This window comes from Budorcas taxicolor, chromosome 2, assembly GCF_023091745.1.
Source record: "Budorcas taxicolor isolate Tak-1 chromosome 2, Takin1.1, whole genome shotgun sequence".
Taxonomy (NCBI): domain Eukaryota; kingdom Metazoa; phylum Chordata; class Mammalia; order Artiodactyla; family Bovidae; genus Budorcas; species Budorcas taxicolor.
Genome location: NC_068911.1, coordinates 66782465 through 67070822, shown reverse-complemented (window position 1 = coordinate 67070822; position 288358 = coordinate 66782465). Strand labels below are relative to the sequence as shown.

Genomic DNA, 288358 nt, shown 5'->3' with positions numbered 1-288358 from the left:
GGATGGATGGTGGGTGCTCCCGGTTCCTAGCACTGACTCAACTGAGACTGGAGGTGGGAAAAGGGAGGGTTGGTCAAAGGCAGACTTAAAAGAGGAGTAGGCAGAAAACACAGGCAGAAGTCATTTGAGGAAAATGATGGATTTCTCAGTCTGCTGTGGACAAATTGGAAGAGATTTAAAAGTTGTTTTTACCATCTCCTCTAGTACATAAGCGTCCCTCATAGTTTTAGTTCAATGAAAAAAACTAGCTACGAGTCCATTGGAAAGAGCACAGGCTCTGGAGTTTCCTGATCTGGTCCAAGTTCCTTCCTTGCCAGGAGAAGAGCACAGTTCCTATTTACCTAGAAATGCTGCATTGACAGAGAAGCTTCATGAATTCATGGTCAAGTCCAGGAAAAGGGAAGTTATTGTTGTTTAGTCGCTGAGTCGTGTCCAGCTCTTCTGTGACTCCCGTGGATTATAGTCCACCAGGCTCCTCTGTCCATGGGATTCTTCAGGCAAGAGTACTGGAGTGGGCTCCCATTTCCTTCTCCAGGGCATCTTCCTGACCCAGGGGTCAAACTCTTGTCTCCTCCATCGGCAGGTGGATTTTTTTACCTCTTTTTTTTTTTTGTCCAATGTCCTTTTTTTCAAACCTTTTTCTTTCTTTTTTTGATCAATGTCCTTTTTTTGGTGAACTTTTTTTTTTTTTTTTTTTGGTCAATCTCCATTTTCCTGAGCCACCAGGGAAGCCCAAGGGGAAGTTACTGAACAATAATTTGTTGGTGCTTTTCCATCATAAGGCAAGAAAGACGGAGCTCTGTTCTCCATGACTGGGAGAATCTTAAAACAGAAATATCTGAAGAGCAAATGCAGGTTAGGATAACCAGCTACCTTTGTCTGAGGGCTGTGTTCCCTGAGAACAGCCAACTCCCTCTGTTCTTATTCTACACCCACCAATCTGCCTTCTGATCTGCATTCTGGTTTCCTGAGTGGACTTGCTTTAGAGTATCCTGTATACGTAACTAGCTCCAGTTTTCAAACAAAGCCTTTCTCCTATTGCATTGTTTTTCATATTGGAGTCTCAATTATATTCTCAGAAATCTAGGAATTCTCTAGAATAATTAAAAATTTTTGTGCTTTAAGGCTAACATAAAAAATTTTAACAGAAGCATCACTTGGATTATCATCTTTTCTAGAGTAACACCATGCAATATCAATGTCCAGACTAGATTTATGACTTTTGATCAAGTGATCACCAAAAGTTCCATAATTTAAATACAAATATAATGTTTCTCAAGTAGGATATATTCAAGAGTCGACAGATTTTCAAGTTTGAGAAGTATTTCCTATTATAAATAATCTAACAAGCTGGTCTATACATCAGTTTCGTATAAGTTTGCCTATAATGAATTAAGAGGTAGCAAGAATACACAAAGGAACCGTACAAATAAGATCTTAATGACCCAGATAACCATGATGGTGTGGTCATTCATCTAAAGCCAGACATCCTGGAGTGTAAAGTCAAGGAAGAATTACTACGAACAAAGCTAGTGGAGATGATGGAATTCCAGCTGAGCTATTTCAGATCCTAAAAGACGATGCTGTTGATGCGCTGCACTCAATATGCCAGCAAATTTGGAAAACTCAGCAGTGGCCACTGGGCTGGAAAAAGTCAGTGTTTATCCAATCTCAAAGAAGAGCAGTGTCAAAGAATATTCAAACTACTGGACAATTGAGCTCATTTCATGTGCTAGTAAGGTTATGCTCAAAATCCTTCAAGCTAGGCTTCAGCATTATGTGAACCAAGAACTTCCAGATATACAAGCTGGGTTTAGAAAAGACAGAGGAACAAGAGATCAAACTGCCACCATCCATTAGATCATAGAGAAAGCAAAGGAATTCTAGAAAAACATCTACTTCTGCTTCATTAACTACACTAAAGCCTTTGACTGTGTGGATCACAACAAACTGTGGAAAATTCTTAAAGAGATGGGGATACCAGACCACCTTACCTGTCTTCTAAGAAACCTGTATGTGGGCCAGGAAGCAATGGTCAGAACTGGACATAGAACAACTGATTGGTTCCAAATTGGGAAAGGAATACGAAAAGGCTGTATATTGTCACCCTGCTTATTTAACTTATATGCAGAGTACATCAGGCAAAATGCCAGGCTAGATGAAGCACAAGCTGAAATCAAGATTGCTGGGAGAATTATCAACAACCTCAGATATGCAGATGATATTACTCTAATGGCAGAAAGTAAAGAGGAACTAAACAGCCTTTTGATGAGGGTTAAAGATGAGAGTGAAAAAGTTGGCTTGAAACTCAACATGAAAAAAACTGAGATCAAGGCATTCAGTCCCATCACTTCATGGCAAACAAATGGGGGAAAAGTGGTAGCAGTGACATATTTTATTTTCTTGAGCTCCAAAATCACTGCAGACAGTGACTGCAGCCATGAAATTCAAAGAAGCTTGCTCCTCAGAAGGAAAACTTTGACAAATCTAGACAGCATATTAAAAAACAGAGACATCTCTTTGCCAACAAAGGTTCACACAGTCAAAGCTACTGTTTTCCCAGGAGTCATGTACAGATGTGAGAGCTGGACCACAAAGAAGGCCAAAGAATTGATGCCTTCAAATTGTGGTGCTGGAGAAGACTCTTCAGATTCCCTTGGACTTTAAGGAGATCAAACCAGTCAATCCTAAAGGAAACCAACCCTGACTGATGCTGAAGCTCCAATACTTTGGTCACCTGAAGCAAACAGTCAACTCATTGGAAAAGATCCTGATGCTGGGAAAGAGTCAAGCCAAAAGGAGAAGAGGGTGGCAGAGGATGAGATGGTTGGATAGCATCACCAACTCAATGGACATGAATCTGAGCAAACTCCAGGAGATAATGAAGGACCGGGACACCTGGTGTGCTACAGTACATGGGGTTGCAAAGAGTCGGACACAACTTAGCAATTGAACAACAATGAATATTGCTACGGTTTTAAAATATACACAAATAAATCTACCAGTAGTTGAATATGAAAATGAACATTAAATTTCGGACTATGCTAATTGTGAAACACAAAAATAATGAGTACAGTTATTAAGTAAGGCAGTACTTCATAGCCTAGTATGAGGCAAGGAATGGGGAACACCAGGGTGTAGGGATGTTGTTAATACTCCAGAGGACCACATCTCTGGCATACCACTTTTTCAACTTGCAATATAGCCATTGAGAAATTAGATGTACTACTACTAAACAACAACAACATATAATGAATCAATCCTTTCCAGTCTAATCACTCTGAGTGAAGGGGCCAGTAGTTATTTAATCTGTAAAGCTGAGGATCAGATCTGTGGTGTTTGCACCAATATAGTGCCAGTCAGTGAAGCGACCAGCCAGATGCCCCCCTCCTGAAAAGCTCTACTCTCTTCTATGTGATAGATAGATTGTAATTGATTAATCAGACAAGGCTACCTTAGATTTGAAATAGAAGACATTCTAATCCTGGGTAAATCCCTTAATCTCTGCTCTCAATTTTATAAAATACAGATGATACTACCACCACTATCACTACTAACAACAGAAATCTTGTAACAATTCCACACTTTTCTGATGTGCCAGGTCCCTCTGGCCCTCCTCCTGCTTTAATGGGCTTACAATTTGCCAAGAGACCAATGAGATGAGGGAGGCATGGGAAGGAATATTTGGGAAGTCATCCCCGAGGTCTGGAGACTAGCTCTGGCGGAACTGTGAGAAGGAGCTTTAGGCAAATAGTGCATCTGAAAGACATCTCAGAATCTGGGTGGGAATAACAATAAACTTATTTTAGAGCCAAGTAACTAAGAGTTTCTCATGAGGCTCAGTGGTAAAGAATCCTCAACCCCTGGGTCAGGAAGATTCCCTGAGAAGGAAATGGCAACCACTCCAGTATTCTTGCTGGGAAATCCCATGGACAGAGGAGCCTGGTGGGCTACAGTCCATGGGGTCAGACACAACTGAGCACACACTCAGAAAACAATGTTACAAAGGACCCACTGGCTCTTGTAAGTGGAAGCAGAGAGGCGGATCAGGCTTCAGGCTTAGCACAGTCCTTAAGACCATTTCTTTCTGCCAGTCTGCCCTGCTGCCCACAGGCTGACTTTCCTCATGGGCACACGATGGCTGCTATGTGCCTTCTCATCTGGATATGCTTCTGTTCAGCATTCCAAGGAAGGACTCTGAGGTTCACCTTGATTAAGAGTCCTCCTTGATATTGTGCTTCTCCAGCATTCACATCCGATCTGTCAAAATGGCTCTGCCTTCAGATCTTATCCGACTTCAACATCAGGTTGTATCCTCTCACCATCTCCACTACTATCACTACGGCCAACCACCACCATTTCACCTGGGTTGCTGGAGTCATCTCGTAACTGGTCCCTCCTTGCTTCTGCTGCTCACCCTCCTGCTGAAGCCTGAATGATACTTTAAAAATGTAAGTCAGATCACATCACTACTCAGTCTTCCAGCGGCTTCCCATCTCACTGGAGTAAAAGCTGACAATCTTGCAATGCCCTGTAAGGACATGATCTGACTCCCCTGTAACCCCTGACCTCAGCTTCTGCCTCCTCCATCCCTCTCATTACTCCACCCCAGTTACACTGGCCTCTTGGTTCTGTTAACAGGCCAGGTAAGCTCAGCTTCTGATCAGGGGCTTTATACCAGCTGTCTCCTCTGCCTGGAACAGTCTTCTCAAAACCCACATGGCTCACCTAAGTTACACCGTCAGTGAGGCCTCCCCAGGACACCCTGTTGGACACTGTAATCCTTGTAGACCTTCTTCATTCACAACCCTTCTACACCACTTGATTTGTCTGTAGTAATGCTCACCTAGTATATTTATTGATTTGTTGATTGCTTCCACCCAGGTAAAATGTAAGGGATTTGAGTCTCTTTGTTTTAATGATGTATTTCCAGATCTTAGAACAGTATTTACTTCATAGCAGGTGCCCAAAAAGTTCTGTTGAATGAATGAATGAATGAATTGGGCTGGCTTGGACTCCCACTCTTCTTCTGAATATTTGGGACTTAGAATACCTAAGTCCTTAAAGCTAGAAGTACAACCTACCAAGCGTGGACCAAGCTGGGTGTCTCCAGAACCTGGAATTTAGATTATGCTCTAAGAAAGAATCAAGCAGAAATCAACAGATAATCATGAAGTTGACAGCCCTGTGATGCTTACTTAATATAAGTATTCTTGGGTCCTCCATAAACTTATAAGTCAAAATTTTGAGGGGCAAGGGTCACAAATTAACTTTTTGGGGGTTTGTCTCTTTTTTTTTTTAAATCAGCAGCTTCCAGCTTATTCCTTTGTTCACTAAAACAGAATAGTCTGTGGGGAACGTGTAAATGCTTGGCAGGGGCAACACAGGTGTACTGTGAGACATAACTGGAGGATGGCAAAGAAAATTGAGACATGATAAATTGTATTTGAACCCCTGGTGGTTCAGACAGTAAAGAATCTGCCTGCAATGCAGGAGACTCAGGTTCTATCCCTGGGTAGGGAAGATCTCCGCGAGAAGGGAATGGCTACCCACTCCAGTATTCTTGCCTGGAGAATCCCACAGACAGAGAAGCCTGGTGGGCTACAGTCCATGGGGTCACCAGAGTCGGACAGGACTGAAGTGACTTAGCACAGCACAGCAAATGGCAGTGACCATCAGAAAAAGAAGGGGGGGCTTCCCTGGTGGCTCAGTGGTAAAGAATTTGCCTGCCAATGCAGGAAACATGGGTTCAATCCCTGATCCAGGAAGATCCCACATATCTCAGAGCAACTAAGCCTGTGCACCGCAACTACTGAGCCTGTGCTCCAGAGCCCAGGAACCGCAACTACTGAGCTCAGGTGCTACTGAGCTGAAGCCTCCGTGCCTTGGACCCTGTGCTCTGGAACAGGAGATAACACTGCAAGAAGAAGCCCATTCACCGCAACTAGAGAAAGCCCACATAGCAACACAGACCCAGCACAGCCGAAAATAAATAAAATTAAATTTTAAAAAAAAGAAAAAAGAAGATATAAACAGAAGAAGGGAGATGTAAAATGTCATCTGCAAACAGTAACCTTTATCTTTCTTCTCAAATTGAGTTTGTCCCCTAAAGACTGGGCAATGAATGTATACGGCTTAAGTAAAAATAAAAAGTTTAAGGTGTTTTCTAAGCCTCAACCGCATCTAATGAAAGGACTTATATATTTCAAAATTTTGACCAGTCCTTGCAATATGATGGAATAGGACTTGACCATTATAAACACAGTGCCTATCAAGGACATAAGGAATCACAAAGCATACCCTTAATGTGTCAGAGAATGTAATAAGATGACCTAATTAAGGCAAAGTATGGGGAAAAAATAAGTTTCACATCAGGAAGGACTACTATACTATACTACCACTACTTTAAGCTAAAGATTTGTAATCGGCCCAAATAACTAGTTTTCTATGAAGCTTTTCCTGCCTCCTCCTTCCCACTGTCCTCCAGACCCACTAGAACTGGCTACTCCTTTGTGTCCCACTGGCTGCTGTAGGTTTGTCTACTCAGGAATCTAGCAAAGTCCCTGCAGTAATTCTCTATAACTTCATTTTTTTTTTTAATATTTATTTAGCTGTGCCAGCATGTGGGATCTTGTAGTTGCGGCATGCAAACTCTCAGTTGCAGCATGTGAAATCTTGTTCTCTGACCACGGATAGAACCCTGGCCCCCTGCATTTGGAATGGAGACTCTTAGCCACTGGACCATCAGGAAAGTGCTTGTAATAACATCATTATTTACATATACATGTCCATCAGTGAGACCCTAAGCTCTTGGAAGATAAGGACCAGGTCTTGACTGGCATTCACAGCATCAGCACAGGCTATGGCATTTGGTAGGTAAAATTTTGATGAATGGATGAATGTACAGATAAATCAAGCTGTTGTCCTAGTTTTCAATAAAAATGGAAGGCAACTCTGAAGTAAACTGTAAATTTAAAATTAAAAAAGGGAAAAAGTGTTATAGTAATACAAGCAGAAAGCCACTGGTGCACCTCTAAGCCAAAAAAGAAAATCACTGGAAAGGTCAAAATTTATTAGATTGAGCTTGATTGAAACAACCATTAAGACCATTTTGCCTTGACTCTGGATTTAATATGAACTCTTCAGTGATTTTCGTTCCCAGCCTGGGATCTTGATCCTTCAAAGGAAATCCCTAAATAGGCAAGACAAGTATTCTGGCCACTGAACAGGAGATATCTTTATACTTCAAACTAATAAATTGATTTTCTAGCACAAATCAGAAAAGATTGGCTGGTCAGGAAAAAATAAAACTGTTGCTTTAGTCTCAGGATTTTTTTCCCTTCCATCTGAGTATCCAAAATATGATCATTTTTATCACCTAAATTATATAAAGTACTTTTCCTGAGTAACAGAAAAATACATACTGGCTGTAGAAAAGTTGGAAAGCACCAAAAAAAGTATAAATAGGAGAAGAAAAAACATTTATAATTCTACTCTAGCAGGGCATCTACTCTATAACTGGTTGTGTTCACTTCCAACTGTTGTTTTTACAGTTTTTAAAATATAATCATAATTACCTTTTTATGGTCCTAAACTAACAAGATAATTTATTAAGGGTTTTTTTTCTGTTTACTCTGCCCCATAAAGAGTTTTCCCTTTCTATAACTTCAAATTTTTCTAGAAAACTCTTTCTAGGTATCAGAGAGATTTCATTAATCATTCAATCCACAAACATACATTGACCACAAGCTATGTGAAATATATCAAACTGATGTCAGAATATACACAGACATTGTATGTTTAAAGAACTTAGAAAGCATGTTAAGGAAACAATCCACCTATATGATGTACACAAGGAAAACATGTCATGCCACCTCCTTCTTAATGGTTTAGGTGGCAAAGTAACAGGATGCAAAAGAGGGGTTATCCAGGGTAGCTTAGGAGAAAGGGGGCTCATGGTTCTGACAGATACGGCTAGATAAACTATGTGAATCATTTCATTGAATCGTCCAGTCAGTCTTTTTAGGTGGGTATTACTATTATTACCTTCATGTCACAGTGTTGAAAACTTTAGTGTAGCCGAGATTAAGCAATTTGCCTCAAAGCATTGAGTTAGTTATCAGGTGGCTCAGACGGTAAAGTGTCTGCCTACAACACTGGAGACCAGGGTTCAATCCCTGGGTTGGGAAGATCTCCTGGAGAAGCAAATGGCAACCCACTCCAGTATTCTTGCCTGGAAAAATCCCATCAACGGTGGAGCCTGGTAGGCTACAGTCCACGGGGTCGCAAAGAATCGGACATGACTGATCAACTTCACTTCATTGAGTTAGTCAGTAGTGGAGCTGAGATTCAGTCAAGTCTTTCTCCAGAGCTGGGCTCTTGGCACTGGCTTCCATGAGATGTCCAAAAACCAAAGGGAGTCAAAGAATAAAGGGAGACATCCAATCAAGTACTAGCAGAAACTAAAGTATGAGCCTGTTACCTGGAGTTGGGAGCAGAGAATAAGGAAGGAAGGAAACAAATGCAATAAACATCCCTATTCAGTGACAGGCTTCACAGATCACATGAGCAGGACAGGAAGGAAGGCAAGGTGCCTGGACCATTCTTCAGAGATGCTCAGCACTTTGGTTCTGTTGGAAGACAGGGCTTCCCAGAGGGCCTCCAAGCTTTTTGAATTCGGACAAACTGCCTCGCCTTCACTCCACCACTCGGTAGAGGTTTGGGGAGAGGGGTTCCTGGTACAAAAACTTTCTTTTTCATGGATGCACAGTCCTGCTCACATAGCTCGGTTTATGCTCGCAAACACACATCTTAACCTGGAAGTTTACCCCGCACTTTTTCTGCCAGTTTCCCATTTGAGGGCAACGGATATTCAGACCTCGCTCTCCGAAATGGGAGTCCCTTATAGGGGTTGGTTGGGGAATCAGAGGAGTCACACTGAACATCAAGCCATCATGCTCCCGCCATTCAGACCTGAGCACCAGAAGCGAGGTGCGCTCTTGGCCACTGCCTTCTACAGAAAGCCCCTCACGGCCACACTCCAGCCTCACACTCGCGTTTTGGGCAGGAGCACATCTGAACCGGCCTCGGGGGCTGCGGGGCCTACTGCCACGGCTTCGGCTCTGACTTCCGCTTCCCTGCCCGGGCCAAGACGCCTCTGCTGTTCACCGGGCCTCCCCCGGACGCGAGAAACAGGAGCTGGCGCTCGCCTCGACGTAAGCAAGCACTCATCAGCCTGCTCGCACAACTTCCCAGCGCCCCGCCCGAATTCTGGAGGCGCGGGCGGGAGGGTGGGGCCAGGACCCGCCCCGCCCCTCCCGTGCCCGGCGTTCCCCACCCCCGCGCCGCCCCCGCCTCTGCCCTCCCCGCCCCCCCGCTCTTCCTCTTTCCCAGCCCCCACTCTTTTTCCTCTCTTCTTCCTCCCTCTCGGGTCCTGATCTCCCTCCGTCCCTCTTTCCCACGTCCCCTGCCCCTCCTCCTTCCTTCCTGCTTCCCTCCCCCGCACCCCGCAGGTAAGGGGGCACCCGGCCAAAGTGAAGACCCCCTTCCCTCCCCAGGGAACTGGGAGCCGTGACACTTACGGCCCTGGCCACGCCGGCCGCCTGTGTCCGGGCGATTCTCGACCCGGAATCTGGAAAACCCTGGGCCAGTGACACACGCCAAACGGGTTAAAGGTGCCCAGAGGAGTTTGGAGGAGGCTCTTTCGGCAAATCTAACTTTTCCCACGAGTGGCTCCTCCCTTAGGGCCGGGCAAGTGAGAGGCAGTTTGGAACCCCTTAGAGAAAATGTTTGGACACGCTCGGCCCGAAGGCAAGGTGAAGAGTGGGAAAGATTTTAGGTGAAGGAGCAAAACGCCCGGGTCAGGCCCAGCCCGCCCGCCTCTTCAAGGGGATTTGAGTCCCTGGTGTCCGTGCAGGTGCCCTCCAGGCCCTCGAGATGCTGGAACCCCCGTCAGTGCCTTCCCTCGGTATCCAGGCTTCACTTGAAAACTATTTCCGGTTGGGGGAGGGGATTTGGACAACCCCAAATCCTAGGAGTTTAGAGCCAGCATTCTGGTTTGACCAGAAAACAAAGTGCTGTGCTCAAGGGGAAAAAAAAAAAAAAAAAGTTCAGTTGGAAATACAGGAAGATTTCCCGACCTGAAGTATAAAGATTGACTTAGGTCTTGACGTTGCGTCAGGCTAGTTTTAGGTCTTGAGTGAGTCACTGAAGCTCTGAGACCATTTCTTCATCCATAATATGGAATAATAATCCCTACCCTCAGGGTTGTTGCAAAGAGAAACTGAGGTAATGATGTGATCATGTAAACTAGAAAAAGCCATACAAATGTGAGCTATTATATCTTCTGAGATTTATGACTCAGGCTAAGGAGAAAAGAAAACAGGATACGGTAACCCCAACTCCCAGCAAGACCACAGTGAAAGCCGGATTTCCCAATACTGTTTTAGCAATACCCTGGAGGAGACTCCAGGGACCTGTGCGACTGTCACAAAACTTGCTAAATTGTTTTTGACTGGGATACTTGTATTTTATCATCATTTCTTAATAGCTCACCATCTGAGAAGAGGGAATGTTACAAATCAAAGTTGGGTGTCAAAATAGTGAAAATATCATTGAGGATTAGGAAACACTCATTTAAGCCAAATAAACCCCCTTGTTTCTTTGTTGTTTTACTACAGAATTCCTCAGAGCCTTTGGTGTATTATGCTCCAGAAAACAAATTAGTGTTTGTATTAATGTTGCACTAATAGTTGTACTAATGTTGACAGGATCCAAATATTTGCAACTTGGCATCTTTGTCAGCCTTAAGCTTTTACCCAGAAAGACCCCATCTTCCTTTCAGTAGGCAATAACCAAACCAGAGAATAGTGCAGACTACAGAATCACTGGGATAGACCCCAGGCGACATCTCCTCATCGTGAGCCCTCACCACAGTGCCCCGTGTGCCTGCCCTCCACCCTGCAGACTTCTGACTCAGTCAGCACCCTTCACCCTCACTCTTCCCTGTCACCTTGCCTTCACCCTCTTGGAACTCAGAAACTCTTAGGTTTGCCAGTGGTGCTTGCTGCGAGTGTTTTCTTATTTAAAGGAAACTGCCTCCGTGAAGTGAAAAGGAAATGGCAACCCACTCCAGTATTCTTGCCTGGAGAATCCCAGGGACAGAGGAGCCTGGTGGGCTGCAGTCCATAGGGTCGCACAGAGTCGGACACGACTGAAGTGACTTAGCAGCAGCAGCAGCAGCCTCCGTGAAGAGAGCCTAGTTTCTCCTCTAGGCCCCTGTCCACCCTGCTTCTGTTCCCAGCCAAGCCATAGTGGATGTTTCCTCATCTAGAGGGGAGACCCTACCTAGCCTTTGGCTGAAGTCACTGACCTTATGGACATGAGAGCCCTGTGGATATTGTTGGTCAAGATGAGGCTAACATGGGCATCATGTTTTTCAAATGTGAGCTTACTAAAAGAAAAATATTAAATGATAATCCATATGGCTTGTGGATAAAACAAAATCATGAAGGTTGTTCACAAATGGCTATAGTAAGGGAACATTTACCCAGTGAACAACTCAGTGAGAGCAAAGGGGACGTAATCCCCTTTGTGTCCAGCCTGAGCCAGAAGGGCCTTCCCTTATGTCGTCACACCTCCACACTCTTCCTTGAGTGGAGCTTCAGCTGCACTTTAACACTAATAGTGAGAAAATCCTGATGTTCTTGATGAGAAAATTCATGGGAATTTTCAGCAGGAGGGAAGGAGTGTTCATGACACTTCATTCCACAATTAAAACAGGGCGGGGATTACCCTTGGATGCTTGACTTCCTGTGCACGGAGGAGAGGAGCAACAACTGTCACTCTGCAGCAATAAATTGCCAATTTAATTATCTGCTAATGTCCTGCAAACTGTAACTCATTTGATATTTCCTCCAAGAAAACATCTCCAAACTGACAGCCGTCTCCCCTGCGTCCTAATTATTTTGTCACTAACTATGTTGGTTCCATTTCTTCTTTCCACAAAATGGGTCCTTCAGCATTGGCTGATCAGTTAGCATTCTTTAATGTTCAAATCTGATGGATTTACAGAGTTTCCCCAAAGCTGCTGGCCATTTGAGCCAAATGCATCATCGCGAGATGAATGTGAATTGGGTAATTCCGTTTCAGCCATTTGTCAACACCTCAGAGGAAAAAATGTCAGCAGCACGTGACAGTGATCAAAACAGTAATGAATTTGAGTTTGGCTATACTCCTTTAGGATTATAACTGCATAATATTAACCATCTATGTTAACCACCTTTACATTTGCTAGTTTGTCTATAGTTTAATTTTCTGCCATAATTCTTGGCTTAAGAACTATGGGTAGGATACCACCAAAGGAACTAGAGATTTAGGGTATATAATAATAGCAATTACAAAACCGATAATACCTAACAGTTAACAAGTATTTACTATATGCTAGGCCCTGTTTTGAGCACTTTGTATGTATTAACTCATTTAGCCCAACAAAAACTCTCCGAGATAGTTATTGTTATTATCCCCATTTTACAGATGAGAAACTGAGGCACAGTTTTTTTTAAGGTTACAAAGCCAGGCAGTCTGCCACAAGCCCATGAAGCAGTGGAATCTTCTTATCATAAAAAAATATTTTGAATACTTATGATGGGCAAGTGAACTGCTTCACAAGCATTCTCTCAATTAATTAACACGTAAACCCCATCAGTTCAGTTCAGTTCAGTCACTCAGTCGTGTCCAACTCTTTGCGACCCCATGAACCGCAGCACACCAGGCCTCCCTATCCAACACCAACTGCCAGAGTCCACCCAAACCCATTTCCATTGAGTCAGTGATGCCATCCAACCATCTCATCCTCTGTCATCCCCTTCTCCTCCTACCCTCAATCTTTCCCAGCATCAGGGTCTTTTCCAATGAGTCAGCTCTTCTCATCAGGTGGCCAAAGTATTGGAGTTTCAGCTTCAACATCAGTCCTTCCAGTGAACATCCAGGACTGATCTCCTTCAGGATGGACTGGTAGGATCTCCTTGCAGTCCAAGGGACTCTCAAGAGTCTTCTCCAACACTACAGTTCAAAAGCATCAGTTCTTCAGCGCTCAGCTTTCTTCACAGTCCAATTCTCACATCCATACATGACCACTGGAAAAACCATAGCCTTGACTAGACGGACCTTTGTTGGCAAAGGAATGTCTCTGCTTTTTAATATGCTGTCTAGGTTGGTCATAACTTTCCTTCCAAGGAGTAAGCGTCTTTTAATTTCATGGCTGCAATCACCATCTGCAGTGATTTTGGAGCCCCAAAAAATAAAGTCAGCCACTGTTTCCACTGTTTCTCCATCTATTTGCCATGAAGTGAACAGACTGGATGCCATGATCTTCGTTTTCTGAATGTTGAGCTTTAAGCCAACTTTTTCACTCTCCTCTTTCACTTTCATCAAGAGGCTCTTTAGTTCTTCTTCACTTTCTGCCATAAGAGTGGTGTCTTCTGCATATCTGAGGTTATTGATATTTCTCCCGGCAATCTTGATTCCAGCTTGTGCTTTATCCAGCCCAGCATTTCTCATGATGTACTCTGCATAGTATTAAATAAGCAGAGTGACAATATACAGCCTTGACGTACTCCATTTCCTATTTGGAACCAGTCTGTTGTTCCATGTCCAGTTCTAACTGTTGCTTCCTGACCTGCATACAGGTTTCTCAAGAGGCAGGTCCGGTGGTCTGGTATTCCCATCTCCCTCAGAATTTTCCACAGTTTATTGTGATCCACACAGTCAAAGGCTTTGGCATAGTCAATAAAGCAGAAATAGATATTTTTCTGGAACTCTCTTGCTTTTTCGATGACCCAGCAGATGTTGGCAATTTGATCTCTGGTTCCTCTGCCTTTTCTAAAACCAGCTTGAACATCTGGAAGTTCTGCTGAAGCCTGACTTGGAGAATTTGATCATTACTTGACTAGCGTGTGAGATGAGTCCAATTGTGCGGTAGTTTGAGCATTCTTTGGCATTGCCTTTCTTTGGGATTGGAATGAAAACTGACCTTTTCCAGTCCTGTGGCCCCTGCTGAGTCTTCCAAATTTGCTGACATATTGAGTGAAGCACTTTCACAGCATCATCTTTTAGGATTTGAAATAACTCAACTGGAATTCCATCACCTCCACTAGCTTTGTTTGTAATGATGCTTCCTAAGGCCCACTTGACTTCACATTCCAGGATGTCTGACTCTAGGTGAGTGTGAGTGGTCACACCATCATGATTATCTGGGTCGTGAAGATCTTTTTTGTACAGTTCTTCTGTGTATTCTTGCCACCTTTCCCTAATATCTTCTGCTTCTGTTAGGTCCATACCATTTCTGTCCTTTATTGAGCCCATCTTTGCATGAAATGTTCCCTTGGTATCTCTGATTTTCTTGAAGAGATCTCTAGTCTTTCCCATTCTATTGTTTTCCTCTATTTCTTTGCATTGATCTCTGAGGAAGGCTTTCCTGTCTCTCCTTGCTATTCTTTGGAACGCTGCATTCAAATGGGTATATCTTTCCTTCTCTCCTTTGCTTTTCGCTTCCCTTCTTTTCACAGCTATTTGTAAGGCCTCCTCAGACAGCCATTTTTCTTTTTTGCATTTCTTTTTCTTGGAGATGGTCTTGATTCCTGTCCCCTGTACAATGTCACGAACCTCCATCTATAGTTCATGAGGCACTCTATCAGATCTAGTCCCTTAAATCTATTTCTCACTTCCACTGTGTAATCATAAGGGATCTGATTTAGGTCATAGATTAATGGTCTAGTGGTTTCCCCCACTTTCTTCAATTTAAGTCTGAATTTGGCAATAAGGAGTTCATGATCTGAGCTACAGTCAGCTCCTGGTCTTGTTTTTGCTGATTGTATAGAGCGTCTCCATCTTTGGCTGCAAAAAATATAATGAATCTGATTTCGGTATTGACTCGTCTGGTGATGTCCATATGTAGAGACTTCTCTTGTGTTGTTGGAAGAGGATGTTTGCAATGACCAGTGAGTTCTCTTGGTAAAACTCTATTAGCCTTTGCCCTACTTTATTCTGTATTCCAAAGCTTAATTTGCCTATTACTCCAGGTGTTTCTTGACTGCCTACTTTTGCATTCCAGTCCCCTATAATGAAAAGGACAGCTTTTTTGGGTGCTAGTTCTATAAGGTCTTGTGAGTCTTCATAAAACCTTTCAACTTCAGCTTCTTCAGCGTTACTGTTTGGGGCATAGACTTGGATTACTGTGATATTGAATGGTTTGCGTTGGAAACAAAGAGAGATCATTCTGTCGTTTTTGAGACTGCATCCAAGTACTGCATTTTGGACTGTTTTGTTGACTGTGATGGCTACTCCATTTCTTCTAAGGGATTCCTGCCCACAGTAGTAGATATAATGGTCATCTGAGTTAAATTCACCCATTCCAGTCCTTCTTAGTTCACTGATTCCTAGAATGTCAACGTTCACTGTTGCCATCTCCTATTTGACCACTTCCAATTTGCCTTGATTCATGGACCTGACATTCCAGGTTCTTATGCAGTATTGCTCTTTACAGCATTGGACCTCGCTTCTATCACCAGTCACATGCACAACTGGGTATTGTTTTTGCTTTGGTTCCATCCCTTCATTCTCTCTGGAGTTATTTCTCCATTGATCTCCAGTAGCAAATTGGGCACCTATCGACCTGGGGAGTTCCTCTTTCAGTGTCCTATCTTACTGCCTTCTCATACTGTTCATGGGGTTCTCAAGGCAAGAATACTGAAGTGGTTTGCCATTCCCTTCTCCAGTGGACCACATTCTGTCAGACCTCTCCACCATGACCCGTCCATCTTGGGTGGCCCCACATGGCATGGCTTAGTTTCATTGAGTTAGACAAGGCTGTGGTCCATGTGATCAGACTGGCTAGCTGTCTGTGATTGTGGTTTCAGTGTGTCTGCCCTCTGATGCCCTCTCTCAGTGCCTACCATCTTACTTGAGTTTCTCTTATCTTGGACGTATCTCCTCACAGCTGCTCCAGCAAAGCGCTGTGAACCCCATAAAGAAGTGCAATTAAGCTCCTTCCTCCAGAGAAGGAGTTTAATTTCTTTCCTCTTGAGTGTGGGCTAGATTTAATGTCTTGCTGGTATCCTTGCTAGGATACGGAAAAGAAAATTAGTAACTTCATAGTGGCAAAACCTAGCAGATAGCACCTTAGCCAAGTGACCAAGGTTCACACCGTCTGTAATATGTCCTGCTCATATCATGAGCCCCTTGATACAGTGTCATGAAAAAGGCACCTCCCCTTCGGGGTCTTCTTCCCAAATATTCATAACTCCAGTCTAGTCATGAGAACACATCAAGCCCAAGCCAAAATTGAAGGACATTCTACAAAATTCCCGACCAATGCTCTTCAGAAACATCAAGGTCGTGAAAGACAAAGAAAACCTGAGACGCTGTCGCAGGTTGGAGAAGACTAAGGAGGCAGGACAAGTACCTGGTGTCTCGGATTGGATTCTAGAGCAGAAAAAATCAGATGTTAGCAGGAAGACGGGTGAAATCTGAACAGAGTCTGTGGTTAATAGTCTCCTGTTGATGCTCGTTTCTCAGTTTTGATAAGTGTATCATGATATATTAGGTATTAACAGTAGGGGAAGCGAGATGAAGGGCTTAGGGGACCCCTATGTGCTGGCTTCAGGGACGGAAGGGCCCGGAGGTTGAGGACTGGGTGGAGGCTGTTGATAACCCCTTGCTCCTGTAGGTTGCTGTGTGGTTCTTAGTGCTTCCAGATGTTCCCTCCTCAGACTGGAGCCCCCTCACCCAGTCTCGGGACTTTTTCTACCAGCTTTTGAAAGCCTGGCAGGGACTTGTGAACACAGGTAGCCAGATTAGGGAGTGGCAGAGCGGGCATGGAGACAACATCTTGGCTTGATGGTAAAAACTAAGAAAATCAGAATTCAACATGGACTTTAATTAATAATATATTATTACTGGTTCATTAATTGTAACAAATGCTCCATGGTAACATAAGGGGAGGTATGAGGGTGGGAGAGGCTAATATGGCAACTCTGTACTATTTTCTCAACTTTTATGGAAAATTAAATTCTAAAAATATAGGCCATTTAAAATGAAAAATAGAGGACTTCCCTGGTGGTCCAGTGGTTAAGAATCCACCTTCCAATGCGGAGGACATGGATTTGATACCTGGTCAGAGAACTAAGATCCCACACACCCCAGGGCAACTAAGCCCATCTGTGCGCCACAACCAGAGAAGTGCACGCGCCACAACCAGAGAAGTGCACGCGCCACAACCAGAGAAGTGCACGCGCCACAACCAGAGAAGTGCACGCGCCACAGCTGCTCACTCCTTGTGCTCTGGAGCCCGCGCTCCACGAGGGAAGCCCCCACAGGCTGCGACTGGAGAAAGCCCACGTGCCGCAACAGAAAGCCTGCACCGCCTCGAAGACCCAGCACAGCTAAATTAAAAAATCACCCTGCCTGTGCTTCTAAGATAAACGGAGCATCCGAATTCACTGAAGGTTCGGCAGAGCTGCCCTGGTTTGGCTCCAGGGCACTGGTGATGATGCCACAGAGAAAATGCAGCAAGCATCAGAAGAACCACAGAGATGACCGAAGGACATGGAAAAGGGGGACACAATTCGTCAAAAGAAAGCAGGAAAGGGAGGGCAGGTGGGAGAGCAGATGAAGGACACCTGGGCTTCAGGCCCTCTGTTTTATGTGGCTGCCCTGCCCCACAGTTCACCCCCCTTACCTGCTCCTCTTCTCCCTAAATCTGTTGCCTTTTAATAAGCTCTATGACGATGCTACATGCTCTCTCCCTGCAGATGCCCCTCCACTAGTTCCTGCCCTGTGTCCCAGGATACCCCCTGCTCGCGGCTTCCCTGGGGCCTGCCCAGTGGGCAGGGAGGAGACTGGGCTCTGAAGCATTAGGTGCCTTCCCTCTCTGTGTGTCTCTCCTAGCCTGGGGCCCCAGCAGAGGCCACAGCCTCTCCCTTCAGCTCTCCCTGGCTTCTGATGATCACTTCTCCTTTTGTCCCTTTAGGCCTAGTGTGTGTATGCTTCCCCACAAGGGGCAATTCTGGGGCGCTGCACCATTCCTTGCTGGTTTCTGTAAAGTCAGCCCACACTGGTGCATCCTCCCTTTATTAATCTCTTCTCAGTTACTCAATCAAATGCATCATCTGTTTCCTGCTGGGACCACAACCAATATGCTCATTGTCTCTTGTTTATCTTGTCCTTTAGAACAGAAACTCCATGAGGGCAGAGATTTTGTATGCTTCCTCCACTGCTGTGGCTCTTAGAAAATATTTGTTGAATAAATGAGTGAATGTTCATCTTATCTGTACTCATACAGCAGTTACTAATCTGCATGTGGCTATGGAACACTTGAAATGTGGCTGGTACCACTGAAAAGCAATGTTAACTTTTATTTAACTCAGACAGCTATATATGGTTAGTGGCTACAGTGCTGGTTTAAGGAAACTGCCTGAGCTCAAGGCATTTTTCTAGCTACTGAGGTCCACTCTGCCCCAACAGGGGTTGAACAGGAATGACTCAAAGGCCTTGGCTATATCCCTCCCCCTGGGGAACTGCAATGCTAGGCTTTCTGGCATTCTCTCTAGGCTGGCAAACTTGGGAACATGTGTCTTGCTACTATTATACATTTACATTTTTATTTCATTGCAAACTCAGTGTTCCTTGGGTGGTGGTGGTTGTTCAGTTCTAAGTCATGTCCGATTCTTTGCGACCCATGGACTGTAGCCCATCAGGCTCCTCTGTCCATGGGATTTTCCAGGCAAGAATACTGGAGTGGGTTGTTATTTCCTTCTCCAGGGTATCTTCCCAACCCAGGGACTGAACCCACAACTCCTGCGTCTCCTGCATTGGCAGGCGGATTCTTTACCACTAAGCCACCAATAGAGTTACCGTGTGCTCACCAGGCCCTTACAAACTTGCAGCTTACAAGAGCTCTGGCCCCTAGCCAAGGGAGTCTCCAGCTGCTAACTGACCCTGCCTGGAAAGTCAACTTGGAAAAGACACCAATGTCCTAATCCTCTTCCAAACCACTTTAAGTAGGTTTTATCCAGTGACCTGTAAAACTAAATTAGTAAAGGGACACTTTAATTCCAGCTCATTAGAGAGCTTCTAAAATCTTTGAAAAAGCCAACACAGCAAATTTTTCTGTGCTGGGGGGCTAAGAAACCCATCAGTTTTTAAAGCAAAATGTCCTTGCTTTCCCATGGTTTCTCTCACATCATGCAGCATACAGAAGATATTTTCTAAGGCTTTCACAGGGGGTCCCTGGTGAAGGTGGGAAGCAGCTGTCCAGAAGGAGAAAAATACGGTTGCCCAGCAAGGTCAAGAGATTTCCCCCAAGTTCTGCCAAGTTTGGTCCCCCTTCTGGTCTCCTGACTCTCATACAGGGAACATTTGCACTGTTCTGATTATTACCCCAGGAGCTGGTTTATTGCACAATATCAGGAAATAGTCCATATGAAATCCTGGCCCACAGAGTGTACATGTTCTGCTTTTTATTCTGCAGCTTTTTTATACAGTGTGTTTTCCTTTCCCATAATGTCATCTGGAAGCAATTCCTCCCAACAGCTGGATTTGCTTTCCCAATTGGTAAACACGTAAAATGGAAGGCAGGAGAAGATGCTGCGTGTCACCAGAGAGCCCTTTCCCCACCCGCTTGGCTCACGTTCTGAGGCTTATCTTGGGTCTCTGCACAATCCTCATCAAAACCGAGAATGTCTTCAAACAGACGACCGACCCTGCACTCCCTCCTTCAGAGGGGTCAGTGTGTTCTTTGGGGGAGACATTTTCTGAATACTTTGCAGATAAAATGGATCAGATGCAGACCAGATTCCAGCTTGCCAGGATCTCTGCACTACATGTGAGGGCCGACAAAGTAGCATCTCCCAAAGTTCCCACCATCCTGGTGCAGTCAGAACCTCTGGGGTCCCCCGGGGAGCCTGAGAGCAGAGCCCTCCCAGTGTCACGGTCACCAAAGCCAGTAAAGAGAAGAGGGGAGCCCAAAGAGCCCTAAGTGGGTCATCAAAGAAGATGAATGTCCCCCAAACACACTCCGCAGGAACGTTTCCATAAGGACACAAGCAGAAAGGCCAGCCCGCGCTCTGGAACAGCCAAGGCCCTGAGCACAGCTGGCCTCTGGGTGTTGGCTCACACCTCTCGGCTCTGTTCACGAGCATGGCTAGCTGTGGTCCTAGAGTTCCAGGGGCACACTGACGCTGGAATACCACAGTAGAGAACAAAGCTCAGGCTCCAGGCACTTCCTGCTCTCATGTAAAAAATGTTATTCTTTAGATCAGAGTTTCAAATCTAGGGGAAATCAGCCTCGCATATGGCTGAACTCTCAGAGGGAACGTGAGGGTATGCCAGTGACCAGGCAGCAGCTGAAGATATAGGAGAGGACGTGTGCGACCTGGCGTCACTGCGTGGATGACCTCAGTGCAGTGCTGGCCAGCTTCAGGGTGGGTGTGGGAGTGGGAAGGACTTCCTGTCAAGTTCCACCAACCCTGTAGGTAGCCAGGGCCGGGAACCCATGAAGGGGCTTCCTTGGGTTGTGGGCCTTTGACTGCAGAGTTCTCCCGGCAGGCAGCAATGGGCATCCCTCCCATTGGACGTATAAAAGGAGAGTTAGGGGCAGTGCTCACCAGGGGACCCTGAGGAGGGCGGCTGCATCAGCCCCTCTGCCCGGACCCAACTGCATCATACATTTCCCCAAATCTCACAGTCTCACACCTGGAATTTTGAAAATCTGCGATTCTGGTTTCATGACAGGGCTGATACCTTCAGACTGCGGTCACTCTGGTCTGGTCACCTGAATTGCTCTGGGGGGGGCCTCAGGATATACTTGGAAAGCATCACAGAAGCCTAGGATAGAAGGATGGGTGGCGAGAGCAACCCACTGGTTCACGCTGCACAATGATCCTCTAGATTAAAGCACCAGAAGAGACTTGCAACCAAATGCAAGTGTGCACCTGGCTTGGATTCCCAGTTCAAACAAGCCAATTATAAGAAGGCGTTTTTGGATAATCAGGAAGATTCGCATTTGGACCATGGCCACACCACCTTGACTGAGCCTGATCTTTCATTGGGACTGGATATTAGAAAATGTTTAAGACTTTATTGTGAATTTTGATAGGTGTGATAATGTTTATATGGTTATTATATAAGAAAATGTCATCATCTCTTTAAAAACATAGGCTAAAATATTTAGGGGTGAAATATGACATCTGGCATTTATTTTAAAATACTTCAGGAACAAAAGCTGGTGAAGCAAATTGGTTTCTTAGTCCATTTGGGCTGTTGTAACTAAGCTGTTGGGCTTAGTCCATTTGGGCTGAGTGGACTACAAACAAGAAGCACTTATTTCCCATAGGTCTGGAGGCTGGAGGTGCAAGATCAAGGTACTAGCAGATTTGGTGTCTGATGAACCTCTTTCAGGCTCATATGTCTGTCCTCTCAACCTCACAAAGTGGAAGAGGTGAGAGAGCTCTCTGGGGTCTTCTTTATTGGGATCCACCCTTATGACATACCACCTGCTAAAGGCCCAACCTCTTATTTTCACAGTGGGGATCAGGTTATTCGACACATGAATTTAGGATGGAACATAAGCATGCAGTCTATATAGCATGTGGCAAGTTGTTAATGTTTAAATTTAGATGATGGATATATGGGAGCTTTTTTTTAGTAAAATGATTTTTAAATTTTTAATGGCCGCATAGTAGTCTATCATATGGTTGAAGAAGAGTTTTTTTTAATTAGTTTTTAGAATTGAGATATAACTGATATATTGTCAACACATTGTGTAAGTCTAAGTGTACAATTTGAGATTCTTTATACTTTGATATATGTTGAACTTTTTTATAATAAAAAGTTTAAAATATAGACTATTTTATCACAAAAACAAGAACCAAACACCATTCAATGCTGGCTGAATTCTGCACTAAGATTCTTAATCCTAATGGCTAAACCAGGGGTCAGTGCTCAGGTATAATGGGGAGGTGACCCCTGCAAGCTTTGACTGGGAGTTTGACATACCTCCCAGGTCTTCTGCCTGGTCAGAAGTGGAAGGAACTAGTCTCCCAGGACAAACACAGCCTTCTTTGCTCCAGTTCCCACTGGCCTTTAGGGCTGTGGTTTCCTCCTGTGCGAACTGCATTAGTGCACGAGCAGTTTGGGGCCCGCAGGAGCTGAAGTAGGACACAGACCATATGCCACTGTAACTGCCAAACAAAGCTCTGGTTATTCCAGCTTCAGGTGATTCTTGCTGCCCTCACCCCCAATGTTCCACTGTGCTGACTGTCCTACACTGGTTCACACACAGGCTTGTAAATCAGGAATAATCCTCTGCTGGTCCCCTCTCCTCCAGCGGCAAAGGGAAGGCCTCTACTTAGAAGAGTTAGTGCAGGCGTGACACGTAATTCTCTTCCTAGCCCTTGCTCTTGCCACCTTCCCAACTTCTGCCTTCCCATTCCAGGCTAACTACAATAGTTAGCCTTAACCTGGTCTTGGGAAGGAGAGGATTCTTGGCTAGTTTCTTTCTTTTTTGTTTGTTTGGCTGCACACCATGGCACATGGAACTTCCCTGACTAGGAATCGAACCTGTGACCCCTGCAGTGGAAGCATAGAATCTTAACCACTGAACCACCAGAGAAGTCCCAGGTGATTCTTTGCTAGTTTCTTATCTTCTCTTTCTGGCTGAAACAGTATTTTCTAGAAAACCATCTTTTTTCTTCCTGCTTGAAATATGTGGAGTTTTCTATTTTCCTTCAAGTCCTGAGTGAAAGGTAAGTGCATTTTCATGGTACAGGGCCATATGTGGTACTTTCTCAGTCCCAGCCTGGGCACCCAGCCCTCTGGAGTGGAAAAAGGCCTCCCCATGTAGAGGTGGGGTCTAGAGAGTGCTATTGCCGAGAACCTGCCCAAGCTGTTGCCAGCATGTTGTAAGGAAGACTGCTCTAAACAGAAAACAAATTTGAAAAGTCCTAATTACACTTCGTGTGACTAAAGATGTAATATTCTTACAACATTTTAAATACGTTCTCTCATTTTCCTTTTTTCCCTTCCTGTTTGTCTCAGTTATAAGTTCATGAGAACTTACTTTCACTTTTAAAATGTCTGCTCATTTTTAGTAAATACTAAGGGTACCAGTCAGAGAAGGCAATGGCACCCCACTCCAGTACTCTTGCCTGGAAAATCCCATGGACGGAAGAGCCTGGTAGGCTGCAGTCCATGGGGTCGCTAAGAGTCGGGCACGACTGAGCGACCTCACTTTCGCTTTTCACTTTCATGCATGTGAGAAGGAAATGGCAACCCACTCCAGTGTTCTTGCCTGGAGAATCCCAGAGACAGAGGAGCCTAGTAGGCTGCCGTCTGTGGGGTCGCACAGAGTCGGACACGACTGAAGCGACTTAGCAGCAGCAGCAGCAGTAGCAAGGGTACCAATACTACACAAACTGTACTGGTGCGACATCACACAAAGCTCAGACATTTTACTTGTCAGTGGATACGTGAAAGTCCAAATTCAGTCTACGAAAGAAGATTGGAGAAGATCAATGGATCAAGTTGTGAGTTATTCAAAGCCAAATATACAATAGTTGAAAACGATGCTCCATTTTCAGCCCAGCCCCAACTAGAATGTAAGTGCCCTGCAGGCAGGAATGTTGTCCATTTTGTACAGAGCAGTGTCCCAGTGCCTAGAACAGGGTCTGCCACGTGTAGATGCTTAACACTTACTGGATGTATGAATGGTCTGTGCTTTGAAATTCTTGTAGCCATTTGTCACAAGCTACCATTACTATTACTACTATTGCATCATAATTCAAGACAGAAAGTTTCTCGGAAGCAGAAGTAAATCTTTCTGTCTCATAAGAGCTACATCATCCATAACTGGGATTCAATAACTGTCTATTGAACAGATAGAAATCCGTTCTGTTGGGAACTAGCTAGTTACTAAATAATTTAAAAACGTAATCCCACATAGGTCATGAGACAAGCCATCGGCCATGCTATAGAAATGAACAGTTGCTGGAACCCCAGAAGTTTCTAATGTACTGTGTGGCAGGGAGGTAAATTTCCTGCCCTAGAAATCTGGCAAAAGAATTCGCTTGAGGATTTAAGTCTCAGAAAAAAAGACCACGGGAAGGAGGCAGAGAAGGGGGAGGTCTTTTCCAGGGCCAATAGATTAAGGGTATTTAGATACCACTTAAGAAAGGAACCAGATGCCAGCCAGGTTTGTGCTTCAGTTTAACCACATTCCCTGCAAAACTTGCTTACGGGAAGATCAGAAGCTTTGGCGATCATTACTGAAAAGGATTCAGAGAAATTATCGCCTACTCCCGGTTGAAGAGAGAACAAGTCCTGGTCTTTTTTCGGTGTCAACCTCTACTGAGATGTGCTGTTGTCAAATCAAAAAGGGGACAGATCTGGAATTTTACAACTCTGATGAAAGTGAAATAAAAGGAAATCTGTATCATCTTGATCAAAGCGTGTGCCACCTGAGTCGGCTCCCTGTCTCGTCCCTTGGCCTTGGTGACTCTCCTGTGCTGGAGGTTAAGGATTTGTTAAAGAAGACGGGTTTTGATTAAGTGTTAACATTTAGTGTGATGTGACATGCTCTTTATCATTGCAAGGGAAGGTTGGGGGCCAGGAGGAGCTTTAGAGCTAGTTCCCAATATAAATTAGGAGTCTTGGGGAATGGGTGCTTTGCAGTCAGCCTTGATCTTTCTATGGCCCACTGAATGTGTATATGTGAGAATGTGCACACATGCGTGCGTGCATATGTGTGTGTGTTTTTGGAGAGATGGCAGAAAAGTCAGTTTTCAAGTGCCTGTGCTAATGGGCTGGTTACCCCTACTTGGAGTTTGACTTGCAATTGTAATGCAAGGCTCCAACTCTAAATTTGTCCACATTCTTGATGTGCCGGGCAAAGGTCTCTGAGCCTTTTACTCCTTTGGCATTTCAGGGTTGCTTAGGGAAATCTTGGTGGCTCAGACGGTAAAAGCATCTGCCTATAACGTGGGAGACCCGGGTTTGATCCCTGGGTTGGGAAGATCCTCTGGAGAAGGAAATGGCAGCCCACTCCAGTATTCTTGCCTTGAAAATCCCATGGACAGAGGACCCCAGCAGGCTGCAGTCCATGGGGTCGCAGAGAGTCCAACATGACTGAGCGACTTACGTATACGTACAGGGAAAGCTGTCAGCATTCATTCAGTCCTCTTGGGGACCACAGCGCAAATTTGAAGATGGAGAAGGAGGAGGAAGCATTCCAAATGCCACATGCCATTTCTAACCAGAGGCTGTGGGTAATGGCTCCCCTGGCTTCACCTAGAAAAGGGGAGTAGGCGGAGCCAAGGTCACCTCCCTCCAAATCTACGATGTGCCACACACCTTCAGATTCTGACTCTGGCTTAGCATGGGATAGTGAGAACACGGAGGAAATGCAGGCACAGAAGAGTCCCAGGCTAATGGGGACTGGGGGTCTAGGAGAATATCCAAGAGGGGACCCCCTTTCCAGGCTAATCTTCCTAAACTACTACTGGCATCAAGAACCTTTCCTGCCCAGAACCTTCCATACTCCTTCTCTTCCCTCCCATTGTCTGTGAAAGAAAAGCCACAGCCTTGATCCTGGTACTTGATGCCACACAGCCTGGGCAGCATCAAGCCAACCCACTTGCTGCCTCCCCAGTGATTTCCTTGCCCCTGTCTCTCAGCCTTTGCTCGCGTTGCTCCCCTGCCTGGTTGGCCTCCCTGCTTCTCTGATGGAAAGCCTGCCCATCCTCCAAGGACTGGCCAAAGCCCTTCCTGTTTCATGAAGGACTCATGGCTCCCTGGGAGAGGTCCTTTTTTTATTCCAAAAATATGAGTGGGGGGTGTACTAGTTGCCCACAATTGCTCCAAGCACCTGGAATAAGAGAACAAAATAGATAAAGATGCCTGCTTTCAAGGCGCTTGCACTGTAGCAGTCAGGGGGAATTGTGCAGTAAACCCCAAAGATAAGGCATAAGTAGTAATTAAGTAGGATTACTTAGTAGCTGACAGTTGCTATGAGGGAAAAAAGGAACAAAATAGAGCAGGGAAAGGGAGACAGGAGCCCCTGAAGTTGGAGAGCCGGGGGCTGGCTGCCGTATTACAGGATGATCACAGTAGGTCTCAATGTTGGTGGAAGAGAGAGGCACACAGCGAGGAGAGACACTGGAGGGGAGAGTTCTGGGCAGTGGGCATATCTGGGGTGCAGGCAGAGCCATTCTCCCGGACGGATGGAGGGTCCCTCCTCCCTTTTCACTTTCTAGGTGGGCCTGCAGGCAATATGGCTCTAGAAAAGTGTCTATGGACAAAGGAAACGTAGGAAAGTCCATAATGTCAAATATTGAACAGAAAGGCCTGCAGTGTTACTTATGGCCAGCTCTGCTTTAAGGAGGACGATAGCAAAGCAATGGAAAGGTGCTTCAGTTTTCATTGCTATGTTCAAAGAATTTTTTTTTAACTTTAGCCCATTAAATATATATATATATTATATATATATATATATATATATATATATACACACACACACACACACTAATTTACTTATTTATTTGGCTGTGCTGGCTCTTTAGTTGTGGCATGTGGGATCTTTTACTCGAGGCATTTTGAGTAGTTGTGGCATATAGGATTCAGTTCCTTGACCAGGGATTGAAACCCGGGCCCCTGCATTGGGAGTGTGGAGTCTTAGCCACTGGCCCACAAGGAAAGACCCAAAGGTAGTTTTTTTAATTAGTAAAAAATTATTTCTGCTCCTTTCTTACTACTGAGGAAACAGTTTTAAATATATATCTGAAACAATGTACTATCACACACTTTTTAAAGGTAAAGCACCATAGATAAAGTTGATCAGCCATCCATGGTTCTCAGTATATGGAATCTTGCTTCCTGATTTCACACTAATTCTTGAAAATTAGAAACATCTCCAAAACATGTTAAGAGGGTTGTAAAAAAGATTGTTTTATTTGATCATCTAGTTGTAGAAATGGAGTATATTTTCTTTAAGAAGCAAAAAACTAAGATCATGTCACTTCACATCATTAATGTATGTCATATACGTCAGCAGGAAAAAAGTACTGTGATAAGCTTCTCTCTTCCATACGCAGAAGGCTTTCTAGTCCGAGCTTTATATGCTTCCTATCTATTCACAGATGCTTCTTTTTCTGCTGCTTTTCATTCTTTCCCACATTTCATGTTAGAGGATTGATACAGCCTTCAAAACTTTATTAACAGGAGCAAATCCATTATCCACTGATTTTTTTCTCAGAAGGCATGTTAACATTCAGATAGCCTGGCAGTTTCATTCTCATGAATACCCTAGCCATGAAAAAACTCTATAGGACACAAATCCAATGAACAGAACAAGAAATCTATTGAGTTTTGGAATGTCTGCTGCGTTGGATCAGCCCAGGATTATGAAACCTAAGCCTCCCATTGTAAACAGGAAGCTGGCTGCGGTCCTTCATAAGATACTGTCCATTTGCTCTGTAGGCCAAGAAAACTGCAGGCCTCCAAGGCCACGATCACCAGTCATGGATACAACACTGGGAGGTTCCACAGTGACGTCATTAGTCATTCCTCTGATGATGAGAACAAGACACCGCCAGCAGAGCACACCATCCCGGTCAGGCACCCGGGGCCGCTTCTTCAGCCCAGCTTGGGACATCAGATTGCTATGTGTGGGATGTAGGACAAAGTCTCCCTGTTTTTGGCAGAAGAAGCTCTCAAACCCTGCAGGATACCCCAAACCAGCTAAGATGATTTTAAAAAGAAATTAAATTGTAAAAGTATAAACTGGCAATTGTTTCTTGATATCAAATACATTCGTGAAATTGCAAGCACCCCTGCACTTCATTAAACAGCCACCCACTGTCTCCTTGACTGATTGCTGACTCACCAGTTCCCCTGCAGTTTGGCCAGGGCTCTCATCACAGACACTGCCCTGAGGCTCTCTAATACCACCCCCTGGGGACACTCTTCCAGCCTCACTTGCACTTGGAGGTAATCTCTCTCTTGTCATGATGGAGTCTGAAGTGCAGTCCCTGAGTCTTCACTTCCTTCCTCTACATCTTTGGGCAGCTTAGCCCATCTGTGCCTCAATTCACTCATCTATAAAAACAGGTTTATCCTAACACTGACCTGCAGATCACCTGAGATGATCCCCACAAAGCATAGACCAGGGCCAGGCACACACTCAACCCACTTGAGTGCTCACGTCTATTACTGGCCTCCTGGTACAGCTTTCTTCCTCTTTCTGCTGGAACCACTCAACCTCACAGACCCTGCTCTCTTTACCATGTTTTCTCCCACCCCACGAGTGCTGAGACTTCCCAGGCTCTCTGCCTGCACTTCCTACATGGCCTCTGCACAACCATTGCAGCAGCTCCAGCCCCTGCTCCCCACCATTTATACTGGTGGCCCCCATCTGGTTCTCTATCCCAGCCTCTCCCCTGCCCTCCAGACTGAAGTATCCACATGGACCCAGCACCTGCAAGTACCCAGAGGTCGCACAGTCTGCTCAACCCAACCCTGTCTCTGGCTGCCCTCAACTCCAAACCCCCACCACACCTGCCTTCTCCAAATCCTGTCTGTCTTTTGCACCCCATGCTGTCTCTCCCATCCTGTCATTCCTTCATTTAATCCCCAACACTTGGAAGCATTCACAAGGTTAAGAAAGATCTTCACAAAGCGGTCCCTACTCTCAGGGATCTCCAGGGGGCACCGGCAGATAATTACAATTCAAAGAGGTTTGATAAAAAGAAGCACAGGATTTAGGAGTGAGGGCAGGAGGGGGCCTACCTAGCCTCAGGGGTCAGGGCTGGCTTCTTTCAAGAGGGCATATTCAGCAGGGACAGACTCGAATACATTCTCATCTAGTAGAAGGGTAAGGTGCAGTGGGAGGCCTCTTAATCAACTGCTTATTATCTGAGGCAAGAAACAAGGAGACCTCCAAGACCCAGACACCCTCGCCTGTGGAGACTCTGTCCTACCTTAGAACAGGCTTATTAATACTATTATTATTATTATTTCAGCCACACCCTGCAGCATGAAGGCTCTTAGTTCCCCCACCAGGGATTGAACCAGTGCCTCCTGTAGTGGAAGCACGGACTTCCAACTACTGGACTTCCCTGGTGGTCTAGTAATTAGGCATTCAAATACATGTCTGTCCCACAGGAAACAATTATATTGCTGTTTCAGAGGGATTTATCACTTTGCTTTTAAAAATTATATAGCTACCAAAAAAAAATAATTTAATATATACTAGCTATGAATTTCTCTCAAAGGTCATGAATGTCAGAAACCTGAATATGAGAGAAATTTAACCTACAAATGGATCTCCAATTTAATGACATTTTTATGAAATCAAAGGTAACGATGAAAGAAGCTGACATAATTTACATTTTGTAACCACTGCAATAAATGTCTGTACATTTTAATTTTGTACTTTTCTTCTCATATTTTTGAGCTCCTGCTTTCCCCACCCCCCACAGCTCTGGATTTCAAGTGTTTAGGTAGGGCCTTGGCACTTTTGTAGCCCTGGTGATAAACCAGGGCTTAGAGAATTCACTGCGTCATCAGAGCCAAGCCCACATCTTTCAGGATGGAGAGGACAGTTGGTTCTGGTCCTCCCCCAGAGGAGCTAGCTTTCAACGCTGGTTCCATTCCACCCAGGATGGTGACATTAGACACCTATACAGACTGGGTGGTGTCCAGGGACCCGGGAGAAATAGAGGACAGCGCCTTCCAAAATGATTGGAAGGCACAAGACTGACCTTAGAGCATTCCCTCCTTTACCAAAGTAATGCAGGCTCATTCAATAAAACTAGATAACATGGGAAAGTACACTAAAAAAATTATATCACACGTAGACCTGTTAACCAAACCACAAGCATTGCTTTTTTTTTTCATCTTCTGGTGATTTTCTTTGCAGTTTCCCCACCCCCCGCCTTTTTTTAATGTAGTTGTAATTGTTGTGTCTACTGTCTCACATTCTGCTTTTCCTACATACTGTACTGTGTTCCCTTCTCTCACTACTCACTTCAGCTTATTGTAACATTTCCATAAAATGTCATCATGGGATTTATCAAAATTTTCTTAACTGTTGCCCTATAGTCAACCATTTATAATTGTTTTCAATGTTTTGCTATTGTACATTTTTGGTTACTTTCAATGAGATTGCAATTTAAAACTTTTTTTTTAACATTTAGGATTGTTTCTTAAGATAGAGTCTCAGAAGTGGAACTATTGAGTTAACAAATAGGAATATTTCTAAGAGTTCAAATCCATACTGCTGAACTGTTCCCCAGAGAAGGCTGTATTCATGTACACTGCCTCTAGCAATATGTGAAAATTCCAGCTTCTTGATGACTTCAACTGCATGGCTACTATCACTGAAAAAAAAAAAAAAAGGGTTTTTGTTGCCAGTTTAATAAGACTTTTTTTTGGTAAGTAAACCTTATCGTGTAGTTTATCATACATACAGAGAAGTATACAAATCATGAGTAAATGGTTACAAAGTGAACACCCCCAAGTAACCAGCACCCTGATCATGAAACTGAACATTTCCAGACCCCAGAAGCCCCTGCATTTCACCCGTTCACCCTCCTCCACCCTACCCAAGGGTGATTGCTATCCTGACATCTCACACCATAGGTTAGTTTTGGAAAGCAGCATTATAGAGAATTTTCATTTCCTTGAGGACTACAGGAGCTAACCATTTTTCCATATATTACTCGATGAATACATTTTTTCATATGTTAGTCGATGAATACATTTTTCCATATATTAACAGTTCCTCTTTTGTAAATTGTCTTTTCAAGTTCTTTGTCCAGGAAATGGTTGACTCTTAAGCAATCTCCTAATTAAAGTTTGGCTAAAGTTGGACCGTAGTCACCATGACATTGTTCAAAAATGGAGAAGTGTGTGTATGCGGGTGTGTTTACGCTCCCATGACCTCACTCTGACAATACTCCTCTCATTTATTTATACATCTTTACTTCAAAGCAAGATGGCGCCTCTGTAGGCCACACCTGGGCAGGGGTAACTTTCAGTGACACAGAGCTGAGCCTAAATAGACTCTGCTGTTCTTTCGGTGTCTATGAGAATTACAGAAATAGGTCACTGAACCTTTTTAAAAATAGAACTGACACATTTGGGGAAAGCATATTTTCTGCTAAGATAGCTCAGTCTAAGATGAAATGATCTGTAGGGAGCAGATGAATTTAGACATCTGATATTAAAAATAAATATTCTTAATGGCAATAACTCACAGGAAATACAGTGTCTTTCATAGGAAAGGTCTCTAAACGTTGTTCCTGAACAGCTTACATAACGTTTTCCCACTCCGGTTCCAGTGTGGGTTCTTCTAAGGGGCAAGTAGTCACTTGCTAACCCCTGCCCAGCCACACCTGGCAGCAGCTGTGCATGGAGATCAGCCCGCATCACCAGCAGTGGTCAGCGCTTGCTCCATCACCAAAGTCGAGATCTCTGGTCTCACCCGGTTTGCCTTCTCTCTTCTTAGGTAGTACACAACCAGCTGCTCACCCTTGGATGGCTCTCCACAGCTGCAAAACAGGTGGGGACAAGGCCAGCTCATCACCTTGGTGCAACTCCATTCCAGGCCTTCCCAGGGCTTGCCTGATTTGTGGAAGGCCAGCTCCAGCATCTTTGCACACCGGCTCCCCAAGAGCTGTCTAGGGGCCTCAGGCCTGCCCTGTGCGGGAGAGACATCCTCAGAAAGTTCCCTCTAGCTGGTGCCCTGCCCCTCCTTACACCCTCCACATCCTGCTGACTTCAGAAGCCCCATGCACCTCAGAGGCAGACACGTATGTCTTCTCCAGGGACTTCACTGCCTACACGGCCATGCTTGGGCTCCACTAATGAGATAGCTAGATCTGTTGACCGAAAAAGTAGGGCCTGCAGGTACTATGGGAAAGACACTTCAATTCGGCCCCCCAGGTGGCAAGGAGGACTCATGAGGAGGCTGGCTGTCCCATGAGTGGGGGCTGAGCGGCAGCAAGGGAGGAGGATGCAGAGCTGGAGACCTGTGTTTCAGGGAAGTTTGGCAGCAGGGAGGTAGATACAGGGAATCTGGGGGTTTGGAGCAGGGCAGAGACAGCACGGTGCATTTCTCAGAAGCTGAACACACAGGCAGGACCTGATGACACACGCTGGCACTGAGGGAAGAAGAGTCAAAATGCTTATGCAGCACTTCCTTTCTCTTTTTTAGAAGCTGGAGGCCTCTTTTTCACCGCTCTTATTTTTCTTTTCTTTTATTTATTTATTTTTTGGCCACACCACTCAGCATGCAGAACTTCCCTGATTAGGGATCAAACTTCCGCCCCCTGCAGAGGAAGCACAGAGTCTTAACCACTGGACCATCAGGGTAGTCTTGATGCACCACTTTCTGCCAAGAACAGGATTCCTTCTATGTAACACTTATACATTCAGTAAATATGTGTTGAGTGCTTCCCCACATCAGAATAATATGTTACTGCCCACATTTCATTTTCACTCTGCTGAGTGGGGGTCTGGCAGTGCAGATGAAAAACAAGATGGCTCAGCTGGTAAAGAATCAGCCTGCAATGCAGGAGACCCTGGTTCTATTCCTGGGATGAGAAGATTCCCTGGACAAGGAATAGGCTACCCATTCCAGTATTCTTGGGCTTCTCTAGTGGCTCAGACTGTAAAGAATCCACCTGCAATGTAGGAGACCTGGGTTCAATTACTGGATTGGGAAGATCCCCTGGAGGAGAGCATGGCAACCCACTCCAGTATTCTTGACTGGAGAATCTCCACGGACAGAGGAGCCTGGTGGGCTGCAGTCCATGGGGTCACAAAGAGTCAGACACGACTGAGCGCCTAAGCACAAACAAATAAAAAAGATGATTTCCCATAGCGATGGTTACTCTTGAAAGATAATTTGGGCTGGGGGAATTGTGTGATCAGGGAGGACTTTTCTGAGGAAGTAACCTTACAGCTGAGACCTGGATGATATGAAAGAGCCAGTCAGGAGAAGACCCAGGGCAAGAATGTTCTAGGTAATCAAATATGCCTATGCAAAAGGCCCCAAGACAGGGATGATCTTGGCATATTTCAGGAACACAGGGAAGACCACTGCAGCATGACAAGAGCTTACAAAATTGTTTTTCTAATGTATTTGCTGAGCTGCCCCTGGACCACACTGCTTCAGGGTTTCACCTTAGCTTTCTAGACACCACAGACTCCTTCTAGAGCCTTCCCACATCTCTTTTATCCTTCTTTCCAGACCAGCTCCACTAAGAAGTGAGACTAGTAGCCAAAAGATCCAATCGGGCTGAGGAAGGAGCTAGGGCCAGTTTAAATCTTGCAGAGTCAAATGGGGAAGGGCCCCTGGGACTGGACTGGCTTCTTTTTTCATCTGGTTCTTATTCATATTTGAATGAAGAACTCCTATAGCAATCTGATAAAAGCTGTGAAAACTGCATACATATATAATTCTGTGCACAATTTCAGGGGGTTTAGGGACCCTTACGGAGAAGGCAATGGCACCCCACTCCAGTACTCTTGCCTGGAAAATCCCATGGATGGAGGAGCCTGGTGGGCTACAGTTCATGGGGTCGCTAAGAGTCGGACACGACTGAGTGACTTCATTTTCACTTTTCACTTTCATGCATTGGAGAAGGAAATGGCAACCCACTCCAGGGTTCTTGCCTGGAGAATCCCAGGGATGGGGGAGCCTGGTGGGCTGCCGTCTATGGGGTCGCAGAGTCAGACACGACTGAAGCGACTTAGCAGCAGCAGCAGCAGCAGCAGGGATCCTTAGGAAAGCTCGTTGTGAGCCTCTTCTAGGGACTGTATTTCAGCAGTTTGTTTTAAGCTAATCTTCTAAATTTTCTCATGATGCCTGTGTTGCTTCCACGAGAGAAAAGATACATGGAAAAATCACCTTTTACAGCAAAGTAGCCTATAACTGCAAATTCTTTTGGCCATTATATTCTCCCAGAGAGACAAATTCATATCTGATAAGATGTAACCATGATGATAGTACAAATGCATTTGTACAGTGTTTTTTACTTTGCACACACATTTCCATTTATATCACTTTATTCCACTGACATCTTTGGCATACAGGTAGGGAAGGCATTATTGTTCCATTTTACAGATGAGGCTACTGAGGAACAGGACGTTAGGCATCATGCTGGTGATAATAGCACCAGTTGGCAGTGGCTTTGGGCAGGAACTAAGATCTTATCACCCCCAGGCCCAGGCTCCCAGAGAAGTAGAGGTCAGGACAGGGGCCATCTTGACCTCTCTGCCCATTGCCTCACCCCAGGGCCTGGAGACACCGAGAAGGCCATCTCGGTGCACACACACTCGGCCCACATAGCCTTCCTGCTAGGAAACAGAGACATGGAGGAAGTGATATTTTCTAACGTGAGGAAAGAAGCACCGAGCTGCCTATAGAAGTCAAGGTTGTGTGGATGGAGGGGAACTTCCCACTAGATGCTTCCTCTTGGCCAATGAAACCTAGCCACTCAGTCACTTCCTTTTTGTTCTAACGATTTACAGTATTTCCTCCTCCAGTCCCGCAGAAACGAGTCTAGAGGAGCGCCACCTAGAGGCCGAGGCCATAAGAATGGCCGCTTATTCGCCCCACCGCCACCCCCGCCCCCGCGCATCTCCAAGGGCCACCTTGCCTACCAGAAAATAGGCATACCTCATACTTACTACCATCCACCAGGATAAACGCCAAGTGGAACAGAAATTTAAATGTAAAAGGTGAAACCACACAAAAGTAAAAAATGTTAGTCCCTCAGCCGTTTCTGGCTCTTTTCGACCCACGGAGGGTAGGTAGCTCTGTGGAATTCTCCAGGCAAGAACACTCGAGTGGATTGCCATTTCCTTCTCCAGGGAATCTTACCGATCCTGGGATCAAACTCAGGTCTCCTGCATTGCAGGCAGATTCTTTACCGTCCAAGCCATCAGGGGAGCACACAAGTATTAGGAAAAAATAAGGTGGACTTATTTATACCCCGGATAGTCTTTCTCTGACTCAAAACCCGAGTGCAGTCCAAGGGCAGCTCGGGGTACCTGCTTTCCCAGCTGAGACAGAGAATGTGGGGCAGCTTGCTCTCTCAGGGTGGCATCCACCACTCCCAATGAGAGCTAAGCAACTGTCCCCAACCAATAGGTCCTTGGGTCAAGGAGGGATGTGGAACTCCCAAGTGAGAAACAAACTAACCAGACTGGCTAGGCTCACAGCTCCCATGACAGAAGGGGAAAGAAGTCTCCTCACACTGACTCACAAAAGGGAGATACAACACTGGCAAGCACAGAAACCTGGTCCAGGCCCAATCCAACTCCCAAATAAATGCTTTCTAATGAAAACTTATGTAGCCAGATACAAAAAGGAAAATATTAATAAATTCAATGTTTTAAAAAATCCTGCTTCATGGCAAAAAATAAAAAGATAGCTATCGTCTTGTCTATAATATTAAGGATATAGGAGACACTGAGGGGAGGGACTTCCCTGGTGGTCCAGGGGCTAAGACTCTGTGCTCCCAATACAGGGGGCCTGGGTTTGATTCCTGGTCAGGGAACTAGATCCCACAGGCTCCAAAGAAGATTGAAGATCCTTTGTGCTGTGACTAAGATCAAACACAGCAAAATAAATAAATAAATATTTTAAATAATAAATATTGGGGGGAGGGAAGGCTAAGATGATAGAAAATTGGGGGGAAATCATGGATAGACAGACAGTTCACACAGACACAAAATGTGTAAATTGACTTTAAAAGTATGAAAAGATGTTCAGCTTCACACATAATGATATAGATGTATATCTGAACTACATTAAGAAACTAGTCTTTCTCAAATCGTCAAAAATTCAAAAGTTTAGTAATATACTCTGTTGGTGAGGCTTTAAGGAGAAAGGGATTCTTGTAATTACTGGTGAGACTGCAAAATGATACAACGCCTATGGAAGGATTTTGGAATATCTAACAAGACAACATATGCATTTCCCCTTTGACCCAACACTCCTGATTTCCAGGAATTCATCCTGAAAGTACACTTCCAGAAATATAAAACAACATATTTATAATGTTATTCACTGAGACATTATTTACAATAACAAAGTATTAGAAACCATTTAAATGCCAAACAGTGATGAATTCACACAATGGAGTAATATAAAGCTGAAAAAGACTGAGAAATACTTCTAATGGATTAACATGTGGTGACTTCTAAGATACAGTAAGTGAAAAAAATCAAGGTGATAGAGAATGGATACTACTTTTGGTATACTATAAACATAGGAAGAATATATCAGAACCTAATAAAAATGGATGGATAGGACTGGAGTGAAAGGAATAAAAGTGGGAGGGAAATTTCTCAATATACTTTTTATAGAGAGAGTTTTGACTTTTGAAAAATATACAAAATTTTAAAAGATTTGAAGAAAGCGTTTCTTGAAACTAAATGCAAATAGAAACAAAGAAAACTAACTGCATACCAAATTGATAATGGACCCCCCCACCCCCATAGTTAATACATACACATAGTTAATTTCAATGATTTGTGACTACTGTACTCTGTATAACTTTGGTGGGATACATTCTAAGAATAAATAGAACTGCAAAGTCTGAATTTTTCTTAGAAGTCTTCTTGTTGGAAATGATATTAGGATAGTAATTCTGAAACTATTTTGAGTATATTGTAGGATGGAACAAATGATTAATATACAGTGTTTCTGAGAATCAAGGTTTTCACTGCGGAGAAAGAGAAACAGAAATATAGAGTGGGAAGGTGAGGAAGAACCCTGTGGAGGTGGATTTGAATTGGAGGAAATTTCTATTAGAAAATAATGCATTTCCTAGCTCTGTCCACTCAAAGGTCTATAAGCAATGATAACCCAGGGGCAATGACCAAACTCAGTGATCAGAGCCTGGTTTCTGAAGGCCATTCTCTACTGAAAGAAACCTTGCAGAGTTGACTGACTCCAGGTCCGGGGTAGGAAAAAATACAAAGTGAGCCAGAAAGTAAGAAAGTACTCAAACATGGATGGAAATAGGTCCAAAGGATATAGACCTCAGCCTGAAGGAACGTCTACTAACGAAATTTTGGACTGTCTGGTTATCAGAAAGAAGTTATGATAGTCAATTCTATCACTTAGGTGGCAGGCCTCTGAAGATTCACTTTCCAGATTACTCCTGTGCACCTCTCCCTACGGCCACCTTAACACACGCGCACACACACACACACATGAATGGCAACTGGCTTCCCCCAGGGCAAGTGATGCACATGAAGAGAGCTCCCAAAATGCAAACCACGGTCTTTCTATAACCTAATTTCAGGAGGGACGTTCTATATCTCCTACCATAGGCTAATCTTCAGAAGTAAGTCACTAAATCCAGCTCACACTCAAGGGAAGGCGGACACATGGGACATGAACACCCATGGTAGGGACTATTGGGAGCTATCTAAGAGGCTGCCCTTCACACCAAATAATCAAACATCATAATATCACCAATAACGTGACAAACTGACATCATGTGCCTCCTGATAAATGCAGCAGGACATACACAATGACACGTATGTATGTGCCACTCTCGGGGAGAAAAATACAAGGGAGCAAATAGAGAAATCCAGAATGTGGGACACTCTACAAGAAAATTAGTCTGGACTCAAAATGTCAGTGTCATGAAAAAGAAAAAAAAAGTCAAACTGTTTTAGATTATAGGAGACCAAAGAGATAGGAGACCAACTGAGATAACTCAATTAATTAGATCTTGGATCAAAAAACAAAAATAGCTATGAAAGAACACTCCTGAACCAGTTAGGGAATTTGAGTATAGACCATTAATTGGCTGGGTGTGATATTAACCATTAATTGGCTGGGTGTGATAATGGTATTGTGATTATGGAAGAGAATCTTTCTCCTTAACAGAAGCCTGCTAAAATATTTAGGAGTCTGCTAATTATTTTCAAATAGTTTACCAAGAAATCTGAAACATGCAGAAAATTTTAAATTCCTAACGTGTAAATACATATATTAGGGTTTATTTATATGCAAATATGAAGCGTATACTCATGTTTATTGTCCTACTCTTTCAACTTTTCTGCAGGTTTAAAGTTTTCCAAATAAAAGGTAATGAGGATAGGAGAAAGGGTCGGGGTGAGGTGTGATTACCAGGAGCTCAATTTAAATCTCCAGGAAGAAGACCCTTGGTATTTGCTAGGCTATCATAAAGATTCCAAGGAACCGATAAACACCACAAAGATCTCTTGGTGGTGCCCAGGGTACATCTTGGGGGTTCTTTGAGTCAGTCTTCACTCCATGATGTGGGTGAAAAGGTGGACTGGGGAGGCAGCAGACTTGCTCTGTCCCTTTCTGGCTGTGTAACCTGGGGCAGGTCACTAAACATCTCTGACCCTCACTTTTCCCGTTTGTACAAAGAAAGATCATGCTTACCCTGCAGGGTGATTGTTATACACTCAATAAATAATGTTTCCTGTTCCCACCTCCCAAACTGTCAGATTATTCATTCATTCAGTAACCATTTATTGTTATTCCCTGCAATGGGCAAGGAATACAAAGATGGCTCTAGTTATTTCATGATCAAATGGGGGGACACACTGTGGTAAACGGTAGAAGATAAATGCTGGGTGTGACTTCATATGTAGGGTAGATGGGGTGACAGGGTGCTCCAGAAGACCTCAAAGAGGTGGTGCGCTCTGTAATGGTGAGTTTGGGGGCCTGCATGGGTGTTGAGGAAAGACAGTGATCTGTAGGGAGGGCCCTCAGGGGAAAACGGTTAAGAGAGTTGGGCAGAGTGGTCAGGGCCAGGTCAGCAAATGGATGGGCCCTGGTGAGCCCATGTTGGCTCTGGCTGCAGGATGATGCGGTGCCCCTATAGGATACATTTCTAAAGATCTTTTCTTATCACTGAGCACAGCAGGCCTTGATGTTTGGTTCAGAAAATATAGTCAGCAGAGCTCAGTTGTATTAGTTTAAAAAATACTTGTAGGAGAATAGTTTACCAATACAGAAAAGAAATAAGATAAAATAAAAATTAAAAACACTTGACTTGGAATTCCTGAGCGGTCCAGTGGTTAAGATTTGGTGCTTTCACTGCCAGAGGCCTGGGTTCAATCCCTGGTCAGAGAACTAAGATCCTGCAAGCCAAACTCTGTGTGTGTGTGTGTGTGTGTGTGTGTGTGTGTGTGTGTGTGTGTTGGTGAGAGGGAGAAAGGGGGATGAAACTTGACAAACAGAAGGAAGTTATGGACCCTAACCTTTTCCCTGCTGCCCTTTGCCCAGCCCTCTTCCCAGAAGAAGAGAGAAAGTGACAGAAAGTGATTGCCAAAAGTAACGCTCCCCTGCCAGCACCCCCTTCACGAGTCCCTCTCCCCAAGCACCTAAGATGGTTAGGCCCACCCACCGCCCAAGACAGGATTTCTACTTTCTAAATTCCGCATTTCTATAACGCACTGATACCAAACCCCACGCTGGGGGAGGCACGGAAGACACCGCCCCGGCCCCGCCAGCACCCTGGGCTGAGAACTCCTGGTCTTCCTGTCCCAGCGGCAGGGCGGTGGGGGCCGGGGAGCACCGAGAGTCGAGGGTGCACGTGGGGAAGGAAGCTTCTTGCTTAATTCCAAATCATTTTTCTAAGAACAAAAACTATGTACAAATGAATATTTCCATCTTTATTTCAAATTCTAGGTTTCAACTGCAATATTAATGCTACTCCACAGTGTAATTTACTTGTAATAATATATCATTATTTCCATTTTACAGTTCTCTTCTTAAAGTAGTAAAGCAAATGTTTAAAACAGCACCAATCCACAGCCCCACAATTCTCCATTCAGGCTCAGAATTTGTGCTCTCCTTTCAGAATTGCACATAATTGAAAACAATGAAAACCCCCGATGTGTTAAATGCTCTAGTCATTAAAACATTTTTTTTTTAACTTCAGAATAAAAGACCGTTCTTGTGGTTGTGGTTATTATTTATTTATTTATTTCCAGAAGCCCCAGAGAAGCTGCTTCCTGTTCCCAGACTGACATCTGCTGGGGGCACCAGGCTGACCCGCCTCCCAGTCAGGCCCGCAGCCAGCTGCCACTCAGGCTGGCCCTGGGGAGGTGGGGCAGGGGGCGGACCCCAGGGGGCCAAGGGGCCTCTGCTCAGGACAGCTCTCCCCTGGGCTGAGATCCAAGCTCAGCCACTGTCCCCAGCATCCCCAGTTTCTCTACTGCTTCCAGCAGTGGGGTTAAGCCCCAGAATGGCACTGGCTTGGCACAGGGTCCCTGGTGTTGGTAGCTCAGACAAGGGGCTGATGGGCAAGAAAGAATTTGAAGGCAAAAATAGGCACGTAGACCACACTGGTGTCCTCCGCGTACACACAGGCCCCCAGACTCTGCAGAGGCAAGCCCTGTTTCCTTGCTTTCTCTAGGGCGTCTCCATGCACATCTTTCGTTCTTGTTTTGGTATGGGTTCCTCTACCTTTGGTAGAACAGCTCCCTGCATTGGCAGTCCTGGGCATCCAGTCCTCTAGGGGAGGGTCTCCATCTTTTGCCTGTTAGATCCCGATTCCACTGGCTTCTTGTTTAACAACAAGGACCAAGCCTTCTTTTCCACCTACAATGAGGGTCCCTCTGCCTATTTCGCACCGTGTAGGAAGCCTGGGATCCAGGTGAGGGTAGAGGTAGGGACGTGAGGGGCCAGGGCAGTGGAGTGTTCTTTTCTCTCTCCTGCAGCTGTCCTCCAGCTCCAGGGCCCCAATGTGCAAAAAGGTCAGCATCCAAAGCTGCCTCTCTGGCTCCGAGCTCTACTTCCAGTCCTACGAAGGTTTTTCTGTAAGGTGCCCTTGGTCCCTTCAAAGTCAGCTCCCTGCCCCAGCAGGCCCCCTAACTCACTCTCTTCCATACCCTGGCCCTGTTCCAGCATCTGGGGGGGTGGGGGGGGTGGAGGCTGAATCCCCACCCCTTTGATCCTCCCACCTTTCTACATGACCAACAAACTTTCCCTCCCCTGCCCAGCTCCTCCTGCTTCAGGCAAACTGTTCACCCCATCCCCAGATGATACTTTCAAAGGTACCTCCAAATCTACTTAAACAACATTAATGCACCCAGAGCACTCACAGAAAAAGCCCAAACCCTTGGCCTGAACTTCAGAGAGCATGGCTTAGCCCAGACCCAGCCAGGGTTTCCCAAGTCTGGGAGCTTGCCCTGGGAGTCAAGGAATCAATCCATGGGGAAGATTATAGATGGGATGAGGAGGGAGCATTAGAAAATAAAATGACTGAATGAGAAGGTGATTCTGCTTTTTACTCTCTTTAGTTCTCAATGTTAAGAGAAAGTTAACTTTAAAAGAAAAATAATTTTAGAATAGTTTCAACTTTCCAGAAAAGTTGCAAGAATATCACTTAGAATTTCTGTCCACCCTCCACCCAGTTCCCCGAATTGTGCATTGTTAATGTTGCCAGGGGAGACTGAACGCCTACAGCAGGGGGGTGAGCTGGGCTTGAGTCACGTGGATTTCCTGTGCAATGAATATATTTTCTGTTACCTTCCATCTAAAGCAAGTGATACTACTCATCCACATTCTAAAATGCAAAAAGCTCTGAATAATGAAAAAAATTTTTTGTAAGTTTGGAGCCAAAGTTGATTTGAAGCAAGCTATGTATGTAGTGTTTGTTTTTGTTGTTGTTCGGTTGCCAAGTTGCATCCGACTCTTTAGAGACCCCCATGGACTGTAGCCCGCCAGGCTCCTCTGTCCATGGGATTTCCCAGGCAAGAATACCGGAGTAGGTTGCCATTTCCCCCTCCAGGGGATCTTCTTTCCTTGACGCAGGCGTTGAACCCAGGTCTCCTGTATTGGCAGGTGGATTCTTTACCACTGAGCCACCAGGGAAGCCCTTATGAATAGTCTTTATCTTAGTGTAAATACGCATTTAGTGTAAAATTGGTGATGTGAAAATGGCATCACCGATTCAAGAGACCGGAGTTTGAGCAAATTCTGGGAGATGGTGGGGGGCCTGGTGTGCTGCAGTCCATGGCGTTGCCAAGAGTTGGACTAAGAGACTGAACAACAAAATATGCACACATTTCTCTGAAGAAATAGTCGTCAGTTCTTTTGCCCTTGGGGGGATGTTAACTAATGTTGAGTATATGCATTATATCACCTTTCTGAATCAGAAAAAATCTGAATTTCAAAACACATCTGCCATTTTGAGCTTTCCATTTACTGCTGTGATATAATTTCCTTGAAAGATCAATTTAAGCTAAAAGAACAAGTCATAAAAAAAGCAATAAGTAAATTATAAGTACAGATGACCTATATTTTTAAGTTTCTCCTTCACTCTTTTCCACTCTCCATATAAACATATAACTAGTACCGAAAACAAAACAAAGAATCTGCAAGGCTTTCAAGATCCAGACCAAACTCTTCACGTGTGCTCTGCCCACTCCGTCTGCCAAACCACAGAGACCTCAATTCCCCCAACACATCAGTCATGCTTTCACACAATCGGGGGACTTCGCACAAACAGCTCCATCTTCTCAAAATGCCTTCCACCACTGGCTAAGTCCTGGCCCTTCTTTCAAACTCAGCTTGGCTGCCACTTCTACAGAAAGTCTTCCTTGGTTACACCCAGTCTTTTTTTTTTTTTTTTACTGTTTATTTATTTATTTGGTTGCACTGGGTCTTAGCTGTGGCACTCAGGATCCTCGATTTTCTTTGTGGCATGCAAGATCTAGTTCCCTGACCAGGGATTGAACCCCGGACCCCTGCATTGGCACCATGGAGTCTTAGCCACTGGACCACCAGGCAAGTCCCTGCACCCAGTCTTGACCTGTGTGGTCCCGTACACTCTACAGCATTGCAGTCAGGAAGTGGTTTGACCCCTGGCTCTGCCCCTTTTCAACTGGCTGATTTGGGTCAATTATATTCAATAAACTTAATCCAGGAGATTAGTAATGAAATGATAGCTACTATTTATTGAATTTATGTACTGTTCTCAGCGTTTTACATATGTAAACTTATTTCATACTCACAAGCCTGAGAGGTAGAAACTGTTCTGCTCTCCAATTAACTTATGAAGAAACCAAGGCCAGCGAGATTACGTTCCTTTACCCAAGGTCACAGTAAGCAAGGACAGCTGGAATTTCTTCCTCTATCCCTCTCACTCTTCACTACGGAGCAACTGGGGCAGCACCTGAACCATAGAGCTACTGGGAGGATAGAATGGGATAAGCTTGGCAATGCTGTGTTTCATCCTCTCTGGTTCCTCCTGGCCAAGCCTGCACTGTACCCCAGGCACTGTGGGCTTTTATTTGCTACAGAGGGGAGCTCAGCAAGGGGGCTGCAATCCCTGCTCCTGCTGCTCAGAGGCAGAGGGCTCCTGCCTCTGCTGCTCCTCTTTGCTTTATCTCCTCATTGGAATCTTCCGGGCCAAGCCCCAGCTGGGTGGGGCCTGCCCACAGTTTTATGCTGTAATCAGTATTTACAAATTTGGCCTCTCCCTCTGAGCTCAGCAGAAAGACATGTGCCAAGCTCACATTTGTCTCTCATCAAGTACCCTGCACAGCATCTGAACCAAAGGAGTTTGGTAAACATGCAACGAATAAATGATGAAGCAAATGAATGGATAGATGGATGGATGGATGGATGGATGAAATGACAAGAAATGGACACATTTTTGTCTTTAGCATATCCAACACATTTGGCACACCATGACTAAAGCAGAGTGAAAAATAACATTATTCAGATAACACTCTTCCAACCAGATGTTCAGAGGCTGAAGAAGAAAGGCGGGGCGGGGGAGGGGGGAGAAATCAAAACAAAACCCTTCACACTGCATTGCACTCTGTGTCTGCATAAAATAATGTGATAGTCATATTCAACCCTTACAATTCTCACTTGAGATGGGAAGCTGGGAAGGGAACTACTGGCATTTGTGATACTTAAGACACATTAACTGGCATTGAATACATGTGATGATGTTGTTCAGTTCAGTTCAGTTCAGTCGCTCAGTCGTGTCCGACTCTGTGCGACCCCATGAATCGCAGCACGCCAGGCCTCCCTGTCCATAACAAACTCCCAGAGTTCACTCAAACTCATGTCCATCGAGTCGGTGATGCTATCCAGCCATCTCATCCTCTGTCGTCCCCTTCTCCTCCTGCCCCCAATCCCTCCCAGCATCAGGGTCTTTTCCAGTCAGTCAACCCTTCGCATGAGGTGACCAAAGTATTAGAGTTTCAGCTGCAGCATCAGTCCTTCCAATGAACACCCAGGACTGATCTCCTTTAGAATGGACTGGTTGGAGCTCCTTGCAGTCCAAGGGACTCTCAAGAGTCTTCTCCAACACCACAGTTCAAAAGCATGAATTTTTTGGCACTCAGCTTTCTTCACAGTCCAGTTCTCACATCCATACATGACTACTGGAAAAACCATAGCCTTGACTAGACAGACCTTTGTTGGCAAAGGTATGTCTCTGCTTTTGAATATACTATCAAGGTTGGTCATAACTTTCCTTCCAAGGAGTAAGTGTCTTTTAATTTCATGGCTGCAGTCACCATCTGCAGTGATTTTGGAGCCCCCCACCAAAAACAGTCTGACACTGTTTCCACTGTTTCCCCATCTATTTGCCATGAAGTGATGGGACTGGATGCCATGATCTTCATTTTCTGAATGTTGAGCTTTAAGCCAACTTTTTCATTCTCCTCTTTCACTTTCATCAAGAGGCTTTTTAGTTCCTCTTCACTTTCTGCCATAAGGGTGGTGTCATCTGCATGTCTGAGGTTATTGATATTTCTCCCGGCAATCTTGATTCCAGCTTGTGCTTCCTCCAGCCCAGCATTTCTCATGATGTACTCTGCATAGAAGTTAAATAAGCAGGGTGACAATATACAGCCTTGACGTACTCCTTTTCCTATTTGGAACCAGTCTGTTGTTCCATGTCCAGTTCTAACTGTTGCTTCCTGACCTGCATACAGATTTCTCAAGAGGCAGGTCAGGTGGTCTGGTATTCCCATCTCTCTCAGAATTTTCCACAGTTTTTTGTGATCCACACAGTCAAAGGCTTTGGCACAGCCAATAAAGCAGAAATAGATGTTTTTCTGGAACTCTCTTGCCTTTTCGATGATCCAGCGGATGTTGGCAATTTGATCTCTGGTTCCTCTGCCTTTTCTAAAACCAGCTTGAACATCAGGAAGTTCACGGTTCACATATTGTTGAAGCCTGGCTTGGAGAATTTTGAGCATGACTTTACTAGCATGTGAGATGAGTGCAATTGTGCGGTAGTTTGAGCATTCTTTGGCATTGCCTTTCTTTGGGATTGGAATGAAAACTGACCTTTTCCAGTCCTGTGGCCACTGCTGAGTCTTCCAAATTTGCTGGCATGTTGAGTGCAGCACTTTCACAGCATCATCTTTCAGGATTTGAAATAGCTCCACTGGAATTCCATCACCTCCACTAGCTTTGTTTGTAGTGATGCTTTCTAAGGCCCACTTGACTTCACATTTCAGGATGTCTGGCTCTAGGTGAGTGATCACACCATCGTGATTATCTTGGTCGTGACGATCTTTTTTGTATAGTTCTTCTGTGTATTCTTGCCACCTCTTCTTAGTATCTTCTGCTTCTGTTAGGTCCATACCATTTCTGTCCTTTATTGAGCCCATCTTTGCATGAAATGTTCCCTTGGTATCTCTAATTTTCTTGAAGAGATCTCTAGTCTTTCCCACTCTGTTGTTTTCCTCTATTTCTTTGCATTGATTGCTGAAGAAGGCTTTGTTATCTCTTCTTGCTATTCTTTGGAACTCTGCATTCAGATGCTTATATCTTTCCTTTTCTCCTTTGCTTTTGGCTTCTCTTCTTTTCACAGCTATTTGTAAGGCCTCCCCAGACAGCCATTTTGCTTTTTTGCATTTCTTTTCCATGGCGATGGTCTGGATCCCTGTCTCCTGTACAATGTCACGAACCTCCGTCCATAGTTCATCAGGCACTCCATCTATCAGATCTAGGCCCTTAAATCTATTTCTCACTTCCACTGTATAATCATAGGGGATTTGATTTAGATCATATCTGAATGGTCTAGTGGTTTCCCTACTTTCTTCAATTTAAGTCTGAATTTGGCAATAAGGAGTTCATGATCTGAGCCACAGTCAGCTCCCCGTCTTGTTTTTGCTGACTGTATAGAGCTTCTCCATCTTTGGCTACAAAGAATATAAGCAATCTGATTTCGGTGTTGACCATCTGGTGATGTCACGTGTAGAGTCTTCTCTTGTGTTGTTGGAAGAGGGTGTTTGCTATGACCAGTGAATTCTCTTGGCAAAACCCTATTAGCCTTTGCCCGGCTTCATTCCATATTCCAAGACCAAACTTGCCTCTTACCCCAGGTGTTTTTTGACTTCCTACTTTGCATTCCAGTCCCCTATAATGAAAAGGACATCTTTTTTGGGTGTTAGTACTAAAAGGTCTTCTAGGTCTTCATAGAACCGTTCAACCTAAGATGGTATTGTTAGGAAGTTAGTATAGGGAAATGGAGTCCAAAATGGCAGTGGCTAAAAGAAAAGGAAGGGAAAGTCTGCGAAAATAGAACAGAGGAAAGTCAAAGGAAGGTTCGAGGACCGAGTGAGGACTTCAGGTAGAACAGCACTCCTGACTAAGCCCAATTTGCATAGCGCAGGCCCAGGGGGGAGAAAAAACACATAAAAAGAGGAGCCAAAGGGCTCTCTTTCTCTCTCTCTCCACACCCTTTCACGTGCTGGGGCGCTCTTCTCTTCGTCTTTGGATGGACGTGCCCTCATGCCTTGAAGATGGATTTTCCTGCTATCTTCTAAATAAAATAGAGCTGTAACACTGAGCTGTAACACTGATTTGTCTAAGAGCTATAACACGGTCTGTCCAAGACCCAAGAGCTGTGATGCACCGAGGTGGCTTTAATGTCCATCACTCCAAATCTTTGTTGTGACGAGACAAAGAACCGAGCAGCATACACTCGCCTGACAGTATAATGACACGTTTAAGTGAATGCGAAGCAGAAGCAGAAATGGAAGCAAACAGCTGCCGTGGACCAGCAGGGCACTGAAGGGAACCAGGCCATGCAGGACCAGAAGAGATGATCGGCGTGCTTCAGCGCTGGGAAAGTAGCTCCTTACGGAAAAACTACATAGATAACCAGTTATGATCCAAGATAGTCTGTACTTCAATGATGACAAAAGGATGAAATGTCATTGACATTTAATATATTAGAGTGCTGTCCCCCTTATCTTTTTTCTTCTCTTCTATATTTGGCAGAGGATATCCTATTCTTTAAGGAGTGCAGTTTTTAAAGGTTCACTTCAGTTCAGTTCAGTCGCTCAGTCTTGTCCGACTCTTTGCAACCCCATGAATCGCAGCACACCAGGCCTCCCTGTCCATCACCATCTCCCGGAGTTCACTCAGACTCACGTCCATCGAGTCAGTGATGCCACCCAGCCATCTCATCCTCTGTCGTCCCCTTCTCCTCCTGCCCCCAATCCCTCCCAGCATCAAAGTCTTTTCCAATGAGTCAACTCTTCGCATGAGGTGGCCAAAGTACTGGAGTTTCAGCTTTAGCATCATTCCTTCCAAAGAAATCCCAGGGCTGATCTCCTTCAGAATGGATTGGTTGGATTTTTAAAGGTAGAAGTGTCTAATTATAGGATAAGAGGAAATTCTTTTGCCAGCGAGGGCAGAAGAGCCCAGGAGTCTAGCAATGACACCCTTGGGCACTACTGTTTAATTTATAAGCTATTTATCTCCTCACTTACACCTGGCAGAAACAATTAGCACTTGGTAATTTGTTGATCCTATCAAGGCCCTAGGATTTGTTATCATAGTTGCCACCAATATAAATGCTATCTGAAACAAACAAAGTAGACATGGCCTGCTATTAATCATGCCCGTTTAACCAGGTTTGAATTTATTTTAGTCAGGTGGAGTCTTTACCTTTTGGCGTCACTTCTATTGGTAAATCGGAGAAGGCAATGGCACCCCACTCCAGTATTCTTGCCTGGAAAATCCCATGGACAAAGGAGCCTGGTGGGCTGCAGTCCGTGGAGTCTCGACTGAGCGACTTCACTTTCACTTTTCACTTTCATGCATTGGAGAAGGAAATGCCAACCTACTCCAGTATTCTTGCCTGGAGAATCCCAGGGACAGCGGAGCCTGGTGGGCTGCCGTCTATGGGGTTGCACAGACTCGGACACGACTGAAGTGATTTAGCAGCAGCAGCAGCTATTGGTAAATCAACATGCTAATTTTCCAAGAGATTTTAAGATGCTTTCGGCGTCCTATCACAATGCGGATCAGGGTCCTTTCCAGAAGTGCCAACGGCGCCTCAGAAATCAGGGCCGGTGGAGATACAAGTGCAAAGGCGTTGAAAGTGCAGTCTTATAAGTTTTCAAAAAGCCACCTAGAACAGCAACCTCCCCCAACTCGCCCTCTGCAGCCCGGGGGCCCAGCTCCTCTAGGCCGACCTTGGCTCCACGCTTCGGCTTTTGGGTCTATGATCCGGAAGGGCAGACAGAATCCGGGGAGGAAAACCTCCCCTCCAGTCTGTGTGGGTCTGCAGACTGTGAGCCCTGGGGCCAGCCCGGGGCTCTCCCTGGGCACCCGGCAGGCTTCTCAGGGCGCCACCTGAGAAGCTGCTGGCAGACTCCCTGAGATATCCCCAAGTTCAAACCAGTGTGATGGAGCCAAAGGTATTTTCAGAGATGAGCTTCTTTATCCCACCTCCCCCAATTTCACTCTGTCTCCCCCCACTGAAGGAGCTAGGGGTTCAGTGCTCAGAGCCATAACAGAGGCTTTAGTTAGGACAGAAAAAACGGCCAGTCTTTCTGGCTTTTGTTATTTAAAACCAAAAATCCTTAGGAGAATTCAGCCGATTTTCCAGCGAAGACTGGTTGACTAGAGAGGGATTTCCCTTGCCGAGAAAGTACTTGAGCTGGGGAAGGGAGGAGGGAAGGAACCAGGAAGGGGGGAGCAGTGGGGGGCGCGGGAGGCGCGGAGCAAGGAAAGCGGGAGTCGGGAAAAGAGGCAGGCAGGCATTCCCCGACTGCGTGTCGCGCAGCGGCCCAGGGCGGGGGCGAAGGGAAAGGTCAGCACGACCGGGACCAGGGCTTCAGCCAGGGGCTCTCGGGAGCCAGGAGAAAGCGGGGCCCAGCCCGAGGCGATAGGAGCGGTGCCGACAGGGGAGCTGGAGGGAGCGGCTCCCGCCTACAAGACAGGATTCCTTTGCTCTGAGTGTCACAGAAGGACTAGCCCAGACCACAGGTCTGGCAGGGCTGTGTGGGCGGGGATGTGGGACGTCTAAGCAGTGCCTGCGTGCACCAGCGAGCGAGAACCAGAAAATTCCTGCAGCCACTTGGAAAGGGGGGGAGGGTAGTATGGTGTCCAGCCCCCCGGGGGGTGGGGGTGGGGGCCGGATACAGGTGGTGAGAGAACTTCAGGAAGAAGGGAGGTTATGTTTGGTTTGGTTTTCCTATCAATCTGAAAGAAAGGGATCCAAAATCAGAAATTAAATAGCTTCTTGTCAACTTGAGCCGGTGGCCTAAGATTTGTAACTATGTCATATGTTTGGGAAATGCTTATTTCAAAAATTAGACACTTTTCCTTAATGTGGGGCTACTAAGAATTTTAAAATGCTAAAATAATAGATTTTGCATCTCAGAGAAAGGATTCAATAGATCACTTGTGTGCTGGTAAATGATCAATAACTGACTCAGGGATCAGATCAGGGATTAAGAACTCTGATTTGGAGCATTTGCCAGTTTCCGTGGTGGAAATAATCTGAAGAGCCATCCTAGCTCTAGATCTCCCCTGGGTATTTGCTGAGGCCTTGGTTATAGTTCAACAGATCCCCGGCCTTCTGCTGGCACTCTCCATGGGTGAGGGCACGGTGGTCCAGAGGGCTCTCCACAATGAACTTCTCAAATGCAAATCTGCCTTGCATACCTGACCTAAGACTTGTCCTTTTGCATGTGTATCGTTAGTTTTGATTAAAGGAAACAAAGTCCTGATTCATTATATTATTTCTGCATAATTGGGTTAAGTGATTATACCAATGCCAAGATCTCCGACATATGGGCATAACATACAGTTTGGGTCCCCATGGTAGCCAGAATCCAGAATGACCATAAATGATTCTTACCTCCTAATTAGGGGTGAATACGGGTGTATCCCCATGGTAGCCAGAATCCAGAATGACCATAAATGATTCTTACCTCCTAATTAGGGGTGAATACGGGTGTATTCACACCCCTAAAAAAGGGCTTCTCTGTGTAACCAGTAGGATATTTTGCAAATGAATGTGTGATTTACGAGAGTCTCCAGTCTCGGTTATAAAAGCCACTGTGGCTTTTGCCTTGTCCTTTTCTGGGTCACTCACTCTGGGGGAAGCCAGATGCCATGTCATGCAGACTGTGGAGTAGCTCTGTGGAGGAGTCCACGTGGTGAGAAACTTTGTAGCATCAATTTGCCAGGGTGAGAATTCACCGTCTCTGGAGCAGATCCTCCAGCTCTAGTCAAGCCTTTACTTATATGACTGCAGCCCAACTCCTAAACTTCTGAGCTGCAGAAACTATGCTAGAAAATAAATGTTTACTGTTGTTTTAAGCTGCTAAATTGGGAGGTAATTTGTTATGCTAACTTACAACTAACAGAGCACCTAATCCATAGGAGCTTTGTAATTAGCAAGGGAGAGAAGATAGCCATGATACATACAAACATGAGAAGCCAGTGTGTGTAATCATATACTGCCTGTTACAGGTTCTGAAAACTGGGCGGGGGGAAGTGAGGGTGTGCAGTTGGAAAATAAGGAGTTCCACATGAGAAGATTTCAAGAGGTCAATTTTGGAAGAAAAGGTTTGAAGAAAGGCAGGACCAAATTTTGGGGTTTCACCTTTTTGGAGAAATCAAATTCCTGAGGAGTTGATTCAAATGTTCTTTGAAAAATGTGAAATTCATTTGAAAATCCAGAATGTATCTTTTGGGACTTTCTGGCAGTCCAGTGGTTAAGACTCTGCACTTCCAATGCAGGGGGCCCAGGTTTGATACCTGGTTGGAGAACTAAAATCCCGCACGCTGTGTGGCAAGGCCAAATATATGTATATATATCTTTAGAACAACATACAAGTCAACCTGTTTTTTAAAAAGTAATTCAGTCTTATACAGTTTGTTCTCTACCACCTTTTAGGTTGGGTGAGAAATAACAGAGTATTTATTTATTCAGTTCAGTTGCTCAGTCGTGTCCGACTCTTTGCGACCCCATGAATTGTAGCACGCCAGGCCTCCCTGTCCATCACCAACTCCCGGAGTTCACTCAGACTTATGTCCATTGGGTCAGTGATGCCATCCAGCCATCTCATCCTCTGTCGTCCCCTTCTCCTCCTGCCCCCAATCCCTCCCAGCATCAGGGTCCCTTCCAAAGAGTCAACTCTTGGCATGAGGTGGCCAAAGTACTGGAGTTTCAGCTTTAGCATCATTCCTTCCAAAGAAATCCCAGGGTTGATCTCCTTCAGAATGGACTGGTTGGATCTCCTTGCAGTCTAAGGGACTCTCAAGAGTCTTCTCCAACACCACAGTTCAAAAGCATCAATTCTTCGGCACTCAGCCTTCTTCACAGTCCAACTGTCACATCCATACATGACCACAGGAAAAACCATAGCCTTGACTAGACGGACCTTAGTCGGCAAAGTAATGTCTCTGCTTTTGAATATACTATCAAGGTTGGTCATAACTTTTCTTCCAAGGAGTAAGCATCTTTTAATTTCATGGCTGCAGTCACCATCTGCAGTGATTTTGGAGCCCAGAAAAATAAACTCTGACACTGTTTCCACTGTTTCCCCATCTATTTGCCATGAAGTGACGGGGCCGGATGCCATGATCTTCATTTTCTGAATGTTGAGCTTTAAGCCAACTTTTTCACTCTCCTCTTTCACTTTCATCAAGAGGCTTTTTAGTTCCTCTTCACTTTCTGCCATAAGGGTGGTGTCATCTGCATATCTGAGGTTATTGATATTTCTCCTGGCAATCTTGATTCCAGCTTGTGTTTCTTCCAGTCCAGCGTTTCTCATGATGTACTCTGCATAGAAGTTAAATAAGCAGAGTGATAATATACAGCCTTGACGTACTCCTTTTCCTATTTGGAACCAGTCTGTTGTTCCATGTCCAGTTCTAACTGTTGCTTCCTGACCTGCATACAGATTTCTCAAGAGGCAGGTCAGGTGGTCTGGTATTCCCATCTCTCTCAGAATTTTCCACAGTTTATTGTGATTCACACAGTCAAAGGCTTTGGCATAGCCAATAAAGCAGAAATAGATGTTTTTCTGGAACTCTCTTGCCTTTTCGATGATCCAGCGGATGTTGGCAATTTGACCTCTGGTTCCTCTGCCTTTTCTAAAACCAGCTTGAACATCAGGAAGTTCACGGTTCACATATTGTTGAAGCCTGGCTTGGAGAATTTTGAGCATGACTTTACTAGCATGTGAGATGAGTGCAATTGTGCGGTAGTTTGAGCATTCTTTGGCATTGCCTTTCTTTGGGATTGGAATGAAAACTGACCTTTTCCAGTCCTGTGGCCACTGCTGAGTCTTCCAAATTTGCTGGCATGTTGAGTGCAGCACTTTCACAGCATCATCTTTCAGGATTTGAAATAGCTCCACTGGAATTCCATCACCTCCACTAGCTTTGTTTGTAGTGATGCTTTTTAAGGCCCACTTGACTGCACATTCTAGGATGTCTGGCTGTAGGTGAGTGATCACACCTTCGTGATTATCTGGGTCTTGAAGATCTTTTTTGTACAGTTCTTCTGTGTATTCTTGCCACCTCTTCTTAGTATCTTCTGTTTCTGTTAGGTCCATACCATTTCTGTCCTTTATCGAGCCCCTCTTTGCATGAAATATTCCCTTGGTATCTCTAATTTTCTTGAAGAGATCTCTAGTCTTTCCCATTCTGTTGTTTTCCTCTATTTCTTTGCACTGATTGCTGAAGAAGGCTTTGTTATCTCTTCTTGTTATTCTTTGGAACTCTGCATTCAGATGCTTATATCTTTCCTTTTCTCCTTTGCTTTTTGCTTCTCTTCTTTTCACAGCTATTTGTAAGGCCTCCCCAGACAGCCATTTTGCTTTTTTGTATTTCTTTTCCATGGGGATGGTCTGGATCCCTGTCTCCTGTACAATGTCATGAACCTCATTCCATAGTTCCTCAGGCACTCTATCTATCAGATCTAGGCCCTTAAATCTATTTCTCACTTCCACTGTATAATCATAAGGGATTTGATTTAGGTCATACCTAAATGGTCTAGCGGTTTTCCCTACTTTCTTCAATTTAAGTCTGAATTTGGCAAGAAGGAGTTCATGATCTGAGCCACAGTCAGCTCCCCGTCTTGTTTTTGCTGACTGTATAGAGCTTCTCCGTCTTTGGCTGCAAAGAATATAATCAATCTGATTTATTTATTAGGTTGACTTAAAAATTAAAAAGAGTCAGTTCTTGGTGGGTTGGTTTCTATGCTGGAGAAATGGATATAAGCTGGATTAAAAGGAATGAATTCTATTTAGTTGAGAGGAATAAACAAAGGAACAAAAGCCCTTCATCAGCCAGAGGAAATAAGTACTTTTTTCCAGTTTATTGTTTTACATTTAGCTTAGCTTTTTTTGTTTTTTTCTTTTTTTAAAGGAAGTTTAAAACTGTAGTGGAAGTCATGATGGTGTGGAAATTCTGGCTGGGAGAGCATCTTGGTATCTTTTCATTTTGCTTGCTTCTTATTCAAGATAGTTTCAAATGGCATGGAAAGTTTGCTTAAATCAATGAGAATATTAAAGCACATAAATTAACCAGCTGGAAGAAAAAGTACTATAAGTATAAAGTAAATGCATAAATGTATTTAAAAAGATGCCCAGCCTCACAATAATTCAAAAGATGCCCAGCCTCACAATAATTCAAAAGATGCCCAGCCTCACAATAATTAAAGAAATGCAAACTAAACTGCAAGGAGATGAAATTTTTAAAGGCCTATCAGGTTGCTAAAGACCAAAAAGTTGGATAATGCTGGAGTAAGGGGAATTTCAGGCAAATCACAGGCCAGGGGTAGGAATGTAAATTGGTACAACCATTTTAGACAGCAATTTGAAAACACCTAGCAAAATGCGAAATGCATATACCCTTTGGCATACCAATTCCATTCCTAGAAATTTATCCCAGATGTGAATGTATAAGTACAAGCTCAAGGAAATTCATTGTGGCCTTGTTAGAAATAATGAGAAAATTAGATATAGCAATGTACACAACAGAGGGCAGGCTAAATAAACAAATAAATAATAACACATGGAATGCTTGCCTGTTTTGTGTTAGTACTATTCTAAGAGCCCCTACATATGTGAAATCATGTGATCTCACAAGACCCCTGACACTTGGTTCCCTTCTTATGATGTCATAGCCACAGAACACCATTCAGCCATCCCGAAGCCCAGGAGCAGGTCAGCTGTGCCGACACAAGGACTACTCATGAAATAGAAGGGATAGAAGGGGATTTCAGGATGGGCTATAGAGCACAATTTCATTTATGATTAAAGGAGTAATAAAGTGTGTGTGCAGCTCAGTCGTGTCCACCTCTTTGTGGCCCCGTGGACTGTAGCCCACCAGGTTCCTCTGCCCGTGGAATTTTCCAGGCAAGAATACTGGAGTGGGGTGACATTTGCTCCTCCAGGGGACCTTCCCGACTCAGGGGCTGAACCTTCCATCGCCTGTTTCTTGTGCACTGGCTGGTGGACTCTTTCCCACTCGTGCCACACATATATAAAGTGTGTATATTTTATATTTGTGCAGAGAATGTCTAGAAAGATAAACCAGAAAGAAACAAAGTGGGATCCCCTAGGGAACTGGAAGTAGTGAAGCCAAAGAAGGGAGGAAAATCTTCCATTTTTAAATGAGTATCTTCTTTACTTTTTTAAAATGTACCATGCATGTGTGTATACTTTTTGCCTGGAGTCAGACAAAAACTGCAACGTTTGAGGGCACAGTTCCCAAGACTGTCTTCCCAGCTGATACCAACTGCATGTTTGGGGAGAGTGATTCCCAAAATCAGCCTCAAGTTTCATAATTCACTAGAAAGAAAATGAAAGTGTTAGTTGCTCAGTTGTGTCCAACACTTTGCAATCCCATGGACTGTAGCCCACCAGACTCCTCTGTCCATGGAATTCTCCAGGCAAGGATACTGGAGTGGGTTGCCGTTTTCTCCTCCAGGTGATCTTCCCGATCCAGAGATCAAACCTAGGTCTCCCACATTACAGGCAGGTTCTTTGCCATCTGAGTCACCAGGGAAGCTTCCAATCTGATAATGCACTGCTGCTGCTGCTAAGTCGCTTCAGTCGTGTCCGACTCTGTGCGACCCCATAGATGGCAGCCCGCCAGGCTCCCCCGTCCCTGGGATTCTCCAGGCAAGAACATTGGAATGGGTTGCCATTTCCTTCTCCAATGCATGAAAGTGAAAAGTGAAAGTGAAGTCACTCAGTCGTGTCCGACTCTTCGCGACCCCATGGACTGCAGCCCACCAGGTTCTCCCATGGGATATTCCAGGCAAGAGCACTGGAGTGGGTGCCGTCGCCTTCTCCAGATAATGCATTAGAGGGGCTCTTATGCTCACGGCTATGGTTTACTTCAGGAAAAGGAGACAAATCAAAATCAAAGGGAGAGAGGCAGCGGGCAGAGTGTGGGAGGGTTCCAGATGTGCAGCTTCCCTTATCCTGTCCGTGGAGTTAGGATGCCTTTCCCTGCAGGCATCTCCATGTATGTATGGAGTACTGGCTACAGGGGAAGCTCACCTGAGCATCAGTGTCCAGAGTTTTTATTGAGGTTTCATTATGTAGGCATGAATGAGTGCCCATACGGTTGAACTCAGCCCATAGGTTGATACTGTGTGACATAAGCCCCATCCTAAATTACCTGGCTGGTCTTTCTGGAAACACCACTCCCATGCTGTATCCAGTGTGTCCATCCTGGGCCCTACTCAAAGGACACAGACTAATCCCAGAAGCTGAGGACAAAGGGCAGGCCTCTCTTTGGGTGAGGCCAAATTCTTTACTGAACATTTCTATAATTAAAAGCTGCAATAACTATGTGGTTGGTTTTCCATATGTCTGTCTGTATGCAATATAGTTTCTAAGCTGTGTTTTCATGTAAGCGGATTGAGACTCACGGATCCTGTCGATTCTTCCTCTGTGCTTTCTTAGATTCTATATTTGTCTACTTGGCATCCACTGGGCTTCCCGGATAACCCAGTGGCTAAAGAAGCTGCCTGCAGTGCAGGAGACACAGGAGACATGGGTTCAGTCCCTGGGTGAGGAAGATCCCCTGGAGGAAGGCATGGCAACCCACTGCAGTATTCTTGACTCAAGAATCCCATGGACTGAGGAGCCTGGCGGGCTACAGTCAAAAGGGTCAAAGAGTTGGACATGACTGAGCAACTAAACAAACATCCATTTATCCCAGGCCCAGATTAATGGCCACCATTGTTGACATCTTCCTGGAGAAAACAGTAGCGGTCTGGGACACGTTTTCCCTTTGCTGCTCTGCCTCCTGGCCAAACCTGGTGCTTCCCTGTGAGGCCCTACATGCTATGGTGAGCTCTCTTCTCTTGGGAAATGTAAGTAATCACAGTACTCTTTCAATGGCATTACTATTAACCTCTCCATGTTGTCATTCAGTCACCTCCGTAAAGTCCTGTGGATAAAATCAAGACAACTTGAAAACCCCTCCTCCATGGGCTTATGTTTCAAGTGGGTGATAGTCTTTACTAGTTGGCACAAGCCTGGCTCATACCTGATAGCTGGATTTAATGAACAAGTTTACAGTCATTGCTCCAGTGATGCGGAAGATAAATTATTCATCTTGCTTTATGTAATTAGCACTCTATGTGGAATTTGAAAATAAATTTCATAAATCACTTGCGGAAATGTGCCTTGGCCTACAAATTCTGCACTGACGGAGTTTACTGGAAGTGCTTATGTCCTAACTTGGTCACTGTTCTTTTTGTCAGTCTTCCCTCCCCTCTCTCCCTCCTCCACCCTAATTCATTTAGTTAGCAGATAAGCTTGTACCTACCATCAGTAACTAAATCTGCCTTGGCCAACATAAAAGCTAAAACTTAGAATGAAGAGAAAGAGGTGCTTATTCCACCCAGGCTTGTTGCATGGTTTATTTTGGGCTCTGAGAAAATGTTACTTTATGACTATTTTTGATTACTACAAAATGTCAGGGATTTCCTGGAGCTGGTTTTAACCCAAACACCTTAACTGTATTCTCAGGTAAAGATATGAAAGAACAGAAAACCTGGTAAACTGAAGATGTACTTTGAGTAGTTAATTACAAATGACAGTATTATCGTCTTCCATTTGACCCAGTAGTTCTCAAACTGAGATTTGGCCACATTTCCAGGGACACAAGGTGTAAAGATATGAATGGGTTGGAAAGGAGAAAACTGTGATAAAAATATTAAATACAGAACAAATATAAGTTTCTAGTAGTAAAAGTGAGTGAAGTGCTGAAGTTATGGACAAATAAAGTTTAAAATGCCAAGCCATAAAGGACGAAGGCTATTTGGGGTTTTTTAATAAGACAGGTGAGCTTTCATAGCAACAATAATAAAAGAAAACCCCTAGTAGCTGCTTTAGGCAATAGCAGAAGCTGTTTATGGTTGGTTTCCAATAATTCCCAAAGGCTGACTCAATTAAGAGCTCACATTCTGAACCAGAAAGGTTGAAAGCACTTTAAAGAAGAAAACTCTAAAACGGCTATTTGAGAACACTGGCATTCTCTCTTCTACATTTAGTATAGTTTCAGTTAATGAAAAATCATTTTATTTATATTATTCCACTTAGCCAAAGTACACTAGAAAATCAGAAGAATTGAAACACTTTGCTGTTATAATTCTCTTGGATCTTTAACTATATTTAACAAGCTACTAAGAAACCATGGTTTAACAGCCAAGTAGAAGATGGGGAATTGTTTTTATTGAGTCAGGATAAGGAGTGCTATAGATGCTCTTGAGCAAAGAAAGTTCTGTGAAGTCAGGTGTATCCAGAGGCTTTTAGCTGCAAGTAACAGAATACTCAATTAGAAGCAGTTTAAACAATGAGAGCATTTAATTCTTGTAAAAAACAAGAATCTGGAAGGAGGCTGACCCAGGATTGGTTAACAGTCAGGGACCCTCCTTTGTCCATGTCTTTCTTGGCTTTCCTTTCCCACAATTCCAATACAGTTCCTTACTAAATCGATTTTCAAATAACAAAGGAATGATGTACAGAGGAATTCACTCCAAGTCCCTCAGAGCAGGAGGGAAAAGAGGGGAGCAATGTCTTCTTGTCTTAGACTTTACATCAGGGAGGAATTTCCCCCCAAAGTTCTGCCAAGCCCCCTCCCTAGACCCTTCTACATTTCACAGGTCAGACCTGGGTCATCTGCTTATCCCTGTCCTGGCAAAGGGGAAGAGAGATTACATGATGAACTTAAACCAGAAATACTGTACTTCCTGGAGCTGGAGACCCTTACTCTCTGTTGAACAAAACTGAGATTTTTTTGCAAGGAAAAGGGGGTGTGAGATGGTTATGGGTAAGTAATCAACAGTGTTTGTGATATTTAAAGGCATTAGCAGGTAAAAGGTGAGACATTGGTTCCAGGGCTTTAGCAGGTCATCACTATTCAAGGCATGCATAAGAAAGGAAATCTATCTTTCATCTGTTACACTGTTTAAATTGGGTAAAGATCTTAGTGAAACCAGACATCAGACTTTGGAGGAGTTAAGCCACAGGACAGGCTCCTTGCTTGGAAATAAAACTTGGCCAAATCTAATACACTTCTTCATTACATCTATTTTCAAGTAAAAAAGGAATGATGTCCCAGTGGTCCCTGGAATTCAGCCCCAAATGATACAAATACAATAAGCCAAATGGCTGAAATCACTTAAAAAATTTGACCAAAGCAAATATGCTTGCTCTCACGCTGTGATCAGAAGAGCTGCAAACTGAAGGCTTTGTTCAAAGCAGAGCGAGCAGTGAATTCTAAAGATGAGGGTCTTCAGAGGGGGCCGAAAGATATTAGTAAACAGGCTTAGTTAATCCACTCAGGCAAGAGTCACAAGAGTCCGAGGGGTGCTCTCTGGTCTGCACTGTCATGAGATTTCAAAGGACTGAAATGAAAGACTATGAACTGTACACACACACACCCATAACTCCATTTATATCGCTGATAGCAGCAGGCGTGACTGCTTTTCTCTACTGAGACTGAAACTTTTTTGAAAAGGGTAGTTACTCTAAACAGGAACTACTCAGATTGGGCAGGCCTACGAGAGAAAGAACAGAGGAATCTTCCCACAAAAATAGAAAGATAAAGAGCTTCCTGAGAGATGACCTTAAATGCTGGTATTTCCTATTCCCTGGAAAAAGGTAAAAAGAGCAGGCGCACAAGGGGCAAGAAGATGCCCTTCCCCCAGGACTGACACTCAGCTGGTGCCCTGTCCCTGCTGAAACTGGAATCCTTCTAAAGTTGACTCGAACCCCAAGCGCTCCTCCGCCTCCCCACGACCCAATAAATAAAGGATTAATGAATGAAGGCTTACAGGAGGCTGTTGTAGCCCATGGAATCTTGTTTAAAAACAAAACAAAAGGGGCAAATTGAAGAGGGCTGTGGAAAAGCTTCTACTAACCCTTCAAACCTACTCTCTTCACACACCCTCTGTTACGGCTTTGATCCGAACATCACTGGGAAAAACTACATCTCTCCTCAGGTTCTCACTGTCTTCTCCTCTCTGCCAGTGGAAGAAGCATTCTTGTGTCTACCAAAGGCCAGTCCCTCCAGCTGGGCTCCCCAGATCGAACCCTCTCACCCCATACCCTCTTAAAACTACACCTCTATCCTCTTCCTCTCTTTCCTCACCAGCCTCAAACTCTGCTATCCAGGAGCATACCTATCAACACCCAGACATGCTCCAGTACTGCCCATCACACAAAACCAAAAAACCTACCAACCAACCAAAAAACCCCTATGCCTGAACATCTCCTTCCAGCCTCTACCCCATTTTTCTTGTTTCCTTTACGGAAAAACTTCTCAAAAGAGTAATCCCGACTTGCTTCAAATGAAACAGAGCTTGTCAACCAACATTTGCTTTCTTTCTGGAATCTGCTTCTCCTGGACGCTCTGTCCATACTCCCCTTTTTTTTTTTTTTGACCTCATTAGCTGCTTCTCTTCTTGAGGTCTGGCGAGGCTCATTCTTGGGCTCTTTCCTTTCTAGTTTGGTGACCTTCTCTAATCCTCAGGTTTTACATGCCATCCATATAGTGATGATTTTATTGATAAATTTTTATATCTGTGCTTCAAACTTTCTTCTGAGCTTCAGATGTAGGTAGTGGCCAACTCCAGACCTACCCATCTTGAACTTACATTTTAAAAAGTATTTGACTGCACTGGATCTTAGCTGTGGCCTGCAGGATCTTTAGTTATGGCATGTGAAATCTTCCCTCCTAGCTCAGTCAGTAAAAAGAATGCCTGCAATGCAGGAGACCTGGGTTCGATTCCTGGGTTGGGAAGATCCCCTGGAGAAGGAAATGGCAACCCACTCCTGGAGAATCCCATGGACAGAGGAGCCTGGCAGGCTACTCTGTGGGGTCACAAAGAGTCGGACACGACTGAGCAACTAAGCACACAGCACACACAGGTGAACTCTACTTGTGGCCTGTGGGATCTAGTTCCCTGACCGGGGATTGAACCCAGGCCCCCTGCATTGGAAGCACAGTCTTAACTACTGAACTGCCAGGGAAGCCCCTTGCACCTATGTTTAAAACATTTTAAAGCTGGGTTGTTTCTTATTGTTGAGTGTTAAGAGTTCTTTGTATTAATATATTTTGGGTAGCAGTTCTTTACCAGATATATCTTCTGCAAGTATTTTCCCCCAGTCTGTGGCTTGTCTTCTCATTCTCTCGACAGTGTCTTTTACAGAGCATAATTTTTGAATTTTAATGCAGTCCAGCTCATTGATGGATTGCCATCTTCGGGCAATCCATCTAAAATATTGTATTTAAATGTTGTATCTAAACTATCATATTTAAATGTTGTATCTAAAATATCATCACCATGCCTAAGGTGATGCAGATTTTCTCTATGTTATCTTCTAGGATTGTTACAGTTTTGCATTTTACATTAAAGTCTGTAATCTACTTTGAGGTTTTTGTGACAGGGGTAAGGTCTATGTCAGGATCCTTTTTTTTTTTGGTATGTGGATGTCAGTGGTTCCAGCACCATTTGAAAGATTCGTTGAAAATCTTTGCCCTGTTGTATTGCCTTTGATCCTTGTCAATGGTCAGTTGACTGTATCTTATGTGGGTTTATTTCTGGGCTCTCTGTTTCATTAACTTATTTGTCTATTCTTTCAGCAGTATCACACTGTTTTGATTAGTGTAGGTTTATAGTAAATCTTTCCCCTGGAGAAGGAAATGGCAACCCACTCCAGTATTCTTGCCTGGAGAATCCCATGGACGGAGGAGCCTGGTGGGTTACAGTCCACGGGGTCGCAAAGAGTCGGACATGACTGAGCGACTTCACTTTCACAGTAAATCTTAAAGTTGGGCAGTATCACCTACATTCAAAAGATTCTTGACTCCCACCCTTATATACATCCCATACCTGCTCCTCTCCCAGGTCTTTCCCATCTCAGTAAGTGGCAGCACCATGCATCTGCTTGCTCAGAATAAAAACCTGGGAGTCATTCTCAATTCTTCACTTCCCACCTCTCATCCATTCCTTCGATGTGTCTTGTGAATTCTTCCAATAAGCAGATCAAATCAAGCTGCATCTTGCCACTTCTTTGTTCAAGTCAAGAGTCAATCTCACTGGTACCTTTTATAACTGATCTCTCCTGTGTCCTGCTCTAAAGTCAGTGAGCCCCCTCACCCTCTTTTCTTTAAAAAAAAAAAAAAAGAAGAAAAAAAGCAGCAGTAAGGATTTATCATACTTTTTACATTCAGCCTTAAATGAAAACACAGCCAGTCTAAGCACAGTGGGTTTTTATGCGCTCTGTTGAAATCAGTTGGAGATAGAGTTCAGGCTAAATTCCTGAGGAGGAAGAGTAAAGCCCTAGACCTTCACTGTCCACTACAGCGGCCACGAAGGCACATGTGGCTGCTGAGCACTGGAAATGCGTCCAGTTTAAGCCAAAGTGTTGTAGGTATAAAATACACTCCAAATTTCGAAAACTTAGTATGAAAAAAATTGAAAGTGACTTACAATTTTTAGGTTGATTATATATTAAAATGATAAAACTGGATATACTGGGTTAAATACTGTATCAAAATGCATTGTTTATTTAAAAACATGGCAGTTGGAAAAATCTAAGTCATATACATGGCTCACAGTATTTTTCTACTGGTTAGCAACACATGCTGGGTGCCACTCTCTAACCTCCGACACTCCCCTTTCCTACCCCCAGGATCTCTTTGGGAATGATGGCAGGTGGGTAGAGATTCTAGGTGATTTTTGAAAATATAAACCAGATTGTAGATCCATATAGTTTAAAACTCTTTAATCTAAGAGCTAATCTGACTTTTATCTAAGTCAGAATAAGATGTCAGAACTTTGTCATGAGTGGAAGGTCCTGCATACGCAAGAAGCTTTTACTCATTACACTTTAGCCACTCTGCCCCCCCCCCCATTTCTCCCAAACTCCAGGTCCTTTCCTGCCTCCCAACCTCTGCGTTTGCTCCTACTTCTGCCTGGGATGCTTGTACCCTGCTTGTTTTGATGGCTGCATACTTTCCCTTCTCCGCGTCTTGGCTTAAAGGAATACACGAATGTTCTGAGATATGATGTAACTCTAGATGCTTTCTTATTCATCCACTGCCTTTAAAACATTCATTCAGTTATTTGGGTGAAAACTGAGTAACAACTATGATCCCATTTATGGAAAAACATACGTCGATGTTGCAAAGTGTCAGACATGACTTAGCAACTGAACATGATATGCAGATGTATACATATATGTAAGTACAATGATAACCATTTGCAAGAATACACACCAACTAATTGAAGGTTACCTCTGTGACCACACTATGCATATCGCTCTGCCACTTACTTTTTCACAAAGCAAAAAGAGTGAGAAATCTTTCTGTGCTGCTCATATAGATTACTTTATTCTTTTTAATGGCTGAAGGTATTCTTTTCTATGGATATTTTAGAATTCATTTCACCATTTTCCTATATGGATGAATATTTAAATTGTTTCCAATTGTTTTTGCTGTTACAATGGAATCTTACTACAGCTGATATAGATTTCAATTCTTTGGACCACAGAAAATAATTTACCTTCTCATCTATGGGAATGAGTCTTTTATCATAGTTTCTGAGATACCTCCCATTCAACTGTGACTGTGTCCATCTTAAGCATTAACAATTTTTTTGTCTACAGTTTATATACTGATATTAACTAACCAACATCTTTAAAAATTTAAGCACTTTACAAAGACTCAACATTGCCAGTAACTCTTTGGATATAAGGGCTGTACCAAGCAATCATTTAATGGAGGGGTGCATTTCTTTTCTTTCTAAAATTGAGGTATAACTTAGATACAGTAAAGTACTCAAATCTTGTCTGTACAGCTGGATGAAAATTTACACATGTGCTGAGTGGCATGTAGGACCTAGTTCCCTAACCGGGGATGGAAACGTGCCCTCTGAAGTGAAAGTGCTGAGTCTTAATCACTGGACCACCAGGGGAAGTCCCAAGTAGGATACTTTTCAAGCTGTTTTTTCTTTAAGTTTCCACATTCTTCACTTCTTTAGGATAAATACTCCTTTATGAGTCTCATGGTAATAATAATTTGAAGGAGGGAGGGTAAGGTGAAGAAACAGAGGCACCACAAGGGTCTGTTGGATATTCTATTATCTCTACGCATCCCCAGTCATTTATTTATTTTTAGAAAATGCTCATGGATATCCTAGGCTGGATTAATGGGAAAATCACGGACTGCTGAAACCTTTGGTGTTTATGTGATTCAGGCCAGCAGGATTTCCATTCTACCCTCCCAAACTTGTTACTATTCATTAAGGCTAAACTGGGTCATTCAATGCAAATAATGCTCTACTGTACTGGTCTAAAAATTATAATCATTTTTTTTTCTTGGACAAATAATGAGCTGTGTTATTTGGTTAAGAGATTTAATTTCCTTGTGTCTTTACAAAAAAAGTAATAATGAGAGAGAAACAGGCCGTGGGCAGATTGTCAGTGACCTCAACTGCCAGCTGGAGATGTCTGGATCTCCTTACCCTTTCTTTTTCCCTTGCTGTCCAAAACCCCCTATGGTATTTCAGTTTACATTGTGTTGAATGGGATTTTGTGGCTATTCTGAAAATGTAATAATCAATTTCTGTGTGAAAATTTCAACTTCTAAATATAGAATTTATAATCTTTGCAACACAGTTTATTATTTTATGACTTATCATTATGGTTAGTATTATTTAATCTTTCTGCTCCTCAGTTACTTCTTATTTATAGGATAGGTAAATTAAGCAAGATATTCTGAAACAACATTTTCAGCCTCAGAATTCCATGATTTAGATGAGGTCCTGGCATGTTATTAGCAAAATATCAACATTCATCACTCAATGCAACTATTTCCTCTTTCAGAATATTCTTTAGCAACAATAAAGTATTAACATTTATTCTACAGGACAGGTATTTGAGAAATACATGCTCTATAGTCTTCTCGTGTGTGGTTCATAAGGCCTGTTTAAGAGTGGTTACACTTTGGGGTGATGTTAAAGGTAACTATATGGAATTTACATTTACTGTGTGGTTATTATGTATCTGGAACTCTCTTTAGTCTTTTTACACTAGGCCAGTTAATCTATGATCTTCATTAAACATGTCAAGAATCCAAGACAGGAGGAGTAATTTACAGAAGGCAACACTGAAGCAGTAGCAGTCATGCCTGATCCAGACTGGATTAGAAGCTCTTTCCACTCAGTAAATCTGTGCTCATAACACAGAACAGAAGGTATAGATTCCAAAGAAGGTATAATGGAGACAAGGCCAGGAAATGTCTATATGTGCCTAGGTAAAAAGCCAGGTGCTACAAAAGAAATATGGTAGCTCGAATACAGGAGCTTAAAGAACAGTACAGTTTATTTCCCTTTCACGCACCAGTCCCAAGGGAAGCGGTCAGGTCCTGTGTGCTCTGCTCACCACAGTCCTTCAGAGATGCAGGTTCCTGCCATACCTTTGCTCTGCGGTCCGCTAAGGTGCTGTCTTTGCGTGATTAACAGTGGGTTTTCTGGGAGGAAAGGAGCTCCTGAGGGGAGCAGTTTCCAAGGTCTTAAGGCATTCATTCACATTCCTCTGACAAGAACTTAGTCACATGACCTCTATCTAGCTGCAGAGTCTGCCTGATAGCCTGCAGCTGGGTGGCCAGCTATTCTCCATTTAAAACTATAAAGGAAGAATGCACTGTGGTAGACAACTAGCATACCCTCCTACAAAGTCATTTTCTCACAATAAAATCCACACAGGATGGATGAGATAACCTGCAAACAACCTTCCTCAAACAAATAGTTTATACTTATGATCTAGAGAGTTAAGTTTTATAAAACAATACCAACAGGACTAGGAACATGTGATTGAAAATTAAATGAAGATTTGTTCTACTCCTTATACTCTAAGGCAACCGAGATGGTTTATTTCACCAGAAAAAAATGGCAATTTGCATGAAGACCAGGAGGAGGACCAAAGAAACTGAACACATCATGTTTATCCCTCTTTTCCACCCTCCTGAGGCAAGAGGCTGCACTCGATGGGCTCCACGGGCCCTCCCTGCAGGCCACAGACACAGGCCCCTTATGACAGGTTCTTCCCTCCTTGGTTGCTTGCCAAAGCATGAAAGCAACTCTACTATCTGTATAAGAAAGCAGATACAGAAATGCTCCCCTGGAGCGGTATCAAAATAGGGTTTGAGCCAAGCCCAAAGTGAAGTTATGAAGGTGATATGATAAAAATGACATGAAAATGCTATTGGGAACTTTTTAAAATCAAATTTCTCTTACCAAAAAATCTGATTAAGATGAATCTATAGATAAGTGAAAAAAAATTCAGTTATAATCCTAAAAATACAGTAGCTATCACCAATATTAAAAGAGGGAAAACATGAAGACATATAAGCATATACCCAGTTAATCTATATGCAAAAGTTCTTGGAATTCTCAACTTTTGTAGAAAACAAAAATTTGTACACACATGCAGAACACTGTAGGACTTCTAAACAAATTAAACATCCTCAACATTTAATTTCAGCCCTAATGAAGGCAGTTACCTCAAAACGAACTCCTGTCTCTTATTAAAACTTCTATTCTGCAGTGTGCAATTGTCATATTAGAAGTTAAGAGAAAGTAAAATTACACAATCTTGAAGCTTTTTAAATGAGATTCCAAACTTCTTTAAGATATCTATGCAATTTATTTTGGAGAGGACTCAAAAGCAAGAGATTGGATTTCTTCTTATATTGGTGAAATCCCAAACAATCCACAAATCTCTACATTTCTCCAATTCAGAAGTATAACAGGAATTTTCACTGCAAACTTGGTCAACTGCAACTGTACCCGAGTTTCACTTATGCTTTACTTAATTCTTGGAAAAAAAAAATTTTTTTTTTTCACTTAATTTTATTCTTATTTCCCTGCTGCAGTTGTGATTTTTATGTTAGCAAACGAATATCAGTATCTGATTCCCATAAAGAACATACTCAACTAAAGAGCTTCTAAACTGTATTCATTACTCAAATCCTCTTTAAGCACCCTTTCCTCTTTATAGCAAGTGAAAGAAGTGAAAGTGTTAATCGCTCAGTTGTGTCTGACTCTTTATGACCCCATGAACTGTAGCCCACCAGGCTCCTCTGTCCATGAATTCTCCAGGCAAGAATACTGGACTGGGTTGCCACTCCCTTCTCCAGGGGATCTTTCCGACCCAGGGATGGAACCCAGGTCTCCTGCATTGCATTGCAGGCAGATTCTTTATCATCTGGGCCACCAGGGAAGCCCCCTTTATAGCAAATTGCCCTTAAAATCACTTCTTGCTTTTTGTGCTACATTAAGTAACTTTCAATGTTAAGTTTATGTGTGTTTTTACCTTTAATGTAACAAAATAACACAGTAGAGGCAAGAGCTCGCCTAGTTGGGGGTCTGCACTTGACTGAAATGGTCCTCTGATCAGAGGAGCACAAAAGGGCCATGGGTGGGGACAAGGGCAGCCTTGCAGGAGTGTTAACTGGGAGAGAAAGGGAGGGTTCAGGGAGGAACGCTGCAACTGTCACCATAAGAGAAGAAGGCTAAGTGGCAAACGATCTCCAGATAACTACTTAACCATATTTTTCTTTCAGAATTTTCTGCTACAATTTTGTAAAGTGCTTAACTTGTACATGCTAAAGTTTCAACTCATCTTAAAATATTTTAATATCAAGTATTTTAAAAGTTTTATAATTTTCAAGATCTAATCTTTTTAGTAACTAATTTTTATACTCACTATTGAATTGAAACAAAATTATAACTCATCAGATATGAATGGGTTAGTTTTCACAACAATTTCATCACAATAATTACAAAGGAATGATTAAACATGAACATTCTCTCCAATACGGTCAGAAAAACAGCAAGAAATCCTTTCATTTTTGAGGTAGAATTTTCCCCCAGCAGTATTTTCTTTCTGGTCATAGTCACCTTAGGATATATCTTTTGTGATATCATTGCTATCATCTTTCAATAAATGTCCATCTACAAATTAATTAACTTTCTGGAGACAAATCCCTGGTATACTATTCTTCTGATTCCTATGAAAGACCCACTTTTAAGATACAATTGCAGCTGCCCCACACGCTAGTTACTGTGTCATACACACGCCTTAAAATTCTGTAATCAGCAACCGCCAGGTGCCGTATCGCATTCAGCACACCACAGTCAGTCAATACAGACATCCCCAAACACACCAAGGCTGGTTTTGTCAAATGTTTTATTGAGTGTAGACATCTGGAGTACTGTAAAACATGCATTATCTGTAGATTCAAAAAGGAGCAAGCCACATTGTCCTCACTGTCAAATGTGTCAGGCTTGGCATACATGATGGAGATTAATGAAGTATCATGAGAGTAATATGGTTCCTGAAAAGCTTCTACAATTTGGAGTAGGGTCTTAATCACGTGAAAAGCAAAGCTGTTCACATTTGGTGAACTTGCATCTCATTGGAGGTACACAGTATTTTAATTTTAAAACAAATAAAAATAATTGTACAAGATTCCCATCACCCCAACTTTACCTGCCCTTTCAGTTTTCAGAAATTTTAATAAAAAAAAAAAGTATATGCCTTTTGGGAGTTGTACATTTATCTGAGCAATAATTAAAATTTATTTCTTCTTCGGTTGCTGAGGTGTATTAAATTTGAAAAAGATAATATCTCCATCTTCAACAATATAATTTCTGCCTTGTTGTCTGTACTTTCCAGCAGCCTGTAAATAAGAAATACAAAGAAAATGTGTTAGTTTACAATGAAATATATAAGGTAAATGGTAGGAGCACATGCAAAAAGTATTCTATATCTTGGGTCAAATTAAAGAAAAAAAAACAGGAAGGCACACAAGTTCAAAACTAGACTTGGAGAGAAGCAAAGTATTCCTGATTTGGGCAGCACTAGATTTTCCATACATACATAATCATAATGTATTCTCCACTAAATTGTTGGTACATAAATGTAATTATACCAATATCATTAAGTTTCATTACATGCTGTTTATGGTACATTTCTGATGTGTCTGCAAACATCCGGGAAGTCACTGTAACAAACAGATCAAACCAGGCAGGAAAAAAAGATTATATAGCTAGGTTAAAGCTGCAATATTTACTTAAAGAAATTCTTTGGTGATACTGATGATGCCAAAGACACAGCATGCTACAAGTATCAATTGTAATTACAGATTCTAAATTGCTTCTTTGTAGTTTTTAATCTGATCTTGACAATGACCGTACACAGTGGTGTATACTAAAATTCAACACACAGAAGTTTACTGACTAATGGCCCTAGTTACAAGCAGACTCTAACAGGTTGGAAATGCAAAGATAGATATTTTTTTCCACTTGTAAATCAGTCGGCAAAGCAACTGATTCCACCTGCTGGCACGCAGATCAAGATGAGCAATCTTCTGGTGATTCTTATACAAATAAGCAGCAGTTACACAGAGACTCAGGTTCACCGCAGGGCACAGCACACACACTTCATCCTCAGCACAACAGGCTCTTCAATATCTACACGTCTACACTGAACACTGCACACCACCAACCCTGTCCCACGTGACCTGACATCAACCACTCAACACAGAGGACCTGAGGATCTTTTAGAAAAACAAAAAATTCTCAAAAGTATTTTCCTTCTGCTAGAATTTATCGAGAACACAAAAAACCTTTGACCAACAAGATTAGTACTTCCCTTTGAAGATATTGATAAGAGTGTTCAAAGTCAAGTGCAATTATACCAATCAGAAACAAGACTGAGATCATACATCTGAGGTTAAAATCAACAAACCAGGTCACAGAGCTCTAGTAAGCATATTACAATTATCTAGACCACATATAAAAATCACTAAGTGCTTTTAAAAATGAAGCTATTTTTAAAAAGTCAACATACCCTAACATTTTAAAAGGCATACACACACACACACACACACACACACACAATACTCTTGTTATGATTTTTCCAAAGTTGTGATGTATGAAAGCCCGTGTGCTACTTGTTTTGAGAATCTAAAGTCCAATGTTATAAAACTATATAGACAATTCAAATCAAATACATAATTGGCATGACATATTAAATATAAGTTTATATACTTTGTTATGACTCAAGTTTACTACTAATTAAAGGTGACAGTGTTCCTTTAAATTCTCTGGAGACCATTTAATCCATTTCCACTGCTATCAGAAACACTGGTTGGAAAAAAAAATCAATACCCATTTGTGAATCTTGAGTATGTATTAAACAAGACACGTCTAACCAGTTCATTTGCACTTGAAAGCAGCCATCTGTAGAAGCCAGCTTTGCCTAAGCAGATATGATTGCTAATAATGTGATATCCCTGTAGACTACAAAGCCCACACAGAGCTATTCAGTATATAGTTCACAGCACTGGCATTAAATTAGTTATGCTGCACTGATGTTTGAAATACATATACATACATACACATATACACAATCTTGCTCTCAAACCTAAAACTTATGTGATAATATGCAAGTATTTGTTGAATAAAAGAAACTCATAAATGCTTTATTTAATTCAGAGTTCAGATTTTGAAATGTTAGTTTTGGAAATCAAAAAAAAAAACAGCAAAAAATACTTAATGGTATTCTAAGCTGAAAAGCCAGAGGTCAACCTTTTCCAGTTTATTTCATAAAACCTCCTAGTTAGTGTTAAGCATTTCTACAAGCAGGCAACATTTTTTTTTTTACAGTATATTATAAAATTTCTGTATTGTTAAAGGACGTATCCACAATTTATATAACTTTCAAGTTTATAAATTACAACATAGACATCTATTGAGAGTTGGTAAAACAGGCTTATCCTATGAGAATATAAAAAAGAAGTGTCTGATTTCTGAATTCTAGTAACAGAAAAATATCCTTATTTTAACCTTTAGTCTATGAAAAATATATATGCCAGCATGACATAACATGTTGAAAAATAATCTGAGATTTTTCAAGTCTAATTAGTATTCTTGACAAAGTTCAATCTTAATGCACTGAACTTGCATATCTAACTATCGCCACAGATGACAACATTAAGGAGTTAATGACTTTGTTTAGTTATAAACTGTAACTTGTTTCACGCCTTTTAAAAAAACAAAATGGCTCTCATTCCACACTGAACCAACTACACCAAGATTTCCCCCTTCTCTTCCTGGGGTTTCAACAATTCTGTTACAGTCCTGCTGTTCCGTATGATCTCTCCAATGATACCAATGAGAATAAACTTGAAACAAACTTTTTGGAGTTCTTTAAAATTAGGAAATATACAAGACTTCCCTAAAAATTTTTTTAAAACATTTTCTGTACTAGTCTTCAAATAACAGATTAAAGGTAAAGACACCTGCTTGCAATGTCAGTTTACCTCCCTGATCTGTCTGTTGGTTAGAGCTGACACACCTACTGGATTTTGCTAAGTAAACCTAATAAAGCCAAACAAAATCAAGTCTGTAACAGAGTTTACATTAAAAGAAATCATTCATTACGTCTGTATAACACAGCTTCACTATTAGTGGATGCAAACTAAATTATACTTATTAGCTAAAATAAAGCACAATTTTGGACCTGCCCTCTAGTGTTGAGAAAGCAAATTAAGCTCTCAGAGATCTTTTTTTAAAAAAGTACAACCATGAAGTTCAGCAAAAACAGGTTTTATTTGACTAAATTTACATTGTTTCCCTTGAATTAACCCATATGCATATACTACTACTTTTATTTCAGATATTCAAGTATAACAAGTGCAAGTTTTCACTGGTCATCAGTGAACAAACTCTTTGAAATTATTGATAACTACTTAAAGCCAGCTTTAAAATTTCTTTTTCAGTTTTAGAAAAACACCACAAAATTACTAACAATTTATACATTTAAAAAACTGCCTAAAAGCATGTAAATATCTATGGCTCAGTTGATAGTACATACAGTTGATAGTTAACACTAATGCTGACACAATTTAAAAGATCGTTATCATTCATTTGAATCATGAGTTATCTTCATATTAGCAAAAATTATTAAGTATGAAACTAGAAAATAATTCCTTACCTTGACTGCATTTTCAGAACCTTCCTCTTTAAAATCTTCGTATTTCATTACTTCAGCCATAATGAATCCTTTTTCAAAATCTGTGTGAATCTTTCCTGCAGCTTGAGGAGCCTTCGTCCCTTTCTTTGAAAAGGAAGACCAGGGAAAACTAATTACATTTAAGATGACTGATTGAAAGCGTTGAGTTTCTTTTCTTTTATCTGCAGTTGGGTTCGACTTAAACTTAGTTTAATAACAGTTAAGATGTCTGATATACAATTAGAACATTTTCAATATAGGGCACTATCTGTGTAGCAGATTTAGCACAGACAAATCAGTAGATGTTAAAGAAGCGTAGCTTTGTTTTTCCTAACAGTCATCCACAGATTTATCGATTTAGATGCAGTGGCCTGGTTTGGTGTAGGTTTCATTTCGATTTTCTATTCTTCACGGTGGAAAAAAAAAATAAGGATTTAAAAAGTAGCTTTCAAGCTGAATTATCAAAGGTTTTAAAAAGATAAAAAGCCTTGAAAATTTCAGCTCATCTAAAGAACATATAAAAATCAATATATAAAGGGACATTTTTAAGATATTTCCAACAAATCATACAATCTATATTCAGCAAATAATTTTTAAATCCTCATAAAATTTTGAACACTTTACATAATAAACCCTGCCTCTAACCACCATGAGAGAAAATTCAAGTTGATATAGGAAGAGAAATGTCTTATAATTACCCCATATGTTAAACTACAAGGACATACATTCCAGACACACACAACCATGGAAAGAAATTTGAGAAATAATGGTGACCTAAAGGCTGCTTAATAAAGCATGTTAAAGTGATAAGGAGTCTGACACTATAAAGCACAGTTTTTACAATAAAAGATGTATTGGGTTAATATGGCTACTCACTGATGCTTACCTGACTAAATATCCTAGCACATTAAATCATGGATACTTACAATCAGTCTTAAGATAAACCAGCTTTCACATTTTCAAGCCCAGAACATGTTATCTTTCCTTTTGCACATACTTAAGTTTGGAAGTTTTAAGGCTTTAAAATATACAGTAAAAATAAACCCTAGCAATTTGTTTACCAACCCAAATTCCTTTGACATAATTTGTATGTCGATATAAAAGGACCTTAGTTATAAGTCAATCAAACATTTTTTTTTAAACAAAGAAAAGAGGAGATCAAAGAAAAGTGAATCTCGCATTCACACGATGCCTTTAACATCATGCTGAACTGACTTCATGTTCCTATCCATCTTAAATCAAAATAAATGTAATAATAAACTAATGTAGCCAGTGAAAACAGGAATGAAAGCAGCCCTAAAATTCATAATAAAAGAATGAATAAGACACTGAATATTTCTGAAAGTTCAGATGTTATTTTTAGATTCTGTAACACGATTTTGGATTACATATGTTTCAAAACATTTTTCAACAGTAACTACCGTATCACAACGTATTTTCATTTAAAAGCCAGCCATTACAGGTCTGTTTCTATTGTCCTTTGGGAATAAATTAGTCATTCTTTCTGGTGGCAATCAGTTATATATCAATATTTTAAAAATATGCATCACATTATTAAAGAAGACTGAATATAAAACACTGTAAAAATAAACACTATTTCTATAAATTCAAATTTTAAAAGGCATGAATTATTACACATTGAGTTTAGCTCTTTGAGCCCAACTGTGTATCTATGAAGAGCATAATGATGTCATATTGCTTTTATTGCTGAAAATGTAATCCGAGCAAAGCAAAGGAGGAAAGAACCACCCGCAACCCAAACAAACTTAGCGAATACAAAATGAAAAGCAACATCAATTTCACTGCAGACAAACCCAGTCACACAGATTAAGCAAGCACAATACTGGTGCGTCTTATCTCTGACCACAGGAGGAGGGTAGACAGATTCTACAGGATGAAGAAATTCAGACTATGTAATAGGCAGAATCAATTGTTACCTGCCTCAATCAATGCCGCTCCACTTTCACTGTTCAGCAGCTCACAAATAATTAAAGTTATCCTGGACAAAAACCTCATCTGTAATGACTAGCTAACCGCCACCATGACAAACTTCAAAGTCAGTGATATCAATCTGAATTCAATAGTGTGGAACTGGATATAGCTGATGAATAAGTATGAATCTTACCCTGATGGTCCATGCACGCACTTCATCTGGGCCTGCAGTGAAAAAGTATTCTAGTTGGAGTGCTGCAAACCCAGCCTTAATGATCTTTGGCAAAGCGCTGAAATAAAATGAAACAAATTCACTCAACATATAAGTAGATTGTGCCAGAGATCAGTAAGAACTTAAAATATTCATTTCAAGCAGAAAATGTTAGAGAGATTAGTAAATGACCATTTTTTTAAAATAATACACTTGAAGAGGTCAGAAAGCATATAACTATTCCTAAAAAAATCTCTTCAAAAATTAGTTTTAATTATATTAGTCTGAATATATCATTTTGAATTGTTTACTATAGAAAAAGAAACATTTGATCTACCCATTCTATGGTTATTTTCCTCCAATATCAATTATTTCCCAGACGTGGGTCATGAAAGCAAAATTATTTGATTGAAATCCAATGTTTAAACAATATATTACTGTTACTCAGAGAAAATTTAAGGCAACTGATTCACTCTTTCCCCGCCCCCACTGAACATGACGAAAGAGTTTTGGCGATCATTCCTTCTCAAAAATATACATAACTAATACCTATGTTATAATTAAAACACTGTACGGAGATGACAGATGACAGTTAAAAACTTAATTTAAAATAAATCTTTTCACTCTGTCTCATGGTAAAGAAAGGAGAAGATTCCCTCTTTATAATGGTAATTACTCTGTCATTTATTATTCTATCAGCGCAAGCAATTAAATTACTGCAAGGAAATAGTTGATAATAAAGTGTAGGGAAAATGAATGCTAATTAACCTTTGTGTCATGTTCGCTTCCAGATACTTCTGTCTCTCCTCAGCACTCAATTCTTGCAACCTGAGCTCCAAGGCCCCACTAAAAGGGATGACCAAGGCACCTGGGTCATACTTGTCCACCCACTCCTTAATTTTTATCAACCTGTAGACAAAAAAGGGCACAACATTATCTTGTAGTGCATGCATGACTGTACCACATTCATTATTATCAAGTAGCACATACATATTCATAAGAATTGCACGGTTTTATGATGCCATCTTTTTGTGTATAGCTTTCCAAGGTCAAGGCATTAACAGGCAGCAACTGCTTCAGGTATACGCCATGATATTTTACTGTAATCTGGTTTTACTTTAACATATTATCTATAGGAACTATCATACAAATATTTTAAAACTTTTTGCAGTTACATTAAATTCTTTCAGTATTAACACCTGTGACCTTGAGAATCTCAATGTTATGATTTATTATCTTCCTTTACAAAATAAATTTTTAAAAAGCAAAAAACACAAAGTTCTGGATTTATAGGAATCACACCTAAAAGTATCAGCTAATTTTGAGAAGCTTTGACAAATAATTAATTTGTTCCCCCCAGGTATCTATATGCCTGGTTCAATTCCTTCTTGGACTAACAAGACCTTACAGTTGTTACTGGTTTTGAGAGCTTTGCTAATCCCCCTCAAAAAGTCCAAATATACAGGTTTACAAACCTAGTTGATTGTGTATACATTGTTCTTACGAATCTCACTTTTGTAGGACCATGAATAACAGAACTACAGAGGAAATAAATTCCTTTAATAGAAAAGGGTTTAGAAAGTCAAATCAGTTAGGAAATTGACATCAAGTATTACCTGAAAAGACATTATTGATTCTTTTCAGAATCATTTCAAATTCTAAATCATTATTGAGTGATTTCTTCCCATGCATGGAATTATTTTTATTTTTAATATATTTTTTTATTGAAGGATAATTGCTTTACAGAATTTTGTAAGCATGGAGCAGTTTAGCAAAGTGGCAGTTAGAGCATAAATAAAATCAGTGTAGTGAGTATATTAACTAGGTTCTGAACCTACCATATGCTAGCTTTTACTCTTGGGCAGGTTTCTAAACCTTTCTAAACTTGCTTCCTTATTCACAGAAATAGTAAGAGTACACATTATACTGTAGGTAAAGAACCTAGAAAAGCAAAGCTTGGCATATCATAAACAAATATTAACAGCAATTACTATTAATATTTTTTATTCTCAGATAATCACAGCAGATATGCCTATGATTCTGGGATAGAGCTTGGTATGGAAATGGGTATAGATTTCACAGTTCAATGTATATCACTTATACTTGTCTCCCATATTTAGACCAAGGCTTTAATTAACTCTCATGGTAGAAAATTGAGGCAGAAATCCTTAAAAAAAGACAATGTAAAATGTCACTATAGTGGATAAGAAACACAAGAACTAAACCGTAACACTCACCATCAAACAAAACAGCAGGGATCAGAGTTATCAGAAAATTAAGAACATGGACTACTGAGTAGAATGGGATAAAGGAATGAAAAATTCACACAATAGTTTATACATGTTTGCTATATGAGGCTAACCTATAATTTATTTATTTAATATTTATCAATGGGGACCTCCCTGGTGGTCCAGTGGTTAAGATTCCATGCTTTCACTGCAAGGGGCACAAGTTCAATCTCTGGTTGGGGAACTAAGATCCCACATGCTGCATGGTGTGGCCAAAAAAAAAAAATTATCAGTGATTTTTTATCTTTGTAATAATAATGGACCAATCCCTAAGATGTATTTTGGGATCAAATATATGTCCTTTAAAAGAAGAAATCCAAACTAGTTGTTTTCTTATCCAAAATTATGAAGGAAAGAACATTATGAGATTCTAACTTATTTTATAGACTTACACTATTCAAACAAAACTGTATTTTAAAATTTGTCATTGATGGTTTAGTAACCGCAAGCCAAAATCAGAAATCTAATAAAAAAAGGAAAAATAACATACCAAATATAGATTCAATGAAAATAAAACAAGCCCATGCAAAAGAAAACAAAAATATCATATACATTTTATTTCAAAAATATGGTCAACATAGCTAATAAAACTAGAACAGTTATGAGACAACAAGATAAGAAATAATGACTTTGGCTAAAATATCAATTCAGAATAACAATAGTTTTACCCTGTCATTTTAACAGCCTTTCCTGCAGATTCCTCAGAGGGATTATTTGCATTCCTCAGGTGTTCCATTGTACAATTCAGATGAATAAAGACTTACAAATCATTCCTCTACCGCCAATGTGAGACTCTGATCTGGTGAATACACTATTGTACCTTAACTATAATTGGCAAAAAACCTGACAGTGTAGAGCATCACAAGCTTAATAACAAAGGAGCATATCTCAAAGTGTTGACAGATGATCTTCATAATGCAGAAGCAGAGCTGGTACATTTTAGCAATAAATGAGCACTGAGGTCTAAAGGTCTCTAAAGTGACTGACATCAGACCTGCTATAGCCTCACTGAAAGAAAAAGGTACCGTGGCACTCTCCGTAAAGTGAGTTAGGTCTTTGCCTGCAAGCTTCACTTTTGTGACTTTCCCTGTCATAGAAAACACAGGGAAGATGAAAAGTGAGTTAGGTTCTTTGGCTGTCTGCTTTACTTTCATTACTTTTACTATCAAACAAAAGTGAGAAATGCCCCAAAGTAATTTTTAATTACATATCTGAAATAAACCTTGAGTAATTAAAAATATGACTTGATTTCAAGATTATAGACTAAAATACATATAATATATCTATTAAGTCTGAAGGTTACAAAAGTGTGATAATGAGGCCAAGATCACAAGTTTGAACCCCATTGGGACCAGTTACCTTTTTGCAGAAAGCTATCTATTCTGTTGCTACAAACCGTACCCCAAACTCATCTCAAAAATGTGAGCTATGGCACATGAGGGAATATGGAAAATCAAAGTTGCACTCAGGACCACTACAAGAAAAACAATTTCAAGTACAATACATTCTGTCAAAGTGACTGAAGAGTAATCTCCATACACAAATGTTAGCAAATGTCTAAAGAAAACTATCTAATAGTAACCAAAATAATAATGATATTGTCATAGAATACCAAATTATAGGAGGGGAGAAGAAACAGTAAAGACAGTACACTCCCAAGGAGTTTAAACTGTAAAGACTTCCACAACATTCATTTTATAAATTTATATAAATAGATTATTGCACAAAGCTGCAGATTACCAATAAGGAGTCAGACCCACACTGATTTTCCCAAAGTTTTATGAGTGACAAATGGAAAAAAGAACTGCCATTAGTGGTACTTTTCTTCCTACTAATGATTCTACAGCAAGCGGACTAAGCAGGGACAATCAATTCTAAGGCTAAAGGGTTATGCTTTGAAATTCACTGGCAGGTTTTGATATGGTGGAGTCTTTGGCAAAATGAGGTCTTTAGTATTAAGCTAGCTTTAGATTTCTAAAAGATTATGTCTCAAATTTATTTTTGGTTTTATAATGTGACCTTCTTACCCAGTCATGAAATTTCAGATTTTATAATTTGATTTTCCTTGGGTTAATTCACATGGTTTGTATTTCTCTTCCCAGATACAAATTTTATTTCTAAAAATTACATTTGCCTGTCTCTGAAATCTACCTGTTCTTTTTTGGTAACATTTTATTCTTGTTTAATGAATTCTCATTCCCTACAATATTTTTAAAAGATTAATTGAAGGTTTCTTTCAGACTGTTCTAATTACTGCTAGTTTCTTGTGTGTAACTCTGCCTGACTCCCTTTAACATGCCATCTTCTAATCTCTCAAAACAGGTGGCTCCTGTGTATGTGCTGTTATTCTTGGATGTGTGATCATTTGGCAGGAGTTGTTTTGTTCCAAGAGAACCTGTGATCAAACCCCTGGGTTGCTGACATATATCTATGACATAGTTTTGTGGGGTTTTTTCCTTCTAGGGAAAGACCTATGGAGGATTTGGGTCTCTGGATCATTTGTAGGCTGAGTTTCTGCACTAGGTTATTGGTAATGTACACAGTGAGGCCCAGTCTCTAGTTTCCTGAGAATAACAGTTTCTTCCCTTTTATAAAAGGGTGGGAGCTGGGGGTGCAGGTTTCTAGTGTCTGGTGAGGAAAGGACAGCTCTTTCTAGGTTTTACGAGTGTGCAGTTCTGGCACCTGTAGCGTGTGCCTTGAGTCTTATTCCTATATGGACACTAAGGCCTCTAAGCCATATGAGGTATTTTCCCTGAGGGCCATACACTGTTGAGTTCACTTTCTACTATCAAAAGAGTTTCCTCTTTGTTTCTGACACCTTGAGAACCCCTTTTCTTGCTTTCAAGTCCTGCCATGTTCTAAAACTACCACATCATCAAAAATACTATCTTTCCTGGTTATATCCTCTGATGTTTCTATATACTAAAAACAAGAAAGGAGCTTCTTATAGTGGCTGAGTCCACCTCAGTGGTACTATTTGATATTCTGCATAAAACTAAATTTTTGCAACTTAAACTCCTGAAATACTTTTCTCTGATATACTTGAATATGAATTTTAATTCTTTTCTACACTTCATGTCCATCCAGCCATTCAACTATGCCCAGCTATTCAAATTCTGATTTTCTAAAAATCCTTTAAAGATGCCACAATTTAGCACTAAAGCCAAGTTCAGTTCAGTTCAGTTGCTCAATTGTGTCTGACTCTTTGCGACCCCATGAACTGCAGCACGCCAGGCCTCCCTGTCCATCACCAACTCCCGGAGTCCACCCAAACCCATGTCCATTGAATCAGTGATGCCATCCAACCATCTCATCCTCTGTCGTTCCCTTCTCCTCCTGCCCTCAATCTTTCCCAGCATCAGGGTCTTTTCAAATGAGTCAGCTCTTCACATCAGGTAGCCAAAGTATTGGAGCTTCAGCTTCAACATCAATCCTTCCAATGAACACCCAGGACTGATCTCCTTTAGGATGGACTGGTTGGATCTCCTTGCAGTCCAAGGGACTCTCAAGAGTCTTCTCCAACACCACACTTCAAAAGCATCACTTCTTTGGCACTCAGCTTTCTTTGTAGTCCAACTCTCACATCCATACATGACCACTGGAAAAACCATAGCCTTGACTAGACGGACCTTAGCTGGCAAAGTAATGTTTCTGCTTTTTAATATGCTGTCTAGGTTGGTCATAACCTTTCTTCCAAGGAGTAAGCGTCTTTTAATTTCATGGCTGCAGTCATCATCTGCAGTCATTTTGGAGCCCAGAAAAATAAAGTCAGCCACTGTTTCCACATCTATTTGCCATGAAGTGATGGGACCAGATGCCATGATCTTCGTTTTCTAAATGTTGAGCTTTAAGCCAACTTTTTCACTCTCCTCTTTCACTTTCATCAAGAGGTTCTTTAGTTCTTCTTCACTTTCTGCCATAAGGGTGGTGTCATCTGCATATCTGAGGTTACTGATATTTCTCCCGACAATCTTGATTCCAGCTTGCGCTTCCTCCAGCCCAGCGTTTCTCATGATGTACTCTGCATAGAAGTTAAATAAGAAGGGTGACAATCTACAGCCTTGACGTACTCCTTTTCCTATTTGGAACCAGTCTGTTGTTCCATGTCCAGTTCTAACTGTTGCTTCTTGACCTGCATACAGATTTCTCAGGAGGCAGGTCAGGTGGTCTGGTATTCCCATCTCTTAAAGAATTTTCCAAAGTATAGATATACCATAAATCCAGGGGGCACTGATAAACACTGAGCTTGTGTCTAGTCTTCTTCCTTGCAAGTTTCCTTTCATTTTTATTAAAACTGCTCACAGTCCCAAATAATGACTTTAAGAAAATCACATTTTTCTTTTCCATTTTCCAAACATGTTCCCTGCAAATTAATGCTCATTTGCAGCATTCTAAAAGAAACAAACATATACCCCATAAACAATATTCATTCAAGATCAAATAATTAGCTCTAGAACATTCAAAGTTCCCAACCCTTCAAAATTTTGTCTGAATAAAGTTACTAGAGTGAGGTTATTAAGGAAGTCAAAGGGAAAAAAAAGAGCTAGAAAGAAGTAATACCAAAAACTTCTAATCTAATTATTAGTCTTGGAAATCTAATCCCTCTTCTAAAAGAGATCCCCATCTGTTACCTATGTAACTGACTTCAGGTTTCAATGTTCTTCTCTGACTTGACGGAACTGTGCAGGACAACAATTAAACTCTGCTCCACAGAGTGTGGTCTCATCACCTGGGTGCTTTTTAGAAATGAAGAATCTCAGAATTTGCATTTTAGTAAGATCCTCAGGTATTTCACATGCACACTAAACTTTCAGAAGCACTGAATTAAAGGACTCTGAAAATAAAAGCACTTTAAGTGAAAACATGAAAATGTCTGCAAGAATTCTGCAGACCAACTGATAACTAAGCAGATGTTGACTACCTATCCCATTGACATGAGAGGAGTGAGAATAATAGAAAAATTCCTGCTTACATCTCCCAGGCTCAAAACTAAAAGAGAAAAAACTTACCAGAATTTCAGAAAGTATAAGGAAAATGTTTGCTCTGACACCCCTGCAGTATCAAAGACGTTTTAGATTCAGGGTAAAAATAACTGAACAGAATTACTATGGTCAACAGTTTCTTTATAAGACATAATTATGTCTCTCTTATTCTAGTAAGCCTCAATACCTGGAAGTTCACTTTGGGATCTAGATTCAAATTATAAGAAATGAGCCCAGCAAAGAGGACTCTGTGAAATGTGAATTCATATCGAGTAAAAGGGATACTACCACAAATTGTTCCCTATGAGGATCTCACAGAACCACTGTCTGGAAAACTCTGTTCATTTTAGTAGTCACTGTATTAAAAGTGGCATTTGTACATATACACATTTGTGTACACACACACACACACACAAATGTTGCAATGAATAAATAGTAGAAAACTTAAGGATGAATCCTAATTACTTTGAATAAATTATAGTAATCCCATTCTCCAGCTGGCAACTTGACTGAGAGTTGCCATGTGAACCAGTTCTGGTCAATAGGGCATGAGAGGAAGCTTGCTACAGGCTTCAAGAAGATTCTGAAAGGCTCCTTTAGCTCTTAAAAAGGGTAAAGAAGAGTGTCTCTGCTGGACACTATGTCTGGATTTTATCTCTGGAATTCTAACAGCTATACTTTGACCAAAAGAATGGATGTAAGGAAAGATGAGAAAAACCCTTGTTCTTAAAACTATCACAGGAACACTGAATTAACCAAACCTGGAGACAAACTACCCTGGGTTTAACTATTACATGTTGGGACTGCCTTCGTTATTTGTAGCATCCTGATACTGACTCTGATCACATTTTAGGGTTCTCTTCATTTGAATATATGAATGCAGCTCCTCTTAAATGGTCTAACTCTAACTTATTTTTTAGAATAGCAGCTACTGTAGAGCTTTCCCCGAGCGTCCATATAGATAGATGTTATTACCACACTCCATCCTATGTTATAAACTGCTTATTTGGCGGGGGGTGGGGGGGGGTGGTTATCTCTTCCCAGTATAATAAAAACTTTGTGAGGTCAGGCACTTGTCTTTGTTCCCTGATATATCTACAGAACTCTACTAGCACAGCACTGGCATAAAGTGAACGTTCAAACATTTTCTGAATGGATAACAAAGTGGAAAGTGTTTCGAAAATAATTAGCTGAGGGACTATAGGTAGTATTTAAGTTCTCTTAGCTTTAGTTTATGCACCTGCAAAATGCTGAGTAGTTTTCAAATGGTTCTGGGTTCCCTACAGGAACTTTCAAGGTGCTAGGAGGAGAAACCGTGGAAAGAGAAAAAGAGGAACAAAAGGGAGGTTTGAAACTCTCCACTTTTGCAGTTCAACCAGAGCTGCATCATTCTGCCATGTTGGATTTTTATATCAGAGTTCATCAGGAGAAAGAGTTCTGTTGTTTTCAACAACTCTAAAGTTCATTGATTAAGTGATCCTTTTAAGACTGCAAACTCTATCATTTTATGCCATATGCCAGAAAGTGCATACAAATGCTGAAATCTTAAAGAACTTCAAATTTTTGCTTAAATGTTATTTTCTACCATCTTAAAAAAAGGAGAAAGCTCTCCTTTTCCGTTTTCTGTCACTCTGTTTCCTCACTTTGACTTATTTTTCTTCATAGCACTTATTATGTTCTTAGTGTTTATTGTCTTCCACTCATTATTTCATTCCCTACTCCAGGTGATCTTCCCGACCCAGGCATTGAACCTGGGTCTCTTGTGTCTCCTGCATTGGCAGGCGGATTCTTTACCACCAGTGCCACGTGGGACGCCCCACTGGTAAACCCACTTACTCACTTATTCAGTTCAGTTCAGTCGCTCAGTCGTGTCCGACTCTTTGCGACCCCATGAACTGCAGCATGCCAGGCCTCCCTGTCCATCACCAACTCTTGGAGTCCACCCAAACCCATGTCCATTGAATTGGTGATGCCATCCAACCATCTCATCCTCTGTCATTCCCTTCTCCTCCTGCCCTCAATCTTTCCAACCATCAGGGTCTTTTCAAATGAGTCAGCTCTTCGCATCATGTAGCCAAAGTATTGGAGTTTCAGCTTCAACATCAGACCTTCCAATGAACACCCAGGACTGATCTCCTTTAGGATGGACTGGTTGGATCTCCTTGCAGTCCAAGGGACTCTCAAGAGTCTTCTCCAACACCACACTTCAAAAGCATCAATTCTTCGGCGCTCAGCTTTCTTTGTAGTCCAACTCTCACATCCATACATGACCACTGGAAAAACCATAGCCTTAACTAGATGGACCTTTGTTGACAAAGTAATGTCTCTGCTTTTCAATATGCTGTCTAGGTTGGTCATAGCTTTCCTTCCAAGGAGTAAGCAAGCATCTTTTAATTTCATGGCTGCAATCACCATCTGCAGTGATTTTGGAGCCCAGAAAAATAAAGTCAGCCACTGTTTATTAGGGCAAGGAATTTTTAAAAATATTTTGTTCACTGCAATATTTCCAGCACCACTTATGATAGGAAAAAAAAAATCACAATATAGTGGATTTTCATTCCCTAGGTAAATCTGTGGCTTGAACTACTAACCCCACTCTACCTCACCCCCAGCTGTGCAACAAGCATTTACGCAAGGAACTATATTCAATATCTTATAATAAACTACAATGGAAAATAATCTGAAAAAATATATAACTGAATTACTTTGCCGTATACCTGAAACCAATACAATATTATATATCAAATATATACTTGAATAAACAAGCACCACTAAATAATAATGAAAACTTACCACTCAGTAATAAAAAGAAACTCAATTTTAAATGGGCAAAGGATTTGAACAGACATTTCTCCCAAAGGTATACAAATGGCCAACATGTATATGAAAAGATGTTTAATATCACTAATCATCAGAGAAATGTACAAATCAAAACCAAAATGGGACATCATTCTATACCCACTGAAGTGAAGTGAAGTCACTCAGCTGTGTCACTCTTTGCGACCCCATGGACTATAGCCTACCAGGCTCCTCCGTCCATGGGATTTTCCAAGCAAGAGTACTGGAGTGGGTTGCCATTTCCTTCTCCAGGGGATCTTCCCGACCCAGGGATTGAACCCAGGTCTCCCACATTGTAGGCAGAAGCTTTACCGTCTGAGCCACTAGGGAAGTCCTCTATATCCACTAGGATGGTTAAAAACATAAAAAGATGGACAATAATTGCTATATCCATACAGTGGAAAGTAATTCAGTCATAAAAAGAAATGAAGTAGTGATACATGCTACAACATGGATGAACCTTAAAAAACATTATACTAAATAAAAGAAGCCACAGACAAAAGGCTACATTCGTATGATTCAATTTATATGAAATATCCTCAATGGACAAATTCAAAGACACAGAAAGTAGATTAGTGGTTGCCTGGGCCTAGGCAGAGAAGGCAATGGGGAGTGAATATTAATGGGCAAAGAGCTTCTTTCTGGGGTGATGAAAATGTTTGAAACTACCGTTGATGGTGGCAAATTGTGGATATACTAAAACCCACTTTAAAAAGGAAACTTTTGTGCATATTAATTATCTGAAAAATAAAAAACCCAAAGTTAAACTGAGAATTTAAACATAAAAGACAAAAATGCTAATACTTTGCACATTTTGATCCTATAATATCTAACTTTCCTGTAGAAATAGAAGGGATCAATAGAAAAAGCAGAGATTTTGGAATAAGTACCAATTCAAATGCTAGTTTAATCACATACTAGCTATAAGATTCTGGGAAAGCTATTTAAGCTTCCTGAATCTCAGTTTAATCACTAACAACACAAATAATATATCCTCACAGGCTGATGTATTTAAAGTGCTTGGAACACAGGAGGCCTTCAAAGGTTAGTCCCCAATCTTAGCTGTCTCCTATCAGTGTGTGGGTTTAATACAAAATTTTGAAAAAATGTTAGATTTCCTGGAAATAAAGAATGATGGTTCTTTAAAAAACTGGGTCTGTATTTCTGGGAAGAAGTCTTGCCTAACCAACTTTTTATAGATAGAAAAGTAACTGGAAAGAATGCAAGCACAATGATTATAAACATATACATTAAGTAACTAAGTGTACTGATAAGCATTATGTTAAACCTTGAACAATTAACTTTGAAAAGGGGGGGTGTAAGGGATGGGGAAGGAAAAACAGATAAATGCATAATTTAAAAAGAGAATGATAAGCATTGTGCAATGTACCACAGGCATGATAAAGAGGAGAAGATAAACAATCTTGATAAAGCAAGATTTTGGCCTCATTAAAATAGAGAATTTTAGGAAAAGAAACCAATACATTTAGTGGTCTTTTCAATTATGTAACTTAAAAAATAAAAACAGGAAAAGCAGAAAAGGAACGGGGTTTTTGTTCATGACAGTAAGAAAGTGAGTAAGAAAGAAAGAAACCCCGAAGGGAAAGATCAGTATGGGTATGTATGTCAGAATCAATCTGCACAGACTTCCTTTCCCATATGGATGCTTCTTGCTTGCTGCTGCTGCTGCTGCTAAGTTGCTTCAGTCGTGTCCGACTCTGTGCGACCCCACAGACGGAAGCCCAGCAGGGTCCCTCGTCCCTGGGATTCTCTAGGCAGGAACACTGGAGTGGGTTCATCCTCTGGAGGGGGCTTCCATATTCTAACAAAGGAGTCCATTCCCTCATGATCCAAATCCTCAGTCTATTCATCATGTGGGATACACACGGACTGCATAACGGAGCCGACACAGAAGGATACAAACCCAAGGTACACAGTCATCATAAAAAAGAGAAAGGTCACCGTTTGTGTATTTTTGGAGAACAGTGATTTGGGGACAGTGGAGAAGCAAGAAACACTTAAAAAGACACAGGTTCTTAATGCAAGCTTCAGTAGTTGCACTGCTTCTGAAAGAAGATTATTCTGTTATAGAAATATCTATTTCAACATAATTTGGTATGCATAGTCTTAAAGTGCCAACTGGCTTTAGTAGACTATGTTTATACAAGAAAAGGGATAACTAGGAAATGTCGGAGTAGAATCACATCTATCAAAATTTGTAGTTGGTTTCATAGCTTATAGTTTGTACTAGCAAGTAATAATACATTGGAGTCCATTATTCTATTGAAAAGACATTATATGTAAAATGAGCTTTTGTAAATAAGGCACAAAAGTTAATTTATTTTAATGAAAGGAATCCTATAATTAAAGGATACTCACACATAATCTCTTTGCCAAAAGAGGCAGTATAGAATATGGTTACAGAGTACTGAAGCCAGACAGAGGAGATTATCCTAGCCATGTCATGGAATCTTTGTAAAGTCTCAGTTTTCTCATCAATAAATGAGAGATAATAATAGCATCTACATCACAGAATTGCTGTGAAGATTAAATGAGAAAGTGCATATAAGATGCTTAGCATGCTGATACAAGGTAAGTGATCAACATATGCTATCTAGTATTAATAAAGCGAAGAATGGCTTTGCCTCTTTTGAACACCTCAATGTTGAGAACACAATTTCTTAAAAAGAAGTGTGTTGTATGTTTATCTGTGATCTGGCTATTAGTCAAATTTATCTGAGAAGACAGGTCTAGCACTAACCACTTCAAACTTTATTTATAGGGATTTCTTTTCTTTCTTATTTTCTCCTTAAACTGTCCTACCTGTGGTAAAGGAAAATGGAAAGATTTGCTACTCATTAAATTGCTGCTGAGTGATACTCTGGCAGTTTCCAAGAAGGGCAAAAATTTACCTAAGGTGCAAATATATTAAAAGAAAAACAGATTTGAAGTGAACCAGCAGGAAGTATATTTCACTTTGCTATAATTTCTAAACCAATATTAATCAAAGCAGTCACAGTCTAGGCACCATTTGTTACTTGTCTCTGAGTATGAAAAGCAATGTCTTACTTCCTCTTCCCTGGCCATACTGGGAGACACAAAATTAATAAAACCTTTATTCCTTTGCTTGCATGCTCAGTTCAAAGGTTTTACTCTATCACCTTTACACATTGCTGGCTATATTTATATACTGTTTTAGCTAAATTCACTTGAAAAGAAATTTCCAAAAGTAATTTTATTAATGACATATTAAACTATACTCTTGAATAGTTTCTCTTACTTTAAATAAGATTTCTGCTCTCAGAATACACCAAAATAATAACTATAAATGAGATATCAAATTCTATACAACTGACTTAAGCCCATGTTTAATTATGTTCCTAGTGTAGATATATTTTTTCTCTAATAATTAGTCTAAAAGCCATTAAAGTTAACCTATCTTTATATCATAATCAGGTAAATAAAATTAAAATAATATACCACTTTAGGGCTATTAAATGAGAAACGATTAAAGCAAGACTAACATCCAGTATTGGCCGGGGTTAAGGAAAATGTACTTTCTTGGATGGCTACAAGGATATTCATTGTACCTTACTCACACACACACACAAGTCAAATAATCTCAACAGAAAACAACAGTGTGGGATCTGGATAACTGAAGAGTTAATATCCAAATTATATAAAGGACTCATACAACTCAACATCAAAAAAAAAAATGTGATTTTAAAATGGACAAATAACCTGAATAGACACTCCTGCAGAAAACCAAAACAAAACAAAAGGTCAAAAGACACTTGAAACGATGTCCAATATCACTAACAATCAGGGAAATGCAAATCAAAACCACAGTGACATATCACCTCAGATCTGTCAGAATGGCTATCATTAGAAAGACAACAAATAACATTTGTTAGTAAGGATGGAGAGAGAAGGGAACACTTGGGCACTGTTGGTGGGAATGCAAAGTGGTACAGCCACTATAGAGAAAGTATGAAGGTTCCTCAGAAAGTTAAAATAACACTACTATATGATCCATTAATTCCATTTGTAGGTACATACCAAAGAAAAAAAGGACTAATTTGAAAAGATACATGCACCCCTATGCTCACTATAGCATTATTTACAATAGCCAAGACATGGAAGCAACCTGTGCCCACTGATGGATGAATGGATAAAGATCATCCTCCCCCTGCACCTCCCCACTGAAGTGGCATTCAGTCATAAAGAAGAACGAAATCTTGCCGTTGTGACAACGTGGATAGACCTAGAAGGTATTATTATTCTAACAGAAATAAGTCAGAGAAAGACAAATCCCTATGATCTCAGTTATATGTGGAATCTAAAAAACAAAATGAAAACAGACTCAGATACAGAGAACAAACTGGTGGTTGCTAGAGGGGAGAGTCTTTGCTGGAGATTGAGTAAAACAGACCCAAGGATAGGAGGGACAAACTTCCAGTGAGAAGATATTTAAGTTATGGGCATGAAATATACAGCATAAAGAATATTTAGCGAAGTGCTGGGTTGGTAGGATAAACGAGATAAACATTGTCATCATTTTCACACAACTTTATCAAGTCAGCCTATTGATCTTTTCAGGTATTTTAACATATATTTGGATATACTTGTCAGGGGAACAAGATTTTTTGATTTTATTAAAATTATTTTTTGATGCAATATGATTAATAAAAATTAAATGTACAGGTCTTAAATCTTTGATTCAATGAATTTTGAGAATTTTATATACATATGTAACCACCACCCTCAAACAGACAATACTTTCAATGTCCCCAGAAAGTTCCCTTATGACCTTTCCCAGTCAATCCCCACTGCCTCTCCATGCTGATCTATATATTTTATTGGTGAGATGTATGATTTCCATCATATAAATATGTCACAATTTATTTATCTGTTTTTCTACTAATGTGAGTTGCTTCCAGTTTGGGGCCATTATGAATAAAGCTGTTATTATTTTGTGAAACAATATTTACAACATATGTATGTATGTTTTCATTTATTTTAGATAAATATTAAAAGTTGGAATCACTGGGTCAGAGGGTAGATGTCTACTTAAAATAAATGGCCAATTTTCCAAGGTGATACAACAATTCCTGTTCTCCTTCCTTGTCCACATTTGGTGTTCTTAGTTACTTTAATTTTAGCCATTTCAGTGATTATGAAATCATATCTTACTGTGGTTTTAAACTGTCTTTCCATGATGACTTAAGAGATGCTGAGTACCTTTTCATGTTTATTCATGTATCTTCTTTTCTGAAGTGTATGTATAAGTCTTTTGCCCATCCTTCAAATTAGGTTACTGGCCTTTATACTATTCTTTTGTAGAAATTTAAAAATATATTCTGGATATAAGTCCTTAGTCAGATATATGTATAATGAATATATTTTTCCAGTTTGTGGCTAATCTATTCATTTTCTTAATAGTGTTTTTTGGTGAACAGAAGTTATTCATTATAATGAAATTGTTTTATGTTCAGTCAGTTCAGTTGCTCAGTTGTGTCCAACTCTTTGCGACCCCATGAATTGCAGCATGCCAGGCCTCCCTGTCCATCACCAATTCCCGGAGTTCACTCAGATTCATGTCCATTGAGTCAGTGATGCCATCCAGCCATCTCATCCTCTGTCGTTCCCTTCTCCTCTTGCCCCCAATCCCTCCCAGCATCAGAGACTTTTCCAATGAGTCAACTCTTGGCATGAGGTGGCCAAAGTACCGGAGTTTCAGCTTTAGCATCATTCCTCCCAAAGAAATCCCAGGGCTGATCTCCTTTAGGATGGACTGGTTAGATCTCCTTGCAGTCTAAGGGACTCTCAAGAGTCTTCTCCAACACCACAGTTCAAAAGCATCAATTCTTCGGTGCTCAGCCTTCTTCACAGTCCAACTCTCACATCCATACATGACCACAGGAAAAACCATAGCCTTGACTAGACGGACCTTAGTCGGCAAAGTAATGTCTCTGCTTTGAATATGCTATCTAGGTTGGTCATAACTTTTCTTCCAAGAAGTAAGCATCTTTTAATTCATGGCTGCAATCACCATCTGCAGTGATTTTGGAGCCCCCCAAAATAAAGTCTGACACTGTTTCCACTGTTTCCCCATCTATTTCCCATGAAGTGATGGGACTGGATGCCATGATCTTCATTTTCTGAGTGTTGAGCTTTAAGCCAACTTTTTCACTCTCCTCTTTCACTTTCATCAAGAGGCTTCTTAGTTCCTCTTCACTTTCTGCCATAAGGGTGGTATTATCTGCATATCTGAGGTTATTGATATTTCTCCCAGCAATCTTGATTCCAGCTTGTTTTTCTTCCAGTCCAGCATTTCTCATGATATACTCTGCATATATTAGCCTTTTTTAAAATTTTGTATTTCATCCAACGGATCTTTGCCTATCCCAAATTGTGAAGATACTCTCCTGTTTCAGAGAAGGATCATCGATTGAGAAAATGTCAGTGAGTATGTTTAAAGCAAACAACGTTTATAGGAAAACAACCTACAAAGTTAAGGATGATAAGCTAGCAGGCTGTTACCCAACTTTAAAATGAATTGATATGGCTTTGGTCTGGGTTGATAAGCAGTGTAGTGGAAGAGGAAAGAACAAGGGCCAGATTTAGAAGAAAAAAGATGTAACTTAGTGATGAACTGAATCAGATGTATGAAAGAACACATGTTAACATGATTTGAAGAAATGAGCTTAAAAGATTCAAAGAGAGCCAGTAGTACTAACAACGATAAAAAAGCTTGAAAGTAGTTTCTACCACAGTTGTATTATAGGAGAAAATAAGGAGTTTAGTTTTACACAGATTAAGCTTCATAATGATAATGGAAGAGCCAAATGGAGATTCCAGTCTGGAATAATGAAACTTGAAAAGGGCTAAGAGGAAAATTAAGGCTACAGATTTGCATATCATTTGCAGAGAGCAGTACATCTCAAAGTAACACACCTATGTGCCAGCAGTACCTAGGAATTTGTTGGACTTGACAATTCTCAGGCCCCATCCTCAACCTAATGAATCAGAAACTGTGGCAGTAAAGACAGAAATCTGTGTTTTAATAAACACTCCAGAGGATTCTGGTGCACTTTAAACTTTGAGAACCACTAGCATACCAGTTCGGAGAAGGGAATGGCACCCTACTCCAGCACTCTTGCCTGGAAAATCCCATGGACAGAGGAGCCTGGTGGGCTGCAGTCCATGGGGTCGCTAGGAGTCGGACACGACTGAGCAACTTCCCTTTCACTTTTCACTTTCATGCATTGGAGAAGGAAATGGCAACCCACTCCAGCGTTCTTGCCTGGAGAATCCCAGGGACAGGGGAGCCTCGTGGGCTGCCGTCTATGGGGTCACACAGAGTCAGACATGACTGAAGCGACTTAGCAGCAGCAGCAGCATACCGGTGAGAGTTGAAGGCATGAGTGCAGAGGGCAAGTGAAAAAATTAACAAGAATCACTCAATTACTAATTGCTAAGGAAGACCTATGGCAGGCAGAGAGGAAATTAGTAAACAGGAAGAGATTACAACTGGAAGGCTGATACGTTTGTCTCCCAAAAGCCAGGAAAGAGAATGTCATGAAGTTTCTAAGCAGTTTATTCAGAAAGAGACAGAACGAGAAAGGTACACAGAATGGAGCCTTCCTCCCATCTGTTATTTTATATATCTCTTCTTTCCCACCCTGCCTCCCAATGGCGTCTTATTATTTAGTTTTCTTTTAAATAAAATCTGCAAACAAAGTTAACACAAAAAATACAACCATACAACTTTTTTCTTTTGAAAGGAGAAAATGATAGGTATCTTAGATATTTAGGTTCGTTTACTGCTTATATATAACTTTTCAGAGCAAGGAGAGAATGGGCTGCAATGTGAAAGGCAAGTGGGGTCAAAATAAGTTGTTGTTCTTAAGACTGGAGAAATGACAGCATGCCTATATGCTGATGGGAAATATCCACTTGGGAAGGAAAAACTGATGATGCAGGAAAGGAAGGAGGAACTACTTCAGTAGATGAGTGAGGATATATAATCATATGCAAAACCTAAAGGCTAAGTCTCTGGCTAAGTACACAGAACAGGGATCAGCAAATCACTGCACATTTTTGTAATGCCACAGGTTGAAAAGGGTTTTTACATTTTGAAGTTATTTCTAGAACACAACAACAGCAGCAACAGAGGAAGCCTATTCCGTGGCGGTGAGATTATATGAAGCTCAAATGTAAGTGTCCACAAATGAAATGCTATTGGCAAATGCCATGCCCATTTGCTTACATACTGTCTATAGCTGCCTTTGCAAGGGTGAGGAGCTGCTAACAGAGACTGTGTGGGCCTCAAAGCTGAAAATATTTACTTTCTGAAATCATCTACTGCCTCCTGGCAGAGACATCTATCTACCTGTGCTCTAAACCTTTGATATATCTAACCGGAACAGACAGACTTCAAGTGATCTACATATTGCTATTAATGAAGACTAAAAGTCAGAGTTGAAACATAAGGGATAAAGTTAATTGATTTCATCCAGCTAGCCATTCAATCAACAAAATTTACCGAGTCTGGTGCCAGGCACTGGAGATATAGAATAAACAAAGCAGGCATGATTCTCATTCCCATGGGAATGTAAATGCTTATGGGACAGAAAGAGAGGCAAATAGTGAGATTATATAACTTGTGATAAACGCTCAGAAGCAAATACACAAGATGCTGTGAACACAGGGGAGCCTGGGGATTATTCTAGACAAGGCAGTCAGGGAAGAAGGGGTTTCTTAGCCCCGAGGAGCCAATCATGGAGGGAGAAAGGAGGCGTAGACAATTAAGTGTTTTTAGGTTTCCACAGACACAGAAACATGCCAGGATGGAGAAATTTATACATTGTGAGGAGCACATGCATGGAACACTTTCCCTGATAAACTCTCCAATGGTATTTTTACTACAAAGTACACACAGAATAATTATATAATGGGTTCAAATGGTTTGGGAACAAAATACAAATTAAAAAAAAAAAAAAAAAACCCACAACACTGTATAATTACCTAATTACCCGAAAGATAGGAATGGTTCCAGAAAGCCATTTCTGCTTATCAGGTATATACAGTAACGGCCTTTTTTTCTTTCTTTTTTTCTTTTTATTAATATGGGGAGGAAACATTCCACACGATATACATTTTACAGGATACTGGTAAATGCAAACATAGCAAGGAAAGTATAATGGTAGGTATTTCTTAATTGCTGAAAATAAAACTAAGCTTTTCCTACTACATCACAACAAATAGATATAAAAAATGATCATAAAAGGACAAACAGTACTAGAAACCATAGAATGTGCTTCAATTGTAATTCATACACAGCTGCTGCTGCTGCTGCTGCTGCTGCTAAGTCGCTTCAGTCGTGTCCGACTATGCGACCCCATAGACAGCAGCTCACCAGGCTTCCCTGTCCCTGGGATTCTCCAGGCAAGAACACTGGAGTGGGTTGCCATTTCCTTCTCCAATGCATGAAAGTGAAAAGGGAAAGTGAAGACACTCAGTTGTGTCCGACTCTTAGCGACCCCATGGACTGCAGCCCACCAGGCTCCTCTGTCCATGGGATTTTCCAGGCAAGAGTATTGGAGTGGGGTGCCATTGCCTTCTCCCATACACAACTGATTCAGTATAATAAACCAGGGGAAGCTTCACAAATGATAAGCTGTGAACTTTGGCAAAGAATTAGTGCCATTTGGTGCTTAATTTTAAATTTCTTATTTGGCATATAACAAATTAACTATTTAAAACACAACCTGTCCATTTCATGGGTTGGTTATGTAGTTTATTCCATATTAAAATAATCAATTTTTTCGTTATCTTGATTTTCAGCCACAAATAACTTCATACTTTGAGCAGACTTAGGGAGTACAAAATAAAATGTTCAGTAATCTTTTAGATATTTATAAAATCATGCAATTCTAGTTTATTTCTCCTCATGAAAAATGATCAAACATGACTTTCAACCATTTGAAAAGCCGGACAGAGGTGTATCGAAATGTAAGGTACATTCAATGTAATGATTCATAGTGTCTCTTAATAGAAAGATTCAGCAGTTCTCAATCGAGACCTTTATTCCTTCTCTGAATAAATGATGCCTGAAATTTTTATTCTTGTTCTAATGGAATTTCAATGGCCTTCACTGCAAATCTACTGGAAATTTTTGCATATTAAGTGGAAAAAATTAAATGATGTTAACCACATTTTAATGTGATTAAGGCTGACAGGGTCATTATTTCTGCTAATCACTCAGTTTAAAAAGCTCAAACAAAACTTTATAACAGACAAGGTTTTTAATTTTCTGTATATCTTGTTGAATTAAAAAAAAAAAAAAACTACAGAAGAAAAAGAAAGGAAAAAACCATACTGCAGTCTTTGACAAAAACCAACGAGTATTTCCTACAATTCACAGATGGGTTTCATTATACTTAATCTGGTGATGTAAAAACAAAAATGCAAAACAATCTTATACTGCACATGCTTCCCTGGTTTCTCTCCCTTTAAACATGAAGATGGTAAGAAAATACACTTTGTAGAATTTTGAGTTCTGTGTTTCCTATTTGCTGCTAAATGGAAACAAATATAGTTGTTTCTTTAGATCTTAGAGCAAACTAAAAACAGAATTAATGTATAATACAGCCTCAAACAATTCTTCAGTGTTCTTTTAGATTAATCTATGCCATGCAACATAAAATATTTCAATTATATCAAAAGAGTGATGCTAATTGCTGTAAGAATAATAGGAATTCTACTCACAGATAATTTGTTTTTTCTGTTTTCTGATAAGAAATTACTTTGTTCATGGTCATTCTATACTAGAAACTTAATATTAAATTAATTACTTAAGATGGCAGGTGCTCTACTTGCAAGGAATTATTTTTAAAAGTATAATATTTTTGAAACAAAAACGACTTGGAATCTAGCCTAAAAGACTCAGGCAGTATCTTCTCTAATTTTCTGGGCATTTCAATATTTTCCATAAATAATAAGTTAGGTACATACCCTATACAACTATATAATGAATAAGCCAAGTGTCTCACTACTCCTTTTGTTGTCTGTCAGCTGCTTAACCACCATGGGTTGTTGAAAATCATTATCTTTCAGCTACTAAATGGTAACTTCTAAAAATGATTTTAGGACTGTAGTTCATTTTGACATATAAAGGAAATATGACTATTCCTAATCCAGGAGTTATAGTTTTTACAGAAACAAAATTAATTAGCCTTTAGAAAAATACGACGAGCAAATGATTTTTGAAAAGAAACACACACGTGAAGTTCAGACAGTCTAATTCATATCGATTCATCCCAATTTAGTAAACTTAAACCAAATTCAATGACTAAAAACAAAACACTTCATACATAAAAAAGATTAAGTAAATATTTTTTTGCATTGTAGTTTTTCTAAAGCTGTATAAACTATGATCACTGCAAATAATAGTTAAACCAACAATTATAAAGCTTAAGCTACAGGTGCAGTATCTTTATCCAGAAAAAAAAAAAAAAAAACCAAACCCAAAACAAAAAAATAAATGATCGTTCTTTTCACGGTAAATTACTCAACTGCATGCAAATAGATAAATGGGTTTACCTCACTGATCATAATCTAAGCAGCTAACAAAAGCAGAGCACCTGGCCACAAACAAGTTCTTTGAAATACAATTTAGTATGAAGTTTGAGAGACTGCTGTTCCTCTTTCATATTAAAAATCATAACCAAATTACTTTCTAGAAGAAAGCTCAGTCTTTTGTGAAAAGAAAGAGATTAGGGTCTGTTAGTACATTATGTAAATATCAGTAAGTTTTAATGCTGCACTGTGTTTGTAATCTTTGATGCTTGTCCAAAGAATTAATATTACCGAACTTTTAAAAAAATTTAACATGATGCTCTGCAATGGTGCATCAACTAATAACCCTCCAGAATTTCTGTGCTCATCTAAAAAGAGTCCCTGCTGAATGTTCTAATGTATCTTATTGTGAATCTTCAGCAAATAAAACTTCATGTATGAGCTCATGATGTGCTTTGCTACCGGAAAGTCACAGACTCTGTGGGAAGCTCTTTATCTTCCCAGCAGTCAGTTCTCTGAGAACATCAGTGCAGCTACTGTAGTTACCTGTAGATTACTTGTATTTTCTCACATCTGTGTCCAGCAATCTAAACCATGATGATAAAGGGTCATTAGGTTTTGAGTGAGGAAGGGGATGGACTAGACAATTTGCTCTGATAAGCTCCTTGTCGGGAGCTCCAGTTTAGAATGTGAAATGTTGGTATGTACAGTTTTACACTAAAAAGAAAAATAATTTCACTCTGCTGCACTAACAATTAAAAATGATGCAGTTTAACCACTCACTATGGTCTTACTGATTCACATTTTATTTGGGGGGTTTATAATTAAAAGTATTTAAGAAAAATAATTTTCAGCTTGTAAAATGGACTCTACGCTCTATTAGCCACAAAGAATTCAGGTACAATTACTAAGATAACTGCTGTTTGGAGCACAGCAAAGCAATTTCCCACAGTGGGACTTACAGTTCAATTTACCAGTTGGGCAAATATTTTGTGCTCTGTAGTGGCCTAGAGAGTTAAAAGCTATAGGTAACAGTTGAGCCGTGTTATACCTGGAGAAAAGTTTCTTCAATTCAAATGGATGGTCTTGATTTCAAAGTAAAGACAATATCCCCCAAAACATTACCCCAAATTAAAATTATGCAATTTAAAAACTAACACAAAATAGTTGTCACAGAAATCCTGAGTGACCTCTTGTCCTCCCCCAAAATAGAGCTCATAATTCAGAATTCGACACTGTTTTATTTTCATATTTGTGTTGCATCCTAAAGCATTCTGATATTTAATCACATTTTCCTAGTAATCAGCTGATAGAACAGTGATATTCTTGATTAGATTATAGAACGAGAATACTAATTACTCAATTTCAAAAGGCTTAGAATAACATGTCAGGTTACAGAAATATAAAAAAGAAAATCTTCTGGCAACCTTCAGTTACTACGTGACATACCACATAGAAAGGATAAAAAAGGAGAAGTGTTTTAGTTTAGCAAAAGTAAGAAGAGCTTAAAAAAATGCTTGCCTAAATATGCATTCATAACTTATTTCTTTATTTAGATATGCTTATTTTTGTATGATATTATATCTTCTACACATCTTCCTCCAAAAAGAAATTTTAAGAGATAATAGTGACTGGAATAAATAAAATACTCCTCTGCCTTAAACTATATTAAAATTACAAAAGTATGTGAATTAAAAACATGTTGTTGTTGTTTAGTTGCTAAGTCATGTCCAACTCTTTAGTGACCCCGTGGACTGTAGCCCATCAGGCTCCTAAATAAAACACCAAGTAGTGATTTGGCTTTTTGGAAATAGCGTGAAAACACTTGGACCACTTGAAGGCTTTCCAATGCTGCTGGAGAAGAAAAACAAAAATACTTACTTTGAAAGTTATTTGCCTGTACTAAACACAAGCAAGCAATATTTTCCAACAGATTAAAGATAAACTAAGCATTTAAAAACTCCTGCTCTTCCTTTCAAATATATGAATTGTTTAAAATCGTTTTAAGGAAGACCATAAGATGGAAGATATGTCACTACTACCAATAAGGAGATACTTCTTAAAATTAAAATTACCATAAAATACAACATTTGAGTAACTAACATTAACATCCTAAGGCAATATGGGAACACAAATCTTTAATAATTATTCATACACCAAGCCACTGTAAACCTAAATCATTTCTGAAGACCTGAATGTGTCAAGAACTTTGACAATTATGACTGGAGCCAGGAAACTGTAGCAGTGCAGAATTTCTTATGAATTTCTCCAGTTACTTTTTATAAATGCTGTCTTGGATGACAGCTTAATGTGTACCACATGCAATATTTATTCTTCTTCAGTGTCAGACTGTCTAGCCATCCAAGGGAACACAAAGAATGTCACTTATTAGGATAAAAGCACAGGGAAGGTAATCAAGGACACATGTAACATCAGCCAATCATGCCCTATTTCAACATCCTATTCCATTCATAACAGTTCAACAATTATTTGCTTACTGATAACTTGCTTTCAGGCTGTTTGTGTTCACCATAATGGTGGTTTGCATTTATTTTGCTCTTTAGAATTGGACACTTGCTGTGCCATACGTGTTTGTCAAAACTTTATATCTTCTGTCAGAAATGGCTTAGCATGTCAAATAATTTCTATTTGTCAGGAACTACTAATACAACAATCAGTAACCCTTGATGTCAATAGGGCACTGAAATAACCATAAGACAGCAAATGTGTAACTAAATATTTTACCAAAAAAAACCGCTCTGTAAGTGATAAATAATAAGAAAGTTGTTACTATCAGCTATGTTATACACACATTCACCTGCATATAACTAGGAATACTAAATAGGCACTGGTTTTTCTTTTGTTTTAGTTTTTCAAGATTGTAAAGCCGTTAAGCATGTCCCAGTGTAATCTGGAGGTCTTTAAACTATATAGCCAAAATTTCTAAGCAACACCAAGTCACATTAAAATATAAACTTTGGCAACAATATAAATTTCCCTTAATAATAGATTTAAGATAATTCCCCACCATACATCACAAACATGAAATGAGTAACTGTAGAAACACAATTATTTTATCCCATTTAAACATTAAATGATATGACTTCAACTATTTATTCAATTAGCATTTAAAAACTTGTAAAAGTACAAATTTCAAGAGATCTAGACAGCGAAGATGTTTACCTCTGAACACAGGAAAGGAAGGGCTTCCCTGGTGACTCAGATTGTCAAGAACTTGTCTGCAATGTGTGAGACCCAGGTTTGATCCCTGGGTTGGGAAGATCCCTGGAAAAGGGAATGGCTAACTCCGGTACTCCTGCCTGGAGAATTCCATGGACTGAGGAGCCTGGTGGGCTACAGTCCATGGAGTCACAGAGTCAGACAGGACTGAGTGACTAACATAGGAAAGGAAGCGCAAGGTTGGTGTTCCGCATATTCTCTCTCTTGCTCTCTTCTTCTGCCACAGATCTGGCCTGAAGTAACGTTCTACAATGCAAGAAATAGTCCAGGAAAACTATTTTACACAATATATTTTTTTAAAGACTCAGAAAAAAACCACTTTAAATAATAAAAACATTATTACAAGCTGTTCTTTTTCAGTCTACATCTATCTGAAAGTGAAAGAAAGCGAAGTGAAGTCACTCAGTCGTGTCTGACTCTTTGTGACCCCATGGACACCAGGCTCCTCTGTCCATGGGATTTTCCAGGCAAGAGTACTGGAGTGGGTTGCCATTTCCTTTCCAGGGAATCTTCCCGACCCAGGGATCAAACACAGGTCTCTCACATTGTAGACAGACGCTTTACCGTCTAAGCCACCAGGGAAGTCCAACATCTATCCGAACTGCCTTGTAAACCACTGATTTTCTTAGCTACATAGTATGTGTTACAGCATACCTGCTGACAAGATAAGGAAACATCCATTAGGATAGAGATGGAAAGGTATACAGATTAGTCTTAATTAATGACAAGGAGAAACAGCAAGATTTTCTAAGTGCTACTGTTCCATTCAAAAGTCTTGAGCATTCATGAAATAGTAAAATCTCTCCAAATACAAACTCTGATACTTATATTTCTAAATAGATTTTTAACTGGATCCCAAACCTTAAAATATATATATATTTATATATATATATATATTTGGTAGGAAAAGGAGAGAGGAAACAAAGATGCAGTGAAAGGAAAAGAAAATGTAAGTGACCTTTATCCTGATAAATTTCAGAAGGCAGAACATTACATCATAAAAAATAAAAATATGTATATTTAGAATAGAAGAAAATGGAAAATTGCTATCCTTTATTTCTTGGGAATTAACAGGTTAAAAAATGCTTTAAAGATACTTTTTGACTTGAGCTCATGAGAGAAAGTATGAAACACTTGATTGCATTTATAGCATGCTTTTCATTCAACTAAAAGTACAAAAAAAGAGTTGTCTACGGTGGTTGTATACCAGTGAAAATTACAGAAATGCATACTCAGCCGGTAAAGAATCCGCCTGCAATAAAGAAGGCCCTGGTTCGATGCCTGGCAGGAAGACCCACAGGAGGAGAAACAGGCCGCCCACGCCAGCACTCCTGGGCTTCCCTGGTGGCTCTGACCATGAAGAGTCCGCCTGTAACGCGGGAGACCGGGGTTCACTCCCTGGGTCAGGAAGATCCCCTGGAGGAGAAAAGGCAACCCAAACCAGTATTCTTGTCTGGAAAATCCAATGGACTGAGAAGCCTGGCAGCCTACAGTCCATGGGGTCACAAAGAGCTGCACATGACTGAGTGACTTTCACTTTCATACTTGCCGGGAAGCAAACCTAACTGCAGTGTTTTATTTAAGCAGCACTCAAAAAGTTAAAGAGAATTTATTGTGCAATTGCAATGCCAGGGATTAGTTAACTATAGATCATATATTAATACATGCTTTTTTCATCAAATTATGAGAATTAAATTCCAAGACAAATGTACTTATCTACCACAGAATAATTTTACTTAATATGTGTAAAATATTTCATTCAATTATTTCTGTTTCACAGATGAGGAAACAAGGGTTATAAGGAAACCAACCAGAGTATATTGAGTCCTGCTTATATAAAACTCTTGCTGGAATGAGTTTCTGTGTAATTTTTAGCAGGATACAGCCAAAATGTATTCTCTCATGTGCTTGAGAGAAAGACAGATATTTGGGTAGATATTCTCCTTTTTGTGAGCGTTAAACAAAATGAGAGAACATATGTAAGAGCCCCAAAGTGCAGCATATAATAGATGTTCAACGAATGGTAGTCATTATTTTGCTCAAGACTCAGATCTTTGGAGACATACACATAACATGAATATGCATATATAATGTTCTTTCAATTACACTGCTATGTGTTACCACAGTACTTGAACAGAACATTATACAAATTATCTGCTTACACTTCTATTAACAAAAGAAATACACACACAATTCCATACTCCCAGGAAGTTCTCAAAAATACATCCAAGTTACTGAAAATGCAAGGAAATAGAACAAATCACTGTGTGGTTAAAAACAAACACACAACCAACCAAGTGGTGGAAGAAAGTACTTATCTTCAAAAAGAACTGATAACATATATTTTCCATGTAAAAATATATAAATTATTTGAATTACTGACCCTACAAAAGACTATTAAATTGGTACACATTTAGGAAATAGCTTTCAGAGATAAGTTCATGAAAATAAAGATAAGAGTTTCAGACAAAAATTTTTATATTATCTTCAGTTAGCATTCTCTAGCCAGGTTATTGTGAATTTTTAGTCTCAAATTTTGTAGTGCATGAACTATGTCTGAATGAAATGTGCAGTGACAGGGAATGAGGCTGGTATGTTACCTAGTCTTAGGCCTTGTCTACTTTTCAACAGCACCAGTGCCCCAGCGCTGAGATAGCGTGGTGCAGTGGTAAAGAACCAGAAGTCTGGACAGAAACTGCTTAGGTTTGAATCTTGGCGCCATTCTCCACTAAGTTTCTCAGTCTTGCTATACTTGCTTAGCCTTCCTTAAAATAGTAATAGTTCTTACTCTACAAGGTTGGTGAGAGTCTTAAATGCAATGCAAATAGTTAAGTGTTCAGTACTTCCTGACTGACCCTGACTACTACTAACACAGCAACACTTTAGGCGCATGAATTTATCTGTTGTTCTATTTCATGATAGTCTCCCATTTCCCTGTTCATTTACATATCAACTCCCTCACCTCAGCAGTGAACAGTTCTTAACAAATTGCATGGTATGCTAGAAGAAAGAAAAAAGGAAAATTCTTTTTTATCATGTAAATATGTAAGAACTGATCCATAGTCACAGCTGTTTTCTGGGGTCTTTTCTGTAGTATTATTTTAGATATGGCAACTTGATGCAATTTTTATATGGGCTTCAATGAGAAACACAGTATTTTCTCCACCAAAATTTTCATATGTGGTATATTTAAAAATGGATGCTGAAGCAGGTGCTAAAATATTTTGCTGTAACAATATTATATAGTTAACAAAATTAAAAGGCAAGGCAAAAATGGCAGCAGCTAAAACTTATTATCCTAAGAAGAGCACACAGTTTCATCTTGAGAATTGTTTCCTTTCATTAACTAAAACTAAACAATTTCATAGAGATGATATTTTCTGAGATAAAACATAACAGAACACAAAGTTAATTAAAGCAGTATTTTCAAAGATTTCTGAAGATTCACAAATATATCCTGCAGTGTCACGCATGGGACTAGCATAAACATTCTAATCAAATGGGTCTATTTCTTCTACTACTGTAAGAAATTGGGCACGTTTTGAATCTCTCCAACTGTCTTAGCTGTAAAATAGGCATGATACTATTTATGTTTCATAAATATTCTTAAAATTTTCATATGTTTCACTACTTTTCCATTAACATCTCACCCATTTCTAAACTCAAAGGGGTGCCTGGCACATAGCAGGAACTCAATAATGAAGGTTTGCTATGTGTCCCCCTGTTGGTTTGGTACACGAAAAGCTAAGTCACTGTCACTTAATGGGAGGGTGGGGACAGGACAGAGAAAAGAGAAATGGCACAATTTAAAAGCTAACAATTTAAAATATAAATTACGTATGAAAACTACTAGTGACCTTCATGTTTCATACATTCAGATAGGCTCTTTGGGGAAAACACAATCACCAGCAGACAGATGTTATTTGATCTTTTCCTTTTAAATTTCAAAATGAACTAAACTCAAAGATGTTTTTCACAGACTGTTCTTTTTAAAGAATTTATAAGGAAATGTTGATAATGACCTAGCAATACTGGTGAGTACCCCTTTATATTAATGACAAACACTTGAAGTACTGAAAAGGCACTTTTGTATCTCTTAATGGAAACACAAAACTTATTTATCTGTTAGCTTAACCCATTAGTAAGCTAAAATGCAGATCTCTTAATCCAATTATGAAAATGCTTTATTGTAATAAAACTTCAATTCAAGGCAAATGACAGTGTCTGAGGCCATTTCAAGATCTGAGTATTCAATGAAGTAACGTAAATTAAAACACTGTAAAGTTGTGACAAATGTAGGTTGTTACTCTTAGTAAAGTTCATTCTACTTCTTTGAGGTCATACATCAAGCGACTTTTAAAAGTGGTTTGCCAGTAATAGTATGGGTTAGCAAGTTGCTAGACAAGCATCAAAAAGAAAAGATGAAATTTTAAACAAATCTCAGTTCAGTTCAGTCACTCAGTCATAGTCAACTCTTTGCAACCCATGAACCGCAGCACGCCAGGCCTCCCTGTCCATCACCAACTCCCGGAGTTTACTCAAACTCACGTCCATCGAGTTGGTGATGACATCCAAGCATCTCATCCTCTGTCATCCCCTTCTCCTCCTGCCTTCAATCTTTCCAACCATCAGGGTCTTTTCAAATGAGTCAGTTCTTCGCATGAGGTGGCCAAAGTATTGGAGTTTCAGCTTTAGCATCAGTCCTTCCAAAGAACACCCAGGACTGATCTCCTTTAGAATGGACTGGTTGGATCTCCTTGCAGTCCAAGGGATTCTCAAGAGTCTTCTCCAACACCACACTTCAAAAGCATCAATTCTTTGGCACTCAGCTTTCTTTAGAGTCCAACTCTCACATCCATACCTGACTACTGGAAAAACCATAGCTTTGGCTAGATGGACCTTTGTTGGCAAAGTAATGTCTCTGCTTTTTAATATGCTGTCTAGGTTGGTCATAGCTTTTCTTCCAAGGAGCAAATGTCTTTTAATTTCATGGTTGCAGTCACCATCTGCAGTGATTCTAGAGCCCAAAAAAATAGTCTGTCACTGTTTTCATTGTTTCCCAATCTAATAGTCATGAACTGATGGGACCAGATGCCATGATCTTAGTGTTCTGAATGTTGAGTTCTAAGTCAACTTTTTCACTCTCTTTCACTTTTATCAAGAGGCTCTTTAGTCCCTCTTTGCTTTCTTCCATAAAGGTGGTGTCATCTGCATATCTGAGGTTTTTGATATTTCTCCCAGCAATCCTGATCATTGCAAATTTATACTATATACAAACAATCTATATAATTGCAAATTTTACTTGCACACATTTAGGATACGTTTTAATCTTTTTAATTGCAATATAGTTGAATAAGAATTTATTAGCTCTTATCAAATGGTTGCCTTCACATTTTACACTCTTTTTCCGATGGTCCATCACACTTGCCTTTGCATTTGCTATTCCCCCTCTCTAGACCAAGTTTTCCTCAGATCCTTCCTCTGTCATGTGTATTCCTTTACTTCTTAAGGGCCTTCCCTGACCACCCTAACTAAAATTAGCAACCTGTTACCTTGATTTACTTATTTAATTCGTGCATTTATTTTTTCATTCATTTGTAAACACTGAAAATTCTGGGGGCAGAATTTACTATGTACCAATTACTATCGTAAATGATCAAAGTGTATCAACTGATATAATAGTCATAACAATTTTATGAGGAAGACAGAGTTATTATTTTTATTTTACCTTTCTCATTTTATTTTTAAAATGAGAAAGGCAAAATTTCCAAAAGACAGACTTTAAAAGCCAGATATAAAATTCCAGCAGCCTAATTTTCACAACTCATAAATAACACCCCAACATTATTCATTGAGCAAATATAATCTGGCTGTTAACTAAATTTTAGTTATGCATTATGCTACATGCTCGATTTATCTGAAAAAAGTAGATAGAGTGATAGTCTTAGAGCAATAAAATTATATGTGATAGGGCTGTGGCAAAGGAAATGGGGGAAAAAGACATTAAAATGTGAGAGATATGATGAAAAAAGTTCAAGCTAATAATTAATTTTGAAGAAAAAGTATAAATCTTAAATATTAATTCTGAGATTTCAAAGATGTAGACTAGCATAATGAAGGTATCATAAACATAGATGATAAAGTATTTTATAAAAATGATCAAGTGAAAAAAAAAGGTCAAGTGAAATAGTGATATAAGTTAAGCCACTGAGGTTATTTCTTCTTTCTTTTTCTTTGTTTTAAAAAAATGTTTCATTTTATTTATATTGGAGCATAGTTGATTAACAATGTTATATTATTTCAGGTGTACAGCAAAGTGATTCTAATCATTTCTTGACATTATATTAAATATTTGTTTGTTAGTCGTCTATTATCCCATGAGACTATAACCCTTATGGGGGCAAAGGTTTTTTCTGTCCAGGCTCAATGATTATTTGCTTAGAAAAGGAAAAAGAAAGCATAGTACCTATCTTCTTGATAAGCCTACAGTATTCATACGAATCTACAAATTTTAAATTCATGATGACAGTTTTAATAAAGTAAATTGTCTTCTTGATAAAGCATTAAAAAGACTGAACCAGTGTGCAGCCCCCAGTTTACAGAGGTGTACTCAGAGTTCCTGTGTCAGTTATTCTGAAACATATTTTTTAGCAGAATTTTAAATTGATAATAAAAATGGTCAGATACCAAAATATGTTTCACCCAAACTGTACTATTTTTACTACATGGCGGATTTAGTAGGCTTTTGAGGGCGTTTTGTAATCAAATGTTTTTGATGGGGAAACGCTTTCTAGGGCAATTTAGAATAAGGAAGTGTAATATTTTGAGTAACGTAACTAGTTTCAAATATAGACATGCCAATTCTACAAGTAAGTTTTATTTCCACTTTGTTCTCATTCTAGCCAGAGCAATAGCTGCCCACTATGAGAAAGACAAGAGCATGGTCTAAGATCCAAAAAAGACTTATTTTCAAGGGGTAGAGGTATGGGAGTGGGAATGAGAGGAGGAAAAAAGGCCAGGTTTTATCATCAATTCAATCCGGAAGAGTTGCTCATGAATTGTGTACCTGTAACCTCAGGAATGCTCTGGATTGTCCCACAGTTAGAAAAAAATCCTACCACGACAAACCTACATATAAGAGTTGAGAAGAAATCTGCATGGGCATCTCTTCTTTTGAATGACAATAAAATCCTCTAAACTGCAAATAATGAAGTCACGGGGTCCTAACCTGACTATGAGATAAGGGCAGAACCCTATAGAAGATGGTGGTGATAAGGGTTTTATTGCTACCCATACTGCACAATAGAGACAGTTCTCAGTTTGTTTTGGATGACAACTGTCTCAAAGCATACATTTTTTCCATTATCTATATAATGGAAAGAAAAAACAAGAGAATGTATCCCCCAAAGACACATGTAGAAGACTTAACAAGTCCCTTTTCTATTACTGTATTTTTTGAGTTATGCTAATTAAATTTGGGAAATACTGTTTATACAGAACACATTTTATGTGAACATTCAGATGACCTGTCTTCAATATGTAAAAGGCTATCACTTGCCTGAGGTCAAAGAACCAGTTAGCATCAAATAAGGACCACAACACTAGCATTTCAAATTCTAAAGTAGTTATATTCTTAATACACCGAACTTCCTAATAACATACTATCTAATTTATAAATAGACTTTATGCTCTAAGTTTCTTAGCACTCACTTTCCTTGTAGCACCAATGTTATCAGTGGTATCCAGCATTTTGGTCTAGCCTTCAGAAGTCTATTGAACTTACAATATAGTTAGACTATAGCAGTATCTCCAAAGGTAGGTCTAGTGACGGGGGAACACAGGAGAGGCCACAGAGGGAAGGGCGCAGAAAATACTCCTCCTCTCCTGTCCTGCGTAAGCACAGGGTATTAGGCCCAACAGTGGAACTGCCTCAAGGGGCCTCTTTGCTTTCCTTTTCCACACTGTAAGTTACTGAGATCACTTACACCGCAGTGAGACTGCGTTCCTCAGTCTTCACAAGGCCCTGCCCTCTTATCCTATTCAAAACTTCCATGTAATGAGTGTAGTTCACCTCAACTCATAGTTTTAGAAACAAAATCTGACTCAGCCATCCTTAATCTATGGGGACACAGATTTTTAAGAATAACAACAGAACTTGCAGTATTCACCAAAGTGAGTCAGGTAGAGAGGCAGAAAAACGTTCTGTGTACATGAGACTCACTTGTGATCTGAGGAACATTATATAGCTGTATGCCCAAGTTCGCCTTTTATTTCCTAGTTTTTATATGTGTGTGTGTGTGTGTGTGTGTGTGTGTGTGTGTGCGCGCGCGCGCGCATGTATGGAGAATATATGTTTTAATTTCATAAGAGAATCCTAGAGAACACTGTTTTTTTAAAAGAGCTTTAGTCTCCTAGAGCTGGAAGAAAATTTGTAAAACTCCTCCCTATTATTAATATATACAGTGAAATTCTTCAGCTACTTTAAAAAAGATGAGTCCTGACACATTTGATAAAGCATATTGCTCATAAATCAATAAGTCAACGAACGGATGGTGCTAATGAAAATAAAACTGACTCTCCTGAAAGTATGTTTCTCAAATTCAGTGAACAATCTTGCAAAGAGAAATTACTGTCTATAAACTGTACTGGGTAAAAAGGAAAATAGGCCAGGGGCAATTCCTACCATGCCTAATATGGTGGGTCAATAGCTTTATATCCATATAAAAAGATGTGCTTTCTTCTATAATTACCTTTTTCAAATATGGCATCAGACGTGCGATTTGGTTTCATTATGACTATATGATTTAGGGTAATAATATCTCTTGATAGGACTATGAAACTGCTGAACGAGTAACCCAAAACAATTTAATGAAAACCAGGAAAGTTCAAAAGTATTATTACATATACATACATTTACAAATTCCAAAGGGCATTTCAAATAAAAGCACTCCTGAATAGCTAAAGGTCTTTTCTCTCCTACTTCTTTCAGCCTTCCATGTTTTGAAATAAAAAGATTATCTTGCTTTAGTATATTCTTTTCAACTTTTAAGATTTTGATCAGAGAAATTAAGAAACAATCAACTCTACAAAATCCATTCACTAGAAATTATTTGAAATCCTAATTCATAGCACATATGATACTTTCAAAGCTTTATCATAACACAAATTAAAAAATAACTAATTGATAATTATTCAGTAGCAAAAACAAGAAAATATAACACAGAAAAGGATAAGAAAATATTTTCTTTTTAGATTTATTTACACTTACTTCAGTAAAATTAAGGCTATTTTTGTATAGCATTTACCAATTTAATCAATCCCATACTGAAAAAAAAAAATTGCTCAGTTTAGGCTTCCAGAATACCCTTGACCTGTCTTATCACCCTTTTCTATCTGGCAATGAAGAAAACAAGCAGTAGTCCTCATAAAGCAATCTCTAGTAAAAATTACAAATTATAGCTATCCAAATTTAATTCAGCTAAAAAACTCTTCACGTGTTAAATAGAAATTATAATCCCAAAGAAACACTGCTGCTGCTGCTGCCGCTGCTAAGTCGCTTCCGTCGTGTCCGACTCTGAGACCCCAGAGATGGCAGCCCACCAGGCTCCCCCGTCCCTGGGATTCTCCAGGCAAGAACACTGGAGTGGGTTGCCATTGTCTTCTCCAATGTATGAAAGTGAACGGTGAAAGTGAAGTTGCTCAGTCGTGTCCGACTCTTCGCGACCCCATGGACTGCAGCCTACCAGGCTCCTCTGTCCATAGGATTTTCCAGGCAAGAGTACTGGAGTGGGGTGCCACTGCCTTATCCACAAAGAAACACTATGTGGATAATTCAGGGCTTTTACTTTGCCAGACTAGTGGATGATAAAGTGAAACATTAAAAAAAAATCTTATACTTGTGAATCTTGTTTTAGATACTAGGGTGTATTCCTGAAAAGTTTACACAAATTGAACCTAATTTTATATCTATTTGAGAAGCTTCCTGAAGTAAAATGAATAATGTAATAATAATTAATCATTCCCATTTTGTTTCAAGTAAATCAAATGTACAATGATTTTTTTCAAAGCAGTATATCTATGTTAAATTTCTAGCTTCAATGAATAATCTTGTCAGAAATTGAAGACTTCTTATAAGAGTATTACAGAATACATCACAGCATTCTTGAAATCCAAGAAAATGTTGTGTGAAGAAGGTTATATTAACCTTCTAGAAATATAATTGCGGAAGTGGACTTTTGCTCATGTAAAGTATATAGCCTGAAAATAATGGAAATCAGTGAACAAATCCTCCTATAGTGGTGAATACTGCTCCTGTTGATAAGACATAATGGAAATGTACATAATATGTATTGTGGAGAGAAATGTTCAAGGATGAGTTAGGTAGAACAATTTCTGTCAGACCTCCTACTGTAAATTGGAAAATAAAACCTAAGGCTCACAGTATGGCAGATGATCATTTAGTATTACCTCCATGGAGAGTTGATAAACAACTAAATACCTGTAGGAACAGCAATAATTATAGTAGCTGTGTAAAGTATGCTCACGTGTCAACATCCGTACTTTTTGTGAATATATGATGAGCTTATCCAAGAAAGCCTAAGAATCCAATAGATACTACAGCTCAAACTATTCCTATATATCTGAAAGGTTTTTTCGCCCCTGAATAGCATGTGATATACATGAATACAGTTTTGTTTTATATTATATATACATGAAAAAAAAAAAAAACTGGGCTTCCCCAGTGGCTCTGATAGTAAAGAATCCGCCTGTAATGTGGGAGACCTGGGTTTGATCCCTGGGTTGGCAAGATCCCTTGAAGGAAGGCATGGCAACCCACCCCAGTACTCTTGCCTGGAGAATCCCATGGACAGAGGAGCCTGGCAGGTTACAGTCCAAGGGGTCGCAAAGAGTTGGACGCGGCTGAGCGACTAAGCACACATGAAAAATTATATGCAAAAATGTTCACACTTCCCCCTTTGTAAATACCTGCGATTCTTACATACAGTTCAAAAAGTCAAGAAAATATTGAGCTTATTCCATGATTCTCCCCTTGGCCAGGTACACACTGTACAGCATTGCCAAACTATGTTTAGTTGTTAGGTACAAACTTGTGGAAAACAAACAAAAACAGAAAAGCTGGGATAAGAAAGACTGAATCATAGAAAAATAAGAATTAATAAAACATTTCTCTATTAAAAATTCATTGTGAACCTGACACATTGCCCTTCATTATATAATAGCTTAAAAGACTTTGCAAGTCCTGTCTACCTATCAAATAAATTTCAACACTCAGATTAATTGATTTATGTAATATTAGAGAATAATGTTCAGTGACCACAAGCCCACCAGGGCATATGCAAATACATGTTTATAAATACACAAAGACACACAAGAAGTCTGAATGTCTTAAATTTTAGTTATACTTTTCAGTTGAATATAAATATGTAGCATAATAAACAATAAAATAAAATTATCCTTTATTAACAGTTTTAACGGAGAAGGCAATGGCACCCCACTCCAGCACTCTTGCCTGGAAAATCCCATGGACGGAGAAGCCTGGTAGGCTGCAGTCCATGGGGTCGCTAAGAGTCGGACACGACTGAGCGACTTCACTTTCACGCATTGGAGAAAATAAATGGCAACCCACTCCAGTGTTCTTGCCTGGAGAATCCCAGGGACGGGTGAGCCTCGTGGGCTGCCATCTATGGGGTCGCACAGAGTCAGACACGACTGAAGTGACTTAGCAGCAGCAGCAGCAGCAGCAGTTTTAAGAAGGATGGGGACAAGAGAACACAGAAATGAAACACAATAGAAAGCTATGTAGGTGCACAAAATTAGTTTGTTCTGCAGATTTCATCATTAGATAGCATATACTAACAGAGCAACAAATGTGCAAAGACTGAAATTTACTCTTCCTAATCAAGCAACTGTTTAGCAGGACTAATGCCCTACACCTGCTTGACACCATGACTTAGCAGGCAATCTCAAATGAAAATTAATACTGCATGTAATAAATCTTAGTTATAAGTAACCGATCATGTTTAATATACGAAATCCTCAAGTGTTAAAAAATCACTGACATCTGCCAAAGACAACAATGACAACAACATAATAACAATGGCTGCATAGTTTTATTCATTCAAAGCATAACAATATATAATAGTAATAATAAAGGTTTCTGTGGATATCCCTTACAACATCTTACTTACTGTCATCTGATCACAACTCAACCTAACTGTGATGTTAGCTTTTCTTCAGGGGCTAGGTCTTAATCATAAATGAATGAAAAGACTAATTCAACATTGATAAAACCAGTGATGTTTGGGGCCATTATGGTGTTTACATCTTTCAAAAAGGTCAATACACCTACTCAGTAACACAAGAGACTTATCTTTCAAAATGTTTACTTCTTTTCTAGGATTGAAAAATAACACATTAACATTTAAAGTGAATTTTAGTAATTAAAATATAGTTTTAGTCTTCCTCGTATGGCCAGAATCACACTTTTCCTCCTCTCTCCTGACCATTTAAAATAGTTTTCCAGATCTAAAAGACCCACGAAAATATTTATTACCGCTTCCTGCATTAGTTTTAATTTGCTACATTACATTACTTACTACCTTAAAAAAAAACCCTTTTCTTCTGCTAAGGGAGCAGCTAATGCAAATAGAGCTGAGATATAAACATTACCAAAGAACAAGATGCTAACACAAATTTAAAGGATTTAGCAATTAAAACATATTTTAACTATTGACATCTGCTTGCAATGTTATAAGTGATGAAAACCTAGTGTTCATATCCTTCATAATAAAAATTTATGCTGCACTTTAATACAAAGGATGTGTTGCATAAACAGAGGATTTAAAGCTGTAGCAGAGTGGCTGAATGAAAGGAAAATGGCAATCTTTCTGGCTCCAGTAGATGCCATTCCCTATCACACAATGTTTCCCACTCATAAATACATGACAAATACTTCCTCAATCATTTTTTACGAGCAGGGATGCACAGGGGGTAGTCAATGGCTAGCTTGAGGGAAAATAGGAACAGCAGGCGGCAGAAACTGTACAGAAAATGGCTATGTGGTAAATTCTCTTCTGGAACATCACTCAGTTACCCAGTCTTTGATCTTTCAGCTACAATTACACTAACTTCCACAAGATCTGACCCCCCCCACCCCCCACAACCTCCACCAAACCTACATACCCCCCCAAACCAGATCATTAGTTACACATAAAATTCAAAATTTGGTTTTATAAATAGGATCATCCATACCTCTACATTTTTATAAATTAAAATTTGCTATTTAGACAAGATTTTACTTTCAATTGGCTATAACCATATCATCATCACAACTGGTCTCACAAAAAACACGGGGTGTCTGGCGACAGCTAAATCACAGACTGGCGTCTCCCAAGCAGTCTGTCTACCATTAGGGTCTGGGAAATGGTATTTACTATACAATTAGAGCCAGGGAGTTCTACCTGTAATCATCCAAATACAGGTGTGAGAAGCCCCTTTGGGCAAGGAAACTGACTCATCCCTTTTCATGTAAACTTTGATGTCTGCATTGTTTCACCGAGCCTCAGGAAACCATACCATTCATACTACAATGAGATTTATTGACTGAAGTCAAATAATATATTTTAAAATTCCTTCCCAAAGGTAACAATTTTTAACATATTAATCATGAAATCTGTAAGAATTTTATATAAGAAATAAGACAGAACTATTTATTTTGAAGTTAATTATCTATTGGAGGATATTGACCAGTCAGACCATGTCAGGTTTATGCTTTCTAGAACATTACCAATAAAGAGGCCAAATTCAGTTTCCTATCAGGAACACAAACTGTCTTACAGTAATATCAAGAGGGCATTTTTAGTTGCAGTAATTTCACAGAATTTATTCTAATGATTTATTGGAGTTAACCATCTGACATTAATTATTGTTTTGGCTTCCAGTCTATGAATGTTTATTTTTCAGTTTAAAGCTTCTCACTCTTTGATATCATATGGAAATGAGAATTTTTAATGGAAAATTGAAACCATGTGCATCTAAGTACTTAATGAAGTACAGGGAAAAAAACGACAATATATTTTAGGAGAATTCAGATATTTTGCTTTGGATACCTTTGGCTTGTAGGCTTAACAGCATAAAATACTGAGACTCCAGTGAGTACTATGCCAAATATGTATATGCCCTTATATTACATGAACGTATAATTTTTTGAAGCTACAAGTGAACAAAAAGGAAACCTTGTACATTTTGGTTACATGTCAAAAATGACAATCAATACATGAGTGCATCGTTTTTACATTTGTATGTTTTAAACAAATACTTGATCTTTCCCTCCACCAGACAGTATTTTTAATTAATAAAAATGTTTTTAAAGCATTCAATCTGGATTTTAAAACTTATGTCCAGCTATGATCCTAAGCAGGTATTTTAAAGTCATATAAAACATCAACAAAGTTAAAATATCCTAGATTAAAAAGTTTTATTGCTCTAACTACATTTACTCTCATTTTGCAAAGGAAAAAAATCAATGTCTATTCAATTTAAGTACATATGTATAATTCAATACTGCTTAATGTAATTCTTCTTTATCCCCCCTTAAGTTCTCCCAGTGTAAATCATTCGGAGACTCATCTCAAAATGTTAACAACAGGCAAAGCTTTCCCATCCATTTTAAAGTTTTTAATAATAAGGAGAAATATATTAAAATCGAACACAGCAGTAAGTACATATGTGTGAGTTTGTATGTGTATAGATATGATATGTAAGGGTATATCTGGAGAGAAAAAAAACTTACCATTTGTTTTTCTTTCTAATGTAGTCTTTTTCGGAAAGATTAACCAAGTAGACCATTGGCTTTGAAGTCAGAAATAAATGTTTATTCAATACTTCAATCTAAAGTGGGAGACAGAAAAAGAATCCTTTTTAAAAGTTGAGTAAATAAAGTCATTGAAGAACTCGAAAGAAAATTATATTTAAACAAGTAGCCATTTTTATTTTTATAGATTTTCTTTCTTAAAGATTAGTTGTCATGAAATATCAGTAGAGGAAAAGAAAAACATAACAAGTTTGGGAATAAGAAATCATTGAGAGAAATAAAGTTTTACTAGGCATAATAATAAGTGAAAAATAATGACAACTCTAACTTGTTCTCTAAGAAATCAAAGGTAATAACAGATGGAATCATATTTATAACTTACCTCTTTGTCATTCCAATCATGATAGAATCGAACAGGTTTCTTTTGATCTATAACCCAGGATTTGACTTTGCACATTATGTCCTATATACAATTGGAAAAAAAGGAAATACAAGATGAATACTAAGCATTTAGATACTAAATATTAAAATTAAAAGTTTTCAAACCCTCAAAATAAAAACAAAGTGAAGTTTTTTTTAAGAAAAGAGAACTGACTCATACAGATAATCATTTTCAATATCTCATTAAAAAACCAAATAGCAATGAAACATTAATGTGGCATTAACCTTTTAACATGTGAAACGTGGAATACTAGCAAAGTCAGTAATAATCTTAAAAATTTCAAGACAATTAAAACACACCAAAGTCTACAAGAGTTAATAATATTTCAATACTATTGAGTGATGTTAATTGCAAGATAAACATGTTATTAATTAGGAAATGGGGGGATACTAAAGAAATACTGAATTATAATTTTTCCTTAAGAAGAAAAACAAAATAGATGAAATTGAGCCTATTATTGATGATCTAGCCTCCAAAATATTAAATCAGCTGACCAAAACCCTTTTTATTCTGAATTAATTTTTTGCCAACACCTTCTCCCTGCCCACTTCTCCTGTCCCTGGCTCCAAACCCCCACCCTCCCACAACCTGCTAAAGCCTCCATTACACAATGGCAAGAGCCCTGCACTGGTGACCTCCAACCAGCTGCATTCACTTTCAGAACATCTCTCTCTGCTGGAAATCTAAAGGCCTTTTAGTTAGCAAGCTAGTGTGCATTCAGAAGGAGTAACTGCAGGAAGAGCCCAATGTGCTTTGTTTCTCTGGCCTTTCTTCACAGAAAGATTAATCATCTGTGAAATGGAAACGGCAAACAGCAAGTGACACAAACTGAACCCTTCAAGCCTTTCCTCATCAGTTTTGTGGTTCTGAATCTAAAAGCTGCGTGTGGCAAGGTTCTCCTTACAGGCAGGTGTTAATAAAAGGCTCTTGGGTCTGAAAGGTCAAACTTAGCTCTTCCAGAAGAAGTGTGTTTGAGAGTCATCTGTTTTGTTGTTGTTGTTGTTAAGGTAACTTATGAGTATGTTTTAAATATGCATTTCTCAAATTTTATTGTAATATACAATTATTAGTAATAAAGTTCTTAGATTTTCATTGATATATGTTACTTTACCATAAATCAGTGAGTCTCTATAAATACCTACTTATTAAATTACCTCAATATTTAGTATACCTTCGTTCCAAATCTTGCTGTTACCAACAGGAAAAATAAGGAAAAAGCTCTATATCCTTAGATCCTGATTTGAAACCCTCCAGCAAAAAGACTTCCCACAGACTTTAAGAAGGAAGGGGCAAGCTAAAAACTTTTAATGAAATCTAACATGTTCTGCTTAAGAATAATCACTTTTACTCTTCTATAACTGAATTTCACTCATAAATGTTTAAAAGTGGCTAATGTAACACCATTTCCTACAAGGAGAAGATCAAAGTGCTATATTACAAATGCATTATGATTAAAAAAGCCCTGTGCAGCCTTGCTATTAACTGTTCTTTAAACCCTAAAAGGCTTCCCATAGATCTCACTTGGCACTGCATATACAACCTTTGACAAGTAATGTAGACCATTTTTATTCATTGCCTAAAATTGTAGGCAATTATGTGCGTCACACTGGCCACCTGCAAATTCTGAATGCCTGCTCCAGTTGTCAGTGCGAAAAACTGATGTCGGAGGGGATTAATCTAGGGGGAGAGAGTCCTCTTTAATGGCTCCAGCAGGTGAAATGGCCCAGCTGGTTACTATGATGAGTGGCCAGAACAGCTTATGTAGAGACATGCAACAAGATTATACAAAAGGAGGAGAAAAGTACCATCTCATATTTGGCTTTATTAGTTTTTTTTTTTTTTTCAATTAAAAAAAGGAGAAGAAAACAGACAAAGGAAACCCAAACCAAAACTAAGGAAGGAAATTAAATCTTAATCATATAAAAAGTGTAAAATACTTTCGAAACCATAAATATTTTTAGGAATCCAAAGGGTCTCAATAAATGCTGATTGCTAGTGAAGGAATTTCCAAATTTCGCTTTCATTTTAAATTAACTGGACCATGACTTCAGACATAGAGATCTTATCACAAAATCTTTTCGGCATTAGTTTTTTTCCCTCCTTCTCACTAACGTATTATATTATAAATAAGGAGCACTCACAGCTTAAAGAAAATTAACTCATAGTTTAAGTTCTAAAGCAGTATATTCACTAAAGCCACGTTCAAATCTTCTTGGAAAAATTTATAGATTATAACCAAGTTTTTAAACAGCTGAATGTAAAAATACTTTAAGATTTAAAATATTTATTTTAAACTCAACACAGTCTTAAATATCCCCACAAAAGATTTAACAGCCAAGAAAAGACACCTTAGATTACTAAGATGTCAGTTTTACTTAAGACAAATCAAAAATAGATTGCTCTCAGATGAGATTATCTTATGTAAATGATCATTACATGATACAGTACCAAACTGCATAGTTCTTACAGTAAAAATTAATTTTTAGTTTTAGCAAAATTAAAGATGTTATGTTCCTTATCTGACAAACTTCTGATCAAATGAAAGAAAATATGTGGACTTATGTGCATAAAATATTTAATGGATTGATTGAATTTTTTCTTATGCTTGAATATATACACACATATATTAATAATTATGTTTAGAACAATATTCCTTTAATTGAATGCAGTTAACTGAAAAAGTAATCTATAAGAATACATACTTAACCTACTTTTAACAAATTAGACCACAATAAAAACATTAAATAAAAAAACTAATGCTTGATGCATCAGAAGTTACTTTAGAATTTTGTATTTCTTTAGTTAACATCGTTACATGGAAATACAGATGTAGGAAGAGGGCAGTTCTGATAACCTTAACAAATCCCTCATTTTCAAAATAAATTCTGTACATAACGAAGATTATGCAAAAATTCCTAGTCATTTGAATTTTTTTGGTTATATGGCAAAAACATAAGTGTACTAACTTGAGGTAACCATTTACTGCTTAAATGCAGGAATAAATCCTAGATCCACCACTCACCAGTCTATAACCTATTACTTCATTGATAAATTGCAGATAAAGACGCGATCTACCTTCTGGGGGTTGTTGTAAAGTTCAAAATGCATATAAGGTGTTTAGTATATGTCTTGGCAGAGTAAGTTCTCAGAAAATGTGAGTTGTCATTGCTATTACGATTATTGAAAAATACTAATAATCTACAAAATGGCAATACAGTCTCTTGGGTACTCCTTTAAAGCACACATCTTCTCCAACTGGAATAACTGCTCATTAGTACTTTTCTTAAATTTCTGATGCTTACCAATAATACTGGCTTTCTTAGTGAAATCTCAATTCAGGGTTCTAGTCTTAACATTCTATAAGGACTAGCTTTTGCTGAACTACACTTTAACTACAAAAAAACCAATCCAAATTCACCTTGAACACTTTGCTGTTCTGCCCTGACTCTTATTAACAATAGCCTCATATTTACACTTCAGAAATGCTCTATGGTCTTGGTGTAGTTCATTACTGTCATTGTTAACAGCAGTTGTAATATATTCAGACTCAGAAAGGATGTGTGACTTGCCTAAATTCTGACTGCCAGTAAGGGGCAGACCTGAGATTCAGATTCAGGTCTAAGTGACTCAAAAATTCACTTTCTGTCCAACCACCCTGGCATGTTTGTCTTCCTTGGAAGTGGAAGTGTTAGTCACTCAGTCATGTCCGACTCTTGTGACCCCATGTATTGCAGCCCGCCAGGTACCTCTGCCCATGGAATTCTCTGTAATTACTCCTTGGTTAGCCTAGGCATTCCAAGGCTGTTATTCAATGTCCTCATCCTCATTCCAATGTCATCAGGAAAATTCAATATTCTTACTAGTTGGTTACAATATCTGACTGTCAATCCATGTACCACAAAAATAGTACTTTCTTTTCAGACACTACCATAACCTATGGACAGAGGAGCCTGGCAGGCTATAGTCCATGGGGTCACAAGGAGTCGGACATGACTTAGCAACTGAACACCATAACCAAGTTATGCTATATCACCCTTAACTAGATTTTTCCGACTACTTGACTTCTCTATTTTGTATTCTTTAGTTCCCAAAGCAGAAATTATTAGTTCATGATCCATAAATGGAATTCAGGAGTTTCCTAATATCCTGAAATTGTATTAAAGTTCTATGTTTATGTACCTTTGAAGGATAACAGCACACATTTTCCAAATGCTTTTAAAAAGGATTCACAATCCAGAAATCCAAGAACCATGGTTATGAGTGGCTCCATGGCAATATTCCAAAGCCTCAACAACACTCAATGAAGTATATGTTCTAGGTTCATGGACTCCCAGATTTGCAGTCTGAGACACTGACCTAAAACTTGCTTCAGCCAGACTCTGCACTCAAAATTTATCTATTCGTATCAAAACCATCCTGATTAAAATTCTAGCCACTATAAAGTTTATCTAACACAATTACAGTTAAAATCATAATAGGGTTGTTGGAGAACATTACAAATTAAATATATCATTATTCTAGAAAATGAACTGCTTGAGAGTTGAGTTTTGGGCTTCCCTGGTGGCTCAGATGGTAAAGAATCCGCTTGTAATGTGGGAGACTTGGGTTCGATCCCTGGGTTCTGAAGATCCCCTGGAGGAGGGCATGGCAACCCACTGCAGTTTTCTTGCCAGGAGATTCCCAAGGACAGAGGAGCCTGGCAGGCTACAGTCCATGGGGTCGCAAAGAGTTGGAATGACTGAGCAACTAAGCACAGCACAGAGAAAAATAAGTATTAAAAGCTAGATTTACTATATATTTCAATAAATCATAGTTAGTTAAGTCGCTCAGTCATGTCCGACTCTTTGTGACCCCATGGACTGTAGCCCACCAGGCTCCTCCGTCCATGGGATTCTCCAGGCAAGAATACTGGAGTGGGGTGCCATTTCCTTCTCCAGGGGATCTTCCCGACCCAGGGATTGAACCCAGGTCTCCCATACTAGAGGCAGACGCTTTAACCTCTGAGCCACCAGGGAAGCCCAAATAAATCATAAAGCTAAAATAATTAGAACAGTTTGATACTAGCACAAAAAGAGAGGTAAAGATTAAAAACAATCTAAAACACATTAATTAGAGATTTATTAACAAATTATGGGACATTTATAGAACAGTTTTCATGCAAGGAAAAATGTTCAAAATACACTGCTAAGTTAAAAAAAAAAAGCAGATTCAGAACAAAGGAAAGAAATTAAGAATATGGATATTATTGTCAAACAGATTTGGGCTCAAGTCTTGGCTCTGCCACTTTCTAGCTGTGCAACTTTGGGACAGCTATTGAACCTGAACCTGTTTGTTTCTGTAAAACTGGGATAGTAATGCCAATTCAACATATGATGATTATGAGGACTAAATGAGAAAATGAATCTAAAGGTCAGGTGTGCCCATGGGCCCCTGATGTGTGAATACCCCATCTGCCTACCCAGCCTCCACGACCTGTTGGACGGCAGATCCTCGCAAAGCACGTGTGTGTGTGTGTGTGTGTGTGTGTGTGTGTGTGTGAGCTCCTGAGGTGGGGGAAGGCCTGGACTTTATGGAGCAGAACTTACTCAGGGCAGAGAAAAGGGCCTGAGGTCAGCACAGCCAGGAGGACCCCAACTTACAGGCATGAAGTAAACATTCCATAGATATTAAGTCTTATTATTTATGGCAAAATGGCATAATGTGATTCCATTTGTGGTTCTGAAACTATATATAATACATATAAATAAATGTACTCATAAAATGAAACTATATAGATGTCTTATCAAATTGGTAGCAACAGAAATCTGGAAGATTGGATTCCAGAGAGATTTTCTTTTTCTGCCTTTTTAATAACTACAATGATATTTTATTTATATTTAACCAGTAAATGCTATCTTTAAAACTGGGGGAAAAAAATATAGGTATATTCACAGGGTGAAGTGGAAGGGAGGACTTGATCTATCCTCTGCTCAGCCTCTGTAATCCTCAAATTTGATGGCTAACTAGATAGCTCTGGCAGTTTGTCAAGCTGACTCACTCTTACTCTGGAATAATTACAGCTTCCAAGCCTGGTACTTCTCTCTAGCCAAGCCCACTACCCTAAAACCTGAGGCTAATAACCAGATAAGCTGACCTATGCTGGTGGGGTGGGTTTAACACACACAGCCAACAATGCACTCAGACCAAAAGAGTGGGGGGCAGGGCCTCCAGCTCAAAGTAGTCTGGCTAGAAGTCCACTAACACAGGTCCCTCCTGCTCCAACCAAGCATTCCCTTTAAACATCCCAAACTGAGGAAAGTCCAATCTACACTTTCATCATGAAATAGAATGCTATCATATTCTAAGTTGAAATTTAGCATCTGCTTGAATCATGGTAACCCAAGTCTATGCCCCAACCAGTAACGCTGAAGAAGATGAAGTTGAACGGTTCTATGAAAACCTGAAAGACCTTCTAGAACTAACACACCAAACAGATGTCCTCTTCATTATAGGGGACTGGAATGCAAAAGTAGGAAGTCAAGAAACACCTGGAGTAACAGGCAAATTAAGCCTTTGAATACAGAATGAAGCAGGGCAAAGGCTGAAAGAGTTCTGCCAAGAGAACGCACTGTGAGAACACACTGGTCATAGCAAACTCCCTCTTCCAACAACACAAGAGAAGACTCTACACATGGACATCACCAGATGGTCAACATCGAAATCAGATTGATTATATTCTCTGCAGCCAAAGATGGAGAAGCTCTATACAGTCAGCAAAAACAAGAAGGGGAGCTGACTGTGGCTCAGATCATAAATTCCTTATTGCCAAATTCAGACTTAAATTAAACAAAGTAGGGGAAACCACTAGACCATTCAGGTATGACCTAAATCAAACCCCTTATGACTATATAGTGGAAGTGAGAAATAGATTTAAGGGACTAGATCTGATAGACAGAGTGCCTGATGAACTAAGGATGGAGGTTCAAGACATTGTACAGGAGACAGGGATCAAGACCATCCCCATGGAAAAGAAATGCAAAAAAGCAAAATGGTTGTCTGAGGAGGCCTTACAAATAGCTGTGAAAAGAAGACAAGTGAAAAGCAAAGGAGAAAAGGAAAGATATAACTATTTGAATGCAGAGTTCCAAAGAATAGCAAGGAGATAAGAAAACCTTCCTCAGTGATCAATGCAAAGAAATAGAGGAAAACAATAGAATGGGAAGGACTAGAGATCTCTTCAAGAAAATCAGAGATACCAAGGGAACATTTCATGCAAAGATGGGCTCAATAAAGGACAGAAATGGTATGGACCTAACAGAAGCAGAAGATATTAAGAAGAGGTGGCAAGAATACACAGAAGAACTGTACAAAAAAGATCTTCATGACCCAGATAATCACGATGGTGTGATCACTCACACTCACCTAGAGCCAGACATCCTGGAATGTGAAGTTAAGTGGGCCTTGGGAAGCATCATTACAAACAAAGCTAGTGGAGGTGATGGAATTCCAGTTGAGCTATTTCAAATCCTGAAAGATGATGCTGTGAAAGTGCTGCACTCAATATGCCAGCAAATTTCGAAAATTCAGCAGTGGCCACAAGACTGGAAAAGGTCAGTTTTCATTCCAATCCCAAAGAAAGGCAATGCCAAAGAATGCTCAAACTACCACACAACTGCACTCATCTCACATGCTAGTAAAGTAATACTCAAAATTCTCCAAGTCAGGCTTTAGCAATAGGTGAACCATGAACTTCCCAATGTTCAAGCTGGTTTTAGAAAAGGCAGAGGACCCAGAGATCAAATTGCCAACATACACTGGATCATCGAAAAAACAAGAGAGTTTCAGAAAAACATCTATTTCTGCTTTATTGACTATGCCAAAGCCTTTGACTGTGTGGATCACAAAAAACTGTGGAAAATTCTGAAGGAGATGGGAATATCAGACCACTTGACCTGCCTCTTGAGAAACCCGTATGAAGGTCAGGAAGAACAGATAGAACTGGACATGGAACAACAGACTGGTTCCAAATAGGAAAAGGAGTACGTCAAGGCTGTATATTGTCTCCCTGCTGATTTAACTTCTATGCAGAGTACATCATGAGAAATACTGGGCTGGAGGAAGCACAAGCTGGAATCAAGACTGCCAGAAGAAATATCAATAACCTCAGATATGCAGATGACACCACCCTTATGGCAGAAAACAAAGAAGAACTAAAGAGCCTCTTGATGAAAGTGAAAGTGGAGAGTGAAAAAGTTGGCTTAAAGCTCAGTATCCAGAAAACTAAGATCATGGCATCTGGTCCCATCACTTCAAGGCAGACAGATGGGGAAACAGTGGAACCAGTGTCAGACTTTATTTTTGTGGGCTCCAAAATCTCTGCAGATGGTGACTGCAGCCATGAAATTAAAAGACGCTTACTCCTGGGAAGGAAGGTTATGACCAACCTAGATAGCATATTCAAAAGCAGAAACATTACTTTGCCAACAAAGGTCCGTCTAGTCAAGGCTATGGTTTTTCCAGTAGTCATGTATGGCTGTGAGAGTTGGACTCTAAAGAAAGCTGAGTGCCCAAGAATTAATGCTTTTGAACTGTGGTGTTGGAGAAGACTCTTGAGAGTCCCTTGGACTGCAAGGAGATCCAATCAGTCCATCCTAAAGGAGATCAGTCCTGGGTGTTCATTGGAAGGACTGATGTTGAAGCTGAAACTTCAGTACTTTGGCCATCTGATGAGAAGAGCTGACTCATTGGAAAAAACCCTGATGCTGGGAAAGATTGAGGGCAGGAGGAGAAGGGGACGACAGAGGATGAGATGGCTGGATGGCATCATCGCCTTGACGGACATGGGTTTGGGTGGACTCCGGGAGTTGGTGATGGACAGGGATTTCTGGTGTGCTGCAGTCCATGGGGTCGCAAAGAGTTGGACACGACTGAGCGACTGAACTGAATCAGAATATTGAGCATTTGTTGCTCTACTAGATGAACGCTGCTAAGGGGTGGGGAATGCCCTCCAAGAACTAAAATGATAGATTAACTCTAGCAATAACCTGCTACAATGTACGTTGGCAGATGTTTGTTTCCAGTTATGTGATTCACTTAAGCAAATAGTGTAAACTTAAAACAGCAATGTCCCTGAACCCTGTTGACTATATTCCTGAACCCTGTTGACTATAAAGTGGCAACCTGGATGGAAACCAATTCATTTTTGAGGTATAGATCTCAGCAGAAGATTTGACCATTACTAGGAAGACAACAGGGCTTCCCTGGTGGCTCAGATGGTAAGAGAATCTGCCTACAATGCAGGAAACCTGAGCTCAATCCCTGGGCTGGGGAGATCCTCTGGAGAAAGGAATGGTTACCCACTCCAGGATTCTTGCCTGGAGAATTCCATGGACAGAGGAGCCTGGCAGGCTGCAGTACATGGGGTTGCAAAAAGCTGGACATGACTGAACGACTAACACTTTCACTTTTCACAAAGACGGCAACTACTCCTATGACTCCCATAAATTAGTAGGAATGAATTTTACCATGTTCAAGGAAGGACAAAGGGAACAGGAAAAGCCTACAAATCTGATTTTAATGAAAAGGCTACTGAATAAGGAGAGTCATAAAGGAAGAGGAAAACAATCACATACCCACAATACCCTCTTAATGAATCATTTTGCATACTTGGCAGAAGGCAAAAAGATACAGCATCTATGAAATAGAAGCATGAGGCCACAAAGAGAGAATAGTGTGAGGTTAGAAAAAATGGAAAAGATGTCAAGAGTGCTGATGAACCAAGATAGATTTTTAAGGAAGCCAAAATCAAAGTAGGAAAATAAAAATCCAAGTTGAAGATTCACCTTATATGGCAGAATATAATCAGTGGCTTGGAGGCCAAACTTGAACAGGGGTTATACTGAAGTATAACAGAAACTCAGTGTAACATACATAAGTGTACAGCTTGATGAAGTATCACAGAATAAACAGATGCATGTAACTACCACCTGATCAACACACAGAATATTATTAGCATGTTACACTCCTCTCCAGAGATAATCACTTCCTGGCTTTTTTGCACCACAAGCTGGCTCATTATTAAAATTTATGAAAATAAAATCATACAGTAAGTATTGTTTGGGTCCAGCTTCTTTCCTTCAATATTGTTTGTGAAATTCATCCACACTGTTAAATAAGCTGTGGTGTGTTTTTTCTTTGCCACATAATATTCCATCATAGGAATATAATCTCAATTTATCTATACTATTGATAAGACACTTAGGTTGTTTATACGTTAAACCTCTTACAATAAAGCTGCTATAAACATTCTTGTACATGTATTTTAGTAAATTTATGCATCCATTTCTCTTGAGAATACACCTAAGAACAGTTTTAGGTCACAGGTTTACTCTAACTTAGTATACATTGCTAATAAGTTTTCAGAAACAGATGTACTAATTTACACTCACATCAACACTGTCTGAGAATTTCATTTGCTTCTCATTCCCTCTAACACTCAGACTGTCAATTTTCTTATGGTAAAAGTGTGAAAGTGTCAGTCACTCAGTTGTGTCCGACTCTGCAACCCTATGGACTCTATGGACTGTAGCTCACCAGGCTCCTCTGTCCATGGGATTCTCCAGGCAAGAGTACTGGAGTGGGTTGCCATGCCCTTCTCCAGGGGATCTTCCTGGCCCAGGGATCGAACCTGGGTCCCCTGCATTATAGACATTCTTTACCATCTGAGCCACCAGGGAAGCCAATTTATGGTATTTGTATACTATCTCACTGCAGTCTGAATTTGTATTTCCCGAATGATTAATGGGGGACTTCTTCCTTTATGAAGTACTTCTTCAAGTCTTTTACCTATTTTTCTATTGTGCTGCCTTTTTCTTATTTACAGCTCTTTGCATACTCTGTAGACATGTTCTTTACTAAATACCACAAATATGTTCTTTCACTCTGTGTGTGTGCTCTCAGTCACTCAATCGTGTCCAACTCTTTGAGACCCCATGGACTGTAGCCCCCTAGGCTCCTTCATCTATGGAATTTTCCAGGCAAGAATAGTGGAGTGCGTTGCCATTTCCTATTCCAGGATATCTTCCTGACCCATGGATCTAACCCGAGTCTCTTGTATTTCCTGTATCGGCAAGCTTACCTTTTCAAATTCTGTTTAGTAAAAGTCCTAATTTTAATGTAGCCCACTTTAAAAATCTTTTCCTTTATGATTACTGCTTTTTGTTTCTGGTTTAAAAAAAATATTCTACGTTATACCAATATTGTAGATGCTTTATTCTATAAACTTCTATAAGTTTTACTCTGTAAACTTTGCCTTTTGAGTGTAGTGTGAGGTGGGTGAGAACTTATTTTCTCTCCCACAAAGATATCCAACTGTCCCAGCACCATTCCTTTTTCCTTTTTCTTTTAGATCTTTTTATTTTTGGCTATGCAGGGTCTTGGTTGTTGCACGGCTCTCTCCCTCGTTGCAGAGAGCGGGGCTAGTCTCTAACTGGAGTGTGTGCGCTTCTCTTGTTGTGGAGGACAGGCTATAGGGCGTCTGGGCTTCAGTAGTTGTAGCTTGTGGGCTCTAGAGCACAGGTTCAATAGTTGTGGCACAAAGGCTTAGTTGTTCCACAGCATGTGGGATTCTCCAGGACCAGGCACTGGACGTGGGTATCCTGCACTAGCAGGAATATTCTTTACCACTGATCCACCAGGCAGGGGCCCCAACACCACTTCTTAGGAAAAGTATTTCTCCATTACTCTGCAGTGCCATCTCTACAACAAACTGAAGTATATTTGTGTCTGTATATATACCCATTCTCTTCCATTGGTCAATTTGTCTATTGGTGCCTGTCTTAATCACTGCAGATTTGTACTAGTCTTGATATAAGGTTGATGTGCACAAAGTCCTCCATCTTGGTTCTTTGAAACTGTTTTGCTTATTTGGTGACCTTTGCATTTCCATGTAAAATTTAGTTGTCAATGTCTAAAACAACATGATATGACTTTGACTGGGATCCATTGAATCTACAGACCAATTTTAGACAGATATGACATCTTGAAAATATCAAGTCTTTCAATCAAAACAAAACTGGTATAACCTTCCATTCATTCATTCATTCATTTCTCTAAATAAAGGCTTTATTGTTTTTGTGTAGAACTTTAGTATAACTTCCATGAGATGGAGAAGTCTCTTGAGAGTCCCTTGAACTTCAAGATCATCAATCCTAAAGGAGATCAGTCCTGAATATTTATTGGAAGGACTGATGCTGAGGCTGAAGCTCCAATACTTTGGCCACCTGTTGCAAAGAACTGACTCACTGGAAAAGACACTAATGCTGGGAAAGACTGAAGGCAGGAGGAGAAGGGGACGACAGAGGATGAGATGGTTGGATGGCATCACCAACTTGATGGACATGAGTCTGAGCAAGCTCCAGGAGTTGGTGATGGACAGGGAAGCCTTGCATGCTGCAGTCCATGGGATCTCAAAGAGTCGGACACGACTGAGCAACTGAACTGAACTGATCTGAATTTTTAAAATGTCACTACAACTGCTGCTTGCTGCTGCTGCTAAGTTGCTTCAGTCATGTCTGACTCTGTGCAACCCCACAGACGGCAGCCCACCAGACTCCCCCGTCCCTGGGATTCTCCAGGCAAGAACACTGGAGTGGGTTGCCATTTCCTTCTCCAATGCATGAAAGTGAAAAGCGAAAGTGAAGTGGCTCAGTTGTGTCCGACTGTTAGCGACCCCATGGACTGCAGCCCATCAGGCTCCTCCATCCATGGGATTTTCCAGGCAAGAGAACTGGAGTGGGGTGCCATTGTCTTCTCCATCTATCATCTTTTTAAAAACATTTCAAGTTCTGTATTATGAAATATAAGTCATTTTTTATATTGACCTTATATTCAACAATCCAGATGACTTCATATACTAATTCCAATGGTTTATATCCCAAATTCTGTCATGTTCTCTAAACACATGGCATGCTGTCTGTGAATAATAATCACTTTTATCTAATACGAGACTGAATAGAAGCAGTGATAGTAAGCATGACTGGTTTTGTTCCCAATAAGAGGGGGAAAGCTTTCAGTATTTCACCATTAAGTATAACTGGTTATGTATGTTCCTTTTTTGTAGATACCCTTTCTCAGGTTAAGGAGATTACCCTCTAGAGGTTTTTTTTTTTTAACCCTGAGCAGTCAAATATTATCAAATCCTTTTTTCAATGTTTAAAGACAATCATGATTTTTCTCCTTTATTCTGTTACTTTAATCTTTAATATCAACCTGCTTTGCATTCCTAGGATTTTAGTCATAATTATTGTTAATAACTATTACTAGATTCAGTCTGTTAATATTTTTATTTAAGATTGTGCATTTATGTTCATGAAAGAGATTTGTCTTTAACTTTTCTTTCTTACATTGTATGGTCTGGGTGTCAGGATTCTTCTGACCTCGTAAAGCCAGTTAGTTTTCTCTCTTTTACTATTAGCTGGAAGAATGTGTGTGAGACTTCATTGTATAGAGAAGTCACCTGGGCCAGAGTTTTCTTTAAGTAGGGTTTTAAATTATGAGTTCAATTTCTTCAATAGATACAAGACTAATGAGATTTTTATTTCTCTTTACATTAACTTTGTTAAGTAGTCTTTAAAAATGCTTGTTCATTTCACATATTTTTCAAATAACTGTCATAAGTTGCTTATAATATCTTATTAGCATTTTAATGTTTGTTGGATCTACAGTAATACTTCTCTTTCATTTCTAGTATTGGTTTTGTGTTTCCTTTTTCACTCTTTCACCAGTCTTGCTAAGAATTTATCAATTTTATTAGTGTTTTCAAAGAAGCAACTTGACCTTTTTAAGCCTCTTTATTACATGTTTCTTTTCTACATTATTAATGTCTGCTCTCATCTTTACTGTTTCTGTCATCTACTTTCTCTGAGTTCTTTTCTAACTCCTTCAGATGGATACTTTGAGAATACTGATGTTACTCTTTCTTATTTTAGATGTATACATTTGAGACTATAAATTTATAAAATCTGTTGTATATATCAGAAAAGAATACAACAAATTTTGAAATATTGTTATTTTCATTATCATAGGGTTGAAACATTTCCATTATGAGTTTTTCCTTAAAACATAATCTTTTAGAAGTGTGCTGTTTAAGGCCTCCCTGGTAGCTCAGTGGTAAAGAATCCACCTGCTGCCAATGCAAGAGACAAGCGTTTGATCCCTGGTTGGTCCTGGAGAATCCCACATGCCGTGGAGCAATGAAGCCTGTGTGCCACAACCATGAAGCCTGTGCTCTAGAGTACACGAGCTGCCGCTACTGAAGCCCAAGCATCTCAGAGCCTGTGGTCTGCAATAAGCGAAGCCACTGCAATGAGTGCTGTGCTCTGCAGTTAGAACAGCTGCCCTTCGCCGCAACCAGAGGAAAGCTCATGCAACAAAAAAGACCCATCACCACCAAAATAAATAAATTAATACAATTATTTTTTGAAAAGAAGCGTACTGTTTAACTCCCAAACATTTAGAAATTTTCCAGCAATCTTTTCATTACTGACTGCTACTTTTAACTCCATAATGACCAGACAATATATTCTTTATGATTTCAATCATCTGACATTTGTTCATTTGCTATATGGCTAATAGTAAGAACAATTTTGGCAAACATTTCATTGGTATCTGACAAGAGGGTACACTGGTAGTTGTCAGGTGCAATTGGGTCAAACTCCTTAATCATACTGTTTAAATCTTCTATATTCTTACTAAAATTTTGTCTGCTTGTTATATCAGTTACTAAAAGAAGTATTAAAATGTTCCATCATGATTATAGATTTGGGTCTTTTTAAAAGAAACTGAGAAGTTGCTAGAGAAGTAGGAGAGCAACTAGGAAAGCTAGGTATCGATGACAACCCACTTGAGGTTGGTAATTATGAGTTTATGGAGATAGGGATATGTCCTGTTTTTAATTCTCTCCATCTGTGTTCCACTAGCAACAGCAAGGAGAAACCGGACAGACAGAAATTCATTCAGGAAAGTGTGCCGATCGCATGCGCACCGTAACATCAGCTCCTATATGAGTTCATTCCCTCAGCGTATGTAAACTGATGATTCTAAAGTATTCATTTGGTCTCATATGAGTTTAATCCTTGTGTGCCTTGACCCAAACACATGACATTCTTTGTGTTATCCTGCTAGTCTTAAACAGATTTGCACTTCCCAACTGCTGTCTTCAAATAAATAAGTGACCACTGAGGAACTATAAGCCAGACACAAAAAGACAAAAATCGTACAGTTTCACTTACATGAGGTACCAAGAACAGGCAAATTCACAGAGAAAGGAAGTAGAACAGAGGTTACGAGGGGCTGGGAGGAGGGGGAAATGGCATGTTATTATTTAAGGGACACAGAGTTTCAATTTGGGATGATGAAAAATTATGGAAATGGACAGTGGTGACAGTCATACAACATTGCAAATGTACTTACTGCCGCTAAATTGTACGCTTAAAATGAGTAAAGTGGTTAAATTTTATTCCATGTGTAGTTTACCACAATAAATTTCTTTTTTTTAAAGTAAGAAACTTCTGTTTCAGGCTATGTCTAAAGGGTGACTAGGAAATGGAGTGGAACAAACAGCAAAAGGGAAGAGCTGTAGTCGTTGTTCAGTTGCTCAGTTGTGTTCAACTCTTTGCGACCCCATGGACAGCAGCACGCCAGGCTTCCTTGTCCATCACCAACTCCCGGAGTTTGCTCAGGTTCATGTTCATTGCATCGGTGATGCTGTCCAACCATCTCATCCTCTGACGCCCTCTTCTCCCTCTGCCCTCACTCTTCCCTAGCATCAGGGACTTTTCCAATGAGTTGTCTGTTCGCATCAGATGACCAAAATACTGGATCTTCAGCTTCAGCATCAATCCTTCCAGTGAATATTTAGGGTTGATCTCCCTTAAGATTGACTGATTTGATCTTCCTGCTGTCCAAGGGACTTTCAGGATTCTTCTCCAGCATCAGCGTTCAAAGGCATCAATTTTGGGGCATTCTGCCTTCTTTGTAGTCCAGCTCTCACAACTGTACATGACCACTAGGAAGACCATAGCCCTGACTATATGGACTTTATCAGCAGAGTAATGTCTCTGCTTTTCAACACACTGCCAAGGTTTGCTATCGCTTTCCTGCCAAGAAGCCATTGTCCTCTGATTCCACGGCTTCAGTCACCATCTAAAGTGATTTTGGAGCCCAAGAAGAGGGAATCTGTCACTACTTCCGCCTTTCCCCATTCTATTTGCCATGCGGTAATTAATCCAGATGCCATGATCCTAGTTTTTTTGACATTTAGTTGTAGAACTGTAGTAAATTGAGCTCAAACATTTAAAACGAAAACCTTTATTTCACTGTTGTAAGAGCTGAGAAAGTATAAGTCAGGCAAGGTCAGATTACAAAGAAAACTCGAAAGCCATGGACCTCATGTTGGAAATATTTTGCAGGAAGGTGGTGAGGTATCTTAATCAGCAGAGTAACAGTGAGAACTGCAGTTTCTAATTGTGGGGAACAAGAGCAAAACTGGAGGTAAAGAAATCAGTTTAAGCATGCTGCTGCTGCTGCTAAGTCACTTCAGTCGTGTTCGAGTCTGTGCAACCCCATAGATGGCAGCCTACTAGGCTCCCCCGTCCCTGTGATTCTCCAGGCAAGAACACTGGAGTGGGTTGCCATTTCCTTCTCCAAAGCAAAAACGAGGCCTAAACTAAAAAAGTTTTTAAAATAAGAAGGAAGAGACACAGGAAATATTCAAGAGATAAAATCAAAAGGATGGATATAAACGGTATATCAGAGAGAGGAGTCAAAGATTGTTGTTGTTCAGTTGCTAAGTCGTGTCTGACTCTTTGTGACCCTATGGACTGCAATACGCCAGCTTCCTCTGCCCTCCAATGTCTCAAGCTTGCTCAAATTCATGTCCGCTGAATTGGTGATGCTATCTAACCATCTTATCCTCTGCCACGCTCTTCTCCTTTTGCCTTCAGTCTTTCCTAGCACCACAGTCTATTTCAGTGAGTCGGCTCTTCGCATCAGGTAGTCAAAGCATTGGAGCTTCAGCATTAGTCCTTAGAAAGAGAATTCAGGGTTGATTTCCTCTAGGACTGACTGGTCTGATCCCCTTGCTGTCCAAGGGACCCTCAAGAGTCTTTTCCAACACCACAGTTCAAAAGCATTAATTTTTCATTGTGCAGCCTTCTTTATGGTCTGACTCTTGTATCTGTACAATGGCTACTGGAGAAACCATAGCTTTGACAATCCGACTTTGTTGGCAAAGTAATGCCTCTGCTTTTTAATATGCTGCAAAGGTTCGTTATAGGTTTTCTCCCAAGAAGTAAGTGTGTATTTTAATTTCATAGCTGCAGTTACTGTCTGCAGTGATTTTGGAGCCCAGGAAAATAAACTTTGTCCCTGTTTCCATTCTTTCCCATCTATTTGCCATGAAGTGATGGGACTGGATGCCATGATGTTAGTTTTCTTACCTGCATTTTAAGCTAGCTTTTTCACTCTCCTCTTTCTCTTTCATCAGGAGGCTCCTTCCTCTTTGCTTTCTGCCATAAGGATAGTGTCATCTGTGTATCTGAGGTTATTAATATTTCTCCTGGCAATCTTGATTCTAGCTTGTGCTTCATCCAGCCTGACATTTCACTTGATCTACTCTGCACAGAAGTTAAATAAACAGGATAATAATATATAGCCTTGACGTACTGCTTTCCCAATTTTGAGCTGGTCTGTTGTTCTGTGTCCAGTTCTAACTGTTGCTTCTTGACCTGCATACAGGTTTCTCAGGAGGCAGTAAGGTGGTCTGGTATTTCCATTTCTGTAAGAATTTTCCACAGTATGCTGTGAGCCACATAGTCAAAGGCTTTAGCATAGTCAATGAAGCAGAAGTAGATGTTTTTCTAGAATTCTCTTGCTTTTTCGATGTTCCAACATATGCTGGCAATTTGATCTCTGGCTTCTCTGCCTTTTCTAAATCCAGTTTATACATCTGGAAGTTCTCGGTTCATATACTGTTGAAGCCTAGCTCGAAGGATTTTGAGCATTACCTTGTAGCATGTGAATTGAGCGCAACTGTGCAGCAGTTTCAACATTCTTTGGCATTGCCTTTCTTTGCGGCTGGAATGAAAACTGAAGTTTTCCAGTCCTGTAGCCACTGCTGAGTTTACCAAATTTGCTGGCATATTGAGTACAACACTTTAACAGCATAGTCTTTTAGGATTTTTAACAGCTTAGCTGGAATTCTATAACCTCGCCTAGCTTTGTTTGTAGTAATGCTTCCTAAGGCCCACTTGACTTCACACTCCAGGATGTCTGCCTCTAGGTTTGTGACCATACCATCGTGGTTATCTGGGTCATTAAGACCTTTTTTGTACAGTTCTTCTGTGTATTCTTGCCACTTCTTCTTAATCTCTTCTGCTTCTGTCAGGTCCTTACCGTTTCTGTCCTTTACTGTGCCCATCTTTGCATGAAATGTTCCTTTGGTATCTCTAATTTTCTTGAAGAGATCTCTAATCTATCCTATTTAATGTTTTTTAAGTTAGGTAAAAATTAACTTTAAAAACTGCCCTAAGAATAATGAGAAGAAATCTGCTAATAGCTATATGTTTGGGGGACATTAATTATTTAATTCAGAGAGACTGACAAGAAAAACAGATCTATTATTTAAAATTCCTGGTTGCCTTATTTAGTGGTTTAATCAGATAACTGTTAGTTTTATAAATATCTTTTAAGTATGATGATTTCCAAATAATTAGTCAATACAAAATAAAACGATCCTTAAAGCTTTCTACCTTCATTTCCAAATTTTGTCTTTCCAAATAGAATGTATGTGCTGCGCTATGCTTAGCTGCTCAGTCGTGTCCGACTCTGTGACCCCATGGACTGTAGCCCACCAGGCTCCCCTGTCCATGGAATTTTCCAGGCAAGAACACTGGAGTGGGTTGCCACGCCTTCCTCTAGGGGATCTTCCCAACCCAGGGATTGAACCCAGGTCTCCCACAATGCAGCTGGATTCTTTACCATCTGAGCCACCAGGGACCAAGAATACTGGAGTAAGTAGGTAACCTATCCCTTCTTTCTGACCCAGGAATCAAACTGGGGTCTCCTGCATTGCAGGTGGAATCTTTACCAGTTGAGCTACCAGGGAAGCCCAATAGAATGTATCTACACTTTATTTATTTATTTATTTTAGAATGTATATACACTTTAAAATCAGTCTTGATCTTGATGTCTCTGGTGTTAAAGTTAAGGTTTTAATGTGTCCTCAAAAGATAGGTTGAAATCTGCATCCCTCAGAGTGTAGCGTTATGGGAATTAGGTAAAGATGCCTATCTGGTGTAGGGTAGACTCTTAAACCGATTATAACTGGGATCCTTATAAGAAGCTTCCCTGGTGGCTCGTAAGATAAAGAATCCACCTACAATGCAGGAAACCTGGGTTCAATTTCTGCGTAGAGAAGGTCCCCTGGAGAAGGGTATGGCTACCCACTCCAGTACTCTTCCCTGGAAAACCCCATGGACAGAGAAGCCTGGCAGGCTACAGTCCATGGGGTCACAAAGAATCAGACATGACTGAGTGACTAACACTTTCACTTATATGAAGAGGGGAACATGGACGGAGACACAGGGAAAGGTGGCCACGTGAAGATGGAGGTAGAGACTGGAGTTATACCGCCACATGCCAAGGAATGCTTGGGGCTACCAAAACCTGAAAAAGCAAGAAAGGACTCTCCTGTGGAGGCTTTCAAGGGAACATGGCCCTGCTGGCACCTTGATTTCAGACTTCTAGCCTCTTGAACTGTGAAAGAATACATTTCTATCATTTTAAGCCATCTAGTTTGTGATAATTGCTATGGCAGCCCTAGGAAACTATTGGAGCTTCTTTGGTGGTTCAGTGATAAAGAACTCACCTGCTAATGAATGAAACTCAGGTTCAATCCCTGGGTTGAAAAGATCCTTTGGAGAAGGAAATGGCAATCCACTCCAGTATTCTTGCTTGAGAAATCCCAGGGACAGAGGAGCCTTGTGGGCTACAGTCCAGGGGGTGGCAAAAGACTCAGACATGACTTAAAGACCAAGTCACAAGAGACTTTTTATCTTATTTAGTACTCTCTTGGCTCCCATATTTCTTGGGTTACAGAAAATAATTATGTATTAGAATTTCTAAGGATCTTGTTGCAGCGGGTTCCTTACCACTAAGCCACCAGGGAACCCCCATAAATGCACATTAGGGGTAATATTACTCCTAGAGAGGCAAAAATTGACTCTAGGGAGTGGGGAAAAAAAAAAACCTAGTTATTAAAATACTTTGTGGCCCTCCAATGCTCAACTCTATCCAACAAGTTTTTACTCATTAGTACTTAATTTCTCTCATCAGGGAGAAATTTAATTAACTTAAATTTTCCTTAGGGACAATGATAATCAGAAAGAAAGCTGAGAAACATACTTTATTCTGAAGCAGCTAAATCAGAGGAAAGAAAATGATGAAATAATCTCAGTGTTTGGAAATAAGAAGTAATAGATGTTCTAATTTCTCTAATGTTCTAATTTTCTTCAAGAAGAAAGACCAGGAAATGGTAGCCCAAGAATTTCAGAAGAATGTGATGTCTCTTTTCCCCATGTATAAGTAAAAGCAAGATAAACAAATTTTATTTTTAAGACAGTTAATGCTTCTGAAACAGGTAAGAATGTCAGTAAGCATCAGTTAACTAAGGGATGACTGCTCAGCTTTATCCTAATCAGAAAACCATGTTGTTTGGGGCAAAGGAATTGCCTTCAATCCCAATATCTTTCTCACGATTTTTCCCCTTTTCAGGAAGGAATATCTTTGTCCATATGTGAAATCTCCTTTTCTGTCCTAAATCTTGTATAATTTCCATTGACAAATCGCTTTCCTTTCTCCACTCTATTTGCATAGGGAAAAAGTGAAATAACCATGATGTCAAGAAAAGTCAAATGACTTGGGCTCGCTCCAAACTATCAAGAAATGAGTAGCACAACACAGGTCTCTCTGCTTTAGGACCAGGCACTTTCAACCATAATTTATTGGTAGTGTGCCCATGTTTAGATTCTGTAATTGATTTCTTCCTATTAGAGTTCCCTAATCAACTGTGTTTGCCAAACTTAAATGAGAAAACAAAAAGAAAAGATAATCAGAGAAATGAGAAAATAAAAAACAGGCATATTAAAATCACATGAAGAGTTAAAAAGAAAGAAAAAGCCATAAAATGCAAGAACAGTTTATGGAAAATGTTAATAAATGAGAAAATATATAATTAAGCTGCTTTTTTATGGTAAAAGACAATTTTTTTTGTATTTAAACTAAAATCTTCAAAACCAATTTTGAAACATTGATTACAATATTATTAAAGAGTGGTCACAATGTGATAGAAAACATACTTGATTATTAAAGACAATGACATGTGTTTTCACTGCATAAAATGTTAAAATTATTTGTCTACTTTAATAGTGCATTCATCCAGTCAATTGCTATGGAAGACCAATTCCTTATATAAATCACTTCTTCAAATCCACAAAACTCATATTCAGTCATTTAGTTAAATTTGGCAAGTTTTTGTCAGAAAATTCCACATCTCCAACATTAAAGGTTTCCCCTGGTGGCTCAGACAGTAAACGGTCTGCCTACAATGAGGGAGACCTGGGTTCAATCCCTAGGTTGGGAAGATCCCCTGGAGAAGGAAATGGCTCCAGTACTCTTGCCTGGAAAATCCCATGGACAGAGAAGCCTGGTAGGCTACAGTCCACAGGGTCACAAAGAGTTGGACATGACTGAGCGACTTCACTTTCCAACATTAAAACTTGAGGCTACTAATAGTAGCCATATAAATACTCAATATTAGTGCTAAATATGGCTTGCTAAGAATACTTAGCCAGTCTATCACAATGATCCTTTGTTGCCAAGAGAAAACAAAGTTTTTCAATAATGTTTTAACAGAAATGATCCTTGAATCATTCTGAGAGAGGGGACATATGTACACCTATGACTGGCTCATGTTGATGTTTGACAGAAAACAACAAAATTCTGTAAAGCAATTGTCCTTCAATTAAAAAAAATAAATTTTTAAAAAATTAAAGAAAAAAGGCAATGGGGAACTATAAATACCAATTATAAACAATGATGAGGAATTATAAATAATAGGGAAAATGCTTTTTTCTTGTTACATTTTTCTCTTTAAAAGTATTTGCTGCTTTAGTAAAAGTTAAAAAAAAGAGAAATGATTCTTGAATCCTAAAATTCCATAACAATATTAGATGTTATATGTGCTTTATTTTAAAAAATTAATCAAAGAAAATGAACTCAAATATCTAAAGAAGCTATAAATTTTACTTACATATTCAGGTTTTAGTTTTTTATCTCCACCTCTCACAGCCACTTTCTCTAGTTTATCTATAATGGGCCCAATCATTTCCTCATCTTTAAGCTGAAGCTCTTCATGTATTATTTCTATATCTCGAACAGGATCTACACTTCCTTCAACATGTGTGATATCATCATCTTCAAAAGCACCTAAAATAAATTAAAGCAAAGCAATTCAATAAACAAATAACACAGAAGGTCATTATTAGAGTGATTCAAGATTCCTAGAAGGTTAACAATTTACTCAAATTATTCTCAATTCTTACAAGTAAGAGTATTTTTTTTCCCGATTTCATACTACTTAGGGCACTATCAGTAAAATAATAATTCAAGAGCTTCAACATTTCAAAAACTGATTGAAATAAATAAAATTATGATTTTTACAGAAAGAAAATTATGCTCCAGAACTACCGGTATTTTCAGGTTTGGTACATTAAAAGATACTGTATTCCAGGCATGAGAGTCTGAAGTTCTAAACTGCACTATTAGGGTTTCCAAGGGAAACTGGATTTGGTTGGGGGGGGGTGTGTGTGAAATCATCTGGCAGACCTCTTCCCTGCTTCAATCTACTTTATCACTGTGGTTCTGACGGTGATTAGATAATGAACCACTCAGACACACAATTTACACAGCAGCTAATTTCATCGGCCTGATTTGAGGGTATGGTTTTTAGGGGGCTATCAAAGAAGCAGATGAAGGTGCATTTGTCATATATGAGTGACAACCATTCACACTATCTGAACAAAATGGTGCTGGCCCTTATTAGAAACACATGCTATTATCACATATTTAAAGTGCAGTTGAAGCCATAATTTCAAATTGCCAACTGGAAACATAAGGGTAAAACAACCAGATATTACTGAAGCATGTGTACTGACTTTATGCCCTTTTGAAGACATAATGTGGCAACATAATTCAGCTGGGATTTACTCAAATTATCAGATAACAGTATCACAAAAATGAACAAATGCTAAGAAATATTATAAACAGAAAGCAATGGTATACCCACAGAACAATAAACACATTTATAACAAATTAATTTAATTAAAATTACCAATTAGATTATATTCCCCAAATGAGATGTTTTCAAACATAAAGGACCAGTTATTTTAGATAGAAGGTATCACAGGAATCATGAAAGACAGTTAGATTGAGTTTGATAAAAGAAAAACAGTGACTATAGCTCATTCTTACATACTAGAAGACCAAGACATTCTCATTGCAGGTTGCAAAGTTTTTAAATATAATTTCCCAGAATTAGAAATAATTGATCTCCTCATATCTTAATGTGGAATTATTTGGTAATAATAAATTTAAAGTAAATTATTACAATTAAGTATAAGTATTTAAATTAATACTTAAGTATTACTGGCAAACAATGTCATACAGTATCTGATTTATATGAACAAAATTAAGTCAAAAATGAGGAGGTACATTATATCCTACTAATAAACACACCAGACAATGGTTTAGGTAAATTTTCTGAATATCCAAAAGGTATGAAAAAAGTCTCCCTGGAAGCACAATATTAACTTCTTATCATGATGAGGCAACTTATACAAATAACACAATAAAACAGGAAAACTGAAAATAAAGGTTAGATCAGATCTGGCAGTCAGATCAACAAAGGAAACATGGTCAGTTCAGTTACAGAAATAAAAAACTTATGACACTTAGAATGAAATATTTCTTACAAAGCCATCTTGATGTAGGGGCTAATGAGTAATTATAGTGATATCCTCAACAACATTCCTAAAGTAAATGCATCAGCAGATTTTAAACGGCAATCTATTCATTTCAGCACTCAATTTTACCCAAGAAGACAATAGAAATTGAACTGCATTGTTGTTCCCATGCTTCATAGTATCACTATTTTATTTATTTATATATGAGGTGGAAACATATTATACAAATAACAAGTTTATTTTTGAAAATATTGCCAAAAAATTAAGATAAAAAATTAAGTGAAAGGAATATTAAATTTAGTTTTCAAAACTGAATAGCCCTGGGATCAACTAGGTCTAAAAGAGATGTAAAATACAAGCTTACAGAAAATTCGGTGGCCATTTGGACAACTTCCCATTCTTTTTTTTTTTTTTTACAGCCAGATAGATTTATTTTTCCTTTTAAAATTAATTTATTTTAATCGGAGGCTAATTACTTTACAATACTGTAGTGGTTTTTGCCATACATTGACATGAATCAGCCATGGGTGTACATGAGAACCCCCCTGAACCCCCCTCCCACATCCCTCCCTATCCCATCCCTCTTGGTCATCCCAGTGCACCAACCCTGAGCACCCTGTCTCATGCATCAAACCTGGACTGGCGATTTATTTCACATATGGTGATATACATGTTTCAGTGCTATTCTCTCAAATCATCCCATCCTCGCCTTCTCCCAGAGAGTCCAAAAGTCTGTTCTTTACATCTGTGTCTCTTTTGATGTCTTGCATATAGGGTCATCATTACTATCTTTCTAAATTCCATATATATGTGTTAGTATACTGTACTGGTATTTTTCTTTCTGACTTACTTCACTCTGTATAATAGGCTCCAGTTTCATCCACCTCACTAGAACTGATTCAAATGCATTCTTTTTAAAGGCTGAGTAATATTCCATTGTGTATATGTACCACAGCTACACAAATGGACATCTAGGTTGCTTTCATGTTCTGGCTATTGTAAACAGTGCTGTGATGAACACTGGGGTACACATGTCTCTTTCAATTCTGGTTTCCTCGGTGTATATGCCCAGCAGTGGGATTGCTGGGTCGTATGGCAGTTCTATTTCCAATTTTTTAAGGAATCTTCACACTGTTCTCCACAGTAGCTGTATTAGTTGGCATTCCCACCAACAGTGTAAGAGCATTCCCTTTTCTCCACTCCCTCTCCAGCATTTACTCTTTGTAGACTTTTTGATAGCAGCCATTCTGACTGGTGTGAGATGGTACCTCATTGTGGTTTTGATTTGCATTTTTCTGATCATGAGTGATGTTGAGCATCTTTTCATGTGTTTGTTCAGTTCAGTTCAGTTCAGTCGCTCAGTAGTGTCCAACTCTTTGCGACCCCATGAATTGCAGCATGCCAGGCCTCCCTGTCCATCAAGTCCCTTAATGGACTTGATCATGTCCATCAAGTCGGTGATGCCATCCAGCCATCTCATCCTCTGTCATCCCCTTCTTCTCCTGACCCTGATCCCTCCCAGCATCAGAGTTTTTTCCAATGAGTCAATTCTTCACACAAGGTGGCCAAAGTACTGGAGCTTCAGCTTTAGCATCAGTCCTTCCAAAGAACATCCAGGACTGATCTCCTTTAGAATGGACTGGTTGGATCTCCTTGCAGTCCAAGGGATTCTCAAGAGTCTTCTCCAACACCACACTTCAAAAGCATCAATTCTTCTGCACTCAGCTTTCTTCACAGTCCAACTCTCACATCCATACATGACCACTGGAAAAACCATAACTTTGACTAGATGGACCTTTGTTGGCAAAGTAATATCTCTGCTTTTTAATATGCTGTCTAGGTTGGTCATAACTTTCCTTCCAAGGAGTAAACGTCTTTTAATTTCATGGCTGCAATCACCATCTGTAGTGATTTTGGAGTCCCCCCCCCAAAAAAAATTCTGACATTGTTTCCACTGTTTCCCCATCTATTTCCCATGAAGTGATGGGACCAGATGCCATGATCTTCGTTTTCTGAATGTTGAGCTTTAAGCCAACTTTTTCACTCTCCTCTTTCACTTTCATCAAGAGGCTTGTTAGTTCCTCTTCACTTTCTGCCATAAGGGTGGTGTCATCTGCATATCTGACTATCTGTGACTTTGCAACACATCTATAGATGTGTTTGTTAGCCATCTATATGTCTTCTTTGGAGAAATGTCTGTTTAGTTCTTTGGACCACTTTTTGATTGGGTCGTTTATATTTCTGGAATTGAGCTGCAGGAGCTGCTTGTATATTTTTGAGATTAATTCTTTGTCAGTTGTTTTGTTTGCTATTATTTTCTCCCACTCTGAAGGCTGTCTTTTCACCTTGCTTATAGTTTCCTTCATTGTGCAAAAGCTTTTAATTAGGTCCCATTTGTTTATTTTTGCTTTTATTTCCCTTACTTTGGGAGGTGGGTCATAGAGGATCCTGCTGTGGTTTATGTCGGAGAGTGTTTTGCCTATGGTTTCCTCTAGGAGTTTTATAGTTCCTGGTCTTATGTTTAGATCTTTAATCCATTTTATTTTTGTGTACGGTGTTAGAAAGTGTTCTAGTTTCATTCTTTTACAAGTGGTTGACCAGTTTTCCCAGCACCACTTGTTAAAGAGATTGTCTTTTCTCCATTGTATATTCTTGCCTCCTTTGTCAAATATAAGGTGTCCATAGGTGCATGGATTTATCTCTGGGCTATTTTGTTCCATTGAACTATATTTCTGTCTTTGTGCCAGTACCACACTGTCTTGCTGACTGTAGCTTTGTAGTATAGTCTAAAGTCAGGCAGGTTGATTCCTCCAGTTACATTCTTCTTTCTCAAGATTGCTTTGGCTATTCGAGGTTTTTCTTATTTCATTACAAATTATGAAACGATTTGTTCTAGTTCTGTGAAAAATACCATTGGTAGCTTGATAGGGATTGCACTATAGATTGCTTTGGGTAGTATACTTGTTTTCACTATATTGATTCTTCTGATCCATGAACATGGTATATTCTCCATCTATTTGTGTCATCTTTAATTTCTTTCATCAGTGTTTTATAGTTTTCTATATATAGGTCTTTTGTTTCTTTAGGTAGATTTATTTCTAAGTATTTTATTCTTTTTGTTGCAATGGTAAATGGAACTGTTTCCTTAATTTCTTTTTCTGTTTTCTCTTTGTTAGTGTATAGGAATATAAGGGATTTCTGTGTTAATTTTATATCCTGAAACTTTTCTGTATTCATTGATTAGCTCTAGTAATTTTCTGGTGGAGTCTTTGGGGTTTCCTATGTAGAGGATCATGTCATCTGCAAACAGTGAGAATTTTACTTCTTTTCCAATCTGGACTCTTTTTATTTCTTTTTCTTCTGTGATTGCTGTGGCTAAAACTTCCAAAACCATGTTGAATAGTAGTGGTGAGAATGGGCACCCTTGTCTTGTTTCTGATTTAAGGGGAAATGCTTCCAATTTTTCACCATTGAGGATAATGTTTGCTGTGGGTTTATCATATTTGGATTTTATTATGTTGAGGTATGTTCCTTCTGTGCCTGCTTTCTGGAGGGTTTTTATCATAATGGATGTTGAATTTTGTCAAAGGCTTTCTCTGCATCTATTGAGATAGTCATATGGCTTTTATCTTTCAATTTGTTAATGTGGTGTATTGCATTGATTAATTTGTGAATACTGAATCCTTGCATCCCTGGGATAAAGCCCACTTGGTCATGATGTATAATCTTTTCAATATGTTGTTGGATTCTATTTGCTAGAATTTTGTTAAGGATTTTTGCATCTATGTTCATCAATCATACTGGCCTGTAGTTTTCTTTTTTGTGGCATCTTTGTCTGGTTTTGGTACTAGGGTGATGGTGGCCTCATAGAATGAGTTTGAAAGTTTACCTTCCTCTGCAATTTTCTGGAAGCATTTCAGTAGGATAGGTGTTAGCTTTTCTCTAAATTTTTGGTAGAATTCAGCTGTGAAGCCGTCTGGTCCTGGGCTTTTGTTTGCTTGAAGATTTCTGATTATAGTTTCATTTTCTGTGCTTGTGATGGGTCTGTTAAGATTTTCTATTTTTTCCTGGTTCAGTTTTGAAAAGTTATACTTTTCTAAGAATTTGTCCATTTCTCCCAAGTTGTCTATTTTATTGGCATATAGTTGCTGATAGTAGTCTCTTATGATCCTTTGTATTTCTGTGTTGTCTGTTGTGATTTCTCCATTTTCATCTCTAATTCTGTTGCTTTGATTCTTTTCCCTTTTTTTCTTGATGAGTCTGGCTAATGTTTATCTATTTTATTTATCTTCTCAAAGAATCAGCTTTTAGCTTTGGTGATTTTTGCTATGGTCTCCTTTGTTTTTTCTTTTTTCATTTATTTCTGCCCTAATTTTTATTATTTCTTTCCTTCTACTAACCCTAGGGTTCTTCATTTCTTCTTTTTCTAGTTGCTTTAGGTGTAGAGTTAGGTTATTTATTTAATTTTTCTCTTGTTTCTTGAGGTAAGCTTGTACTGCTATGCACCTTCCCCCTTAGCACTGCTGATGCTTACTCCTTGGAAGGAAAGTTATGACCAACCTAGACAGCATATTCAAAAGCAGAGACATTACTTTGCCAACAAAGGTCTGTCTAGTCAAGGCTATGGTTTTTCCAGTAGTCATGTATGGATGTGAGAGTTGGACTCTAAAGAAAGCTGAGTGCCAAAGAATTGATGCTTTTGAACTGTAGTGTTGGAGAAGACTCTTGAGAGTCCCTTGGACTACAAGGAAATCCAATCAGTCCATCCTAAAGGAGATAAGTCCTGGGTGTTCACTGGTAGGACTGATGTCAAAGCTGAAAACTCCAATCCTTTGGCCACCTGATGCGAAGAGTTGACTCATTGGAAAAGACCCTGATGCTGGAAAAGACTGAGGGCAGAGGGAGACGGGGACGACAGAAGATGAGATGGTTGGATGGCATCACCAACTCGATGGACATGGGTTTGGGTGGACTCCGGGAGTTGGTGATGGACAGGGAGGCCTGGCGTCCTGCAATTCATGGAGTCGCAAAGAGTTGGACATAACTGAGTGACTGAACTGATAGGTTTTGGGTTGCAACTTCCCATTCTTAAAACCAAAAAATTAGAGATTACTTTCCAAAGACATGCTCCTGGGTCAACAGACATCACCATATACTCACATTATAGTAATCTCTCATATCTTTATTTAGTACAAGATCTACTGGTTAAGAACAAGGGCTTTAATGGGCCTGTGGTCATAAAATCCTAGACAAATCACTGAACCTCTAAGGATCTCAGTATCATATCTTTAAAATGAAGATATCTCTACCTTTCAGAAGATGGGTATGATTAGACTAGATAATATGTGTAAAGTACTTAGCAGAGAATCCAGTACATAGAACTCTTTTAGTAACCGGGGCATACACTATTTTTTTAGGATATAGGAATTAATACTTCAGAAGAAATTTCATAGTAATGTATTCAAACATTAATTTTGAGAAATATCATTTCATGTCCTCAATTCACCTGAAAACAGGACAAAATAAACTTTGTAGTTTTCAGGTTTCTGCTCCCCACCCCCACTAATTCTTACTTTGACCAGAATGTTTTTTACCCTAGTCCATGGTGAAAGTTATTTCAACTTCACATTAACTAAAATGATTATTATCAAAAATGTTACAATTACTATCACAATTCTCTTTTGGGGAAATATTTTACCAGTAAAGAAGTCATCATAAAGATTATACTATATCATATTGAACTGCTTGATGAGAAAGTTATTTCGCTTTTAATTCTCTTTTAGTCCTGATTATGCCAAGGAGAAAATGTCAGTTTGATGTTGCTGATCTTTAATGTTTAACATTTGTAAATTTGACTTTTTATCAACAGAGCACACCTCACCTCAGAACTTCTAAAGGCTAGAAAATTCAGTAAATATGTAGTTTTCACTGTATTTATTCTTATTATCTTCAGTTTGGGCAAGTAATACTAATTTTCCACTTAAATTACAAAGTTTCATATTTAAAACTGTTTAAATAGGAAACTGTGACAAAGCTTCCTATTTAAATAAATTAAAAATGTGAGATCACACTTTTTTTGTAAAATCAAGAAATGTCTGAAAATATTACCTATGGTCATTTTAGTGGTGGGATGTCACCTGATTTTTAAAAACTATTTTAGTACTGCTGCCGCCGCTGCATCACTTCAGTCATATCCAACTCTGTGCGACCCCACAGACGGCAGCCCACCAGGCTCCCCTGTCCCTGGGATTTTCCAGGCAAGAACACTGGAGTGGGTTGCCATTTCCTTCTCCAATGCATGAAAGTGAAAATGAAAGTGAAGTCACTCAGTCGTGTCTGACTCTTTGCGACCCCATGGACTACAGCCTACCAGACTCCTCCGTTCATGGGATTTTCCAGGCAAGAGTACTGGGGTGGGTTTCCATTGCATTTTAGTACTATTCTATATAAAATAGGACAATGTGATAGAGCATGTGTGTGTGGAGGGGAGGGGGCAGCACTGCTGGGCAATACTTGAACTAGGATAGTCAAAGACTCCTCTCTGAGGAGATGATACTGGAGCTGAGACTGGACTGGCCAGAATGAGGGAGTAATGTGAAGACCTACAGGAAGAGAATTCTAAGAAGTAGGAAGAAGGTCAGTGTGGGTGAACCACAGCAGACGATGGTAAATCAAATTGATATTGGAGAAGCAGAGCCGTTCACAAACATTTGTAACCATGGCTGTTTGAATTTTATTCTAGCTATAATGGGAAGCCATTGATTAGAGCTTTAAATAAAGGGAAAGTACCATGATGATATATGATTTATGAGCTAAATAAGCTACTGTGGTTACTTGAAGAGGAACAGATTCTAAGGGAGAGGAGAAGAGTGAGGGCAGAAAGATTAAGGTAGGGGGTAATTGCAGTGGTGCAGATAAATGGTAATGTGAGATGAAACTGTTGCTGTAGAGAAGATGGGAAAGTTTGTACTGGGCACGTACTACGGAATGGACTACATGCAGGATGGAAGGTCATGACAGGAGATATAAAATTGGAAATTATCAGATGCGTTTAAAGTTATGGGTCTGGACAACATCATATAGAGAGACCACTCAAAAACTCAGGTGTCTGATAGGAAAGGATCTGGCAAAAGAGAGTACAAAGTGGTGACAAAGTCTGAGAAAAAGTAGGAGTGTGCTCTTATAGGAGTAAGGGAAAGAAAATGTTTCAAGAAGAAAGGAGTATTCAACTGCGTCAGATGCTGTTTAGTGGTAAAGAAAGCAAGCAGAGAAGGCTGATCATTGCTTCTGACAAAGAGTGGTTCTTGGAGAAACACTTGGATAGTTATATCCCTTTCAACGAGAGTCTATTACTTCCGTATATCAGAGATGAGAATAACATAACTAAAGGATGTAAACATGGACCTATCCTCTTACTTCTTGCAACTGAGCAGTACTAAAATAAGCTAAGTCTGAGCACCGTTCAGTTCATTCCGTTTTGAAAATACTCCTCTCTGTATATACTCTAAGTGGATTATATACACAAGGTAAAATACCATAAGGTTTCCTTCTTAGAAAGCATTACCTTCTACTACCTCTGCTCTAGATCTTATCCTCTTCCAAGGAAGTTTGTCCACAGACTGTTCTTTGTACTTCCTGAGACCTCAACCTATCATGCCTCTTTCTCTCCCACATTTGAAACATCTCCATTTTCACTAATACTTCCCCATCAATATTTAAGTGGCCTTAAGAGTCTATCAGGTTGGTGAAAAAGTAACTGCAGTTTTGCACTGAAGAACTTTGCAGTTTGATATGGAACACATTCTTAAATAGATGTAGTTATGTTATACATCATTTTAATGTGCATCTCTTGCTTTGTTTTTTGCTAATGACATTACTTGCAGTTTATTTTATACTTATTTTAAACTACAGAAATGGTGTTAGATAAAAAGCAAATTCGAGCTTTTTTTTAAAAAAATGAGTCATAAAGCAGTTGAGAAAACTTGTAACATCAACAATGTACCTGGCCCAGGAACTGCTAACAAACATACAATGCAGTGGTGGTTCAAGAAGTTTTGCAAAGGAGATGAGAGCCTTGAAGAAGAGGAGCACAGTGGCCGGCCATTGGAAGTTGACAACAATCAATTGAGAGCAATCATCGAAGCTGATACTCTTACAACTACATGAGAAGGTGCTGAAGAACTCAATGACAACCGTTCTACAGTCATTCAGCATTTGAAGCAAATTAGAAAGGTGAAACGGAGAAGGCAACGGCATCCCACTCCAGTACTCTTGCCTGGAAAATACCATGGGCAGAGGAGCCTGGTGGGCTACAGTCCATGGGGTCGCTAAGAGTCGGACACGACTGAGTGATTTCATTTTCACTTTCATGCATTGGAGAAGGAAATGGCAACCCACTCCAGTGTTCTCGCCTGGAGAATCCCAGGGACAGGGGAGCCTGGTGGGCTGCCATCCACAGGGTCACAGAGAGTCGGACAGGACTGAAGTGACTTAGCAGTAGCAGCAGAAAGGTGAAAAAGCTCCGTAAGTGGGTACCTCATGAGCTAACCGAAAATCAAGATAGTCATCATTTTGAAGTGCTACCTTCTCTTATTCCACGCTCAATGGCGAATCATTTCTTGATTAGATTGTGACATGCGACAAAAAATGGATTTTATACAACTGGTGACAACCAGCTCAGTGCTTGGACTGAGAGAAGCTCCAAAGCCAAACTTGTACCAGAAAAGGTCATGGTCACTGTTCAGTCCTCTGCTGACAGTCTGATAAACTACAGCTCTCTGAATCTTGGCAAAACCATTACATCTGAGGATTATGCTCAGCAATCAATGAGATGCACTGAAGACTGCAACACCTGTAGCTAGTAATGGTCAACAAAATGGGCCCAATTCTTCTCCATGACAATGCCTGGCCACACGTTGCACAACCAATGATTCAAATGCTGAACTAACTGGGCTATGAACTGTTGCCTCATCTGCCATGTTCACCTGACCTCTTGCCAATGGACTACCACTTCTTTAAGTATCTTGACAACTGTTTACAGGGAAAACGCTTCCATAACCAGCAGGAGGCAGAAAATGCTTTCCAAGGGTTAGTTGTATCCTGAATCAAGAAATTTTTTTTAATTTTTATTTTCTATTGGAATACAGTTGATTTATAATTGACTATATTTTTTAAAAACCCTTATACAACTTAACAGAAAAGCAAAAAAACCCAATTTAAAAATGAGGAGAGGCTCTGAATAGACATTTTTCCAAAGACGACAAACAAATGGCCAATAAATACAGGAAAAGGTGCTCAACACCACTAATCATCAGGGAAATACAAATCAAAGTTACAATAAAAGATCACCTCACACCTGTAAGAATGGCTATTACCAAAAAAAAAAAAAAAAAAAAAAAACCCAAGAAATAACAAATGCTGGCAAGAATGTGGAGAAAAGGGAGCCCTTATGTACTGCTGGGGTGTGTGTGTGTTAGTTACTCAGTCATGTCCGACCCTTTGCAACCCCACAGACTGTAGCCCACCAGGCTCCTTTGTCCATGGAATTCTCCAGGTAAGAATACTCGACTGGGTACCCATTCCCTTCTCCAGGGGATCCTGCCAACCCAGGGATCAAGCCCGGGTCTCCCGCACTGCAGGCAGATTCTTTACCATCTGAGAGCCACCTGGGAAGCCCTGCACTGCTGGAGGGAATGTCAACTAGTGCAGATATTATGAAAAACAGTATGGAGATTGCTCAAAAAATTAAAACTATCAACTACCATATAACCCAACAGTTCCACTTCTTGGTATTTACCCAAAGGAACCAAAATTACTACTTTGAAAATACATCTGCACTCCAGTGTTCAATGCAGCATTTTTTACAATTGCCAAGACATGGAAACAAGAGATCATCAAGAGATTCTTTTTTAATGTGGCATGTATACAACTGACCATTATTCAATAATAAAAAGACAGAAATCCTGCCATCTATGACAACATGGATGCATCTTGAGGGCATTATACTAAGTGAAGTCAGACAGAGAAAGATATATACCAATACTGTATGATCTCACTTATATGTGGACTAGGGGAAAAAAAAATCAAGAACAAAAAGATGAAACCGAAGCCACAGATACAGAGAAGAAACTAATGGCTGCCAGAAGCAGTGGCTGAAATGTGTGAAGGAAGCCAAAAGCCACAAATTTCCAATTATAAAGTAAATAACTCATGGGGATGTAATATACAGAATGGTGATTATAGTTCATATTACTTGATTTGAAAGTTACTAAGAGATTTTTTTTTTAACCAGTCATCTTTTGGGGGGTGTTAATTCTCCATTAGGCTTTGAAAGGATTCAGGGGTCCCTGGCAAAGGTCATGGCCAGGAATGTAGAATGTGCCCTCTTCAGTGGTACTCGATGGCTGCTCTTGTTTAAGTTCCTTGTAAGAATGGCAACAGTTGAAAAGCATGTAAGCTGCCAGCACCATAGAAAGCCCAGCGACCCTCCCTTTCTTCGTGTTTAACTTGTTTTAATACCGGCAATAAGCTCTTTGAAATGCTCCAGCAATGCCTTTAGGGATGAAATCTCGCATTAGTATCCAGCTTGGCAGCTCCCTTAATTTGACATCCAGGAGTTTCTTTTCCTTCAGTGGTACAACTGACGCTATCTTGGAGTCCTGGCAGTCTGCTCCAGTAAGAACTCTTCTGTGTTGAGCAAAGTTTGAGGCACAACAAAAAGCCTTCCCACATTTTTCATATGGTTTCCTCACCACCATGAATGATCTGATGCAGAAAAAGAGATGAATGTTTCCCAGAAATAAATGTTTTTCTATTGCTGATTATTTTATTTTATAACTTGAATCCAAATCTGTACTCCAGCTTCTTGCTTCTTCCCTCACAACCATCCAGGGGTCTCTTCCTTCCTCCAATAACACAATTATGTCTGGCTTAGAAATGGAATGGCCCAGTGAGATCAAGTTACTATAGTTCTCCATCATCACATCGCATGAATCACGGATTTTTTACACTACAAGAATAAACAAACTTACTTCTCATTGGCAAATATGTGTTGACTGTAATGGTTCCTATTTTGATTAACAAAAATGTGTTTTTTAACCTAGTTAACAACGAAAAAAAGTGTTTGTTAGCCTAGTTATAATGATTTAAAACCCAAGGTCCAAAACTGCAATTACTTTTTTGCCAACCTAATATATTAAATCAGTCCAGTCAGTCACCCTCAGACATTAATTCCCTTTCCACCTACTGCATTCTTTCCTCTTGTTCAGACCCAAACTTCTTGGCTCCAAGCTGTACCTGTCCTCTCCACTTCTTTACTTCCTGTACAAAACATAGCAGTTTGGAATGTGCCTCCACCATGCTATGAGAAATCAGTCTCAAAAAGGGACACCGATGATTTGTCTTCATGACGCTCAACCTAACAGCCATTCTTCAGGAATCTTATAGCACCTCTCACTAGCATCTAACTTCAGAACACTGACAAAGTCTCTTTCGTTGCTTCTTTTCAACTGTATTCTCCTGATTTTCTTCTGTTCTCTCTAGCCATTTCTTCTCAGGCTATACCTTTGCTTGCTCTAACCACACCGTAAATATTGGTGTCTCTTAGCTCTCTTCTCTTAATCCTCTATTACACACTCATTAACAGAATTTCCAGTCCCAAACTCCCTTGTTTAACTCCAGTATACTTTAAGGTAATAGCCAATAAAATAAACAAAAAAAAAATTTGTAATTAAGTGTGCTCAGTTGCTCAGTCATGTCCAACTCTCTATGACCCCATGGACTCATAAAGAGTCCTCTGGGCTCCTCTGTCCATGGGATTGTCCAAGCAAGAATACTGGACTGTGCTGCCATTTCCTTCTCTAAGTTATTAAATGAATTATTTCTATTATAAAATTTATTCACTAAGTGAATAAATGCAAAATGTCAATGCTCATATTAAAACTGACTTTTAAAAATTGTGTACCTCTCTACTAAGAGCCAGACAAAAATACAAAATATTTGACTTGGTGAGATACACTTGACTATCCACATGGTATTGGACACTGCACATAATATTTATTTCTTGGTATAATGTCATAAATGACTTGGCTATTTTCAATTATAAGTGGATTGAAGACTGATTACTCATTAATTCATTCAAAGCCTGTCTTATTTCACAAAGATTTGAGTAAGATGGATAAATCCATACTTTTAGGACGCTAGATCTAACTAGAAAGGACTTCAGAAATAAAAACATACCTTGAATATTCAGCACTTCAGTAAACTGTTTTGCTATATTATTACTTATATCTGGGTTATATTCAATTTTCAGAAGCAAAACATGCCTAGCTAGATGCAGAAATAGATCTTAGAACACATAGATGTGTTTAAGGATTCACTGCAGTACTTTACTGCTACCTGTCATGGAAACCTTGATAATCCAAATTTTCTACAATCAATAACTACTGGAGAGGGTATGAGGAAAAGGGAGCCTTGTTACACTGCTGGTAGGAACGTAAACTGGTACAGCCACTACGGAGAACAGTATTGAGGTTCCTTAAAAAACTGAAAATAGAGCTACCATATGATCCAACAGTCCCACTCCTGGGCAAATATCCGGGGAAGACCATAATTTGAAAAAACACATGCACTCCGATGTTCACTGCTGACTATTTACAATAGCCAGGGCATGGAAGCAACCTCAGTGTCCATCAACAGAGGAAGTACGTCAGACAGAGAAAGACAAATATCACGTATCGCTTGTAAGTAGAATCTTAAAAATGGTACACATGAACTTATTTACAGAACAGAAATAGAGTCACAGAGATAAAAAACAAACTTATGGTTACCAGGAGGTAAGAGAGTAAGGGAAGGGATAAGTTGGGTGATTTAGAGAGACATATACACACTACCATATATAAAGCAGATAAGTAATAAGAACCTACTGTATAGCACAATGAACTCTACTCAGTACTCTGTAATGGCTTATATGGAAAAAGAATCTTAAAAAAAGTGGAAATATATGTATGTATATCTGAATCACTTTACTGTATACCTGAAACTAACACAACACTGTAAATCAACTATACCCCCAAAAAAATTTTCTTAGAAAAAGACTCTAGAAAAAAACAACTACTACTCAAATATATTAAATCATAGTCATAGCACCAAAATATCCTGTGTCCTACATGGCAAATAATAAATGTTCTGATCATCTATATTCTAATCCAGAGTCCCACCAAAATCACTGAAAGGCTAAGGGCCACATTCCTAAACCAGTAAAAAATAAACTATTAAATAAAATGTTAGAAATCAAGACAAGGATATCTTGCTCAAAAAAATCTTTATCTTATCAAATTTCTAATCCATTCTTCAAAGCAAAGTCCTATTTTGTGTCTGAACTATGATGCCCAACTTCCTCATAATTCTACAGTTCATTAATATTTAAAGAGAAGGGAGAGAGCTAAGCTTGCATTGGCAATTCACTTAATATCTACAGCTTTATTCATGGGAAATAGATGGGGAAACAGTGGAAACAGTGTCAAGACTTTATTTTGGGGGCTCCAAAATCACTGCAGGATGGTGACTGCAGCCATGAAATTAAAAGACGCTTACTCCTTAGAAGAGAAGTTATGACCAACCTAGGTAGCATATTCAAAAGCAGAGACATTACTTTGCCGACTAAGGTCCGTCTAGTCAAGGCTATGGTTTTTCCAGTAGTCATGTATGGATGTGAGAGTTGGACTATAAAGAAAGCTGAGCACCAAAGAATTGATGCTTTTGAACTGTGGTGTTGGAGAAGACTCTTGAGAGTCCCTTGGACTGCAAGGAGATCCAACCAGTCCATTCTGAAGGAGATCAGCCCTGGGATTTCTTTGGAAGGAATGATGCTAAAGCTGAAGCTCCAGTACTTTGGCCACCTCATGCAAAGAGTTGACTCACTGGAAAAGACTCTGATGCTGGGAGGGATTGGGGGCAGGAGGAGAAGGGGACGACAGAGGATGAGATGGCTGGATGGCATCAGTGACTCGATGGACGTGAGCCTGAGTGAACTCCGGGAGATGGTGATGGACAGGGAGACCTGGCGTGCTGCGATTCATGGAGTCACAAAGAGTTGGACACGACTGAGTGACTGAACTGAACTGAACAGCTTTATTCATAAATAGTGAAAAATACCAGTGCCTATTTATTTTTTTTATACATGACAAAAATCCTTTATTGTATGGAGGAAGAGTAGGTTAAAGAAGTAGCTACAGCCATAAATAAAATCTTGCCATTTGTGATAACATGGGAGAATCTCGAGAGTATAATGGTAGGTGAGACACAAAGACAAATATCAAATGACCTCATTTATGAGGTCTAAAACACAAATGAACCAACAAAACAAAATGTAAATAGAGTCTAAGATACAGAGACTAAACTGGGGCTGCCAGCGGAAGGGGCTGACTGAGTGAAATAGGCAATGGAGATTAAGAAGCATCAATTTACAGTTATAAAATAAACAAGTCATGAGAATGTAATATACAGCATAAGAAATATGGTCAACAATATTGTAATAATTTCATATGGAAACAGTTGGTTACTTGACTTATGGTGATTTTCTAATGTATCTAAACATTGACTATGTTGTACACCTTAAACTAACATAATATTGTCAACTATAGTTCAATTAAAAAAAGAGAACATATCTATCACTAGAAAGTTCACTTATGTTCCTTTTCCAGTTAAATTGCTCCTCTCCTCCAAAACAACCACCATTCTGATGCTACCACTTAGATTAGTTTGCTGATTCTTGAACTTCATATAAATAGAATTATGCAGTTAAAAAGGGAGAGGAGGTTAAAGCTGTTTATTGCACACTCCAAATGCTATGATTTAGTTTAGTCTAGTTTAAGCCCAGGTTTATAGATGCACTTTAAAATTCTAGTCTAAACCTAGATAAAGCGCCTTCTCATCTTGATAATAAAAGCAGTTTGAGAAAAACCAGAATCTAATTCATAGCTGGATCTCAAACTTGTAATATTTATCTCTGTTAAACAAGATATGTAGTTTTAATTACCTTCCTCAAGTAAGAAAGTGGGAGAAGAGCATCTCAACTTATTATATTTACTTCAAAAATAAATTGTCTCCTTAAACCTATCAGTGAAGAAGATACATGGAAATGGGCTTCCCTAGTGGCTCAGGTGGTAAAGAATCTGCCTGCAATGCAGGAGACCTGGTTTCGATCCCTGGGTTGCGAAGATCCCCTGGAGGAGGGCATGACTACCCACTCCAGTATTCTTGCCTGGAGAATCCCCATGGACAGAGGACCCTGGTGGGCTACAGTCCATGGGGTCACAGAGTCAGACACAACTGAGCAGCTAACATACACAAACATGGAATTAGTTGGTCTAGTAACATAAACTGTCAGTTACTTGATGGAGCAGCATAAATGGAACAAGCAAAACTAGCCTTGGTGGATTGTTGTTATTTACAATAACAGATCATTTTAAAGTAGCCTTTTTAAGTCTTTGACCTTTATTTTCCAGGAGAAAACCTATTGTATAAGATATAGAAAAGGCCCTAGAACAGTTCAGTCTATGTTACAGGCTCTGTTTAATGCTGAAACTATGAATTGGGATAGCCAAAAATATTTGCTTTTGCTTTGCTTCTTTTCCATCCCCTCTCCATTCCCGCGCTCTTATTATAGGAAAAGGCTCACACCCCAAATCCGGAGGAAAAAAACTTCCATCCCTCTGACATTCATAAGTTGATCAAGGTTTTCAAAAAGTTTAATAAAAAAAAAAAGCACATATGGCTGACTCTGAGGGGCCAATCTAAAATTAAACAAATTATAGATGATTCATTTAGGAGTTTAACACAAAGATGTTACCTTAAATGGAAGCAATCAAACAAAATGCTAGAAGTAAAGAATCATTCCCAATACGGAAACCTTAATTTTTTTCATTTACTATTTTATCCTAAGAGTTCATATAAATTAAAAAAGAATACACTTTTAAGTAATGAATAAAAAACAAAACATTATGGTGAATATATTTAAAAAAAAAAAAAAAGAAAGAAACAGACTTGCAAATAAAGAGAACAAACTAGAGGTTACCAGTGGGGAGACGAGAAAGACATGGGTAGGGAATTAAGAGATACAGGCTACCAAATATATAATAAATAAGCTACAAGGATCATATTATACAGTACAGGGAAACAGAGTCAGTATGTTATAGTAACTATAAGTGTAGTATAACCCTTAAAAATTCTGAATCACTAAGCCTTTGACTGAGTCAATCACAATAAACTATGGAAAATTCTGAAAGAGATGGGAACACCAGACCATCTGACCTGCCTCTTGAGAAACCTATATGCAGGTCCGGAAGCAACAGTTAGAACTCGACATGGAACAACAGACTGGTTCCAAATAGGAAAAGGAGTCTGTCAAGGCTGTATATTGTTACCCTGCTTATTTAACTTATATGCAGAGTACAGCATGAGAAACGCTGGGCTGGAAGAAACACAAGCTGGAATCAAGATTGCCGGGAGAAATATCAATAAGCTCAGATATGCAGATGACACCACCCTTATGGCAGAAAGTGAAGAAGAACTAAAGAGCCTCTTGATGAAAGTGAAAGTGGAGAGTGAAAAAGTTGGCTTAAAGCTCAACATTCACCAAAACTAAGATCATGGCATCTGGTCCCATCACGTCATGGCAAATAGATGGAGAAACAGTGGAAACAGTGGCACACTTTGTTTTTTTGCGGTTCCAAAATCACTGCAGATGGTGATTGCAGCCATGAAATTAAAAGACGCTTACTCCTTGAAAGGAAAGTTATGACCAACCTAGATAGCATATTCAAAAGCAGAGACATTACTTTGCCGACTAAGGTCCGTCTAGTCAAGGCTATGGTTTTTCCAGTAGTTATGTATGGATGTGAGAGTTGGACTATAAAGAAAGCTGAGCACCGAAGAATTGATGCTTTTGAATTGTAGTGTTGGAGAAGACTCTTGAGAGTCCCTTGGACTGCAAGGAGATCCAACCAGTCCATTCCAAAGGAGATCGGTCCTGGGTGCTCTTTGGAAAGAATAATGCTAAAGCTGAAACTCCAGTACTTTGGCCACCTCATGCAAAGAGTTGACTCATTGGAAAAGACTCTGATGCTGGGAGGGATTGGGGGCAGGAGGAGAAGGGGACGACCGAGGATGAGATGACTGGATGGCATCACTGACTTGATGGACGTGAGTTTGAGTGAACTCTGGGAGTTGGTGATGGACAGGGAGGCCTGGCATGCTGCAATTCATGGGGTTGCAAAGAGTCGGACACGACTCAGTGACTGACCTGAACAAAACTGAAAAATGAGTAGAAGGATGAGATGGAAAAAAAGACACAGGCATAAAAACATGAAAAATATTAAAAACTGGAGCTTACATTAGTGTGCTGCTGCTGCTGCTAAGTCGCATGTAGCAGCAAGCAAAAAAGACTTTTGATTATTAATGATACCACTTAACTGATCAGAAGCAACACATTTCAATATTATACAATATAATTCTTTTAAATGTACAGAACACCAGAAAATTCTACCTAATAGTTACTGGTATTGTACTTATACTGTAGATAATTAAGACATTCACATCATTAAGGAATCCTTAAAGTCACTTGAAAGTTATGAATTATAACCCAGAGTCAACACCTGTACTTAATTATATTTAGTTGCTCAAGGGTTTTACATTTTTAGTTGCTGCAACATATCAACTCTCTCCAAAGAAGCAGGCAGAAAAGAAGTACTTTAATGAGAACTAACATTCATCTCTCAACAAGATTTTCATTTCTTATTCTATATAATAGATTCTTAGATGTATAAAACATAAATTCAATCAATGGTACTTTGAATTAATATTTATTGAGATTCTGCTCTACTTCCAATGTTGAGCAAACTGCTTTTGCTGTATTTAATCTTCCCAATAACTATCTTACTAATTTTTTAATTTCTAAAGTATCACTTAGCCTTCTGCCACTAGAAATGCACTCTATAAACTGACCTTGCTACACCCTCACTCTCCACAAACCCTCATCTCAAGTCAAAGTCTCATGCTGACTTCCTAAGCCCTGAAAAGTTCTTAATACTCAACTGTCAGTATGCCTACCCTCTTCCCTGGGCCTCAAACATACATATCCTTTCTTTCTATTACAAGTCACACCTATCCCTAAAATGCAGAGCATGACTTCCCCTCATCAGCACAGCAGTTCTGGAGAGTCCAGGTCTAAGAGATCTCTACCATCCCTGGGTCACAAGCGGAATTGGAGATATTTGTTTGGAGTAAGGCGTGGTAAAACCGATGGTTTAATATCTTACCCTAAATATGACTCCTGAGAAAATCCATTTTTATACCTTTTTAAAGAATCACGTTATAATGAGGGAAGACACAAATGGAATAATTAATAAAACTAAAATTTTATCTTTATTACCAGTTGTTATTTAGTTGCTAAGTCGTGTCTGATTCTTCGCAGCTCCATGGACTGTAGACTGCTAGGCTCCTCTGTCCATGGGATTTCCCAGGCAAGAATACTGGAGTGGGTTGTCAGTTCCTTCTCCAGGGGGTCTTCCCAAACCAGGGACTGAACCCAGGTCTCCTGCATTGGCCGGCAGATTCTTTACCACTGAGCAACCAGGGAAGCCCTTTTTACCAAATACTGTAAGCAACGAATAAAACGAGTTATGTGAACTCTCTGCCATTCAAGAAATAAGCTAAATGATAAATCAGAGCTTTAATTTTTCTAATGTTGGTGCCCATTAATATCCCACATCTTTCAATCAAATTAACCTACATTCAACTCTTTCATTTTACATTTGCAAAATTCTGCATAGAACAGTCTTCCTCCCCATTTCTGCCTTTCAAAAAAAGTTATTAGTACATATCTTTCATGACCTTAATTTGATGTCACTGAAATTTATCTCAATGACACGTTCTCTAACCATATCCTGACCTGTAACATGTATATCTAATATTAGACTATGTGATTCTATCTCCTAGTTATTTAAGCTCAAGGATTCTGTCTTATATGCCCTTCTAGTTCCCTCCAGTGCCTTAATCTGAGCTGATAGGTCCAAGGTGAAGTGAAGAATAAAGGAATCAGTGAATGTCTCAAGCACTTATTAAGCACTCAGAATGAACAACTGTAAGAAGAGAACTATGGTGGCTCAACAGTAAAGAAGCTGCCCGTCAATGCAGGAGATGCAGGCTCAATCTCTGGATTGGGAAGATCCTTTGGAGAGTGAAATGGCAACCCATTCCAGTATTCTTGCCTGGGAAATCCCATGGATAGAGGAGCCTGACGAGCTATAGTCTACGGGGTTGCAAAAGAGTCAGACAGGATTTGGTGACTAAACAATAACAATACAGCAGATTCTAGATGAATCCAGACAAGCAGCACAACAGCAAAGGATCAAGTTTATAACACACAATACACTGAGGAAGTACTTCAAAGAAAGCAGTGCTAAGCATGCCGATCACATGAAGTGACAGAGTGTAAGTAAAGCACAAAACAGCAAACTGAAATAACACATGTGAGAAGTTTCTTCTGTTTCATCTCTTCACCTTTGAACTGCTTGGCTATTAGTGCTGATTGATATTCACTTAATTATTTTCTGAGGGCTTCTTGGGCATATTGCACTGAATTACATATTATAGTGTAACTTTAACATGAATAAGTCAAATTAAGAAGAGGGCAAACATACCCATCCACTATAAGACCAATAAATGCAACCATAAAAGAAAAAGCGAGAAGGGATTGATCAGCATGAAGCAAGATTAAGGATGGGAGGCTTGAATACAGTCAAGACTTTTAGGGACAGATATTAGCAAAGCAAAGCAGAGAGTCAAAAGAAAATTCCAGGCAGGAAAGAAGTATAAATAGAGTAGAGATGATGAAGGGCACAGACTCTGAAATCAGGTTATCTGGGTTCAAATCTGTATTTCAGACTGTTTGATTCATTAGCTCTGTGACTATTTAATTTCTCTGTGTCTTAAGTTTCCTTGCCTGTAAAAACTAGAGAATAATGCCAACCTCCTAAGATTGTTCTGAAGATTAAAAGTGATATGTCAAGATGTTAGGATATAAACACTCAAAATAAGCTAATATACTTACAAATGGAAATCTAAAGAAAAGGCATATACCAGGACAAGATAATTCCTTGTTGTGGGGGCTGACCTGTGCAATGCAGGATGTTCAACAGCACCCCTGGCCTCCACAAACCAGATGCTGATAACACACACACATATACTAGGCACAAGGCTGTGCGCAAGCACACAGGCAGACCTCCAGCTACGGAGGTCAAAAATGTCTTCAGACACTAAGCCATAGTTCAGAACACCAGTGTACACCAAAAGACAAAGCTTGTGCTACAGACCAACCAAAAGATGGTGCCTTCTTATTACTATTATTGGCTTTACTAAGTCTTCGCTGCAGTGTGCAGGATTCAGTCTCTAGCTATGGTGCGTGCAGGGGCTTCTCTTGTGGAGCATGGGCTCGGTAACTGTGGCACCAGCTCTCTAGTTGTGGTACGTGGGGTTAGTTACCCCACAGCATGCAGTCTTAGTTCCACGACCAGGAAGCAAGCCTGTGTCCCTTGCACTGGAAGGTGGATTCTTAACCACTGGACCACCAGGGAAGTTCCAATGAAAAGGTTCTAACACTAAGCTCAGGAGTTGAAATTTAATCTCCTCAATTATAAAATTCCTAATGTAGATTTTCAGAGAAGTGCTCTTGTTATCTTGCCCTGGTTTGGTTACTCACTCACACTGTCTTTAAATGATTCCGTTAGTTATATACAAGATCTAATAGCAGCTTGGAGAGAGACTACTGGTCAAAATCAGAGCAGCTGACTGTTGGGTACTAGTTATAGAAATAACATGAATGTGGTTAAATCTTAAAAATAAATTAAAATCTTTATAAAGATTTTTTTTGGTTTAGTGGGTAGGAAGAATTATATTAAATTGAGAAGAAATGAAATGTGACCAGTCATAAAACTGGAGATGTATAACAGCTAGTTAAAGACACCTATTTTAAGCAACATATTTAAAAATGTGTACTGAACGTCAATCACAAAGAGAATGGGGCCAGGAGCTGGAAGGCAAGTTTCAGAGATGAGACAAAGCTGAATAACACCTTCAAAGATGTTTACAATCTAATAGGAGAGAGACAGATTAGCATATAATAAATACAAGAAAGTAAATCCAGGATGAAAGGAAGCAGGGAAGTGGTTAGTATTCAGTACAAGCTGACAGAAAGTCAGCCTCAAGGCTTCAAACTGGAATACTGGTGTTACACAGACGTCATTTAAACTTTGGATTAAGATTTGTGTGCAGGTTTTGATGGAGGCATAAATTATTTTTTAGTTCCACACTTAGGTACACTGATGTTCTGCTAAGAGTTAATATTGTCTGTTAGAGTCTGAAACTGGTGTTTAAATGCTTGAAAAATGTAAACATGTGACAGGTATTAATCAGTCAAAGAAATGGCTGGCTATTAATCTTTAAAATAACTATTTTTAGCTTTGTTTGTAATATCAATGGATTATTACTTTTACCTAGTTTCTTAAAAATAGGGTGGAGTAGGGGTGAGGATAGAAGGAAAAGGAAGGACTCACCAAGAATACTGGTGTTAGAATAGGAAAATAGTGGTTTGACTAAATAAATCTATGTTACATGATAAGGATCATTCTTGGGTCCAAACTGCAAAGGTAGATGTCACAAAACCAGATAACATACCTCACAAAATAACTGTGCCCTTAAATACAACAATCCACAGTTCTGAAATGAGAGCAGAAACACAGAAGGAAGGGGAGGGCCTAGACAGATTAAGGACAGGCAAGTGACTGAACCTTTGGAAGCAGACTGTATAAAGCAGGTCACTGCATACCCAGTAGTTTTCCAACTCAACCCACCGCAACTGGCTCAACAAAATGGGTATCAACTTACCTGAGAGACTCCTAGAATTCTGCTGCTCCCCTAAAGTCCTAAAGACCTAGTCATCACCATCACCAGCCAAGTCAGAGCAAACCACCACCAGCAGGTGGTGCCAAATCAAAGCCAGTATCAGAATGGACTTGGCTGGGCCAGCACCTTGCCACACCCCTCACCCCCTGCAACTAAGGGTGCAGGTCTACCCGGGTCATTCCATTCACCTAGAAAAACCCTGACCTCATATTTTATGCAACTGAAACTCTTGGACACAAGTAGCACATTATAGCAGAGGAGGAGTGGCTACTGTAATGCCTTCTTTGGGTGGCGGGAGGGGAAAGATGAGAACTAGGGCTTAAGAAATCTAGTTACAAAGGAATAAATTTTTAAAAAATTTTCTTGCTTTATGCCAGTTCTCATTAATACAGACTCAGATAGAGCCTTAAAAATAATCAGAAAATCATAAAATAATGTCATCCTCAAAAAGGTCTGACTAATCAAGACTTTAAACAGTTAAATATGAACACAATTAATGCTTCACGGCTTTCCCACATGGCTCTACTAATGAATCATGATCTTCAACAAGAATAAGAGGATGTAATATTGTTGATCCCCCTAAGTAAAGTTAAATGATCCTACAGCTCTTTTGTCTTTAGAGCTATTTTGACTTCAGAGCATAAAACATGGGAACTACAGTATCTTCCTACCCCTTCCCTAATGTTAAAAAAAAAAAGGAAGTTCCTCTCAATTACTTTAAGAATCACCTCAAAATTTCTCACAAAAGACTTCATGGCAAACATTTCCTTCCATTTCCATCTTATCCCCACTACTACCAGATTTTAGCACGGCTTATATGTTATACCTGTCAAGATCTGATGACTGTATGTTATGTATTCATCTGAACAGAACCACTACACTTAGTTACAGGCTATCATCAACCAATTCATTCTCTTGCTAAAATCAAGTCATCCAATTACTCCTTGACTAATCAAGGCTGTTTTGGCTTTTTCTTTTTTCAAAAGGTACTCAACAGCATAAACAGTTCACTTACAAGAAATGGAAAGGGGCTAATCAGCAGAATTATTGTTTTGCTGCTACAATTTGCAGTATTTAAATTTAGTTGCTGATTGGACTGAAAGTTTTATGATATAGCATATGAAACTAGTTTAATACAACTGTGAAGCTGTGTAGCTGTATTGTCTTGCCTTGGATATACTGGTCTACTTTGTGGGATAGACTGCTTTCTTTAAAATAAAGATATTGTAAAGAAATAAGTTCCAGTATACTTTCGCACATATATTGCTTCTATAATGGCAACAAGCTATTAATTCCTGGGCATTGGTTTAAAGTTAACAGCTCTGTGCATGCATGTATGTCTGTTACATGTATATAAAGCCCACAATTGCTTAGGTATTTAAACTACATTTATTTTGGCTTCTAAGCAACAATAAACTAAAGGGACATTATTTGATTATTAGTTTAGAAAATAAGGATTATCTACAATATGTGTATGTTTTAAATAAACACATGCTACCCCTTGTGTAATAAAACAGTGGATGCTATATTTCTAAAATAGAAGTATTCCAATTACATGAATAATTCTGATGCACAAAAGCTGTGGAAAGACATTATCATTCATCAGCTTTGTTACTCTTTTATCTATAAGAATTTCTGAGAGAATATTTAACATAATAACTAAAGAATAAAATCTAAATACTAAACTGTAATTTTGAATTTTATTTACTCTTTAAAAAATAAAAGATTTATATGTCAAAACCTGGACTAAAAATTTTGAAGAGGGATGCAATCAAACTGTTTAGCTCAGACTTATCTTGCTAAATGTGGAAAAACATTAACAAAAAGGACACATTTTATTTTGCAGGAGGAAGACATACTTTTACAACAAGATGAACAGTCTGGCATTTTTTAAAACCTTAAAACATATCCAAATTCTTTATACACTAAAATAATGTTGTGCAGTAACCATCAATAGGAAGTTATACAGAGAGAAGAAAACAACACCCACACATAAAAGGGATTACAATGATTTCTGAATCTTTTATATGTGTGTAGATATATTATACAAGTAATACTCTAAACATATCTTTTGCATGCTAAGGTCCAACCAGAAATGAAATTCTATACCGAACTGTAATATATATACTTCTATCATATGTCTCACAGGACCATTCAACACATACATAAACATTTCAGAAAAGTCTCAATTTCACAAATGCACTGACAAGGTATAAAATGCCAGTACATTTCAAACCAATTCTGCTTAATATAAAAAAAAATATGCTATTTTAGTATTTTTAAAAGATTCAATCTGGTTATCTATGCCAAAATTCAAAGAAGAAAATAAAAACTAAAATACATTAATTAACAACAGAGAACTAATATTCATTAAAGCCAAACATTTCTCAGAGTATGCACACCTGCCAATATATTAAAAATAAGTAAAATCAACTACAAAAGTAATAAATCAAATGCTGTGGTAGACTTGACTTCTCGAGACAGCATTTTCAGCCGTCTTTTGTGGCTTTGTTTGGCGCCATAGTCCTTTAAGTTTTGTCTTCATAAAGCCCTAACTAGTTGTAATCATTTGCAGCCTAATTGTGGACATTTATCTGCTTTTCTTATGCATAGAACATAGCTATTAAAGCTGAATGGTGATGGTGTGAAGTATAGGTTAAATTGGGTGAAATTAAAGCAAATTACTCCGGGATGTGGAAATCTGAAAATAGAAACCACCAATGATTTGCAACCCTCTTGATGATCAGCTTCACAGAACCCTAAACGACAAGAAAACTTACATATTTTAAAGTTAACTAGGTTTTTTTAAATAATATGTATAAATGTATTTTTAACTACATGCACTTCATAGCAATGATGGAAAGATTATTTGTTCAACTCAGCTGCAATGTGAAAAAGATCTCAGGTTTCTATTTTAAATGGTCGGTTTGTTTCTTAAATAAGATTTCCTTCTATCATATAAATTTTTACCTATAAGAATTCATCCAACTATATCAAACACAAACTATACATATTATATAAATCACTTTGCTAAGTTTTAACCCTGAATAAAAGTATTAATACTAGAGATAACAGAACACAGAATTACAATAATAATAGCAAATTTTATATAGAAACACAAATGTATTATATATGAGCTTATTTATACATATGCCATATATAAATCCACATGTGTGACTAGCATTACAGATAAAAACATACAGAGGCTTAGCAACAAAGGTAAACACTAAAATACAAGAATTTGATTTTATCTAAAATCTTACTGCTTGATCCACAATTTGGATAAAACAATAAAAACATATCCATTTGCACCCTGCATATTCTTTTAGGCAAGCAAGCATAGTATTATAAAAAAATCTACTAGATCACAACTTAGTCCAGCTATAGCTAGAAAAGAATTCTAGTAACAAAAATGACACCCGAGAGCTTCCCTGGTAGCTCAGTGGTAAAGAATCCATCTGACAATGCAGCAGACACGAGTTTGATCCTTGCGTTGGGAAAACGCACTAGAGAAGGAAGTGACAACTCACTCCAGTATTCTTGCCTGGGAAAGTCCATGGACAGAGGAGCCTGGAGGGCTACAGTCCATGGGGTTGCAAAGTTGGACACAGCTTAGTGACTAAACAACAAAATTGATCCATCTTTTATTTTATTGACTGCTACATAGAAGGGAAGTGAAAGTCACTCAGTCATGTCCAACTCTTTGTGACCCCGTGGACTGTAGCCTCCCAGGCTCCTCTGTCCATGGAATTCTCCAGGTCAGACTACTCAAGTGGGTAGTCATTCCCTTCTGCAGGGGATCTTCCCAACACACGGATCAAACCCAGGTCTCCCACACTGCAGGCGGATTCTTTACCATCTGAGCCACCAAGCATATTTAAATACCTGAGGAGAAGTGAAATTACATGGTATGGCTCACAACTTCAAGGCGCTGACAGTCTAGTTAAAGAAATAAGATTACCACATGAAACTAAATCATGGCTGCATGAAGTGGTGCCTATCACTTTAAGTGAGCCCCTGACCTCAAAGATAAGAAAGAAAGAGCAAAAGGGGGTTGGGAGAGGTAGATCATCGAGGATACGATCTTAAGAGAATAAACTTAGCTAGGGAACAGCATAGACAAGGGTGAGACGCAGAAGAAATATTCAGAACACAAACAGCACATCTGTCTGAAGACAATTTGGAACAGAAAGAAGAGCACTGAAAAAATACTAATGCTTAACAAAGAAGAGTCTTGAGTACTAGACAGAAAATGGAATTCCCAGCGAGGCACGAACGTCTTACAAGAGACAGTGACATAATCCAAATACAGTGATTCACAATCAGCAGTACATCTAATTTTTCAATGGCTGTATCACAAGTAAAAAAGTGGTATGCCAGAGATGTGGTCCTCTGGAGTATTAACAACATCCCTAGACCCTTGGTGTTCCCCATTCCTTGCCTCATACTAGGCTATGAAGTACTGCCTTACTTAATAACTATATCCCTATGTACTCATTATCTTTGTCTTTCAGAATTAGCATAGTACAAAATTTAACGTTCACTGTTAATTTCAGGTACTAGTAGATTTATTTGTGTGTATTTTAAAACCATAGCAATTGTTGTTGTTCAGTTGCTAAGTTGTATCTGACTCTTTGCAACCCCATGGACTACAGCACACCAAGCTTCCCTGTCCTTCACTATATCCTGGAGTTTGCTCAAACTCATGTCCATTGAGTCAGTGATGCCATCCAACCATCTCATCCTCTGCCACCCCTTCTTCTTTTGCCCTCAATCTTTCCCAGCATCAGGGTCTTTTCCAAGAGCTGGCTTTTCACATCAGGTGGCGAAAGTATTGGAGCTTCAGGATCAGCATCAGAGCTTCCAATGAGTATTCAGGGTTGATTTCCTTTAGGATTTGATTTCCTTTAGGTTTGATCTCCTTGCAGTCCAAGGGACTCTCAAGAGGCTTCTCCAACACCACAGTTCAAAGGCATCAATTCTTCAGCACTCAGTCTTCTTTATGGTCCAACTCTCACATCTGTACATGATTACTGGAAAAGCCATAGCTAGACTGTACGGACCTTTCTCGGCAAAGTGATGTCTCTGCTTTTTAATACACTAAGTTTGTCATAGCTTTTCTTCCAAGGAGCAAGTTTTAATTTCATGGCTGCAGTCATCATCTGCAATGATTCTGGAGCCCAAGAAAACAATATCCATCACTGCTTCTGCTTTTTACTCTTCTATTTGCTGTGAAGTGATGGGACCGGATGCCATGATCTTAGTTTTTTGAATGTTGAAAAAGCCAGCTTTTTCACTCTCTTTTCACTCTCACCAAGAGGCTCTTAAGTTCCTCTCCTCTTTCTGCCAATAGAATGGTATCATCTGCATATCAGAGATTGTTGACATTTCTTCCGGCAATCATTTCAGCTTGTGAGCCATCCAGCTCGGCATTTCGCATGATCCACTCTGCTTATAAGTTAAATAAACAGGGGTGACAATATACAGCCTTGCTGTACTCCTTTCCCAATTTTGATCCAGTCTGTTGTTCCATATAAGGTTCCAACTGTTGCTTCTTGACCAGCATACAGGTTTCTCAGGAGACAGGTAAGGTGGTCTGGTATTCCCATCTCTTGAAGAACTTTCCACAGTGTCTTGCGATCCACACAGTCAAAGGCTTTAAAGTAGTCAATGAAGTGGAAGTTTCTCTGGGATTCCCTTGCTTTTTCTACAATCCAGTGGATGTTGGCAATTTGATCTCTCGTTTCTCTGCCCTTTCTAAATCCAGTTTGTACATCTGGAAAACTTGGTTCATGTACTGCTGAAGCCTAGCTTGAAGGATTTTGAGCATTACCTTGCTAGCACATGAAATGATGGCAATTGTATGGTAGTTGAAACATTCTTTAGCATTGCCCTTCTTTGAGACTGAAAACTGTCCTTTTCCAGTCCTGTGGCCACCACTGAGTTTTCCAAATTTGCTGGCATATTGAGTGCAGCACTTTGTCAGCATTAACTTTTAGGATTCGAAATAGCTCAGCTGGAATTCCTTCACCTCACTAGTTTTGTTCATAGTAATGCTTCCTAAGGCCCACCTGACTTCACACTCCAGGATATCTGGCTTTAGGTGAATGATCACATCATCTTGGTTATCCAGGTCATTAAGACCTTTTTGTACAGTTCTTCTGTGTATTCTTGCCACCTCCTCTTAATTTCTTCTGCATCTTTTAGATCCTTTACCTTTCCTGACCTTTATTGTGCCCATCCTTACATGAAATGTTCCCTTGATATCTCTAATTTTCTTGATGAGATCTTGAGTCTTTCCCATTGTATTGTTTCCTCTACTTTGCACTGTCCATTTAATAAGGCCTTCATATCTCTCCTTGCTATTTTCTGGTATTCTACATTCAATTTGGTATTCTTCCTTATCAGTCCTGGGTATTCATTGGTAGGACTGATGTTGAAGCTGAAACTTCAATACTTTGGCCACCTGATGCAAAGAACTGACTCATTTGAAAAGACCCTGGTGCTGGGAAAGATTGAGGGCAGGAGGAGAAGGGGACGACAGAGGATGAGATGGTTGGATGGCATCACCAACTCAATGGACATAGGCTTGGGTGGACTCCGGGAGTTGGTGATGGACAGGGAGACCTGGTGTTCTGCGGTTCATGGGGTCACAAAGAGTTGGACATGATCGAGCGACTGAACTGAACTGAACTTTCTCTCTTGCTTTTTGTTTCCTTTTTCCTCAGCTATTTGTAAAGTCTCCTCAGACAAACACTTTGCCTCCTTGCATTTCTTTTTCTTTGGGATGGTTTCAGTCACTGCCTCCTGTGCAATGTTACACACCTCTGTCCATAGTTCTTCAGGCACTCTGTCTACCAGATCTAATCCCTTGAATCTATTTGTCACCTCCACTGTATAATCATAACGGATTTGATTTAGGTCATACCTGAGTGGCCTACTGGTTTTCCCTACTTTCGTCAATTTAAGCCTGAATTTTACAATAAGAAGCTCATGATCTGAGCCGCAATCAGCTCCCAGTCTTGTTTTTATAGAGCTTCTCCATCTTCAACTGCAAATAATATAATCAATCTGATTTCGGTATTGACCATGTGGTAATGTCCATGTGTAGAGTCCTCTCTTGCATTGTTGGAAGAGGGTATTTGCTACGACCAGTATGTTCTCTTGGCAAAACTCTGTTAGCCTTTGCTCTGCTTCATTTTGTATTCCAAGGTCAAACTTGCCTGTTACTCCAGGTATCTCTTGACTTCCTAGTTTTGCATTCCAATCACCTATGATGAAAAGGACATCCTTTTCTTGGTGTTAGTTCTAGAAGGTCTTTTAGATCTTCATAAAACTGCTCAACTTCAGTTTCTTCAACTTTAGGGGTTGGGCATAGACTTAAATTACTGTGATGTTGAATGGTTTGTCTTGGAAATGAACCAAGATATTCTGCTGTTCTTCAAACTGTACCCAAATACTTCATTTCAGACTTTTTTGTTGACTATGAGGGTTACTCCATTTCTTCTCAGGGATTCCTGGTAACAGTAGTGGATACAATGTTCATCTGAATTAAATTAGCCCATTCTCATCCATTTTAGTTCACTGATTCCTAAGATATTGATGTTCACCTCTTGCCATCTCCTGCTTGATCATGTCCAATTTACCTTGATTCATGGACCTAACATTCTAGGTTCCTATGCAATACTACGGAGAAGGCGATGGCACCCCACTCCAGTACTCTTGCCTGGAAAATCCCATGGACAGAGGAGCCTGGTAGGCTGTGGTCCATGGGGTCGTGAAGAGTCGGACACGACTGAGCGACTTCCCTTTCACTTTTCACTTTCATGCATCCACAACTGAATGTCATTTCTGCTTTGGCCCAGTTGCTTAATTCTTTCTGGAGCTATTAGTAATTGTCCTCTGCTCTCCCCCAGTAGGATACTGGACACTTTTCGACATGGGGCGCTCATCTTCCAATGTCATATCTCTGCCTTATCATACTGTTCATGGGGTTCTCACAGCAACAATACTGGAATAGTTTGCCATTCCCTCCTCTAGTAGACCACGTTTTGTCAGAACTCTCCACTATGACCTGTATGTACTGGGCGGCCCTGCATGGCATGGCTCATAGCTTCACTGAGTTATGCAAGCCCCTCTGCCACGACAGGGCTATGACCCCAAGGACTGTAGCCTACAAGACTCCTCTGTCCATGGAATTCTCCAGGAAAGAAAACTGGAGTGGTTAGTCGTTCCCTTCTCCAGAGGATCTTCACGACCCAGGAATTGAATTCTATATCCTGCATTACAGGCAGATTCTTTACTATCTGAGCCACCAGGGAAGCCCCCACAGCAATATGTACTGCTAAATAAATGCTGCAAAGTGAATATAACTTCAGAATTAAACAAAATTTACAATTATTTTCTGCTTTGTGAAAAAAACTGGCATTTTTTTCCCCTTCATGATATGGGACCAAAATTCTTGGATACAGTCACTATGGCAACAATAGTTGAGAACTACTGTTCTTGAAGGAAGAAACTGGAGGAAGGAAAGACCAGAACAGTGATTTTTTAAAATCTCCTAGGATGCAGCTGATGCCCAGCCTTCTCCCTGGATCTGATTCTGGATCACCAGTCTCACCTAGGATTCTCCATTTTAAACAAAATGTGTCTGACACAAATGATCAGTTGCAGGGTCACACTGATCAGAAAGAGAGAGGCTCAGTAGGAATTTATTACGAAGGTCACTTATAATACATAAGAAGTGGAAACAGAATAAAGTAAATAAAGAAGAACATCCATAAAAGACCAACAGAAATGATACTGATTATAGCAGTAATATAAAATAAAATATTACCTCTAAACAAAAGTATCGGTAACTACTTAGAAAACTGATCAAAAATTTATATCAAAAGAAAAAATTTAACCTAAAAATGTGAAAAAAATATTTTTACATTTGGAGAACAGAACCCCTTATTTAACCAAAGACTGAAAATTAACAAAAACAAGTTTTAAAAACATGCCATTAAATAAAATTTGCACTAACCAGTACGGAGCACTATGAGGAGGCTCAAATACCATTTCTGTTTTATGTTTGGTGACCTCACAAGGTAGCTTGTCAGTTTCATTTTCATGAATAATAAACTTCACCACATATTTAATGAAGAGGAAACATTTTACTACAACTATAGTAATGAAATTTCATCAGAATTATACTGCTTTAACTCATAATAATGGGATGTTTTAAACCAGTATTATGAGGTATTACCCTGAAAAGAAAGATGATATGTGCCAGACAAGAATCAAAGTATGGAAGTGAATCAGTTCCTAAAAAATTTTTAACTTAAAATTTAATAGGCATTTTCTCTCCCTCCAATTAACAAAACTGCAAATAATAATGTTCAAGTTGACATTGGAACATATAGATTTATTGTCAACTCCCCAAAATCTATCTATGTCCCCTCTCTTCTAACTACCTCCCATTACTGCTTTGGAGTTTAGGGAGTTTAGATGATTCTATCTACCCACAATGAATGGTTAAAGATTGGGCCTGTCCAAAGCGGGTCCAAGTGGAGTAAATCTCAAAGCTTGTTATTGGAAGGGTGGGCCAGCGTCACTCTTTTTCCCTGACAGATGTGAACTAGAAGCCAAGTGGCCAGTGAGAGGCTGGAAGCCATTTTCAGACCACAAGAGTAATCAGCCTTAGGATAAAGTTGTTCAATTCAGAAAGCAAAGACAGAAACAGATTAAGTCTTTAGGGTCAGTTTTGAATCAATGGATCAAACACTGCCTGAAACCATCTCACCTGCTTAACAGCAAAAGCTAACAGATAACCCTCATTTTTAAGCCATTTTAAAATGGAATTCTATTGCAATTGGAAATATTGAAACTCAGATATTATGTTTCCTCTCATATGTAAAACAATATATTAATGAGTATCTAATATCCCATATTTAAAAATGGATGCATCCACTTGGTATAAAGTATCATCAGGCCAATAGTTCTGGCTTCAGAAATTATGAGTTCTGCCATTAACTTGCCTAAGGTAATACAGTTAACCACCAATTTCTGACTCCTGGTTTCCTCATCTCTAAACAGAGACATTATCTACTGAAAAAAAATAAAATCCAAAAAAAATTTTATGTGGCAAAATCTTTGATGCACAGAACAATTGTTTGTACTATCCCCCTTTCTAGAGAGTCCACATCAAGGAAATTCTTTTTCCCTTTTTTCTAGCCACAATCTATCCAGTTCAAGTTCTACTTCTTCCTTAAGCAGAAAATGACTCAGTAAATGATTTTAAGGCCTCATCAATTGTATGCAAGATTACCACCTATCAAAGAAGCTGGATTAGCTTTGTCAAACTCATTAATTTCAGTAAAAATGCACCTTATAAGATACTCAGAATGCCTTTCATCATTTCATTGTCTAGCAAATAATTTATCACTAATGGCTTAAATGTTGCCTCCTATTACTTATCAGAAGATAATATCCAAAAAATTTTGTAATTACCTGATGAACACTTTACTGCTGACCTAGCTTTAAGAATTTCAATGCACATAATAAAAATAAGCCAATGTACTCACAAAAGTAGAACCTAAATTTCCCTCTTGCTGAAGAGGAAGATATAACAAAGCTGTTGAAAAGCAGTTCCCTAGGCAGAATGAAGACAGCCACCACTGTATCAGTTTTAAGTATGCACACACAAAAGAAGACTAGGAAGCCCTGACAAGAACCCAACTGTGGGAGTGGTGGTACCAGTTCATATACCTTGGAAATATGATCTGAACATGAACTATAACACCTCAAACCAACCAACCAACCAGAAGAATAGGTTACCTGAATGGGGCTCTGGTCCCCAAGAGGAAGGTTGTTTTTATTGCTACTACTGCAGAGTACAATACCAGTTCTTTTTTATTTTGGGAAGTAAATATCTGCAAAATTCTGTTCTGTACAGTTTGCTGCAAATTTCTGTTAGTAATCACCAACAGTAACACATTTAAAATAAAGGGACACAAAGAAGTGGTAAAATACATTCCTTGCACTGTTGATATATCCACCAACTAACTCCAGTGTTTGGCCCAAATTTACCACTCTAGGAGGTATTAATTTAGACTTTCTTTAAGGGAAAAATATTTTAAGGTTCTCTTCTCTTTTCTACTGTGAATATTTAGTTAAAAATTCACTTAATACACCTCCTTTCATAATACTGTCATTATAATTGTTGTATAAGATAAACTCACATGCAGTATTATTAAAAAAAAAAAAGATAAACTCACATAAAAGGTATCAATAATGATGTCGCAAAGAATCTCAAGTAAATTTTTTTTAAAAAGGGAAAGAATCTGTAGATCAATACAATGTTTAGCCTATCCCCAACAAAAATATTCCCACAGTAAATACAAACCAGTTACAACTTAGTCACTAAAACACTGCACTGAATCTTCTCTATCTTCTTCAATTAACCCCAAAAAGATATATGAGAGATAATACTGCAGCACCACAAGTATAGTCAGAACCCTCAGAAATATAATACTTACCATGATCAATTCTTCACTCAAATGAATATTATTAGATAATAGTCAAAGCATAACAATAATATATTACTACTAAGGATAAATACAGAACAATGATAAATTCAGAAAAGTATTTTGGCAAGAAGTTGATTTTAACTAGAAATCTCAAATATATTCTTCTTAAGGTTCAAAACTCACTGCCTTAAGACGCAGGCTATCACTTTAAGAAGTGCTGGTGTACAAATCTGAAAAGAAATGTACTCCACTTTTGGCATGCCACTGAGTTATTAAGTAGCCGAAAATTCCATCCAAAGAGTTTCCATTTCCAACAATGGCATACTAAAATCCCCCTGGAAAACTACCATTCCCACTCAAGAGAAGAAGCACCATAAGAACAAGATACAGGGGAAAAAAAAAAAAGCAGCAACCTAAAGGCACTAAAAAAAAAAGACAGACTGGATAAGAATACATGCATAAAGGAGAGGAGTTGTATGACGTGAGTTCCCATTTTCAAGACATTCAGTCTGGGGCCAAGCATAAGCAGCACAGCACAGAAGCAGATAAACTGTCTGGTCTGGGCAACCAGAAAGATAAAGCCAGGGAAACGATGGCAATGGAGGAATACACTGGGACAGGAGAGAGCAAGGGAAGCTAGAGGGAACCCCCAAATTCTGTACACACATCTTTTTGACTGACACCAAAACTGCATTGGCAAGGCACACTTGAAGCAGACTACTTAAAGACAAAATATCTGAAGCGACAGGGAAGCTACGGACTAAGAAATGGAGTTTGTAGTTCAAGCCCAATTGCCTACTAACACAAAGGAAACAACACACAAAAGAGAAAAACAATGGAATCCAGAATCACAACATAACATTCACAATGTCCAAGATATAATCTAAAATTATCTAAGGAAAATCAAACACATTGTTAAAAGAAAAGAAAGCAAGTAAAAAACTGAACTTGAGATGATCCAGATACTGGAAGTAGCTAAGAAAAATTTAAGTTCCTATTAAAATTATCTTCAATAAACAAAAACAAATATGCAAAAGATAAACAAAAACAAATATGCAAAAGATAAACAAAAGGTCAGGCATTCCCAGCAGAGAAATAAAAACAATCTTTTAAAAAATCAGAACCAGACTTCCCTGACAGCACAGTGGGTAAGAATCGGCCTGCCAGTGCGAGGGAAAATGGGTGTGACCCCTAGTCCAGGAAGATTCCACATCCGCAGAATCTTCTAAGACCATGCACCACAACTACTTAGCCTGCACTCTAGGGCCCATGAGCAGCACCCACTGAGTCCAGTGTGCAGCTACTGAAGCCTGCACACTCCAGGGTCCACAAGCCACAACTGCTGAGCTTGTGTGCTGTAGCTACTGAACTTGGTATGCCCTAGAGCTTGCATGCCGCAACTAGTAAGCCCATACGTCTAGAGCCTGTGCTCTGCAACAAGAGAAACCGTGGCAATGAGAAGCACGCACACTGCAACAAAGACTAACCCTCCCTCACTCACCATGACTAGAGAAAATCCATGCAAAGCAATGAGGATCTAGCACAGCCAGAAAAAAAATTTTTTTTAATGCAGAACTGATAAACATAATACTTAAAAAAAAAAAAAAAAAACACCGCATGGACATAACAGCCAAACTGAGATGACTGAGGAAAGAGTAAGTTAACTTTAGATTGTGAAACGAAGTGAAAGTTGCTCAGTCATGTCCAATTCTTTGCTACACCATGGACTGTAGCCTGCCAGGCTCCTCTGTCCATGGAATTTTCCAGGCCAGAATACTGGAGTGGGTAGCTGTTCCCTTCTCCAGGGGATCTTCCCAATCCAGGGATCAAACCCAGGTTTCCTGCATTGCAGGTGGATTCCTTACCATCTGAGTCACCCAAATACTAGAGACAGTAGCCTATCCCCTCTCCAGCGGATCTTCAGGACCCGGAAATCGAACCAAGGTCTCCTGCATTGTAGGTGGATTCTTTACCAGCTGAGCTACCAGGGAAGCAATCAATACAAACCATCTGGTTTGATAACAGAAAAAAAAGATTAAGCAAAAATGAACAGAGCTTCAGGGACGTATTAGGTTATTTAAAAATGGCCCAGCATATATGTAATTAGAGTCCTAGGAGGAGAGGGAAAAATGGGACAGAAAAGATATTTGAAGGATTAATATTTTAAAATGTATCTAAATTTGTTGAAAGACAGAAATTTACAGACTGAAGAAGCTCAATGACTAACAGAAAGAATGATCTCAAAGAAGTCCATGAACAGACACGCTCAATGGCAGACACAATAGCAGGGGTATAATACAAATGTCAAAAGTAAAGGGCAAATCTTGAAAGTAGAAAAAGAAAATGTTTCAATACCAAGGGATTTCCCTGATAGTCCAGTGGCTAAGACTCCATGTTCCCAGTACAGGGGGCCTAGGTTCAATCCATAGCCAGAGAACTAAATACCACATGCTGCAACTAGGATGCCGCATGCTGCAATGAAAATTGAAGATCTGAGTGCTGCAATGAAGACCTGGCACAGACAAATAAATAATCAAAAATTTTTAAAAAGGAACATAGAATATTTTCTTAAAAATTAAAAAAAAAAAGCCAAAATACCTATCAACTTAGAATTTTATACCCAGCAATAATATGTGTAAAGAATGAAGCCCAAATAGACATTTTCAGATGAAAGAGAGCCAAGAGAATAAATTGTCAATGGCCCTACACTTAAATATTTGAAAAATGTCTTCAAGCTAAAGGGTAGTGATAATAGATAGAACCTCAGGTTCTCAAAAAATAAAATAAAATAAAATAAAGAGCATTGGAACGGCAAATATTTGAGTAAATGCAAAAGACATCTTTGCTGTTGCATTTTCCCCCTTTGTCTATTTATATTAAAGTGTTAGTCATGTCCAACTCTATGCGACCCCGTGGACTGTAGCCCGCCAGGCTTTTCTGTCCTTGGGGTTTCTGAAGCAAGAATACTGGAGAGGGTTGCCATTCCCTTCTCCACAGGATCTTCCTGACCCAGGGACTGAACCTGGGTCTCCTGCACTGCAGGCAGATTCTTTGTAGTCTGAGCCACCAGGGAAGCCCTATTTATATATTATATATATATTTTTAAATTTATAATAAAACATATGTTTAAAGCAAAAGTTATTTGGGGGATGTATTAATACTAAAGGCCACTAAAATGTATACTTTTAAAAGACTAATTTTATAGTACATGAACTTTACCTCGTATTTTTAAATTGCTGCATTTATATATGCATAATATTACAAACAATAACTATGGCACAAAGGACTGGAAAGGGATATGGACTTACATACTTGCAAGGTTTTTATATTTTACATGAAATGATTCAATATCAACTATGTAAACTGTAAGAAAGACACCTTTACACTATCTGTGAAAAGTTAAAACTGTGTATTATAATCACCAAAGCAACCACTAGAGAAAAAGGTAAAGAAGTCTAGTTAAAAACCAAGATGAATATTAAAGTGAATCCCTAAGAAATCTTCAAATAATAAAATAATACATAGAGAAAGAGAAGAACAAAACATAGAAGCGACAAACAGAACACAAAGAAATACACACAAATCTAAACTTATCAGTAAGTAATAAAACAATATATTTTAAGTTGCTGATTATCTAAGTTAATAAAACAGGACACAACATATACATATCTCTTGTATATGCTCTGTACAAGAGATGCACTTTAAAATATAAAGACATTGATAGACTAAAAGTAAATGAATAGAAAACAATAGGCATAATCTAGTTATACTGGCTCTAACTATCTTATGATTTCAAAATTAAAAGTATTCGTAAAGATAAAAGGATATTTTATAAAAAGAAAAAGTAAATTCATACATATATATGTATATGCTTTATAACAAAACTTCAAAATATAGGAAGTCAAAATTAAAGACAAAATAGACTAGTTCACAATCAAGAACTGGAGATTTTTTATACCCCTCTCTTAAGTGATAGAGTCAGACCAAAAACAAGATACATATAAAATATGAAAAATGCTGATCAACTTTACATAAGTGATATTTATTGAACATTACAGCTAATAAAAACAAAGTATACATTCAAGAGCACATAGTTCTTTTGGCCCACACTACACACAGAGTCAAAAAATAGTCTCAATAAACTTTAAAAAGACTAAAAATCACACAGAAAATGATCCTTGACCACAAAGAAATTAAATTAGACATCAGTAACAATAGGAACAGGTAAACACTATAAATTCATAAATATACATACTTAAGAATTAAGAAGAAATTACAAGATAAATAAAATATTTTAAAATAAGAAATATACAACATATCAAAATATGTGGAATGCAGTAAAAGCAGTACTTAGAAGAAAGTTTGCAACTTTAAATGATTACATTAGGAAAGAAGTTGTGAAATCAATGATCTAAGTTCTTAGTTTAAGAAATTACAGGGGAAAAGCAGATTTAAACCAAATAGGTAGAAAGAAGCAAATCTGACAGTCCAGACAGCATCAAGATGCTAAAAACACACAAATTACCAAAACAGAACAAAGGAAAAAATATATAGATATATAAATAGCCCTATATCAATTAAAGAAACTAAATTTGCAAAATTCTCCCACAAAGAATATTCCAGCCCCAAATGGCTTTATTATTAAATTCTATCGAACATTAAGGGTAGAAATAACACTGCTGCTGCTGCTGCTAAGTCACTTCAGTCATGTCCAACTCTGTGCGACCCCACAGACGGCAGCCCACCAGGCTCCCCCGTCCCTGGGATTCTCCAGGCAAGAACACTGGAGTGGGTTGCCATTTCCTTCTCCAATGCATCAAAGTGAAAAGTGAAAGTGAAGTCGCTCAGTTGTGTCCGACTCTTAGCGACCCCATGGACTGTAGCCCACCAGGCTCCTCCGTCCATGGGATTTTCCAGGCAAGGGTACTGGAGTGGGATGCCACTGCCTTCTCTGAGAAATAACACTAATTATCCACAAACTCTTTCAGAAAATCAAGGAAGAAACACTTTCCAACTCAATTTATAAGGCCTCATATCCAAATCAGGCAAAGATCTGAAGGAAAAAAAAAATAGAAAAACACAGAACTGATCATCCCTCATTAACACAGATGCAAAAACCCTTTTTAAAAATATCTTAGCAAATCAAATCAAACATAATGTAAAAAGGATTATTCATAATGAAAAAGTGAGATTATCATGGGAACATGAGCAGCTTATTATCCAAAAATCAGCCTCATGTAAGTCATCATATTAATACAATAAAAAAAGAAACTCTATGATCATTTTACTAGCTAAAAGAAATACAGTTGATAAAATCCAATACTCATTTAGGATAAAAGTCCTCAGTCAACTAGGAATAGAAGAGAACTTCCTCAAACTTATTAAGGGCATATACAAATAACATAATTTACAATAGCAAAAAAAATTAAATACTTCAGGATAAATTTAACAAAATATGTACAAAATATATACCATAAGCTACAAAATACTTTGACGGAAGACTTACATAAATTAACAGATTTACCATGTTCACAGATTGGCAGTCTTCATTCACAGTTTCAATACAAAGTCAAAAATCAAAAACCCAGCAGCCTTTTTTTTTAATTTGCAGAAATTAATGCTGATTCTATAATTTATAGAGAACCTAGAAAAACCGAAACAATCTTGAAATAGAACAAAGCTGGAAGATCTATACTATCTGATTTTAGAACTTACTAAAGTTACAGTAATCAAGACAGTGTGGTACTGGCAGAAGAATAAAAAACCAGACCAATGGAACAGAATAGAGTGCAGAAACAGACCCTACTTTTGACCCAAAAATGTAGGATCAACTGATTTCTAATAAGGTATCAAATTAATTCACTGAGAGAAAATATTAGATGATTCTAGAATCTGTATGGGAAAAAAAATTACTTTAATCCTTTAATTCATGCAAAATTAAAATTGATAAACCTAAATGTAAGTACTAACATTGCAAAACTTCAATTAAAAGAAAATCTCTGTGACATTGAGTTGGGTAAGGATTTCTTAAATGGCACAGAAAGCACTGAAACACTGGAGGGAAAAAAATCATAAAATGAACAATGTAATAAAAAATTTTGCTTTTTTTTTTTTTAAACAAATATTTATTTGAATCCACTGGCTCTTAGCTGCAGTATATGAGATCTAGTTCCCAGACCAGGGATTGAACCCTGGCCCCCTGAACTGGAAGCCCGGAGTCTTAGCCACTGGACTACAAGGGAAGTCCCAAACTTTTGCTCTTTGAAAGACAAGATCAAGAAAACAAAAAAGCAAGCCACAGTCTGAGAGAAAATTTCACACAACATATATATGAAAAAGAACTTATAGCCAGAATATATAAAGAACTCTTACAGCTGAAAATAATACAAACACTTCAAGTTTAATGTAGGCAAAAGGTCTGAACAGATACTTCATCCAAGAGATACAGATGAGCATGAAAAGATGCTTACCAGTAACCATCTGGAAAACAGAATTTAAAGCCACAATGAGAAACCCTTTAGAATGACTAAGCTTAAATGACTGACAATATGAAGTTTGAAGAGAATCAGAAGTATCTGGAACTCACATATTGCTGGTGAGAAACCAAAATTGCAGCCACGTGGTTTTTTCGTGTTTGGCTGTACCTCGCAGCTTGCAGGATTTCAGGACCCAGACCAGGGACAGAAACCATGCCCTCAGCCCTAAAAGCACACAGTCCTAACCACTGTACTGCCAGGGATTCCCAACAGCCACTTTGGAAACCAGTATATGGCAGTGTTTTACTAAGCTAAACATATACTTCCCATATGCTTCAGCAATCCCACTCCTAGGTATTTATCCAAAAGAAACAAACATATGTTCACAGAAAGACTTGAATATATTCATAATAGTAAAACTAGAAATTTGAAATTCAAATAGCCATCAGCTAATGAATGGATAAGCAAAGTGTGATATATCCATACTATTATTACTATGGCAAGAGTGTTAGTCGCTCAGTTGTGTCCAACTCTTTGCGACCCCATGGACTGTAGCCCACCAGGCTCCTCTGTCCATGGAATTCTCCAGGCAAAAATACCGGAGTGGGTGGCCATTTCCTTCTCCAAATAAAAAAGAACAAAATATTAATACATACAATATGGATAAATCTCAAAAACATTATGCTTGTTTAAAAAAGTAACACAAACTTACCAGATGGGACTACATGAAATTCTAAAAATGATAAAACTATAATGATAGAAAGCAGATTAGTAGTTGCTAGAGCAAAAAAGTTGGAGGAACTGCAAAAAAATGTGAGGAAACATTTTAGGATGAGAACATTTTCCAGTTGTGATGGTGGAAACATAACTGTATACAGTAAACAAAATTCATCAAACTGCACAGTAAGAATGGGTGATTTTATTATATGTAAAATATACCTCAATAATGTTTGGGGGAACTTATCTAGAGAAATGAGATATTAAATTACTTTTGATAAGATTTCATACTTGATTATAGAAGCTCAACATTATAAACACTTAGGAGACTAAGGCTGAATTTCACCTATTTTAAAATCTTTAATATAGCAGAAAAGCAGATTACAATGACTTGCTGTCAAACAAATTTCAAAAATTATTCTGGTCTCAGGTATATAGAAAAAAAGGTGAAAGCTGAGAGGGACTTCCCTGGCGTTCCAGTGGTTAGAAATTTGCCTTCCAATGCAGGGGATGCGAGTTCGATTCCTGGTCCAGGAACTAAGATCCCATATGCCATCTGGCAACTAAAACTGAACGCCGCCAACTACTGAGCCCACACACTCCGGAACCTGTACACTTCAACTAAGACCCAGTGCTGCAACTAAGACTCAAGATAGCCAAATAAATAAATAAATAATCCTTTTAAAAGTGAAAGGTGATTTAAAAAAATTTTTTAGTAAAAATAGAAGAAAAAATTGTAAACAATATCAATTTAAAATACATTTCACAAATAATGAATAATAAAAGAATTGAGGGGAACAATTTGCTATAGAGGGATTAATTGCATTCTACCCCTAATAATTTAGGGGCTCTCCTAGACTCATTTTCTATGATTTGGGGGCTTTTTAAAAGTCCTTCTCCTGTGACCATATGGCTATGCAGAGAGGCTCTTAACATAGCACTTAGGATATTAAAAGCCGAACATTTCACCATGGCCCTGGACCCAGAGAAATAAAGAGCACTTTATCATGAAAGGTGGGGGTTAAGGTGGATTAAAACAGAACAAAATATGTTTATGCAAAAACTTTATTTTAAAAAGGAACTATTTTCTTTTAGATATCAAACTCATCAAGGCAAAATTTTGTTTCAAAAAATTTCCTCAATGAAGCAGTTCCTTTCTGTGCTATTGAGTTCACTGTATTTTTATAAGCTCCAGGCTGAGCAAACTATGACTGAGAGGAGCCATCTTATGCACATTGCTGTTGTCCCACATCATTCAGAACAAACCTTTTTAGATCGTTAACTACCACAGGAGCGCTGATTACACAGGCACCAGCAATTTCCTAACCAATGACCACCTGAACAATGATGTGTTCAGCTCCTCAGACCCTGCCGCCTTTCAAAGGTGAATCATTTCAGTTTGGAACTAGATCTCCATAGCAACTTCCCTTTGAGGGTTTTAGAATCACCATCCAGTAATTCTATGATCATCAAGCTCAACCATTCCCAATGGTTCTTTTCACAGCAGATGGAAAAGGAAGCCTTGAAATTTTACAGTCTATTTCAAGCAATTCATCTGGCAGCCTATTAGAATTCAAAATATTTCGACCTTCAATCACAAAGCATGTTATCTGAAGCTGTGGTGATCTCAAGTCAAGACAAGCAGACGTTTTAGTCTAATCATCCATGATGAGAAGAGACTGACAAAAACTCTTAATTCAACCACCATCAAAATGCTTATTTTAACTGCATGAAAGTCTTTCAACAGGCAATGAAAACACACCATGTACCATTTTATCACAACCTTCTGTTCAAGGAAAATATGAATTCTGAATATTGACATGGATCTCTGTGCTTCTTAGACTGCTTGGAACAAATATGTTTCTTAAAAGTCAGCATAAATCCAATTTAAGAGCACTATTATTCTCCACTTGAAAAAGCCAGAAACCATAAGCAAATGGCAATGGACTTTTGATAAAGTCATCCAGTATAATAAAGTACATTTGGATAATTTACAATTTTTTCAGGCAAACCCTGACATGCTTAATCAGAAAATATCAATTCCTCAGGAAATTAATACCAACTAAGAGAAAACGACAGATCTTAAAAAATATCTTGATTTACAAAAAGTCGTTGACTGATCCCAATTCAACCAATTCTCTAACAGGATCAAAATATACTAACCCTCCTTCTTTAAAAGTAAAAAGTTGTACATTTCAAATTGCAATAAATTCAGTTAAGTTTTTATCCAAGCCTCTTTATACTTGAAATATCAACTATATGTAATCATTTTATTAAATAATTTTCAAAATTTTTTATAAACCTAATATTGATATTTTTCAGTATTCTTAGCGATATTTAGTAGCATTTCAGAAGTCTATGAAAAAAAATTTAATGCCTATTTTCTAGTTACTGATCAAATCAAAACACAGTTCCCTATAAAGAACTAAACTAACTTTAAGGATAAACTAAACTCTGGTGTAAAAAAAAAAAAACCTCTAACCTACAAGTCATAAAATCAATTCAAAGCAGATTTTTTTAAATATCAGAATATAAATATTAACTACTTTTGTACAACCTAAAATATAAAATAGAACATGGAAATATACATGGTTTTTAGATGATCACTATTGAACTAATAAGCCAATTTCAATTTAGGAATTCACCTCCACAAATGAAAACTATAAACAAACACCACCAGTTCCAAAGCCTCAGTGCTTTGGAAAAAGATCCAAATTTAATTACTTAAATTTAGGAAGCAAGAAAAAATTTTATAGACTTTACTTTCTTAAGACAAACAAACACAGGCATACACATACTTCATATGATCAAACTTTTATTACTTTCTGCATAAATTGTGCCAGTTAATTTAGTTTCCCAAAACTTGTACAAGCTAAACTCCTGACTTCTGAAAACAAGCATAAATTTCTCAAGGAAAAGCAAGCAGCTTAACAATTATTTTAAATAACAGCAATATTAAACTCTCCTAAGGAATATACCTTCTTATCTTCAAAATTTTCACTTTTACCAGAAGATGTAGAAGTGTGAGGAAGATGTTAGATTATGCCTTACTTGCCTTTTTTGTTTTTTAATATTTTTTTCTTCATGTGGACCATTTTTAAATTTTTTATTGACTGTGTTACAATACTGTTTCTGTTGTTTATGTTCTGGGTTTTTTGGCTGTGAGACATGTGGGATCTTAGTTCCCCAAGCAAGGGTCAAATCTACACCCGCTGCAATGGAAGGTGAAGTCCTAATCACTGGACCACCAAGGAAGTCCCTACCTGGGGCTTTATTTTGGTTTGGTTTAGTTTAGGATCTGAGGGATACGACAAATTTATACCTAGGATGATGCTTAAATTATAAGGAGCAAAAGAGTATATGTACATGTTCATGCATTTTCTATTTTTAACTGTCAGTAGTTTATTTTATTCATATCAGGGGTGGAGGGTAAAATACAACCAAGAGGCTCATTAAAAAGTTACTAGTAAAATTCTAACACCCCAAATCCTCAAAGTGCAATTTAATGGCTACAGTATGACAGTAACATGACAAATTGTAAACTATTAGTATAATACATCAAAAACACTATCAATATTCTTATCAAACACCTCCATTTTAACAACAAAATACTAGGAACACATAGGCAAAATCAAACTATTCGACTTTCAGTCCATAATCAGAAATCTACTCATATAATCAGAGCACAAATTTGGTGTGTGTGTGTGTATTCTTTCGTGTTGTATTTCTTCAGCATTCCTGCTATAATCAATATAGCAAAAGTGTAGTTACCACAGTACTTGACCTCTGACTAGGGCAGAAATCTAAAGGAAAATACCTCTAGCAAATGTGTTACTCCTCAGATAAGAGAACAGGACACAGCATAATGGGTAAAACTCCTTTCCTAAAGACAGTCACACTGCTCCAAAGACACTCCAAGGCTCCGACCTCTGTGAACACGCAACTTCAGGAGCACTTTTTCCTATTAGACTACCTAGCCCTGACAGAACATTAAAGTATGAAACTGTAAGTTACACTGTGATTTTGGCAATCTGGGAAAAGATACAAATTTAAAACATTTAAGAGGTGTCCATAATAAATGTTAAAGCCTTAAAAATAAACAGATACTAACAGTACATTCTGGTTAAGGGGGCAGCTTATGAACAAGTAACAAAGACTTTACAATATTGAGCTTTGGCTCAATAATTTCTACTTCTAGCAATTTACCCCTAGGAAAAAAACTCAGGCAAGTGGACAGTGGTGCATGAAAGGTATGTACAAGGACATGTGAAGTCTCACTTATCCATGCAGCCAAAAATATCACATGCATCCATGTGCATGCTGTCATGGAACTTACATACTAGTAAGGAGAAACATAATAAACAAGTAAATAAATAACTGGCTAGAATTTAATCAGAGAGAATGATGAGAAGGGAGCATTTGGCAACATGGAGGTCACTGGTGACCTAGACAAGAGCTCTTTAAATGCTCTTTTGGGGGCAAAAGCTCATTGGAGTAGGTTTTTTAAAAAAACCGAATGGAATGCAAAGAACCGTAAAAACAACCTCTTGTCAGTTTCATCGTGGAAGAGAACAGCTGGAGGGGGTCATTACACCATGTTTGCATGGTCATAGGAACAAATCAATAGAGAGGAAACACGACACAGGAAAGAGAGGGCACGGGCAGCAGAATCACAATCATGTGAGAGAGAGGGAAGCAGATTTCAGGTACAATTTGGCCTTGGCAGGGACAACTCACCCGTTATACTAAAACTTTGAAAAGCAGAGTATAAGGTGGATGTAGGATAACAGAACTCAAAAACACCAGGCCCGACTCTGCCTCCAGGCCCTTTCATTTTCTACTGTGCCCTGAATATTTACATAGTTTCATCCCTTACCTCCCTTAGTTCTTTACTCAAATGCCAACTTCTCAGTGCCGCCTTCCTTTGTGGTGTTTAAAATTGCAATCCCCTCCTCCCACCTAAACACTTCCTAACTTCCTTCCATACTTTATTTCCCTTAGCATTTATTACCATCAAATATACAATATAACTTCACTTTTTAAACATTTCGTTTACTCTCTATAATAAATCTCTGAAGATACCATTAAAGAAAACTCTGACCTCTCTTTAATAAAATGGGACACCACATCAACAACAAAAAAGGTCAATCTTTTCTAGTTTCACTACTATATGTGCATATTATATACTCTCAGAAAAAACTATACATTTACTTCTTCGTCCTCATCATCGGGTCTGGGGGGAGAAATCAGTTAAGTAAGCCACTGGCATCAGAATCTATGAGCTGGAACTGAGACCAGGAGAGTCCCTGTCTCTTTGTGGGTTTCTGCAGGTATTCAGGTACACACTAGGGCAGAGAAAACAGGGCAGCACAAAATCTGCGTTGGGCAAAAGAGGATCCTAACTCGAAAATCTGATTACATCACATAGCATTAATAATGTTTATCTTTTCATACTACTTGTTAACTATACCAAATAGCTATCACATCCCTCTATCTAATGAAAACTAGGTTTTTCTCACTGATGGAGCGACAAGAGAACTGGTGGCCCTGTGATATATAAGCGGAAAAAAAAGGGGAAGGAAGGTAGGGAAGAAATAGTTTTGATCTGGGCATTACCACTTATAAACTGAATGATGTTAGGGAAGTCAAAATCTAGTCTCAGTTTCTTTGTGATAAGATGCACTTTCCTCTCAAGATTGTTCTAAAGATTAAATATGATTCATATAAAAAACCCAGAACAGTACTGGCCCCAAATGTAACTCAATAAATGGTACTCAGTTAAATCTTCTTCCCATTAAAGTACCAGAAATGCTCAAATCTCCAGAGACAGGGATTTTGACTCTGATTTCCAGATCAAGATGACAAACAGAAAAAAATGAGGCATCTGGGGAAGGATACAAGTACATTCTCTAATCCCACTTACTATTCTCTTGTTCCCAACTAGTAGGCTAAATTCTGCGCACTTAAAGAAGGAAATCCCAGCCTGGTTCCATGCTGACTAGTCAGCTGCCCATAGTATCAAAGCAGAAAATTTCAAGTATCTAGTCTGGTGGACATCAAGTTTGATATCTAGCAGATTAAATCTAGCCTTCAAAAATGGGTATTTTCCCTTTTCCCTTTCAGTGGGGGCTACATTTGGTTTGCTTCCAAAGAAAAGGGAAAATGTGAAAAGGAATAAATAGAACTTTACAGTAAAAAAAGCATGGCAAACACCACCTTCATCAAGTGATAATGGTTTACATATCCCTGATGTCATACAGATACCATGTCATGTAGATATAATGTGAACGGCATTTCATCTCTGTGGTATTCTTTCCAGAAACCCATAGCTGTAGTCTAATCATGAGAAAAAAATCAGGATAAACACAATTTGAGGGTACTACAAAACACTTCAACAGTAAAACTGTCAAGGGAAAGAAGGAAAGACTAACCAACTATCAGAGGAAGCCTTGGAAGACCAAGGAAACATCACACAGATAAAATGTGGTCTCCTGAACTGGATTCTAGAACAGAAAACAGCATCAGTAAATAAAATGGTGCAATCCAAATAAAATCCAGAGTTTAATTAATAGTAACCAGTCCATTCTGAAGGAGATCAGCCCTGGGATTTCTTTGGAAGGAATGATGCTAAAGCTGAAGCTCCAGTACTTTGGCCACCTCATGCGAAGAGTTAACCCATTGGAAAAGACTCTGATGCTGGGAGGGATTGAGGGCAGGAGGAGAAGGGGACGGCAGAGGATGAGATGGCTGGATGGCATCACGGACTCGATGGACGTGAGCCTGAGTGAACTCCGGGACTTGGTGATGGACAGGGAGGCCTGGCGTGCTGCGATTCACGGGGTCACAAAGAGTCGGACACGACTGAGTGACTGAACTGAATTGAATGTACCAATGTTGGTTTAATAAAGGTACCATGTTTTATGTACTTAGTTTTGACAATTGTACCACTGTAAAATAAGGGGATACTGAAACAAAGATAACATAAGAGGAAACTGAAACTGGGTATATATATGAGAACTCCCGGTGCCATCTCTGAAACTTTCCTGTGAATCTATAATTATTCCAAATACAAAGTTTACTTAAACAAAAGTGGGCATTGATGGCATGGAAAGATATTCAGGATATTTTAAATGAGAAAATTAAGTTTCATTAAAATAAGCATAACATGATCTTACATTCTTTGAAAATGGATTTTTTTTATTATAAAAGTAATGTGTTCGCATATTTAGAATACTCAGGTATATTAGCCAAAGTAAATACTCAGGTATATTAGCCAATAGACGACAAAAGAGAACCAAAAATCAGGTGAATTAACAAGCAAAAACTTTACTTCGCTTTAATTTCAATCTTGAAACAAATGGTCCAACTTAGTGAGGCAGCTCCGGTCCTTGCAGTCAACTATCCGCTAAGGCGCCACCACCGCCTGCATGATCTAACCACTTCTAGTTAAATCCGCTTGAAAGGAGAAAGGGCTTTCCTGGTGGCTCAGAGGGTAAAGAATCTGTCTGCAGTGCAGGAGACTGGGGTTCGATCCCTGGGTTGGAAGATCCCCTGGTGGAGAGCACGGCAACCCACTCCAGTATTCCTGCATGGAGAATCCTATGGACAGAGGAGCCTGGCAAGCTACAGTCCATTGGGTCGCAAAGACTCGGACATGACTGAAGCGACTTAGTGAGCACACAAAAGGAGAAAAGCAACTGCTAGCAGAGGCATGGGCAATGCCTTAAAATCTAGGACAAGCATCACTTCTTTTCACAATCCACTGCTGAAAATGTAGATACACGTCCATTCTCACTGCAGGTTTGGAAATCTAGTAAAGATGAATGGACATGTGTGAGGAAGGAAAACATGTCCACTTCTGTGGACAGCTAGTAATTGCCAGAAAAGGTTCTCACAATCTCCAAAAAACTATTGTTAACATTTGAATATGAGACTTTTTCTCTAGGGCTTAAATAAAACCAAACACCTACTTTTTTACTTCATGTGTCATAGGGACCTGTCCATTTTAATATAAAGTGCATAGTATTCCACTGAATTAATGTACTATATTTAATTTCACTTAATCTATATTTTATCCATTTTTATGACTTTCCTACAGTACCTAACAAAGAATCAGATGAACAGGCTGATTTTTTTTAAACATTCTTAACATACAGACAACTATAGAAAACATAATGAAAAGAAGATTACATTTACAATACCAAACGCAACAAAAAAAGATTAAAAGCCTAGAAATTAATTTTACAAGAAATGTGTAAAACCAACACAAGGATGAACTTTCCAAACACTTTAAAAGTAGACCTGAGCAAGTAAAAGAACACCTCATGTTTCTGAATGAAAAGATTAAAAATTATTTTAAACTAACTTATAAATGTTATAATAATAATGCCAGTAAGATTTCTTTTTCTGTGATGAAGAAAGTTTATTATTAAGTTTATACAGGAAAAATAAATAGCAAGACTAGCCAGGAACAGTATGAAAATGAGGGGAACAGCCCTACTGGATACTACAGTATATACTGTCTTTTAATATAAAATAAACTTGGATGTCATTAAAATACTTTTTGTGATTTTAAAAGTGTCACATTAGCAAATGAATAAACTAACATGCTGGTGAAACACAGTAAGATTTGAAACAGACCCAAGAGTTTATAGGAGGGACTTACCTGGTGGACCAGAGGCTAAGCCTCCTGCTCCCAATCCAAAGGGGCCTGGGTTCCATCCCTGGTCAGGGAACTAGATCCCATATGCTGCAACTGAAGATTCCACATGCCACAACTAATGACCCAGCAGAGCCAAATAAATAAACAAAAGGATTTCTAGGAATCTAGCATATGACAGAGGTGGCATCTCAAGTTAGCAAAGGATAGACTTTAATAAATATTATTTGGCAATCAAAGAGCTATTCTCAAAATACATATAGATATATACAGCAGAATGGATGTGTACACAAAGATAGAACTCTAAATGGATTAGAGATTTACAAGTAAAAAATGAAACCATAAACATACTTAAAGAAAATATAGATGAAATATTTTATAACCCTGAGTTGGGGAAGGCCTCTTTGATAATAATTTAGAACTTTATATAGCAAAACAGACCATAAATAAAAACAAATGATCAATTAAAAAATATTCCCAACACATAGATCTAATATTCCCCACATATAAAGATTTCTTAATTATTACGGGGGGAAAAAGAAAACATGCAATAGAAAAACAGGCAAGCAACATAAACAGGCAATCTGAAGAAAAACACAAATAGCTATTAAACATATGAAGAGTTGCTCGACTTCATTTATAATTGAAAAAGCAAATTAAAACTAACCCACAGGTCTGATCCCTGGGTCAGGAAGATCCCCTGGAGAAGAGAATGGTAACACACTCCAGTCTTCTTGCCTGGAGAATCCCATGGACAGAGGAGCCCGAAGGGCTACCCAGTCCCTAAGGTTGCCAAGAGTCGGGCACAACTGAGTTCCTGGAAGTGGTATAAAAACGGCACACTCCTAGGAAGGAAATCTGCATTATCTGCCATAATTACCAATGCATTTTTCCTCTAACTCAACAACTCCATTTCTGTGAGTCTCTCATAAACTCTCACATATGAAATAACACATGTACTAGATTATTCATTGTGGCATTATAACAGAATCAGAGTAAAAAGCTGGAAGTAAACCAAGCATCCAGCACTACCAAACTTGTTGAATAAATGATCACGTTAGTCACACAAGGAAATAATGTGTCTGTGAAGAAAAATGAAAACAATCTCTGTGCACTGATATGGAAAGCTGTTCAAGACATTTTAAATGTCAAAAACAAAGTGTATCACAGTTTATATGGTTGCTATTGTTTAGGAAACGGAAAGGAAAAATACTTAATCGTGTTAGCTTGTATTTGTATAAAAAAAAAACTATAGAAGAATAAGCAAGAAAATAGTAATAAAAAATACCAGAGTTGGGGGGGCATGGTAGATAGGGATAACGGAAGACTTTTCAGTGTCTATCTTTAGAAATCGTTTTACTTTTGAGCCACAGAAGTTAGTCAGGTTCTTTCTCACTGTAAGGGAGTAGTAACAACTCTCCAGCTCTCTACATCCCAGGGAAGAAACTAAAAGTTCTGATAACTTTTTTTATACCCTCTTTTGGAATAAAAATATTTCCTGACGACTATTCTCTGCTTCCAAGATTTAAAAATCCCACTGTCTAAAATAACATGTGCCCAATTCTTATTCAAACCCTCTGCTCTAAATACATTCATTTTTCTCTTGTTAAGACTAACTACTTTAGATTGCAACCTTTAGTAAAACTAAATATGATCATAAGAATTTGTCTTCTGTGGCTCGTTGATTATAAGAATAAAACAAACATACATATACCACAATTCTCTGCATGCCATTATCATCATCTGGTATTCTACAATGTGTCTGGTTAGAAGTTTTTACTTCATGTGAAACACGTGAATGTGCACATCCACTTTCCCTCCTTTGCCCACCCTTCCTCTCCATCTCCCCCACACTCAGCTCTCTCTGGTGGCAATTTTAAACCTACAGGAACACTCCAGCTCATAAGGGATCCAAAACACAGGCTTCTGTTTTAGTTAAATATCCTATCTGAATCCTGCTGTGCTTCAGGTTCCATCTGGATTTCTCTCCTGTTGTAACATCAGTATTTGCAAGAAAATTTCCTGCAGGAAACATTTGTAGGGCTGCAATGTAAAATCCTATCATAAATAACCACTTTAAGGTAAGTAGAAGTTTGTATGTCCATTACCATCCCTAAATTATTACTATGCTAAAAAGAAAAATCATTGCTAATTTTTTAATTCAGATATCACAGGCATAAACTTTCCAGTTGCATTCATGAAAAAAAAAATCTGTTAATATACTGTCTTCATATAGTAACTAATCCAAAATAGAAAACTATCCTCGCACCCACTGAAGTCTCAGGGACAGATGCACTGATTAGACACTTCAACGGCATAGCATATGATGTCTGAAAGGGCTTTCTGAGGCAGATGTTCCATTGCATGACTCATTTGATCATTTACTTATATACTAATGTCCACTCTATTATAGCAGTTACATCAGAGTAACCATGCAGTGAAAAAGAAACCAAATTTTATTCCTGCAAATATAAAGTTCCCTTTTACTTTCAGGTTGTTTCTGAAAAGAACAAAAAAAGTCTTATTTGTGAGTAGTTTTCTGCTTCTGAATCATTGAACCCATGTAGAGTTTCTATATACAAACTATTGTCAAGGGTAGGAACTCAATTATTGTAGAGATATACCACTGGCTACCTTGGAAAATGTACTTATACTACACTTTACCTTTATAATATAACTGAATAATGGCATTCCTAAAGCTTTTTACAAAATATAAAATAAATTTGCTTTAAGTGAGTAATTTTATTCCATTAGTTCTGAAATCTGCTCAGTGAAAAAATTATCTGAAGAAAATACTTGTCATTTTAAGTAATGTCAATATATTAGAGCTCTTAACTTATTTTAAAAAATTATAACCAGGACTATTTAACAAGACAACAAAGGGGAAATATTCAGATTACTTAGAATCCACTGGTAAAGTTATCTAAGCTTCCAGATTGCTGTGTAGAATTAATGTTACTGTAAGTATAAGAGAAGTTACATAACTATCTAAATATTTATTCTAGTATCAATCTTAAGTCTTAATCAAATAGCTATACTTTGTTCTTTTTTTAACGGAAGAAAATGACTAAAAATGACTGCAATACAGTTTCAACTGGGAGTTTAAAAATTAGAATACTGTTAAAGTGATCATGAATATATCATAAGTATTATACTTCATTTGAAAATCAAATCGTATGAGGATTAGCCACACACACAAGGTTTTCAACATTTTATCTCTTTATGTAATATTTATTGAAGACAAATTTTTAAATTGAGAAACACCTTTAATAATATAACCACCTTCTTATCTGCTACCAAAATAAGGGGCAAATTTTTATGAATCTGTCATGTAAAATAGTAGTCAATAGCTGCATACAATCAGTAAACAAATTTAGTTCAAGGCAAGAATTAAATCACCATTTAGTGGTTGCAATTTAGATTATTCTAGCGTGTAATACTTTAATTGTATAAAACAAAGCTGATGTCACAAACACAAAAGAACTTCTTACAAAGCAACTACCACAAGTAATTTCTGTTGCCACTGATGGCTGACAAGTGATGAGCACTTTGTTCAAAAGTATACACCGGGCACATAAGACAACAGGTGGTTTATAAAAAGAAAATACTAAGTGAAGCTCTTAAATTGTTCATCATCAACATTTTTATGTTTTGCCAGAATATCTGCTTTAATCTTTGAATAGTCAAAAGGTTTCTTATACAGGGAAATGCAGTATTCCCAACATAAAAAAGGATAAGCTGAACCAGACAAACTAGGATTAATACTGGGCTAAAAGGCTTCCCAGGTGGTGCAGTGGTAAAAGAATCCACCTGCCAATGCAGGAGACACACATTCTACCCCTGGTCCAGCAAATCCCCTGGAGAAGGAAATGGCAACCCACTCCAGTATTTTTTGCCTGGAAAATTCCAATGGCCAGAGGAGCCTGGTGGGCTGCAGTCCAAGGGGTTGCAAAGAGTCAGACACTACTGAGCATACACGCAAAAAGTATTTATATGAAACAACATATTAATATATTGCCAATGTGTTGATATATTGCCAATGTACTTCATAGTTTAATAATTTAGGTTAAAATATTCTCAAAAAATTTTAATCTATTCTTATTAACTGATATCTGAGTACTGTTATTCAGTGCTAGAGAAAAGTCTCCCCATAAAAACAAGAAACAAACACCAAGCTCTTTAGGCCTATTTAGCTACCAGTGTAAGAGGTGTTTTCTCATTGATGGAAAAAAGTATAACAGATGGTAGTGTCCCAAATGACTAGCACTCCTCACTACCACCACCACTCAACCCAAAAATCTAAAAGCTTTTATGGGAGCACTAGAAGCTATGTTATTTTTGATACTGCTCTTTAAAAGAGAATAAAGTAAAGCAGAATGAAATAAAATTTCAAGTTTAAGATATAGGTATTCACTATCCCAATCCTCCCACTGCAATAAACTAAACACAAAAAATTTGATTTGGAGTGTATTATGATTAAAAGATTTTTTCCCATTCCTAAATATTCCTATACACAAAAGATCCTTATTTGTGGTAAATGATTTTCACTGTTTCAGTTTAAAGAGCAGTGACTAGGCATGGAGAAGGGTAGACTTAAGTCACTAAAAAATAAGGAAAAAAATAAACAGGCAAGTGTGATTACAACTTCCCTTACTGTCACATTAATACAGCCAATAAATACTTGAATATCTCTAAAACTCATACTACAACTGTTTAATTCTGGGATATATATGTAACATCCAATTTATTTACACACGCTAGCCAAATATTCATTTGTAGACAAAGCGCCTAACACAGGCAATGTCTATTATTCAAAGCCTTTTCAAATGACCATGTAGCTGAAAGCTCTGCACATTAGAAGTAAAAAGTTTTATGCAATGCTTGCAAAACAAAAATGGTAAAGTCAAGTGATAAATTATTTTCATTTACCTGCAATAGTGGAGCCTGAAGAAATCCGGGTTGTATTAACGAGAAGAATATAGGGAGATTCATAAAGAATAACAAAGACTTTGGGGCATTTTCAAAGAATTTAGAACAGTGGTTCTCAAAGTGTGGTCCATAGACCCCTGAGGGGTCTGCAAGTTCAGACCATTATGCCGTAATAATAAGATGGTATCTGACTTCCTCACTACATTTGTAGTCATAGTGCAAAATCAATAGTGAGAAAACCACCAGGAACTTAGCATGAATCAAGGTAGTGATCTCAAAGTGTACTAGTAATCACTGTATTCTTGACAGACACAACAACTAAGTTTCAGTTAAGAATGTCCTTAATAAAAGTAAAAATTATTAACTTTACAAAATCTCAGTCTGGGGTATACAACTTTTTAATATGCTGGGTAAAGACAAAGAAGTACACATGAAACACTTCTGCTACATACCAAAATACAAGGTTATCAAGGAAAAGCATTTGAATTGCAAGCCGAACTGGTCACTTTTTCTGTGGAACGCCATTTCTACTTGAAAGAACAATTGACATTCAAACCATGGTTATATCTGGCAGCCATTTTATTGTAAATAATAAAATTTAGGCTCTCAATTGAAAATTAAAATTTTGGAAAACTTGTAACTGCTACCATGACCTTGACAGCTTCCCCATATGTAAAGACATTTCTGATGAGATCTGTGGTGTGGTGATATTAACAGATGTGATTTTGTGCTACAGTATAATGAAATGTTATAATTTAAAAGATCTGCAGAATACTCACTGAGAATTGGTATTTTCCAAATGACTAAACGTATGCATGGGTAGGAGTCATTCAAAAGACAAAATAGACCAATGGACTTTAATGTAAGAGAAAAAGAGTCCATTGCTATATTGCAGACTTTATATTTCAATTAACTTTTAAGAAACTATTTATCAACTATTTTTGATGTAGTATCAACGAATAATATTCACAATTATCTAAAATGATTACTAAAACACTCTTCCTTTTTCCAATCACATATCTGTACAGAGCCAGATTTTCTTCATATACCTCACTCAAATAAACATTGCAAAAAACTAAATGTACAAGCAAATATAATCCAGCAATCTCCTATAATGTCAGACATTAGCAATTTGCAAAATATGAAACACTCCCACTCTTATTAAATATTTGTTTTAGAAAATAAAATTATTTTTCAAAAAATGTTAACATATAGTGGGTTTATCACTGTTATTTTAAAGAGCATTAACAAAGAAAGACATTTTTTAGTTTTAGTTTTAATTTCTAATATGGTAAATATGGATTGATATTAACCTACATAAATACCAGCTTTTGGTATATTTAATAATTTTAAGACTATAAAAGAGTCTTAAGGCCAAAAAACTTGAGAAATGCTGCCTTAGCGGTTATTAATTCAAACTTAACTTTAAGATATTTGTCCATCTTTCCATATAGAGAAGTGGCTGGAAAAATTGCATTCTTCTTTTTCTTTTAATAAATTTCTCTAGGGGATATAAAGAACGATAGCTGAGTGAGAAGCTATAGCAGTTAGAAAAAAAGAACAAGTGCTCTTTTAGACACTTTGCTATTTTCAGACCTGGGGCAGAAAATAAAAGAGATAAGCCAGGAACATCCTACACATCAACCCAGATAGCATAAAACCATCAAAGACTACTAGTGTGGCATCAAAGAGATTGAAAATTTTTCCATTAATCACCTTTAGAGTATGCTAATGAATCAACTCATCATTGTGCCAACTTTATCCTAGGAAAATGCCAACATATCCCATTTTTTTGTGTATCACCCAAATGACCAAGGGAGACAGTGGAGACCTCAGGAAAGTGTTTCAATGGGACCCTAATTTAGTGAAAATAAGATCCTATAACCTTTAAATATATTTTTTAATTCCAGATAAAATACTGATACATTGATGCTAATTAACAGTAAGCATCTACTTTCTAAAGTAAGCTGTATTTCGCTTACCATACACAAATTACCTTGAAAGAAACCCACATAAAGCATCTATGAACCAAGAAAAACTACAACTTTTCTGACTAAAAACGTGATCTTTCTTTCTCTCTGAACTCTATCCCCAGAAGTGCTTATGAACATCAAAGCAATTACTATGAGTACTTTAGGCTCAAAAACAGAATGTGAAGATTTTCTTGAAGTAACTAGGTTCTAAGGTAAAGGAAACTAAAGAATTGAAATGTGGGACCAAGAATGTTAAAGTCAATTAACTAAAAATGTACACAACATATGAGAGATAATTGTAAACAGGACGGGTTTTAGATCAAAGAGCCCCAATTCTCCTTCCAGTTCTGCCATTTACTAACCTGAGTGAGCTACTTACCCCCTTTAATTGTTGCTTTAGTATGTAAAACGGGAATAGTAGTGCATACTTCAAGTAAACCTTGTGAAAATTTAAATGAGGCAACAGATGTAATAATAAAGCTTTAAGCTACTTCTTATAACATATTGTGTGCTAAGTTGCTTCAGTTTTTCACAACTCTTTGCGATCCCATGGACTGTAGCCCGCCAGGCTCCTCTGTCCATGGAATTCTCCAGGCAAGAATACTGGAGTGGGTTACCAGGCCCTCCTCCACATATTCATCCTCAATAAATAACGCTTCTGGTACCAGTATCTGTCATTCTTCATGTCATGTAAAGGAAAAGAAAGGAGACGATGAGAAATGTTGGGAAGAACAGTTTTTTTCAACAACTATCAAGAGATATCATTATCAGTCCAGTAAAGACTAGCTACCACTCTGCCTTAGCTGGTATGGGGCAGTTAACAAAAATGAAAGGAAAATACAATATATAAACATCAGGGTTAAGTATACCACGTAAAATAATATTAACTTTCCTTTATTAGATTTCCTAACACAGTATTACCTAATAAGTCATTTAGTGAAAAAACAGAGATGTTTATAACATAATCCTTATATGCAAATACTCAGTATAAATCTTCTATTTGCAAGTAAAGTAATTAAGTTTCCTAATGCCTCTCAAATGAAATGAAGCAAAGTTTAGAATTCTCATCCAAGAATTACAATGTCAGCAAAGAAAGGCTGACAACAAGAACTGAAAGAGGTTATTACAAAGAAGGATTAAAATTCAAATTCAAATTATAGTCTGGTCTTAATTTACATCAAATTTAACTCAGAGATTAACCACAAAGCCCTGCCAAGAACAGCAAACCAGGTAAACACCATCCCCCTAGTAAATTCCAGTGCATTCAGACCCCTCCATTCTCTCTCTTCTAACAACTGCTCTTCAGGAACAGTTCCACTCTTGGGGCTCTGCCAGCTGTTTCCTTATCAAAGTCACTTAGCTTTTCCCCTTTACTCTCAATAGGGTAAATAGTTAACATGTAACCTTATTTCCCTGATTTATTTATTCTTTAACTTGTTCCCAATATACACTGTACAAGTGGTATTTACAGCTGGTTAAATGCAGTATGATAATTCTACAAAAAAGCAAATTCAAGAAACCCTATTGAAAATCAACATGGCAATGGGTAGCAAGTAATGAAATGTAAAAGAATGTACCCTTTGATTCGTTAATTGCTCTCCAATAAATATTTCTTAAGCAAATAATGGCTTCCCTAGTGGCTTAGTGGTAAAGAATTCACTTGCAATGCAGGAGATGCAGGCTTGATCCCTGGATCAAGAAAATCCCCTGGAGAAAATGACAACCTATTCCAGTATTCTTGTCTGGGAAATCCCATGGATCCTGGAGGGCTACAGCCCATTGGGTCCATAAAAGGGTCAGACACGACTGGGCAACTAAACAACAAAGAGAGCAAACAATACAATAAAGGCAAAAAGATAGGTGAATAAAGTCACTCACAAAAGAGTCATCTATCACAGCAGAATAACTAAAAACATACTCTAGTATCTAGGAAATGATAAATTGTAGATCACTGGCAATGAAATATTATCCTCTCATTAAAAATTACTATTAAAGCTACCCTAAAATAAGAAAAATATTTTACAATTTTAAGCAATAAAATAGCTTCAAGAAGTAAACACAGTAAACACAGGGTAGCAATTAAAGGATGAGTTTTGCTAAAAAATCTTTGACTCTGCCAACTCAGTAGCTGTGTGGTTTTTGGAAGTTATTTAAACTCCCTGAGATCCAGTTTCCTCATTTCTAAAATGGGCTAATAAGATCTCATTCACAGGAATATCATATGAGAGCACCGAAAGTGCCTGCTCCTAACTCAGTAAATTCCTTTCCCTATTACTCATTCATCTGATTCCTTCCTATTACTACAACCATGAGTTTATAAATAGCAGATCATATTTAAAATGGTGATATATAATAAGACTGTGATTCTGTATTTAAAATCATAACCTACAGTAAATTTCCTTTATGGGACTTTATTTTCCTCAGTTCTTTAAAGTAAAATATCAATCCTTGATCTGACTAAAACCCCAAATATAACACTTTCAATTGGTTTTAAAAATCATATTCAAAATAATTTTAATTAGAGTTCTTTCTCAACCTTTTTATACACAATACACAAATCAGAATTCAGCCTGAATATACAAAGATGGAAAAAAATAAGTTAGGAAATGAGTGGGGTACATGTAATCCCCTGCATTTTCATTTTCACTCTAAGGATTTAACAAAATTTGAATAAATTTAACTGGGGAATGAGGGAGAACACTATTCCCAGAAAGCTATAAATTAATGTATAAATAAACACCATTTCAGTTCTACCAACCTGACAATTGGCATACAAGAGAAGATCTTCACAACTGACTTATGGAGAAGGTGGATACAGTCGTCCCTTTCAACTCAGGGAAGAGCAAAGAGGAACAAAACCACCTTCGCCTTCTTCCCCTGACCCAACTCTTTTACCTATATGACGGGTAAAGTATCTAGAGGTCTGGTGAAACAGTGGGGTCTTCTTTAGTTCCCAACAGGAAGAACTCAGTCAGTCAAATCCAAGCCAGCCAGGCAACGTGCCTTCCTCCCTCCTACACTGGGAGCAAGGACAGCAAGACAAAGGGGAAGATGGAGCAGAAGCAGACAGCACAGACCTGGATGACATCATCCCAGGCTCTTGAGCAGTCTGGGGGTTCCGGAGGGACACCCTGACCTCACCAGTGGAGAGGAGAGGAATCTTTCGGTTCTAAAGGACTAGTGCTGCTACACAGCCGGCAGCCCTTAAAGGAAGCCCCGTCTTTCCCTCAACTGCCTAGGCTGGCAACCCACAAGCTCAATATTTTGAGTCATTGATGCAGGAAAATGATACTGGGCCTACAATGGGTGGTTTACAGGTGTCAATGTAAAATTTGCAAAGGGACAAGTTATAGTAAAACTGAAGACTTACATTGTAGTAAAACACAAGTGTTACGATTTCATTCATGTAAGTGAAGTATAACAATGAACACACTGGTTTACAAAGCCAAATCAGTCCCAAACTTACATTTTTAACTTAACATAATGACAGTGTTCTGACATCTAAGAAAAATGTAGTTCAAACATTAATGTTTAAAAGATCAAGAGACTCTCTAGGACCTTAGAAGTTGCCCTTCCATCCCTGAGTAATTTCAACGCTTAGTGAGAGAAGAGCTTTTTAAAGAATCCATATAGTTGCTATTTTGAGCAGAGAGGACAGGAAAGGAGATTTCTAAAATGAGATCTCTAAAATGTGTCAGAAAAGACAATCAAGAAAAAAAATGAGAATGGCTCAAGCACTTAAGTAGATATAAGACCACCAAGAATATGAGGATACGTTTAAGCAATTAAACTGGAAACAGCTAGTAGATTAAATAACTTCATACAATATTACAGTGTAAACGAGAAGGAACTGTTTCCTACTGCTGCAATATTTTCCACAGTAAACAGAAGTTCATTATTAGAACGCATTGTGTATGTGGATGAGAACCACTGTATGATTACTTAACCCATTGAATCTGTACCAAGGAAACAAAGAAAACATATGTTTTTTAGTCAGATTGTTTACTGCAATCCAATACTAGATTAATTTAATAAATACTGCTGAAAAAGAAAATTACAGGACCCAAAGGAAAAAAAAACTCCATTATTTTAGGATACAATCAAAGACCACTTTATATTGGCAATTTGTGTCTAGGCAAAAATGTGTGACTCATTTTAAACTCTTACATGACGTGCTTATGAGGAAGGGGGGAGGTGGTCTCTTGAAAAACAGCAATTTATGTTCGTGGTAATTAAAGGTGATTTACAAAACATATAAACACCTAACTTAACCTAAAGGGGGGGTGGCAATTAAACGAAAGCATTTTTACCTTCTCATTTAGCAGTTCAATAAAGTTGTAATGCCTTGAGGGCTAACATTCTATATAAACTAGAAAGGCAACTTAAAACCTTTTCTTCTATCAATGCTACTTTTTTAGCAAACACAGGCAACAAAACTAAAGGAACTCTGGAATCTTACTGTTAAAACCCTAACTGAGCAATTTAGACATATGAAATTCAAACAAGACACAGAGGAATAGTAATACAAAACAGAATGAAGACGCATCTGTCATTAATAACAAAAGAGAAAGGATCGGGGCTTTTATTTTTCCTGGCCAAAAATTCTAACCATCTGCACAGAAATCATCTACATAGATTAATCTTAATTCTATTTCATATGAACTTGTCTGCCCAGTTTAAGAGAGGTAAGCCCAAAAGAGAAGTAAAATCAGTCAAGGGCTTAAAATCATATTGGGGAATGGGAGCAAGGGGGCAAGAGACATTTTTTAAAGAACTATAAAACTTCATAGATCTTTCAAAATAAAAAGAAATGACATCAAAATCAAGCTAAAATTAACAGCTATTAAGAAAATTGAAATGCTCTACTTATTAGATTTTTTTTAAGGAAAATAAACATTGGAAAATAAATTCAAAAAAAAAAAGAAAAGAAATTCAAATAGAAACTAAACTCCTCCATGTAATCAGGAGAGAAAAATAAGCACATATCCTTTCAGATTTTAAAGAAAAGGCAGTTACTTCTGAAGGCTGGAAACAAGGGACAAACATGAAATTTTATTGTGAACACCTTCATTATTTCCTATTTTGTTTATAATAACCATGTATCATTCAGAATTGTTAAACATTATGAATATTTTTTAAAGTATCAACATCTGTTTAGCCTTATAATGAAAAGGTAGAGTGAAATCTGATAAAACCAAAACTGCCCACTCATTAGATATGATAGGGAGGGGGGATAAACAAATAATCAACTTATAATTCTATGTGGACTACTGGATAACACTATCTAAATTATACATAATTCAACCTATTATAAGGGAATACTTTTTGATATCACACAGATGGCTAATCGGAGAAGGCAATGAATGGCACCCCACTCCAGTACTCTTGCCTGGAAAATCCCATGGATGGAGGAGCCTGGTAGGCTGCAGTCCATGGGGTCACTAGGAGTCTGACATGACTGAGCCACTTCACTTTCACTTTTCACTTTCATGCACTAGAGAAGGAAATAGCAACCCACTCCAGTGTTCTTACATGGAGAATCCCAGGGACGGGGGAGCCTGGTGGGCTGCCGTCCACAGAGTCGGACACAACTGAAGCGACAGCAGCAGCAGCAGATGGCTACTGATTATATCACAAAATAACAATGGGATGGCATGACAAGCAAGCCTTTCCCTTCACTTCGACAAATCAACAAAGGAATTTTCTTCAGATGACTCTGCACTGGGGATATTAAAACAACTGGTGTAAATACAATAAAAATGTTAAGAATCTATTTAGAAGACTATACTTCCTTTCCTATTATCATTCTTCCTCTTGGGGGGGGCGGGGGGCGGAAGCCAGATGAAATGAAATACTGAGTTCTTAATGATCTTAACTCAATCTTTTCATCTCTCAAAGCCCAGCTCAGGTTAGGTGGCCAGTTCTTGGCTGTGTCTGTAAGGGCACAGATAAGGTTCCCGTGGTGGAAGGAGGAAACTGGATAATATTCCCTTACCAAGAATACATAAAATGAGGAAGAGATAACTCTACAAAAAGGAATTAGTTATTAGAACAAGGAGGTATAAAGGCAATCTGCCTTACATACACACACACTCAACTACACACCACTAAGTTACCTTAGAAATTCAAGTATCATTTAATAGCAGAACAGAACATACAAACATAATGTTGTGAAGCGCTCAAGGAAGTAACTTCTTTAACAACAGAATCCACTAACTTCATTATCTGAGAATAAAATCCTTAACTAAATCATCCCGGCAGAACTATCCTTATTAGCCCAGTTTAAAAACCAAATATTTTTACAGAGATAGCAGATCACTGACAACTCTTGAATCACAACATTCTAAGCAAAGTCATCTTCTCACTGATTTAATACAGAATTCTTTAGAATTTTACTTGAATCATTTGTACATACCTTACATCGGACTTCCCTGGTGGCTCAGACAGTAAAGCGTCTGCCTACAATGGGGGAGACCCTGGTTCAATCCCTGGGTCAGGAAGATCTCCTGGAGAAGGAAATGGCAATCCACTCCAGTATTCTTGTCTGGAAAATCCCATGGATGGAGGAGCCTGGTAGGCTACAGTCCACGGGGTCACAAAGAGTCAAATACAACTGAGTGACTTCACTCACTCACTCACTCACTCACTACATTGGTATTTAAATAAGAAAATTTCTCATGTTTTAAAAATCAGAATAATACATGTTCACTTTCTAAAAAGCTAGCCAAGGGTCTAACGTAAGAAAGGAAAGTCACCCACCTCTCTCTCCATCCCAATTCTATTCTCCAAAGAATCTATTAACAATTTGATGTCTCTCTTCAAATTTCTTTCTATGAACATAAGCTAACTAATATTGTAGCCATTAGCCACATATGGCTATGCTGCTGCTGCTGCTGCGAAGTCGCGTCAGTTGTGTCCGACTCTGTGAGACCCCACAGATGGCAGCCCAACAGGCTCCTCTGTCCCTGGGATCCTCCAGGCAAGAATACTGGAGTGGGTTGTCATTTCCTTCTTCAGTGCATGAAAGTGAAAAGTGAAAGTGAAGTCGCTCAGTGGTGTCCGACTCTTAGCAACTCCATGGACTGTAGCCTTCCAGGCTCCTCCGTCCATGGGATTCTCCAGGCAAGAGTACTGGAGTATATTGCCATTGCCTTCTCCGACATATGGCTATAAAGTACTTGAAATGTGGCTAGTCCAAATGGAGGTGTGCTCTAAGTAAAAATTACACCCCAGATTTCAAAAACACGGCACCAAAACATATATCAATAAATTTTAATATTGACTAACTGAAATAATATTTTTGATAGATTAAATGTTATTAAAGTTAATTTCATCTGTTACTTTTTTAACATGACTATCAGAAAACTTTTAACTACACAGGTAGCTCACATTATATTTCTATTGGTCAGCACTGGTACAAAGGCTAACAGTGCAGGTTTTGGAGTCAGACTGGCCTTACTGAGTACTACTCCCAACTATACCACCTACCAGCTATTAACCTTGGACACAGGTTCTAACCTCTCTGTACATACATCTGACTTACTTTGGGAATTGAATGAAATTCCTCACATAAAGCACTTACCACATAGCCTGGCACATAGTAAGGACTTAATAAATATTTGATGGCAACAAAGAATAAAACTATAACCTAATTCTTTTAAAATCACTATACAGGATGGCGGCGGGTGATGGGGACATTAAAAAAATAAAATAAAATCAATATACAGCATCTGTCTCTTCAGAAAAGTCTCCAGATATGTCTACAGGTCACTACTGTGAAGAGCAGGAAGTCTCTGAAAAACAGTATACACCGGGCACTTAACTTCTCTTTTTCTTTCCCCACACCCACCACACACACAAATACATGGATCTTTAACATGGTTACTATATAGATCCTAAACATTCAGATCTAAAAATGAATAAAAGCAGTGTGGTATGGTGGAAAAAAAGAACCTGAAGAGAGATGGGGAAACTCCCTCACAGTCCAGTGGTTAGGACTCTGGCACATTCACTGCCTGGGGCCCAGGTTCGATCTCTGGTTGGAAAACTAAGATCCCACAAGCTGCATGGTGTGGCCAGAAAAAGAAAGAAGAAAGATGGGCTCGAGGACACATTTACATTTACTATGTACTTGAGCAAGACTACTTAACCTTTTTCTCTCAATACCCTCACCTATACAGCTGGGATAACACCAATCCTGCAGAATTGTTAAGATTAAATAGAATATGTTAGAAAAACATCTACCATAGTACCTAATAATTAGAGAAGGAAACGGCAACCCAATAGTACTCTTGCCTGGAAAATCCCATGGACAGAGGATCCTTGTAGGCTTCAGTCCATGGGGTCAGAAAGAGTCAGACACGACTGAGTGACTTCACTTTCACCTAATACTAGGTGCTTAGTAATCATTTCCCTTCTTTCGGAAATCAAAATAAAATGCCAACAATTCAGACACATGCTAATATTGTTAGTACTGAATTGCTTGCCAGGCCATAACTGCCAGAGTCTGTTCATACCCTAAAGAGGTATTTAAAAACATGCTAACTCTACGGTCACCCCAGGTTCCTACATTTTGTCCCTTTAACCAGCAACTGGGGAACAGAACTCTGGAAAGAACAGGGTACCATACATCCCATCTTCCCACCATTACCACCAACATACACATGCAAACACACAACAATTTAGGTGAAAATAATCAACTGTATTTGAAATTTTGTTTTCTATAAGTATAAATGAGTACATACTTCACAATTAACAGTTCTATGAATCTGAACCTCCTATGTTTCTAAATTGGGAACAAAACTGCCTCATACCTCAAAAAGCAGAACTCTTATTTCCAGGCTACAAGGGCATATCTCTAAGTGGCTGCTGAGAAACTAACAAGTTTCGACTATAAACAGCTTGACAGTAGGTGTAATGATACAGCCAAAGGTGTTGTCCTTCAGATAACACACAAGCACTTTAGCTTTCTGTTGAAAAATCACTTCAAAACTTCAAATGCCAGCTTTAAAAAGCTAAGGATTCCATGAAATCAATAGTCTTGTCATGTTCAAAGCTTTAAATATCTAACAATAGGAAGTTATATTGCTTTTTAAAATTGGTAAAAGCAAATTATATTGGCTTACTGAACTCTAGAGAAAAAAAATTATTTTTCTAAATAAAACACCTATGAGAAGTTACCACATATATAAATTTTAAAAGAATTTGCTTCCCATAATGTGGTTACTATTTCCCTATTCTGTATTGTATCACTTTTCTTTCTTAACAACATGATCAAGTAAGGAAAACTAAAAGCACACAAAAAAGGAAAACTATGAATTCATAAAGAAATTCTGTTCTATAGTTAATACATACAACTCATCATATAGTATACCCATAGCTCATCAGAGTTGTTCATTCAAAATTATAGATGCCATTTATGGCAAAAATAGGGAGAAATTCCCACTTTTTAAAAGTTTTTCAGTTTTTCACAATTTTATTTCTTTATTTATTTTTGGCTGCAATGCATCTTCGCTGCTGCACAGGGTTTCTCTAGTTGCAGCGAGCAGGGGCTACACTCGAGTCGCGGTACACAGGCTTCTCGTGGCAGTGGCTTCTCTTGTTGCAGAGTGCTGGCTCTAGGGTATGTGGGCTTCAGCAGTTGCGGCACCTGGGCAGTTCCCAGGCTCCAGAGCACAAGCTCAATAGCTGTGGCACAGGGCTTAGCTGCTTCGGGGCATGTGGGATCTTCCTGGATCAGAGATCGAATTCATTATCTCTTGCATTGGCAGGAGGATTCTTTACCACTTGAGCTGCCAGGGAAGCCCAGTTTTTCATTTTTTTTTTAACTCATGCAAACCATTGAAAAAAATGTTCATGGTTCAAAAATAATCTGTCTCTCTTCTCTGTATGCAATTACAGAATGACATCTGGCATTTACAAGACCATTTACTCAATGTCTGTTTCCTCCACTGGATTGTAAGCACCATGAGGGAGGGTCATTTCTGTTTCCACTCACCACTATATCCCTTAGCACAATAGACAGAGGTGCTCCACAAATAATGTGTCAAATAAGACAGAGTGGTCTAAAGAGTTAAAGCCCCTCCATACTCACAAACATACAGTCTTATTCTTTGCCTACATCACAATCTCGTATATCTTCATCCAAGTAAAGCTACCTAGAACAGTGCTTCTCAAACTATCTGTTATGAGCTTTTGTGAAATAAAATAAAAATGAATTACTAAGCAAAACTTCCTAAATGCTCATTCTCAGTTGCTTATAGTTACCTGTCTAGGACCAGTAACATAGAGAAGCACAGACCCCACCTCTCATTTATATTTCCTTCATTTGCATTAATTTGTTCATTACAATATTATTACTATAAAGTACAGTGGTTGACCTGGACCTTAACCTAAAACTTTCTATTTTTTCAGAGGATTACTATGTTCGTGGGTCACTTTTGTAGAACTCAAACCAACACATAATTCCACCTATTCTCTCTCTTTGCTTTATATCCCTCTCTTCATTAACAACTAGCTAATCTATAGTTTCTCCTTAATCTTTTCATCTCTAATATATAACCCAGATGCTTTTCTCTCCTCTGGAATAGTGGAATCCCCTTCTTTATCAATTCTGTCTTCTCAACACATGGAAAGCAAAAATGAAGGAAAATGCCACAAGTTAAGAAAATTTCAAAACGCCTTTTATAATCAACAAAATTACTTCTGCATAGAAACACTTCTCAATGGGTCTAATCCAAAATGGGATAAAATTCAATTAGAAACTGACAACAACACAGCATATACTGTAGAATAAGCCTTTTCATGTGGAGATGATACCTAATCACATTAAGTCATAAGTAACAGACAAACCACGATTCACCCTGTGAAACTAAGCAAATCTTATTATTTATTATTTTATTTGCACAATAATGGAAAGAAAATATGAATCATAATAGAATCAATCAACTAAATAAATAACTGTACTTACGTGTTAAATGAAAGATTCCATCACAGGCACTAATATGAGATAAAAAGGCATTCCCCAGGCCTTGCCCATTGTGAGCTCCTTTCACAAGGCCAGCAATATCCACCACATTTAGAAAAGCAGGAATTTTGCTGAAAAACAAAAGATGACTTTAGTATAAGATAGTACTAAGAACCTGTTTATTAGCCAAATGGCTTTTCCAAACACATTACATAAATTAATTTTTTCCTTTCTAGAACAATGGTTCGGAAAAGGCAATGGCACCCCACTCTAGTACTCTTGCCTGGAAAATCCCATGGACGGAGGAGCCTGGAAGGCTGCAGTCCATGAGGTCGCTGAGGGTCAGACATGACTGAGCGACTTCACTTTCACTTTTCACTTTCATGCAATGGAGAAGGAAATGGCAACCCACTCCAGTGTTCTTGCCTGGAGAATCCCAGGGACGGGGGAGCCTGGTGGGCTGCCGTCTATGGGGTCGCACAAAGTCGGAAACGACTGAAGTGACTTAGCAGCAGCAGAACAATGATTATTAGACTCTCGAATAAAAAAATGCAAGCAAGAAATAATCTTTTTAAAAAATAGGACTTTCTTAACTAGGAAAATTTTAAAACAGAAGGGAAAACATTTTAAAACAGAATAGATGTTTTTATTATGTCTCTAAAAACGAAAACTCACATCATTAATTTTATTATACTGCTCCACTGGCACAGGCACACATACACAAAAGCAGAGTGGGGGATGTTTAAGAGCACGCTGATACAAGGCCAGGAATGAGCTAACAGACAACTGACACCGTGTGCCAGGAACTGGACTCGGTGACGTGTACTATCATTTCAAAGTTCAAAACAACTCTATAAGGTGGATGTTATTTATTAAACCCACTTTACAGAGGAGGAAACTGAGCCTTTGAGAAGTTAAGAAATCTACTGCACACAGGATCATTCAGGTTAACAGGAGTGAAACTGGAATACAGGATATCTAGGTTTGCATTTTTTTAATTTAAATAAAAATGATTTTATTAATACCTCTTATTTTTATGCATTATTTTAATTGAAGGATAACTGCTTTACAGATTTTTGTTGTTTTCTGCCAAATATCAATGAATCAGCCGTAAGTATACAGATGTCCCCTCCCTCTTGCATTTAATCACCATGTGGGTTTTACAGCCCCAAAGTGCATGTAATGATGTGAACCAATTAACAGAATAGTAACAACCTAGTCGTTTACAACTGCAACAGAATAAGACAAGGTCAAGTATCAGTTAACACAAACTAGAAAACAAGTTAACAGAACCAGTCAGCCATGTAAAAAAGGAGATTAAAGCATGAGTAAATAAAGGTACTTTCAACATCATATGACAAAGGTGTATGGCATACATATGTATATCCTTTGTCAATTTTCAGAACATGCACTTCTCAGAATATCAATTTTACTACATGATAAAATAAAACATAAAGTTCCACTATTATCTACATGGAAAATGAGTATTTTAAAAATAACTGTTCCATAAAATTTTTTTATACAAATAGAAATAGTTGATAGCTCTTACCAGCAAATCCACAGAAAACATACATGAGATATGGTTCCGTTTTTGGTGGATACTGTGGTTGCCTCACCAGTGGTGTCCTCTGCCCTTCCCTTGGGGACTATACTGACTATCACTTGGCGGGCCATCCCTCCCCAGTGTAGCCCAGAGCTTTGGAGAAGCTGGCTCTATACCTAACTCTAGAAGGGGCATGTTCAGTTCAGTTCAGTCGTTCAATCCTGTCCGACTCTTTGCAACCCCATGAATTGCAGCACACCAGGCCTCCCTGTTCATCACCAACTCCCGGAGTTCACCCAGACTCACGTCCATCGAGTGAGTTAGGACATCCAGCCATCTCATCCTCTGTCGTCCCCTTCTCCTCCTGCCCCCAATCCCTCCCAGCATCAGAGTCTTTTCCAATGAGTCAACTCTGCGCATGAGGTGGCCAAAGTACTGGAGTTTCAGCTTTAGCAGCATTTTTTCCAAAGAAATCCCAGGGCTGATCTCTTTTAGGATGGACTGGTTGGATCTCCTTGCAGTCCAAGGGACTCTCAAGAGTCTTCTCCAACACCACAGTTCAAACGCATCAATTCTTTGGCGCTCGGTGTTCTTCACAGTCCAATTCTCACATCCATACATGACCACTGGAAAAACCACAGCCTTGACTAGACGGACCTTTGTTGGCAAAGTAATGTCTCTGCTTTTGAATATGCTGCCTAGGTTGGTCATAACTTTTCTTCCAAGGAGTAAGCGTCTTTTAATTTCATGGCTGCAGTCACCATCTGCAGTGATTTTGGAGCCCAAAAAAATAAAGTCTGACACTGTTTCCACTGTTTCCCCATCTATTTCCCATGAAGTCATGGGACCAGATGCCATGATCTTAGTTTTCGGAATGCTGAGCTTTAAGCCAACTTTTTCACTCTCCACTTTCACTTTCATCAAGTAGCTTTTCAGTTCCTCTTCACCTTCTGCCATAAGGGTGATGTCATCTGCATATCTGAGGTTACTGATATTTCTCCTGGCAATCTTGATTCCACCTTGTGCTTCTTCCAGCCCAGCGTTTCTTCACAGCCTTGTCTAACTCAATGAAACTATGCCATGCCCGTTGGGCCACCCAAGATGGACGGGTCATGGTGGAGAGATCTTACAGAATGTGGTCCACTGGAGAAGGGAATGGCAAGCCACTTCAGTATTCTTGCCTTGAGAACCCCATGAACAGTATGAAAAGGCAAAATGACAGGATACTGAAAGAAAAACTCCCCAGGTCAGTAGGTGCCCAATATGCTACTGGAGATCAGTGGAGAAATAACTCCAGAAAGAATGAAGGGATGGAGCCAAAGCAGAAACAATACCCAGTTGTGGATGTGACTGGTGTTAGAAGCAAGGTCCAATGCTGTAAAGAGCAATATTGCATAGGAACCTGGAATGTCAGGTCTATGAATCAAGGCAAATTGGAAGTGGTCAAACAGGAGATGTGCAAGAGTGAATGTCGACTTTCTAGGAATCAGCAAACTAAAATGGACTGGAATGGGTGAATTTAACTCAGATGACCATTATATCTACTACTGTGGGCAGGAATCCCTCAGAAGAAATGGAGTAGTCATCATGGTCAACAAAAGAGTCCGAAATGCAGTACTTGGATGCAATCTCAAAAACGACAGAATGATCTCTGTTCGTCTCCAAGGCAAACCATTCAATATCACAGTAATCCAAGTCTATGCCCTAACCAGTAATGCTGAAGAAGCTGAAGTTGAATGGTTCTATGAAGACCTACAAAACCTTTTAGAACTAACACCCAAAAAAGATGTCCTTTTCATTATTCACAAGGATTTTCCATACACGTACCAATGATTTTTAAGACTACACTATGTTTTTAGATCTTATGAAATTCAGATCATTGTCAATATCCTGATTATAATGGTTTACTCTGGCAATGCAGGAGAGTGTCTATATTTAGCAAATAAAAATTGAAGAATTAAAGTGCAGTGTGGCATCATGTCTGCAATTTATTTTGAAGAGTTCAGAGAAATTTGAGTGAAACCATACAAGCATTCTACATATAATTTTTTAGCTTATATATAAAATTGAAATCATTTAAAAATAAAATGTTTTTAAAAAGGATACAGAAGCCAGCTTGAGGAGTCAATGTGAGGGATATAATTTGAGCTATGTCCAATGATTATAATAGATTACAACAAAGTGAGTAACAGTGATAGGAATAAATACATGAATGAATAAATGAAAACAAGAAAGCTCTTCTTACAGCAGAATGCCAGGTAATAAATGAAAAAAAAATTGATGAAATTACAAAAGCATCATGTGACAATCATCACAGTAATAATTCGTCAAAAATGAACAGATGCTAAAACTGGAGGATGAAAGTAAGGGAAGGAAATGAGTTTGGTAGATATTTTACAGTTGGAACTCAGGAATTTCTGACAGATTGGATGTAGAGGTGAGCAAAGCAAAGAACCCAGAATAAATCTTGGGCTTTAACTTGAGCAGCACAAAATTGACACGGCAGGGTGAAACCAAGAAGTTCATTTTGGGCATGTCAAGTCAGAGGCACCTGTTTAGTCATCTAAGTGTCAGTGTCAAAGAGGCAGTTAAGATACATGTCTGGAGTTCAACAGAGTTCAGGACTGGAGATGAAATCCTGGCATTTACCACCACGTTCAAAATAGTGAGAAACTAAACGCAAACAAAATCTCAATAGTAGGGAAATGGCAAATAAACTGTACGCACATTCATATAACATAGTATTAAGCATAAGTATTATATTAAAAATCATTTAAGTCTGTTTTTACTCTAGAAAAATATTAATAATACCCCAAGTAAAAAATATCAAAAGTATGGAGGTTTCTGCCTCCAAAGTACTTATATTTATTATATCAAGACAGAAGCATATGTGATTTTTACTCCTCTCTTTATACATTTTCATACTGTGAATTTCCTACAATAAAACTGTATTATCTTTTTTCCTAATTAAAAACATACTATTTAGGTTGGTACAAAAGTAATTTTTTTTTGCGTTGGAATTGCAACTGATATTGGAATACATTCTTAAATAAATGTGGTTATGCTATAGATCATTTTAATGTGCAATTCTTGCTTTATGATTTTTGCTAATGAGTTGTTACTTGCTGTTTCTTTTATATGTATTTTAGACTACAGAAATGATGTGAGACAAAAAAACAAATCCAAGCGTTTTTCTTACTCAAGTTCAAAATGGGCCATAAAGCAGCAGAGACAACTCACATCAACAATGCATTTGGACCAGAAACTGCTAATGAATGTACAGTGCAGTGGTGGTATAAAAAGTTTTGCGAAGGAGACAAGAGCCTTGAAGATGAGGAGCACAGTGGCCAGCCACTGGGAGGTGACAACGGCCAACTGAGAGCAATCACTGATCTTCTTACAACTGCACAAGGTGCCGAAGAACTCGATGTCAACCATTCTACAGTCATTCAGCATTTGAAACAAATTAGAAAGGTGCAAAAGTTTGACAAGTGGGTGCTTCAAGAACTGTCCAAAAATCAAAAACATCACCGTTCTGAAGTGTCATCTTCTCTCATTCTACACAACAACAATGAACCATTTCTCTATCAGACTGTGACAAGCAATGAAAAGTAGATTTTATACAACAACCAGCAATGACCAGCTCAGTGGCTGGACCAAGAAGACGCTCCAAAGCACTTCCTAAAGCCAACCTTGAACCAGGAAAAGGGTCATGGTCACCGTTTGGTGGTCTGCTGCCAGTCTGATCCACCACAGCTTTCTGAATCTCAGCAAAACCATTACACCTGAGAGGTATGCTCAGCAAATCAACGACTCATCAAACTGCAATGACTGCAGCTGCTGCTGCTAAGTCACTTCAGTCGTGTCCAACTCTGTGCCACCCCACAGACGGCAGCCCACCAGGCTCCCCCATCCCTGGGACTCTCCAGGCAAGAACACTGGAGTGGGTTGCCATTTCCTTCTCCAATGCAGAAAAGTGTAAAGCGAAAGCAAAGTCACTCAGTCATGTCCGACTCCTAGCGACTCCATGGACTGCAGCCCACCAGGCTCCTCAGTCCATGGGATTCTCCAGGCAAGAGTACTGGACTGGGTTGCCAGTGCCTTCTCCCAATGCCTGCACCAGGCACTGGTCAACTGAATGGGCCCAATTCTTCATGACAATGCCCGACTGAACACTGCACAACAAATGCTTCAAAAGTCGAATGAATTGTTCTACAAGGTTGGCCTTATCCGCCATATTCACCTGACCTCTTGCCAACCAATTACCACTCCTTCAAGCCATCTCAGCAACTTTTTGCAGGGAAAATGTTTCCACAACAAGTAGGACGCAGAAAACGCCTTCCACAAGTTCGCTGAATCCCAAAGCACAGATTTTTATGCTAAAGGAATAAACAAACTTACTTCTCATTGGCAAAAATGTGTTGATTATAATGGTTCCCATTTTGATTAATAAAGATATGTCTGAACCTAATTATAATGATTTAAAACTCAGGGACTGAAACCACAATTACTGTTGTACCAGCCTAATAACTTGTTTGTTAGAAAAACTTTAAACAACACAGAGAAATACAAGAAATAAAAAATGAAATTCCATTCTAAAAATTCCATTCCTTAGAGAGAACTATCAATTAGTTTGTGATCTTCAGTTCATACATTTTCCTATGAATACACACATACATGTATACTTTTACATGAGTGGAATCCCATAATACAGACTAATTACTCCCTTTTCTTCACACTCCCCAGAAAAAAATAACTGCAATGTTAACAATGGATGTATCCTTCCTTACCCTTCTCCAGGCTCTACATTACTTTAAAGTGAAGTCGCTCAGTCGTGTCAGACTCTTTGTCGGACTGTAGCCCACCAGGCCCCTCTGTCCACGGGATTCTCCAGACAGGAATACTGGAGTGCATTGCCATTTCCTTCTCCAGGGAATCTTCCTGATCCAGGGAACATCACTTTAATAATCACCCCAAATAATGGCAACCCACTCCAATGTTCCTGCCTGGAGAATCCCATGGACAAAGGAGCCTGGCAGGCTACAGTTCACGGGGTTGCAAAGAGTCAGACACCACTGAGTGACGGAGCACTTATAAAACAACAATTCCGAATTAATTTTGAAAAAAAAATTAAAACACATGATTTTAAATGCACACTAACATATATGTACTTAATCTATACAGGGCCACCACATGAACAATGGCATAAAGATTTTTCTTACCTTGCCGGTTTGTGGTACTGGCAAAGAAAGTCAAATCTTTCATCCGGCACAGGTACTCTGCTCTCATTCGGATCAATAGTGCAGAATGGGAAGTTTTCTGCTGAAGCTTGACTATTGGTTAATACATTGAAGAAGGTAGATTTCCTAAAAGGAATAAAAACAACTTCAATCAATTTTTAGGCTAACATAAAAAATTTATCCTACTCTAATTTCAATGCTCAAATAAAATCCATGAGGGTTATAAAAACAATCTGGGGAAAAGAGGGAGATACATTTTTACTAACAGAAATGAATTAAATTTACAACGGTGCAGCTCATGATTTACAATTAAGTTATGCTCCTATCTCAGTCTATTTAGAATGTGAAAAACATTTCCCCAAAGAATCTTTGTTATAAATAACTAGTTTCACATCATACCACAAAGCCTATATATTTCATTCCTAAAGTTGCTGAAACTCCAGTATCATTTCACCTGTATCTAGTATAATTTCCTCTGGCATAAATGTAGCGAGGTTTGTATTTAGTTAGGTCAATTACTTTCCAAGCATTCTGAACCGGGAAACAGATGCTAACTGCCTAGTAGGAAATAAAAGTTTGGAGCTCAGACTCCCTTCTACTTGTTAATGCATAAAGATTACTGGTAGTCTAGAACTGTGATCTGTGGATTATGAAGGTAAAAATGCGAATTTTTTCCAAAGTACAACTTTAATCAAGAAAAAAGCTAATAATAAATAACAGACACTCAGAGAATGCCAACTTGTACTACTATTCTCTTTTTTCCAAACACTTCTTTAAGGTAAAAATGTCTATTAGATGAGCTCTAACCCTATACTCATCTGCAGTTTATACTTGTTACAGTTAGTTCAGATGATTGAACTTTTAAATCAAAGAACCACTTTTTTTTTTTAACCTCTGAGACCCTTTTAAAATAGTAATGAACAAAAGGCAACATGGGAGACTCACCAAAATACTACTGGTGAGAAGTACAATTCTCACCAGTACTACTATTGGTGAGAAGGCAATGATATATTAACTTGTACCTGCCCATCGGTCTTTAAAATACAGCTCTTATATCCCATTCAAACTAAATATTTTGGATTAAAGTAGAGAAGTTTCCCAAAACAGCCATTTAAATCATTACTGGTTACTTAGAGCATCACTGGTCAAATCTGCTTGCCTATAATAACAGACTCAGCCGAGAATTTAAAGGCATGCACCACCAGTCCTCTTTCCAGATTTGGTATAGGTTACTAGAATAATCTACAAGTTCATATTTATCAAAAAAGTAACTAAAGGGAATTCCCTGGCAGTCCTGTAGTTAGAATTCTGCACTTTCACTGCTGAGGGCATGGATTTGATCCCTGGGCAGGGAACTAAGATCTGCAAGCTGTGTGGTGCAGCCAAAAAATGAAAAATAAATAAAAGGTATTGTATACCTGCAATAAGAATATAGCAAAATAATGGTACAATAAAAATATTTTAGCCAAAATTTAAATATATTAATTAATCCACTTATAAGACATTTGTGCCTTTCTTGGAGGACAAAAAACAAAAAATGCAGCTGTATTTCTGGATACTGTAGATAAAAAATTGCTTGTTGCTATTACCACAGGTTCAGTAACTGCAATATATAAAGGCCATAGGGAGTTCATGGAGTTATTTTCAAATTTATTGGTATTATTATCTATTGCATTTTGACTGCCTATCTGGACAAAAATATGTCTCATAATAAAGAAATAAAATTAAAATATATTATATAACAAAAACATAGAAAAGAAAGTCCCAGTATCTTTTAGGCCAAAAGAATTCTTACATGCATCAACTAAACTTGGAAGACAGCTCCATTTTCACAGATCACCTCCTCTCGGCCAGGATTTTAAATTTCACAAAGCCCAAGTCATCTCTATTTTCCAATAGCTTTGTAAGTACAAAAAAAGAAAAAAGAAATTTTCTAAGGATTATTAGTATAGGCTTTGGTGGCAAGCTAAGACATTTTGATCAATTCAAATCTATTAAAGAAAAGCCTTACAAAAGCAAAGAATTTTAAAGTTTTGGCTTAAATTGGAATCGTAAAGCCTATAAGACTTTTTGGTGAAATAAGGATTTTACACACACACACACACACACACACACACACACACACACACACACACACACTCAGATCCCTTAAGGTTATTATTGAAGCTTGAAGGTATAGGAAAGGTTCAAAATTGTAGGGATCTCTAATGCAAGAAGAGGTTTACATAAATATTACTTCAGCAATGAAAGGAAATATTATTTCTTTTTTCATAAGAGGAGCTAGACTTAACGTATGCTTCCTCCATTTAAAATCTATTTTATATCTGAAGCTATATACTTTACTGTAATAGGTAAATCTGACTGAATATGTTTAATCTAAAATCTTACACAAAATTATATTATGTATAGGGAAGTTAGGATACCAATGTAAACTCCGCCATTATTCTGAATTAACTATTTATAAAATACACATCCAAAAGCATGGAAAACGTAGAATTTTTTTTGAAATGTTTTTAATTTACATTAAGATTTATATTAATTAATTTATATTAAGTATATAATTATATATTATATAAATATAATTCATATTAAGTCATAAAAGATATAACTAAACTGTTAAAAAGTTATCTACCTATTAGATACAGAAATAAAAATGACAGAAATAAATACCAATGTGTGTACACATGGTTAGTAAAATATCACCAGTAATAAATCATGCTGCTACTACACAGGCCCTCAATATAACACAATGAGAAAAGCACTTCACCTCCATAGTGTTCTTTCCAAAAGTCCATAGCATGATTCCTGATATCAAAATATAAAACTATAGTAATCCAAATAGTGTGGAACTGGCATAAAGACAGACACATACACTAGTGGAACAGAATAGAGACCCCAGATAGACAGCCTTCCATATACAGTCAAATAATCTTTAAACAAGGTTATCAAGAAAGGGGAAAAGACAGTCTCTTCAATAAATGATGCTGAGGAAACTGGACAGCCATATGCAAAGGAATGAAGACCCTTATATACAAAAATTAACTCAAAATGGATTATAGACCTAAAGCCTAAAACTATGAAACTTACAGAAGGAAATGTACAGAAAAAGCTTTGTGACGTTGCATTTGGCAATTATTTCTGAGATGACACCAAAAGGACAGGAAACAAAAGCAAAATTAGGAAAAAAAAAATGAGACTATATCAAAGCAAAGGACCTCAACAGACATTTCTCCAAAAGAAGATAAACAAATGGCCAAGAAACATGTGAAAAGATGCTCAACATCACCTATCATCAGGAAAATGCAAATCAAAACCACAATGAGGCATCACCTCACACCCAACTGAATGGTCACTATCAAAAAAAAAACAGAAAATAAGACTTTCCCCGGCAGTCCACTGGTTAGGAATCCACCTGTCAATGCAGGGGACACAAGCTTGACCTCTGGTGTTAGATTCCATATGCCGTGGGGCAGCTGAGGCCATGTGCCACAACCACTGATGCCCAGGCGCCCTAGAGCCCCTTCTATACCACAAGAGAAGCTACCACAATGAGAAGCCCACGCACAGCAAATAAAGAGCAGCCTCAGCTCGCTGCAACTGGAGAAGGCCCACGAGTACCGACGAAGCCCCAGTGCAGCCAAAAATAAATTTAAAAAGAAAACAGTAAGTGTTGGCCAAGATACAGAGAAACTGGTACAATCCTGGTAGAATATAAAATGGCGCAACTGCTATGCACACCAGTATGCAGATTCCTCAAAAAAATTAAAAAATTAAATTACCATGTGACCCAACAACTTCACTTCAGGGTATTTACCCAGAATAATTATAAGCAGGATCTAAAGTGATATTTACAGACTCATGTTCACTGCAGCATTATTCACAATAACCAAACGGTAGAAGGAACCCTAACGTCTACTGACAGAGAAATGAACAAAGGAAAAGATCACAGCACGAGAATACATTAAAATGGAATTGAGGGTCATTATACAAAATATCTGATCGGCACTTTTCAAAACTAAATGAAAATTGTTGTGACCTTTAAAAGATCCATACTGGAAAAGAAAAAGGACATTAGTGGGAAAACTGGTGAAATCCAAATAAAGTCTAAAGTTAATAGTAAATAAATAAGAAAAAAATCTATCTGAATTATATGAAGATACAGCAACAATGACCAGAATTCTGAAAAAGAACCTATGAAAATTAAAAGACTTAAAAGAAAGTAGATTAGGAAGTACTTTTAAGGCATACAATTACTGTTGATAACAGGAAAAAGTGAGTAGGAGGGCAGATCTGTTGTCCAAAAGATTATTTTAAACATATTAAAAAAGAAAGCAAATAATTCCCAGTCACAAATTTCCATAGACAAGCAGGTACCCTGGAATACTGACAGAAATAATAAGAGTTAAGTTCATTTAAATTGGGGAAACTTGCTTTCCCTTCTATTTATAGAACTGCTCTCCTGCCACAATCAACTAGGAAATCAGACAAAACATATGAAATAACAGTTTTCAAACAGTGGACAATATACCACACAGGACTGTGTTCCCTGCAAGAACAGCAAATGAACTAAGCTCTGAAACTGCCCTAGCTTACTGCCCAGAGGTGGTTTCAAAGCCACAGCACAGGAAGGGGGAACCAAAGGAACTTGGCAGTCGTGCCAAGTTAAAGAGACTGAGATGAGAGTTTTGAGAAGGCCAAAGCAGCTAGAATTTATAGGACAGTGTACTAGAAAGGAAGCTGCTGCACAGAGAGAGGGCTCTGGAGATCAGCAGAAGGCATCTGCAAGAATAAGGCTGAGTAACATTGTTCATGAGTAAGGTCAGTGTCCACAGGCCAGGGGAGAAATACCCAAGAGCAGCACAGTGAGCAATTCTCAGGTTCACACAGAGCTTAGAATAGTTCACATCCCTACCAGCTAGAACAGACAGAGATATAATAATGTAAGGGGGCTTGGGTAGAGTCCTCAAAGCCACATCGTAGTATAAGAGCTAAAGTAGCACCACAGCAAAAAAAAATACTATGAACCTATCTTAAGGAAATACAGTAAAAAGTCTCAAAAAAATCAAAAACTAAATGTGAGGACAAAGTCCAACACTCATTAAAGGGCTACTATAACTTTCAGCAAGCAACATAAAATCCAGCATCTAGAATCCAATAAAAAGTAAGAGGAATGCAAAGAAGCAGGAAAATAAAACATCAAAATCAGGATAAAAGTCAACAAACATAAACAAACCCAGTAATGATAGAGATGATGGTATTAGCAGACGAGGACCTTAATTAAGGTGAATGTTATAGATATTTTAAAAAATTTCTGAAGGATATAAAGGTAAATATGAAGACAATGAGGAATTAAATTAAAAGCTACCCAGGCAGGACTATGGTATAAAAAATATAATATCTAAAAAAATGAAATTGAAATGATACTAACTGCACAATAGACACTGCAGAAAAGATCAGTGAACATGAAGACAGAGCAACAGAAACCATCAAATGAAGCACAGAGGGGAAAACTGGACAAAAAAAATAACCACAGCTTCAGTAGAATACTGAGAGGATTAACTAACATATAATAAGAATCACAGAAGGAGAAGAAAGGAAACAGGGAGAAGGGGAGGGAAAAGCATTTGAAGAAATACTGGCCAAATATTTCACAAAGTTAATGAAAATCATAAACTCACAAACCTAAAAATCTCAACATATCCCAAGCAAAAGAGGCATAAGAAAAACCATAACAATGCATATGAAAATCAAATTTCTGAAAACTAGTATATAAAAAGGAAATTTTAAAGAAAGTTATAGGGGGACAAAACACATTATGTACAGAAAAACCATGAAAACAATGACAACAGACTTCTCATTAGAAAGCTGAAGGACATGGAAGATACCCTCAATGTGGTGGAAGAAAAACTGTTCCTAGAATTGCCAACAAAAATCTTTCCGAAATGAAGGCATAATAAGCACATGAAAAGATGCTCAACATTAATAGGAATCAAGGAAATGCAATTCAAAACCACAATGAGATACCACCTCATGCTTTGGCTATAATCAAAAAGATGGTAACAAGCAATGATACCACGAATAACAAATGGTGAAACTAAGATATGAAGAAAAAAGAACCCTTGTACACTGTTGGTGGGGAGGTGTAACTACTGTGGAAAACAGTATGGAGGTTCCTCAAAAAACTCAAACTAGGGACTTTCCTGGTGGTCCAGTGGTTAAGAATCTGCCTTGTAAAAGCAGGGGACCTGGGTTTGATCCCTGGCTGGGGAAGTACGATCCCAAAGGCCACAAAGTAACTAAGTCTGCATGCTGCAACTATTGAGCCTGTGCACTCAGAAGCCAGCACACCACAGCCAGAGAGTCTATGCACCACAATGAAAGATCTCGAATGACACAATGAAAATCCCACATGCCGCAGCGAAGACCTGACACAGCCAAATAAATAAAGTATTTAAAAAAAAAACTATAACTACCATATGATCCAGCAATTCCACTCCTTGGGTACATACCCAAAGAAAATGAAAACACTAATTCAAAAAGATACATGCACCTCAATGTTCAAAGCACCATTATTTACAACAGCCAAGATATGGAAGGACACTGTGTCCACCAACAGATAAAGGGATAAAGATGATGTCTCTCTCTCTCTCTCTCACATGCGCGCGCGCGCACACACACACACACACACACACACACACACACACACACACACAGAGGAATATTACTCGGCCATAAAAAGGAAAGGGAGGGAGGGAGGGGAGAGAGACAAAGAGAAAGGAAAAAAGAAAGTTTTTGCCATTTACAACAATACAGATGGCCCTGGAGAGTATTATGGTTAGTGAAATAAGTCAGGCAGAGAAAAGATAAATACTTTTATCTTTTATGTTATCATGTCATATATGTATGTTATCATTTATATATGGAGTTTAAAAAACAAAACAAACCAGTGAATGTAACAAAAAAGAAACAAACTCGCAGATGAAGATGATGAGGAATGCAAAAAATATGAAAACTCTCAGAACTGTATAAATATCTGAAGTGAAATGAAACCAAAATGAAGATATAGAGAACAAAATAGTGGTTATCAGTGGGGAAAGGAAAGCGGATAACAACAAGACAAGAACAGGGGAGTAAGGTATATACAAACTACTATGCATAAAATAAGCCATAAGGATATAGTATTCAGCAGAGGGGATAGAGCCAATATTTTAGAATAACTATAAATGAAGTATAATCGACAAAAATTTTGAATCACTAGGTTACACACCTCAAATTAAGATAATATTATAAATCAACCATACCTTAATTTTCAAAGTGCTTAATAAAGGTAATAACAAGCATCGGTGAGAATGTGAAGAAAGTAGACCCTACGTACATTGCTGACAGGAATACAGAATTACGGGCTCGCTTTGGAAAATAGTTTGGCAGTTCCTCAAATAGTTAAATACACAGTCACATACAACCTAGAAATTCCACTCTTAAGTATACACTCTAGAGCAATGAAAACATATGTCACACATAAATTTGTTTATTCCAAAGCTGGAGCAGAGAAAGTACAAATAAGCCTAGAACACAATGTGGAGCCAGAAAGCAGAAGATACTGAAAAAATAGAGGACACATCAAAAGGTGTACTTGTGAAGGGCAAGGCTCCTGCTGCCACATACGGGCAGTGTGAGCGACACAACACACAGCAGCAGTAACCCATTACAACCGACAAAGTAGAAACAGATCCTGATGCAAGCGAATCATAAGTGACAGAAGAAGGGGAGGCGCTTCTTTACAACAGAATTCTATACACCAGGATTTCCACTGTTCCTTCTGTAAATATATAAATATAGAAGAACAGTAGAAATTTTTAAATCACCATTTGGTAAACACCACAATAATAACTATTTCGAACAAGAATCATTAATACATGCCATAATTGGGAGGCACAAGTATGAGAAACACAATATTTACGTAATTTCAAAGTATCTTCCTACAACATATATTTATTAATTGTAATGGGAAATACAGAAAACCTTTCAGTGCAAGAATCCTGTCAGACATCTCCTTAGATAACTGATCAACGTTAATTAACATCACTAGTATTAGGACAAACCAACATTATATGCTTCCTGATGTAATGTACTTAGAAGCATATGTCAATTCTGCATCCAAAAGTATGAATTTTACCACAGGAAATATTAGAGAAACCTCAAGGTTTAAGGGCCTAAAGTAAATGGCCACCACTCCCCAAAAGTGTCAAGGATGTAAAGAAACAAGGTGATAAACTGTTTCAGATTAAAGAAAACTAAGGACACAGCAACTGTTAAATGCAACATATAGGTAACCCTGGACTAGATTCTACCCAAAAATGAATATTAGTAAGAAAATTGGTAAATCAATTTCCTAATTTTTATAACTATACTGTATTAACAGTTGGAGAATGTAAACAGACCTCATATAGGAATTTTTTTTAAAACTAGTTTTGCAAGCATAAAATTTTTAAATTGTGAAACTTCTTGAAAAAACAACTTTTATTTAACCTTAAGCAGAGTCACACAGACTGGGAAGAGGTAGTTCTAATACATATCCAACAAGGAATCCATATCCAGAATAAACAACACCTAATCATTACAAAAAAAAGAAAAAAGAAAAAAATCCTTCACAGAAGATGACCAATAAACATTTTAAAAGATGCTCAAAATCATTAGCTATCAGAGAGATGCAAAACAATCATGACATACTATACTTGAAGTATGACCAAAATGAAAGAGAATGATAATACCAAGTGCCAGTGAGGATGCAGAACAATTAGAAATTCTACAATACCAGCACTATAAGTTAGAATAATATTAAATAATTTGGAAAACTACGTGGCAGTATCTACTTAGAGCTATTTAACTAGTAGGGGTGGGAAGTTTGGAGAAGAGGCAGGGTAAGTGGGTAAGTGCACCCATTCACCCAACAGAAATGAGTTCTTAGATATACGCACCAAAAGATATGTACATGAAAGTTCCAATCACCTTAATCCATAATAGGCAAAAACTGGAAACAACCCAAGTGCCCATCGCAGCAACCTGGGTAAATATCCTGTATATTCTCTCAGGCATAACGTTGGCTTATAAAAAGTGTCAAGAGTGCATAATGTGTGATTCCATCTCTATCAGGCAAACTAACCAACATGGTGATATAAGCTGGCATGTGGTTATCCTAGGAAAGACAGCACTGACTGAGAAGGGGCACAGGCAAGTCTTCTGTGGCACTGGATTTCTTCTAGATCTTGATGTGGGTACTGGGTACATGCGTGAATTAAAACGTAAAAATCTGATATGTACATTTAAAGTTTTCACATTTTATTGTATATGTTATACCTCAATGTAAAAAACAAAAAACAAAAAAATCACTTGGGCAAAATAAAACAAAAAGATTCACTATAGATAATGCTCTGACAAAAAGCCCACTTAAGAAGCCTCTGGAATAATTCAGTGGCAATGAAGATGTGAAAAAAACAGATCAGAGAGAGACTCGGGTGCCAGGTCTACAGAAAAATACAGCTGAGGAGAAAGGATGCAAAGATAAATATCGCAAGTATCTGGGCGGAAAGCAGTATCACCACACGAGACAGGGAATATAACAGCAGGACTACAGAAAAGAGAACCCCACAGATGATTAAAATCAGGAGAGGATGAGACTAACCAGGGAGAGAGGATGAGAGAGAAGGCAGCCAAGGCGGGAATCTACTATTAAGAGCGCAAACAGGGGAAGCGTAGCAGCCACAAGAGACTGCAGAAGAGCAAGACAGGGGGAGAGTTACAAACAGGGCCAAACAGGGCAGAGAAGTTAAAGACAAAGCATGAGCACCAGCTTTCAGATCACTGCTGCATTTTGCTATAGTCTTTGTCAAAACCAAACATTTTTAAAAGGCCTTAAATGACCTAAAAAAAAAGTTAGATTTCCCTGTACCTTCATTTCCAAATTAGTTTCAATCTAGTTCATGCAAGCAATCTGCAAAAACAATTAAGTCATAAGTGGAAGATACTGTTAAGAATTTTTAAAACTATAAAAGAAAAATATAATCTATTCCAAGGATAGAATACACATAATTGGTTATTTCTTATATATAATGTATATATAATAAAACACTACTCTGTATGAAGTTAGTGGCTTTTCTGTATACGAAATTTTCAATAATCAAATACTGGAAAAAAAATCTGGCCTGCATGAAAAATAAATATATGCATAAAGAGCGAGTTATAAATTGAACACTAAGAGAATAGTCTTCCGCCAGTGAGCTTCTTGAAGCAATCAAGAATAGAGCCTCAGGCTTCCCTTGTGGTCCTATAATTAAGAATCTGTGTTGCAATGCAGGGGACACTGTCTGGTCCCCCGTCAATCCCTGGTCTGAGAAGATCCCACATGCCTTGGGGCAACTAATAAGCCCGTGTGCCACAACTACTGAACCCACTTGCTGCAACTACTGAAGGCCACAAGCCTTAGAGCGCATGTTCGGCAACAAGAGCAACCACTGCAAAGAGAAGCCACACACTGCAGCTAAAGTGGCCCCAGCTGGCTGCAAAGAGAGAAAGTCCATGCACGGCAATGAAGACCCAGAGCAGCCAATAGATAAACAAGAAACAAAATACATATTTTTTAAAAAAGGAATGGAGCTTCTTCAGTAAGAACAAGCAGCAAAGAATCAGCCTGAAAGACCTCTCCAGGAAACAAATGGGTGTCATACAAAACTATACTAGAGAAATAATAGAATGTAGCAGATTAAAGATGGCCACACATTCTTTGCCACTCCTCCCACCAAGAAACTGGTCTATTTCCCTTCCCTCCTTGTCTCTGGGCTGGTGTCATGACTTGTTTTAACTAAAAGAAATAGGTGGAAGCATGTTGTACCACCGACACATCTTCTCTCTCTTGGGAGCTAGCCACCATGCTATAAAAAAGTTTGGAGATAACCTGGAGAGACAGAAGCCAAGTAAAGGAAGGCAGAAATGACCCAGACTTCCAGCCAACCCTGATAAGGCCCCAGCCCTGTCGGTATGGCCACTTGAACCCTCCAGTCCTTACTGGCCACCAGCTGAACGCAGGCACGTATAGGATCTGAAGTGAGACTAGTAGCAAACTCTCCCAGCTAAGCCACAGAACCAGGAGAAATAATAAATAGTCATTGTCTTAAACTACAAGCTTTTGGAATGGTTTGTTACATAAAACTAGATAACTAAAACACTGAACATAATTATTTTGCAATTTTTTTTAAGCATTCCCTACAGTGCTTTCCTCAACAACAGTACATAGCTTTGAAAGAATCTGTAGTTGGTCTCTGGCGAATTGGAAAACAGCAAGTCATAGGAACAACCAAAGGACATTCCCAGAAGTATCAACTAAGCAAGACAAATAGTCCCCTAAGGCAGCTGTGCGTGCTGGAACAGAGTGTACAGTGGTCCCCCAATTTTCATCCTCTCCTCCTTTCACAGTAACAGATTTTTTAACTGATCATCTGTCCATCAAAATAAAGACTACATTTCCTAGCCTTCCCTGAAAAATTCTCATGACTAAATCTGGACAAAGGAATGTACGGTGTGGCAGCTTACAGGAAAAAAAGTCCACAATAGACTGCAGGGCAAGTCGTTTGGCCCTCTGACCTTCTGGATAACCAGCTGTCTGGAATTCACAACACTTTGGAGGATGAGAACGAAAGGCCACTACAAAGTGCAAGGAGCTGGGGTTTCTAAGACTCATACAGCGAAATCAATATACCAACCCATGACTGCTAAATTTATTTTTACATAAAAAAGAAATTTCTGTTTAGGCCGTAGTTTTGGGGGGGTTTTCTGACACCTGCAACTGAAACTAACCACATCTCATGCAGTGACAGCATCAAGAAGAGCTGTCTCATGATGGAATATCAAATTGTATAGTTTCTCAAGCAAAGACAATATAATGGAACAAGGACAGTCTTTTCAACAAACAGTGCTGGAACAACTGGACATCCATATGCCAAAAAAAAAAGGAATCTAGATACAGACATTACACGATTCACAAAAATTAACTCAAATGGATCACAGACCTAAATGTAAATGCAAAACTAAAAAACTCCTAGAAGAAGTGAAGTGAAGTTGCTCAGTCGCTTCCAATTCTTTGTGACCCCATGGACTCTACAGTGGAGAATGGACTCTATATAGAGTCCATGGCCAGAACACTGGAGTGGGTAGCCTTTCCCTTCTCCAGGGTATCTTCCCAACCCAGGGATCGAACCCAGGTCTCCTGCATTGCAGGTGGATTATTTACCAGCTGAGCCACAAGGGAAGCCCAAAACTCCTAGAAGATACGGAAAAACTCAGATGACTTAGGATATGGCAATGACTTTTCAGTACAATACCAAAGGCATGACCCAAGAAAGAAATAGTAAGGTTTGCAACCCCACGGACTATAGCTTGCGAGGTTGCTTTATCCATGGGATTTCCTAGGCAAGAATGTTGGAGTGGGGTGCCATTTCCTTCTCCAAAGGATTGTCCCAACCCAGAGATTGAACACGTGTCTTCTTCACTGGCAGGCAGATTCTTTACCACTGCACCACCTGGGAAGCCCAATAAAAAGGTAAACTTATTTAAAATGAAAAATTTCTGCTCTGCAAATGCAACATCAAGAGAATGAGAAGACAAGCCACAAACTGGAAGAAAATACTTGCAAAACACATATTTGATAAAGCAGTTATCCAAAATATACAAAGAACTCTTAAAACTCAGTAATAAGAAAACAAACTAATTAAAAAATGGGCCAAGACCTTGACAATCATCTCACCATAGAAGATATTCATATGGCAAATAAGTGTAAGAAAAGATACTTCACAATGTCATCAAGGAAATGCAAATTAATAATGGAATACCACTACACCTATTAGAATGGCCAAAATCCAGAATACTGACAGCACCAAATGCTGGCAAAAATATGGAGCAAAAGGAACTCTCACTCATTGCTGGTGAAAATATAAAATGATATAGCCACTTCAGAAGCTTCTTATAAAACTAAAAACATACTCCTGCCATACAATCCAGCAATCATATTCCTTGGTTCAAATGAGTTGAAAATTAATGTCCACACAAAACCTACAGGTGGATATTTATAATAAGTAGTTTTATTCATAACTGCCAAAATTTGGAAGCAACCAAGATGTCCTTAAGTCAGTGAATGGATAAAAAAAAAAAACTATGGTACATCCAGACAATGAAATACTATTCAGCGCTAAAAAGAAATGAGCTATTTAAGCGAGGAAAAGACACAGAAGAAACAAATACATATTACTAAGTAAAAGAAGCCAATCTGAAAAGGCTACATACTGCTCGATTCCAATTTCATTCTAAAAAGACCAAAGTATGGAAACAGCGAAAAGATTAGTGGTTGAGCAGGGTTCATAAACAGGCAGAGCACAGAGGATTTTCGGGGTAGTGAAACAACTCTGTGCAATACTATAATGGTGGACAAAGGTCTTTATACATTTGTCTAAATCCATAGAAGGTAAAGTACCAAGAGTGTACCCTACAGTAAATTATGGACATTGGGTGATGTATCAATGAGGTTCATCAATGGTAACAAATGTGCCACTCTGGTGTGGGATGTTGATAAGAGGGAACGGACATGCATGTATATGGGCAGGAGGTATATGGGAAATCTCTGTGTCCTTCCCTCAAAGCTGCTGTGAGCCTAAAAACAAAACAAACAAGCAAGCAAGCAAAAAACCTTTAAAAAAAAAAGTGTCAGTAGTGTCCCCCAACATCCTCCAAGCCTTATACCTGCAATGATATACTTGCCCAAGAAGAGCTCATTTATAAAGGGTCATTCAGGTAAGAAAAAGCAGAACAAACCTGGAAATTAAATTTCCATATTTTTGTTTTAGTATTCTTTCTACTTCATTTCACTAAAAGCGGCCATCAAAACATGTCCCCTTATCACTAAACCTACACATGGCATCAAGGGCAGAAAAACTACCCCATTCACAAACAATTACTGAGTGCCTACTAAGTTCCTGGGCTTCCCGAGTAGCTCAGGTAGTAAAGAATCTGCCTGCAATGCCGGAAACCCAGGTTCGATCCCTGGGTTGGGAAGAACCTCTGGAGAAGGAAATGGCAACCCACTCCAGACTCTTGCCTGGAGAACTCCATAGACAGAGGAGTCTGGCGGGCTACAGCCCATGGGGTCACAGAGAGTCAGACACAACTGTGTGACTAACTTTCACTTTCTTTTTCACTGTCACTAAGTTCCTAACACCAGTCTGATGCTGCTGTTGCCGCTAAGTCGTTTCATGTTCGACTCTGTGCGACCCCATAGACGGCAGCCCACCAGGTTCCCATCCCTGGGATTCTCCAGGCAAGAACACTGGAGTGGGTTGCCATTGCCTTCTCCAATGCATGAAAGTGAAAAGTGAAAGTGAAGTCGCTCAGTTGTCTCCGACTCTTCTCGACCCCATGGACTGCAGCCCACCAGGCTCCTCCACCCGTGGGATTTTCCAGGCAAGAGTACCAGAGTGGGGTGCCATTTCCTTCTCTGAACACCAGTCTAAGTGCAAGAAATAATAACAATGAACAAGAACAAGGCTATCCTTGCCTTCATGGAATTTAAAGTATAATGGGAAGAGGGTGGGGACATCAAACATTGATTAAATTAGATAATATATATAATGTGCCCAATGATAGGCATATAGCAAGTAAGTGTTCAAATAAGTATCAGCTATTGTTACCTATAAATATTACCTCTATATTTTTAGGTAATCAGCCTTATGGTTACTAAAAAGCAAACCTTTTTATTCATCCAGTTCTCTAAAAACCAATAGATTCTTCAGATGGTTTCTGCACTGTGCTTAGGCGCTCAGTCGTGTCCGACTCTTTGCGACCCCATGGACTGTAGCCCACGAGGCTGCTCTGTCCATGGGGCTTCTCCAGGCAAGAATACTGGAGTGGGTTGCCATGCCCTCCTCCATCGGTTTCTGTACTAAAGGTCCTTATTTTTTAACTGTCCCCTCTCCCCAATCCATTTCTGTGAGCCTATCCAGAGGAAGACAGGCTCAGTCAGATTTCCCTACACAGGAACTGGCATTCCTCTGGAGAGGTAGCAGGTGATGAGAAACACCCAGAGGTCCATACCTCTGGTCCATACTCAGAGGTTCATATGGCTGGGCTCCATGCAGACCCACCTCCGCCAGGCTATCCAAGCTCCTGTCCTTACTGAGGCTTGGCCATTCAGCTTCCTCTTCAATGCTTTTCTTCCAGTGTCTTTTTCTTGCTTAAAACAACAAGAATTTGTGCTGTTTACGAAGAACCCTAACTGATACAGTTAGGCAATGTAAGATCATTCTATAAAAAGGAGTGTTCATAGCCAAACACAATTGCCAAAACTCATCAAACTGCATTATTAAAATGAGTGAACTTATTGTTTATGAAGTATACGTCAACAAAACTGGAGAAGTCTTTAAAAGGATAAATAACACATTTAATAAAATATTTTAGGTTATTTTCATATATATTGACATTATGCTCTATGCTAAAAAACTCATTTAGGAAATACTTTTTAAGATGGACCATTTTAGGACTTCCCTGGCAGTCCAGTTGGTTAAGATCTATGTGCTTCCACTTCACGGGGGATGGGTTCAATCCCTGGTCACCAAACTAAGGTCCCACATGCCATGCAATGCAGCCAAAATAAAAGGGAAAAGTTTAAAGACAGCCATTTAAAGCGTTTCCACTAAAATCAAGCGGCATTAACTGCAATGATTCTAGAATAAGAGAAGTCTGTTAGTATCTAAAACCTATGTCTTGCTTACTAATGTAATAAAGCTCACAGCATACATAATGACCATACCTTGCTTTCAAATTTATTGACAGCACCCCCATAATACTTTGCTTAATTATTTGTTTTGCTTATATTCCCACTCTCTATTTAGTCTTACTTTGCAAGCAGCCTATATCACAGCAGGAAACCCCCTCAAAATGCAAACCTCTCCAGCTCCAGTTGAAACTAGGACAGCCACACTTGTCATGTCTTACATTACAAGAATTTCAGAACTGCCTCACTTGGTCACACCATGCTACATTCACTAGGCAATCTCTATGACAGGGGCTCCAAGGAACACATCAAAGAACACGGTTGTCCCACCTGCCAATCTTAAGCCTAACTCACATTCCAAAACATCTTCTGTCACCTTAACAAATCCATATTGGATTTGATACTCCTTAGTACACCCTAATCATTTCGGAGACATTTTTGTATTTTAAGGTTAGTAAAAGGTATTAAAATAGAAGGGCAAATAATGAAAAAATAGACTTTGAACATCCAAGTTGCATGTGCATCAGTTCAGTTCAGTTCAGTCACTCAGTCATGTCCAACTCTTTGTGATCCCATGAATCACAGCACGCCAGGCCTCCCTGTCCATCACTAACTCCCGGAGTTCACTCAGACTCATGTCCATCGAGTCCGTGATGCCATCCAGCCATCTCATCCTCTGTCGCCCCCTTCTCCTCCTGCCCCCAATCCCTCCCAGCATCAGAGTCTTTTCCAATGAGTCAACTTTTCGCATGAGGTGGCCAAATTACTGGAGTTTCAGCTTTAGCATCATTCCTTCCAAAGAAATCCCAGGGCTGATCTCCTTCAGAATGGACTGGTTGGATCTCCTTGCAGTCCAAGGGACTCTCAAGAGTCTTCTCCAACACCACAGTTCAAAAGCATCAATTCTTTGGCGCTCAGCTTTCTTCACAGTCCAACTCACATCCATATATGACTACTGGAAAAACCATAGCCTTGACTAGACGGACCTTTGTTGGCAAAGTAATGTCTCTGCTTTTGAATATGCTGCCTAGGTTGGTCATAACTTTTCTTCCAAGGAGTAAGCATCTTTTAATTTATACAAAAAAAAACCCACAAATATTTCCTAATTACTGTCTCACTCACAATAAATGATTCACTTTAATTTTAAACACTACAAAACTCAAACTTTTATTCCCACAACTTTCAGATTTAACCACTTTATAACAGATACCCTTTTATCGTACAATTTCCAATATTAAGTTCAAATTCATCACCTACTTTTCAAGTAAAAATTCAGTCATCTTATCCCTGATCTCCCCAAGAATCTAATCAAATTTATAATGTAGGTTTTTAAAACTATTTCCTAAAGTATCCTACTGTATGGCCTTTGGCAACCAGCCTAGGTATCCTACATAGCCAACCAGCGAGAAAATCTCAACTACTCTGCTGCTGCTGCTGCTGTTGTTAAGTCGCTTCAGCTGTGTCCGACTCTTAGCAACCCCATGGACTGCAGCCTACCAGGTTCCTCCACCCATGGGATTTTTCAGGCAAGAGTACTGGAGTAGGTTGCCATAAACTACTCTAATTCCACATAAATTCATAACTGTGTCTCCCAACAAAGTCTGAGGCAAACCAGTGCTGTTCTGGCTCAACTAGATGTTTCAATTCCCACAGATTCTTCCTCTGAGTTCAGCAAAACAAACAATGTAAGCTAACTCAAGTTTCAATACAGTATCTGTGTAGGAAACCAAAAATAAGATACATCTAAATGAAAACCTTGCTTTGCAACATAGTAATATTCCAGTTTCCTGGCCTCTTCAATTTAAATTTCAATTACCTCCAGAGCTCCACTTTGTACCATAGGACCAAAATATTTACAAAAGGAAAATGTGAAAAGGCCAATATTCACCTACCCAACATTTGGTAATCCAACAATACCAATTTTCAAGGAGGTTCCAAATCTTCCAATGATTGGGGGTGGTTTAATTCCATCACCTCCCTTTTTGGGAGGCATCTGAAATGTCAAAACAAACATACATGTGAACAAAACATTTTACTATCCCCATTGACCAAAAACACATTTCATCACACAAAATATATTATTGAATAATAAAGAATAAACTGTACTGTATATGTTAATTCAAAACCAACACACTTTATTTTTCAACAACAATATAAACAGAAAAGTTGTTAACAGATTTGATTATGATAGTTGTCAAAGCAGTCACCCCTGAGAAGTCCTAGAAAAACTGATCTAAATATATGTGGCGCCAGGGATTCCCTGGTGGCTTCACCTGCCAATGAAGGAGACACAGGTTCGATCCCTGATCTGAGAAGATCCCACATGGTGAGGCCCAACTAAGTCTGTGAGCCACAAATACTGAGCCTGAGCTCTAGAGCCCAAGAATCGCAACTACTGAGCCCACGTGTCCCAACTACTGCCTAGAGCTCCTGCTCTGCAAGGAGAGAAGCCACCGCAATGAGAAGCAAGTACTCCACAACTAGAGAAAATCCAGAACAGCAAGGAAGACCCAGCACAGTCAAAACTAAATTTAAAATATGTAAGTAAAATAAAAACATGTGGCACCAGCAACAAAAAATAAACCTTAAGCTGCCAATCTTCCATTCAGACTGTTCACAAAACACTTTCTTAACCTGAGGTGTGGTTACATGAATGAAAGCATTTGGAAGCAGGAGCACAGATAAGAGTGTCAAAGAAAATCCATTTTAGAACCACTAGCAACCGAGTCACCTCCCACCAAACCATTCCCCCTTAATCTGGAACCTACTCTTTCCCATTTCGCACAGAAACACCACGTTTCACGTGAAAGAACACTCGCCAACATCAAGGTCTTTCCAACAAGTGTCTTCCACCTTTGGCACGAATCCTCAGACCACATAAGCAACGAACGGAATCTACCCTTTGATTACTCCCAGTCCTAAATGGATCTCTAACCCTTTTTGTTTAAAGGTCGAAACTTTCTGAGTCCCTGACAATCTTGCTCCAAGTTTCTCCGCGCGGAACTGACCCCACTTCAGTACTGCAAACTGAACTTAAGAGGACTGCTAACCTCACGTTTTATAAGCTGGGAACTAAAACTGTCCCTATCTTCTGGCTCCAGCTGAACCTCCGCGGGCCACGCTGAGGCCCCGCTCCTAAAGTGATAGTCCAGCCTCTGATCCTTGACCCCGGAGGCCGAGGACTCTCCCTTCTAGGATCTTAACTCCCACCAGTTGCCAGCCAAACCCCAGATCTCCGAAGCACAGTTACATGGAGGAGACTCCAGTCCCCTGGCCTCCTACCGAGGGGTGGCCGGCCGCCCAGCCAAAGCGGAGCCCCTCCAAAAACCCTCCCCCTCTGGATGGGGCCACTGGCCACCCCCGCCTCGGTAGGAGGCCTTCCCCAGAACGTGCCGGGCGAGGCGTGGGCCGCTCTCGCGAGGCGCGGCCTAGTCCAACAACGCCTCATTCATCCACACGCTCCACGCCGCCGGCTGCCCTCGCCCCGTGCCGGCCACCCGGCCCTGGCCCGACGCCGGCCTCAGAGCAACGGTCGGAGGGTCGAAGACGCGGCTGGGGGCGCGCCCGCAGGCTCCCTGAGGACCTCACCGTGCTCGGGGCGCGCGATGACACGGGGTCCCAGCGGCAGCGGGAGATGGGTCCTACCGGCAACGGGAGGCGGGGCGGAAGGCGGAGAGAGCGCAGGCCCGGCCCCTCAGCCGAGCGGCACGCACGTCGGCGGCGGCGGCGGAACGGGCGGGCTGGGCGCCGGGCTGCACCTGCGCGCAGGCCGCGCGCCGCGCCCCGCCCCGCCCCGCCCCGCGCGCGCGCCCGCCCGGCCCGTTGGTCCGGCCGCCTGGAGGCGGGAGAGAGTGGGAGGAGCCGCGCGGCACCCGGGCGGGCGGGAGCTAGAGATCCAGCCGCGCTGCCTGACCTCGTGGTACCCCCGAGAGGCGTCTTCCGCCCTCCCTACACGTGGGCGTCTCGGCCTGGGATCTCCGCTTCCTTCCCTGTGCGTGCTCTGCGTTGCCAGTATGCGCACATTTAAGCCCCCGGACCTCGAACCACCCTCGCCTGAGCGCCGGCCGGCAGACGGGTCGACTCAGGTCTAGTAATTAGCCGCGCCAGCCCTGCTTGGCTGCCAACTGAGTCATTGGGGACCACGGCCCCAGCTCGCCTTCTTTTTCTACAACTCTTCGCTCAATCTGATGATAAGAAGCTGGTAAACTTTCTTAAAGTAAAAAAAAAGGACTAAAGGAAGCCTGTGATCTAAGGAATCCTTCGTTGCCTTAATTTATTGTTCAGGAATTTTACAGGCACAGAATCCCTGGATGAGTTTAACACAGCCAGTATTCACACACACACACACACACACCCCTCCTTTTCCTCTGGAGGGTTAAGAGCAGGGACCTTTAGAATTTAGGAAATGTAGGTTTCAATCTGGGTTCCACTACTCATAGGAGTTTATACTGATGGTGAGTACAAAGTGTGGGCTATTTAGCTTCCTTCTGTTTAATAACTACCCTGTACTCAGGCACCTGTTTTTATAAATACAAGGTTTGGGTGACAAGGGAGCTAGACTGAGACAATTTAAATAGTGCATATGTATTATACACTTTTCTTATGAAGTTCTACAGTCGGCTTTCACACGGCTGCTTGTGAAAAAAGAGGAACCATTACTTAAAAAGCTCAAGAATCCCAGAGAGCCCAATCTGTCCAGCAACCAGCCACTCCAATATTGATTGAAAACGTTCCCCAGCCGAGGGGTAATAGCACTGTCTTCAACTTACCACTGTTCTTAGGCCAGATCTCAACACTTCTTCAGTCTCTATATCTCTGCAATCTACCCATTCCCTTCAATTCACACTATCAAGTTCTTGAGTCAATTACCTGTTTCTCTATTTGCAGCTACCATGTTTTACTTGCACTTCTGACCACCTTGAAAGTGCCTTGACAAAACAGGTCACAAAGATATTAGTGAGCTAGGCAGAGTTTCAGGAGTGGCCAATCGCTGCTGCTAACAGTTACCCAATAATAAGTCTCCATTTCTAACTCACTGGGTGAAATATGACTCCCGATCACTGAAGTCAGTTCACACTCATGGGGGAGAGGATCTGACTGGCCTGGTTTAGGGAAAGTTCTACCAAAGGTCCAATCAGCAGTCATGTGGCTAAAAACATCTCTGACTGATCTCTCTCTACTAATGAAGCAGGCATGTCTCAGAGGAGATCCTAGTAGGTACATTGTATTCTACATAATAAATGAAGACTCAGTGAGACAAACAGGATATTAAGAGTTAACAGTAATGCCAAGCCTAATAAAATGACTTTGAACATAGGAAAGCTTGTCTTTGAGCCTTTTGCACAAAGGGAACTCTACTTAGTACCTGTTGGGCTCAGTGATTAGGTGAAGCCTAGAGGAAAGAATCAGGAGTAGTCTAGAACGGAAATTGAGCAAAAGATCTGTCAAAGGAAGGATAAGAATAGACCATTAAATCAGCTCAACATAAAGGTGCTGCCAAAAAAAGATAAATGGGCTGAAAGAAAGTAGAGCCCTTGGGATGGGGGGTTGGGGTGGAAGGGAGGCACAAGAAGGAGGGGATATATGTAAACATACAGCTTATTCAATTTGTTGTACAAGATAAACTAATACAATATAGTAAAAGCAATTATACTCCAATTTTTTTAAAAAGTAGATGAGAGCTCATATTTTTCACTCTTTATTATTATTAGCTTTCAGAATTTTTATTACCTTTCCAGGCATCAGTCAATGACCAGGGATCAAGTGAGTTGACCAAAGGTCACAAAGGATCTAGGAAGTGGATGACTGAGTGAGTAAGTGAAGTCACTCAGTCGTGTCCAACTCTTTGCAACCCCATAGACTGTAGCCCACCAGGCTCCTCCTTCCATGGGATTCTCCAGGCAAGAATACTGGAGTGGGTTGCCATCTCCTCCAAGGGATCTTCCCAACCCAGGGATCAAACCCAGGTCTCCTGCATTGCAGGCAGACGCTTTTATCCCCCACCACCCCATACAGAAGCTCAGTTGGAAATCCAGAGATTTACTGATCTTGTACAGAAACCTAAGGGCAGGAAACAGGAAGACTTTACAGAGAGAAGAAGAGAAAGAAAGGAGGAAAACGGAATAGTGACACATTCATCATAGGCTTGCAAGGCTGGACTACACCTGTTGGCCAACCTCATCCACATCTGTTACAGGTGTATCAGATAGCAAAATAATAGTAATAACTACACCAAAAGGGAAACTGAGTCCTGATAATAACTTTAGAGGGGAAGGGAACAGCTTGTAAAAAAAAATCAGTACCTTGGGGGAGGAGGCAGGGGAAATTGAGTACCTATTGGTCAAAGGTCTAACAAACTTGTAGTTAGAAGCTAAATGAGATCTGGAGATCTAACACACAGCATTGTGATTATAGTTAACAATACTGTATTATATATATATATATATAATATATATGTATTTGAAAGTTGCTAAAAGACTAGATCTTAAATGTTCTCATCACAAAAAAGAAATAACAATTGTGTGGGGTGACAGAGGTGCAGTGAAGAACAAGACAAATATGCTCCTTGCCCTCAAGGAGCTTGCAGTCTAACAGGGAAGGCAAACAAGTAATTATACAAATAACTATCTAAGAACTTGATTAAAAAAATCTATGGAATACTTAAGTGCTCTGATTACAATTTCACAATTTAAAATACACCATTACCAGGACTTCCTTGGCAATCCAGCTGTTAAGACACCATGCTTCCCCTGCAGTGGGCACAGATTCCATCTTTGGTTGGGGAACTAAGATTCTGCATATAGCACAACTTGGCCAAAAAATAGGAAAAAAATGTAATAACAAAATAAAATACACCACCACTTCGGCTTTCATTTACTTGTAGGACTTCTGATATTATGTTCCAGACAGTGCATAATCAACCCCTTTCCCTGTTCCATTACCAGCAGTACTCAGACCCGGTCAGGCATCAGCGAAGAAGCAGATTTTCAATTTTCATTCTTCCACTTGACAGATCATGATTTCTGAATCTTTGAAATTTGACCATAAGTTACCTGTGAAGTAAAACATGTTTAATCATCTGCCCTGTATTCTGGAATTGCTCATGGTGTTTGAAAGAATGTTGATTGATTAAGGAGTCCAGCTATCATCATAGAAACTGCTAGAATTTTGTTATCTAATGTCTATCGTAATTCATGCGTAAAGATTTAGGAAGTCTTTTTTCTTTTTTCAGGAAGTCTTAAAAGAAGATTTTACATGCTATTTTCCCAGAGGCAACAGAAAAAGATATATGCGAATCTAAAAAAGTAAATATACTATTAAAGCGTTAGGTAGATGCTTTTAGTTAGTTAGTTAAGTCGCTCAGTCATGTCCAACTCTTTGCGACCCCATGAACTGTAGCCCTCCTCTGTCCATAGGATTCTCCAGGCAAGAATACTAGAGTGGATTGCCATTTAGCTGCAAGTAATAGAAATTCCTTCAATGGGAATTTGTCCTATATAACAGAACGTCCAGAGAAGAACTTCAGGACTGATGGGATTCTGTAGCTCAACACTATTTTCAGGGATCCTGATTCTTTCTGTATCACAGCTCTATCTTCTCTGGACATCCTCTGGTTTCATCTTCAGACTAACAGCAAGAAAACTCCTATGGCACTTCTAGGCAACACATCCCAAAATGATAATATTCAGAGAGGGTAAATAATCATGATGATGTGATCACTAATCTAGAGCCAGACATCTTGGAATGTGAAGTCAAGTGGGCCTTAGAAAGCATCACTACAAACAAAGCTAGTGGAGGTGATGGAATTCCAGTTGAGCTATTTCAAATCCTGGTAGATGATGCTGTGAAAGTGCTGCACTCAATATGCCAGCAAATTTGGAAAACTCAGCAGTGGCCACAGGACTGGAAAAGGTCAGTTTTCATTCCAATTCCAAAGAAAGGCAATGCCAAGGAATGCTCAAACTACCGCACAATTGCACTCATCTCACATGCTAGTAAAGTCATGCTCAAAATTCTCCAAGCCAGACTTCAGCAATACATGAACCATGAACGCCCTGATGTTCAAGCTGGTTTTAGAAAAGGCAGAGGAACCAGAGATCAAATTGCCAACGTCTGCTGGATCATGGAAAAAGCAAGAGAGTTCCAGAAAAACATCTATTTCTGCTTTATTGACTATGCCAAAGCCTTTGACTGTGTGGATCACAATAAACTGTGGAAAATTCTGAAAGAGATGGGAATACCAGACCACCTGACCTGCCTCTTGAGAAATCTGTATGAAGGTCAGGAAGCAACAGTTAGAACTGGACATGGTACAACAGACTGGTTCCACATAGGAAAAGGAGTACGTCAAGGCTGTATATTGTCACCCTGCTTATTTAACTTCTATGCAGAGTACATCATGAGAAACGCTGGACTGGAAGAAACACAAGCTGGAATCCAGATTGCTGGGAGAAATATCAATAACCTCAGATATGCAGATGACACCACCCTTATGGCAGAAAGTGAAGAGGAGCTAAAAAGCCTCTTGAAGAAAGTGAAAGAGGAGAGTGAAAAAGTTGGCTTAAAGCTCAACATTCCGAAAACTAAGATCATGGCATCTGGTCCCATCACTTCATGGGAAATAGATGGGGAAACAGTAGAAACAGTGTCAGACTTTATTTTGGGGGGCTCCAAAATCACTGCAGATGGTGACTGCAGCCAGGAAATTAAAAGACGCTTACTCCTTGGAAGAAAAGTTATGACCAACCTAGATAGTATATTCAAAAGCAGAGGCATTACTTTGCCGACTAAGGTCCGTCTAGTCAAGGCTATGGTTTTTCCAGTGGTCATGTATGGATGTGAGAGTTGGACTGTGAAGAAGGCTGAGTGCCGAAGAATTGATGCTTTTGAACTGTGGTGTTGGAGAAGACTCTTGAGAATCCCTTGGACTGCAAGGAGATCCAACCAGTCCGTTCTGAAGGAGATCAACCCTGGGATTTCTTTGGAAGGAATGATGCTAAAGCCGAAGCTCCAGTACTTTGAACACCTCATGAGAAGAGTTGACTCATTGGAAAAGACTCTGATGCTGGGAGGGATTGGGGGCAGGAGGAGAAGGGGACGCCCCAGGATGAGATGGCTGGATGGCATCATGGACTCGATGGACTTGAGTCTGAGTGAACTCCGGGAGATGGTGATGGACAGGGAGGCCTGGCGTGCTGCAATTCATGGGGTCGCAAAGAGTCGGACACGAATGAGTGACTGAACTGAACTGAAGGAAAATAAACCATTTCTTCTTGTAACCCTTTCTTAGAAAAAAGGAAATGGATCCTAGAAATCCTCTAGCAGACTTCTTCCATTGGGCAAATTGAGGTCTCACGCCTATACTCAAGCCAAACACTGGCAAGGTAAAATGGGGTTAGCCTGAGACCCTTCAGCCCAACCTTGGGCCTGGAATATAGCTCAGCTTCATCAGAGGCACCTGACTGTGGATAGGTCTCTGAGAAAAATCAGGGTTGTACAAGAACAGGGCACCTGTGTCCACTTATACTTCCTGAACCATTTTTCAAGATAACAGCTTGAATACAGAATGATAATTCTGAAAGAAATTAGTGGCATTGGTGGTCATCTGATTAAATGTGCATAGTTGTAATAGATATTGGTATACCTCATTCAATAAGAAAACACAAGAAAATTGATCATCTTCTGATAACATAGTGGTGTTACATAATGAGAGCATGTGAAAATAATATTTTTATTAACCTTTGCAAGATACTTAAAATCCCAGTCAGGAGAAGTGAAATTACTTACCAAAATGTATCATGAATCCCACCAATTGAACTGGAAGTTGGGGGATCTTGCCTGTAGGTTACCAAACTGATGGCCTCTCATAGTAGCACCAGCTCAGGATAATATTTCACCTTCACTACACTATTGAACCTGCATGGTTCATTTCAGCGAATATTTGTACTAGTCAGCATAGGACAGATTATAATCCAGTAACAGACTACTTCAAGGACTTCTGCGGTGGCCCAGTGGCTGAGAGTCCACACTCCCAGCGGAGGAGCCCTGGATCAGATCCCTGGTCAGGGAACTAGATCTCACAGGCCACGACTAAGAGTTCGCATGCCACAACTAAAGATCCTACGTGCCACAGCTGAAGAGCTCGCACGCCACAACAAAGATCCAAGATTCCTTGTGCCACAACTAGGACCCTGCATAGTCAAATAAATAAATAAATATTTTTTTAAAAAGACAACTCCAAAATGTCCAGGGATGCGGAAGTCACAGAATAAAATAATTCTCTTACATAAAGTCCCCTGGAGCTCTGCTAGTTTTGTCCATGAGTTGGCTCAGCACTTGCAGGCTGTTTCATCTGAATCCTTCCATTTCAAAGTGCTCCCCCCACAAAGTGATATTTCACTGGCCAACTGAAGTCACATGACCACATTAACCTTCAAGGGGCAGAGGGTCCTTGTACCTACCAGTAGAGGAGAATTAGATACTAACAAATAGTGATGATGCCTGACACAATATCCATAATAGATTCACAAATAGATGCTATGAAGGATGTTCTTTCTAAATCAAATTTCTATTGTTACTATATGAAACACAGCAATCAAGGGTGCCCTTCTTTCTAAATGATTCTCATGAAGAAGTCATGACTGATGTCCCTTTGGTGGTGCCTGTTCATCCCATGGCCCCTTCCTTCCAAGAATGATTCACTCCCTCCCCAAACTGAGGGGGCAAGCCTAAACCCTCCTGTTTATAGCATATGAATTTTAGCCTCAGGAGGCTGGACAAGCAGTGGGTGAAAGCCCAATCCAAGCTGGGCTATCTATATTCTCTTTCTCTTGAGAAGTTGGACACGACATAGCAATAATTACTATCAATTACTTAAAGGCAACATAGAATCAGGGCTATGTCATACACTTTCTTGGCAGTACAGACAAAGCTCTTTGAAAGAAAAAACAGGCAGGCAGGAAAAAAGCAGTAATCAATCACCCACATGGTCCTTTAATCACAAGTTCTGACTTTAGGGTCACAGTCTAGTCCTCCTAAAGTTCTGTGTATTTTCTGAATTTGGACTGTGTGAAATAGCTCTATATTCTACCAAGACTTTCATCTTCTGTTTAAATTGGTTTCCAATGGGTTTCTATTTTTCACAGCCAAACAATGATTGCAATAGACAAAGCAAAGAACAACTGATACTGTCCTGAAAATAATTCATGTCTGTTAGGGGTCCATTGGTCCAATGTTCCTCTTACCTGTAGTTTTAAATTATAAGACTTTATTTCCCAGAATGTGTTCTGTACAATGGTGATCCTCTACGCTCTGTGGAACAACAGATCTAGGATCGGTTAAGTTTTGGAAGGTGGCTTCCCTGGTGGCTCAGACGGTTAAGAACCTGCCTGCAATGCAGGAGACTCAGGTTCAATCTCTGGGTCAGGAAGATCCCCTGGAGAGGGAAATGGCAATCCATTTCAGTATTCTCGCCTGGAGAATCCCATGGACAGAGAAGCTAAACATGACTGAGCAAGAGTGCTGTATCCTGCATCTCCCTTTCGGAGACTGTAATATACATTAGTATATTTAAGGATCTGAGAAATTCTACAATAAAGAGACCTGTCAAGTCTCCTTATCCCAACATTACCTGCATTTTCATATAACACACATTAAAATCTCTGAGAGCATGTGCTCTAAGGAATCAACTCTTCGGAAGTTGATATTAAATAGTGATTTAGGAGGAGTCCTTTTTCTGCAGCAGAAACCTGTTGAACAATGCTTTCTTCCCTTGCTTTTTTAACAACTACCTAGTGACAAAAAATGATTATTTGACAAGGAAAAAAAAAAATGAGTACCAACCTAAAGAAAGCATTGCTCCCAGATGTCTCACTACCAAGACAAAACTTAAGAGTCTTGTGCTTTATCTTACTCTAGATGAGAAAATGCCTTTTCAGGAGAAGGGAAAGATCTCCAAAGAGTGGGATGAAACATGTATGTTTTCTTGAGTGACCTTGGAAATTACTGATGAATCTCCTAGAAGCTATCTTTGGGTTATCCTGTCCTACAGCTGATAGGCAAAGCCCTAACTAAGATAACCACTGTTTTATATTACCTCTGTGCCTTATACAAATTAACAGGACTTTAAAGACTACTCAGTGCTTTGGCTTCCTGGCCAGCTGAAGCAATACCAGCTCAGGTTGGCTCTCCCTGAAAGTTGAACCAGATTACACACAATGATCTGAGAATCAAGACGAGAGGTAGCACTGTACTCACAATCATCTTCAAAATCAAATGATTTTTTTCTGCTTCCATTTCTGTCCTTCTTAGGTTTTTAGGTAGAGAATGAAAATAGTTACTATCTTCCTATTGCTTATCTTACTAACCTCTATTGGGTGCCAGATACCATCTTTACATTTTACATTTGCAACCTAATATACTAACTGTACAGGTAAGGGTTGTGCTAAGTTGCTTCAGCCATGTCTGACTCTTAGCAACCCCACGGACTGTAGTCTGCCAGGTTCCTCTGTCCGTGGAATTCTCCAGGCAAGAATACTGGAGTGGGTTGCCAGGCCCTCCTCCAGAGGATCGGCCCTCCTCCAGGGGATCTTCTTGACTGAAGGATAGAGCCCATGTCTCTTATGCCTCTTATATTGGCCGGCAGATTCTTTACCACTGAGCCGCCAGGTAAGGGTTGCTGCTGCTGCTGCTGCTAAGTCACTTCAGTCATGTCCAACTCTGTGCGATCGCAAAGACAGCAGCCCACCAGGCTCCCTCGTCCCTGGGATTCTCCAGGCAAGAACACTGGAGTAGGTTGCCATTTCCTTCTCCAATGCATGAAAGTGAAAAGTGAAAGTGAAGTCGGTCAGTTGTGTCTGACTCTTCGTGACCCCATGGACTGCAGCCCACCAGGCTCCTCCGTACATGGGATTTTCCAGGCAAGAGTACTGGAATAAGGGTTACTATGCCCCTTTTGTAGCTAAGGACCCCAAATCCATAAAAGATTAGGCAATTTTATTAGCATTCATTATTAGGCAATAACCTAACTACCAAACCAATTCCATCTGATTCTAGATGCACTTTCTATTTAAACATGTGTGTCACACAACAGCCAAATGTTTTACATATAGTGAATGATGCAGTCTGTCTAACAGTATAGATGAAGAATAAAGGGGTGTATATATGTGTGTTTGTGTGCCCACATGTCTATGTATGCTTTTAACTGGAGCAAAAGATTAACTCAAATATTTCATGTAAAAAAACTGACCTCAAAGGGAACTTCTGGATAGGATTTCTTTTTTTAATCATGAATATTTCAGTCAGTAAATAGGACTATTAACATTATTGGAAGACATCTTCAGTGTATCTATAGGCTTTGATATTCAAGGACAAACAAGAGCCTGGAAACATTAAGGCTTCAGTGTTTATGACATGACCAGGATTATCTAAATTGATGCAGTGATTAAAATGTTTTGTCAGGGAACAGTTTATTCCGGGAATCCTGGATGAATTGCTGTGAAATCATTGGTGAACTATTAAATGATGCATGAAAGCAGGAAGATGAGGTCCCAGAACTGTGCTTCTTCCCATTTCATCTGTCTTTTAACTTCAATTCTCATTACAGCTTGAAGGAAAGTATTTTCTAATGATGCTTGTAAAATAAACAAAGAATGCTGCCTGACAAAGTACCAAGAAGACTGTTTTAAAACAAATAAGCGTAACTGTATATCATGTTGGTGACACAACCACACAAAGAGAAGAACCATTTTAAGTTTTTTTATAACATAAGACTTTGACTATATATTCTTAGAAATAGGTATTCTAAGGACAAAAAGAAAGGTGAATTTTTAATGTCTTCTGGTAGTCTCATGAAAACTGATAAAAAAAACTGGTATAATTTTGAAATTATTTTATGAATATCATAGAGCAAATGATTATGTTAAATGTGTTGGGATCCAAAATGTATAAAATGAGCCCACAATACCTTCTATCTGAGAGCAAGGAAGTTACCAAAGACTGTTGGGATCATATCAAAATGACATAAAAGTCGACTTCCTCCACGCTTCCTCCAGCCAAATATGGAACAATTTAACCATCCAATGTAAAAATTATTGCAACAAATTGAAACATGTTGATGTATAAAATCCATGCACTCATATGATATGAAAAAGACAAAGAAAGATAGTTAATTACATAAATACACAGAAAGTTATTGGTCACCATTAGAAGTAGTTAGGGCATTGTGTGAGCTTGTTAGAGCTGCCATAATAAAGTACCACCAACAACAGAAATTTATATTCTCACAATTCTGGAGGCTAGAAATCCAAGATCAAAGTGTCAGCAAAGTTGATTTCTTCTGAGGCTTCTCTCTATTTTCATATGGCCTTCCCTCTGTATATATCTGGGTCTACGTTTTCTCTTCTTATAAGGATACCAGTCCTGTTGGACTAGGGACCACCATAATAACTATGTTTTAACTTAATTACCTTTTAAAGGCTTATCTCCAAACACATACTGGGGGTTAGAACTTCAATATATGAACTTGAGGGAGGACACAACTTAGTATTGATATAACAACAGGCACCAAGCCCTTACTTTGAAAATTAAAGAAAAAGAAAAAATAATTTATTCTGTCTGTCACATATAAAATACACTAAATATCCCTAATTAAGGAGGGTAATCCAGTTACTAAATGCAAACAAAATGATAGAAAAACACCATTTTTGTGGTATAGGCAGTGCTCATCAATGGATGATTAAACTATTAAGGAAAAAAGGTTGATAGTACACTTTTTAATGATTAAGCTATTACCACTTGAATCCACCAATCAATGCAGCATCACTAGAAGTAGGATAACCAGACATTACCTGCCTGCTGATGTGACGCAACGTAACCTACACGGCACCACCTGTGACGTATTCTCGCTTAACAAGCTAAAACCGAGTTTAATTGAAACTTTAGTTTTAATTTTCAGTTTATAGGGGATACAGTGGATGAGGGAAAAGTTGAATTACACTATGAAGAAGCAGTTTTCCAAATCCAGAAGGTAAGATATTCTACAGGGTAACGAACCTGATTTTATCAAGTCAAGAGCATGAGTACGCAGGTCAGGAAGCAACAGTTAGAACTGGACATGGAACAACAGACTGGTTCCAAATAGGAAAAGGAGTACGTTAAGGCTGTATATTGTCACCCTGCTTATTTCACTTATATGCAGAGTACATCATGAGAAATGCTGGGCTGGCAGAAGCACAAGCTGGAATCAAGATTGCCTGGAGAAATATCAATAACCTCAGATATGCAGATGACACCACCCTTATGGCAGAAAGTGAAGAGGAACTAAAGAGCCTCTTGATGAAAGTGAAAGAGGAGAGTGAAAAAGTTGGCTTAAAGCTCAACATTCAGAAAACGAAGATCATGGTATCCAGTCCCATCACTTCATGGCAAATAGACGGGGAAACAGTGGAAACAGTGTCAGACTTTATTTTGGGGGGCTCCAAAATCACTGCAGATGGTGACTGCAGCCATGAAATTAAAAGACGCTTACTCCTGGGAAGAAAAGTTATGACCAACCTAGACAGTATATTCAAAAGCTGAGACATTACTTTCCCAACAAAGGCCCATCTAGTCAGGGCTATGGTTTTTCCAGTGGTCATGTATGGAGGTGAGAATTGGACTGTGAAGAAAGCTGACCACCAAAGAATTGATGCTTTTGAACAGTGGTGTTGGAGAAGACTCTTGAGAGTCCCTTGGACTGCAAGGAGATCCAACCAGTCCATCCTAAAGGAAATCAGCCCTGAATATTCATTGGAAGGACTGATGTTGAAGCTGAAACTGCAATACTTTGGCCACCTGATGCGAAGAACTGACTCATTTGAAAAGACCCTAATGCTGGGAAAGATTGAGGGCGGGAAGAGAAGGGGACAACAGAAGATGAGATGGTTGGATGGCATCACCAACTCTATGGACATGAGTCTGAATAAGCTACGGGAGTTGGTGACGGACAGGGAGGCCTGGCGTGCTGCAGTTCATGGGGTTGCAAAGAGTCGGACACGACTGAGTGACTGAACTGAACTGAACTGAACAGAACAGCATGAGAAAATTAAAAAAGGAAAGATGACTGTTCCAGATTAAAAGAGTCGCAACAAAATAGAATGTATTGACCTTGTTTTAATCCTGATTGAACAAACCAATCATAAAAAGTGTTCTTGAGATAATCAGAAAAAAATTTATCATTATCAGTGCGATGATATTAAGGAAGTAGTGTTAACTTTCAGGTGTGATACTAGTATATTTTTTAAGTCTTCATTTTATGCAGAAGTATTTAAGATACTTCTTAAATTATAGAGAAATATCAGATAGTTGCTTTTAGAAAATACAGAAGAGAAAGAAAGAGGGAGAAAGGGATAAATGATTGATATGGCAAAATGTTGATAAGTGTTGAAACTGCTAGACCAAAAGCTCTCAAAAGGGGTCTCCCAACCAGCAGCAGTAGCATCATTTGAGAATCTGTTAGAAATGCTAACCTCTTGGACCCACCTCAAACTCACTGGATCAGAAATTCTGTGGACAGGGTCCAGCAATCTGCAGATTAACAAACCGTCCAGGTGATTGCCATGCAGCTGAAGTTTGAGAACCACTTCAGTAGACAAAGCGGGAGGAGTCTGAGAATTTTAAGTGTAGAATATTTTTCAGTATGATTAAAAACTGTCATTATAAAAAAAAAACGCTGAAAAAAAGTAAAAAAACAAAAAGTATTTGTGGTATATGCAAGAGTCTGAAGGAAAATAAATTGTAACTACCTCCAGGGGGTTGTCATAACATAAATCATCTAAGAAGTGAATTGTAGAATGTGTGAATTATCTCTCAATGAAGCTGTTTAAAAGAGACTCTGTGGTTCTCCTTGAAGGTGACTTTCATATTTATTTACTTATATTTTAATTCTTTCTTTGGCTGTGCCAGGTCTTAGTTGCGGCACACAGGATCTTTAGTGGTGGCATATGGGATCTGGTTCCTTTACCAGGGACCAAATCCGTGTCCCCAGCATTGGGAACGTGAAGTCTTAACCACTGGCTCACCAGGAAAGTCCAGAAGGTGCCGTTATAAGGCTTCCTATTTTTCTTTCTAAGCCAGAGAGCTTCCCTTTCATTCTCTTCTTTATTAAGTATTTATTGAATTTAATGCTGTACAGGAACTTTGCTGTGGGATGGGGAGATAAAGATGGAAAAAACACAGTTGTTTGGGCCTCCCCACTGATCCAGCAGTTAAGAATCTGCCTTGCAATGCAGGGGACACCCATTCCATCCGTGATCCTGGAAGAGCACACATGCTGCAGAGTAAGGAAGCCCCTGCGCCATGACCACGAAACCTGCGCCCATCAGCCGCAACCACTGAGCCCAAGTGCCGCAACTGCTGAAGCCTGGGTGCCGCAGAGCCCGTGCTCTGCAACGAGAGAAACCGCTGCAAGGAGAAACCCGAGCACCACAGCTAGAGAGTGACCCCCACTCTCTGCAAGGAAAGCAGAGTGCAGCAATAACAACCCAGCACAGCCGTGAATGAATAAGTCAAAAAAAAAAAAAAGAGAAAAGAAACTCAGAACTAATTGAAACACACACAGAGAGTTGCTTTCCTCAGTGGTTCCATAGCGTAATGAGGAAAGGAGATAAAGGAATCGCTGTGTAAGTGACGGCTGAACTGGAATGAGTTAGTGCAGTGTGGCACCAACGCTGACAGTGACTGGAGAAGACACTTGTCCTGAGTTGTAAAGACTGAGTTGAGATTAATGAGACGGAGGGAAGTCTTAGAGAAAGGCAGGAATACCGTTCACTCACAAAGTCACAATAAAGGGATGCAGGTGGCTAGAGCAAAGCAAGGAGTTTATGGTGGCAATGGAAAGAGACCCAATCCTAAAGGAATCAGCCTGCCAGGCTTTTCACAGTGCTGTCTCCATAAATATTTCTGTGAATGTACACAGGTGTAGTGAAGTCTCTAGCAACTGGAAAATAATCCTAAAAGTCAGAATATGAAATTTTGAAAGTCTAGAGCCATCAAAAGGAACAGTTCGGCCTAAAGCCATTGCTTACATTTATATAGAACTATATGCTGAAGAGAATGCCAAGAGACTCCTTCGTACAGAAGCGTTAGCTAAATATAGCTACCTCATCCTTTGCGAATCAATTGAAATGAGCTATCTTGGAAAAGTATAGAGATGTCACTATTCTTTAACCACAGATTCCATCTTAGATGTGAGGTGTTAAAGCAGGTATTGCATACTATTTGAAGATATTTTTGGTGCTGGTGTTCTAATCCACTTTATTTTTTTTCAAGTCAAAATCTCAGGAATCTTTTGCCTATCAAATATAAATATCTTCTGTTGCATTTTCTATCTATGCCGCAAATGTTAGTGTGAAATAAAGTGAATGTAATGAATAGAATTTTGTCAGCTGGTTTGACAGCATTAAACCAACCAAAGAATTCCATAAGTAATGAAAGATTTTTATATAGAAATGTAATTAAAAATATTATCAAAATAAACAAGGAACATAACTCCCTTCTCCATGTTGTTTGAATAATACATGCTGAAAGAGGAAATTAAGTTCAATAAAAGTCAGTTCATTGAGACTGATAAAGAAAGGATTTGGAGTTCAGTCGCTCAGTCATGTCTGACTCTTTGCAGCCCCGTGGACTGTAGCCTACCAGGCTCCTTTGTCCATGGAATTTTCCAGGCAAGAATATGGAAGTAGGTTGCCATTTCCCCATCCAGGGGATCTTCCTGACCTGACCCACAGATCGAACCCTCTTCTCTTGCTTCTCATACACTGGCAGACTGACTTTTCACCCACTAGCGCCACCTGGGAAGCCCCTTCTATACATTAGCTTTATAAAATAGGAATTTTATTTTATAAAATTTTTGTTATATTTTATTTTTTAAAAAAGAATTTTACTTTAATGATATAAACAAGGTTTCTAGAGTAGTATTGCTTAAAATCACCAATCATAATTTTCTCTATGGTAAACCTGAAGTTTTCCCATTAATTGTTAAATATTGTTGAGTGTTATGGTATGCTAAAAAGAATACAGGCTTTGGAGCCAGATAACCTAGACTTGAATTCTGGTATTATCGCTTACAAGCTATGTCATTTGGACCAACTTGTTTGTCTCAGCCTCCATTTCCTGATCCTACCACCATCTTCCTCACCAAGATTTTATGAGGTCTAATGACAAAAGTGGTGTATAGCAGCAAGCAGGCTACCTGGCACAAGATGAAAGCATTCTCTGGCTATTATTAGTTCCCTTCAGCTATAGTCTTCTGTACAAACAAAACTTGGTGGCTTTAACACAAATATTTAGTACTTCTCATATTTTCTGTGGTTTATTTGGGTAGTTCTGCTTCAGTGGAATTGCTAGGCTAGGCACTGGGATTGCTAGAAGGTCCAATATGGCCTTACTTATTTGACTGACATTTGGTGGTTGTCAGCAGGGACTGTTGGTTAGGGCACCTCAGTCCTTCTCTACATACCCTTCCTCTGCCACTCAGGGGTCTCACAGCATAGTGCTGGGCTCAAAGAGGGAGCGTTTCAGTAGCAACAGGCAATTGGAAGCTATCAAGTCTCCTAAGGTCTAGTTCCAGAAACTTAGATTATCACTTTGTCCACATTCTACTGCCCAAAGCCAGCCTGGATTGGAGGACTGGGAAATACTACCATTTTTTAATGTGAAGAGTGGCAAGTATACAAGTAGGAGAAGTATTTGTGGGGGACGATCTTCGGAAACACTACTCTAATGCACCTCTAGCCACAATTCATATCTTTCTCATGTGTAGAATATTCTCACTCCTCAGAACCCCTAAAATCTCATACTTTTATGGCATCAGATCAAAGTCAAGGACTTTGTCAGTCAAATAAGGCCCAGGAGCAACTAAAGCTCTTCAAGGTGGTCTCTCAAGTACAGCCCTTAGTCACAAAGACCTGTGTAAACTAAAAAGACAAATTATCTGTTCCACCTGCATCCAACAAAACCATGGTGAAAAAGGGACAGGATAACCACAATAGACACCTTCATTAAAAAAGAGGGGGATAGTAATCCCACACCTAGATGTATGTTCAGAGAAAACTCTAATTCAAAAAGATACATGCAGCCCAATGTTCATAGCAGCACTATTTACAGCAGCCAAGACATGGAATCAACCTAATGTCCATCTATAGGTAAATGGATAAAGAAGATGTGACGTATTCGCCATAAAAAAGCATGAAATAATGCCATCTGCAGCAACATGGATGGATCTAGAGATTATCCTACAAAGTGAAGTGAGTCAGAAAAAGAAAGACAAATACCATGTGATATCACTTATGTGTGTGTGCTCGATTGCTCAGTTGTGTTCGACTCTTCATGACCTCATAGCCTGTAGCAGGCTCCTCTGCCATGGAATTTTCCAGGCAAGAATACTGGAGTGGGTTGCCATTGCCTAAAGCTATGCTTTTTCCAGGAGTCATATATGGGTATGAGAGCTAGACCATGAAGAAAGCTGAGTGCCAAAGAATTGATGCTTTTGGACTGTGGTGCTGGGGAAGACTCTTGAGAGTCCCTTGGACCACAAGGAGATCCAACCAGTCAATCTTAAAGGAAATCAGTCCTGAACATTCATTGGAAGGACCGATGCTGACGCTGAAATTCCAATACTTTGGTCACCTGATGCAAAGAACTGACTCACTGGAAAAGACCCTGATGCTGGGAAAGATTGAAGGCAAGAGGAGAAGGGGATGACAGAAAATGATACGGTTGGATGGCATCACCAACTGGATGGACATGAGTTTGAGCAAGCTCTGGGAGTTGATGATGGACAGGGAAGCCTGGCATGCTGCAGTCTATGGGGTCGCAAAGAGTCAGACACGACTGAGTGACTGAACTGAACTGCAAGGGATCTTCCCGACCCAGGGATCAAACTCGCTTCTCTTGCGTTGGCAGTCAGATTCTTTATCCCTGAGCCACCTGGGAAGCCGAGTATTACTTATATGTGGAATCTAATAAGTGACACAGATGAACTTATTTATGAAACAGAAGCAGACTCACAAACATGGAAAACAAGCTTATGGTTACCAAAGGGAAAAGGGGATGAGGGAGGATAAATGAGGAGTCTTGAACTAGCAGATACAAAATGCTATATATAAAACAGACTATAGGTCCTACTATATAGCATGAGCTTCCCCGGGAGCTCAGACAGTAAAGAATCTTCCTGCATTGCAGGGTACCCAAGTTCCATCCCTGGGTCAAGAAGATCCCCTGGAGAAGGGAATGGCTATCCACTCCAGTGTTCTTGCCTGGGAAATATCATGAACAGAGGAGCTTGGCAGGCTACTGTCCATGAGATCGCAAAGAGTTGGACACAACTTAATAACTAAGTGTGCACTGCATAGCACAGGGAACTATATTCAATATCCTGCAACAAATCATAACGGAGAAGAATGTAAAGAAGAACTATATATATACATATATATATATATATATATGCATAACTGAATCACTTTGCTGTACACCAGAAAGTAGCACAATATTGTCAATCAACTTTATTTCAAATTAAAAAAAATTTTTTTAAGGGGTGAAGGGGGATAGAAGGCACATAACAGTCACCAGACCATAGTAATTCTGGAATTAGGCCAAGCACATTCCATCATTTCCTCCAACTCTGAGATCAGAGAAAGTGCCTTGGTTAAGGCCCAGTTCTGCTTGCTAGAGTAGTTCTTTCAGGTTCTCTAGGCCCTTGATTCTGAGTCATTCTCCATCTTCCATAAGAAATAGTTCATGTTTACAACTGAGTAATATTCTCTGCTTGCTTCTTGTCTGGAGAAAGTTCTGGGCTCAGAGGCCTCTTTTGTTTTTATACTATCTCTGCCCTTCGGACCATGCTTATAATGGGTTTCCAGCATATCACATTTTAATCCAGTCTATTAGGTAAAAGCCATATCCACAAGTCTCTATGAGATAGGCCCTCCCCCCATCTAGAATTTAGAGACAGATGCTATGCGACAATGCCTTTAAGATTCTTAGAAATCCTTTTTTCTAGCAAAGAAAACCCAAGCAGTGTGCACTCAAAATTCTTGGAAGCCCTTTCATCTATCCGGCAGCACCTTGGATTTGATCCTCGCCAGCAAAGTCCTAGCTGGGGACTCTCTATTCATTCCTGTCTCATCATATGCAGCTTAGAAAAACCAACTAGTACTTGGAACATGCTGTCTGCAAATCTTCTTAGCCATCTTCACAAGTTCATGAGGTATGTTTTCTATCTTGTATATTACTATAGTCAGCAGGGCTGCCAAACTTTCCACTCTTACTTAACAGGAGTTGCTTTTTCTCCAGGATCCAATAACATTTTTATCACTCTCCTTCCAACTTCATTTAGTCTCCTCAAAGCCCTTCTGGCCTCTGCCCTCCAGCTGGTCCTAAAGTCAATGCCACGTGTTTTTAGGTTTTTTATTACCACAGCACCTTACTTCCAGATTCCAATCTCTCTTAGCTTTCTATTGTTAAGCAAATTTTTTTTAAAGCCCCAAACTTAGTGCATTAAAATGACTGTAATCGTAGTGGTCAAATCGAGAACATACATGTGCTTCTTCCCTCACGTTTGGTCCCTCAGTGCTCGTCCTGTGGCCTCTCTCTCCACGTGACATCTCATCCTCCAGGGTCACCTTAGGTTTCTCTCCAGAAGATAGTTTGGACTTGTTACATGATGGCTCAGGGTTCTAAGATGCCAGAGGTGAGATGCCAGCCCTCTTAACCTCTGCACTGGAAGTCCTGGGAAACCACTTCTGTTGTGTTCGACTGGGCAGAGCAAGCCACAAGACCAGTGCAGATGGATGGGAGGGGAAATAAACTCTGTGTTATGAACTGAAGTTTTCCAGACCCCTAAAAATGTATATGTTGAAATCTATTCCCCAATGTGGTGGTATTATGAGGCCTATGGGAGGTAACTCGGTTATGAGGAGGGAGCCCTCCTGTGTGAGTTTAGCGCTCTTCTAAGAAAAGGCCAGATTAGCTGGCCCTCGCTTGCTGCCATGTAGGGGAGGGTACCACTTGAAGTCAGCCATTGACAACCTGGATGAAGGCTCTCACCAGGACCCCCAAATATGCCGGCAACCTAATCTCAGGGCTTCCTACCTCCAGAACTATGAGAGAGAAGTTTCTGTTACTTAAGCTACCCAGTTTTGCGCGAGCTAAATGACTAAGCTGACTTTAGACGTCACTAAGCTTCACTTCTAAAGATGAGGAATGTGCACTCAGGGAGGGGGGACTATCGGCGCTTAATTTTAGCTCCTAATTTTACTGCAACCGTTAAGCCTAGCCCTGCCTTGCTTAGGGTAAATGGCAGGAAGTCGGCTCTGATTCCTTTCTTCCTAGTGCGGGGGTAGATCTCCGCCTAGAACAAACACTGCCGCTCTCATCCTCAAACCCCGGTTCAGGTCATCAGGGAATGTTATGCCAGACATTAGAAGACTGCCAAGTTCTTCCTTCCTTTTTCACTTTCTTTCCTTCCTTCCCTCTTTTTTCTCTCCTGTTTCCTTTCTTTTTTTTTCTTAAAGAGCCCATGAATGTATTCAACTGGTATTGGTAAAGAAGTAGATCTTGTTTCTTAGTCAAATTAATGGTATTTCTTTTGACTCAATCACCTACTTTGCTTAAATTATAAAACGTTATTTAAGACTTCCCTGGTGCTGCAGTTGACAAAGAATCCACCCGCCCACGCAGGGGAAACAGGTTTGATCTCTGTCCAGGAAGATTCCACATGTGATGGAAGAACTAAGTAGTTGCACCACAGCTACTGAGCCTGAGCCCTGGAGCATGTGAGCCTCAACTACTGAGCCTCCACGCTGCTGAGCCTCCACGCTGCTGCTGCTGAAGCGCGAGTGCACCTAGAGCCTGCGCTCACAGCAAGAGAAGCCTGTGAACCAGAACAAAGGGTAGCCCCACTAGCGTAAGTCAGAGTGCAACAATGAAGACCCAGTGCAGCCATGAATAAATAAATAGAAATAAAAAATTTTAAATGTTTTTTAAATCAATTAGCATTTGACTGGTTCTCCCAGAGCACTTACAAGAGAGTATGGCAAGCTGTGTAGCACTTATTACTGGCAGATTCCACTCCTGGTTGTTTGACTGGAAACTCAGACTCACTATGAAGAGTTCAGCACAGGTAGTGAGACTTTTCAACAATGGGCATAAGTAAGATGTTTAATGTAGATAGATATCTTCAAGTAAAAAGGAAATATGACCAGTCATTAAGAGATTAAGCTTGACCCCAGATTTTAAAATCTTAAATCAGGTGACTTAGGTGTGATAGCCAAGTATAACAAGGCAAAATAAACTAGCCATAGGGCAGTAAATTGGAGTAAATGCTTAATATATATTTCTATGTACCATGTCTCTAGTAGTTTTATTCACTTTATTTTCTTGTTGAGATATAATTCACATATCATAAAATTCACCTTTTTAAGATGTACAACTTGGTGTTATTAAGTATATTCACAATGTGCAACTATTAACACTATCTAATTTTAGAACATTTTCACCACCTCAAAAAAACACCTTATACCCATTAGCATATACTCATTGGCTCTTTGAGTCTGGTTTCTTTCTCAGCAGTACCATGTATCAATACTTCATTACTTTTTAAGGTCAAATGACATATGGATAATCCAACATTTATTCATACATCAGTTAATAGACAATTGAATTTTTACTTCTTGGCTATTATGAATAATACTATGAAAATTTGTGTACACCTTTATTCATTTTAAAGATTCCTATAGAATATCCTAAATAAACAAGGTAAATGCTTTTTCATTTTTCACTTTTTATTTTAATATTATAGAGAGGGTTTTTTTTGGAAAACAATGCTGTCTAAAAGAAAACTGATTTCTAAGGGAGAAATTAGAGCAAATAATGAATAGTTAGATAAAGTGCAGAGTGTGAAGTTAGAAATTACAGGTCCACTTTACTAATCAAACTCATAACCCCAGGAGGATGACAAGAACATAAAAGAGAACTCAAGCTGTTTTTCAAGGGTAGGGGGGATTTATATAACAAAACTTTAAAGTTCTCTGGTTTCAAGATTTACAGGAAGTATAAACCAAATAAAATTGCCTTATTATGAAGATTTAGGCAAAGAATTCTTTCTAGCTAGTTATTTAACGTCGCAAAAGGCAGAGCGCTTACCTCTCCTGTCCTGTTTCTTGTTTTGAGGGTGTTTTTGTTTTTACATATAATTAATGATCCCCAGATGTACTTGCTTTTCAGAGCCCTATCTTTTCACTTTCATCTTCCTTAGGGAACAGAGGTTTCCAATATTTCCCCAAGCCCAAAGTTTTAAAAAGACCAAACAACAGAGCCATGTTGACAGCATTTTTAAGAAATTTTCCTTTTGGGTCTGATATCAAACTTTCCTGTGAAAGCTCAGCACATGCCTCTCCTCATTAACACTGACTTCAGGACCTTGTCACTACCTGAAGTTGCTCTTTCCCCTGAATTATTTTTCCCCTGAAATTTTAAATTAGAAGCCTCTTTGTTTGCATCCACCACTTCCTTTCTGCCTGCACTTCATGTGTCCTCTCTTTCATTAAACCAGCTTTTCAGTCTTATCTCTACTTCAAATGTCGGGAGTTGTCAGACTTCTGACCCCTTCCAGTTCCTTTTCTTTCCCCTGGCCTGGATCCCAAAATATCAGCCACTCTCTCACCAGCCCCACCCTATTCCCTCAGCCTGGGATTCTGGTCTCATCAACTCTCTCAGGCGTCCAGACAGAAATTTACCTCGTTCAAGTTCCACACTGCTGTGAAAACCAGCTCAGAAATTATTCTATTCCCTTTCTATTCATGGTGGCCACTCCAAACCTTTACTAACATCTTCAAGTCCCAGAATTTATCCAGCATTCTCTTAGCAGAAGCAAAAGCAAAACTAGAGGCATCGATCATGGACTCCTCGGATGCTCCTCCATCTAGTACCGTCTCTAAATCTTTCCTCATCCTTACATCTTTCCTCTTCTCTTCATTGATCTCCTTCTCTGTACCTTGAGCCCCCATAGCTTCCTTCGAGACCTTATCCTGTGGACTTGCTCATAAGAGTTTCAGGTTCTTCCGTACCACCTCCTCCCAACTGTCTCTATAGCACCCTAAAATCCCTCCTTCTAGCTTCCCCTTCTCTCTAAATTCTCTCTTGACTTCCTCATCAGTTCCCCTGCCTTCAGTTTTCCCTCTCTACAACCCAATCCCCACTGCAGACAGAATTTCCCAAACAGAAATAGAGTTGTGCCATTTCCACAATTTCCCATGGTCCCTCATAGTCTCCAGGATAAATTCCAAATTCCTCAGCCTGGTATACAAGACCCTTCATCCTGTGAGCCCCACCTACCTCTCTAGCCCCATCTCTCCCAACTCCCCAAGGGTCACATTATATGTCTGCTACAGCAAACACCCAGTTATCACTGTATATCTTCATGTCTTCATGAACATCTGTATGACACAATATAGTTTCAGATTATAGCAGGTAGAAGGTATATCTTACTAGAAGATAGTAAGAAAACTTCATATGGACGTGAAATTGTGATGGGGTGAATGCGTCCCTCCCCCGAAATTTGTGTGTTGAAGCCTTGATCTCTAGTATCTCAGAATTGACTCTTTGGGGACCGTGTCTGTGAAGAGGTAGTTAGGGTAAACTGAGGTCAGATGGGTGCTCCCCAATCAAAAATGACTGGTGTCCATGTAAGAAGAAGAGGTTAGGAGCCAGACAAAGAGGTAAGGCCATATGAAGACACACAGTCCAAGGACAGACTCTCAGAAAAAAACCAACCCTGCTGATATCTTCATCTGGGACTTCCAGCCTCCAAAACTGGGAGGTAATTCATTTCTGTTGCTTAAGCCACCGGGTCTCTGGAACTTTGTTTTCACAGCCTGAGCAAACTAATATACTTCCCATGTACTCCTTCAGAATCCCCTTCTAAATATCTACTGTTTAAGCCACCCACTGTCTCCTTCAAACTTTGTGAATCCCATCTCCTCTCTAAGACACTTTTATTAGTACACAGCCCCTCTTACCTTGAGCTCCTTTCCTCCAGGGAGCCCTGAACTATCTACAGGCTCTGTTACATTATCACCATCACCAGCCTTCAAGGTTCTATATATTTCGATTGCTTCTTTAACACAGAAGTAACGAGAGTAGCATCTGTATTACCATATGATCTGACTCTCCCTCAACACCAAATATTAGGAACAGATATTTCTTTTCAGAGACACCAGTAGCCTTGGTAGTAGCAGTAGTAGTAGCTGCTTAGTTGCGTCCGACTCTTTGTGATCCCATGGACTGTAGCCCGCCAGGCTCCTCTATCCATGGGATTCTCCAGGCAAGAATACTGGACTAGACTGCCATTCCCTTCTCCAGAGGATCTTCCCGACCCAGGGATCAAACCTGGTTCTCCTGGACTTCAGAAGGATTCCTTACTGTTTGAGCTACAGAGAAGACCTGTAGGCTTAGAAACCATCATAATTTCACATCCATATGAAATTTTCTCAGTATCTTCTAGTAGACCGACAACCTGATGTAATCTGAAAGTATATGGTGTCATACAGATGTTCATTCAAGAAGTTTCTGTTTATTTTAAAGATTCTTACTACGTGCAATTAATGACACTTTAACAGTTTTCATCACTGAGCTTTTCAGATCTTGCCTGTAGTGCTTATGCCTCCTAAAAGGGTGTTTTAAAGCATAGAGGTAAAGGATATGGGGGAATTTTACATAAGGAAACAGGGAGTTGTAGAGTGTTGCTTTTTAAAGACACCCCCAAATAAAAAGTAGTCCTTGAAGATGTGAAATAGGTTACAACCTTTGCCAGACCAGCTGGAGTTCTTACAAGATTGCAAAAGGCATTCTTCTTTTTAAAGATGGCACTTCTTGTAGTAACGATGGAGACAGAATCTAGCTGCATGCTATCTGAGGTCAGAGGAGTAGAGAGAAAGGAGGAATGACATGTGTCTGTATCCTTACTCATTAGAGCCAGAAAGAGCATCTTAGGCAGGCAGACAACAAAAGAGACTCCAGGAAGATCACCTCTATCATGATGAAGGCACTGGGAGAACCGTGTGCTTGCCATATAGTTTGAGGTTGGAATCATCTCAGTAAGACTTTGCTTCAAGCATTTTTCAGGGTGATTGTATGACTACCCAGCTTTCTTATGACTCAATTACAACATTTTAAATGAAATGAGAATGTGGTACACACCTCAGTTGCAGAATTTAAGGGCAGAAATTTTATGTTGTATGTAGAAGATAACACCTCCAAAAATCTAGTCTGAAAAAAACAAACAAAAAAGACAGCCCAGTGAATTACGGAGGAAGAGTTGTCACAGACAACAGTGGACGGAAGCCTCCATAGTCTCATTTTCGTTGCTGCCAGATGCTCTGCAACAGTGCAGAAGACAGACCCATTTCTTAGCTGGGTCCTTCCTCACTTATTGCCCAAGTCACTATTCTCAACTTCTAGCAGAAATCACAGTCAAAATCTAATCTGGTCCAGTTTGCGGTAGCTTTATTTCTTTGTTTCCAGCTTCCCCTTATCCATCTTCCATCTTAAAGAGACAATGACTTGAGCAATAGGAGAAATCGACCAAGAAATGGGACAGCCTCCCAGTGCTTTTTTCCAGTGATGGGAATGAAATTGTAGGACAATGCTCATTCCTCCTTTGAAGTCATCAGTGTCAGATTTCCCCACCCAGTGTCTCTCTTTCCTAGCCTTCCTGGCTGTCCCTCACCATCAAAAGATCCCTTGTTTCAGGTGCACTGAAGTCCCACTTTAACCCCTCATTGCCAGAGGCTTAGTAGCTAATTTTTAGGTGGAAGGGAACGAAGGATATTTGGGGCAAAGGAATCATGCAATGCTACTATCTACCAACCTTCCATGATGTCTTATGTTCCGCACATTTTCCATCCTATTGGCCTTTTTCTACTGTGTCTGTTGAAAAGACCCAGGCTTCAAACCTGAGTTTGAAGTTTAACTTTGCTGTTTGACTCTTCCATTGCATTAAGCACCCTAATCATTGCACTAAAACCCTAATTGCCTTGATGTGGGTTCCTGGTGGTTAAGAACAGCACTCTCACATCTGCCCTACTCGTTGTGTTATTATGACATTCAGACAAGGTGATGTATATGAAAGCTCTCTATGAATTCTAATCATTATGCAAAAATTAGTAGTCATTTTTGTTGTCATTGCTCTAACATTTTGAATATACTGGGAGAAAGTGCCCTGCAGTTCATTCCTTTCCTCACTCATTCAACAAACTATTGACCTTAGAAATGGAAAGGTATATATATATGTATATATATACCATTTCTTCACTTTTACTTTGTTCAAAAATGCTCTTTAATTATTTTACATAATTTATCTCATTTAATTCCCACAACAACTCTAACTCTATGAGGTAGGTATAACTAACACTCTCCCTATTTGCATAGGAGGAATTTGTGGGTACTAAACAAATATAGTTCAAGATCTCATAACTTTAAAGTGGCAGAACTGGTTCTTAGCCCAGGCTTTAAAAAAATATTTTTATTGTGGCAAAATATATACAACCTAAAATTTACCACTTTAACCATTTTTAAGTGTACAGTTCAGTGGCAGGAAATACATTCAGTGTTGTGCAACCATCACCATCTACCTCCAGGACTTTTTCATGTTCCCAAACTGCAACTTTGTACCCATTTAGCACCAACTCCCCATAACCCCCTCCTCCCATCACCTAGTAACCACCAGCTACTTTGCATCTCTGTGAATTTGATTATTCTAGGTACCTCATGTAAGTAGTATCATATAATACTTATCTTTTATATCTGGCTAATTTCACTTAGCATGTTTTGATAATTCATCCATGTTGTGGCACGTATCAGAATTTCATTCTTTTTAAAGGCTGAATATTATGCCTTTGAATCTGTGCCATATTTTATTTGTCCATCAATTGCCTGATGGACATTTAGCCCATGTCTTTTGAATGACAAATATCTTAACCACTAAACCAAGCTCATTTTTATTTTAATAGCTATTAGAATGTAAGAATATACTAAAAACTTAATTGTTGCCCTTTAAAAAATTATTTTTGGCCAATCCATGTGGCATGCAGCATCTTAGTTCCCCAACAGAGATAAACAATGCCCCCTACAATGGAAGACCCTGATGCTGGGAAAGATTGAGGACAGGAAGAGTAGGGGACAAAAGAGGATGAGATGGTTGGATGGCATCACTGACTCAATGGACATGGGTCTGGGTGAACTCCGGGAGTTGGTGATGAACAGGGAGGCCTGGCGTGCTGTGGTTTATGGGGTCACAAAGAGTCGGACATGACTGAGCGACTGAACTGAACTGAACCGAACCATGGAAGAGCAGTCTTAACCACTGGACTGCTAGGGAGGTCCTAGCCCTTAAAATTTTACTGTGGGTGATTCTAGGAATCATTTCATTTCCACAACATAATTAGACATTAAATTTAATATAGTTTCCTGCCTAATATATAATAGTACCAACTCAGATTATTAAGGATGATTAAAAAATCTACATGATTGTGTCATTCTAAAATTAGAGTTTATTTTGGAGTTACCTTTCTCATTTCAAAATTAAAAATCCATTCTATTAGCAAAAATGACAATTGGGTTCTAATCATCAATTCTAATCCAATATAGTAAGAAACCACTTAAAAAAATAATAATCCAATGGTAGCACCTTAGCTTAGCCTGGTGTGAACTTACTAAAGCAGAGAGTTGCCCTCATGTGTTTGTCTATCCACAGGAGATCCTAACCCAGATGGCATTCCAGTTATGATTTGGGAGACATCTGATAACATCATCTGAAAAATTATATATTGGTTCTTCAAAAATAAATCTTAATTTTTTAAAAACAGCTATCAGTTCAGTTCAGTTCAGTCACTCAGTCCTGTCTGACTCTTTGCAAATCACATGAATCGCAGCATGCCAGGCCTCCCTGTCCATCACCAACTCCCAGAGTTCACTCAGACTCGCGTCCATCGAGTCAGCGATGCCATCCAGCCATCTTATCCTCTGTCGTCCCCTTCTTCTCCTGCCCCCAATCCCTCCCAGCATCAGAGTCTTTTCTAATGAGTCAACTCTTTGCATGAGGTGGCCAAAGTACTGGAGTTTCAGCTTTAGCATCATTCCTTCCAAAGAAATCCCAGGGCTGATCTCCTTCAGAATGGACTGGTTGGATCTCCCTAAAAACAGCTATATTGAAGTATAAATTACATACAATGAATTATAAATACTTAAATGTACAACTTGACAAGTTTTGATATATGTAAACATCCATTCATTGTTATGCATGTAGATATCCAAACATTCTAGCATCATTTATTGGAAAGATTATCCAATTTCCACTTAACTACGTATATACCTTTGTCAAAAAAACAATTGTTCATATACATGTGGTCTATTTCTGGACTGTCTATTCTATTTCATCCATCTGTTTATCTGTCTTTGTGCCAGTGTACCTCACTGTCTTGGTTACTGCAACTTTACAAAGTCTTAAAACCATATAGTTAGTCCTCCAACTTTGTTCTTCTTTTTCAGTTCTTTTGGTTATGCTAGGGGTCCTTTGCATTTCCATATGAATTTTAGAATCAGTTTGACAGTTTCTATAAAATAGCCTGCTGAGTTTTTTTATTGGGAATGCATTGAATGTATAGGTCAATTTGGAGAGAACAGATGTCTTAACAATACTGAGTCTTCAAATCCATGAGCAAAATATAGCTCTTCTTTTATTTAGGCCTTCTTTTATTTGTCTCAGAAATGTTATGTAGTTTTTAGTGTACAAGTCTCACGCATCTTTAATCAAAAAAATGTTTCATACTTCCAATGCTGTTGTAAATGTTCTTAAGAAATTGGATCTTTAGATTGCAATAATTCATCTGTAACTATAGAATCTTTGCATATACTAGAATATGGCTGTCTGTTTTGAGTATAGAAAAGTTTTAATGTAAAGAACCTGTAAAACTTACCATACTTTCAGTTCTGTTTCTTATTGACTAGGAGTAAAGTAAGTAGTCTTGGTGGAAAGGCTTCATCCAAATAGCTAAGCATTTCTGTCCTTATTTATGGTTACTCTTTCCCAACCACAAAGAAAACATGCTTCTCTCTCTAACTTTCTAATTAGGAAGCCCATGAAAAATATATATTTCAGTTGCAATTTTGGATTCAAGTTCTATTTTTCTTGTAAATGAAAACATTTTCAGCTTTCTACCACAACCCTGGAAGGTGCTTAAACCTTTGTTCTGAAGGAATGAATAGTTAGCATCTAGGGCACAGGGCCTCTCTGAGAAGATGATTTCGGCAGTTGAAGGAGTTAGGATCTTTCATCTAAGCTCTGCTTGGGTTTCATAATTTCACTCAGTTTACTACTTGGTATTTATTTCACAGGACTTATAAAATGAGACACCCTTGAGGATGCTTACATGTGAATGGATGGGAAGGAGACAGTAGAGCTGTGTCGGTGAAAGCTGAAAACAGGAAAAGGCAGTCATAGTTTAAGTGAATTCTTTGAGAAATCAGAAGAGAATAGTCTGGGGCACAGATGGAAGGACTGGCCTTATGTGAGGACAAGGTGGTCACCTCTTCCTCTAGAGCTGGAGGCTGAAAGGGTGTAGCCAGGACTTTGAGGAAGTGGTGTGATAATGCCCACTTCTTCTGAGAGTGAAGGGTGGAGCAGTAAGGAGTACAGGAAAGCATAGTAGGAGGACCTCATTAAAGAACCATATTCTAGATCATCTCCTATTAATGACAATTATATGTTTAGGCTGCAAAACTGTTGCTTTTCTACCCTCCCCTCAGCAGTGATGCCCCAAATCTTTGCCAAATCCTTCCTAGCACCATTGAGGACCCAGTGACATCAGAGACCATGAATAAATGAATTAGAAACTCATCTTTTAAGAAAACAAACGGTTTGTATATAAGCATTGTGATTGTTCTGGTAAGTTCCAGTTACATTGCAAGATCATAAGAATCAAGTACTAGGAATCATTTTTGTTGGGGTTCCCAGGTGGCAGTAGTGGAAAAGATTATGCCTGTCAACGCAGGAGATGTAGAGACGCTGGTTCAATCCCTGCATCGGAAAGATCCTGTGGAAGAGGGAATTGCGACCTACTCCAGTATTCTTACCTGGAGAATTCTGTGGACAGAGGAGCCTAGTGGGTTCCAGTACTCTTGCCTGGAAAACTGATGGACAGAGGAGCTTGGCAGGCTACGGTCCATAGGGACACAACTGAAGCAATTTAGCAAATATGCAGTTGTTTTTGTCACTATGATTTTAAGCACAAACTAATATAATAATTTCAATAATAGTTTAAAATTTCAATGTTGCTTTCTATCAAATCTTTAGGTGAGAAACAATTTCATTAACTAGACTCTCCCGACCAGCGAGAAGTTGTTGGCACCACTCTTGTCAACCATAAAATTATTATTTAATCTATTCTAAGATGCATATTTTTTCATTTTAATATCTTAGAAATCAAAGTGTATCTTATAACTGATGACATCTTGCAATTATAATTGGAAGCATTTTTTTTAAATACACCAAATATATAGATGGTTGAGATAAGAGAATGACTCTATCCTATCCTATGAGGCTGAAGGAAATTTCTACTGGGGAAAGGCTTTGGGGACCCTCAGATCTACCATGCTGACACTTCTCTGGTCCTCTGAGATGGTTCTGTCTTTACCTCCTAAAAATTAGATAAACTTGTGAACAAAATGAGGCATAGGCTTTTGCCTATAGAATTACCCTAAATGCAAATCCAAAATTCCTTGGGTAGTGCAAGTATCCTACCCAAACAAATAAGACAGACTTCTAAGGGATCTGGTTTGAGAAATCCTTGGTCTCCAAAAATACCTTCTCATCAGGGTACACTATCTCCTGCTCTTTGCAAAAACCTCACTACAGTCTTTGGGTAGTATTTAAAAAATAATAATGTAATAATTTTTTTAAAAAAGAAACAACATGCCCAGAGGGTCTTATTTAAAAGATGTGCATTTGCTGAAGAAAACGGATAAAGGCTTGAAGCAATATTTCGCAAATGGTATGTTCTAGACAACTGCATCAGAATCACCTGGGAAGCTAGTTAAAATACAGATTCATAGGTCCCATGTTAGGGAATGTGCCACAGAAAATAGCATTCCTAACAGGCTGATTCATACACATATTGAAATTAGCAATCTTGGGCCTCTTTAAAGAATCTCATTACCTTATAAGAAGTTTGTGTCTGGCAAACAGAGCCTAGGACATAAATACCATAAATAAATGGCAAGGGCTTGTATTAATTATCTATTGCTACATAGAAGGTCACCCCCAGGGAGTTCCCTGGTGATCTAGTGAATAGGATTCCAGGCTTTCACTGCCAAGGCCTAGGTTCAATCCCTGGTCAGGACTGAACCTGATCTAAGATTATTATAAGTGGTATGGCATGGCCAAAAAAAAAAAAATCACCCCCTAACTTAGCAGCTTAAACAATGAATATTTATTACCTCACAGTTTCTGTGGGTCAGGAATTTGGAAGAGGTTCAGCTGAGGGATTCCGTCTCGGGGACTCTCACATGCTTGCACTCGAGATGTCAGGCCCGGCTACAGCCACCGGAAGGCCGACTGGGACCAGCAGATGACTCGCCCACGTAGTTCTCGACAAGTGACCTCCTTTTGCTCCTGCTGGCTGCCGTTCGGTGGCTCAGTTCCTCCACCAGTGGGCCTCTCCGCAGGACTGCCTGCGTGCCCTCTTGAGATTACCCCATGACATGGCCACCACTTCCCCCAAGTGAATCATTCCAGAAACAGCAAGGAGGAAACCTCAATGCCTTTAATAACCTCGTCTCCAACATCATGCCCCATATCATCATATTCCGTTAGTCACTAAGTCCAGCTTACTATCAAAGAGAGGGGAATTACGTGCCAGCTCCTAAGGGAAGAATACCAGAGACTCTATGGACATATCTTTAAATTACTACAGGGCTAATATTTCTTTGTGGTAGTACAGAGAGTAAAGCTATGTGAAATGGCCCCTAGGTGTAAATTCTCCAGAAATGCCCGCAACTTCCCATTCATTTTTTAGGAGGAGATTGGCAAAGAACCCAACCCTACCGAGGCTGTTTTATGCCAGACATGACTTACTTTTCTAACTGTGGATAAGAAGTAAATTCTGCCCCCCACCCCATACTCTTCTGTCCCCTGCAAACAGGCTTTTGGCTCAGCTAGTGGTTAAAATAGCTTAACAACCTGCAATCATAAATGTTGTAGAGCTATAGGAAGAGAGAAAAAGCTTCAAGTGGGTGTTATTTTCTCCCTCTGTGGTACCACACAGCAATGGAAATGCCAAGCGGAATTGCCCCAACTCCACTGAGACGCAGCCCCTGGACCTGTCCATCTGGAGGGCAGAAATCCATGAAACCAATGGGGAGATAATTGACAACTTGCCTTTTAATAACAAATCCTTTATTTAGAAAAATGTGGACTATAGCATTCCACTGCTATTAACACACCTGAACTATTTCCTTTAAAATTTGATCTATAGATGCCTGAGACATCTGTAGACTCTAGAAGCCTGTCAAAGCTATACAGCTTCCAAAAGCATTTAGTTTGCAACCGGGCAAGTGGTTTAAGCAGTGGAAGCTTTGGGCTGATTCCAGGGCTGCTTAGCTGACAAGCTGAAGGGAAACTGAGTGCATTACAAGACGGAATCAAATTCTGATCTTTCTTCGAATGCCTATTGTCTGTTTTATCAAAGACATTCGATATTGACACAGTGCAGGCTATTGAGGCTCAATAAAATCTATTCTTCACTTTCTTTTACCTCATCTGCAGACTGTTGACATTTTCTTTTATTTCACTACTGATGTTTTTCTTTTACATAGGAGATTTTAGCACTGATGTTGTAATTGCTTATCACACAGCTGGCCCTGTTATGATGTTCTTGTGAATGTCCCTTCATTTTCCTGATGGTCCTGTGATCCAATCTACAATCCATTTAAAAACAAAACATTCATGTGCCATTTTATGCTGTGGCTCTTTTGGAGTTCTATTTCAGCTTCATTAATATTGATGCTGTCTGTCTCCTTGCTTATTTCAGAAGATTCTTTGAAATTAATCTTCAGAATTCGCTGTGATTTGTTGCTGTTTTGAACGTCAGCCCCAGTACAGCTTGTCTCTCGTTAATTTTGTTTTTCTTTATTTTTACGCGTCTGCTATGACTGTTCTCCTACTTGTACTACTGGTGTGTGTCAGGTCCTTTATGGAATCCTGGTTTCGCCTCTGCTTTTCACTGTGATTTTCCATCATTAGGGACCTCTTGAATAAAAATGTAGCCCTTGTTTCTGACAGAGTCCATGTTCCTCTTCTTTTCTTTCTGTGTGATTTTCCATCATTATGGTTCTTAAATTTCTTGAATAATGATATATACGATGAACAAATGGACAGAACAGTAATGGCTTCATCGGTGTTTTCTAAAATGTATCTGCAGCTTTTAGAGCACACAGTGCCACAGCAGAATCTGTACTATGTATGTAAAAGAATTTTTAAAATAGATTTTTGTGGTCTGTTGGTGACAATGCTATAGTGCATTAATAATTCACGTTCTTGCTTACAGCATCTGCTTGTTAGAATGGCAGTTCCACAGAAGCCAGGCTGAAGAACAGCCTTAGGTCTGAATGTCTGAGGTGTACAGGCCCATTGCTATATCTGCTACTTTTTTCCCATACCGTTTTCAAAAGCAACCAATATTTCCTTGACTGGGAATGTTGGAAATTACACTAATTTCAAAAATGAGATAGATGAAGCCAAACTTTACTCATTTGAGTTATTTTTGTGTCTGCTGGGATGAGTAATTTCATTGACCATTTCTGAATAAAACAGTTTCATACTTCTAGTTACAAGTAGGCAAAGGAGTATTATAGCTGGTAGGAGAACAGAATTCAAATTTAACAACTACAGCTGACTAAAACCAAGTCAATAAATGCCAAGAAATAAGAGGGTAAGGTTAAAAATATCGACTGTCCAATCATTGCTGTAAAACTATGGAGAGAAAATCATGCTAAAATAAGAAAATAAAATAAACTGTGCGCTATTGGTTAAAAACTATCTTTGCTTCATGTTCAGAATACTCATTACCAACTGAAGAATTCATAATGAATTCAAGCAGCTTGATCTTTGAAAACATCCTATGAGAAACTACCAACACATATACAGAGCTGATATTTCAGAGAGTTTTACAAATCTATGATGCACAAATAATTTCAAAGGTTGACAAAAGAAATCTAGCGGCCTCCTTTAGATGAAAACCAATTTAATTTGGACATAAACCTAGAATTTAGAAATTTTGCGTTCTCAGTGTGGTGTTAATACATTTCATTGGAATTGTACCAGTTCCTTTATCAATACTTTCCATATTTTAAAATAGAACCCAAAATGCCTAGAAAATGGAATAGACACCCACATGCAAAATAATGAAGTTGGGTCCCTATCTCACATGATATTCAAAACCTAGTTTAAGATGGATCAAAGCCCTAAATGCAAGAGCTTAAACTATATAACACTTAGACGAAAACATAGGAGTTAACCTTCATGACCTTGGTTTAGGAATTGGTTTCTTAAATGTGTCACATAAAGAACAAACAGCCAAAGGAAAAAAATAGATAAATTAGGCTTTACTAAAATGAAAAACTGGAGTGCTTCAAAGGACACTATCAAAAAAGAAAAAAGCCCACAAAAGAGTAGAAAATATTTACAAATAATTTATCTGATAGTGGTCTAGTACCAGAATATATAAAGAATTCTTAAACTTAATAATAAAAAGACAGCCCAATTAAAAATGAGCAAAGGACTTCAATAGACATTTCTCCAAAGGCAATGTGTATCAAGACCACAATGAGATATCACTTCATACTCACTAAGATGACTACAATGAAAAAGATAGACAGTGTTGGCAAAGATGTGGAGAAATTATAACCATCATACATTGATGATGGGAATATAAAATAGTGCGACCACTTTGAAAAGCAGTCTGAAAAGCAATTTCTGAAATAAACATAGAGGTATTATATGACCTAATAACTCCACTCCTAAGTGTGCATCTGAAAGAACTGAAAACATATTTTCACACAAAAATTTGTACACAAATGTTAATAGCAGCATCATTCATAATAGCCAAAACACAATGAGGTATATCCATACAATGGAATATTATTCAGCCATAAAAAGGAATGAAGTAAGTGATTCATGCTAAAACATACACAAATCTTGAAAACATTATGCCAAGTTAAAGAAACCAGAAACAAAAGGCAACATATTATATAGCTCCATTTACATGAAATGTTCAGAACAGGCGAATTCATGGGGACAGAAAGTAGATTAGTGGTTATTAGTGGTTCTCATTCCTGAGGACACAGGAGGATGGGAAGTTACTGCTAATGGGTACAGGGTTTCTTTTTTGGAGTGATAAAAATGTTCTGTAATTATGTAATGTGATATTCACATAACCTAATGAAGATACTAAAACCCACTGAGCACTACACTTAAGAAGGGTAAATGTTATGATTCTTTCTTTGATTTTTCTTTCTGAATTCTTTATGCACTTTTTAAAAAAGAATAAACAAATGCCATGTCTGTATGAAACAGAGTATTATGAGAACTGAAATACTCTATTAACATTAATAAAGTGGATTTTTAATTTGTATCAAATGAGGGTGATTGTTTAAACCTGGGAAAATACAATAGAATTGGGAATTGGGTATAAATCAATACTTCAAGGCCACATTCATATTGTCCAATGAAGATAATACTCTTGTAAAATTTCTATTTGTAAACATCTGGATGCTGGACATTAAAGTTTTGACATCTCATCAGAATATTTTTATATTTAGACTTTAATTTCTTTCCCAATGACATTCATTATTTGGTTCATCTTTTCAAATACTACATATTCAGTAAACATATGTGGAATTATAAGTATTGACATAGTTGGTAGCTCATCTACATGATACTGAGTTCCAGTTATCACTCAAAGCAAGTAATCCTGGGAAAGGAAACTCTCAATTCTGAATTTAGAGTGTAATGATGCCACAGTAACACTGAATGTTGAAATATATTTCAGTTAAACTTTTTAGATTAATAATTCACTAAGTTCTGATCAGAACTTAGTTTCAGTTCAGTTCAGTCGCTCTGCTGTGTCCAACTCTTTGTGACCCCATGGACTGCAGCATGCCAGGCTTCCCTGTCCATCACCAACTCCCAGAGCTTACTCAAACTCATGTCCATCCAGTCAGTGATGCCATCCAGCCATCTCATCTTCTGTCATCCCCTTCTTCCACCTTCAATCTTTCCTAGCATCAGGGTCTTTTCCAATGAGTCAGTTCTTCATGTCTGGTGGCCAAAGTATTGGAGTTTCAGCTTCAGCATCATTCCCTCCAATGAATATTCAGGACTGATTTCTTTTAGGATTGACTGTTTGGATCTCCTGACAGTCCAAGGGACTCTCAAGAGTCTTCTCCAACACCACAGTTCAAAAGCATCAATTCTTTAGTGCTCAGCTTTCTTAATAGTCCAACTCTCACATCCATACATGACTACTGGAAAAACCATAGCGTTGACTAGACAGACCTTTGTTGGCAAAGTAATGTCCCTGCTTCTTAATATGCTGTCTAGAATGGTCATAGCTCTTCTTCCAAGGAGCAAGCGTCTTTAATTTCATGGCGGAAGTCACCGTCCACAGTGATCTTGGAGCCTGAAAAAATGAAGTTCCTCGCTGTTTTTATTGTTTCCCCATCTATTTGCATAAGGGACTGGATGTCATGATCTTAGTTTTCTGCATGTTGAGTTTTAAGTCAACTTTTTCACTCTCCTCTTTCACTTTCATCAAGAGGCTCTTTAGTTCTTCTTCACTTTCTGCCATAAGGGTGGTGTCATCTGCATATCTGAGGTTATTGATATTTCTCCCAACAATCTTAATTCCAGCTTGTGCCATCCAGCCCGGCATTTCTCATGATGTACTCTGCACCTAAGTTAAATAAGCAGGGTGACAATATACAGCCTTGATGTGCTCCTTTCCCCATTTGGAACCAGTCTGTTTTTCCATGTCCAGTTCTAACTGTTGCTTCTTGACCTGCATACAGGTTTCACAGGAGGCAAGTAATGTGGTCTGGCATTCCTGTCTCTTGAAGAATTTTCCACAGTTTGTTTTGATCCACACAGTCAAAGGGGTTAGCGTAGTCAATAAAGCAGAAGTAGATATTTTTCTGGAATTTTCTTGCTTTTTCTATCATCCAACAGATGTTGGCAATTTGATCTCTGGTTCCTCTGCCTTTTCTAAATCCAGCTTGAACATCTGGAAGTTCATGGTTCACATACTGTTGAAACCTGGCTTGCAGAATTTTGAGCATTATTTTGCTAGCGTGTAAGATGAGTATAATTGTGCAGTAGTTTGAGCATTCTTTGGCATTGCCTTTGTTTGGGATTGGAATGAAAACTGACCTTTTCCAGTCTTGTGCTCACTGCTGAGTTTTCCATATTTGCTGGGATATTGGGTGCAGCACTTTCAGGATTTGAAATAGTTCAACTGGAATTCCATCACCTCCACTAGCTTTGTTCGTAGTGACGCTTCCTAAGGCCCACTTAACTTGACATTCCAGAATGTCTGGCTCTAGGTGAGTGATCACACCATTGTGATTATCTGGGCAATGAAGATCTTTTTTGTATAGTTCTTCTATGTATTCTTGCCAACCTGTTCTTAATATCTTCTGCTTCTGTTAGGTCCATACCATTTCTGTCCTTTATCGAGCCCATCTTTGCATGAAATGTTCCCTTGGTATCTCTAATTTTCTTGAAGAGATCTCTAGTCTTTCCCATTCTGTTGTTTTCCTCTATTTCTTTGCATTGATCACTGATTCAGGCTTTCTTACCTCTCCTTGCTATTCTTTGGAACTCTGCATCCAAATGAGTATATCTTTCCTTTTCTCCTTTGCCTTTCACTTCTTTTCTTTTCTCAGCTATTTGTAAGGCCTCCTCAGACAACCATTTTGCATTTTTGCATTTCTTTTTCTTCAGGATGGTCTTGATTACTGCCTCTTATACAATGTCATGAACTTCTGTCCATAGTTCATCAGGCACTCTGTCAGATCTAATCCCTTGAATCTATTTGTCATTTCCACTGTATAATTGTGAGGGATTTGATTTAAGTCATACCTGAATGGTCTAGTGGTTTTCTATACTTTCTTCAATTTAAATCTGAATTTGGCAATAAGGAGTTCATGATCTGAGCCACAGTCCGTTCCTCATACTATATTTGCTGACTGTATAGAGCTTCTCCATCTTTGGCTGCAAAGAATATAATCAATCTGATTTCGGTATTGACCATCTGGTGATGTCTATGTGTAGAGTCTTCTCTTGTGTTGTTGGAAGAGGGTGTTTGCTAGGACCAGTGCATTCTTTTGGCAAAGCTCTTTGCCCTGCTTCATTTTGTACTCCAAGGCCAGGTTTGGCAGTTAGTCCAGGTATCTCTTGACTTCCTACTTTTGCATTCCAGTCCCCTATAATGAAAAGGACATCTTTTTTGGGTGTTAGTTCTAGAAGGTCTTTTAGGTCTTCATAGAATTGTTCAGCTTCTTCAACATTACTGGTTGGGGCATAGACTTGGATTACTGTGATGTTGAATGGTTTGCCTTGGAAATGAACAGAGATCATTCTGTCATTTTTGAGACTGCATCCAAGTACTGCATTTTGGATTCTTTTGTTGACCATGATGGCTACTCCATTTCTTCTAAGGGATTCTTGCCCACAGTAGTAGATATAATGGTCACCTGAATTAAGTTCACCCATTCCAGTCCATTTTAGTTCATTGATTCCTAAAATGTCAATGTTCACTCTTGCCATCTCCTGTTTGACCACTTCCAATTTGCCTTGATTCATGGACCTGACATTCCAGGTTCCTATGCAATATTGTTCTTTACAGCATCGGACTTTACTTCCATCACCCATCACATCCACAACTGGATATTGTTTTTGCTTTGGCTCTGTCTCTTCATTCTTTCTGGAGTTAATTCTCCACTGATCTCCAGTAGCATATTGGGCACTTACTGACCTGGGGAGTTCATCTTTCGGTGTCCTATTTTTTGCCTTTTCATACCGTTCATGGGGTTCTCAAGGCAAGAATACTGCAGTAGTTTGCCATTCCCTTCACCATTGGACCACATTTTGTAAGAACTCTCCACCATGGCCTCTCCATCTTGGGTGGCCCTACACGGCATGGTTCATAGTTTCATTGAGTTACACAAGGCTGTGGTCCATGTGGTCCATGTGATCAGTTTGGTTAGTTTTCTGTGACTGAGGTTTTTATTCTGTCTGCCCTCTGATGGATAGGGACTTCCCTGGTGGCTTAGACGGTAAAGTGTCTGTCTACAATGCAGGAGACCTGGGTTCGATCCCTGGGTCGGGAAGATCCCCTGGAGAAGGAAATGGCAATCCACTCCAGTACTATTGCTTGGAAAATCCCATGGACAGAGGAGCCTGGTAGGCTACAGTCCATGGGGTCGCAAAGAGTCGGACACAACTGAGCGACTTCACTTTCACTTCCACTTTCTGATGGATAAGAATAAGAGGCTTATGGAAGCTTACTGAAGCTCTCTGATGGGAGAGACTGACTGAGGGGGAGACTGGGTCTTGCACTGATGGGTGGGGCCATGCTCAGTAAATCTTTAATCCAATTTTCTGTTGTGTTCCCTCCCTATTGTTTCCCTCCCTGATAAAGAATCAGAAAGTGGCAAATGTTCCCAATTCATCATCTTCCTCCAAACTCCTGGGAATGCTCTCAATTCACCCTTGCATTCCTCTCTTTCTGCTCCCAACAAAGAAGGCCATCAAGTCAGCCAAACAATTTCTGGTGAGCAGCTGAATTCTAAGGTTACCATCCGGTCTCATGGGTCTTAGTACAAGGTGATAGACTCCTGATGGAGGCACATCCAAAGAGCCTAGAAGTTAGCCCCTCACCATGATATACTACCTTACTGTGTCTGGCCACTGAGTCTGAAAGCCTGAAAGGATAGTCCATTTTGTACTGCTAACCTTACCACCCTTTTTTGCTCCCATTATGATTTATGGGTCACCTTCTGGCCAACATAGCCTTGTTCCTTGAGGGACAGCCTAAATACTTTAGTGATTTACATGGTGCCAGTCGGAGAAGGCAATGGCACCCCACTCTAGCACTCTTGCCTGGAAAGATCCCATGGACGGAGGAGCTTGGTGGGCTACAGTCCATGGGGTCGCTAAGAGTCAGACACGACTGAGCAACTTCACTTTCACTTTTCACTTTCATACATTGGAGAAGGAAATGGCAACCCACTCCAGTGTTCTTGCCTGGAGAATCCCAGGGATTGGGGAGCCTGGTGGGCTGCCGTCTATGGGGTCGCAGAGTCGGACACGACTGAAGCGACTTAGCAGCAGCAGCAGCAGCAGCAGTCGGTACCTTCCTCTACAATAAAATAAGCTGCAGAAGGCCGGCAGCAAATTGCCCTCTTGCACAGCACTTCAGAGGGGACAGGATAGCTGGGTACAACTTCTAGAGAAATTCAGCCAAATTAATTTGTAGTATTTACCCACCATCAGATGGATTTTCTGGACTCACATGCTTCCTGGATACAATCTTTATATTAATAACACCAGAAATAGGAAATATGCAGGGACCAATATATTTTCATTATTCTTGAAAATAAAATACCCACTGGAATAAGAAGGGCTGTAGAACAGCTTTCTTCCCAGTTTTACACATGAAAGACTTCTATATGTAAAACACCTGTAGAGCATGGATTATCTAATACGTTTTCTATAATTCCACTACCCAGTAGATTGCTTATTCCGTCATGAGCCTGAGCAAACATTTGAAACAAATGAAAGCCAAGCATTTGTAGCCTGGATTCTGAATGCCACTGAACACATTTGGTAACCCTGAAAATCCTGCCTCGTTTTTTTTTTATGTTGTCCATGAGAGTGAATTAATTCTCTCCAAGCAATGGAATGAAGCAGGGTTGGAAGTGGGTTCCAGCTGGTGTATCCTGTTCTTCATAGAAATTTCCAGGCCACGAGAAAAATTTCTTTTTTCCTTTTTAAAGAATCCTACTGGATTTTATTTGACACGGAATACAATACAGCTGAAAAAATACAAAACAGAGAAGACATGGTTCTACCTAATTTATAATTAAGTAACAGGAGGGCAAGTCATTAAGTGCATAACAAAACAGTTGAGCTTAATGAAAAAAGTCTCTTTTCCCGGTGCATATACCTTTGGAATTCCCAGTCTCTGCTGTCCAATGAGCACGCCTGCTGTGCTCTGAGCCTGTAAAAGAAGCAGGGGAAGTGAAAAGCATGTTACAGACTCCCCATGCAACAGCTCTCTGTTCAAAAGTAGCAGATGACTGCTTAGCTTGACAATGTATGCAAGAACCATAATGTGGTTCCTGCAGGTGGCACAGTTATCAATCATAATATCCGAGCCCCAGATTTTCCACTTTTTCCTTCCACCTTTTCACTTCAAAGTGCTTTTCACCGCAGTGCTGCTCAGGAAATCCACGACCATCCCTGGCGCTGTCTGGAAGTGCACATCTGTCTTCTGGCCACTACAAGAGAAATTTCTTAACCTGCTTACAAAGATGGGGAGTTTTACCTGGGCCAAGCAAGACCATACTTTCCCTACAAGAGACTTAATCCAGGAACTAGAGCATCTCATGAAAAACAATAGAAAGATAACCCAGCCTTCCCTAATGAGGCAGCCCTAGCTCCTCTGATTCCTTCTGCTGCATGAGTGAGAAGTACCAAAAACGAGCGAAATATCTGAATGCTTTGAGCAAAGACCCAAATCAACTCACTACATAAACGTGGGGAAGAGAAGAAAATCCATGGCTTTAATCACAGTGACCCTGCTCACAGGTAACTGTATTCTAATAAGTTTCTTGACTTTTGGCAAGAGCATCGACTCCTCCTCCAGGAGAAAGGGGCAGATGCCCCTCTCCCTTGTTTTAGTTTGGGCTTCCCCGGTGGCTCGGAGGTTAAAGCCTCTGCCTGCAATGCAGGAGACCTGGGTTTGATCCCTAGGTCGGGAAGATCCCCTGGAGAAGGGAATGGCAACCCACTCCAGTATTCTTGCCTGGAGAATCCCATGGACGGAGGAGCCTGGTGGGCTGCAGTCCACGGGGTCGCAAAGAGTCGGACATGACTGAGCACCTTCAACACAAAATCCTTATCCAAGAAGCTATCTTTCAGCCCCAGATTAGCTTTGGCTACACAGCCCCCACCTCCATGCCTTGCTCTAGTCTGAATTCAATACTTGGTGAAGTAGATACTTAGCACTCAGAGTGCTGACCTGAGAAAGATCTGGCACCAACACCAGACCTGACAGAATTCTTGCCTCTTCCAGGAACCATCTGCTGGTTCCTTTCACAGGATCTGAACCCAATGCGGTAACCAGTGCCATCAGCCACTTTGCCTCTTGCATTCTGCTTTTTCCTAATTGCCTAGAGACTGAAGTAGGAGAGCTCCATCTCTGGTTTCAAAATTCCTTGGAGGAATCCTGTACTGATCAACTAGTCCTCTCTTTCACATTGGGGAAGATGGGGCTTTTAACCTTGACCTTTTTCTCAGCCCCTTATAGTATTTCTGAAGCCCTTTTTTAGGTGAGTTACAAAGGCTTTTAAGGAACATTTGCTTTTTCAGCAATTCCATTCATCTTAGTCCTCATAGCATGAGTTCCATCTTATTATGTCAGCAACTCACCAGGGCAAACAGAAGAATTTCTGATGTTTCAAGTTCGAAATTTATGCCTCTCTGTTGCATCTTCCACTCAGTTGCTAGTTTTTTTATTTTGGAAGCCTCACACTCCCCACTCATGTGCCTGGCAGAGATGAAAGGCAAGTTCTAAATCCAGTGAATAATCTTACCTTTACCTACATACACTATCAGATCTTCCCATTATCCGGAATCTCTCAGCTTATCCAAAAATGACAGTTTTCTCTCTAAAGGCAGCAGCGTGCCAAATTCTCTTACATGCACTAATAAAGAAAATGTAACAATAATATCAGGAAGACCATCAAATCATAATGGAAACTGAAAAACAGTAGCATCAAGCTACAGATGAAAATTAAAGTCTTTGAAATTCTGGCAGAGCTCAATCTCTCTCAAAACATATAAAATTCAACACCATGCCAAAATTCTTGAATCACAGTGAAAATTTATAAAAACCATATGGTAGCAGAGCTCTTCAAAAACAGTTCCCTGCCTAGGACATGTGTGTGGCATCAGGAGGATAAGCTAGCTTCCATATGATGAGCCAAAGTGAAGGTGTGCAGATGACTACAAGCCAGAACAATGGCTGGAAGGATAGTCACTGACACTCTGCTTCAAACAGTGTGGCATCTCAATGGAATACAGGAGAAAAATCAATGACAACTCTTCTTGAGAAAAGATTTTGAGTAGGGGACACATTTTAAAGGACAGAGTTACAGACTGTTATAGGAACTGTGAGTGGTGGTGGCTGCCATACATTTTAACAAGAACATGTGAGCCATATAAGGGAAGAAATGCTTTACAACACTGCTGTTATTAGAGGAGAGTCACTATCTTTGACATAACTGGTTAGTGATTGATCCCTGTTAAGGAGACTTTTCTCCCCCACATTTCCACCAAAAAAACAACAAAATAGACAAAACAAACAATCAAACCCACACCCCAATAGAACTGGGTAGCAATGGTTTGTATTTCACTAGAAGTTTCATGATTTTTAAATTGAAAATGCAGTGATAAAATTTGAAAGGATATTAAATAAACCATCAGGTTGGTCTTATTTGAATAATCAGAGCAGAACAATCTGTTGAATGTATCCCACTTAATAATGGTAGCAGATTGTATTAACGTTCTCCTCTATTCACCACACTTCTTGTAAGAGAGTTATATACACTACATATTTCCATGTGACTTGCAGTCCCTTCATGTAGGAGGTGCATACTTCCTTATTTTGTTAACATTGGATTTAGCCATGTGCTTTGCTTTGGCCAGTGAAATGTGAGGTGCAATTGACCATCTAAACAGAAGCTTAAGTCCCATTGTGCAGTTCAGCCATTACACTCTTTTCCGTCTACCACAACATTGAGTGTCCTTAACAGGTGCTGCTTCTTCAGCTTGGATCCTGAAATGAACACACATTGAGCACAGCCACAGCTGACACATTCCACGAGTGAGAAATAAACCCTCGAGCCACTGAGGTGTGTGCATGTTTCTTATTGCAGTATAAACTAACCAAACTCATTCATACAAAAGCATGTAGGGAATTCCCTGGCAGTCCAGTGGTTAGGACTCCACACTTCCACTGAAGATGGCCCAGGGTGCTAAGATCTCACAAGCTGAGCAACACAACCAAAACAAACAAGCAAACAAAAAACATGTAAATTAGTACAGCAGCTCGGAGAAGGCAATGGCACCCCACTCCAGTACTCTTGCCTGGAAAATCCCATGGATGGAGGAGCCTGGAAGGCTACAGTCCATGGGGTCGCTAGGAGTCGGACACGACTGAGCGACTTCCCTTTCATTTTTCACTTTCATGCTTTCATGCATTGGAGAAGGAAATGGCAACCCACTCTAGTGTTCTTGCCTGTAGAATCCCGGGGACGGGGGAACCTGGTAGGCTGCTGTCTATGGGGTTGCACAGAGTCAGACACGACTGAAGTGACTTAGCAGCAGCAGTAGTACAGCAGCTATCTGCTAACAATATTTGTCAACTATGCTATATATATATATATCTCAGATGAAGTGCTAGAATGCAAATAGCTTAGATTAAAAACATGCCTCACAAAGAAATATAATCAATGTTAATTTTAATTTTCTATCTCGGATTTTTTGCTTATTTGAAAGGTTTCTAACATGTTGTAGAGTATAATATATCCAGCTTCTCCATCTTCATTAAAAAGATTTTCAAGTATTCTACTCGAGTAAAATTAAGAATGTTATCAACCTAATATCTCTCTAAATATATACCATGTGGTTACTTTTAAGGGAATCCTCATTTTTGGTCAAAATATTACTAATTTCCAGAATAACTGTATAGATTAAGAAATGAATTTAGGGTTTACCTGGTGGCTCAGTGATAAGGAATCTGCCTGCCAATGCAGGAGACACTGGTTCTATCCCTGATCTGGGAAGATTCCACTTGCCTTGGAGCAACTAAGGCTGAGCGCCACACTATTAAGCCTGTGCTCTAGAGCCTGGGAACCACAACTACTGAAGCCTGCGCCCCAGTTTCCATGCTCTGCAACACGAGAAGCCACTGCAATGAGAAGCATGCACACCACAGCTAGGAAGTAGCCCCCACTTGGCACAACTAGAGAAAAGTTTACGCAGCAGTGAAGATCCAGTGCAGCCAAAAATAACAAATAAGCTTACTAAAAAAAAAAAGAAATGAATTTATGTTTATGGGTTTGAGGAAATCATTCACTTGCTCTGCAACATTCCAAACAGTATTAGAAGCAAAATCATACGTTAGAACAGAGCACAAAAGCACCAAGAGCCAGACAGCTTTCTATGGGTTTTTATAGCTAATGAACTTTCAGACCATAATTAGTTCCTCTCTCAGCTGTATTTTATCCTAAGAACCTATTTTTTAGAATTTCTAGGCTTGACATCTTTAAGTCTTCATCTTTCTGGTACTTTAAAGATGTTACTCCACCGGTGGGTTTGTGTTTTTGCTTACATTTTTTCTGAGAAGAAATGCTCTGTCATTCATTATCTTTGTCCCTCTGTACTTGTGTTTTTCCATCCCCTTTGTTTGCTTTTAATATTTTTTGTAACTTGTTTTAATGAATTTGATTACGATGTGACCGTGGTGTAAGATTTCTTTGTGTTTCTTGTGCTTGGGCTTGTTGAACTTCTTGGATCTAGTTTTTATCAAATTTGGAAAAATTTTGGCTCTTATCTCTTCAAATACGTTTTCCTGTCACCACGCCCCCCTTCACCTTTCCATCAAGGCTCCAATTACATGCATGTAAGGTGCTTGACGTTAGCCCACAGCTCACTGATGCTCTCTGGTCCTTTTCTTCCACCAGACTTATTTTTGTCTGAGTTCATTGTGCATAGTTTATATCACCATGTTTTCAAACTCACTCCTGATTTTCCCCCAGTATCTATTCTGCTAATTAATCCTATCCAGTGTTCTAGTTTTCATCTCTAGAAGTTCAGTTTGTGACTTTTCTCACATCACTGTGTCTCTCCTTAGCATGTCCTGTCTTTCCTCTAGATCAGGATCGGTCCTCTCCTCTAGATCCCTTCCGTTTGGATGACTCTTCGTCTGGGGGGCTGTCCTCTGTATTGCAGCATGCTTAGCAGCGTCCCGAGCTTCTATCCACCGCATGGCTGTACCACCACTACCCTCCAGTTGTGATAATTGAACTGCCTCCAGACATTCCCAAATGTTGGCTGGGGGAAAAAATAAGTCCTCCCCTAAAAACTACTGTGCTAGATTTGGGGACATATGTGATACAGTTATGAGAACTACTTGAATGTCATTGTCTACTAATTCTATCATCCCTATCTGTTTTCTCCCAATTTCTATTGATTGAATTTTCTCTTTAGAAATTTCCTGCTTCTTCACATGCCTGATAGCTTTTTTTATTATATGCCAGACATTGTGAAGTTTACTTTGTTCGCAATGTGTATTCTCATATTCCTATAAATTTTTCTGAGCTTTGTCCTGGGATGTAGCTAAGTTACCGGGAAAAAAGCTTGATCTTAAGCTTGCTTTTAAGCTTCATTAGGAAGGACCAGAACAGCATCTAATCTAGGGCTAATTTTGCACTGCTACTGAAATGAGACCCTTTTGCATGCTCTACCCAATATCCCATGAATTGTGATGTTTTCTAGTTTGGCTGGTGGGCATTGGCACTATTTGTGGCACTGAGTGAGCTCCTTACTGGTGGTTCTTTACGTGATCTAGTATAGTTTCCTCAAATGCATATGCTGGTAAGCTCTCAGATGAATACTTCCAGGAGCACCTCTGGACATTTGGGGGGGTTCTTTCTTTCTGAGAAGTTTTCTCGTTTCTGGTTCTTTGTTCCACAAACTCTAGCAGAAGGGGCCTCTCTTAACTCCATCTCTCCCATTCCCAGTTCCATCTGCTCCACTCAAAGATCATTGCATTCTGCTTGGGTTCTCCTCCTGCGCTACAGCCTGAAAACTCTCCAGGAACTAAACTGGGATCATTGTTGAAGACACCTGCTATGCTTTCCATCTCTCAGGGATCATTGTCCTTCATTATCTCACACCTAACATCTAAAAAATAATTATTTCATATATTCACTATTTCATCTGATTTTTTCAAGTTGTTTCAGGGAAGTGGGTCAGTCTGGTTTTTGTCACCCCGTCTCGACTGGAAATGAGTACCTTTTTTGTTTTGTGGTTGCGCTTGGTCTTCACTGATGTGCGTGGGCTTTCTCTAGATGCAGCGAGCAGGGGCTACTCTTTGCTGAGGTGCACAGGTTCTTCATTGTGATGACTTCTCTTGTTGAAGAACACAGGCTGTAGGTGCACAGGCTTCAGTAGTTGCAACATGCTGGCTTAGTAGTTGTGGTGCTCAGGCTTAGTTGCTCTGTGGCATGTGAAATCTTCCTGGACCAGGTTTTGAACCTATGTCCCCATCATTGGCAGGCAAATTCCTATCCACTGAGCAACTGGGAAAGTCCAAAATGAGTACCTTTTTTTTTTTTCAAAATGAGTACATTTTAAAGCTACTTGAAATTTACATGGGCATTAAACTTTCTGAATTATTGAATTTCTGAGAATAACTGTACTTTGCTCTCACTCTTGATTGGACAGTTTGAATTGAAATAAAATTCTATTTCACATAATTTTCACTACAAACTAAAGGCATCTCTCCCTTGTTTTGAGCATCCAGTGTTGTGTATGGGAAGTCTGATGTTTGTTTGATTCTTAATTCCTTTGTAAATAACATTTTTTCTTTCTATAAGATTTCAGAATGACCTCTTGACCTAGTGTTCTGAAATTTCAGAGTGATCTGTTTAGGTACATATTTCAAAAAAAAAATAGCTGTGAAATCATGAGTTGACTAATTTTAATTTTACAACCCATTATAAAATAAGCATATGATCATTAAGATGAAAAAACATTTATCATACCATTTAAAATCGTCTTTAGAGAGACATATGTATACTTATGGCTTCCCTGGTGGCTGAACGGTAAAGAATCTGCTTGCAATGCAGGAAATGCAGGAATCGTGGGTTCTATTCTAGGGTCTGGAAGATCCCTTGAAGAGGAAATGGCAACCCATTCCAGTATTGTTGCCTAGAAAATTCCATGGACAAAGGAGCCTGGCAGGCTACACTCCATGGGATCACAAATTGTCAGAATGACTTTTCGATTAAGCACACACACACACATGTGTATTATGGCTGATTCATGTTGAATGGTAGAAACCAACACCACATTGTAAAGCAATTCTCCTTCAAATAAAAATCAAAAAAAAAAAAAAAAAAGACTGGAAGCTACCCAACACAATTATCTTTAGTATCGCCAGTGTTATGTTTTCTACCTTTCAGGAAACTTTGGATTAAAGCATAGGGTTAAAGAGCAAAGGAAACCGTAAGCAAAACAAAAGACAACCTACAAACTGGGAGAAGATATTTGCAAATGATGCCACTGACAAGGGATTAATTTCCAAAATATACTAACAGCTCATGTAATTCAAGTAAAAGAAACCCAACCCAAACAAAAAATGAGTAGCAGGCCTAAACAGACCTTTCTCCAAAGAAGACATATAGATGGCCGATGGGCATAAGAAAAGATGTTCAGCATCACTAATTACTAAAGAAATGCAAATCATAACTACAATGAGGTATCACCTCACATTAGTCAGGGTGACTATCATTAAAAAGTCTACCAATAGTAAATGCTGAAGATGGTGTGGATAAAAGGGAACCCTTCTACATTGCTGGTAGGAATGTACATTGGTGCAACCACTATGCAGAACAGTATGGACATTCCTTAAAAAGTAAACATAGAGTTACCATATGATCCAGCAATCCCATTCTTGGGCACAGATCCAGAAAAGATGAAAATTCTAACTCAAAATGATACACGTACCCCAAAGTTCACAGGCAGCACTATTTACAACAGCCAAAACATGGAAGTAACCTAAGTGTCCATCAAAAGGAATGGATGAAGATGGATGTGTGTGTATATATATATAATCCAATATTAACTCAGCCATAAAAAAAGAATGAAACATTGCCATTTGCATTTTCAGCAAGGTGAATGGACCTAGAGGTTATCATACTGAGTGAAGTCAGACAGAGAAATATTATATCACTCATATGTGGAATCTAAAAAATTATACAAATGGACTGATTTACAAAACAGAAACAGACTGACAGACATAGAAAACAAACTATGGAGAGGAGGGATAAAGTAGGAGTACGAGATTAACAGATATACACCACTGCATGTAAAATACATAGACAGTAAGGATTTTCCGTATATACCACAGGGCACTCTATTCAATATCTTGTATAAACCTATAATGAGAAAGAATTAAATTATAAATAGATGTCTATCTATATGTATAACCGAGTCACTTTGCTGTACACCTGAAACTAATACCATACAATATTGTCAATCAACTCTACTTCAATTTTTAAAAAGCACAGTATTAAGAAATTTATAATAGATCATTAGGGAAAACTCAGAATAAAGATTATTAGGTATCTTCTCAATGGTTGTTGTCTAGGTTATCCTTTGGGGTTATCTTATTATATAGCTGTCTGTGTTTTCACGATCCTTGGGCAATTTTACATACAACTCTGTAAGTTGTAGAAAACTGATGCAAAAGAGTCTTATCTGTAGAAGTGACAATAAATCGTCTCTGTTGAAGGTGCAGTTGATTGTCACTATGTAAAAGAGGGGGATTCCCAGGTGAGTCTAGTGGTAAAGAACCCACCTGCCAATGCAGGAGACATAAGAGACGTGGGTTCAGTCCTTGGTCAGGAAGATTCCCCGGAGTAGGGCATGGCCGCCCACTTCAGTATTCTTACCAGACAGAGGAGCCCGGTGGGCTATGGTCTATAGGGTCACAAACAGTTGGACACAACTGAAGTGACTCAGCACACATGTAAAAGAGATGATTCTAAACATCACATTTCCTATAAATATTATTTTCTCATTTATTGGTAATCTCATTTCAGCATTCCTGATTGCTGTTATATGTGTTTGTTCTTTGAATTCTCCTTTGAAAAGGTTTTAATCTCTTACTGTTTCCTTCATTAATTATTCATGAGTTAAATAAGATCTTTGACGTGTATGTTTTTATTTATCTGAAAAATCATGATTTTGCCTTATTTTTAACTATATTTTATTAATAGCATATATGAATTATTATAATGTTCATTATTGCTATATTTATCATGTTTGAGAGGATTTGGAGAACACTTCAAACTGGCCTCTGGAACAAAGTATATTTTTTTATATGGGTGAGAATTTTTTATTTCACTTCATGAGTATAGACTTTAAGAGATAAAATAACAAGGCTATTTTTTAAGGTATAAAATAACAATCTACACATGTATAAAGTATATAGCAGGTATCTCTGAGTCTCTAAAGCTCTAGAGAAATAGTGGCATAAAATATATAATCAAATAATCCATCAGAGGAATGCCCCATGTTCTAACACCTAACGGTAGTCATGAAGTCAATATCAAATGATGTTTGGCTCTCAAGGGCATTACTTCATTAAGAGACAATTTCACTGCGAGTTACATGGACTGGGGCCTTTGAATAGATTGATACAGATACACTTATAGGGAGAGTGGAATATTTGAAAAGAAGGATGTGGGCTCACATTTTATTAATGCCTATTTTGAACTGTGGTGTTGGAGAAGACTCTTGAGAGTCCCTTGGACTGCAAGGACATCCAACCAGTCCATTCTGAAGGAGATCAGCCCTGGGATTTCTTTGGAGGGAATGATGCTGAAGCTGAAACTCCAGTACTTTGGCCACCTCATGCGAAGAGTTGACTCATTGGAAAAGACTCTGATGCTGGGAGGGATTGGGGGCAGGAGGAGAGGGGGATGACAGAGGATGAGATGGCTGGATGGCATCAACTGACTCGATGGACGTGAGTCTGAGTGAACTCCGGGAGATGGTGATGGACAGGGAGGCCTGGCGTGCTGCGATTCATGGGGTCGCAAAGAGTTGGACACGACTGAGCGTCTGAACTGAACTGAACTGAACTGATTGCTCCTTTGCATTTTTGGGTTGAGGTCTGCAAACTTCCCTCTCAAACAGATGGACATATTTCTCGTCATTCTGATGAGGTTGTAAAGGCAATCAATTCATTGCTTGCAAACCTTGCTTGTTTGATCTTAAGTTCCTGGGATAAGAGATAAAAAAAATAAATAAATAAAAGAAATCCAGTTTCCTCAGTAAAAGATCTCTTCCCGTCTCTATCCTGAAACTAGTGTTAGTTTTATTAAACAGCTGATGAAGGAGTAGAGCACGTAGAAAATCTTTGTTTACAGCTCAAAACAGAGTAGATCTTCTGGATCCTATTTCACTGCCCCCACCTTTGACCACGATCACTTCTTTTAACTGAAGTATTGTTGATTTAATTTTTTTTACCCAGCTTAATTTTTTCTGAACTTTTTATTTTATATTGGGATATAGCTGATTAACAATGTTGTGGTAGTTTCCGGTGAACAGCAAAGGGACATAGCCACGCATGTCCTTACATCCATTCTCTCCCAAACCCCCTCTCTCATCCAGGTGAAACAGAGTACATTTTTGCTAAGTCCTGGCTTTGAATCAAATTCTCTATGAGAAATCTGGCTGGCCACCCATTTTATAAACAAAGTTTTGTTGGCACACAGCCACATTCATTCATTTACATATAGAGTTACATATACATAACAGAGACAAGTGACCCACAAGCCTAAAATATTTAATATCTGACCTTTTGTAGAAAATGTTTGTTGACACTTGTTTTGCGATATGACACAAAGCTGCTTTCTCATGTTAACCATAGATGAAGATTCTACTACTTTTTAAATTTGAGATGGTTAGGGTACAATGGATGTACAGTACCATTTACAGGGAAATGGGTGTACAATACCATTTGCAGGGAAAGAGGGAGCTTCTTCATTTGGGAAGACTAAACGGCAGAGTGTTTAGTATCTCCCACTGGCCTTGAAGTTAGAGTGCCCTGGGTTTGAATTCACACTCTATTTACATCTGAGAGAGCTTGATTAGCATGTTAAACCTTCCTAACCTTTAAATTTCCTAAGCCTCAGTTACCTAATCCGTAAAATAGGAATAATGATATCATATATGGTAGGTGTAAGAATTAAATGAGCTATATAATACCGTGGCTCAGTGACAAAGAAACCTACCTGCCAACGCAGGACACACAGACACAGGTTCAGTTCAATCTCTGGGTCGGAAAGATCCCTGGGAGGAGCAAGTGGCAACCCACTGCAGTATTCTTGCCTGGGAAATCCCATGGACAGAGGAGCCTGGTGGGCTATCGTCCACGGGATCAAAAAGAGTTGGAGACAACTCAACAACTGAGCACAATATGTAAAGAGCTTAATAACCAGGACATAGAAATCCATGTTGTTATTGGACCTGGGCAAACTCTAGAAAGCACAGAAAAATTAGATCTGTGCCTGCTTTTGTAACCTTTTAAATAAAGTTCAGTATCTTTTGCCAGCCTACCCACTATCCCAATGAAATTCTCTTCTTCCTACTCAAGAGGTAAAGCACTTTGGTTAGCTGGGGACACTCCAAGAGCAAATCTCGCCAAGGTATCCCTAGCAAAATCTCATCCTTATTATGGTAGACCGACTGTTAACAAAAAAGGCCCCAATCATTCTCTTCTAGGTCTCCATACCTCTTATGATGTGACTTTCGATGTAGAGGTGGAATCTGTTTCCCCTGGCTTTGAATTCCTCCTGGCCTTGTTACTTGCTTAACCAGTAGAATACAGCAGAAGTGAATGTGCCAGCTCTGAGTGAAGGCCTGCAAAAAGACTTAAATGCTTCTGCTTGCTCTTTTGAAACCCTGCCTTCACCACGATGACAAGCATGGGATCCTGCTGAAGGACGAGAGTGCCAAGATGAGCAATCTCATCCATGAACATCTGGCTTCAATCAGCTACCAGGTGACCAGCCGGCTGATCTCAGACTCCAGTGATTCCAGCTGAGATCAACCAAGACCAGCTCAGATCAGCAGAATTACCTAACCAGTTTATAGATTCATGAGCAAAAATACACATTTATTGTATGCCAAGATAAATTAATATCTGATCATTTCTATCATCGTAATCTTGGCTACCGAATGATTGTTCTCTGCTGTTATTTGCTAGGGGAGTGCTGAGCATACATATCTCACACATAAAACTAGAGCGATAATCTGAGAACGTGGATCTAATTCAGCCCTCTTGTATCAGGACGCTGCTGAAATGACTGATCTACATGCATACTCAAGGAGAGAATTTCCTGTGTAAAACTTGAACAGAATTCACACCTTTTGGCTACAACCAGTAACTGAATCTTGAGAACTTTTAGAGAAAAGAGGTAGGTAGTCATTCTATTTACAAGACCAGTTCTTACAATAGGGACCATTAGAAACAAAACGTTTGCATGACAAAAGGACTTCTGAGTCCCCTCTGGTTGGCCTCTTGTTTAGAAATAGTAGTTAACGGAACAAAACTGAATACTGCTAGAAAATGCACTGTTCCTTGGGACTCTAACAAGAAGTGACATGATTATATTATGGCATGCTTTTCCCAAGGCAGTTACAAAGAAAAAAAAAAACATTCTTTCTGGGCCTCTGGTGTTCCCTTGTGATTTTGAGCTTGACTATGCCTTTGCCTTTCCTCTGCACTGACACTCTGCCACCCTGTGTCATTTTAAGCCAGTCATTTAATATGTACCAGGAAGTTGTTGGATAAGCTTTCATGTCTCTTCTATCCCGTGTCAGTTACAGATACAATTTTTTGCTTACCGATTTTTGTTCTCAGTCATCAAACATTTATTTCGTATCTATGATGTTCTAGGCATTTTACCAGTCACTGGAGGTACAGCAGTGAATAATGAGACGTAGCCTTTGCCCTCACATGAATAATGATAACAAAAATGACAGCAAGCATATCATTAACAATAACTGATACCATACTACATTATAGGTTCTGAAACACTTTCATAGGCATTTTTTATATTTGACCTTCACTGTGGTGCTCTTAAATGGTTAGGACAAGATACCATCATCTGCATTCTACATATGAAGGAACTGAGACCCCATAACATTAAGTAACTTGGCCAAGCCTGTAAGAAACTCATATTACCACTTAGGACTTAGAAATTTCAACCTCAGTTATTAAATATATATATATATATATATATATATATATATATATATATATAATATTATGAAATGTTTCAAACTTACTAAAAATAGTAGGATGATAAATATATATCTAAAACCCCAAATTCAAAATTATCAATATTTTGACCATATTTCCTTCATCTTTCCCCCTTTTCCTTTGCAAAAGTATTTCAAGAACATCCCAGAGATCATGTTATTCATCTCTTCATACTCAACACAAATCATTAAAAAGTAAAGCATTATGTTAACATAACCATAAAGCCATTTCACACTTAACAATATCAATAATAATTAATTTGTCTTATTTAGGTACAATTTTTTATGTTTGGGCTTCCCAGGGAGCTCAGCTGGTAAAGAATCCATCTGCAGTGCAGGAGACCCTGGTTCGATTCCTCGGTCAGGAAGGTCCGCTAGAGAAGGGATAGGCTACCCACTCCAAGATTCTTGGGCTTCTCTGGTGGCTCAGCTGGTAAAGAATCCACCTGCAATGCGGGAAACCTGGGTTCAATCCCTGGGTTGGGAAGATCCCCTGGAGAAGGGAACAGTTACACACTCCAGTATTCTGGCCTGGAATACTTGATGTTTACTTGAGATAGAATGCAATTTCAAAATTATTTTGCTATTCAGCCATATACTGACTAGCCCAAATTAGTACAAATTGCCTCACCACAACAGTTTGTTGGTTTCTAGATCACTCCTCTTCATGCAAAGCACATACTTTGTGGTGGAGAATATTATTTGCCCTCCAAAGTCTCACCTCTCCCTTTTCCTTGTAGGTTTTTAAATCTAGAAACATGGTCATGAGGAAAACTATATTTCCCAATATTCCTTGCAGCTGGATGTGGCCATGTGAGCAAATTCTACTACATGAGATGTATAGTGTTAAATTAAGCTTCTGGGTAATGCTCTTAAGGGGAAAGAATATGTTTACCTTTTCCTTTCCTTCTTTCTGCTGACTACAAGGTAGAATCAGTAGTCATCCTGACCTATATGTGAGTGTGCTATGTTGTTTCAGTCATGTCCGACTCTTTGCAACCCCAAGGACTGTAGTCCGCCTGACTCCCCTATCGATGGGATTTCCCAGGCAAGAATACTGGAGTGGGTTGCCATTTCCTCCTTCAGGGGATTCCCAACCCAGGGGCTGAACCTGTGTCTCCTGCATTGACAGGCGGGTTCTTTACCGCAAGTGCCACCTGGGAAGCCCATAAGACCTCTATGCCTATGTCCTTAGTAAAATAGGTGAGGCATGAAGAGAGGCATCAAATCCCTGATGATTACAGTGCTGCCATATGAGTTTAGAAGTAAGCTTCTATTCTGTTAACTTCAAGCCAATGTTATTTATCCGGTTTCTAAATTTTTTGACACATGTAGCGAGATGAATCCTAACTTCTATACATTTCTGTGTACTTTTCCCCATCCCTCAGTTATGATGGAACTAGCACACAGAAAAATGGGTTAGCTCTGAGTTCATGCCTCCAGATCTAATTTAACTATTAACTGAGATGTATTCCATTCAACTCAGTGTTTTAAAATGACAAATTGTCGATTTTCAAAATGTTGCTTTGAATCTGCCTTTGTAATATAATCCATATCTTTTCTGTCTTCTCAATTGAAAGGTCACCCAAACAAACACACCAACTGGTTCTCTAAAAAGGTATTTTGTTCATAAGATTTGCAGAAAGCATTCAGGGAAGAATGGAAAAGGCCTGTAGTACGTATGTGTAACAAGCATTAGATAGTGAAATCAAGCCCAGCTTTGTGACCTGTCTCAGATCTCTGAAAATGCATCACTGGTTTCAGAGGGTCTGGGTGAGCTACAATGAGCTGTCACAATTGATATAGACATTATCAGAAGATCACAGTGTCTGTGCAGAAGTCCAACTATTATCTATATTTAAAAGTTCTACATTTAAAAGATTTCTTATGTAATTTTACAGTTGATAAATCAACTCCTGATGACACAGTGAAATAGGACCAGGATATTAAAGCATTTAAACATGGCTTTTTAATTTGTTAAACAAACATTAAGAGATTTCCTCAGTCTCTTTCAATATTAAAAAGGAAAAGACTTATAGTAACAAAGAAAAGTATCGAAGTTTCTTTCAAAGGTGCAGGCTGATTTAGAATATTCCAAAGCTTTGCATTATGTAATCAAATAGAAGCTAATAAAAAGGAATGTACAACTGAGAGGCTGAGCATTATATTTTTTGATTAGCAATAATTCTCTATTAAAGCTGTCTATTACATTTTACTTTAAAGAGATGAGAGTGACCAAGTTATTAGATGAATATTTTTTATTACAGTGTTTTGAGCCAAAAGAGAAACTGGCAGTTACTGAAATTCTGCACTTGCTGTTGTTCATCTGCTGATGAGTTGCATTTGAGAGCAAAATGTTAATCAAAACACTGTAAACTTTACACTTGCAAAAAATTAGTGAAAAATAATTCCTAATAAAAAAGCATAGGAAATATGTAAATTCCTGCTTTACATCTCAGACAGACTTTACTATTTTTTAATGGATCACACAAAATAGTAATACTTCTTTCTTACTTCTATGGATTCCAAACTGGGTATTCGTGTTTGGTGGGCAGTTGCAGAGGAAAGAATTTAATTTTCAACTGCCAGACAGTGAAAGATAGCTCTCAGGTATCTGTCAACTGTTTGCACTCTATTAGAAAGTTCCCTTTCCATGTATATACATATATTCTTCAGTTCAGTTCAGTTCAGTCGCTCAGTCATGTCCGACTCTTTGCGACCCCATGAATTGCAGCACGCCAGGCCTCCCTCTCCATCACCAAC

General features: G+C 39.2%; 1 protein-coding gene across 1 annotated transcript; it reads right to left on the bottom strand.

Moving 5' to 3' along the window:
- Positions 1 to 68065: 68065 nt before the first annotated feature.
- OLA1 (Obg like ATPase 1) lies at positions 68066 to 231785 on the bottom strand. The gene is made up of 11 exons (XM_052661184.1): positions 231688 to 231785; positions 229992 to 230092; positions 212271 to 212414; positions 205509 to 205636; positions 136605 to 136780; positions 114197 to 114277; positions 113794 to 113891; positions 74819 to 74959; positions 74033 to 74129; positions 71890 to 72012; positions 68066 to 68569 (listed from the first exon to the last, which is right to left on the bottom strand). Exons 2-11 carry the CDS (start codon positions 230090 to 230092, stop codon positions 68468 to 68470), a joined length of 1191 nt encoding a protein of 396 aa, XP_052517144.1. The 5' UTR covers positions 231688 to 231785; the 3' UTR covers positions 68066 to 68467.
- Between the last annotated feature and the right edge of the window lie 56573 nt (positions 231786 to 288358).

Bases quoted from the DNA above. Each gene is read 5' to 3' on its own strand.
- OLA1 (XM_052661184.1), bottom strand. From the start codon at position 230,092: ATGCCTCCCAAAAAGGGAGGTGATGGAATTAAACCACCCCCAATCATT. The intron at 205,637-212,270 runs GTAAGAAAAATC...TTTGTTTTTCAG, and splicing joins CAGTACCACAAACCGGCAAG to CAAAATTCCTGCTTTTCTAA. The intron at 72,013-74,032 runs GTAAGATTCATA...TCCTTTTCAAAG, and splicing joins TGCGTGCATGGACCATCAGG to AAAGGGACGAAGGCTCCTCA.